General features: G+C 46.0%; 5 protein-coding genes and 3 long non-coding RNA genes across 26 annotated transcripts in view; 3 read left to right on the forward strand and 5 right to left on the reverse strand.

Annotated features, from left to right (window-relative positions):
• The first annotated feature begins 7,918 nt into the window (after positions 1-7,918).
• Positions 7,919-24,365, forward strand: CHRM4 (cholinergic receptor muscarinic 4). The gene is made up of 3 exons (XM_027887126.1): positions 7,919-8,044; positions 20,736-20,777; positions 21,341-24,365. The coding sequence occupies exons 1-3, from the start codon at positions 7,987-7,989 to the stop codon at positions 22,816-22,818; spliced, it is 1,578 nt and encodes a 525-aa protein (XP_027742927.1). The 5' UTR covers positions 7,919-7,986; the 3' UTR covers positions 22,819-24,365.
• Positions 24,366-24,654: 289 nt separating this feature from the next.
• On the reverse strand, positions 24,655-26,417 carry MDK (midkine). Its single transcript, XM_027887139.1, has 4 exons — positions 26,334-26,417; positions 26,073-26,234; positions 25,805-25,966; positions 24,655-25,396 (listed from the first exon to the last, which is right to left on the reverse strand). The coding sequence occupies exons 1-4, from the start codon at positions 26,410-26,412 to the stop codon at positions 25,371-25,373; spliced, it is 429 nt and encodes a 142-aa protein (XP_027742940.1). The 5' UTR covers positions 26,413-26,417; the 3' UTR covers positions 24,655-25,370.
• On the forward strand, positions 24,739-42,336 carry LOC114059105. The gene is made up of 5 exons (XR_003571587.1): positions 24,739-24,749; positions 26,248-26,255; positions 29,632-29,638; positions 36,014-36,018; positions 42,079-42,336. It is a non-coding gene; the product is annotated as an uncharacterized LOC114059105 (long non-coding RNA).
• Positions 33,119-86,797, reverse strand: DGKZ (diacylglycerol kinase zeta). 3 transcript variants are annotated; one of them, XM_027887095.1, is made up of 32 exons: positions 58,681-59,661; positions 57,750-57,858; positions 56,959-57,054; positions 56,090-56,167; positions 55,705-55,761; positions 53,538-53,606; positions 53,032-53,103; positions 52,610-52,726; positions 52,446-52,517; positions 52,059-52,154; positions 51,686-51,768; positions 51,156-51,216; positions 50,695-50,808; positions 49,670-49,810; positions 49,103-49,181; positions 48,759-48,814; positions 47,656-47,718; positions 47,340-47,413; positions 47,117-47,228; positions 46,613-46,812; positions 46,209-46,309; positions 46,012-46,091; positions 44,897-44,941; positions 44,540-44,609; positions 39,751-39,791; positions 39,001-39,191; positions 38,426-38,457; positions 37,609-37,649; positions 37,105-37,225; positions 36,541-36,577; positions 36,152-36,251; positions 33,119-33,782 (listed from the first exon to the last, which is right to left on the reverse strand). In XM_027887095.1, the coding sequence occupies exons 1-32, from the start codon at positions 59,463-59,465 to the stop codon at positions 33,666-33,668; spliced, it is 3,510 nt and encodes a 1,169-aa protein (XP_027742896.1). In that variant the 5' UTR covers positions 59,466-59,661; the 3' UTR covers positions 33,119-33,665. The 3 variants fall into 3 exon arrangements, with proteins under 3 accessions (XP_027742896.1, XP_027742905.1, XP_027742913.1); XM_027887104.1 differs by lacking the exons at positions 44,897-44,941; positions 58,681-59,661 and adding an exon at positions 86,067-86,797; XM_027887112.1 differs by lacking the exons at positions 44,897-44,941; positions 58,681-59,661 and adding an exon at positions 78,833-79,050.
• A 5,018-nt stretch (positions 86,798-91,815) lies between these two features.
• On the reverse strand, positions 91,816-155,547 carry CREB3L1 (cAMP responsive element binding protein 3 like 1). Of its 12 annotated transcripts, none has more exons than XM_027887221.1 (13): positions 154,731-155,547; positions 146,195-146,277; positions 112,918-113,146; positions 108,062-108,222; positions 106,305-106,383; positions 105,270-105,427; positions 104,475-104,624; positions 103,656-103,714; positions 101,733-101,801; positions 99,371-99,470; positions 95,216-95,336; positions 94,519-94,765; positions 91,816-94,128 (listed from the first exon to the last, which is right to left on the reverse strand). In XM_027887221.1, exons 1-13 carry the CDS (start codon positions 154,846-154,848, stop codon positions 94,092-94,094), a joined length of 1,611 nt encoding a protein of 536 aa, XP_027743022.1. In that variant the 5' UTR covers positions 154,849-155,547; the 3' UTR covers positions 91,816-94,091. The 12 variants fall into 12 exon arrangements, with proteins under 12 accessions (XP_027743022.1, XP_027743033.1, XP_027743015.1 ...); XM_027887232.1 differs by having other exon boundaries at positions 95,222-95,336; positions 105,270-105,430; XM_027887214.1 differs by having other exon boundaries at positions 105,270-105,430.
• Positions 155,548-178,583: 23,036 nt separating this feature from the next.
• On the reverse strand, positions 178,584-179,408 carry LOC114059181. Its single transcript, XR_003571604.1, has 3 exons — positions 179,381-179,408; positions 179,138-179,251; positions 178,584-178,966 (listed from the first exon to the last, which is right to left on the reverse strand). It is a non-coding gene; the product is annotated as an uncharacterized LOC114059181 (long non-coding RNA).
• Positions 179,409-181,357, reverse strand: LOC114059176. Its single transcript, XR_003571603.1, has 3 exons — positions 181,231-181,357; positions 179,674-179,815; positions 179,409-179,574 (listed from the first exon to the last, which is right to left on the reverse strand). It is a non-coding gene; the product is annotated as an uncharacterized LOC114059176 (long non-coding RNA).
• A 215-nt stretch (positions 181,358-181,572) lies between these two features.
• PHF21A (PHD finger protein 21A) overlaps positions 181,573-285,175 on the forward strand; it is a 126,860-nt gene continuing 23,257 nt past the window's right edge. The window contains exons 1-7 of one of the 6 annotated variants that reach the window (XM_027887169.1): positions 181,573-182,008; positions 182,616-182,747; positions 212,796-212,836; positions 216,516-216,651; positions 221,203-221,235; positions 223,321-223,407; positions 283,869-284,069. In XM_027887169.1, coding sequence (XP_027742970.1) covers positions 216,598-216,651; positions 221,203-221,235; positions 223,321-223,407; positions 283,869-284,069 — 375 coding nt within the window. In that variant the 5' untranslated portion in view covers positions 181,573-182,008; positions 182,616-182,747; positions 212,796-212,836; positions 216,516-216,597. The remainder of the gene's footprint in view (positions 182,009-182,615; positions 182,748-212,795; positions 212,837-216,515; positions 216,652-221,202; positions 221,236-223,320; positions 223,408-283,868; positions 284,070-285,175) is intronic. The other 5 variants (XM_027887179.1, XM_027887159.1, XM_027887197.1 and 2 more) reach the window with 5 other exon arrangements.

The raw sequence follows: 285,175 nt of genomic DNA on the forward strand, positions 1-285,175 counted from the left end.
GCAGCAGCCTCCTGCTCGCCTCCCAATTCCCTGGCAGACACAGTGAGATTATCGTAATGATGTCCGACAAGGCAGTATCGGGAATTATGCTGATAAATCTAAACAGACAGCTTACAGAAAAAAAAAAAAAAAAAAAAAAAAAAACAAAACCCAAAACAAAACAACCACAACTGAACCCAGGCCTGTAATTTAATACAGGGTTATTAGCCTGGCCATCAGAGAACAGAGCCCTTGTATCCTGCATTCTTGAGTCTCCTCCATCCCTGGCTCTGCCTTGAGAAATGGCCTCTTGCCATAACAAAAGACTTCAGCCAGCTTTTTGGCTTGGCTTTGGGTGGTGGAGTCTCCTTGGTCAGTGCTGGGGCTGGGTGGAGTGTACAGACCCTGGGAGGAGCAGAAGACCCCAGTGGCAGCAGGCTTCATCCCTGCAGTGCGCAAAAGCTCGGTACCCATCTCCAGCCCATGCTGGGCTCTTCTTCTCAGGGTAAACTTCAGGGGACAGAGACGGGGAAGCCAGAGTGAGAGGAGGGGTAGCCTCACATGCAGGAGGTGTGCATGCTGGGGCACTGCCCAATAGCACACTTGATGCCCGTGGGATGAAGGCAAATAACTGTCAGCGTTGTCACTGCCCCGAGGCAGCCCCGAGGCAGGGCCAGGTCCCTGCCAGGTGCAGGGAGGTGCAGGGCAGGGGCAGCATCTGTCTTGGGAAGAGAAGGATCTGCTTCGTTCTGTCTGTGTTAAATGCTTTCTTGATGAAGCAGTTGCTGACTGATTTCTACCTGCTATGGATTTTGCACACTTGCTATGTTCCTCCTGGTTTCCTTCCCTGAGAAGGACACCGTAGGTAGCATTAACATCGGTGGGGGCTTTATGTGAGGTAAATATGTCTGTAGGGAGCATAAATCCAAATGGGGATCTGAGCTGAGCTGCCTGGAGTGAGACACATACACACATAGAGCATTTTGTCCCCCAGCAGTGCCAGCAATTACCTCAAACCCAGGGAAATGCATTTTTTTTAAAGCAGGGAGTGCATTTAAAGCAGATATTTATTAGACTGCATGTGTATTAGAAGACAGGCTCCACCAAGCTGCTCAGTGAATTAAATCTGATGGCAGAGTGATTGCGCTGCAGGGCTGCCCTCTCTCTGCCCCTGCAGTGGAGAAGCCTGGGGGGCTGCAGGGAAACTCCCAGAGAGACTCGGACTTGCTTCATTGCCCCAGTGCGGGGAGGCTGGCAAGTGACGGGGCAGCTGGGCTGCATGGTTCAGTGCCTGTGTGGGGCTGGGGCTTATGTCCTCATTAGGGATGAATTTCTTCTCGAGTGAGTGGCTACATGTACCAAAGGTGGTCCCAGCTCCATGGAGGCTTGCCAAGGCTAGAGGATCCAACACTCACGGTCTAGGGATCAGTGTTTCCTGTGGCCATCCTCTCCCTGATCTGCAACAGTCACTGGCACCTTCGGCAGAAACCACCAGCTTCAAGAAGTGATATGGACCAATCTCCTGAGCTGGAAGGTGTCAACAGGGCAGCTGAGCCCCAAAGTCTTTGGAGGGGAAGCAGCAGCAGCTGGGCTCTTGCACTGGTCACTGGGGACCCTGTGACATGCCAGGGAGGAAGGCTGAGCACTCTCAACTGCCAGCGAGGAAGCTGCTGTGTGAGTAAGCACGTGGGTTAGTGAATTCATGAATTAATGAAGTGGAGAATTAGAAAATTAACCAATTAGACGAATCTTTTAAAGGGGCTTGATCCCCTGGTTGCTTTTTCCCTGATGGCCAGGCAGCAAGCTGTGTGGGACAGTGCCTGGAAGAGGGTCCTGGGGAGCACACAGCTGGCTGCCAGCAGCAGGCAACTGCAGGCAGGCACGGGGTTCCCTGCACGCCACCTGGCTCTGTAGGCCAGACCCAGCCCACAGGCACAGTGGTCACGAGGGAGATGTGCTTTCTTCTGTGTTGCGTGGGAAATGGCAGGGGAACAGTGCAAGCTTACCTTCCCACTCTTTTTTCCATTTTTCCTCCTTTTTTTCCCCTTCCTTTTCTCTCTCTCTCTTTTTTTTTTTTTTTTTTTTTTTTTTTTTTTTTTTTTTTTTTTTTTTTTTTTTTTTTTTTTTTTTTTTTTTTTTTTTTTTTTTTTTTTTTTTTTTTTTTTTTTTTTTTTTTTTTTTTTTTTTTTTTTGATAATAGGTATAAGTGATTCAGAAGCACTTTCCCCCTTCCATTATTGAGAAAGCAAATAAGAGTTGCAAGAGTGGGGACTGCAACAAAACAATTATACTGAAGTATTTGAAGTCATGCTTATACGGCAAATGTGACAAAACTGAGCGCAACCTTAAAATAGCAACAGCAATCTTTTAAAACACAAAAAGCAGATGATTATGGACTGAAGAGATTGCAGTGCACCAGGTTGGGTGCAGGCTGTTGTGTTTAACTCTCTCCAGAGGTGCTGCAGCGGGCATGGGCTGTGCCTGCCCTCCCGCTTTGATGAGCTCAAGCAATTGGCAGCTCCTAACAGCCAGCTTTCCAAGGGCTAGCATCAGGTCTGTTTTGCCTGCCATACCCCCTCGCTTGATTGAAGTCACTGATATTTGGGGTCAAGCTGAGAGCACAAGTGTCTGGTGCTCCCACTGGTATTTCAAGGATACTCATGGGCTCATGAACTGTTGTGAATTTCACATTTGTGGACCAGTCAGGCGTGGGAGGATGGCTTTCTATATTAGCCACAACTATTTTTCATGCTTACCTGGCTTTCCTGCATGGGCCAAAGTGGCTATACCCTGCTTTCCTGGCTGTGCCCTGCCAGGGACCCCAGGGTGAGTGGGAGCTGCTTTTGCCCCTGTTACCCAGCCACTGGGGCCACACCTGCTGCATGGCTAAACATAGTCACCCACTCCCCTGGGGCTGTGGCTCTGGCATCCTTCACTGGTGCTAAAAATGACATTTTTCAAATAATGAAAGAATCTTTCATTATCCTGTCTCTGCAAGCAGCCCGGGAGGCTGGGAAACAGCTGAGCACTAAGTGATGTGCCTAATGTGAGTTCAGCATCGGTATTTTGTTCCTCTCCCTCCAGTTAGGGCATGACATGAAGCATGGGAAGATGTGGCTGTGGATGACTCCTGGGGGCCTGGCTGAGGCAGCAGACCATGTCTGGGTGCCTTCAGTCACCTCCTCTCTCAGGAAGGCTGCAGCAGCCCTGCAAATCCTACTGCCCTGCTCCCCCACAGTACTGATTGCTCCCTTCAGTGAGGTTTTGTCCCAGCGTGGTTTGGGATGTGGCTCACTTCAAACCCATGAGTGACTGCTCTCCTGCAGAGCTCATGTCCTGGACACTCGTGGGGCCGTATGTACCTGATACTGCCCTGGAGACAGTCGGAAAGAGGGGGAAAGGCTGTTTCCCTGAGGATGGTGCTTGATGGGGAAGAGGACTCGTGCACACCACATCCTGTGCCTCCTCAGCGGGAGAATAGCTGTGGGGGGTTCCAGGCAAATGTGGCCTGGGGGTGATATTTATTTCAGACCTTTTGGGCTGTCCCAAGCCCCTTTACAAATGTGCTCTCCCGTGCCCTTAGGCAAACTATTAGGAGAGAGGCACATGACCACCAGGTGCTGTCCTCTCTCTTCTATCTCCCACAGGGATGATGCTGGCCCAGGGCAATGATCCATGTCCCCCATGGGCTGTGTTTCACCCCCCAGTGCACACAGGGCAAGAGCCCATCCCCAGGTGGCATCGCCCAGTCTCCTGCAGCCCTGGGCACAGGCAGGGAGGCTGAGTTACTGCCCTGGCATTTAGACAGCCCTGTCCTGCCAGGCAATGCCAGCTCCGTGCCAGTGAGCAAAGAGACTGCATGTCCAGGGGCTCATCCTCCGTGCTGTGTCTCCTCACTTGGCCAAGAGCAGGCAGAGCCGCTGCACCTGCTCCCTCTGTGACATTTTACTGTCCTCATCGGCTGCTCAGTGAAGCCTTCACACCCATTTCCCTCGGCAGTGATGCTATAAAGGGCTGAGCCTTTCTCACTGTCATTGGCTGCTTTCTCTCTCTGACTCTCCCCTTCTGAGTTGGGTTTGTTTTTGAGCTGGTAGATGGATTAACGTTTATCACTAGGCTGACTACCAGAGGGCTATTAAAAGTGATTTGCAATGTAAATACTTTCATCATCAACCACATTTTCTTTAGACTAGGGTTGACTTTTATGAATATTAAAGCCATGTAGATGGGTTCAGCAAGTTTGTGGGAGTAAGTCTGTCGGAGGGAGGAGGACTGGCTGCCTTCATTGTGCTGGGAGAGGCAATCTGGATCCACCTGAGGGCAAAGGGAGGGAAGTGGAGCATGAAAGGGTGTGTGAGGTAGAAAGCAAACCTCAACGCCTTGAAGAAGGACAGAAAGAAAGGAGAGGGAGCAAGCCAGCATATACAGGAGTGCACCTCTCTATGAGCAGGGTGGCAGGACAGACTTGGGCCGGGTGTTTTTGCTGGAGACTGGCAGGGACTGTAAGGCTAGGGGAGGACTGGTGGAGGAAAGGGGAGGCCTGACCAAAACTGATGGTGAGCAGGCTTGTCACCGGCAGCATGCAGTGCCGTAGGCATGTGTATGAAAAAGGACATGCCCCATGTGCTGCAGGGATGGATGAGAACTTCCTCTTTACCTGCAGAGTCCCTGCCATGAGCATTGGACTGCAGGACCAGGGGCAAATTAACTAAGTCCCCCAGCAGCCACAGGCTGGCATTAGCTGATGTGCCAGGAGCCAGTGCTGGCTGCTGCCGAGGCTGCTGCATGTGTGAGCACAGTTACTGGGAATCTGCCCGGGATAATGGGTGGATGTTCCCGGGCTTGTGAGGGAAGACAGAGTAAAAGATCTGTAACTGCCTTTCCTTCTCTTCAAACATACCCATCTCCTGAGCACCAGCTCAGTGTAGTATCCACTGCCTTGGGATGGCTATGGATGGGAACTGCTGCAAGCCAAGGTGGAGCATTAATATGGTCATTTGCCAGTGGCCTCTGCACCTCTCACTTCAGAGACAGAGGTGAGTGGCTTTGTCTCTTTCTAGGTGTTTGATATGTTTTGGTGCAAGGGCAATTTTTGATACTGGGGAGTGTGATGAAGCATTGCCAACTGATGGAAAAGTAACAATTGCTAATTAAACATCAGGCACAGCACAATATGGTTAAAAAAAACCAAAACAAAACAGAAAAAAAAAAAACAACAAGGAAGCCATCCAAAAAGAGAGACTGGAAATATGGAAATACAGTGATGAAAAGAAAAAAAGAGAGATGTGCAGTTACATTAAAAATGGCCTGCTCCAGGAGTATCCCAGGTCTCTACAAGATGATAGGTGCTGAGTTTTACTCCCCCAGACCAAATTGTGTCAGTCAAGCAGGATGGCAGGAGTCTCAGACTGTCACAGGTCTTAATCCCAAAAGAGAGTAAGGGAGGCCCTTAATTTGCTTGAACCATTGAACATGAAGTCAGGTTTGGCTTCTTTCATGGAGAAACCCACCTTACAGCCTGTCACAATGTGTTTGGAGCTGGGGTCAGATTCTGGAGTGGATTTACTGTTTTTAGTGACCAGTACCATCATGGCCTAAGAAAGAAGATGATGTCACTTCGGTGACAAGAGGGACTGGTGAAACTTGCTGGCAGCCCACAGGCAGGGAATGTGTGAATATGTCAAACCAAGACAAGCGAGTGCTGTCTTTAATTGGAATATGTATGGGGAGTTTGGGCTTTCAGAAACTCTACTTTTGCCTAATTTGTGCAGAAAGCTAGGCTAAGAGTTAGAAGTTTAAAAGTTTTGTGACCAATTTGGTTACACATTTTTATGTCTGTGACTAATCAGCTTTGGAAGAAGATTTCTCGCTGTTCGTTACAGTCTTTTGTCTATCTATGGGGAGTTGTAGTTTGAAACAAGAGTCCAATCACATAATGCAACTCCAGTGCAATCAAATTGTCTTAGAAGCAGATATTTCCTCAGTCTGATGAGTTCACCCAGGCAAAGGTTTATTCACATTAACTTTTTTGAGGGGGAAAGAAGGAGGAGGAGAGGGTGATATTTATTTGAGGTCAGGGCTTTGGGGCAAGGCAAGAGACTCAAATTAACTGGTTGTAGTCTTTGACAGGTTTTGGTCAGTGACTGCAAAAAAAGCATGGGCAGATGTTAAGCTGAAAAAAATCAGCAAAGCCTCATTGCACTCAGTACAATTGCATGGTTCCACACCAGCTAACACTGGGAAAGCTTTGTCTTCCTGCTCCTCAAAGGCAGGAAAGAAAATTAATACCAGCTGACTGAATTCACTAAAGAAATGCCAGAATGTGGCTTTGGGTGACCAAAGTAAAGGTGGTGTATCTGCCTCGCTGCTGTGGCAGGAGCCTCTTGGTGTGCAAAGGCAGTAGCAGATCCAAGGGCCAAAAGGCTTTAATGTTTTCAAGGGTGCAGAGAAGCACCTGGAGTTGATGTGTCATCAGAGAAAATTGTCTGAATTATCTTAACAATATTCTCTCTGCTGGAATTCAGAAATGTGTCTTGCTCTTCAAGAAGATACCAGTTTGCAGGATGTAGGGAAGAGAGAGATCCAATCTGTGAACTGGGCACATTTGGCTAACACTTTAGATGAGAAACTGACATCAGACACTGAGTTTTAGTTAGGACACTCCCCGGGCAGATGGAGCTCGTTAGCCCTGTAAGGCAATCCATCTACGTCCTGAGGACCTCGCTGCCACCGTCCAAGCTCTCTTGGCCCCGGCAGATGAACCTCAGGATTAAAGGGTGGGCTCAGTTCCGCGCACACTGTGTCTCACCTAAAAAATCCAATGCGCAGGCTGGAAGGTGGAAAGACCTTCCCCGGTTCTTCGTTCGCAAAGACTGTCCATTACATTACATATTACTTCCCAGAGCAAGAGAGGGATGAGAAGAGGGTGAGGAGTTGAAGGAGTGGATGGTAGGAAGTCATCTGAGACTGTAATAGTTTCAAAGGAGGGATAAAGTGGGGCGTTTATTTGTTTATGTGTATTTATGCATGTATATGTGAGAGCAGAGCAGATGGGGAAGTGATACCCGTGTGTATCTGTGAGACAGTACAAGTGAGAGGCAGAGGGTGGGTGAGAGAGTTGCTCTAGGTATAGGCAGAGGGAAGGGGAAAGGTGTACAGGGAAAGGAAGACATTTTTTCTTTTTCCTTTGTTTTTTCTCTAACATTTTCTCATTACTACGAGGAAAGTAAGAAGCCGAACCTGTGGGACAGTTTGTGGAACTGCCTGATGAGGTTTTTGTTCTGAGTGAACACCCCAATCCGGAGAATTAGTGACAGCCCAGTAGAGTTCACCGAGCCTCTCGAGTTCGCAGACGCGTGTGCCGGGGCTGTATTTTGAGGACCGGGCAGCTCGTCAGGACTCCTTTTGCCCGGGCTGTGCCGGGAGCCTCTCCTTTCCTCCTGGGCCGTCGCTCTCTCCCTCCGCGGGATGCCGGTTCTCCTGGCGCTGGCGGCCGCAGCGGAGCGGGGTTCATGCCCGTTGGTGTGTGCGGGGGGGCAGCGGGGACCGGGGCCCGGCGCCGGGAGCGGGCGGTCCGAGGAGCGCTGTCCGCGGTGCTGCAGGAGCACTCCAGCACAACATCTGGCCGATGGGGACGGGAGGCCACATCTGGGACGGGGAAAACGACGCCGTGGGGATTGACCGCGGGTCCTGACGTCGAGGTGCATCCCCCTCCCCCCCACGCCCCTCCCCCGCCCAGGTGGGTCTGCGAGTCGGCGAAGGGGGCGCACATCTGGGGGCGGCACATTTGGGGGCGACACATCTGGGAGCGGGGGAGGGCGGGGGCGGGGGGAGGGGGACAGGGCCGAGCCGGCAGCGCCGGGCCCTCCCCTCTCCCCGCCCCTCCGCCGCGCGCGGCGCCGCCGGACCGGGAGCCGGGACCGGGAGCAGGGAGCCGGGAGCCGGGAGCCGGCCGGGCCATGCCAGCCGGAGCCCCCGGCGGCGCGGCAGCGTGCTCGGCGCGGCACCATGGCCGCTGAGAACCGCTCGGCGGCGGGCGGCGGCGCGCCCTGGGCTGGGCTGCCCGGTGAGTCGCTGCTCGGGGGCTCCGTGTGCGCGGGGCGGGCGCAGGGCATCCCCCGGACAGTCCCTGCCGGGGGGTGTCGGCATGGCTTTAGGGTGCATGGGGAGGGGGGTGTGCATCCCGGGGGGATGTGGCGCCCAGTCGCCCTAGGAATGGGGACAAGTGTCTCTCTGCCAACTTTCTCACCCCTCGGCGTCCCTTCGGGAACCCCGGGCTGCCCCGCGGGTCGGGATCCCCGCATTGGTTTACCACCCCGGGATGTGTAGAGCCGCGTGGTCCTGAGAGGGCACCGGGGCGATGTTTGGCACTCCCTTCCCTGTTCCCATCCAAACCAACACCCTTCCTGGGATCTGCCGTTGTTGGAACCTCGGGTCCCTCCTGTCACCCAGGAAACGGCCCTGTCGGCACCCTGAGCCGAGTATAGGAGCAGCCTGCAGCCCCCGAGGCAGTCACCCTGCCAGCAGGAAACCCAGGACGGGGGTTATTCGCTCCCCTGGTGCCTTCTCTGGGAAGGAGATATTTCTGGGTGAGAAACTACCTGCACGCTTTCTTTGCTTCCTTCACTATTCCAATAAGAACAGTAGGGATACAATCCCATATGTTTTGGATACTTTGTCCCCATGCTGGACAAACCGCTCAGACCCTGGTGGCCACCTCCTAGGACATGACTAGGCAGAAGATTTCCCTCTCTCCACAGAGCACTTTGCCAGGTTGGGCATTGCAAAGGAGGCAGATTTTGCCCCCTCTCTCACCTGGTGTGGATCCCATTTTCCCTTTAGCCCTTTCTGGTCCTGCTGCACCCTCCCTGCTGGTAATGACAGAGCTGCATTGTGTTCTCCGTTAGCCCATCATGGACACGGGTCAAGCAGCCACACCCTTCTTTCTTCCCAAAATTATAGCATTTGCTTCAAATCAGAAAATAGTTCTTGCCGTAGATGCTTCCCAACCTGAGGAGCAGAGTTCCCCTGTGCCTTCTGGCAGTTAGGCTCTGCTTGGGCATTTGGAGGCTCCATGCTTTGTCACGAGTGCCTTGAGTCACCTCCAAGAGCGGCCTGGCTTCTCCTGCCACAATTTGCAGAATGAACAGAGGAACTGGAAGGGCTAGTACCAATGCAGTTGGGTGGCTTGTTGATGCTGACAGTGCTTATCAAAATACTCAGATGCCAGGGTCCTAGAGCCAGGCTTTTGGTAAAACATCACCAGTGACAATGCTCACATGGAAATCACAGGTGACAACGAGATGCTTTTCACTGTCACTACTGCTGGGCATCACCTCCTGATTCCTAACACCCTGACTTCTGTGATCTGAGCACCTGCTTGCTCCAGCCTGGACTAGGCCCCCCAGAGGCACCCCACTGAAGAGCAGGGCATCCAGTGGAGATCCTAAAAATCAGTGCCCCATTCCTGGTTCACCCTTCAGCTGGGTTTGTGGCCAGTGGTCGGAGCCCTGGATGGGAAAAGTGGGGATGGGAGCAGGTGTGTGCAGTAGCCCCCAATTCCTGTGGGACCCAAGTCAATGGGCCCTTGCTTAGAACCAGCAGCAAGTTTCCAGGTCTGCTGGACAGAGCGGCGTCAGCCCCGGGATTAACCTGATGAGTGGGCACAGAGGAAAGCTGGCTGGAGAAGGAAGAGGAGGGCTACCGGTAAAAGTGGTTTGTTTATTCACACGAGGTGCATTCCCGTCTCACTGGGTCAGTCTGTTTTCTTTCATAGAAGAGAAATGAACTGAAATGATTAATTAATGCTGTGATCCAATTACTCTGAGTTTGCAGAAGGAGAATGGTTTTTCTCTTTTAACTGTCCCCACGAGCATCCTATTGATGTCAGGTTTTGTCATGGCTGGGATTTTGTTTCTTTGCTTTTTTTAAATTAAAATGACAAACATCTCCCTAGGGGGAAAAAAAAGAAAAAAAAAAGAAAGAAAAAAGACAAAAACAGGAAATAAAAATAGTGAGACCAGGAGGAGCGGCTGATGCGGAGCAGTCCCTAGCACACCTTTATGAGGAGCTCTTCTCTGCCTGCCCTGCTGAGACCTGGCCAGCAGCATCCACAGAGGTGAAGAGGTTTGGTGTGTGCCCAGCTGAGGTGGCAGATGCAGCTCTGCAAGCAGAGCTCTGCAAAGGCAGCGGGGGGAGTAATAGTGAGAGGAGAGGGAAATAGAGGCTGTATTCAAGGGGCTTCTGCCTTCTGCACAAACGCAGCTCCTCTTTCCGCATCATGGACACGCAACAAGAGTTTCATGTGCGCAAGCTGACCCCTTCTCCTTGGCACGCTAAATCGGGGCTTTGACAGGCATCTTCTGGAGAGGCGGGCATTGCTCTTGAGCCAATTGCTGCTCAGTCTGACACGAGTCTATGCCCTTGTTGCTCCCCAGTAAGCCAAAGGAGGAGGTTTGCTTTGCATTTCTGCATCCATTCTGGGCTACTTTAAGACTGCATATTTAAAGGGCATGTTTCAGGGAGATGCTAGAGTGTAGGGCTTGGCGCAGCAAAGAAGTGGAAGTATTGAACCTGATCATTCCCATCTACTTCCTCTCCACTCTTCAACCTTATCCCAGCATCCTCTGCTGACTGCTCCTTAGCCTACCTGAGCACCAACACCTACCACAAATGTGCCAGGTGTCAGTGGTGAGGTGGGGCTCTGCACCCAGGCAGTGTTGAAGCCTCTTCAAGATGGTGATTGGAACCACACCAAATCCATCCTTCATCTGAAGAATTCAGGTGACCAGTCAGAGAACAGACAGCAGTTTCTAGGAATACTCCTGTGTTTTACTGCCCAGGGCCTCAGCAGGCCAGACAGTGAGGATCTTAATGGGTGGCTGTTATCTAACTCATAGCCAAGTGGAAGAGTGTGCCAGCCTTGACTGTCTCTGGGAGCACTGCCAACCATGACACCCCTTTAGACCTCTAGGCAGAGTAAAGTCTTGCTGCATCCAGACCCTTGAACATACCAAAGTGAACCCTTGGCCTATATTCAGACACATTCATTTGCTGAAGTTTCAAGGAGGAGTTATGCCCTTCCTGGAGAAATGAATCTGTGGGGAGTGTTCCCTGGGCAGGCTGCCCCACTACGCCAGTATTTTGCTGGTTCAGGAGCACAGGGCAAGGTGCCTCATCTACAGATCCCCCCCTTGATGCTTAGAAGCAGGATTTTAGGAGCAGACACATGACCAGTCTCTGTCTCCCTTGACAGAGACACCTGGAAGCCCTCTGTGCCAGGACAACATCATTTGACCTGTGTTCAGACCCTGAGTTCCCTGGCACAGTGAGTTTGAGCAAATGAGGCTCTGCTGGAGATGCTCCTCAGCCTGACCCCTTGCGTGCTCGGCACAGCTGCTCACACCTTCGCTCCAGGGCTGCTCCCGGGACCCTCTAGAGATGCCTTTAGCCCTGAGGCTGCACTGCACAGAGGAGGAACTCCAACAAAGGCTCACTTTGTACCTTGCATGATGTAAGTTTGCTGAGAAAATTAATATCACCAGCCTGTCCAAACCTGTAATGCAAGGGCTATAGGCACAGAGCCTTGCCCCCCTGTCAATCCCTGAAACCATTGCTGAAGGTCCTGCAAATCAGAGCTGTGGGAGCAACATCAGCCCTTCTGCCTTACTGTGACCCTATTCCCATCACTCCTTTACGTCCTGTGCAAGGTGAGCTCCAGTCCCACTTGGTGCATGAGGGAGCAGCAAAGATGCCAAAGTCCCTGTTCCCTTCTCACCCCCCTGCACCAGCGTTAGGCAGGCTGAAATGTGCAGCTGCAGAGGAACCTCTCCCACCCCATGCGCTGTTTCCGTGACTCAGAGAGAGCTGGAGAGGGACACGGGGAACCACAGCTCTGTTTACTTGTATTCAAGAGCCTCAAAGAGGAGTTTCATCCCAGGTCAGCTGATGAAAGAAGGGCAGCAGCTGGGAAGTTTGTCCTTTAAAGGCAGGACTCAGTGTAAACCATGAAGCTCCTCACGCCCAGCAGGCTCGGCCAGAGCTATGACCGTGTTACCAAGCTATCAAGGCTGGCTGTGCACCTCTAGCCAAGAAAACCAGGCAGAGAAGCAACCCCTCTGGTACAACATCTGCTATTAAATCTATTTAATTTGCTATTAAATGTATTTTATAGCACCTTGCATCTTGACAGAGGAGGTAGCTGGAGGCTGGCATAGGTAACTCAGCTGGAAGTGTCTGGAGACGAAATGTCATCAGCAGATTTAAGGTTCATGGCAAACTTGGTTTGTGTGGGCCAGTTAATGAGTTAATGTCTTTAGGCTCCTTAAGCAGAATTAAATTGACTTGTCTATGGGAAACTCAGAGCTTCAGTTGTGCAACACTGAGGTCTGAAAACATCACTCTGCAAACATGATGTCCGGGCCCTCACATCCGCTCCAGGTCACAGGGCAGCTCTCTAGAGGCATGCATGGCGCCGTGCTTCACTGGCCTTTTGCTTGCAGACCCTCCCAATGTTGATGTTTGCTCCCAAGTCCCAGGCAGTGCGTCAGACTGGCTCTGCCGAGGAGGGATAAAGATCCTTGAAGGATCTTTGCATGACTGGGATGGGAAGGAGCATCTCTAGTGCCTCTGGGGTAGTTTGGATCCTTGCTCTGCTGGCAGTTACATCATGTGCAGTCCCAGTTAAAGCCAAAAAAGTGCATGCATGTGTGCAGAGAGGAGGAGGCAGCAATGAAACTCTTCTGGCATCAGCCTTTGTCTGACAACAGGTATGAGTTGCCTGGCCTTGGGCCTATCTTTCTGCAGCACTTAGAAGCAGCGTTTATCACAGTGGTCTCTACACTGCTTGCAGAGCACAGATCACCCATCAAGGCCCTAAGTGATGCTCATCTCATGAAACCCTCTGCTACTATGTGCAGTCACAGGCAATGAGATGGTTAAAACATCAGTCCAGTGCTGAGGAGTGCTGCCTGCAGCGTTAGTGTGAGGCCGTGACAGTCTGGGGACCACCATCCTCCCATGAGAGAGGTGACTCCTAGGTAGAGCCAGACTGCCTGAGCCAGAGCTGCAGCCCACAAAGATTTCCAGCCCAGCAGGGCTCTGCTGAGCCATGAGGTGGTAGGAGCCTTGGGGGAAGGCATCAGTGAAAAGTTTGCAGGCAATGTCTCTGTGTGAGGTCTCTCCTTCTCAGGTTTTCTTAGGGCTTTTCTGCAGGGGAGATATGTAATCCTTCCCTGGCAGTCTGAAACTATTCCTTTCTCTCCATCCCTCCCCTCCTCTGTTGTCACTATGGATGGGGTTTCCTACCTGATCTCCTCCCCTGGCCCTCACACTTCCCATTCTGCCTGTCCATGCTCTAGTCTCTCCTGACCACCTTCTGCTGCAAGTTCCTCTCCCTCGGTCTGTCCCTTCGCTCAGGCCTCACCTCTAATTCCAAACCATCTGGCAGGTCTTGTGGCCAAGTAGGGTCTCATGTTTTCATTTCTTTTTCATTAGCACCTCAAAGATTCCCGCATGCTATCTGTCCCCAGGAGTAGGGCTCTCCTCTCTCACATACACATCCATCCAGTGGGGTCCTTGCCCTTTCCCAGTTTTCTTTGCTTGGCTTTAGGCATTAGCTCTGTTTTTCTCTCACCCATTGCTCACTCGTTCATTTGTCCTCTCAAAGCACCACTGAGCCTCACTCTGCTCCATGGAGTAAGGGGCTCTCATCTCCATTGTCAGGTCTTTAAAATTTCAGATGAGCACCTTAGTGTTTGTTCCCTGTGGTGCCTCAGCTCTGGGATGAGTTACAAAGAAACGTTCTCCCTGCCCTCCTGACACGGATGCTCTGCCAGAGCAACACTGCATCTCTGACTGTACGAGTTGCATCTCTACCCTATGGCTTATGGGAACTCTGGGGGGACAAAGAGGGTGAGTGCAGGGTGCTGCAGGTCTCTGCATAGGGGCCAGCCCCTGCCTTATTCAACACCGGCCCTGGCTCCTGGGATGGGGCTAAGGGGGCTTATGTCCCATGTGGGTGGTGGGGACCTGGTGTGGGCAAACAGGGCTGCGTGGGGCAGTGGCAGGGTGAGGGGGCTTCCCCAAAGAGGGGCTGAGTCCTTCCCCCTTGTTTTCCCCAGGCAAGACCTGTCCCTGGGGCAGTGGGAGCTGCTCTTCTAAGCAAACAGACTTCGGGTCTTGCAACTCCTGGACTTCTAACCCCCAGTCTCTCCTCCACCCCTGTCTCTCCCAAAGGCGTCTGATCCCAGTCACTAACCTCTCCCTGGGGAGAGCCCAGCTAATCCAAGTAGTCACTTGTTGCTGTAATGCTCCCTCTCTCCCCCTCTGCCCCCCAAAGCCCTTCCCGGCAGTGGGACCTGTAGCTGCAGCAGGGTTATTTCTGTTGCACTGCCTTGAAACAGCTGGGTTCTGTTAAAGCTTCAGCACAGGCATATAAAAGAACGTGAGCATCTCTCTGAGGCAGAGAGCATTAATGCAGTGGATGCAAGGGGAGAAGCGTGGCTCCAGCCCAGGCTCAGCTGGAAGCCCAGCACCTTCCTGGCTCGGCAGCATGGGCTGAGCTCTGCCACCGGCTGGGAGCTGCAGCCCTGGGGCAGTCAAGAGGGCACTCAGAGGGAGGGCACTGTGTCCCCCTCTGCCCCCCTGTGGGATGTAGCCGTGGTGAGCCTTCTCCCTCCATGATGTTACCCATCGGAGCCAGCGCAGGTGTGGGAGCTGCTGGGGAGCCGTTGGTACCTGGGAGCTGCAGGCTGGGCACTGCTGGGTAAGGCTGGACTTTGGCTTGCATGGCATTTGCTGTGCACACTCGCTAGTAGTGTTCCACTGATAGGTTATTTATTTGGCCTAATAACTGGGTGATAGACGGTTAATTAATTGTCAGAGTGACCAATGTGCTGGTAGACTATTTATAGGAGTGACTTTCAATCACTTTTTTAAAAACACTTTTTCACTGGCTTACTTTGTGTCTGGTAATGCTGTGCATAGAAGGTGTGTGGCCTCTTACAAGCTGTGTATGACACAGGGCACATTAAGGATACAGACAAGAGCTGGGGGGCCAGTTTGGGCAGGGGGTGCAGCTGTGCCAGCTGTAGGATACTGGTGAGCCTGATAGGCTGGGCACTACCTACATGAGCAGCTCATAAGCCGTGGCTCTGACCTGCAAGTGCTTCTCACAGAAAAGCGCATGCCACCTTGGATGCAGCGCCTGTTTTACTCTGAAACACAACAATAGCCACATAGTTACAAGCAGCAGTGAAGGCAGGGGAGCTCCTGGCTTGCTTGGGACAGGTGGTGAGACACACGACTTCAACACTCCCTTCTGGCCCCGGACCCAGCGAATTTTCAAAACCTGATGTACAAACATGTGTCAAGAACAGGGGGGGGTTCTCTGGCCCACTCACTTCCCCCTCAAAGCCGGCCACTTCTGTGACACTGTGCTTACTGCTTTTCCAGTGGCTTCAGGAAAAGCTTCCAGAGACTCTCAACATGTAGGGATGGAGGAATTTGCTTTGCCTCGTGAGAACCAGTTGAATAGCAGAGGAAGAAAGAGGAATAAATTATTCAGTGGAAAAATAAAATGCCCAGAACCACCCCATATGCTACTGACAGGAAGCTATTCCTGTGCCACGACGCTCAGATCTCCCTTGGAGCAGGATAAGGTCTTCAGGAATCCATCAAACCTTGATGTGCCGAGGAGTGAAAGCACAGCCATCAGCTGGAGCCAGGAGGGCAGGGGGAGCCCTGCCATTTTAACACAACTTTTGGCCCCTCATCTCTCATCTCCCTTCTGTTTTTCTGGTTGTTTATTGTTTTCCTCATTCCCGATGCAGAGGCAGGGAACCAGCCCGACACCAGCTCTCCCCCTGCCAGGCATAGGGCCTCCCCATGGTCCTCTTCTGTGTATTGTATTTCTAAAGTGCCCGTTCACAGTATCTAGGAACTCTGTTTTTGCACTCTGAGGGGTGTGAATCTGTCAACCAGAACAATCCTTCACTAGCTCTAAACTAGTGCCATGATTCAGGAGCTAATTAACAGCTATTAGATAATGCAATTAGCACCACAAACTGTCACCCCTCCCTGAGTATCTCTTCCCTTTGTGGGCATGAGCCATAAATGTTCAGCATCTTCTATGCACTCCTTTTTCTCTCTCCTCTCCTTTCCTCCATGTGGTGGTGACTGCACTAACTGCCCATCCCCACATCACATCAGCAGTTTGACATGACAGGACTAATCCCATTAAAATTTTCACCCTCTCGGCACTTTTAGGAAGGCAAAGACGAGCAGGAGGCTGCAGTGGAGCTGGTCAGGCTCTTTTCAACTGTGACACCAAAGGTGATGTGCACTGGTCCAGCCTTCTGCATCCAGCCAGAGCAGGGGGTGATATGTGCCTTCTCTTGGGATGTGCCTGCAGTGGAGAGGGTCAGCTTCCTTTCCTCCTGGAGACAGGCAGCACCAAGAGCCCCACAGGATCCAGCCAGCCAGGATCTGGCAGCCGCAGCCACCCCATCCTGTCCCTGGGCTCGAGGTCTCTTCAGCTCTGCTGTTGTTGCTCCAAACCAATGCAGATCAAAGGCCCGTCTCCTCTGGGAGCAGCTCACACTCATAGGCAACTCTTGAAGTAAGGGTTCCTCTAATTCCTCTCCTTCCTCCAAAGGCCTTCGTCCCCAGGCTGGTATGTGAGCGTGGGGCTTGTTTTACGGTGGGGATGCTTGCAGAGCACACTGGGTGTGTGCACAGCCCTGATCATTCCCAGAGATCTTGCTTCAAGCCACATGTGGATCAGATGTGGCTCTACCCCCACCTACACCCACTTCCCCCAGCACTGAGGTTGAGGCTGGGATGGAGGCAGTGCCAAAGCAGGAAGGGGCATGGCTGGTGGTGACATGAGGGACACGGGCTGTGGAGCACAGGGAGGAGAGACAGGGAACACTAAGATAGTAGGACTGCTTGGTCCAGGAGCTCATCCCACAACCTGAGGTGCCACCATCACATGGGTGTCTGTAAATATCAGCCTCTCCCATTGTCTTCACCTTGCTGGTGGAGAGGCTGACCAGCTCCTTCCACATAGGGAGCAGTGGAGGAGGAGGGAGTTAAACCCTCCATCCCACACAAGTTGAGTGCTCTGCAGGTGCTCAGTCACTAACTGCACCTAGTGGAGCATCAGCTTCTAGCTAATTTAGACTTTTTGGGTGCAGCAAGATCATCAGCAGTCCATGACAGGGCTTTTGCCTTTCCTACCTGGCAACAAGCTCTATGGCAGTTTGCAGGAGCTGACAGCCTGGGAAGGCTGCTGGAGTGGCATATAAGGTGTGCAGCAAGGAAATAGCTGGAGCTTTCTGCAGTGCCATCAGATGTCACCCTGTGACTGAGGAGGGGTGGGCAGCCCTGGCTTTGCTCTTTTGTTCTGAAGCTGTCTCCTCACCCAACAGTGGTGGCACCAGTGATTTCAGGCAGGAATGGGGACCCTGCTGTGCCAAGCATTGCCCAAAATAGTTGGACCCCATCCAAACTACAAGCTTCTCTGCTTGGATCTGTGGCTACCTGTGCCTTATGCCTTCATCCATAACACGAAAGATGCTGCGTGGGAAGGGAAAGGTGTTTCCCTACCTTGATGACGCAATTGCTGAGCACTGCAGCAGCCACAGAAACCCTTAGCCCAAAAGATGTTCTTGGTGAAGAGAAGCCTCCTCTTGGTGGAGGCTCCCAATGGCTTTGGTAGAGAGGGGAAAACCAGCCATAAATCACTGCCAAAATGAGGAATTTTGCTGTAGCTAGCTGGTGCACACAGGTGTGGCAGAGCACCCACTGAGCACTGCAGACAGAGGATGATGTGTGCAGGCTGAAAAGCCAATTAGTGTCACAGGTAGGGGCCTCAGCACCAGAAGCTCTTCTGAAGTGATCTCTGAGCTTTGCAAAGGCTGTCTCCTCCCTGTCTGCTGTGTCATCATGAAGGTGGGGGGCAAAGGAGGATGGAGACAAGGAGGGTGATGTGGGGGACATGAGGGGAAGGAGAGAAGAAATGCACTCCTGAGGATGCAGACAGCAAGAGCTGGGTACTGGGGTACATATGGGAGACATTTAGTGGGGAAACCCCAGAGCCTGGAGAGGTTCCTTGGTGTCTGGGGGCTTCAAAGAATTGGAACAGTGATGTGGCTGGCATGAGGGTGAAGATGCTTTGCTGACAAACTCTCACTGGTGTGTTTGTCACAGCACCACAGCTCTCTTGTGTGCTCCCTCCTCCTCAGATACATCATGTAGATGCAGACAGATCTGTGATTGCCTGAGGGCTGTGCCCTTACCCTACCTGCCCAACCTGGATACTCTCCATGTCAAAGGCAAATGGCAGGATCTATCCCCAGTGCCTATGTAAGTGTGATGCATGGCTTGGTCAACTGCTCCGAGACCTAACAAATTTGTAGCATCCTTGGCCTGCTCCCAGCTCCAGCCTGAGCTGCCTGCCCAGCTCAGGAAGGCAGAGGCAGTGCAGAGCTGTCCCAGTGAGTTCAGAGAGGGAGTAGTAGACAGAAGAGTGAGATAGCTGGATGAAGAGAGCAGAAAATGGGGGAAAAAAGAGTTGTCCTGTGGGCTGGGGCATGGCAGAGAATAGCCAGGGCATCTGAGGCAAGGATGAGTGGTGTGCACATCTTTAACTTGTATGTGTTGCTTTATGTCTGTACTGTATGTATCCTCACACCTTTAAGCACTTTCACTCCCCCTCCTTCCTTCACACGGGTGATTGCTTTAATTTGCTTTTCCGTGAAGGTTCATTTTCAAAATGCCCGTTTAAGCCCTCCACCCTGAGGCTGCGGGTGCCTCTGCCTCATCACACCATTTTGCAGCATGACCTCTGGGTGGCATCCAAACGCACGCGTGTGGGTCTGCGCCAGCCTTTCCTGCTTGTCTGGAGACCTGTACAAACAGTTTTGCGGAGTGGGTCGTGGTGGACTTTTTTCTTACTTTGGGCAACTGAGAACACCACCCCCCGTCAAGGCTGATAATTAATTAGATGCACTTAGAAGAGGATGCTAGTTCATGAACAAAAGTGAGAAAAGTGAAACCCTCATTTTAGCAGAGGCAATGGAAAGGTTTCTTTTCAAGGTTTTCAGATTCTTCTTGGAAGAGCTGGGGTAGATGTCTGCATGATTGCTAGCTTGTCTGATCGGTTTGATTAGCTGTTACAAGAATGACAGTTAAATCTCCCCATCTCACCAAAGTGAAGAAATTAAAACTCATTTCAATTGTACTGAAACCAACCCCCAAACTACCATGATTATATATTTCTAAGCCATTTTATATACTTATCACCTCTTCTGACATCCCTGGCTGGGTGCCCAGGAAGGATGGCAGCAGAAACCTCTCTCCTTCTACTTTGATGCATCCCTTGCACTTGGAGCTGGGTGTAAAGCTGGGCAATGCCATTAGGCTTCCTCCCCTGTTGGCACCTAGAATTTAGCATATACTAGAGGGTACTGCTTTTTTTTCAAAGCATTTTGTTTTCATGGAACATGTGTAACAGGCTCAGAAGATATTTCTTTGTCCCTCTTCGGTAGAAAGGTATTTCTTTGTCCCTCCTCCACTTCTTTTCCCTGCACCTGGAAGAAAAGCTCTGCCACTATCGTGACTGTAGCCTTGCTAATGCAGAAGCTGCCCAGTGGCTGCACTGGTGCCTGGCTTTAGCATCTCAGCAGCCACGTTTCCATTTAATTACACCTACATCTCTTTAGAAAGTGGTTTTATTAAAACCTTGGCTGTTTGCTGATGACAGAAATCTTCTACCCTCACCACAAATGAAAGACAAGGACATCTCTTATAAAATACTTTAAACAGATGAACTGATCCCAAAGCCTGCCAGACCCCGTTTGGAAGAGTTGCATGTTAATGGCGTGTTTATACACTTAGCAAAATCAGCTTCAGGAGTCCCAGGCATTGGGAGCCAGCACCCACACCAGTTTGCAGAGACATGCTACGCCAAGGGCTCCCACGGTGTGGACACCCACGTGCTCACTGGTTCCTGCTGGGTTCCTGGCAGCAGCACCCATGGAGCTGGATGGACTGCCTGGCAGGACTGCTGCCCTGGGCACCAGGCAGAGCTGCTGGTGGGGTTGGGATGACCCCAGCACCCAGGGTGAGGCTGGTGAAGGCCCAGTGTGTTTTGGGGGCCTGTGTGGTGCTGGAGAGGCAGGTCCAGTGGGAAACTCTTCTGTCTAGTCCATCTCCCTCAGCACCTTTGCTAGTCCTTCACCTTCCAGGAAATTCCCCTTTGTCCCAATACAGCAATTTTGGTCTATCGATTTTTTTTTTTAAGGTACGTTCTACTCTTACCTTGGGGAGTTAACCACAGGCACCTTGGTTTGGATGAAGGCAGTCTTTCTGTCCGTAATTCTCATCACCTTTCATAAATAATTCCATATGTTGTGCCGAGTGTCTGACTTCACCCTGTACATCTCCATGGCTGGGGCGGCTGTGGCTGCAGCTGCAGCGTGATGCGGGACCGGGATGAGGGCCCACCACTCACCAATGTCACTGACTGATGGCACTCATGCAGCTCCCTCCCTCTCCTGCGCCTGCTGGCGCTATGCTGTGAATCAGGCCAAGCCAAATTACCCATTTTCAGCCTTACTTGGCTTTTCAGCCATCTATGTCTGAGCAGAGTCAGCCTGTTGGACAAGTTGGTGCCCCCAGTAAGATGTTGTGGGCATCACACAAACTCTTTGGATCTGAAGATGTAGTGTAACTTGCTGTTTTCCTTGTCACAGATTTCATCTTCCAGAAGGAACTGTTTGCTGCCAGAGACACAGGTGAGCTGAGTAAACCATGGCACGGGCTTTGTGGATTAACCCCCCCAATAGGGGAGTGCTTTGGGAGCTCAGCAGGACATGCCTGAGTCATACCATAAACCTGCTCTCATCTCTAGGGGAGGGCTCTGGCTGCACACCATGCTGCTCTAGCACTGTCCCGTATGTGCATCACTGCTGGGCTCTGCAGCCTTGTTCCCCCCTAAGACCTTTGCTCTCTGTGTGCTTCTCCAGGGCACACGACGTCTGTGCTCCTGCTGGGATGCGGTTTCTGGCTCTGCAAAAAAGGACTATCTCACCCTGGCTGAAGGGCTGTCCTTAGCTCTGACCCTGCTTCTCTCTCTGCAGCCTGTGTGCCTCCTCTACTGCTAAAAAGGGCACAAAAAGTGCCTCCAGGGAACTTCTGGGGGAAGGCTGTAGGGGCAGAGAAAGACTAGGAATGCCATGAGATTTCTGAGCACTAGCCAAGAGTAGTGATGGCCTGAGAAACTGAGGAGGTAGCAAATGCTGCCAGCACAGGCTGGAAAGTCTGATATTCTCCCTTTCTGTCCCCATTCCCCTTGCAGACTCCATGCACAACCTTTCTGCTCAGCCCTGGCAGGCAAAGATGGCCAATCTGACCTATGACAACTTCACCCTGGGCAACCGCTCCGAGGTGACCATCCAGCCTCCCACCAACTACAAGACAGTGGAACTGGTTTTCATTGCCACAGTCACCGGCTCGCTCAGCCTTGTCACTGTGGTGGGGAACATCCTGGTGATGCTCTCCATCAAGGTGAACCGCCAGCTCCAGACCGTCAACAACTACTTCCTCTTCAGCCTGGCCTGCGCGGACCTTATCATCGGGGTCTTCTCCATGAACCTCTACACTGTCTACATCATCAAAGGCTACTGGCCTCTGGGGGCTGTGGTGTGTGACCTGTGGCTGGCTCTGGACTATGTGGTGAGCAATGCCTCTGTCATGAACCTGCTCATCATCAGCTTTGACCGGTACTTCTGTGTCACCAAGCCCCTGACGTACCCTGCCAGGAGGACCACCAAGATGGCAGGGCTGATGATTGCAGCTGCATGGATATTGTCCTTCATTCTCTGGGCCCCTGCCATCTTGTTCTGGCAGTTCGTTGTGGGCAAGAGGACAGTCCCTGAGAGGGAATGCTACATCCAGTTCCTCTCCAACCCAGCAGTGACCTTTGGCACGGCCATTGCTGCTTTCTACCTTCCCGTGGTCATCATGACAGTGCTGTACATCCACATCTCCCTGGCCAGCAGAAGCAGAGTGAGGAGACACAAGCCTGAAAGCAGGAAAGAGAGGAAAGCCAAGTCCCTCAGGTTTCTCAAGGGCCCCCTGATCAAACAGAACAATAATAACTCTCCCAAGAGGGCTGTGGAGGTGAAGGAGGAGGTGAGGAATGGGAAAGTGGATGACCAGCCATCAGCACAGACAGAGGCCACTGGCCATCAGGAAGAGAAGGAGACATCTAATGAGTCCAGCACTGTCAGCATGACCCAGACCACAAAAGACAAGCCCACAGCAGAAATCTTGCCAGTGGGTCAAGGACAGAGTCCGTCCCACCCACGGGTGAACCCAACTTCCAAGTGGTCCAAGATTAAGATCGTCACCAAGCAGAGCGGGAGTGAATGTGTCACCGCCATTGAGATCGTCCCAGCTAAGGGCGGAGCCTCCAACCACAACTCCCTGGCCAACAGCCGCCCAGTTAATGTTGCCAGGAAGTTTGCTAGCATTGCCAGAAGCCAAGTACGGAAGAAGCGCCAGATGGCAGCCCGAGAGAAGAAAGTCACCCGCACCATATTTGCTATCCTGCTAGCCTTCATACTCACATGGACTCCATACAACGTGATGGTCCTCATTAACACCTTCTGTGAGACCTGCGTACCTGAAACAGTGTGGTCCATTGGCTACTGGCTCTGCTACGTCAACAGCACCATCAACCCAGCCTGCTATGCCCTCTGCAATGCCACTTTCAAGAAAACCTTCAAGCACCTTCTCATGTGCCAGTACAGGAACATTGGCACAGCCAGATAAACTGGCACTCAGGGACCACTTCAGTAACATTATGGCAGCCCTTCCCTTTGCCTCCTTTGCCAGCAGGGGTTCCTCTGCTCCCCACTCACAACAGTGCAGACTGTGCACTGATTGCAGATGATGCCCTTCATCTAATGCTGACAAAGATCCAAGGCACCTCTGAGTTGCAAGTCCTTCCAGGGCCTGGGGACTTTCTGCTTGGGGAGCCAGCAGAAAAGCCAGAGGCAAGAGGAGGAGATGTGGTCACTGGGAGCTGTCCCCAGCTCCATACTCTTGAGATTGGCCAAATGACATCAGTGTTTCTCCTAAGACCGGATGCAACTTCTCCCCTGGCTGACTGTCTCCAGGGCATCAAAGCTTGTCTGCATGCAGATGGGCTGATGTTGGTTGCTTTCAATGGGCTTTTAAAAGTGTTTATTACCCAAGAAATGAAAAGCAACCAGGGCCAAACATTTGCTAGACATCTTGTACCAGGCTGGCTCAGACATGCTAATGGGGAGTTCTGCTGGCCCAGCCAGGCCCCCTTCCAAGGCAGGCAAGGTTGCACCCTAACGCGTGGCAAGTTCCTTCCTTTCTCCTGAGAGTGCCATCGGACATCCTCATGGAGGGACCTAGGACAGAATTTTTCCCTGGGCTTTGGCTCCGCTGTCCTCTTCATGCCCTTTCTGCCCTCAGCCAGCAAATGGCTGGACAAACAAGCCAAGCATCTCACTCCTGGATGAGGAGTGTGAAGCCCAGTCACCTCCTCCAGTGATGGAAACTAAAACTGCCAAGAAAAGCAGTGGTGTGGTGCAGGAGTTAGCTCCACAGCCTGGGGAACACAGCCCCTGAGAACTGGGCAGCAGTGACTGTGAAATTAACTGTCTTTGAGTGGGACAGGGGGGACCTGGGGGTCTTGGAGGCAGGTGGGAAGAGAGTTTACAATGTGGCCGAGTTGCTCTGTGTCTCATCTGAACCATGAGCAGGTCCCCACTATCCCCACAGTGAGTGTGGGAGGCCTGGTGCATGGTTCTGGAGGCGGGAGAGGGTGGCAGTGGCCCTCTTCTGCCCTGGGTGCAGCGGGATTCTCCAGGGAGGTTGAAAGAGCCAGTTGCTGGAGCTTTGTAAATGGATGTAATGCTGTCGTGGGTGTTGTGGCAGAGCCCTCAGCATGCGGGCTTCAGCCAGCGTCCCCAGCCTCCCAGCCCCGCTGTGTGTGCAACCCAGGCCATCCTGGGACTGCTCCTCAGCTTCCTCCAAAGCCAGGTTTCTGGATGCGCTGGGGGACACAGTCAGGTGTAGACAAGGAATGGGATAGGGCCACTCTAACAATGGCAAATTTCATGTCCATATTTCTTTCCCGTCCTCACACCAGGATGATGCTGTGTAACCTGGAGAAAGGCTGCCCAACCCAGATGGAAACCCCTCCACCACTGCCTTTAGGATAATTCACACAGGTGCGCCCAAAATGCCTGGTGGGCTTCTGGGTGTATTCAAATGGTTACAACTGTGGCCCAACCCATCCCATCCCATCCCAAGACAAATAAAGACCTTGGATCAGAAAACAACAACCACAGCGTGAGGAGTAAATGAGTCATCACCTGGGTGCTCCTTCCCAACTTCCCAGTGTCAACTACCGGTGACATTTCCTGCAGCGTGGGTGGCAGCCCCATCCCTTCTGCCGAGGTTAAGGTGAGGTGGCCTGAAGCCCATGTGTTTTCTCCAGGACCATGCTCATGTGGCACCCAGGCAACCACCGCCAGTTGCATGGTAACTTCACTGCTGGTCCCAGTGTGGCCAGCAAAGATGGGGTTTGCTGGGGCTTCCAGCACAGCAGCACTTCATGGGGTCAACAGGTTGGTTCTGATACTTTTTAAAAAAAGATTTTATTGGAAAAGAAAACAAACCCCATTTCCAAAAGGAGTGAGAGTTCCCACCCAGCACCAGTGTTGGTGTGGCAAAGGCAGAGGGACTGCAGCCCCGATAAGAACACACATGGTTAGAAGTGATAGAGGAGAGGAGACACAGTGGTTCCTGGGGTGGTTGTGTTTACCTCAGCTGCAGGTAATTCATCCAAAGGGATGCTGGAATAAGCTTCCTGAGCTGAGATCAGTCCTCAAGTGAGTAAGGGGCATGAGTAATGGGGTTACTCTGGCATTTAACACCCATCCCTTCCTTCTGTCACCTCTGCTGGTGAAGGAACAAGGAGGGTCCTGGACTTGCCAAAGGATGTGCTAAAGGCAACTCATTTGTGCTGCAGGGTGGAAAAATGTGTGTTCCCATCCCAGCTCTCTGGGTGCATCCCAGCGAAGCCCACCACCAGCCAAGAGGAGATGAGTGAGATGCACTGGCAGCGGGGTCGCAAGGATGGGAGCAGCCTCTCCTGCGGGGTGAGTGGGTGGGTTTGCTCTCTACAACACTAATGATTAAAACAAGGCATCTCAGCAAAACAGGAGGTCATGGAAAGGAGGAAGTAGAGGAGAAGGAAGACTGTAGCATGGGCCAGCTGCAGCTGGGCATCCAGTCCTGTAGGCACCATGTTGAGGGGCCGATGAAGATGATGGCTTCCCGTTCTAGTCCTTCCCCTTGCCCTTCTTTGCTGCATTCGAGAAGAACAGGAGACAAGAGTGAATGCATCTGCTGGAAGCTCACTGGTCCCCCAGACAGAGCTGTGGTACAAATGTAGTCAGCACAGCCAGAGTGGCATGGCACAGCAGCCACATCCCTGCAGGTGGCCGCCTGCCGTGTAAAACCAGGGGATCCCCATCCCACCAAAACTGGCAGTGACTTGCGGGGAGACCAAGGTTTTTCCTAGAAGCACTTGCATCCCACCCAGCCAGCAGCTGCACTTTGGGGTTATAACATGTGCAGCTGCAAAGGAAAGAACGACCTATATAATCCCCCACACCACAGCAAAGCTCAACCCCAATGGGCCAAGATACTGAAAAACTCTTGCCTTGGGTCCCAGCAGGACACCCTTCTAGGGACAGGAGTAGTGAGAACTGACCTTTGGACTTCGACTTGATCTTGGAAGAGCAGGGCTTGGTCACAGAGACGATCTCCTCACACTGGGCATTGTACAGGGCTTTCTTCAGGATGCCTGAGCGAGTCTTCAAGCCTGTCTGAGCATTACACCCTCCCCAGCTCTCAAACTTGTACTTGCAGTCAGCTGGATGAGAGGGGAGAGGCATCAGAGCTGGTAAGGACCAGCTGGGCATCAGCCCCCGTCACCCACCCCAGCATGGTCCCCAGCCACCCTACCTCCATGTACCCACCTCCAAATTTCTTCTTCCAGTTGCAGGGGATCTTGCACTTGAGCTTCTTGCTCTCATCTTTGCAAGTTCCCTCGCGGTAGCCCAGGCCACAATCCTTACTGTTGGGAACACAAGGTCCCCAGCGCCAGTCCTCGCACTTAGAGCCATCCTTCTTTGCCTTCTCTGAGAGGAAAAGAGGAGTGGGTGCTCTCTGCAGGGACAGAAGAGCACGCCCCAGGCTCCCCCACCCAACTGGCTCCCTACCCCGGGCTGCCCCCTCACCTTTCTTATTCTTGCCAGCCTCAGTGGTGGCAGCCAGCAGGATCAGTGCCAGGAGGAGGAGGAGGCCCCGAACCTGCATCCTGCCTGGGAAGGAGGGAGAAGGTGAGGTGGGTGGGAGGTTGGGGTGCAATGTGATGCCGAGGAGGGGGCATGGTGGGCTGTGGGCAGCCTGTGTGGGGGTAAGACAGCAGCTGCCTCCGTTGGGCACACCCCTGTGTGTGTGTACACCCCTGTGCCCTGCTCATCGCCACCCGTTTGGGGACCCCCCACACAGCCCCTGGGGAAGCCCTGAAGTTGGGTGCCCGTAGATTCTTTATCCAGCACCCAGCAGGCTGTCCAGGGCCTGGGGGCACAGCTCCTGTAATGCCTTTCTCCAGTTCCAGAGGATGTCAGGGTGAAAAGAAAAAAGCCTGGGAAAAACAAACCTGCTGCCATGCGGGGTCTGAGAGTTAAACCAGTGGATTAAACACCAAAAAAAAGCAGTGTGGGAGCTTGTTGGAGGGATGGAGTTGGAGTACTGAGCCCACTGCTAGTGCCACCTATGCATGCAGGGGAGGTGCACAGGTGGGCATGCACTTGGGAGCATGTTGGGGACAAGGGTGACTCCTGGGACCCTGCCCTCAACCCCCTGCCCTGGTGGCCTTGGAACAGGTGACAACTCCCCTCTGGCCGCCATCATGAGACTCTGTGGGATGCTGCTGCCAACACTGGGATCCCAGCTTGTGCATATGAGCAGAGCTAGCATCTCAAATCTGGCAACCCTTTCCCTGCTCCACCAAAGGCCTTTAGGATGCCACCCATATCTGTGCAGCAGCAGCCAGCCAGAAAATAAATTGCACCTGCCCTGGCTCTACAATGGGCTTGATGTGCTTGGCAGGACTGGGCTATAGAGGACAGGGCCAAGAGGACATCCGTGCAGAGAAGAACCTGGGGTCAGTGTTTGCTCCCTGCCCCCAGGCTCCCCGGGCAGTGTGCCAGAGAGAGCAGCATCCCACATTATTCAGGCTCCAGTGCACTCACCTTTCATGCATCCGCCGCCAAGCTGCCGGCTTCGCTCTGCATTGAACTGTCACAGGGAATTACAGAGACTGGCTGGCTGAGGACACAGTCACAGGGGTGAGATCTGTCTTCCCCCTCACCCAGGCCGGCTGAGAGCCATCCTGCCGAGCACAGCTTGGCTCAGCTCTGTTCCCACCCATCTGCCTTCAAAGGGGACAAGAGCTCAGCCCAGATTGGCTGGTTATAGATGACAAGGCTGGAGCTGAGCTGAGTTACAGACACGGCTGTCCTGCTTTCTGCAGCAGCTCTTATAGGGTAGCACCTCTGACATCTGCACTATTCACAGCATCTCTCTGGTTTCAGGTGCTCTGTAAACTTCTTCCATACTTGGCTGCAGAGCATTTCCCTGTGTGCCTTGCACCTACCTCCCAGCTCAGTGCCTTCTGTTCTGGCCCTTCAGACAAGGCTTCAAGCCCCCAGGGCAGACAGCCCTAGCTGCCACGCTCACCCCTGCCTCTTTTGCAGGTATGGACAGTCTGCTCCCTCTGGGTGTTGTGGGGCCTGCCCACGTGTACACAGGGATGTGAGAAGGGGGGCTCTGAGGGCAGACCAGCTACAGCCACTGGATCTGCTCCCAGGCTCTGCCTAGCACATCACATCTTCCAGGCAAAAGTCTGCAGAGATCTTCAGTCATGGCTCAGCCTAACGCATTCATAAGGGAAAGGGAGCGTAGTTTTCCGACTGGTTTTCTGAACAGCCTGATCCCTTCTGGACACCATACAGGGCCAGGTAGTGCCACTGGCTTCTCCTAATGCAGGCCACACACCCTCCCCAGCTCCTGTCCCCTTGCTACTGCCCCAGTGCACTCCAGGTAGCGTGGCAGCTGCAGGGCTTGCAGTCCCCTTGCAACCCCTCTTCCAGCAGTGGAACCTCTTGGCTCGGCTCAAATTGCAGATGGGTCTGGAAGAGGTGAGCACAGGACTGTGGTCCTACCTCTGTGGGCTGAGCTGCTCTGGGCAGGGAGCCCAGCACTCGGGAAGCCCAGAGCTCGGGGAGCTCGTGGCCTGTAGTGCCAAGCACACAGAAAGCAGGAAGCTGCCTTCTGCCAGGAAAGGAGAGATTGAGCTTCTCCTCGTGAGCCAAGGCCTTAGCATGATCAGGATGTTCTGCCGGAGGTGCTGAGGGGAGCAGCACCTGGGGGTGGTGCGGTGGGGCTTTCCAGCAGGCGGCCTCATCTTCAGCTCACGGGAGGAGAAGGTGCTCCATGGGGAAAAGGTTCTGCCCGTGTACCAGGGGCAGAGAGGGAAGCACCTCTGCTCTTTGCTCTCACACCAGAGTAGATGCTGTGCGTGGCCCCAGCACAGCCCCTTCCCCTCGGTCCCCGGAGAGGCCGGCGGTGGCCGAGCCCCGCTCCGGGGCAGCTCCCCAGGCTCCGGTCGGTGCATCTCTCGCCACCTGAGCTCTCCCCGAGGGAGAGCGGGGTGCTTTCCAAGAGGAGTGGGGCTAAGACACCAAGCCACTGCCTCGACCCATCTGCTCTCCAGGAGCCCTGAGTCCCTCCTAAACTCCATCCTCCTGCATCTCCGGGCTCTTTCCTAGCTCTCGCAGGCGATCCCGCACTCTGGGGTCCGCCGCCCCCGGCACCCCTGCCCCAATCCCCCTTTTCTGCAGCTCCTCATCAGGAACGGCCATGTCCCACACCCCGACAACGCCCCTTCCCCCTGAGGAGAACCCTCAGCCTGGATTACTACCGCCTCGCTTGGGAGGTGAGGGGGAAGTCCCCTCTGGCCTCTCCGGAGGCGCCAATCTCCGCGGCGTCGGGCGGGCGGTGCCGTCGCCCACGGGGGCTTGGGGTGGGGGCCCGACCCCGAGTACTGGGGGTGGGGGGCCACACTCACCTGCGGAGCGGAGCGGAGCGGAGCAGCGCGGTGCGGAGCTGCTGCCTTTGTGTGCCGGCCGCGTGCGGAGCCCCGCGCAGCGCACAGCGGCCCCTGACGTCGGGCTCGGCTGGCAGCAAAAAGGTGGGTTTTTAGCCCAAAACTTTTCGCAGGCTCCTCCTCTGCCGCTCCCCCACCCCCACCCCCCCCCCAGCCCCGGCAGGCAGAAAGGCAGGGAGGCGGAGGGGGCAGGCTGGCCCCTCGGCCGGCGGGGAGGGGGGAACGTGGGCAGGCGGCAGCTCGCTGGTCTGGGGGTGTACTGGGCCAGGGGGAGTCAGGTCCCGCTGGGCACAGCCCCTGGCCCCTGCCCGGTCTCACCTTATCGCAGTGCTCTCCCACTCGCAGCCGCTGCGCGGTACCAGGGAAGCTGTGGGGGTTCAGCTGACCACGCACCCCAATATCACTGAGTGGCCGAAGGGGTGCAGAGCTGAACAGCCAGTCAGGGTCTCTCCTGGGGGCTGCCGCTCTAAGTCATGCTGGAAGGTGGTCCCGGGGCCTCGATGGAGTGAAAGGAACCATACCGTGTCTCTGCCAGCTCTGTAGATACCTCTTTCCCCCTCAAGGCCACTGGCATCGATGGACCGGCCTTTCATGGTCTCTCCCTGCTTGCTCTGCCCCTCGTGGGAGGGCACTGGAGGGGTACTTGCTCAGCACCCAAAGCAGCACATCATTAATGTGCTGGCCCAAGCATCTCTCCAGACCATCCCTTGTGACCTGCCTGCCAGTCCCCAGCTCAGCCATGCTGCAGCCCTTCTCCTTGGACCAAGCTGCGGTATCAGACTGCTGGCGGGGGATGAAAAGGACCTTGCAGACATGACTGCTCCCTCCCCCACATCTGCCCCCTTTTCTTAGGAGGTGAGCTGAGGCAGGGGCCAAGCCAATTCTCCTCTGGAGTTAGCAGTCAGAAAGGCAAGTGTCATGCCAGAAGAACGGGGCCGTGGTGGGGAATGGAGCTGTTTTCCCACCCCTTATCCTAGAAGAAGTCTGCCGAAAGCAGGGCTGGCACAGGTGGGGTTGCAGGGCAGGAGGGGCTGGTTTTTATGAGCTGCTTTGAAACCAGCTCTCTTCTCCAGAGATCAGTGCATTTAACTCACGCCCCACCAGCAGTTTCCTCAACATCTGCAAAGGTTTTGAGGAGGGCTGGCAAATGTGGGAACGTGGAATCTCCCCTGCCCGCTGCGCACACAGCAACAGGTATTACTCTGGGTGGCGAGGGGTCTGGACATTCTGGGCTGTACGTTTGAGCCCAGGATGCAGAAATGGATCCTGATAGCTTGCCAGGTAGCAAGGCCAACAGCCTCCCCCCAAAGTTGGGCCTTTAAACTAAAGCTGAAGGAAGCTGCCAAAACAAACTTCACTAAAAAAGACGGGGAAGGACCTAGGTGTGCATCAGGTTTGCAAGTCTGAGTTATGGGACTGTGATGAACAAACTAGGGCCTGGTAGAACTCAAAGAACTAGGTGAGTCTGGGTCTGGAAGCAGAAGTGTCCCTAATCCTCTGCTTTTGTAATTGGAGAGCAGTCCTCCCACCAGAGCGGCAGAGATAATCCCTGCCCTCAGTGCTCAGTACAGGAGGCAGGACCAGTGGGAAAACAATAGGAAGAGCCCCTGGCAGGTTCTTCTCCCGCAGAGCAGCATGGCTAGGGACAGCTCACCACAAAAAAAGGCCAATAAATGTTTTGAAATCAGAAGCTGGATGCCACTGTAGTACCCACCACCCACCCATAGCTGTGGCCTGCCCAGGGCAGGGAAGCCACTGGGGCTGCTGCTTTTGCCCCAGGGAGCACTAACAGGCTACTAGCTCTTAATTCACAATTCCAAGTCTTTCTGGATCACTTGGGATGGCAGTGCGCTTTCTCCCTGTTCCATGTTACACTGAGTATTGATGTATGACACAGAATGGGGGGGAAGGTCCCTAAGGACAAAGACCCCATATCCAGCAGAGTTGCCGAGGGATGGTGTGCAGGGAAGTGGACAAGGACCTGGGCCCACAGGGAACTCCAAAGAGTACCCCCAAGTTAGGATGGGGGCAGAGGCCTTGAGGTACGACCTTGTTTGAGCTGTGCAAGGCATCACTGGTACACTGCCCACTGCATTCTTGCAGATGCAGCAGGAGATGGGAACTAAAACATCAATCTCTTTTATTTCAATGGCAAGAAACAACAACATCCAAACAGTCAAAACTGAAAAGTGATGGGAACACAGGCTCTTGCCAGGCCCTGGGCCTGCTGGAGCCAGCATCCTCACAGAGTTACAAAAATACAATCCTACAACAGCGTCTAGGAAACACAGACCCAGGTATTGCACAGAACCCCTGCCCTCAGTGAGCAGGGCAACCAACACCCCCTCCGTCTTCACCAAAACACAAGCAGGCTTGGAATTGCACAGCAACTCAGCTCACGCATGCACGGAGGGGCCAGGCGGGGAGGGGGACAGTGTGTCTCTCAACTACCTGTACAAAAACTATAAGGGAGAAAGGGAGAAGCTGGCGCTGTAGATGCCTCTAGGCCAATCTGGGTGTCCCATCTCGGGGAGCAGTAGTGTGGACCTCTGAGAAGATGACAGTGCCTTGTTTGTTAGTGGCCTGCCAGCAGTGCTGATAGGAACTCCGGGCTCTGCTGGAGCATCCCAGCTCTGAACGCATTAAGATGCTAATGTTATTAACTGCCAGTACTGCCAACTGGCCCCTACCACTCTGCACTGCCTTCTGCCTCTGTTCCCCACTACAGTATCCCCCATCCTCAAAGGGAACTCTGCCCCTGGCCAAAAAAACCTGAAGAGTATTCTGATTCTCTGTGGTATAATCACCTTTTTTTGGTATTGGTATTGGGAGAGATTCAAATGGTGCCATCTGGCACTACCCAGTGGGCACAGCTGGGTGTAAGTGCAGAGGGACTGTACAGACCCCACGCGGCAACAGCATTATCCTCTCCCAGGATCCAAGCTGTGAACGGCAACCCACTTCACTGCCCACCTGAAAGGGCCAAGCAGCTTTGCCAGGCTCAGAGCTACCATCTTTCCTCTGTTGGCACCTCCTGGTCTCAGAGAATGTCAGTTCTGTAAAAGCCTGGCTTAAGGGCTGGCTTGATGCCTCCGCATCAAGTGTCCACAGCACCTGCAGGGGAGATGGGTTGTGGTGCCTCGTGCTCCACAGCAGGCCCCCCTGCAGGCGTGACTCAGGGCTGGGAACCCATATGCTTCCCATGTTCCTCATTTTGCTAAAACTGGAGAGGGTGAGCTGGTGGTGCCTTGGCTGGGTGAGCTCTGAAGTTTTCCCTGCAAAGTCCTGTGCCCAGTTTAGGGAATGGCAGGAGTTGGACTCAGAAGATGCATGTTGCCAGGTTGGGGGGGCATGGGGGGGAATCCCTGAGAGCAGCGCTGACCCCAGCACTGCCCCTCCAGCCCCATGCACAGCATTGAAGGGGAAACTGAACCAGGGAGGGCAGCTGAATCCAAGTCAGCATTTGGGAAATACAACAGGCTTCACCACAGGCACTACTCAGGGTCAAGTGCAGCTCTCCACCGTGGCTATGTGCTGCAGTGGGCTCACAGATACCCAGCAGACACTGGGTGAGCAAGCTGTCCCACCCAGCCCCATGGAGGGAAGGATGGTGGGACAGCTTGGTAGCCTTCCCACTCTGTGCCCTCCTCTGTGCCATCCATACCCTGAGCCAGACTGCTGACTGGCTGAGCACTAAAGGCAATCAGGGCACCAGTCGCCCTGTTTTCAGCTGCACCAGTCCCAGGTGCTCTGAGGAAAGGCTGGATGCACAAGCAACTTCTCTCCTGCTGCATAAGGCTCGGGGTAGGGCAATACAGAGACCTAGGGCAGATCCAGGAGCAAGGAAGAGGCAGGGGCAGTAAGTTGTGCTGCTTCCCTTGCAGCAAAGTCTGAGGCTCATGGCCTCTGTCTGCTTGCAGAACCTGTGCCTCCTGCAGCTGTGCCAGACAGGAGAGGAGGAACAGGACATGAACCTAGCCAAGCACCTAAAAGAGGGGCACTGCCAGCAGAGAAAGGTGCTGAGCAACGATATCCCACAAGGATCATAGGCAGGAGCCTGCAGAGGGGGCACTAGCATTACTCCCGTGCACAAGAGTGACTGGGGGCTTCAGCCTGGCTTGCCTCAATATGGTCAGGGAATAGAGCCCATCTAGGGCAGGGAATGTGGTGAATGAGAGGTGAAGGAGTGGACGCACAAAGAATCAGGCTCCAAGTCCGAAATACCCACTGTCCTCATAAACAGAGTCCCAAGCCCAGCCTGGGGCAGAACTCTGCTGTATCCATCTCCAAGGACCAGGCTGACATCTAGGGAGGGTTGGGCCAGACTCATAGCTCTGCCAGTTGGCATTGTCCTCTTGTCCTGCCCAAGCTGGCTTGGGCTAAGGCACGCCAAGCACTACACAGCTGTCTCCTGGTCCTCCCGCTGGATCATCTGGTAGTGCTGTCGGTTCTCGAGGTAGGCGGCTAAGTCAGGGTCATTGGCTTTCTCAGCACGGTGCTTCGGGGTGTCTCCCTGCAGAGGGGAGGCAAGAAGTCAGTGCCAAACACTGCCTAAATACTGCCTTGGCACCCAAAAATGCCCCCATTCCCCCATGCAACTGGGTCCAGCAGAGCCTGCAGCCAAGCCCCAAGGCAGGTGGTAGCCAAATGCCCATGTGCTTGCCGTGGGATGAGAGTGTGGTCCTGAGGAGCCTGACTGCTGCAGGACTGGAAACTGTCCCCTGAAGGGCCATCAGCTCCAGGCATGGCTACAACAGAGGCTGACCCTGGCCATCATCAGCCACCCGAGAGGAGACAAAGGCTGGTCCCCAGGACCTGCTCCTTCCCTACGCTGGGAGGCAGGAGGGAAAGGGTGAGGAATGAGGGGTATGTCAGGGGAATGCCCAGGAATACCAACCCCCCTTCCCTCTCTCAGCCTGGCTAGCGCTCCTGCTCGCTCCTGCTCCCGGAGGAGGATCACATTTCACCAGCTTATTGCAGCCATCTGGACTGTGTCCACTAATGAACTCCCGCACTCCATAAAAAGCAAATCTGTTAACAGTTCCCAGCTCCATCTCTTCTCCCCTTCCCTCCCCTTGCTCCTCCTCACCAAGTGCCCAGGCTCTGCTGTGCCACTGAGAAAGGCCACAGAAACCTGGCACTCTGCCACTGCCATTGAAAACCAAGGCTGGAAGGGACACCCGGCCTGCCCCGCTCACCCCCTGGTGCACAGCAGGGCACGGGCGGCTGCAGGAGGGTGCCTTGGTCCTCCAGAGCAACCCCCAGCCACACTTCTCCATCAGGAACAATGATCAGACATGTGCAACCTCCACTGGGCCTGGACAGAGCTGCCCACAAAAGCCCACCCAAGGCTGCAGAGGTGTCATGCACCAAGAAATCCCCTCTTTTGCATGTGTGCCCCAAGACTGGGCACACCCCGTGGTCCTGCACACATACCCCAGCAGCCACACCATCAGGGGGACAGAGACCACTCCGTGCTTCGGTGCTGGCTCCCCTCAGGGACCTCCTCCCCACAGCCCCTGAATGCAATCGCTCATTTAACAGAGGAGGAATTGAGCTTCTTTCCTGTCCCCCTGCAGAAGCCCCTCTGCAATGCTGCCTGCAGCCTGAAACCAGAGCTGCCAGGGCCTCCCTGCCCGGCTGGGCTCAGGCACGCCAACTGATAAGGCTCAGCCTCCCTCACCACTGCAGGGAGTGGGATCAGCCCACTCTGAACCTGTGCTACAGGTCTCACACTCTCCCACACTGGTTTCTAAAGAGGTGGGTCCTGCCTGTGCAGGCAGGCTGTGACCCAGAGCCCACGCGAGGTCAGTGCAGCGGCACAGAGGGGTCCCCAGATAGCTACAAACCCTGACGTGCACAGGCACGTGCAAGCCCACTCCCTGGGGCAGGCAGCATGCCTGAGTGAGGCTCCCTTTTGTGCTGGCAGGCTGGGGGCTGTTCCCCTCCTTCAGGCAAAGGAGGGGGCTGGGGACAGAGAGGGGCTGTGCCCTCAGATCTGCTCTCTCCTCGTGCCTCTGCCAGCCAAGTCTCCATCTAGGCCAGCCCCACTATGGGTGCTGTGCAAAGCCTAAGCCTTAGGATCAAGGAAGAGAGATGGGGAGCCAAAGATTGTCTGTACAGCATCTCCCTGGCAACTGGCAAACTGGGATTGTCTAAATTTGCCCCCCACACTCCACTAGCTCCAGCAAGTTTGTACCCCTCATCTGGACTCCAAACCTGTGCCCCAAACCTGTCCAGATTGGACCTTCTTGACTTGTTCTACATCTCCTCTATTACAGCCCATCACTATAAGCCTCCACCAGACAGATCTGACCACATTCTCTCTACTGTATGCCAGTCCTGGGAATCTCCTGTACCAAAATATGGCCTGGAGCCCTCCCCTTCTGGGACATCTCTGCCAGGGCTGGCAAAATTCCCTGATGCCAAGGCACAGCTCAATTAACACAGCATGTAAGGGAAAGTGCTGTCACTGCCTGCCTGCTCCCCACAGGCCAGCTTCACCCGCTGAGAGGAGCTCCCAGTTCCCCCATCGTGACTGCCTGTGGGGGAGAGTGGGGGGAGTCCTGCAGCTGGGAGAGAGCTTGCAGGGAGAATGTCCTTGCTCTGACCCCGGAGGGTGGGAAGGGGGAGACAGGGATGAGACATTCCAGCCCCTCGCTTCTAATTTAATAAAACAACAGGGAGAGAAGTGCAGGGAGGAGAGGGATTTAACCCCTCTGTAGCTGGACTCTGCTGGGCAAGCATTTGTGCTCCATGTCAGGTCGTCTCTGGCTGGAAAACACCCACCCAAAGCACCCTTGCTCTGCTCTCCTGCCAGCCCTGCTCCTGCCAGCCCTCTGGTGACCCCAGAAAGCCCCACTGCCACCCCCCCACTGTCACCTGCAGGTCTGTCTTCATGAGCGAAGCCCCGGCCTCCACGATGTAGTGGCAGATAGTGCGCTGCCGTAAGGCTGCAGCCTGGTGCAAGCTGGTTTCACCGCTGGGGAGGAGAAAGCAGGAGATGTGAGATGTCCCCCCAAATGGGGACAAGCAGCACATGCGGGTGGCAGCGAGGAACAGCAATTCAGTGGCAGCAGAAGCTTATGGTGGGTTATGTGCTTGTCCAGGAAGCCCTGGCAGAAGAGGGGGTGATACACAGGGCCAGTCAGTCCAAAATGGACTGGGAATCATGGCTGGTAATTAGAGCATGGGCAGCTGAAGTGCCCAAATGACCGGTCACCTCACAGAGGGTCTGGCCAACAGGTAACACAAGTCGGTCAGCAACTTACTTCTCCTCCTCCGTGGCATCAAGGATTTCTGAAGGGGCTGTGGAAAGAAAGAGTGCAGGGCAAGTGAGACCCTCTGCAGGGCAAGAGACAGACCCACCTACTCCCTAGTCACATTCTGCATTGTTCCATAGGGGCTGTTATTTTCATGTTGCCTGACAAAAGTCTCAGCTTCAATGCACTCAAGTCAGCAACAGCATCTGAGTCCAGCTGAGCACAGGGAAGAAGTATTGGTTGTGGACTCATTACAGAGAAATATCTAAATAAAGCAGCCTGTATTTCAGTGGGAGCTGAAAAGATTGGGAGCTGCCAAAAACAACAGATCAGCTGACCTGATGGCAGAACCAGGACACTGAGAAATGTTTCTCAGAGACATGCTGGGCCCTGCTAGGATGCAGCAACAGCCGTGGGGACACCCCAGTACTGGCAAACAGATGCCAGAAGGATGATGTAGCAAACCCAGAGGAAAGGGATTTAAGACCAGGAGCACTCCCTCTGAGCAGAGGGTTGGGCTTTTTTGGCTGCCAGGCTCCTTTGCTAAGGGTGGCACTCTTGGCCCCAACTCACCGTTCTCGATGATGTATCTGACGATGTCCTTGCTCCCTGATTTGACGGCATGGTGGAGGACAGTCTGGCCTGAGGAATCTCGCACCATCAGGTCTCTTCCAGCTCGATGCAGCTCTTGGAACTACAAAATTCCCAGATTGCTCAGGATGAGTTGCCTTTCCCAGCTCCAAGACCCAAGCCCTGGCACTGTGTCCCTGAAGTGCCTGATAGGTTGTGTGGATATTCGGGGCTGGTGGGGAGCTGTGACCAGCTCAGCAATGCTGCCAAGTCCCTTCCCTATGTGTCCCCCAAGAAAAGGAACACAGCTTCTTGCCAGAAGCCTGTCTGTTTTCCAGTCACCACTCCTGAAGGAAGGCCCTTGTCAGGAGCTGCTCCAGGGCAACTGAAGAGCATGACTGGCAGGGCTTCCCTTAGCCTGAGGGGCATGCCAGCTGAGAAGGCTGCAGGGAGATTGCCCAGAGCCAGCCCCGGCTGCTCATCAAAGCAGGCTGTAGGAGCACCTACCTTGCTGAAGTTGCCACCCTTGGCAGCTTCTATTAGATCATCTGCAAAGAATGGAGATGTGTCAGGGTCAGAAAAGTCAAGCTGTAACACCATTTATCTAATGCTGGAGACAAGGGTTGGGCATCAGAGGTGTGGAACAATCTGCTGAGGGTACAGCACAAGATCCTCCAGGTGCTAATCCCTTGTTCAGACAGGATTTACATGGCTCCTCCACCTTCAGGAATGTAAGGGACAAGTCACGGGAGAGAAGGAGAGATCACATAACTGGGAGTGCAGCAAGACCTCAGCCCCTGTGAGATGTGTGTGCAGGGGGAGTAGTCTCTGCCCATGGGCAGGATAACTTGTGATGGAAGTGAGGAGCAGATCTCCTGGGCATCAGCCTGCGGCCAAGATACTCCTCACCAATCACTCACTCACACTTCCAGGCTCTGATCAAACTTCAGGAAACTCTTTTCATTTGCTCAGCTTGGTGAGGCCCCTGTCCTGGTGTTCCCACCTCTCCAGCTGCCCAGTGGAGACAGCCTCCCAACCCAGCCTAGAGAGCTCAGCTCTGCAGGTGGGATATTAACCCCTTGCAATATCATTTCCCACACAGTGGAACCGGGAAGGTGCATGGCTGAGCCACTCCACTAATCTCTGTCAGGTGTCTCCTGCCCACCTCTGGGGTCATCTGCCCACAGGGCTCCCTGTTCCCACTAGCACATGGGCAGCAGGGCTCCTACCTGCTCACCAGGGAAAGAATAAGCCAAAAAAATATGGCAGGAAAACAAAAAAGCATGGCCTGAGAGGGTGTGATAGGGACTGGGACACAACTCACCTCTGTGTGGGAGGCAGCGCTCAGGCTCAGCACTGGAAGGGAAGAAGAAAAGGTGTAACTAACTCTGCCAGTCCTGGCAGCAGATCACCCAGAAGTACACAATGTGGGTAGAAGGATGGCTGTGGAGAAACCTGCCTGTGGCACTCCTTCAGCAGGCAGGAGAGGCAGACAGAGACTGCTCTTTGGCCATGCCACCTACTTCTTCCCTGATCTGGGTTCTTCCCCATCCCCACTCCCATTTCTACTGCTGTCCCTATAGCTCCAATGCTGTTCCATATCTGAGGCTGGCCTTAGCTGGACTGAGAGACACCCATGTCTTTTGCCCCATGGGCCAGGTGCTGGAGCTTTACCTCATGCCTGAGCCACCCAGTGATGCTCCACTGCTTATAGCACCACTGGCAGAGGAACAAGGAAGACAGGATGGCATCTGACCCCTTGGTTTAACTCAGCACTGAATTCCTGCTCATTTCCAGGAAGCCCCTCTGTAATCTGGCCCAGGGATCAATGCTGTGAAGCCAAACCCTGCTTCTCTCATCACTGCCCATCCTTCCTGAGGTACACCACTCCAGACTCACCTGGGGGCAGGAGAAGAGGGTGGAGAGGAAGAAGAGGAGGGGAATGCAAAGTGGTGCCCAGGGGGTGTGGCAGATGAGTCCACGAGGTCGGGCATGGCAGGAGAGGTGCTCACAGTCTGGGTGATCACTAGCTCTGGGTCCAGCACATAGAGCTCGTCCTGAGAGATCTCTGTCACGTAGTTGAGGTGCTCCTGAAAGACACAAGTCAGGCCCCCTCAGCTCCATCCCCTCACATCCCGTGCCTTGCAGCCCACCCACTTGCTCAGCAAAGTGGTGGCTTGAAGAGCCCTGGGAACCTTCACATCTCCTTCGTCCTTTTCAGGCTTCCTATTGCCTTGCCAGCTTACCAACACTGTAAACCTCATCTCCATGTCCTCTTCTCCAGATCACTGGGGAAAGCATCTATTGTTGGTGAAGATGACCCAAGTCACTGAGTTCCCTGGCCAGTCTTGCTATGTTTGCTATTCCTTACCTGCTCCACTGTAGTGCTCTGTGGGCAGCTTTCAAGCCAAGGCTGTGCTACCAGCCACACTTTCTCCCTTTTCCCCAGGAACCTGGAGGTGCTGGGGCTGGTCCTGAACCAGGCTTGTCATGCCATCCCTTGGGGGATGCCACAGGGCAGGGCAGCAGTGTGAGACCCGTGTGACCCCAAGGCTCTGCCTGCCTGTTGGTCTGCACGAAGGTGGGACACCCAAACACCTTTTCAGCAGATGCCAGGGGGATAATGGTGGAGGATGAGGCTGCACTCACCTGAGCACGGTCTATCCTGTAGAACCGATTGGCTGTGGTTGCTGTAAGACAGGGACAGAATGAGACAGGGTGATTCTTGGTGTGAGACAAAGGAGACAGCCACTTTCCACCACCGAGTGACAGTGAGCTATCCAGCCACTTCATGGCTTGCAGAGAGGGTACAGCAAAGCAAACAGCACCCCCTGACCAGGAGTGAACAACTTTCCTTTGTGACTCTGCTGCTTTCTTCCCCCGGGAGACAGCTCTTTGGGCCTCTGTGACCATCATGCCCCTATGAAACATGCCTTTGCTTGCTATCTCCCCCTTAATGACTCCTGGCAGGGAGCCACAGGGAAGGCAATAACACATCTGGCTGATGCCATGGCCTTTCTGGTGGCTTTTAAGTGCCCCACCATCATCCTAAGCAGATGAAGCTCAGGGCTGTGCAGTGCACATCTCAGCATTCACTTACAACAGGTGAGGAACTGCTCTGATTAACATGATGCACCTTGTCACACAGTGCTCAGAAGTGAGGGCACTCCATGGGACTGGGAGAAGGGGGAGCTCAGCCTTCTGCTGACTTGACTAAGGTCCCACAGACCTCCACGAGGCCACATCAGAGCATGCGACTGCAGGCACAACAGAGCATGCCACCACCAGCTGTAGATCCGAGACCCTGTCTCCTAGGATGGCAGGAGAGCTTCCAACCAGCCTCCAGCCTGTCTGAGCGCAGCCCTCTTCCTTAGAGAAGAGATCACCACAGGGGAGAGGAGGTCCTACAGAGCAAGTGGCTATGCTAGAGCCAGACATACACAGCTGAGGGAGCAGGGAGGTGCTGGGGACTTTGGACATCACCAAGGGAGAGCAGGACAGGTAAGAGCACAGTGCCAAGACAATTGGGTTCCCATGCAGAGCAGAAGGCATTGTCCTGCCAGGCTGCTAGTGCCAATCCAGGAGAGGTTGCTGCCATGGGACCCTTGGGGACCCAGGGAAGTTTCTCTGCAAACAGTCGGGATGTGCCAGAGCAGATAAGAGAAGTGAAAGAGCCCATTTATCCAGTCCTGGTTGGAGATTTACAGCCAGGGAGCTACTGTTCAAGGCCTATAATTCAGCCACTTGAATTAGCCTGTGCTGTGTTGAATGGGGCTCTGACCTCTGACACATTTTCCCAAGCTCAAGACCTACTGCTGGGAGACTGGTAGGAGAAGGGAAAGTGGCCCTGGTACAGCAGTCCTGGTAGTGACACTGGGAAGCAGCAGCACCAGCAACCCCACACGCAGGGCTGGAACCTCAAAGCGAGAAATTGCATCCTCTCTGCCTAGTACTGCCAGGCCCACCTTGCAACCCATGGCTGTGCTCTGCTGTGCTCTACACCTTGCTGCTGGGAAGTCAGGGAGATGAAGTGCCACCAGTGGACATTTCTCTCAGCCAGCTTCCAGGTACAGAGGGAGCCTCTTGGTCAGTGAAGGCAAAGGGAGAGGAGAAAGCTACTTTCTGGCAGGGGGGAAGAAGCAGCCAGAGCTCAGCCGGGAGCCTGCTCCCCTACAGCACTGGGATGCTGATGGTGAGCCTGGCTCTCAGCATGCGGAGCAGGGGGGCCCCCTGCCTGCATGACACAGGAGAGCAGCTTCAGCAGTCCCGGTGTGACAAACACAGGCTGCCAAGCTGCCTTCAGGTCCAGGGGAAGGAGACCAGCAGACACCCTTTGCTTCACTCCTGGTCAGCAGCCAGAGACATGGCCTGGGGCACAGCTCTGCTGTGCTCGACCCCAACATCCATAAGTTCCAAGTGTCACATAGCTACCTGTGGCTTGTCACTGAGTATCTGTCCTCTCATCCCCCAGATTCACAGAATCATCAAATCCTTTAGGTTGGAAGAGACCCTAAAGATCATTGAGTCCCACTGTTAAACCAACACTGGCAAGTCCACCACTAAACCATGTCCATAAGTGCCATATTTACACATCTGTTCCAATGTTTGACCACCCTTTCAGTGAAAAAATTCCTCCTAATATCCAATCTAAACCTCCCCTGGCACAACTTGAGGCCCTTTCCTTTTACCCTGTCACTTGTTACTTGGGAGAAGAGGCCGAACCTCAACTGGCTACAACCTCCTTTTGGGTAGCTGAAGAGAGAGATAAGCCTTAGCCTCCTTTTCTCCAGGCTAAACAACCCCAGCTCCCTCAGCCATTCCTCCTGTGGCTTGTGCTCCAGGACCTCCACAAGCTCCATTGCCCATCTCTGGACATGCTCCAGCATCTGAATGTTCTTCTTGCAGCAAGGGACCTAAAACTGAACACAGGATTCGATGCGTGTCCTCACAGTGCCAAGTACAGGGGGACAATCCCAGCCCAAGTCCTGCTGGCCACACTATTTCTGACACAAGACAGGATGCCATTGGCCTTCTTGGCACCTGGGCACAATGCTGGCCCATGTTCAGCTAACTGTTGAACAGCACCCCTAGATCCTTTTGGCCAGGCACTTTTCCAGCCACTCTTCTCCCAGTCCGTAGTGCTGCCTGGGGTTGTTGTGACCCAAAGGCAGAACCCGGCACTTTGCCTTGTAGAACCTCATACCGCTGGCCTCAATCCATCAATCCAGCCTGTCCAGATCTCTCTGCAGAGACTTCCTATTCTCCAGAAAATCAACATTCCTGCCCACCTTGGGGTTGTCTGCAAACTGACTGAGGGGGCACTCGATTCCCTTGCTCAAATCACTGATAAAGATAATAAACAGGACTGGCCCCACTACTGAGCCCCAGGGAATGCCACTAGTGACTGGCCACCAGCTAGGTTTAACTCCATTCACCATCACTCTCTGAGCCTGGCCATCTGGCCAGTTTTCTACCCAGCGAACAGTGCAGCTGTCCAAGCCATGAGCAGCCAGTTTGCCCAGGAGAATACTGTGGGAAACGGTGTCAAAGGCTTTACTGAAGTCTAGGTAGACAACATCCACAGCCTTTCCCTCTTCCACTAAGCAGGTCAACTTGACAAAGGAAGAGATCAGGTTAGCCAAGCAGGGCTTGCCTTTCACAAACCCATGTTGGCTGGGTCTGATCCCCTGGTTGTTCTGCCTGTGTCTCATGATGACCTGGATGACTCAGGATGACCTGTTCCATGACTTTTCGTGGCATGAAAAAGGTCTGTTGGGCTGACAGGCCCGTATTTCCCCAGATTCTCCTTCTGGCCCTTCTTATAGATGGGTATCATATTTGCTAACCTTCAGTCAACTGAGACCTTGTTAGCCAGGACTGCTGGTAATTGATTGAAAGTGGCTCAGTGAGCACTTCTGCAGCTCTCTCAGTACCCCTGCGTGGACCCATCCAGTCCCACAGACTCATGTTTGTCTAAATGGTGTAGCAGATCACTAACCATTTCCCCTTGGATTATAGGGGTTTCGTTCTGGTCCCTGTTTCTGTCTTCCAGCTCAGGGGGCTGGGTATCCTGAGAACAACTGGCCTTACTAATAAAGACTGAGGCAAAGCAGGCATTTAGTACCTGAGCCTTTTCCTCATCCTTTATCACTACGTATCTCCCTTCATCCAAAAAAGGATGGAGATTATCCTTAGCCCTCCTTTTGTTGCTGATGTATTTGTAAAAACATTTTTTCGTTGTCTTTCATGGCAGTAGCCGAATTAATTAAGTTCTGACTGGGCTTTGGTCTTTCTAATTTTCTCCCTGCATAAACTCATGACATCCTTGTAATCCTCCAGAGTTGTCTGCCCCCCTTCCCTTCTTTTGAGTTCCAACCAAAGCTCTGCCTTCAGTCAGCTTGGTCTTTGCCCCTGCCAGCTCATACCTTGGTATATGGGGATGTACTGCTACTGAGCCTCTAGAATTTCTTTCTTAAAGCATGTTCAGCCTTCCTTGACTCCTTTGCCCCTTTAGGACTGACTCCCAAGAGACTCCATCAACAGTCTCCTAAACAGGCCAAAATCTGCCCTACAGAAGTCCAAGATGGCAGTTCTGCTGGCACTCCTCCTTACTTCGCCAGAAATCAAAAACTACCATTTCGGGATCATGATGCCCAAGGTGGCTTCCAACTGTCACAGAACCCGCTAGTCCTTTCCTGTTCACAAACAGCAAGTCCAGCAGGCCATCTTCTCTAGTTGGGAAGGTACGTCAAGAAGCTGCCTTGCACACACGCAGAAAACTTCCTAGACTGCTTTATCTCTGCTGTGTTATACTTCCAGCAATCACACGGTAAGTTGAAGTCTCCCACAAGAACGAGGGCTCGTGATGGTGAGACTTCTCCCAGATGCTTACAAAATACTTCATCTGTCTCTTTATCCTGGCTGGAGTCTATAACAGATTCCCACCAGGATATCTGCCCTGTTGGTCTTTCCTTTGGTTTTTATCCATAAATACTTAACCCTACTGTCACCATCATTAAGCTCTAGACAACTGAAACACGCCCTAACATGCAGGGCTACCCCACTGCCTCTCCTTCCTTGCCTGTGTCTTCTGAAGAGTCTATAGCCATCCATTGCAGCCTGGTTGTGTGACTTGTCCCACCATGTCTCTGTGATGGCAACTACGGCAGTTTCCTGCTGCACCATGTCTTTTCAGTTCCTCCTGTTTGTTGCCCGTGCTGCATGCACTGGTGGAGATGCACTTCAGTTGGGCTACCGATTCCACTACCTTTTCCACCACCCTAATTCCTACACCCTAATTCTCAGGTGCCTCTGTGGTTTCTAACCCACCAATAACCTTTGCATCTTTGCTGCCACATGGATCTCTCTCCTCTACCTCCACTGAGATGGCAGACCAAAGGACCTTGCTAGCACATCATCAGGGAAGGATGATACTCACAGTCCAGGAAGCACCACTTGGGTGAAAGCTTCTGGAATGACAGTGTCTTCGGCTTGGCTCCATCTCCCTCCTGCATAAAAAAAGAGAGGACAAAGTTGTATCTTTTCGCCTCCCCATTTCTCTTCAGAGCATCCCCCCTGCTTTGGGAGGTTCCTGCAGACACAGAAGACCACAGGCGCTTGGATGTAAAGGAGAACTTGAACACAGGCACAGCACAGAGCGATGGGGAGCAGCACGGGACAGACTGGAGCCAATGCACACCAGCCCACTGTAGAGAGGTGTCACAAGACGAGCCCATGAGACTGGCACAGTGGACATAACAGATGGGCCCAGTGGATAGAGCGAGGCCATACACACCTGAAGGAGCAGGCGCTCTAAAGTGCAGGGCTGTGGAGGGAAATCCTGCAGAAAGGCAAGGTGTGCTGTTACAGCCTGTGTCTGGGCGGCCCCCCAGCCCCTCTCTCATCCCATTGGAATTGCTTAATGTGCTGACATATCTGGCTTTACACACTACCTGGCCAATGTCCCTGGTCTCTGCCTGGCTTTAAGGTCAGAGCACAGTGGATGTCCAAGGAGAGAGAAGAGGCAAACTGTGAGGTGACCAAAGAACACCACCCTCAGTGCACAGTTTTAGAGATGGAGGAGTTTGCAGAGGCATCAGTCTACCATGTTGACACTATAGGAAAGTGTTACCCTCCGAGCCCAGGAGCCAAGTGACTGCCTGTGTGCCCTCATTAGTGCCTGAGCACAAGGTGGGCAGGGGACGGACATGCAGAGCAGGCAGAGCAAGAGGCAGATGACAGTGTGCCAGCCCAGGCAAGCAGCTCCGCAACTCAGTTCTTCAGGACACTATGCCCACGCTGGATAGGATTCCTTCAGGCACAAGATTCAGCTAACTGGGGACTGAGCAATGTCACTTCAGTCTTCTGGGTGAGAATCAGACTGAGCAGTGCAGCATCAGAAGCCACACTATGGCCTCAGAAGGCACTGCCCACCAGGAGCAAGAGTTACACAGTCTGTGTACAGGTCATGGACACGTGCTAGTACATTGGTAAGAGCACAAGCTAGTACTTGCAAATGAAAAGAGTTGGAGGAGTTATAAACCTAATCCAGGCACCTGGAGAGGGCAGAGCTGTGCCAGGAAACACAGAACTTGCAGAGGGTTGAAGGGTGAAAGGCCCCGAAGGATGGGTGTCTTTTTCCACTGCTCTATAAATTTTCTGTGTCACTGGCACTCTGGGCTTGGAGAACACAGTCAGAAGAGCAGTGTTGAGAAAGAAGTTGCCAAACAGCAGGGAGCTACAAGTCATCCAGTTTGGGATCCTGCCTCCACCACATGGTAAAGGCAAACTACGACCTGAAGCAAGAGCGTGTGTGTTGGTGCATGAAAGTCAAGGAAGCTTAAAAATCCTTTCCCTGAACCTCTCCATTCTCGGCATCCAGCCACAACCACTTCCCACACAGAGACTAACCTCCTGCAGCTTCTCGATTTGGGTCCGGCACAACTCCAGGTCACTGTCTCCTGGAACCACGATGATTCCCAGTGGCACAGCTGCATGACAGGGCACAGACACAACTCAGGGAGCAGCCCATGCTCCATCACCAACACAATTTAACAATAGGCTTTGCCAGACTCGGGTACTGAAGCTCCCACCCCTTGGTCACTCACAGGCTTCCTTGAGCTTTTCCTTGTCATAGTTCAGTGCCTCATAGTCACGCATGCTGATTCGGCTCACCCGGATCCGCAGTCGCTCGGGCACTGGCTGCTGGCTGTGTGCAGGGAGGAAGGAAGACGGAAGAGGATCGAAAGGTGTCAAACCACTCTCTTCCTTATCTTCCCCATCCCTCCAAAACAAGCAAGAGCACAGTGTTCTACAGACTGGGTGGGGAGTTTGGCCCCAGCAGCTTCTCCACCACCAGGGTCTGGCCATATTTCTGTGACTTGATCCCTTCCCAGACCCTCTATGAAAAAGAGGATTGAAATGCCTCCATGAGTCATGGATAAGCCCATCCCTTCCCCCTCCAACCCTTCTTCCTTGGAGAGAAGGCAGCAGATAGATCTGAGGAACCTACTCATTGAGCAGAGGCATGGAGTTGCGCCGCTTGGTCTTCTGCACCATGTTTGCTTGGTTGCGCAGGGAGATGTGGATACAGGAAGCTGCCAGCTTGCAGGGTTCTCCATCCACCTGCATGGGGATGGCCTTGGACGTGGTGAGAACCACCTGCCGGCATTGACAGAGCCGCTCCCCGTGGCCACCGACCTGCAAGGCAGCCTGTGAAAGGGTCCAGTGTGAGAGTAGAGCACGGACTGAGGGGTGGATGAGGGGAGCACCCACAGGCAGCTAGATGTTGCAAGTGAACCAAGTTCTGAGGGTCTCAGGTCTGATTTCAGTGAGAAGAGACCCAAAGAGGCCAGGGCATGACAGCACCTCACCTAAATCTCAGAGAGCAGACACTATCATACAGGTCAGCACCACAGCTTCTCTAGAGAGGATCTGTGGAGCTGGCTGACACCTGGTCAATGGGACCAGTCACTCCCTTAGTTGCTAGCTACAACTGGCAAAAGCACTGACTTACCAGGGATGTCATGGTGAAGCCAATAACTTCAATGCAACCATCATCATGGCGCTGAGGCTCGAAGTCGTGGTGCTCCCCAGGGTTGCCCCAGGGCATGGTGCCTGCACAGTACCTGTGAAAAGATGGTAAGAGATGCATGGACATGCATCCCAAACCCAGGCAGGGATCTGCGGCACATGGGTGAGAAGCCCAGCGTATGAAGACAGGTCCTGGGACTGCTCACCTTGGGATATTCAGGAAGACCAGGCACTGGGGCTTCAAATCCTGAATCTTGGAGGTCAGGTCTGTCCCATCACACTGGAGACAATACAGGGGTGTTCAGGCTGCTTTAAGGGGGAGCCTGGTCCACCCTACCCACTTTGGAAGAAATGGCCTCCCTCCTCTGCTTCCTACAGTGACTGTCCTCCTAGTCAGGGGAAGCTGATGTCCCAGGAACATATCCACTCCCCAACACCGAGATACTCAGTGTGCCAAGGGACCACTCCTCACACCTCCTCAGCTCACCCCTTCACTGCACCAGAGCACCCCAGCATACTCACAACAAGCCTGACGTGCTTTGCCAAGTCTTTGGAGCTCCCAGTGAGGAAGTCAGAGAAGGCCGTCTGCCAAGGTAAGAGACAGTGTTAGTGTCCAGATGTTCACCGAAACGGGCAGCCAGGAAGCCTGTCACTGACCTGCAGACCTCAGCTGCTGAAAACCACAAATCCCCTCTTCGTGCACTGGCAAAAGCCTCTCCTCCTCCCATCCCAAAATGATCTGATCCATTCCACTTGCTATGTTGCCTACCATAAACCCTGGGGCACCTTCAGTAACATGCCTCGGTGTTCCCTTGCCAGCCCAGTCCTCACTTCAGGGAAGAGCTGGCAAGGTGGGTCTCTGCCAGTGAAAGGCTCAAGTTCCAAGAGAAAAATTCATTCTCAGGCTGTAATGAAGCACCACAAAGCAGAGCTGATGTGACACCATCTAGGGATACCAGGAGTGACAGTATGGGTCCCCTTTGGGTTTAACTGTACAGACAGGAAGAGACACAAGCAGGACAGATGTGAGATGGCACAGAGCAGCATTTGGTCTTTAGTATGCTCAAGTACCAGCCACTCAGACACCTGGGTAGAAGGTATATTGAGGATGGGGAGACAGAGGAATAAAGGCAATGCTGAGATGCAGTCTAGAGGTGAGATACAGGAAGGCGGTGTAATTAGACAGGGAGTTGTAACTGACCCAAGATATAAAATAAAAGAACAAAGTAGTGTGGGGACTCTATGGAAAGGCTTCCTGTTCCTCTGCAGGGGAGACAGCCTGCCTCCCCACAGCTCCGGGGAGGTGCTGCCTGGGTGACCATCCATGAGCCAGAGAACAAGAACAATAGTGGCAGGAGATCAAGACAGCAACTGTACTGCAGGCCATGGAGCAAGCTGTACTGCCAGCAGCACTCGCAGCCAAAGAGGAGCTGTGACTCCCAGCACTGCAGCCTTCCTCCAGCAATTCTCCAGCTTCAGGGTGGGGGGCTCAGCTTGGCTGAAGGTCCATATAACTTGGTCCATGTAAAGTGAGTTTAGGGGGCAGACAGGAGGCAGGTCCACGCCTGTGCTCCAGACATTAAGGCTGCTATGAAGGCATGCTCAGATAACCTCCACACACTCACCCCAGCATAGAACATTTTATTCCGAAACCGGCTGTTGAACTTCTCTGGGTTGGCCTCTAGGGAAAGGAGAAAAAAGTTCAGGTCGTTGGCCTGCATATGGAAATATTTCACTTGCTAGCTCTCCTCAGACATAGCTCTCCAGCCAGCCTCAGCCAGGAGTCAGACCCCAGCTCTCTTCCTGAGCAGGCAACCCCTCTTTCCGCTCTGCAGCCTCAACTTGCACCTCACGTTTAATGTTCAGGCCTGTCTCTGGGGAAATCCTCTTGTTCACTTTCCTGAGGAACCCAAAAACAAGAACTGGTCCATCCCACAAACACTGCCCAAGCCCTGCCACTGCCCTGTACCTCGGGATTCGTGAAACTCCAGCGTCACCCGTGCGTCAAAGCCAAGGCTGAAGTAGTTGTTAAAGACATCCAAAGGGAGCTGAAATGGAAAGGAGGAATAAGGATGAGACTGCCAGTGTGGGGCCATGGCAAAGATGAGGTCAGGTTACAGCAGAGCCACCTACAGGGCTCATGAGGCTGAGGGAGCCTGCTTGCCCTCTCCCCAGGAAAATACAGAGGATGATGGATTGATCCCTGGCTCCTAGGCCCAAAGGAACACACACTGCTGTCTGAGATATCTGCAAATACCCATGTTTCTGCTGAAGAAACAGTCTCAGAGGGAACGGGGTTTATACCTGTTACAAGCTGTGATCAAAAACCTCTGGTGGACACTTATTTCTGAACTCTATGTGCCTTGCCATGAGCTCTGTGACTCACAGCCATGACGAGAGCAATGAAATTGCAGGAGGGAGAGAGAAACACCAACCCAACACTGTAGCCCCAGGTGCTAGGGCTGCCTGAGCCAGTGGGAGAAAGGAGAGTGCAGACCCCCAGCACAGGAACAAACATGGAGAGGAGGTATCCCACCTTGTCAGTGGCTGCTTCATCCTTTTCCTCAGGGTTCATGTCAGGGTTTGGCTCCACATGGAGGTTCCAGCGATCGAGCTGCACTATGTTCCCATCTTCTACGTGAGACAGGATCTTAGACAGAGGCTCATCCGTGTAACCCTGGTGAAGAGAAGGACTTGGTGAGTCTCATGCCTGCCTGCCACAGAGACGCCCCAGAGACAGCAGGCTTTGGTAAGACATCCCAGAGCATAAGAGGTAGAAGAGATCAACTCTGCTTGAATGCACAACAAAGTGGAACTTTAAATTTAAAACAATGTATCTTCCTTCTAAAAATCTCCTGAAGTTTGAAATAGTGATTGTTTTTTTTAACATCCTACTAGATTATTATCTAATGCGGAACAGTTTAAATGTTAGAAGAATGGTAAAATCCAAATGGCACTTATTGTTGATTTGTTTTTATGGGAAGTCAGGAAGGATATTGAGGTGCTGGAGCAGGTCCAGAGAAGAGCAACCAGGCTGGTGAAAGGACTTGAACACAAGTCCTATGAGGAGAGGCTGAGGGATCTGGGTTTTTTTAGCCTGGAGAAGGGGAGGCTCAGGGGAGACTTCATCACTCTCTACAACTACCTGGAAGGAAGTTGTAGCCAGGTGGGGGTTGGTCTCTTCTCCCAGGCAACTATCAGTAAAACAAGAGGGCATGGTCTTAAGCTCTACCAAGGAAGGTTTAGGTTGGATATTAGGAAGAAATTCTTTACAGAGAGGGCAATCAGGCATTGGAATGGGCTGTCCAGGGAAGTGGTGGATTCTCCATCCCTGGAGGTTTTTAAGATGAGACTGGACGTGGCACTTAGTGCCACAGTTTAGTAACTGTGGTGGTAGTGGATCAAGGGTTGGACTTGATGATCTCAGAGGTCCTTTTCAACTTGGCTGATTCTATGATTCAAAACACTAGCCCATGCAAACTCCCACCCATGTGTCTGGAAGAGGAGTTGAAGTGCTCAGCCCTTCTCTGTCAGCAGTGGGCTCTTGTGCCTGTCACTTACCCCACCCCAGTTCAGTGTTCTGGCCAAGTCATTCCCTGTTCCCAAAGGTAGGATGGCCACAGGAGGAGGTGGGTTGATGCGTAACTGGTCCAGAATGGAGAGTATCCAGCCCACCTGCTCAAGCAAGAAAGTGCAAAGAAGCAGTTATTTCAGGGACCAGCAGGCAGGCAGAGATGGCTCGGAGCACCAGCAATGGCAGAGATGGGGTCCCCTTAGTCACCACCAAGGCTATTTGCAGTGCTTATTGCTCCAAACAGGTGCTGTAGGAGATAGTAATAACCCTAGTGAAGACACTGGCCCCCAAAGCAGACTCCCTGAAGCAGTGCACGAGGGCACCCACAGTGTCCAGTGTCACAGTGCAGTTTGCCCCTTTCTGGATTACAACAAGGAAGGGCTGCTTCCTGCACTGGAAAGGCATGGGGCCAAGGGCACCACAGGCACCAAGGGGCTGGGGGACTCACCGTGCCATCTCCCCCACACGCCAGGATCCGGAGGTTGTGGACTTTGCGGTACAGCTCCAGCCTGCAGGGAACACGGACATTAAGGCGGGGAGGGAAGAAGTACTGAAGGTGTTATGTAGCAGCTGCCTCACAGAGCCCTTGGCATTCACCAAGTGTCTCCCTTCCCATTGCCACACCTGTTCTCAACAGTGGGCAAAGCCACAGTAACTTTGGCTTCACCAGCTCTCGCGTAGGAAGAGTGGGGTGTCCACAGGCTGCGCACACAGAGAGAACCCAAGCAAGCAGACAAGACTCACACAGTGTTAAATATAAGGAACTATGTCTGGGAACCTCACCCCACAGATGGTCTCTTTGCCACTAGCCTTAAGATTGGACCAGCCCTCCAGCACGAATCACTGACTGACGAAAGCTATTCTAAAGAGGCCTCTCAAAATATTGGAGGTCTCTTTGCAGATGGGAGCTATGGAGCATCAAGCAATCTCTGGGGCAGGGATGGGGGAGAAAAAGGTGCTGCCCCCATCAGTACTCACGCCTCCTTGGGTCCACCCTGGCTCAGGTCAAAAACTTGCCGTGGATTGAGATACCACATGAAGGACTGGATGATCTTGGCTCCCTGTGGGGAGAAAAAAGACACCAGGTAACAGGGAGTTCGCAGTGGACAGTGGAAGAAGGCATCTGGTCCTGGGGACAGGCCAAGATAACATCATTCTGGGGGGCACACAGGCAAAGCCTGGCCTAGGTGGGAGTTGCTGGGCAGAAAAACTGGCACTTGTGATGCCAGTGGTGATTGCTATGCCTCTTCTGCAGCTGAGACATCACCAAAATTATGATGAGACCTTAGCAGCCAAATGGAAATGCCCTCACAGAGATGCCTTCTCAGGGAGATACTGGGCAAGGCCATACCTGATTCCCACCACTTTTGGGGTTCACAAACACCAGTAAGGGCTTCATAAGAGGAGCTGGCATGGGTTTGATGACAAAGGGTTTCCACCTCCCTTCCTGCAAGAGACACCACAAGTCCTTCAACAAACCTGGGGAAATGCAAACTTCCATCTCCAACTGAGCCCTAACATCACACAGGTCAGAAGGCTGAGGAAGAGAACATCTCAGTCACCCCGTAAACCTCATAGCTGGAATATACCCTGACAAGAGGCATCCTCCCTCCAGCTCAACTTTCTTAACCTCAGCACAGACCCAGTAAAGCCCCCTTTGTTTCCCAGCCCTGTGCCTCACTGTTCAGTCCCTCTGCCCTTCCAAGACAAGGTTATTACCTGTCCCCTGATCTCTTACCTCGGCCCCCTTTTTGCTGGATTTCCGCTTGAATGATGTCCTCTTCTTCTTCTTGCTAGATTTTAGTGGATTCTAGAGACAAAAGAAATAAACACAGAAACTCCGTGAGGAGCCACTGGGCAAGTGGGAGTTGTGAAAGAGCCACAAGAGCTGAGATGACTTACCTGGGGCCGCCGGACCCGCAGAATCCAAGTGGGAGGAACGACGACAGCAGCATGAGCCCCCAGCGAGCAGGGCTCTTCAATGTGTTGCAGCATGAAACAGGACACTTTGCTGTGATACTGTGGAATGAGAAGACAGAGAAAACTCAGCTGCTCATTCTTCTGGGGACAGCCAACCTCTCCTCCCAGCTCCTACATGCCAATGCAGGGAGTGCTGAAGGAAACCACAAAGAAATTTTGTAATGGGAAGTCAATGAAGAGAAAGTTTCTTGAAGGAGCTCACAAATACCACAGTAGAGCCTCGGTCAGTAGGAGGAGCTGTTAAGGACAGGCTGCAGAGAAGCAGCCTGGGGAGTGTAAGCAGAAAGCAGAGATCATTAGGTACATAACAGGCTGGTCAGGCATTCTATGGAGGATTTGCTCACCGCTTGCTTGCACCAGGAACAGCTGATGGCTACAATCTCTTTACTGTGGAAGGCAAACTTCTGCTGAAAACCCTGTGGAAGAAAGGACAAGAGGCTTAGGGAATTCCCTCAGGGGTTTCTACCTTCCAACAGGACTTTCCCACCACTAAGAGAGACATTAACAAAGAGAGCATGTCTGCAGCTGGAGCCCTCTAGATTCCCGTCAGATAGCCCCAACTACCACTGTGGCACCAGGGAGGTCACTGCGCTCTGCAGGGGCGTCCTTATTGCTCAAAGAAAGCATGACAGGAAGACAGTCTCCTCCAGGATTGATTGGACCCAGGGGGAAAACTACTCTATGTGGGAAGCACTTATGTAGTGCTTCACTGAGCAAAACAGAGCACGTGTCTTGGTTTTACTGCCAAACAAGAATGGTGGGATGTCCCTGGTTCCCAGCCCTATTCTTGTCTCTCATTTGACCTTAGATTTCCTGAGGCTGAGAAAAACACCCCAAGATACCCTCTCACCTTGCCACACTGCCGGCATTTCCCTTCCTGCCGCCTCCGGTGCACCCAGTGATGCCGGACAACAATGGGCTAAAGGGAAAAGAAAAAAAAGAATAGAAAAAAAAAAGGGAAATGAAAGGCCCAGCATGTGAAGGAATGCAGGAACAGGCAGAAAGAATGAACCCAAGCCACCCAGGACCACTGCTCTTGCTGCAAACCCACTGCTCACAGGCACCAGCCCCAACTCTCTGAGAGAAGGCAAAGCCAAAGAACTAGGGGGCATGAGGCCAAATTAAGATGCTCAGAGAAAAGGGAATCAAAACCAGAAGAAAGGAGGAGAGGGAAACTGAAGACTGAGAATCACAGAAAGCAGACCCAAGAGACAGGGGGCAAGCAGTAGGACATATCAGTCCCTTAACATCTCTGTCCCGATGCCCCTAGTGCCAATTGAAAAACCTGCTGGTGGAATGTGTGACAATCCCCAGGGAGACATAGTTTGTGCCCATGGAAAGACAGAAGTGCTTGCAGCTAAGCAGAAAACCTACTCTTCTACATTCCTCTAGGAGAGTGGTGGTCCCAAAGCCCCCCACACCCACTTCTCCCTGCTCTTTACTGCAGGGCAATCCTGCAGCCTGCCTCAGTCCCAGGGTGGGCAGCAAGCAGGCATCTCCACCCTGCCTTGCAGGCTCATGGTGGGAGAGGGCTGGGACTTGCAGGAGTGATTGTGAGGGACTCAGAAGTTTTGTAAGGAAGCACCACACGTCCTAAATCCCACCCTATGCTTCCAGCCCTGGCTTGGGAATGGCACTGCAGAGGGAGTAGCAAAAACAGAAGAGGGAGTGAGAATTCATAGGCTGTGGCAGGGCCCAACATCCTGCTCCTGACAGCTTTTGGGATCATGATGATAGAAGCAGAAACTAGCAGGAGGTTTGGGTCAGCTCCAGTGTTGCCTGCTCTGAGTGCAGCACACTGGAGAGGACAAAAAGACCTGTTGGCTTTAGCAGACATGAATCCAGTAGGAGCAGAAGGGGGGCTATGCCTTGAGCTCAACTCTTGAGTCCCAGCAGGCACATCTAGGGAAAGGGTTGACCCCGAACGGGATCCCTGGCACCACAAAGGCCAGAAGGGTACATTTCTAGGGAAAGGGGAAGGAAGAGGCCTTGAAGGAACTGAGAAGCATTTGAAAGACAGGACGGAAAAGTAGAGTTTGAGAGAAAAAAGGAGAAAACAAGAAAGGGGAGAGAAAATTTGTGGAGTTTGGACAGAAGAAAAATAGAGACAGAAGATCGAGCAGAGGCAGAGAGCTGTCAGCAGAGCCCCAACTGAGGCACAAATAGGTGAGCTAGGCTAAGGGTGTTATGGGAAAGAGATACAGCAGGAAGAGCAAAGCAAGAAAGGAAGGTTTAAAGTGATGCTGAAAGCTTCACTTTCTGATGTCACACTGGCATTTCAAAGCAGGCAGCCCTGTGTTTGAATACCTTTCCCCTACTGATCTGCTGTGCCAGCACAAACACAGTGTGGAGGCAGCTGTGTTACCATTATGGCCCATGACTGAGCCATCCACACCCACTCCAGAGCACTGCATGGGCTACACTGGCTCCATAGGCTGGAGGGTGAAACATGAAGGCTGAGAGTTGCTTCCATCAGTGCAGCTCAGCAGACAGGTCCCAGGCCACCTCTTATACCCAGTACCTTAAAACATGTGCTAAAGTGGTCTGATAGCACCACTGCAGGCACCTTCCACTGCTACCTGCAGTACCTGTGACACCCTGGTCAGCGCTGAGTGATTAAGCAAGAAGTGAGCCCATACTGCTTGCTTCCACATTGCAGACTTGGGAACCTGCTGTTTGCCATAGCCCTGTCTATTGTGCCTGGGGACCAATACAAGGGGGAAAGTTTATTCCAGAAAACAGTCTGCAGGTTCTCCCCATGCAGATTCAGGAACCTCAGAACATGCAAGCCTTCATATGCTTTACATTTGCTGTCTGCAAGCTCCCCCCTCCTCACACTCAGTCTGCACTGCTGCCTTGCAAAGAAACATTCCTTTTACTGCACCACCTCCTTGGAGCAGGAAGCAGCATGATGCCTGCACTCTGATGGGAAAGATGCTGGCACCATCTGGTGTCTTTGTCACCACACTGGAAAGGGCAGAGGCAGATGTGGGCAGTGTCCGAGGCACATCTCTCACCTCCCGTATGTTCCGGGATCCTGACTCCCTGAAGGAAGGTTTGCAGCGGAAATTTATCTGTAGAGGGAACACACATGAGAGGAATCAGTAAAATCATCATATCTGAAGGCAACCTACTGGAGTTTACTGTACTACAGCAAGGCTCAGAACCTCTGGAGCTGTTTGGTACTTGCTGCAAAACCCTCACATATCTCTGTTACTGAACAAAATGGGGCTGAGGGTCCCAACCGTGTCACTAGATGCTCCTTTTGGCACTGTCTCCTTAGAAGACCCCTCTTTGCAATTACACATTGCAGTTCCTCAATCTTCTTGTGTTTCATTGCCAAAAAGGAAGGGTTGTTACAGTTTTGTGAGCTGCAGAGAGGGCTCAACAGGCTCTACTCACTTTCTCCAGCTGTTCGATGCAGGGTGTATGCACTACAATCTTGCAGGCTGCACACTTACGCCTGGAGAGTGGTTTTTGCTGCAGGATGAGAAAAGGGGAAGAAAAACACACATGTGAGTGAAAACATGCACTGTTCTGAGGCTGGTGAACTCAGCTTTCCATTCATACCACCTTCACATATACTATGGGGTTTGTTCTGTATCCCGGTAAAGTTAGACACAGCCTATACTCCTTGCAAGTGAAGGGATCTAAGCATGTGCCTACAGCAGATGCTTTTAAGCCTGGAACAGAACAGAGAGGTATTTTCCCCACTGTCCTGTCCTGCAGTTCTTGACCTCTTCTGACACTGCCTGAGAGCACCATGGGAGCTGGTCCAGGAGGCACCTGCAAGGCTCCCACAGTAAACCCCATGGGCAGGCACAGAGTGGCATCACTGCTCCATCCTACACCATAAGTAGGACTGAACCTGCAAGCTCGGAGGGAGGACTGCAACAACCTGTAAGAACAGTGCTGCTTGCGGGGGCCTGGGTCACCAGCACTCACTTTTCTCCTCTATTGAAAGGTCTTGGACTCAGATTATCCTTGTAAGGGTGTGGGACCCTAACACCCTCTACCTGGAATACTCTGGGCAAGTGGCAGCCCTGCATCAGGTTCCCACTGTAAACTGAGCATCAGCACTGGCAGAAACTACAGACTCAGCCCTCTAGTACACAGAGGTAGGAGGGACACACTCCCTGCCCTGGCAGCTCCCCAGACCTCTGCATGTCCCCCAGCAGCAGCAGCACAGACTCTGTGGTCACTCATCACATGACAGCCCAGCCCATATGTGCAGCCCTTACCGGGGAGGTGTGTGACCCCAGGTGACTCACCAACAGCTTTGCCATGCAGTTCTGCTCCCCGACGTAGCAGAAGTCCCCAGAGACACTGGTCTCAAACCAGATGTGCTCCCCATATATCGCAGTCTCCTGAAAGGCACAAGACAACACATTTCTCTGAGAGCACCCCCAGACAGACAACCGAGCCCCTAAAATGCTTTATGCAAGGGACAAGATATTAGGCAATGCTAGCAGGTGGGAGGGGTAGGCCAGGAGACACGATGCACACAACAAAGAGGGACAATATCTGAACAGAGGAAACCTCACAAAGCTGCTGCCATGGCCCATCTGTTGGAAATGAGAGGGCCCCAGGAAACTAACTCCTACACCCCCATTGCAGTATCCTGCACAAGGGAGATGATGCTTCACCCCCTGAGAGAGGCATCAGGACAAATTCAGTGCAGGGGACTCTCCTGAACCAGCTTCTGCTTTCTGCATCCTCAGGATGCATCTTAAAGCCTGCTGGGCTTCGCCTGCAAAGGAGCAGGGACTTGCTCCTTGTTGCTTGGCCCCAGCCACCAGATCTCAGCTGTCAGAAGCAGAAGAACTGGCAGTGGAGTAACTATGTCATCCTCCCAGGAACCACCTGTGTGTGCACAGCTTCTCCTTGCAGCATCAAGCAGTGCTGCCAGCAGCACAGACATTGGCACCAGCTGGTGGCAATGGCAGAGGCCATAAATGTGTCAAAGTCAGTCACCTGGGAAGCCTCAACCTGGGAAGAGCCTACTGCTTCTTGGCTGGGACCCTATTCCATGCAGTGCCCAGCAAGATGAGCTACAACTTACGCTCCAGTCCACAGTGTTGCGTATCTGCCTCTCCGAGTCGCTCCTCAGGGCGAGTGCAGGGTTTGGCTGGGCTACCATGTGTTGGAGACTGGATTTGGCAATAGCTTTCCTGGAAGACACAGGGAGGCTGCCTATTAAATCAAGGTAGGAGGAATAACAATCTGCTTCTAAGATGCAATGTCAGGCTGGAGCAGACAAGCCTCCTCAAGACCAAGTGGCTGGAAATGAGGCGCATCTCCAGCACAGCTGGCTGAGGAGAGCCTGTTCCTGTGAGACAGCCCTGTGGGACGAAGAGGTGCTGGCCACATTGCTGACAGCTCAGCTAAAGACACCTCGTACCCAGCAAAAGGCACAGCCTGGGCCTGCTGGGTCAATGCCCTTGGGGATGATAGTTCCATTGCAAAACACCCTGGCAGTTTCCAACAAGCTGTGGTGGTGGGGTTGCCTTTGCAGGGACAATCCAGAGCCCCTGGCCCACAGAGGCTCCCTGCAGCTCTCCCATACCAAGGCACCTCAGAGCCCGAGGTTCTTGCAGGGACCAGCACAACCAGCCAGAATAAAAGTTGCTGGTTTTTTGGGGCTAGCGAGCTTCTCCCAGATGTGCTAGGGTGGAGGAAAGCAGCAGGTGGATCCAGCCAGCAGGATAAAGTGTGTATCTCCAGCCTACAACCAGGCCTGCCATCTCCCTATGGCCCCAATCTGGCAGGAGAGGACAACTGCAAGCCCCAGGGGCTGCACTGAGAGCATCAGCGGCAGCAGTGGCCTGAGTGGAAGGTGCTCAAGGTATACCAGCAGCACTGCAAAACACCAGTGGCAACCAAGGCCAAAGCACCAAGCCCCTTCCCGCCTTCCCCACCAAGCCTGGGTCTGCACCCAACCTCTCCCCTCCCCAAGGCACTGATTGCCACTTGCACGCTGTCACCATACATACAGCAACCGGGGGCTCCAGCCATCCGGGGCAGCATGGCAGGCGGACTTCGGTCCCACGCCCTCGGGGAGGGTGGCAGAGGGGCACCCGGCTCTGGCCACCCCTGCACAGTGCTGGGCCAGCAGCCGTGGGTGGCTGGAGGGCAGCAGCCCCGGTCGGAGGGCATCGCTGGAGCGCCGGCGCTGGCTGAGGCGGCGGTAGCGGCCCGGCAGGCCGTAGGCAGCCCGGCTGTACACGACCTCGGTGGGCAGGTGGTGGGAGGAAGAGCGCCGAAGGCAACGGGGCCGCCGTGACAGCAGCCCCCCCTGGAGCGGTCGCAGCTGAGGCAGCATGGCCAGCCACGTCTCCTCAGCCCAACGCTCATGCTGGCCCTGGTCAGCTTCTGCTGCTGCGCCACCATCCTCCAGAGACTCGGATGTGGAGCTGTCAGCGTGGGGAGCCCTGTCCCCCTCCTCTCCCATGGGAACAAGGTTGGCCAGGAGGACAGAGGGACCCAGCAGTTGGGCATCAATGGCTTGTGCCTGACCCCCGCGCTTCGCCTGCACAGCGAACCTGGGGCTGAGGCAGGGCGGTGTGGTGCTGGAGCGCCGGCGGGTGCCAGGACGCCGGACCAGGCCCAGGCAGGAGAGAGAAGCCTCTGGGGTGCCGGAGCCGCGGCGGCGCTGGGCCAGCATGGTGGAGGGCAGCCCCACCTGGGAGCGACGCCTGGCCTTGCCCGTGGGCACGGCCACCACGCTGGTGCGCCGCAGCCCCTTCCGTCCAAAGTGCCGCCTAAAAAAGGTTTCCATTGCAACTGGATGGTGGCTGTTCAAACAGAGACCAGGAATTCAGTAGGTTCCCCCACAGGTCCCCAGGCTAGGCTGCGGGGGTCAGGGCAAGGAGTCAGGAGAAAGCAGGGAACAGAGGGCTGAAGCACGCAGTGGGGGACATGGCAATGCCTCCTGGGGCATGTGGCAGGTTCCTGCTCCCCACAGCTTTACTGCTCCCTGAGTTTCACTGCTCAGCCCAGGGGGCTGTGATGGCAGGGCAGGTGTTCCCACCCAACTGGGACCCTCTGCATTCTCTGCTCTCTACTGTGGGATCAGCAGAGACCCTGCACTCCAAGATGCCAATCAGCCCTGGCAACTCAACTACCCCCACCGCTCTCCTGATGCTGGTCTATCTGGTTTCCCCACAGGAACCACTCTGGCTAAGCACCAGTTCCACCAAATTTGCAGCAAATTGAAATTAAGCCCTTGCGAATGCTACAGAAGAAAATGAACCAGGCAAGTAAAAGCAGTGCAGGTGGATTTGGTAGATCTGGCTATCTCCAGTGCTCCCCTCTTCCAGAACTAGTGCTTTGCTTCCCACCTTCCAGCTGCCACCTCTCTTCAACTGCTAGAGAGGATTTATTCAGGGCCAACTCAAAAAAACCCACCAAAACCCACAGTTTGGTAGAAGCAAACTTCTGGCTTTTCAATTGCTCCCAAGGCAGGGGACTCTGGATCATGGCAGCCTGCAAGCACACACAAGCCAACACCACCACCACCACTCTCAAGGATTTCAGTTCTGTACAAGGCATCTCCTCTACCCACCACAAGAGTATGGGCATGCTGCTCCCCACTACGCTAAGACTGACATCTGCTCCGCTTGCTTCCATCTTCCTCCCTTCCTATGCTCTTTCACACACTCGCAGGTCAGCAATAACAGAGAATCTTCAGCAGAATACCCTAGCCCAAACTTTTAATGTCCCAAGGCCCACACAAACAGGCAAACTTGTCAGAAGCTTCTTCCCTTTTTATTTGGCAAATGCTGTAAGATGGGACATATTTTATTTTCTGGACAAACTGGAGTTTTTTATAGTGCTTGTAGCACAAGGAGCTGTAGTTTTGTGGTGTTTTTTTTTTTTTTTTTTCTAATATTGGAGTATAAAGCTGACTTTATATTTTTGGAAAAGACCAGGCTTGGTTTGGATTCCTCCAGCCTGGTGGGCAAGGAAATCAGTTCTTTAGTTTGTACAGTCTGATCACCATTGCCTGTACTCAGTTATGTAGCACAAAGAGAGAAGGAAGGACAGCGATGGCCTCCAGAGAGCAGCATCAGGGCAGCTAAAGCCTGGCTGAACTGAAAGCAAAACCAAAGCGTCACCTCTCCAGAAGTATTTCTCATGTCCCACCACTGCAAGCGATGCAGGCAGGCACTTGGTCACCAGAAGGTTCAATCTACCGAGGTCCATGCAGCTTTGCAGAGGGCAAAAGCACATTTTGTTGATGACCCTGATTCCAGCCTGTCCCTAACACTGCAGTGCTCCATTCCTGTCCTCTCCCTCCGTTGTCTGCAGGACGATGCACAGTAAATTGCATAGAATCTGAGAATCCAGACTTCCCCCATACAACTTGAGGCCATTTCATTTGTTCTATTGCTTGTTACTTGGGAGAAGACACAGATCCCACAGCCTGCTACAGCCTCCTTTCAGGCAGCTGTAGAGAGCAATAAGGTCTCCCCCAAGCCTCCTTTTCCCCAGGCTAAACAACTCCAGCTCCCTCAGCTGCTCTTCCTATGATGTGCTCTCTAGATCCTTCATCAGCTTCATTACCTTTCTCTGGACATGCTCCAGCACCCCAATGTCCTTCTTGCAGTGAGGGGCTGAAAATGGGACACAGGATTTGAGGTGCTGCCTCACCAGTGCTGCAGCACACAAAGAACAATCACCTCCCTAGCCCTGCTGGCCACCCTATTTCTGATACAGCCCAGGATGCAGTTGGCCCTCTTAGCCAGCTGGACACACTGCTGGCTCATGTTCAGCCAGCTGTTTACCAACATCATTACCAACAGGTGTTAAAAATTGTCTGAACAAATAAAACATTAAAAAACGCAAGTGAGAACGCTGTTTGGATGTGACACACCGCAACAGATCCTTTTTGGCCGGCTTTAGCTGCTGGGGTAGACATACTGACCAACTGCACCTCAAATAAGCTGAACGGCTGCTCCCTCCTGTCCCATATACTCCACCAGCATGAAGCTGCTGTGGGCAGGAAGGTCTCTCAACACAGCTTCCTTCCTTTTTGCACCAGTCTCGTGAGGAAATCTGCTAGAACAACCTTGGCTTGACATTTATGTTTGAGTACTAGCTGATTACCGGCCTTTTTACCTTCAGGGCTGTCTGTTAGCGGCACACGGTCTCAAGCTCCAACCACCAGTGGTGAAGGTTATTATGAGACAACCCTCTGACAGTCCATGACAGCAGGACACGGCAGCTCAGATATGCTGGATGAACACATCCCCACCTCTTGCATCTTACTTCCAACCTGAGCTCCAAATGGTATATTGCAGGCATTGAGAGCTGCTGCTGGCAGAGCAGATGGACAGACTGCCAGGGGTGCTCAGGGTAGATATGCATCAGCAGAGTTGCATGCAGAGCAGCCAGGGAACCACGCACTGGGCAGAGAGGAGCCTGAGAGGAGCTAAGCCCTGGAAGCCCCTGGCCTAACAGCAACACACTCCTGGGATCTGCACTTTTTGCCACTGAGAGAAAGAGAGAAGAGCTAGCACCTGTGGCTGCTCTGCAGACTGCATGGCTCAGCTCAGTTAGGTAAGGAGGCTGGATGGGGGCAGCCTGGCATTCGCAGGGTGCAAAGGAAAGGAAGTACTGCTGCATGCACTAGGATATCAAATCTACTTTTGAGCAGATACGCCCTATCATTTCAATCTCCTGTGAATAAGGAAGAAGACAGCAGCTCTGGTCTGCTCATGATTTTCAATCAGAGCTCTTGGGAGACGTCTTTTTTTTTTTTTTTTTTTTGTGATAACCAGATCCTTCAAAGCCTCCTACACTCCCAGCCTGGCCTCAGTGGGCAGAGACACTGCTGAAGCAGGAACATGTCCTTGCAGGATCTAAATGCCCTTGAAAAGCACAGCAGGGATCGAAGACAAAAACTTGCATCTTGTAACTTCAGTGGACATGGAGCTCATGGATCAGCTGATTCAGAGACATCTCTCCAGACATCCAGCAGCCATCCCTCATGTGGTGGTGGTAGTTCTAAAATCAGACAGGCCGACTCCCAGGGCTAAACACGCAGTGTCCATCATGGTATAACCTCTTGCCCCCATCAGGAGGAGAATCTGGATATCCGGCTCCATTATTCTGCTTTGCTCCACTAGCCTCAAGCAAACATCCATATACCAAACTGAACAGGCCCTCTGTGCCCTCAGATACATAGAGCGATCTTGTGCCATATGCCTGCTTAGCCCTTCTCCATGTTATTATTCCCTTTGTCCCTCTAGCAACCTGGTCTATTCCTGCCAGTGCCCAGAAACAGAGATCCCACATTACCTTCATACAGTGGCATATTTGGCACCTGTCTCCTGGCACCAAAGGTAGCAAGAGGACCCTATGCAGGACACTGCTGGCAGCAAACACACAAGTCTTGAGTCACAGAGAAGCCTGGACATGAAAAACACCATTAGCTCCTCCTGACCTTTCAGCAAATCTCCAGTTAGTCGACTGGAAAGCATTTTTTCCAACCACGGGACTACAAGGAAAACGAGTCAGAGCGCTTCACCCTGTTCCATGACGAGCACCTGTCCTGATGGCAGCTGGCTGGGTTCCTGCATCCTGGCTTGCTGTGGGTGCTGGGGAGCTGCAGCGGCACTGGAGCTGGCAGCATGCACACAGGAGCCTGTTTCAGTTTATAAGCTGTCTTCGCCTGTCAAGGACTCTTGACTTGTACAGACCAACCACAAGGAAAGTATAACTGTTATTAATAGCCATCCCTGCGTGACAGCCAGACCTCCTGGGCTTCTGCCTCTCTGTCTCCTCCCTGCTAGGACACCAGAGGGACTGAGGGACAAAAGCCTGGGAGCCCATCCAGAGAGCTGCTGCTCATCCCCACCCATCCCCACCCACCACTTGCCTTCAGCCTCAGTTTCTATCACAAGCTTGCACAGCCCACATCCCCCTTTCAGTGCTCTGATGTTTAATCTTCCCATGTACGTTGCCATCCTCACACCACCCTTGCTGAGATCCTGTCCGTGCTCTCCCATCCTGCTTCCCACATATCAGTCACCAGCCTCTCCCATTAGGGCTCCCTGGCCAGCCCTCTCCAACGGGCCACAAAGAGCAACCTGCACAGATGAGGTCTGCTGAGGAAGGTGCCCCTGTGCCAGATAGGGAAGAGAAAATTCTGGACAAGATGTAGTGCAACCCTCAGGCTTTCGCTGCAGCAGTCAGCAAGTTCCCAAACTGTGCAGTTTGTTTCTACTCAGAATTTCCGTTCCAGCTGTCATCTCTCCTACCATCATGCAAATAAAAAAGTCAGGAGTTGCCCTATGTTGGGTCTGGTATGAGCAAGGAGATGGGGCTCCCCCCATCACAGTGGCAGGGAAGCTCCATCCAAACCATGAGCCTTTCAAAGAGCTCATGAGGGGTGAGCTTTGGGCTACGCTCAGTTGTTTGGGATTCATACATTTGACCTCCTGCAACAAGTGTCATCACCTATAGGGGCCACAGCACCTCACTCCCAGGCTTCTGAATGCAGGAGCACAGCATTCCCAGGGCAAAGGACATCCTTGGTTGCACTGTCACCCTTCAGAGGAAGACATTACTGCTACAACCTTAAGGTTGCCCCTTCAGGCTGCAGAAGGCCGTTTCTGGTCCTAGCAGGGCACTCAGAGGGGAACGGGTCTCCACCTATCTCTGAGTGAGCCCTGGGCTTGATCAAGACAAATTCAGACCTCTCTTCTAGTGAAAAAGCAACGAAAGTGCTTAGAAACCAGCTGGTGATCAGATGCATGCAGCTGCAGAGAACCTCCTCCCAGCCCTGAGGTCCTTGGGGTCTCTGCACATGATACACAGAGGGCCCTGCAAGGGTTACTGGGCATGGACAGCAAGAGCAAGACACCCCTGGCAATATCAAAGCAAGATTGCTAACTTGTTCAGAAGCCTGCCAGTGTCACTCTGGTTGATCAACCTGGAAGCCCTGGGACACCACAGCTTCACAAGGGATGGGCAGCTACATCAATTTGGCCTCTGCACCCATCTTGCACATGGCTCAGCAAGAGCACAACTCACAGCCTCCTGCTCTCACACATAGACACCTCTGCTTCACAGAATCACAGCACTGCCAGCACTGTGGACCTGACACAAATACCCTATCACCCCAGACATGAAAGGCTAACGAGATACCTGCACAAGATGGCTAGAAGCAAAACCTCTCCACAGGCTTTATTTCAGGCAACAGAAACTTCACAGTACACCTCAGCATCCCCATTTCAGCATCACTTCTGAGTGCTGGTGCCCTGGGCGGATCACCATACAGTTCACACTAGGGATGAGACACAGGCACTAAGCCCACACCATTTTTGGTTATTCACAGTCAGTCAGAAGCTGGGGACACCACACGGAGGAGATGCAGCCACTAAGCTGCCTTCTTTGCACGAGCAAGGCAGGGGGACGGATGCAGCACCAGGGACCAGCAGTTGCCTTCCAGAGGGATTGTAGCATGGTAAAGAAATGAAACACCACAACTTTGCAGTTTGTCATGGAAGGCTTCTCCAAGTGGCAAAACCAGGTGGAAGGCCACTGCCTGGCCCTGTCTCAGTCAATGCAAGACAAAAGCCATCCCACCTTCATGCTTGGCCCTTCAAAAGACAATGTTTTCAAGTTTGGTTTTCTGGAAAGAGTAGGGGCTGGGAGCAAAAGAGTCTGAGACTTTTTTTACAGTTCCTAGCATTATCCCAACATCCTTCTTGTGGCAGCTCCATCCTGCCTCACCCCAAACTCTATATGACGTGCTGGTGCCACCTCCACTTCACCACCTTCTCAGGGTAAACGTGAGATGTCTTTTATGGTACATCTGCCAGACTAGTTCAGATCCTCCACTTACGCTTCATAAAGTCAAGAGTTTGCCAGTTCTAGGGTTCAGAGTAATGCGATTTCTTTCCCAAAATCCATGGAAGACAGTGTTTTGTCTTAATTTAAATCAAAGCCATTCCCTTTGAGTCTCCTGGGCTGATTCTGGGCATTCACATATCTTGACAACTTTCCACTATCATAATGTTGTGAAGTTTATATGCCACTACAGTAAATAATCTGCCTCCTGGCAATCAAAAAACCTGACAGCACTGATATAAACAATCTGTTGCTGCATTTGGCTAAGGAGCCAAACAGCAAGACTGATAGCCTCGAGCTGTGAATTAACCAGGGATGAAAGCAGAGGATGAGCCACCACTATCAGTGATGCAGGAGTCGGGGGAGAGGTCAGTCATGCAGTTTCTATTTTGGTCCCATCAGCAGGACCAGCGATGCAGGCTGGGAAGTACTTGGAGTCAGTTTCTTCTCTCTCTCTGAGCTCCCTTTCCAGAGTGACGTGCACAAAGTAAATCGGCTGGTGACTTAGCAGGGTGTCCTGGTGGTCTGGGTGCCCAGCCCGTGGTTTCTTTTGCAGATTCCCATTATCGTTTCCGGTGCTGGTCCCCTCCTTCAGTATGCACAGCTTTGTGCCTCACAAGATAGGACACGTTACTTAAAGGGTGGCCAGTCCCACAGCCCAGCTCTCTAACCCAAACTCCCACAGAAGCCGCAGAGTTTTTCTCCAGCACAAAAGGACCTGGTGCAGGGATAACTACTGGGCACAGTGCTGCCTTAGGCAGGGCAATACACAGCATCTCCCCAGGACAGCAGCCCCAGGGAGGAGGCAATGAACCTGGTGTGGCAGATACAGAGCACAGACAGGGATTCCCAGGGCTAGTAAGTGTCTGCACCTCCCAAAGCAAAGTCAAGAAAGCCTCAGGCTTTCAGCAACAGGCAGTGATCACAGAAGGATGGGAGTCACACGCCTCCCTCCAGCCCACGGCAGGGATCAGGAAGGGTATCCCCCTGCTTCTGGCAGAAGTGGTGAACCTCAGTGCTGGAAGACCACAAGTTTGTCCTGCTCTCCTAAACTATCCCAGGGCAAAGTGACTGAGAACTGGGGGTCCTGGCAAGGTGCAGGCTGACTCCCCACACCACTGTCCTCTGCAACCTGAGAATTCCTGCTGCCACCCCCATGCCACACGGACTGGCAGAATGCAGAATTGGTGACTGGAAATATATCCCTGGCGGGGAAATCCCAGAGAAGCAACAGCCAGGCACCACCGAGCGCCACAGTGGCTCTGTTTTGCAGAGCCCCTGCCTCAGCCCCAGGAACCGCTTGTAGCCTCATGGGCTTGCTCTAGGCACCAGCAGCAAACAACACTCAGAAGAAGCAAGGTTGAGGGTCTTGGGGATGACTCTGGGGTCTGCTCCCCCCTGCCTTTCCCTGTGGTACGCAGTGCCATATCTACAAACTAAGGGATGGCTCCCCCCGCCCCAGGCCCCTTCCCATCCCCCACCCAGCACAAACAAAAGCAGCAAACGAGGGGACAAGAAAGAAGAAGCAGAGAAGAGAAGGGGAGCGCGTGGGGAGAAGCCCCCATGACCTGATCCGGAGCGGCGCGGGGGTCCTGCAGGTGCCGAGCGGGTGTCGGTGGCCGCGCAGCAGCAGTGGGCCAGCCCTCCCCTACTGGGCCAGCCCTCCCCTACCAAGTCCTAGTTTGGAGAGCGAGTGCTTGGCTTCTCCCTCCGCTCCTCCCCGCGCTGAAACCCTGACAGCGCTCGTTAAAATAACCAACTGCACTTCCTCTCAGAGCAGCCCCACAGCCGGCTCGCCCCCAGCCGCAGGCACGGGGACCAGAAAGGGACCAAAAAGAGAGGGGTCCCCCGGTGCCCTGCTGCCCTCCAAACATTCCGCTGCAGCTCGAGGATGGCACTGCCTCCCTGGGAGCGGCAGGAGGAGAACAAGAGGAAGAACCCGCCTAAGAGGCAATTCTCTCCCACCTCCCTGGGACCTGGATAAAGGCTTTTCCACAGCTGATGAGACCCAAGACCCCTGCCATGGAGAGCCTGCCTTCGTGCACAGGAGGTAACTTGCTCCTGAGTTATAGACAGTCTTTGCTCCAGGCAGGCTCCACAGACATCTCAGGAGCTTTTTGTCTCCCCTTGTTGCTAAAACTCTCCATGGGACCCTCTCGTAACCAGGCTGGGGACTTCCCCATCATGCTTCACCACTCTCCGGGTCCCCCAGCTGTCCCTAGGGACCTGCTCCCAGCCAAACACAACCCAGCTCCCTTTTGGGGCCACAAAACCCATGTCCGCTTTGGTCTTTGTACAGAGGGGAGGGAGGGTCATGCCACAGGCCAGCTCACTCCAGTATGCGTCATCAATTATTGTTATTTTGGTCATTTACCCAGCGATGGGAACTGATAGACACACACACACACACACACACACACACACACACACACACACACACGGCTGTAGCGAGTGAGTCAGCCCGAGTGGCTGCAGCTCGGACCTCGTCCTTTCACACCCTGCCCCCTCCCGCCCGCTCCTTCCCCTTGCCTACATGTCACGGCTAAAATTAGGCAGGGAGTTCTCTGTGTGTAGGAACGTGCATGTATTTGGACCATGCCCAGTGCTCCTTCAGGCCTGGAGAGAGACTACAGTAACAGGATCACAACAAAACGTCATGGAGGCTGCAGCCAGTGTGGCAAAGGCGGCCAGCTGCCTTCCCCAGTGGGTGTCTTGAAAGCAGTTCACAGGAAACCATTAACCAGAGGGGAGCCAGGCCTGAAGCTGAGCTACCACCACTGCTGCCACCTCCGTCACAGCAGAAGGACTGAGTGGTCTTTGCGAAGCACGGGGGGACAGGGGTAGGCGAGGACACATAAGCACCACCAGAGCTGCTGTGGGGATTGCATTCAGCCCTTTTCTCACAATGCCAGAGGTGAAAGGGAGCTGGAGATACCCAGGGCAGGCAGGAGATTTTTGTGCCTGCTCAGTCCTCTCTCCCCTCAAACCTGGCAGCTGATGAAGGACAGAGGGCCCTTTCCCTGCACTGGGTATCTACACATCCTTTGGACTTGCTGTTTCACTGCCAGGAAAGAGCCAGCTGCCATTAGCAGTCAATCAGGTCCCAGCATCCTCGAAGCCTCAGGGTGGCCACACTGCCAGCTGCAGAAGGGCCCCTAGGAACAGGCCCCTGTCCATCATTAAGATCCACTTACTGGGACCGCCAGGATGTTTTATCAAAGGGGAAATTAAAAATGTGCTATAACTAATCAATCATTCAGAACAAAGTAGCCTGGTAAGAGATACATCCAGTTCCTCCCCAGCCCCATCTCCAGCCAAGGAAGCTTACAGAATCACAGAATGGTGTGGGTTGGAAGACAGTTTAAAGGGCATCTCATTCCAACACCCTGCCACAGGCAAGGACACCTTCCGCTAGATCAGGTTGCTCAAAGCCTCATCTAACCTGGCCTTGAACACTTCCAGGAAGGGTTCAAGCTTCCAGCTTGTCTCCAACTGCCCTGTGCCCACCCTGCTCTCCCTGTTCCCCATGGTCTGTGCACAGCAGATACCCCTGCTGACATTACCTGCTTCTCCTCACCCCCACCATAGTCCTACCACCTCCCTCCTGGGCTGGCAGGATCTGGACTTGCAAATGGAAACAGCCTGGAGAGGTGACCATAGAGGATTCTAGCTGGCCCCAAAATCCCTTCCCAGTCAACCAGACCAGCAAGAGACCAGGTCAGTAATTCTCCAAGTCCCTTTCCCTGGAGGCAGTGGGAGTAGGAAGCCTATGAGCCCATTCCTCAAGCCAGCCATGCAAACCTTTTTGTTGCTATTCTCCTCCTTCCCCCATGACTTACATAAGCCTTCAACCTACAAACACGCACATGGGAGAATGGGTCATGACAGAGACCTTTGTCTCCCTGTGATGTTGTCACAGGTTTCAGTCTGCTGTGTTCAAGCAGAAACCACTGCTCCTAGCTGAGAGGCTCCCCAGGCCCACGCAGCCCTGAGCAAGACTTTCCAAGTGAGGAGACCCTGGTCCCACGCACCTGAAACCACACCACAAGAGGCAGCCCCTGCAGGTGTCTGGAAGGGGCAGAACTGCTCAGCATCCCTGAGAAACCTGGTCCCCAGTGATCTCTCCATACCACAAAGCCTGAGACAGGAAAGACACCTCCCAAGCCTTCATTGTGACCCTGTGACTAAGCAAAGTACATGCAGACTTGCCACACAAATGGCATTTGTTGGTTTAACTGTGAACTTTTTACTGATATCAAGTCTAACCTTTAGTTTCACTTTTTCACCTTGCGACAGTGACTGTCTTTTTATTCTGCACCTCACATCAAAATTAAAGTAATTCCTTTTAACAATGTTAAATCTATAATTTTTTTGTTTTTCTGAATGTCAGCTTGTCTGTCTGCTACAAATGGGAGGGCAGGAGGAAAAGTTGATTTTTTTTTCTCCTCCACCCTTTCTTTTCTAAATGCCCTCAGCATGTCTGCTTTTATGTGCTTCCCTTTCTTCTCTCAACTTAATATCCCCATCCCTGCTAGCTTCTGCAGCAACCATTGTCCTTCAGAGAGGAGATCCCAGGTGAGGAGGCGATGCTGATGCAGAAAGTAGACCACTGACCCCTCCTGGAATGGACTAATCCTAACCTTTAACACACGGCTGCCTTGCTTCGCTCCCTGAGTTTCTCTGCTCCTCCTCCCATGCCCACAGAGCAGCACCAGGTGCTCTGGAGACCTCCAGTGAGGGGGGAGCAACCCAGGCTCCAGTTGCAGAGGTTGTGTGGTTGCCACTGTGTGACTCTGTGTGCTACCAGGACACGCAGCCTGTTCAGCGGGGAGCTGGCTAACAGCTGCCTTGGCTGGAGGCTTGCCTCTGAGCATCAGCCAGCCCGCGGCAGCAGCTGACCACTTAAAGCCATCAAGCTCACCAGCCACTTCAGCCGTGGCAGCACAAAAAAACCCTCCAGGCAGATGCCTTGCCAAGCCCTTCCTTGCAGAAGAGAGGAAAGCAAAAACAGGAGCAAGGAGTCAAGTGACCCTGCAGAGAGGACATGTCACAATACCCAGCTGAAGCCAGCTGCAGGGAAAGGGATAGAGCTGCACAACAGAGCAACAAAGAGCTCTGAGGAGCGACCGTGCCCTCTGGTGTTCAACCCAAGGCTCTCTGGACCTCTCCAAAACCCCTCCGCCTCCCCTCTGCAGAGCACTAACTGGCCACACTGCCTCTTGCTCCCAACACCTCCAACCACTCCCAAGCAGCCCTGGGACACAAGTCTTTTGTGTCTACAAGGTCAGGCAGACTGAGTAGCAAAGTCAGAAAGGCCCGGGATGCCATGCAGACAGGGTGATACCCAGAGAAACTGTATAGCAGAAGCCATTAAGCAGCAGTCCTCACCAACAATCTTCTACTGCAGCACTTGCATATGTGCAGCCAAACCTTGACCGGGCTGATGTGCTGCTCTGCAAAGACCATGGCATAGGGAGCCTGGGAATGGACCTGGGACTTGTCTCTACCTGCCCATCTCCTCGGGAGCACGTATGAGTGAGGTGTTGGCTAGCTCAGGAATTGGTTCCCACATAGCAACTACGTCCCAGCAATGGTGATGGTCTCCCAGGCCCTGGTTTTCCACCATTCCTGGCAGTCACAGCCCTATCAAACTTCAGGCTGCTTCAGCCATTTTACTAAACCACCTTCAGTGCTGTCACCTTAGGTCTTCCAAGCACTCAGCATGCACTGGGTATAGGTGCTCATGCCCACAATGGCTAGGACATAGAGGAGAAAGTCCTCAACTGACCTTCAATCCAAACACCAGCAAAACAGGAGCTGAAATGTTAATCGATGAAAGTCCAGCCGTGAGCTGCCCTTTAGAACATGTTTAGTGACACAGGCAGCAGGCAGGCAGCCTGGCTTGCAGTGGCCTTTGTTAGTACAGACACAAGAGGGTGAGGCAGGGTGAGATGGGGGTGGCAGGGAGGAGAGCTCTTGTGAAGAAACACTGCAGCAGCTGCTGGAACTGCACAGCCTGTGCAAGCCAATAAAAATACCACATACTTATATACTGCTGGCCAGTGCTTTATCCTCCCGATGGATCCCCATCAGGCAGGCTGGCTGCCCTGAAGACAAGGGAAGACACCTTTGTGGAGCAGGTGGAGTCTAAGGACACAAAGAGACTGGTCAGCAAGCGCTCCCCAGGAACGTGCCTGGCTACCTGTCCCACAGCACTATCAGTTTTGCTGCCCCAAAGCCATCCCTCCACCACACATGCTCTCCCCTTGCCTCAGCATTTGCAGATCCCAGAAGCTCCAATGGCACTTGTGCCCCCGTCCCTGCTGTCAGCCATAGAGGTCAGTGCAGGCAACATGCTCATGGAGCTGGAGTAAGCGAGACCATTTTTCCTTACGAGCCAGTCAGCAAACATCAAGCACTACACTCCTGCTTCTGGGATACTAATCCAGTTCAGAGTTCCTCTGGGAGTAACCTCTAGCCCAACCCAGCTGGCTGCAAGAGGGTACATGACTCGGGGACCAGGGCTAGGTTGGCACAAAGAGGAAGCCCTCCTTCCCTTCCTCATCCCCTTTGCTGGCCTGGCTCCTAGGAGCCTTCATTCATCTCAACCGCTGGGTCCAGGCATGGATTTGAATTTCAAATAAATCACAAAGGCACTCTCCAAGCCTTGCACGGAGAAGCATTGTTTGGCCAGGGCAGAGCAGCTCACCCGCCCTCAACCCTCTGGCTAGGCACAGGCACCAAGCCCTAGGAGCCCTGACCCACCACAAGCCAGGGGGCTGGGGAGCAAAGCTCTTTGTGACCCAGAGCAGATGGAAAGCACTTTTTTGAGACCCCTCTGATACCTGCTCCCACCACATCTGCTTCCTCACTTGTTCAAGCAACAAGAAAACCTGTGGGTGGGTAACATTGCTCTAGCCCAGGTGGGGGATTCTCAGCAGCAGGCTGTGCTGGAGCATCTCCCGGCCCTACGCCAAGCTGTTACCCTGCCAGGAGCTGCACTGCGGAGCAGGATACCTCCTTCCACGCACCCTGGCAGCTCTCACAGGACAGGAGCCCCGTAGCTTCTTAATCCTGCCATCTGCCAGCCTCCAACGGGTGCAAAATCCCTGGAGAAAACACTCCTCCCCCTCACCCCCCGCCACATTTCAGCAGCAGTAGCTGCCATGCACCTGCTGCCAGAGTGCCCCACGCCATGTTCCCTTGCGTGGTGACCTCAGGCTTGGGCGGTAAGAGGCTTAGTGCTGGATCAGAGAGGCTCCTGGCCAGGGCCAGGGTGTCAAGGCAGGATGAGATACAAATAATCTGACCGAGTGATAAATTTCCCATGGAGGGGCCAGCATGTGGCCAGCTGCACAGCCCCTGCTCCCTCTCTGGGATGGCTACAGGCCATGTCTGGAGGCTGGAAGCTCAGGAGACTTAGCTGTCTTCCGTACTTCTGCCCCGTGACTCTCTATCCTCGTCCTGTTGTTAAGTCCTGTCCCAGAGTGAAGGTGGGACCCTCCATGGCAAGGGGGGAGCAGGCAGCAAGGAGTTTCCCCACTCTCTGGCTGCAGATCCACACCTGGGCTGCCAACGGCAAGCGAGGGACGGGCTGTTCCGGCACCCACACTTCCTGTGGAAGCCAAGCTGCATCAAAATGAGAGGAAAACCCTCTGCGAGAAGGTTCTGTGTTAGTTGCCCTAACTTCCTGGACCAGCCAGCCAGTGGGGACATGTGACTCTCCGCAAAGCCATAGCATGTGTTGGAGCCATGGCTGTTCCAGCCCCGCAAAGAGCCGAGATGCAGCTGGCACACAGGGAAAGGGAGATGGTGTGAGCAGAGTGATGGAAAGTGTGAACACCAAGCTCTTGCCTGTTGGTGCTGGGTGGGATTTTCATGCCTCTCTGGCTGGGTGCCCCTCTGTGGGGCTGAGACTGCAGCCTGCCACGAGCTGGCATCCTGCAGTACTGCCGGGGCAGCCCTCTCAGAGCAGGGCTTCCCACACCAGTGTCACGTACCTACCACCCTGCACCCACATCTTGGGCAGCAACCCCCATCTCCCCAGAGACAGGTCCCCAGCTCTCAGAGCTGGGCAGGGCTTCTCCCAGATGGGGCATGCTTAGCTCATTTCCCTAGGCCCTGAACCACTGGGAAAGGCTGACAGCCATGAGATGGGCAAAGCTCAGGCAGGTTGTTTCCAGGTGTGGGAGCAGTGGTCACAGGTAGAAACTGGAACTGGCAGTCTAACCCAGACAGCACAACCTGCCCGGCAGGCAGGGCTGAGACAGGAGGCCCATTAACTCTTACTGTCTGGGACAGCAAGGACTGGGAAGAGATCCTCTCAATTCCTCATCCTGGCACAATAAGGAAGAGTTTCTTCTGGGGGAAGACCTCACAGTTAACTACAAAACTAACACCCCCAGGTATCAATCCCTAAAACGAAGGCAGTAGGAGAACAGTACTGGGTCTAACACTCACATCCAGTGTGGACAGGAGGACTCCATCCCCTCTGGGCACTGGCCTGGCCAGCGCAGCCTCCTTGCTTGCCTTGGCAGAGCTTCACTCTCCACTTGGTGTCCTGATGGGGAAGAGAAGAAAGCCTCCCAGCTCTCAGAGAGACTGCAGCTGCTGCCAGGTCTGCAAGTTGCACCAGAAACACAGGCTATTACTTTTGTAATACTGGAGAGCTGGTCCAGGGAAAGCTCTCAAATTCAGGATCACAAAGACAGAGCCACTTATTCCTCCAGAGCCTGGTGCCAGCTCAAGAACCAGCAGGACAGGTTTCTCCTATTTCCCCATCTTCTCCATGACCCCAAGTCAGACCTGCACCAGAGTCCCTACTTCTAAAGTCTCCAGCAGAAGCCATTCACCTCCTGCAAGCCCCCATCTCTTCCAAAAAAGACTGTTTATGGTCCCAAGGGTCAAGGATCCTCAGCCTGCAGCCCTAGCTCTGCTCTTGAGCTCAGCATCTCAAAGTCAGCACTGGTTTAAAGAACCAGCAAGCAAGCAAATGAGTGGCTGAGAGCTTCAGCAGCTTCAGCTCACAGACTCACCTGAGATCCACCAACAGCAGAGCTGCAAGTTCAGTTTAAAGGCTTTGCCAAGTCTCTGGGGAGACTATCTGCTCCCCAGGCATGGCACGATGACGAGTGAAAGAAATCCTACCCTGTATCTCCCACCACCTGCCAGAGCTCAGGTTGCCTTTCGTGACAGCATCACCCCCACAGCAGTGGGCTGGCCTCCCCTTTCGAGCATCTCCTCAGTCTCCAAGAGGACCCAAACAAACAAACAGCTCCAGACTCTCCCTGCTTGCACTACTCATGGCTTTGCTTCTCCTCTCTCAACACTGTCTTCTTGCAAAGACCTATGCCTGCTTCCCAGTGCCCGACTCTCTTCCCATTGTTTTCGCTCAAAGTAGGAAAGAGGTCTGTCATCCTTCCTCCTCTCAGCCCCTTGAGGAGATTACAGGGTTTCCTGGAAAGGATGGTCCAACTCCTAAGAAGATTAGTGGAAGGTGTCCCTGCCTGTGGCAGGGGGGCTTGGAACTGGATGATCTTAAAAGTCCCTTGCAACGTAAACCGTTCTATGATTAAAGGTCCTGACACCTTCTCCAGTGCAGGCATATGTTACTGTGGCAGCCCCTCCTCTGCTCTGCTTTTGGGAGGGCAGCAGAGCTGCCAGGCGGTGCCAGAACCTGGCAAGACAAGGCAGGTGGTAGGTAGGGACCACAGCAGGGAGGATCCGAGCCTCTGGAAGCAGCCAGACCCACCACACTCTGATCCTTCCCTGCCCTATTCCACAGCCTCACCATGAGCTGGCAGCTGCCCCAGCCTGACTCTGCTGGGAAGCTGCGTTGGCTGCCAACAGGCACAGCTGCTCAGGGTGCCTAGTGCTTTACTTTTTTCCCCCCAGTGAGCAAAGAGTCCCTGAGTTGCCCCACAGGAGGTCAGGCCCTGAGCAGAGATCACAGAGCAAACACGGCAGCGGAAACAGCTCTCCCAGCACATCCCATCTGCCCTGCAAACAAGCCCAAGTGTCACTGCATGAGACAACTGGGGATTCCCGCAGGTGACACTGGCCTGAGCCAAACTAAATGCTACCCATCACCTGTGAACAGGACAGGGAGCAGAGGCTGGAGGGTTTCAGAGCTAAAGACAAAATCTGCATGCATGGAGGAGGAGTAGGAAGATGATTGCTCAACAGCTAGCTGGCAGCAAGGTAAGTTGTGAAAAAGCCTATCCCGAGGCAAGCACTGCTCTCAGCCTGCTAGCATGCAGAGCACAAACTTCAAGCTCCTCACCATGTTTGGTCTTCCCCCAGGGTGCCTGGTGCTTACCCCACTACACAGTCCCTCTACCGCACCTGCACAGGGGAAAGCAGACCCACAGGCCAGCAAGTTTGAGGGTACCCCCACATGGCAGGGATGGGGAAGGCTGCACTGCTGTCCCAGTGGCACATCATCCCCAGCTTTCATACAGGCGCAAGCATCAAGCTGCAAGAAAGACAGTGACAAGCAACGCCCCAGAAACATGTAGGCGGGTGCTCGGCTCAGTTTCTTGAGTGCCGTTTAGCCACAGGCTGTGCCACCCACAGACCTTCCCTGGGGAAATGGCAGGCACCCCCAGGCTCACGTGCAGGCTCCAGCACCAAGACTGCCAAAGGGCCACAGCCAAAATGTCAGTCCCATGCTCTCTGCTGGACAACCATCTGCCAATCTGCCCCGCTGGTAGCTACACTCCCTGCTTATGCTGTCACAGTAGATTCAGCCATTACACATACCTCCTTTGAAGCGGGAAAGTGTTACAGACCCTGAAGCCACAGGAAAGACCCATTTCAGCATCCCACCTCTCCGGTATGGGGGAGAGCAATAAACAGGCTTTGTTCCCAGCACCCACACTCCTTCCCCAGTTCCCCCCTGGAAAGGGTAAACTGTGCTGTTCACTCACAGCGCAAGAAATGGGGCACCTAGAAAGGCAATTTAATCCTAACCACCTATTATCTGATCAGCCCCAATCTCTTTATCAGCCCAATTAAAAGAATTACCCATCCATGGCCCGGATGCATGTATTGTGCTCTTGTCTCTGTCAGCTCTAGAGCCAATTACTCCACCCTCCTGTAAGGCAATTACAAGGTACAGAAATAAGCCTGCTTGCAAAACATGGGACTAATGTACCACCAGAGGCCAGAGCCTGGGGGCTCACTCCTCTGTTGCTTCAAATCCCCTCAGGGCTCATCTGCCCTGGGAATGAGACAGGCTCTTTTGCCATTTTGTGGACCTCTGCCTCTCATGGCCATGCCTCCCAGTGTTGATGCAGACAGAGCCAAGCAGTGTATGCCCACCTCAGGAGACTTCTCTCCTTGAAGCCAGGGCTCTCCAGAGACCCACCGCTGCGAGGGAGCAAGCTCCTGCCCATTGCCAAAGCTTCCTCTAGACCCAGCTACATATGCTCTAGGTAAAGCTTAGAATAGAAAGGGGTACAAAATTCCTCACTGATGGCTGTTGGAAGACATTTGGGGGTTAGTGGCTGGTTGTACTTCTTGACAAAAGAAAGTGCAGCACAGCCTTCCCCAGTAATTCCCTCAGAGGAGGTGAAGAAACTTCAAGCCATCCTCTGCTCCAGTGCTCAGGTGGGCATGAATTCAGTGCGATGCAGCCAATTATCCTGCATGACTTCTCATCAAGTCTGCCTCCCACAGGCACGCGTGGGACCCCCTTTAATCTCAGAGGTCCATGAGAATCTCTCCTCACTACCCTGCTGCTTTGGGTGCTGCATTCATCACCCTGAGCTAGAAGGAACTGGGTCCCTCCATCAGCAGCAGCAGAAGAGCAAGACAAGTATCCATGCATCAAACAACCCAGTGGGCATTTCCAGCCATCCTGGAGGGCCTGCTGCCTCCTCCAGCTCAGCACCTCCTGCCTGTCCCACTTTGCTTCTCCCCCATGTGTCCACGCTGCCAAAGGTTGTCCACATGTGGAGAACTCCCCCTCAGCTCTGATATACATTGTGGTAACGGCAGCATGAACCCCTGGGAGGCAGAAAGAGATGCCAGGCAGTACTGGGGACAGGCCAGAGACTGCCAACAGCTCTGAAACCAGTTCAGAGGAGAACACTGCTCTGCCGTGGAGTGACCCTGCAAGCCACTCCCAGTTCCAGCTTGGTTGTGGAGGTTGAAATTGGGGCCTTTCCCCTCCATTCAGTGCCTGTGACAACACCCAGATGCACTGCATCCTGCTTCAGCTGTTCCCGCAAGCTTGTCACAGGGCCACCAAAATGGCTCAGAGCAGGAGTTACCAGATACAAGGAGATGATGAAATAACGGGGGTGATTTGGCCTGCAGAAGAGAAATTCAAGGGAGAATATTAATACCATCTTCAGCAACCTGATGGGAAGGTACAGAGAAGACTGATGCTGCCCAGAGGTGCACAGTGACAACCTGAGAGAGAAGAGACAGACGCTGTAACAAGGGAAACTGAGTAGCTACTAGACGAAAAAAATTCCCAAGGGACTGAACCATGGGAGCAGGTGTCCACAGAAGCTGTGGTCTCTCCACGCTGGTGACATTCAAAACTCAAGATCAGCAGTCTGATCAAATTTGACCCTGCTTTAAGGCGGTAGAGCAGACCAGGTGATCTCCAGAGGTCCCTTCAGGTTATTCAGTGTTTTCACAGATTGGCAGGGGCACCCCTTTGCTTACACGGTCCAAGAATCCCCCAAATCCCACGAGGCCAACAGTGAGGCTGAGGGAGGCGCAAGGAGCCCAGCTGGCTCTGGGAAGGAAGCACGCGAAGCCGGCAGAACGGGACCAGCACAGCCGTCGCCCGGCGCGGCAGGACTACCAACCAGGCGAAACACAGGACGGGCGTGCGGGGATGGAGACAGACGGGTCTGGGCGAGGGGAAGAGAATCACCCGGAGATGAGGCTCCGACTCCACGGGGAGGACAGCGGGCGCAGCGAGAGCGACATTCCTCAACTTCTCATTGCTCGTGTTAAGAGCTCCAAAGGAGGAAAACGCAACCTCGTCCCGCTCCATCCCCTCACCGTGCGCCGCATCCCCCGTGTGCGCTCGGCCGGGCCTGGTGCGGCGGCTGCTCACGGCAGTCCGGCGGCGGGAGGCTCGCCAGGAGCCGGTGCTCCACCGCCTCCGTTCCGGATGCTTCAGCCGCCCGCAGCCAGTCCTTGTCCGAGAGCTTGGCCCCCTCCGGCCCCGCTCCGCCAGGTGCCGGGGCGCGGGACAGGCGCCACCCGGAGCCCGCCCGCCCGGCGGCACCCGCGGCCCCGCCGCTCGCCCCGCCCGGTGCTCACCTGCGTCCGAAGAGTTTGAGGCCGGTGAAGCGCTTGTTGCTGTGCCGGCGGCCCAGCGGAGCCGGCGGCGGCAGCCCCCACTCGGGCTCGGCGCCGCCCGACGCCCCGGAGGAGGCGGCCGTAGCGGCGGCGGTCTCAGAGGAGGCGGCGGAGAGCGAACCGCCGGGCGGCGGGGGCCGAGCCGCCTCCATGGCCGGGCTCGGGGCTCGGCGCCGCCGCCACCGCGGTGCCGCGCCAAGGGAGGGCGGCGGGGGCGGGCGGGGGCGCGGCCGGCCCGGCTCCCGCCCCGCCGGGGCCGCGGGAGGGCGCCCGGGCAGGAAGTGCAGCCGCGCACCGGCGGTCACGCCGCCAGCGCCGCCTGCCGGGAGCAGGGCTGGCGGCCGGGCCCGTCCCCGTGCCCGTGGCTCCGCGCCCGGCGCCGCCAGCTCAGGAAACCGCGTGTCGGCCCCGCCGCCGCCCCGCGCTCGGGAAAAGGCTTGGCGGCAGAAGCGGAGCCTCCCTCCGTCTCCGCCTCCCATTGTTCACCACCGGACGGGGGGGACGGAGCCAACAGCTCCGCCACTGCCCTCTCCGGAGACCAGGAGCCATCCCCGGCCTTGCTCTTACTCAGCCTGGCGAGCCCCTGCCCCTCTTCTCTCTGAGCCCATTGGCCGTCCGGCCGCCGGCTCGGTGGGCAAGGGCAAGGGCAAGGGCAAGGGCTGGTCTGCTTGGCATGGCCGCCAAGTCTAGGCAAGCAGCAGCTCTCCCAGCCCTCCTTTGCATGGAAAATGTGCCGGCCGCAATGGCAGCTTCACCGCTTCCCAGGGGTGTGGACCCAGGCTGAAAGCCAGGGCTGCAGTAGCTGCCTGGGCAGGGCCCTGTCTGCCTGTCCCACGGTGCTTCTGCTAACCCTTAATACCCTGGGGCAGGTCCCGCTGGCAACTTCTAGCACCAGGCCTTCCTAAGGGTGCTGGTGAGGATGGGAGCACACTTTCCAGCTCCCCAGGAGTCTGACGGCCCAGGCAAAGTCCCACTAGCCCCGTGTGCTCATAGACTGGGCGTCAAAAGCACCCACACGTCTCTCTGACATCCCGGCTGGGAGGTTGTGCTGCGCAAGCCCAGCGCTGGCACCAGCAGAGGAGGAGGGGATTGCTGGCGAGGCACGGGGCAAGCACAGGAAGCCTTTCCCCCAACCCCCGAAGCACGGGCTGTCAGCACCAGCCACAGCACCTCAGTCCCCCAAGAATTAGAGGAAGGCGGTAGAGCCTAGCTTGGTGGGTACCTCGTATCTACGTCCCCCGGAGGGCTCTGGGGAACGTCCCAGGAGCGATGCCGCCACATCTGCCGCACCACGAGCTGATGCACTCAGGCAGCCCGGGGTTCACTCTCGCTCTTCCTCCCCCGGCAGCTGCTTTCCGGAGTCATCCCGAGGGCAGGTCCCTGGCAGTGCTCCGCCGCCCGGCCGCCTGCCTGGGGCCTCGGCTTTGTTTGCACCCTCCACCTGGTTCCTCTCTCTGCACTTCCTGGAAGTGTGAGGGCGGCTGTCATCGCAGCCGACTGCGCTCCACTCTTCCCACAGCGCCGGCCACCTCCTCTGCTGGGTCCTCTCCACTGAAGCCTTACGCGCACCCTCAGCAAGCAGGAGCACGCCCTGGCACGCTGGGCTGTGCGCCGAGGAGCCGCACCTCCCTTGCTGGGTTGCTCTTTGAATGCCCCCAGACTTGAGACAGCCCACTCTGCCAAAGCTGCCCCAGCACCACCATGCAAACTGGGCCGTGGCAATGGCAAGTCCTCCGGCCACCCACCCTGTGCCGTGCACAACCCTGCATGGCACCACAGTACTCACAACGCCTGGGTCTGTGCATCCTCTCTGTGCGGTGGGTCTGAAAACACCCTCCAGCCATGAGGATCTGCTCGCTTTGCACTGGAGCTTATGGAAAAAACACCTGAGTAAACCAGGGATGGGCACTGTGGAAAGTAGAACCATCCAGGAGGCTCCCAACCAACCTTCAGAGAGGGAAGAGATGGCCTGACATTCATCATCCGTCCCCCAGTCTGAGGGGACACAGCATGAGCCTGCACGCCCGGCCTGTCCCCACCTGCAAAAACTCTGGCTCTTCACAACCAGATGCTACTTGGTCTACTCTGGCTCCAGGACAGCTTCGGATCATCAAGGGGGTTTGTGGACAGCTTCGGTGGCCAGAGAAAAGCACACAAGCAAAGCTGGTCTTGGCAGCCTGCACAGATGGTATTTCTAAAGGGGCACATGGTCTTGCTTTAACCACCATCATCAAAGGAAAAAAAAGAAACATCAGCAGCCCTTGATCTCACTGGGAAAGCTCTGAAACTGAACACCATCTGTACTAATTAGTGTGCAGAGAGAGGAAAAGGCAGGTCCTGGATGCCTAACTCCAGCTCAGAGATCGGGGAGGGGAGAGGTGTCGTTATCATGGAAAGGGTTCGTCATCCCCACTGCTTTGCATGCTGTGATGGGTTAGGTTGCTCCCCGCCTGCAGACTTTTCCCCTTTATGTTCTGTTCTCTGTCTCATGGCATTGACGTCTAGTTCTCTTACCCAGGAGCACCTGGGCTTGGTGAGGCTGTCAGAGAAGTAACACGCCCTGCCCTGGGACTTGCACCATCCTCTCTGTGCTGTGTCTGTGTGTCCTTCCACAGTTCTGTCGCTTGGGCTTGGTGCAAAACTGTGGAGGATCCCCTAAAAAGCCCAGTTCTGGCTGTTCTTGGGACAAGGGTCACTGTGCTGGATGATTTTGTGAACCAGCACCCTCGTCTCTGCGCTAGTTGTGCAGCCCCTGGTACAGAAAAGATTAAACTGTCTGCTTCACCCAAACTCACCAGGATACCTGCCTGTGGGATTTATTGTGAACTGGGGTCAAGGGGTGGCCAAGGGAAGGAATGTCCCTCGGTTCAGAGATCCCAGCTCTCCCCATGCTGGAGTGTTTGGATGCAGTCTGGCATTGCCCCTAATGTAACCTCCTGGCTGGCCTGCTCTCGGAGAGTCCCACCCCACAGCCTCTCTGCATGCCCCCACTGCGTGGAGAGCTGCAGCTGTGGCTATGGGAACAATCAGGGGAGACTAACTTGGTGTTGTCTTCTGCCTCTGAGCTAACCTGGCTTGCCTGATGTGGAAAAACCACAGCAGGAGAGAGGACAGAAGCAGCCCCTCTGGCAGCAGCAGGGTCTTGGGTCAGCTTAAATCAGTGTCTGGTCTTAATAGCACTTCCCTCCGACCGTGCCAGCCATCTCCTTTCCCCAGCTGCTCAGAAGGATGCAGAGAGAGATGTCTCTGTCAGAGCGGAGCAGGCTAGGCTTGCTGGAAATGAATGGGAATTTGATTATGCTGCTCTGCAGAGCCAGACTAACATGATTAAAAGGCCAGCAGGCAGGACTTAAAGGAAGGAGATCCCCTCTCTGTCCCTTTCTCCCTGCAGAAGGAGAAGGCTCTCCTTTCTGTCCTCCCCAGCCCCTGCCCTGCCCAGACTGTTCTGGGACTTCACAAGTACCCGGAATCCAGGCAGATCTGAAGGCAGACAGAAGAGAAGACAGCAGAGAGCTGCAACCAGCTTCCCCCGGGCCCCTCAGCACTCCTATCTCCCCCTCTCCAGTAGCCCCTGCCAGCTCTCCCCTCTGTCCTGCCTGCCCTCTGACCAAGCTCCCTTGCTACTTACATTACAAAGTAGCCCCCTCTGCTCCACTCTCCGGGTTATATTTAGCTCTCTGGCACAGAACAGCCTGTGAGATGCGTTAGCTGTGTCCTATCTGCCAGCCTGGGGACTGTGCTGAGCAGCCGAGGTGCCCCACATCTCCCTAGTAGGGATGGGAGCTGGCAATTGACACCCCTCTTTGCTCTGCAGGGGCTAACACTAAGCTGGAGGGCACAGAGGGACACAGGACCCCCTCTTCCTGCTGCCAGAGATGCCCAGCCCATGCCATGAGGAGCCCTGTGTGGCATGGGTTGGTCCAGATTCTACCTCTGGAGGTGGCTGAGAGCAGAAGGGCTCTTGTCTGACACCTTGCACATCTATGGGGTAGGGGATGTGCAGCATAGCCTGTGGGGAGCCCATGCAGGAACTTTTGCGTGCTTGTGGTTTCCTTTCTAGGTAAACACCCCTCTGGCCTGGGTTGCTGGGAGCAGTGGTAGACAAAGGATACCGCTGTAAGCATCACCCTGAAAGGAGCTGAGAAAGTGAGGAAATTGAAAGCGAGCTCAGAACTGCTCAGGAGAGGTTGGAGGGTGCTTCAGCGGCCCACCAGCACCTGTCCTGAGCCTCCCTGGACCCAGGTCACAGGGTTTTCCCTACAGCAAAGTTCTTCCAGCCTCTAACTCGCCTTAGTGCCACCAGAGCTGCCTCATTCTCAAGCTAGAGATGATCCTGCCCCACCACGAAACCTTGGTGGAGACACTCAAGGGAAGGAGGACCTGACTTTGGACTCCCCTTGGCAGAAGTGACTCTCCAGGGAGTGAAGCACAAAGCCCTGGTGCTTGCTCTGGGTTTGCTGCAGTGACAGAGGGCATTGGGTCCTTCTGGCGTTGCAGAGGCACCTCCCTACTGGGAAAATTGTCCCAGAATGTGCAAATCTGGTGCACAAGCCAGCATCATTAATAAGTTTGGCACGAAACTGCTACTCAAAGTCCTAAATATAACCTGAGTACTGAGCTCTCTTCCACCCGCCCAAGGCGCCTCCGTACACCGTGGTAGCTATTTATGGAAGGAACTTTATTTCCATGGGATTAATATCATTTCTGCTCATTTCAAAACCTTTATATAGCAGCTTATGCCGCCTGCCCCTTGTGATGACTAATGGGTCCCAGCAGGAGCAGGCAGGTTGGCAGCAAGAGGGCTGGGGCCTCCAACCTTCTCTTGACATTGAGGACACCTGTAATGCCCGTGGGCCACAGAGGAGCTCCTCCAAACTCTATACCAGGGTTCAGTAAGTGTTTCCAGATCCAGACAGCACAGTGAAGGGATTTCTGTCAGCCCCCCAGGGCTTCTCATGCTGCAGGAGGGGCACCTGATCGAAAGTTGCCCAGATGCAAACCTCCATGGGTTTCACAGGACAGCACAAGCAGATCTTCCCCCCAGACTCTTCATCTCCCAGTTCTCCTTCCCTTCACTTGGCTGCCCAAAGCACAGGGTGGAGGAAGCAGCTCATACCAAGCACCATCTCCTCCTTCGCTGCTGGCCTGAAGATAGCTGCAGCATTCCCTCCAACCCCCCAGAATCCTCTCTTCTGCAAAGCCTGCACTGAGTGGAGCAAAGTCTCTTGCAAAGACACCCCTGGTGAGGGTTGAGTAGAACAGAGGTGCTTTATGTAAGGGCAGCACAGGATGGAGCGTGTCAACAGAGCCAGCTGCTTTGGGCGGCTGGGGTGGGATGGGTAGCATGTAAATAATCACCAACAACCTTAGACAATTCTGGAGCAAATTCAGGCTGATCAAATTAGGTTGCAATATGGTTCTTTCCTCCCCTGGGGAGGCTGGAAAATTGCAGCTGGCCAATCCATTCGCAAAACTGTGCACATCTGGAGGAAGACAGCTAAGAGAAGAAAAGCGTTCTCTGCCCCCTCTGCTTGGCATGGTAATTCCTCATCCTCAGTAGCATGAGGGCAGAGCCTCAGTGAGCAGCTCTGGGTACAGAATGAGAACCAGGAGAGCTGTGTCTTGCCCCAGCTCATGGCAAGGCTCAGGGAAGCAGGGCACCTCAGGGAGGTCTCTGCCACCCCAGCTCCTGCTCATCACCCACAGCAGGAATAACAAGTGCTGGAGATGAGTCAGCTCAGGGGCCCCTCCTGCTCTGCAGGCATTAATACAGTTTCCTATTAGTTCCCATTACTGCAGTATTAGAGAGCAATTTCCTCACAGCTTGCACCGCAGCCCTTGCAAGGGGGAAAAAGGGCTGCTGTACACATGGGAGTGCAGATGGGGGTGACCGATAGCTCTTGCCCAAAATCTGCCTCCCCGGAGGAACTCTGCACCCCAGAGTCCCGGACTAGAGGCAGGAGAGCCCATCCAGCCTTTGTCCCCCATGGGAGTGAGCATGGCACCAAGATCCTCCATGTCAGTTTTCCACCTGCTTGTAAACTACGTGGTGCTTGCTAAGCATGGCATGACATGGTGACAGGGAGCTCAGAACAACACAGAGACATCCCTAGGCCAAGCCAGCTCAGGAGAATGGTAAGGAGGCAGCTTCTGCCTTCTCCCCACTACTCAGTCCCAGACCCTCACAGCAACCCAGGGTCAGTCCTGCAAGCGCTCACATTTACTCTGGGCAGGTACAGGATTGAAGGAGTTCTCCTCAATTACACTTGAAAGCCATTCTGCTAAGATTGGGGGTAGTAAATAGTAGAAGGGCTCAAATGCCCTTCTAGTGAAAAAAAGGGGAGGGTGGGATTCTGGACCTTTCTCACTGTGACGGAGTAGAGCTGAGGTCCTGGAGATGCTGACCAAGCAGGATTTATGACATTATGGTTGGAATTTATGACATTATGGAATTGGGAATAGGAGCTCACCTGAGTATCACCAGGCAGTGGCTCCCACAAGCTGTAAGCTCTCTGAGGGCTATGAAACCTACTCTTTGCCTCCACCAGCTTTGCTTGGCTATAGCAGAGGTGGGTAAGCAGAGCAGTCCCGGCAGAAGACTCACACTGGAAGGCAGGACAGATCTCCTCTTGCTGCAAGGTGTCCCCAAACAGCACATTTATAGCCTAAGTCCTAATCTCAGGCCCTTCATCTTTGTATCACTGCTCAGTTTCCCCAGGTGGGATCAAGGTTTCTGGACCTGGGAATCAAGTAAGGGGACATTTGCCTTGGGGAAGAGGAGGAAGAGGAGAACAGGTGCTATGAGAAGTCCCTTGTATTCAATGCACTGAACAACAAAAAGCTGGTGCTGCAGAGAAAGAGGAAAACTTCCAGCCCATGGCCCCATGACAGAGCTCATGGGAGGCTCTTGGGCACAGACTGCTCCTGGAAGGCATCACAGCACCAGGATGGGAAGGGGGAGTTGGGTAGAAGGAAAAAAAGGGGACCTGCAGAAGTGACAATGGGACTGCCACTGCAGAGGGGGTTGTTGCATAGGTGGGTGCCTTGTCTTTGTGCTGAGATTGTTTCTGGTGGGAAGATGCTGGTGGTCAGTGGGAAGAGCCAAACCTGATCCCGTAGGAGGGAATTGCCCCAGGAACAGGGCACTCCTTTGCCCCAGCCCAGCCTTGACACTTGGGGACCCAGGTGTTCTTACCTGTAAGAGACTTGCTTTCTGATGGCCAAGTGCAGGAACTGCTCCTCCACCTCTGCCACAGCCACTGCCCCTCTCATCTCCTCCCAAGCCGGATCCATACTGCGGAGGCCCAAGCGCTGTGCTCGCCCAGAGCTCTCTGCATCTGCTGCTCCTTGGAGATTTGCTGTGGCCCCCCTGGCCACCTCAGCATCATTCCTGGCAGGGGAGAAGTCTCTCCAGCTCCCGGGACCTTCAGCCATGCTGAAGCGAGATGTCTCTCTAGGCAAGGAGTCCTCCAGAACTTCCTGGGCAGCCTGGTCTTGCCCCACAGAGTCCCACAGTGCTGTTCCGCTTTGCCTCCCCAGGGCCGTGGGACAATCCCAGCAGAGGCTTAACTCCCCGAGGAAGCACAAGCAAGAGAAAAAGCAGCGTCCAACTTTTTGCAGTGGTATTTATCAGTCTCTTGATAGTAGCTTGGGCAGCTCAGACACAGCAGTTCAGCCTCTCTGCTGCCCTGCCACTCCGAAGCGGAGGAATATCTGAGAGAAACACCGAGACGCTGGTGCCACTCCTCGGAGGTGCCGGCACTGAGGGCAGCAGGGAGGGAGTGGGAAACACAGCGCTCGCCGGCGAAGGGATCTTAGGAGAGAGCACGGTCCAGGGATGGCGATGCTGGCAGGAAGCGAAAGAGAGCTTGGGTTGCCTTCTGCGAGGGTCCCTTGCCAGGCACGTCCCTCAGCGTCCCCAGCAGCAGCAGCCGAGCAGGAGCAGCAGGCTGAGATAGGCAGCGAGGAAGGTGCCTGTGCACTGCAGCAGCTCGCAAAAGACAAAGCAGAAAGTGAGCATGAGTGTGTGGTGTGTGCTGTGTGCGTGGGGAGGGGGCTGCGGGGAGCTGCACAGAGCAGGCAGCCTCGTGTCACCTTAGAGACACTCGAAACTGGCACTTAACCCTTTGGAGTCTGGGGAGGCAGAGGAGGGTGACCACTCAGCCACCCCTCTCTGCTTGCAGTCCAGCTGGCATCTGCCTACCTACGAGGGCTGCTCAGGGTGCTGGGTCTCAGCCACTCGTCTTAACCGGACCTGCTGTCAGGTGAAGCCAGGCAGCCTGGAAAACTGCATGACAGCTGCCCCAGCAGAGCAAAGTACCTGTGGTTGTGTCCAGTTATCCAACATGGATGAGATCTGCCCCGGGACAGGGTCCCTGGCAATGGGCAGTGGTACTCAACCAAGCAGAGGTATGGCTGTAGCATGGCCTCCCTCCTCCCAGCTGGCTCAGCTCCTTGCCACTTAGGAGGCCACATTATCCCTGATTTTTTGTAATTCAAGACAATTTTTTCTCCAGTCTTGGCATCCAGAGGTAGAAAGGCCCTTCTGTTCTCTGCCCATATCCATCAGGAGAATTGCATCGTCTGTTTGTCCTGGACTGGGACTGGACTTTGTGACCCCTGCCTCAGCCTTGCCCACCCTGGTGCTGTGGATGCCAGCTGGGGTGAGAAATCCCTGCAGAGTTCCCGTATGTGCCTGATGTGTTCTGCCCCTGAGTCACATGCTGAGGCTTTACCTGCTAGGCACTGGAAAATTTGAACTTCAGGTCTGTAAGAGCTAGCCCCTTGCATCATGACAAGGCCTGACAGTCATGAATTACACCAAGAACACATTGCTATCATCCCTAATTCCAGTGTCATCCCATGAACGTCTGGCATGACTGGAGCTGGAACCTGTCCTCAACATGCTCTGACTGTTGTATTACCTTGGGAGTTGACAGGAGCAGCTCATTCGTCTTGCCAGCACTATCCATCAACTCCATGTGGCCCTGTGGCATCTCTGCTGCAGGGTGCGGTGGCACAGCACATTCCCATGCCATTCCTGACCTCAACCTTGGGAGCAGCAGGGGCTGGAGAAGGGCTATGACTTTCCCTGGGAACCACAGCCCACTGGCACCTTCAGTTCAAGTTACCTAACCTTTGTCTGGTCCTAAATGTAACTATGCCATCTCCCCTTGTCTATTCCTGCTGGGGAATTTGTGCCTCCCAGGGGCACGGCAGCCCCCGAGCCCACTCCTCCACAGAACGTGACTGGCAGGGAGCCCTGCACCCTCCTTGCTGTGTGACTCAGCCCCTGCAGCCCCCACAGAGCTTTTGTTCCCCATTAAAGCTGGAGTGCTGTTGGCTGAACCCTCCCTAATGAGCACAGCTGGCCCTGGGGAAGCGGCTTCACCCTCGCTTGCTGGGACAGACCTGCCCGGGGAGCTTGCCAGTCCTCCCTGCATGGATGCATGGCCCTGCTCCATGTCCTCTTGCTACCCGCAGGCACTGCAGAGGCTGGTAGCAGACTGGAAAGGGAGAAGCAGAGGGTGCCCGGCTGGTGCAGAGGGACCTGTGGCACCTCAGTTCTTCTCACTACCCATGGGGCAATGCCTCCCTCCCTGCCCTGGAGCTGTCTCTGGCCTGGGGGTGCCCCTGTTGTCATGGACTTATGAGAGCCACTTTCACCTGTGCTGGCCAGGCTGCCAGGGCAGGACAGAGCTGGGCTGCCCAGAGGACCTACTGGGGATGCAGGTCCAGTCCTGTGCTCAAGAGATTTTGGCTAACATCTGTCTCGTCCCTTATGGTTAAAGGCCACCAAGCCGAGGAAGGTGATGGATGCAATTTGAAAGCTGGGGGAGAGCAGGGTCCAGACTTCCAGGCTGGAAGGAATGGAGAGCATTTCTCACTGCATCAGAGCATCTCTGGTGGATGTGTTGGTGCCATAGGAAAGGAACTTCAGGGTGAAAAGCAGAGGCCCTTATTGCAGGAAATTTCCCAAGAGCCAGACACAGCAGAGCTCTGGGGTCACAGCACCTTTGGTCAAGGCAGAGAAAGGGGCTGGACAGTGGGTACCTCCTGCCTTCCCAGGGGACCTAATCCTGTGCTATAGAAACCTTCTCTGCAGGGAGGAGCTACCCCTTTCTACCCACATGCCAAACTGTACAGCTGTCACACAGGCAGGGCAGGCCAGATTTTGTGTGTCTGAAGGAGACATCGCAGGATATGCCTGCATGAGGGGATATAAAGGATTGCTCAGGCTTCTGCATCTTTCTCTGCCCACCTGTCTCAGCAGGACAGGACGTTTCACATGTCTATCACAAATAGGGTCACTCTTCACTTGAAGCTCCCTGAGGATCTGGGAAGAGCAGGCAGATGCTGCCTGGGGACGATGTGGCTGGGCACTTGTGTTGGGTCAGTCCTGTCCTCCTGGCACCCAAGGTACCCTTCAGCTGAGCCAGGTCACCTGTTTACATGGCACTCACCTGCTTACCTGGGGCACAGGCAAGAGGGCGCCTCTCCTGTGCCCTGGATAGGGGTTTCCTTCTGGGTTGGCACACGGAACAGTGCAAGGGTATATCAATATTACCGTACAGACCCCATCCTTGTTTTTGCAGGCACAGGCAGGGCATGAGATTTCTAGGAAGCAGCTTTTCTAGTGAGTATAGTTCTGGAAAGGTACAGTCTCTTCCCTTGGGCAGAAGAAGAGGAACTTCCACCCTGCTCACCTCTAAGCCCCTTTTCAGCCACCAGGTTAGAAAATCAACACAGATTTGTTGAGGCAGGCTGGGTCAGTGTCCATCCAGGTGCCATTGCTGTTAACAAGCCCTCAGTACCTGTGGGATATCAGGAGGTGTGACCACCACATTCTCCCCAGAAAGTGTCCAAAGCCCAGGCTCCTTGCCAGGCAGTGGGACCAAAACCTGCTGATCATATGATGGATCCATGTGAGTGCTAGCACACTCCCAAATGGGAACAGCAAGAGGGACCGTGCCAGGCTTGGAGAGTGGGGATGCTCTCCTGAGATCCCTAACAAGATGTGTCCTTCAGTAACGAACAAAACATCCCCACCAGGCTGCTGCTACGCACTGCCAGTGACCCGCTTGGCAGCACTGATCCTCAAAAACCAATTATTTTCTCTTTCTTTTTTTTTTTTTTTTTCTCCTTTTTTCAATTGGCCTGGTAACAGAGAACAGTCAGGAATAATTTGTCTCTGAAAAATGAAGTCCGTGTTCCATTAGTGTTCCTTTGCTCAGGGCTTGTAAGTGTCGAGAGTGCAGAGGCTTCCTAGAAGTGTGACCCTACATGGGCAAAAGCCCATCTTGGCATGGCAAAGCTTGACTGGGGGCACTTGGAGCAGACCAAGCGCAACTGAATGAGGCTGAAGGTGACTTGTAAAGAAGGTGACTCTTGCTTTGCTTTCTCTCGTTCTGCTCTAATTAGCTGCTGTAGCCAAATTGGTAGGTGTGCTTGGCTGGCTGCATTTCAAGAGGCATAGCGGGGATCAAAAGATCCTAATGTGCCTGCTTTGAGTAGCTCAGAGTTATCTAGTAGACTACAGAATGAGGAGGATTTGTCAAGATGAAGGGAAATTTTCTCCTGACGGAATGGGGTTCTGATTGCTCTGGCTGCATCAGTGATGAGGTGCCAAGGCCTGAGAACTCATCATTTTAAGAATTTCCCTCTTGCACCTGTTTTCCAGTGTGCATGAAGGGTGCATGCCAGAATCTCCCTGGAAGGCAATTCCTACAGAGCTGTGTGAAGTTTCACAAGGGTGAGCAAAGCAGGAGCCCCTCCCTCGGATGAAATCTGGTGAGTGCAGAGAGCAGCCCCACCCCACAGTGGGGGAAGGTGCATCATACTGACGCAGGGATAGGAGACTGCTTTTGGACGAGGTGTCACAGGAAAAACATCAAAACTACTTCTGGCCTGGGACACAAACTACAGGGCAAGGCCGAGCATCTCCTTGCCTAGTGGGTGTGCAGGGGAAGGGAGTTCTGCAGGAGTCTGCAAACCCCACATCAGTCTAACTTGCCATGGATCCCACATCAAAGCCCCTCTCGGCAGTACAGACCCCGGCCAAGGAAAGAGAGCTGCTCTCTCTCTCAGCCACTCTTCAATGGCCAGCCCTGTCACAACAGCATGACATCAACTTTACTCTTCTCCACAAAGAAATTATAATCCACAGAAAGAGACCTTTGCAAGCCCCGAGCTTCACATTCTTTTGCTATGGCAAAGAGAGTCCTGCGGTACCACCCTAGCCAGAGCTGAGAGACAGAGCCACCTTGTAGCATTCCTGAAAGGGGCTGCTGCTTGGGCTGTCTTTCAGATATGGAGGCCCTGACTGCGAGAAAGTTGTTTCAATAGCCAAATTCTGATGTACTCATTTGGAGCTTTCTAGAAAAGGAAGATTTGTTTTCTAGACCCCGTTGCCTGGTGTTTCACTCAAAATCAGGACAAAACCTACCAGTTTTCACAGATGCCAATGGACTGTCAGAGGTACAGCCAGCCAGGACCCAGGTCATTGCCAATCTGAGCACAGCTACTCTGCTTTTACAGTTAATGGAAGGATTTAAGTATTTCTTCAGACAAGATGGGACCAGAGCCACAGTGCTATCTCTTTGTTGTACAGACCCCTTCACAGTCCTGCACCCGACAAGCTCACTGCACCTCACAGACTTTCTTCCGTGATCTTCGCCTTCCAAGAGGATGATAGTGGTATTTTGGAGGGGGAAAAGGAACTGAGACAGAACAGTTCTGACTTGTTCAGAACTGCAGAAGAAATTACAGTGCTGCTGCAAATAAAACATGCAAGTTTGCTTCTAGCCCCCAACACTGAGCATGGGGTCCTAGTACTGAAGCAATTCTGCATGTGGCATGGGAATGGAACAGGGAGCAGGAGGTGAGGAGCTGTGCATGTGGGCTGGCGTGACCATGCCTCAATGAAAGGACCTGTGAACCCAGGATTGATGCTGCAATTTTTTATTTTATTTTTATTTTGCTTCACAAAGCAAATGCAGAGCAAGTGTTAGGAGGAGGAGAAAAGGTGGCTTGGAAAAAAACAAACAACCAAAAAAAAACCAACCAAAAAAAAAAAACCAACCAAAGAGGAGGGAAGAGGCAGCTGCTGGAGTATAAGTGGAAAGTGAGCTGCTACAAGAAAGAAGTTCATAGATGCCAAGCCCGCACTAATTCTTAATAAAATACAATACTGAAAATAGGATCTGAGAGTCTCCAAAATACAATATCTTAAGGGATCGGCAATAATACAAAATAAGGTTCATTATGTACAAACGAGTTCTGCTCTTGGTCTCTGTACAACAGTGGGAGTGAGAGGCACGGGGACACGCTCAGTGGAGGTGCTGGGGTGGAGGAGGGTGTGCTTGGACCCAACAGTGGTTCTTTGTGCTGGGGTGGAGGTGGAGGATGGGAAATGCAGTGGTATCTGGTGACCTTGAGGAGAGCTATGCTGAAAGCCTTCCTCTTCCTCACCCCACTGGCCATGCAGGTATGGCTGCAGCTAGCTGTGTCCAAATTTTTCCTAAATGGTGTTGGAAGATAAAACCAAGTTTCAAAAGGGAGAAAGGAAGGATATGAGGGCCCTTCCCTCACTTCTATTCACTGAGCAAGAGCCATCCCATCTTTCCTCTCCAGGGGGCCTTCTCCATTCCCAGACTGGAGAAAGAGGAGAGGCTGGGGCAGTGCAGAGTGAGTCCAGGGTGCTTGATGAGAAACAAGTGGAAGAGGAGCCTGCAGAATGCCCTGGCAGAGTGAAGGACACATGTTAAAACATGGGGCAATCTGCCACATCCCACATCTCCAACACTCATGTCCCACATTGTCCTTCCATCAAATGGCAGCTGAGGGAATGGAGCAAGGAGACACTTGAGCCTTTCTACAGGGCTTTTGCTGGGGAGGAAGAAGGATCAGAAATGGGTGTCTGGGTGCTAAAAAGGATGGCATAGGCTTGAGATGAGGTCACTTCAACACCAAAATTGGCAAGTCTGGCCTGAGGGATGGTATGGCAAGAGTTTGCTACCTTTGGTGAAAGTACTTAGAAGGAAAAGGTCTAAAACTGCCTTTCATTACCCTGGCCAATTCCAACATGCCACCTCTTTCCTGACAGATATATCTGTCTCCAGAAATGCCAGTATGTCCTCAGTGGTTTTCACAACACTTTGTGTTGTGCACACAGAGGATGCGAGGGGAACGATGGCTAATCTGACAGACCTCCAATGGGTTGCAGAGCCTTCCTTGCTGGTTCCTAGAAAGACCCTATTTGGCATAAAACTGAATTGGAGGTGGAGAGCTGGGATGGGGGTCAGGTTATGAAAATGTGTTTCACTCACTCTCAAATGAAATGCCTGCAGAATGGAAAGTGAGAAGACCACTGACCTGGTTAGCACTGCACTGTAGGGTCCAAGCTGGGAACAGATGGAGAAATGCCACTCCTGCCAAAGCAGGGGTGCTGAGGGTGGGGAGAAGTGGGTTGTGGGGGAAAATTGTTCTCTGTTTCAGAGCTCTGGTTATCTAGAAGCTGCTGGCTAATTTTTATGGTGATTTATCGGTCTGGGATCTGTCTCCCCCACTCCATTTGTGTGCAGATTTTTGCAGATAGTTGGCGTTATGTAGGCATGTCCATCAAAAGAAAACTAGAGCAAGGAAGAACTAGGTTTTCTCTCAATGGAAGCAGAAATATACTAACTGATGAGGGCAAGGAATGAGCTCAAACTCTCCAGAACCATCTCTCTAGCACCAGTATCACCCACTCCTAGTTCCCCAGGCAGGACAGTAAATCCAACACACACTCTCTCTCTCTCTCTCTCTCTCTCTCTCTCCTTCAGGTGCATCTGATGTAGCCAAGGGGTACACAGCTGGGGACAGCCCCCTTGGTTTGGAGGCTTTGGGGAGTGAGCTGAGTAGTTTGGGTGCTTCCTCTGATCTCCCTCCACTTCAAAGTGAGCCCACATCCATAGGATAGTGCTCACTTAAGCAGGAGGTAAGGCCAGGAGAAGAGGGCGTCCAGGGCTTCTCCAGACATCTATTGCTGGTTCTGGCAGTCCTGTGACTCCCCTTAGGGAGATCATTACTTATGGGGAGAATGGGGAAGGGGAGGAGCTGAACCCAAGGCCAGTTTATGAGTGTCTGAATGCAAGTGTCCTCTCCTGCCAAGTCCCCTCAGTTGCTTGGTGAGGAGGGAATCCTGCAATCTGACAAATGAGGCCTTGAGGTCCAGCAGCTGCTACAAGAATTCAGTTGTCTCACTGGAGCTTGTCTCCCTGAGGAAAAGAAAAGACAAAGCATCAGTCAAGGTTCATTGCAGCCTCCTACGCAAATTCACCTCTCTGTGTGCCCAACTAGTTTGCTCTGACCAGGATGAGCTCCCTCCCCAGGGCACTGAATGGAATGCAAACCTGGGACCACCTGAGTCATCCAGCCCTCTGCAGCTCTATGCCAGTGGGACACTGCTTTATAGAGTCTCAAACTTTTGCTCTAGAAAATAAACTTGTTCTTATGCTCCCTACCAGCACTGGCCTCCTCCAGCCACTGATTTAGCTGATTGCCTGCCCCAGGTGGCTCAGCTGTCCTTAGCTTGCAGCAGAGGGGATAGACTTACTCCCAGACACCATACTGTATTTTGGGCTCAGAAGGTGGCCCCACCTGCTTACCTCTTATGGAATTGCTCTTTGAGGTGGGTGAGAGTTGTGTCAGTTTGGTTCTGGTCAGGACCCTCCAGCTGTGTTTTGCTCAGATATTTGGCTGTCTCATGTGTCCTGGCCAGATGAGGCCTTCCCTCCTCAGACTGCCTTTTTTCAGCCTCCCACCCCTCAGGATGGTCCAGGGTTAGGAAGGAGCTATAGCTCTCTTCTAAGGAGCCAGCACCCTCATCATAGAAAAGAAGGCTCCGTGACTGAACTGGAAAAAAGGAGAGCATTGGTTAACAATGAAGATAAGGTCTCCTGCAATGGGTATGGGTCATGACAGTGGTTTCAGCACATGCTCACCCAGCTTTGTCCATGTGTAACTGTGCAGGATACCCTCCTCCCCCCAGCTTCAGGAGGCAAATGCCTCCCTGGACACATTGTGTCTTCAGAAGACAACCAGTCTGCCCTGGGACTCTTCTTTCATGTTCCTTCCTTTGACACTTGCCATGTTTTAGGACAGCAGTTAGCATGAAATGACAACAGGCCCCAACAAGGAGCTGTTACCAGAGTTTTTACCACTGACAGATTAGGAATATTCCCTCACCACAGCCTCAGCATATGGGATAGGCACAGAGGGGAGGATGCTACGCCTGAGCAGGGACTGTCAGGGGAAGAGCCACAAGTTTGGCAAGTTGAAATGGAGGAACCACATTAGACTCACTCTTACTAGTTGTGTAAATGTCTGGTGCTGGTGTTGCTTTCACTGTCTGTGACGCTGAGGAGAACTCAGGGAGACAGGGCATCAGGGATCCCAGGATCAGAACGAAGCAGAGTGCCAGCACCTAGAGAGAAGATCAGCACAGAGTCAGCGCCACTGAAGAACTGCTATGAAGAACCATTCCCCCTCACAGCACACAAACATAAGGCTGTGTAAGAAGATCACGTCAGGCTGACAACTGGGTACCTATGGTCCCCCAGGATGGGAAGGGACTTGCTGTTCTAATCTCTGCTGCAAATCTAAGAAGGGAAGTCAGAAACTTCCTCTTGTTGCTTTATTTGGAGTATTTCTTGTTCAATAGTGAGAACTTGTCCATCCAGTTGAGAAGAAACAGTGGAAAGCGTAGCTGAGAAACAAGCTGAGAAAGAAGGAGACTCAACAGAAGGGATGAACTCTGTCTTGACCAAAGGGAACCTGACCATTGGCTCAGCAGGAGCTATTGTGGGCTGTAAATAAAACAAGCTCACTGGGAGAAATCTGTGAGGTACCACAGGACATAGCAAGGTGAAGCTACTATCCACACAAGGACAGAAATGACAGCAGAATTACAGTTGCCTAATACTTGACAGTAAAGGTGCAGAGTCCAATGAAAGGGTTAAATTTATGCTTGACATGTAGGTATGCAGGACCATGTGTGCAGACCTTCTGGTGTCAGGGGATCAGTCAGAGCTACCAGCAGTGATAACAGGAGAAAGGCACATGAAATCTCCCTGGAAATACCCCTCAGGTAGGTCTGGACCTGTCTGGAAATTCTGTTGTAACTATAAGGCTTCAGAGTGAGATGCCAGTGCTGATTTTAAGAGACTCTATAGAGCTTAGGGAACTGTCGGTAGAGAGCAAGAAGGGACACATGGGAAATGGCACAGAGCCAAATGCTTATTACCTGAACAGCCATGCCACCAGCTCAGTGCTCAGACTTAGCAGCCAAAGAGGCTGTTGGTGATTTCTGCTACCTGTGTATAAACTAGCTAAGTTTGACCTGGCGGGACACCTGAGGGCACAGCCAGCAATTGCTTGACTGCTTTTCAGAAGTTCACCTATTTCAGAATAGCTGTGCCTAAGTAATGCATTGAAGCTGGTACATCAAGGTAATTTTGACCATCAGTGGATTCCAGGAGATGTGGAAGATAGAATAATAACATGGGGATACTATGCTATATAAAGAGGGATTTTAATTATCCAGACTCTTCATGGTTGGTTTTAAAGTAAGGACATTAAACATGGACAGCACAGATGCTGTCTAAGTACGTCATTATAAGGCACACAAGGTATTTAGAATCCTTATTCCACAAAAACAGATGAAAAAATAAATTATGAATAAATGTTGCTTGGAATTATCACAGCCAAACACACAACTTGCAGAAAAGGGAGCCAGCCCTGTGAAGTCTGTTCTTCCCTTCTAAAATAAAACAGGTTTTGGGGCTGGGAAAGAGCAGTATATTTAACATCTTGCTTTAACATGGCTTTCAACCGGGGATTTGCAAAACAGGATTGTTTTTGCTCTGTTTTGTTTCAGGTTAACTCTGATGCTCTGATTCAGTTCTGGTTCAAACTTTACAACACTTCATAACAATAACTCGTGTTTTGACTCTGAGTACAATTCATCTTACAGCTTTTGACCATCTCATTATTTGACCTCTTAAAAGTGAGGGAAATTAAGCTAGAGGAAACTGCTTCAAAACCAGTTGGAAAGGTGGAGGAAAAATTCATCAAAAAAAGACATACTGAGTGTATTTATCAAATGGTTCACTGTCAAACTGTGAGGAAGTAGCAGATGGAGTAGCAGAGAGATCTGTTATGGATCTGGCAAGATTCAGCATTTTTAAGCTTGACTTGAATGATGGACTGAATGAAATCTGCAGATGGGGGAGACCACAAGCAGACTGGCTTTTGGTCAATATTCAAATTCAGAACGATCTTGATCATGAGAAGAAGTGGTCCAAGAGAACGGTGGGAAGATCTATACAGAAAAATGTGGAGATCTGCTGAGACCTCCAAGGTGGCAGGACTGATTAACAGAGGAAACACATCAGTAACTACGTGTTTCAGCTGTTCTACAGAAGAGGATCTGGGAGTTAAAATGGAGCACAAGACAGGCCCAAATCAGTGTCACTTTGCAAAAGGCAAATCTCAGCCCAAGCAGAATGAACAGGCTTTCTGGCTGGATCTGTAGTGGCCTTCAGGTGGAACACTTTTGTCCAGCTTTGGGCCCCATACTTCCAGAAAGATTTAGGGCCTTTGGAGAAAGTCTGGAAAAGAGCTCTGGGAACAAGCAGTGATTCAGTAATTCAGCCTACAAGGGAAGATTGAAGAAATCATGGTGATTTAGCAGAGCAGACTGAAGGGAGTTGCTTGAAAACAAGAGTTTTCCAATATGTAGAATGCAGCTGCACAAAGGAGGAGTAAACAGATCTTGCTTAGGTAGAAGAACTTCTAATAGGCTTAAGCTGTTGCAAGGGAGACTGAGATGAGATAGCAAGAAAGCTTTATCTGGGAAAGATAACATAGTACTGAAATGGTTTGCCTTAGGAGGCTGAGCACTGCTCAACACTGGAGGCCTTCAAGAACTGGCTGTACAAATATCCAGCAGGAATGACACAGAGCTAAAGAAGAAGGGTAGTCTGCTCCACTCCCATGCTGCAAGGCATGATGATTCTACATATCTTTTGTGATAAGAAGTGCTGTATTTGAAAATGGAAAATGGGAACTAGGAGGCTTAAGAGAGGAACTGGCAAAAGATAGAAAAGCAAATTACAAATTCTTGAAATGCTTGGAAGCTAGGAAGCCTGAGAGAGTTGGTGTGTGGGCTGGGATGCCTGGAATGAAGGGAGCAGCAAGGAGAGATAAGACATTGTTGGGATGCTAAATTAGGTATTTTATCAGTCTGTAGCGCGGGGGATATCTGGCACCTTTTCTGGACTTGCTTATTCCAGGTAGTAGCCTTGAAATTTGCTGGAGCCAGGGGTATTCTGATGAGACGCTGCATTAAGGAGCAATAAGCCACTGGGCTCAGGTAAGTCACACCTGAAAATGTGGAAAGAACTCGAGAATGAAGACATAGAGCAGAGAAGAGAAAAGAAAAGACAGTCATTAAAATCTGGTCTGACATGGGGGCAGCAAAGAGTACGAAAAGCCTGAGCAGATTTTGAAAGTGCTGGAAATTATAGAGCAGGGGCTCTGGAACTATGGAAACTGAACCACGAGCAAAAAAACAATCCCTCAGGACACTGGGGATGCTGAGAAAATGGGGCAAGCTTCTCACCATCTGTCTGCATTTCGTGACTGTTAACAGTACAGGAGCAATAACCAGATATAGATAACTAACTGACAAATTTGTCATGACCAGCTACTACAACATCACATCATCCTGCAAAGATATCACAGGGGTGAAGGTTATATTTTTATCATGGATCAGAAACTTTCCCCCAGCTAAAAATTAGATGAAGAATAAGCAATTGACTATTTATGGCTACACACTGGCACGTCCTAAAACTCTTCAGTGAAGCCAATATTACTTAACCATGATCCTCCTCTAGGAGAAATGAGAGGTAAACAGGGATTACCAAAATAACAGACAACCCTGATTAATTTTGGTTAGTCAAAAGGGCAAAAAAAGAGAATTCCAGCTGGATTTAACAAAGCCTGATGTGCAGGCATAGCAAGAACAGATGCCATTTCTTGATAATAAACACAAGGTAATGCCCAGTGGGAGGAATACTTGAACTGTTTGTCCGCCCTGCTGAGTTAAACATTAAGCATTACCAACTCAGCAAAAGAAGACTCTACCCATTACTATGGAAGCTCATTGAAGATTTTTTCTGAATGGCTAATAGCTAATGAAAGGCAAACAAAGTGCCATTTTGCCCAAAGAACAAGATAGTGAAAATGCAGGAATTATTCTAATGTTGCTGCATAAACAACTGACAATACCAATGTATGTATGAGCCAGGACCCAGCTCTGGTGACTATAACACAAAAGGAGAGAGCAGATGTAACTGGCAACACAGGAGGGCAGCAGGGAAGAGGGCAGAGACAGGCAATCTACAAAGCTGTCTGGAGAAGCATGGCCAATAAGGAATATGGAAATGAAGCTTATACCATTAGACAGGTCCCAGTCTGCGTGGAAGCCATTTTATAAGGTCTGGAGACTTTCCCAGCTACCAGAGCCTGCAGCTTCTGTAACTGTTGGAGCAGAGTCCTGTGATAGGAAACAACACATATCAAAACTTGATAAGGAGGTAGCAGCCAGTAAGCGAGGAAAGAATATCACTGCTCTCTTCATATTTTATCTTGATTTTTCCTCCTTCTGAAAACAAGTATCTCCCTTTTGCTGTATCTTGCCCAAGTTCTCTGACCGCACAGACTTGGGAAGTGAGAGACAGAAAAAGATCTCACCAGCAGATCCCCTACCACCTTCACTGCACCTACCCACTGTTATGAATGTCTCATTCATTTAGGACTCCTGGGTGCCTCAAAGCCCAGCCTGTGAACTTCCAGAGCAGTGGAGAGCCAGGGTACCATGAAAACCAAGCTCTGTGATGGTAGTTGAATTTTGTAGACTGGTCAGACCTTCAGCACAGACTTGCCTGCTCCCACTTCACTCACTGACACACTCTGAAGCTCCAAACCATGAGGTGGAGAGAGAAATAAGAAACAGTTGTGATCCTCTCCAATTTATTCAGTCTTGGAAAACTCTGCAGAGGAATACGGCAAAGCCAAATCTTGAGTTCAGCAATTAATCATTCTCTGGCTGCCCTGATTGGAACATGTGCTAAGGTCTCTCTGCCCCATTTAACTGTTCATGGGTATCCACACACATAAACACAAAACAGTGGTAAGCGTTACCAAGAGCTACTGAACCCTTCACTGAGCTGGTGAAGGAATCTGGAATAAGGGAGACTACAGAGCACATAGTTCCCAATGGCTGCAAATTACTGAAATTCAACTACTGCTGAGTTTGCCCGGGGGAGCGCTGATTGTTTTATACAAGTGTGTTTGATTTTTTATGAAATGCCAGGTCCTAAGGCCAGGTGATTGCAGGAGAATCACGACTTTATCTCTTTCCAAATCCTCTTCTGCTCCTTGTACACGTGGAGAGAAGCACACAGTGTCCCACTGGCAGTGCTCAAAAACCAAATCCAATTAGAAAGAACACAATGTGTATTTTGGGAAAAAAAAAATCTTCTGTTTTTTCAGCCAATTTCTTGATTTTTCAGGGTGGGCTAATGCTTTTTCAGCAGCAGGACTGCCCACACTCCCAGAGAGGCCTGGGGCAAGCTGTGCCTCATGCATGAGAACAGCTGGGCAGCTGTATCTCTGGCAGATGGGAGACCTCTGGCTCTCGCACACCTCTGCCGGACCACACCTGACAGCCCCCAGTCCTGGCACCAGTGGCTGGCCTGGAAGCCAATGCCACAGCACTCATGTCATGGATGGGAGGAAGGAATGCAGTAGAGCCTCTAGGAGTTCTCCATGAGCTGTAGTGGCAGCAGAGGAGTCAGTGAGGAACTTGCTCTCTGGCTGTGGTTCTCCCCTTCAATTCGAGCTGATATAAATGGGGCTACAAAAACGAGCATCCCCTTCACCAGCCCTGCAGTTGACCCTGCCCTTGCTCACACCTGCTGCTCCCAATAAGGGGGAGCAGATTTGGGCCCTTCTCCAGCTCCTGCTGCCCATCCCCACTGCAGGGGTGGGAGTCTTCACATTTGCTTCCAAGGAAGCAAATTCCCCTGGTGATCAGTTGGCCAGCTCTGCATATTAGAAGCGCAGGTGCTCATCAGAGCCTTAGGTGAGGGACCTTTGGGGCTGTGGGAGCAGCTTTCTCCTTTCAGGTGAGCAGCAGCAGCAGCAATGGAGATTCTCTGGGCTTGTTTTGCCCAGAAGAGGCTGAGAAAGGGCTGGAACACCACATGCACAAGGATTTACCCTAGATTTGGTGGGAACTATCTGTATTAGAGGAAGGGGCTTTCCCTGTGTTCACCAAGTCTGTTCAGCTTTCGGAAGAGAAACCTGAAACAGCCACAATATGCCCAGGGGCCTTGTATTCCTCCAAAGAGCTCAAAAGCAGAAACAATGGGTCTGAGAGGCTGGTGCGAGAGGCCTCCCTTGATACATTTGTCCTGGAGACAGCCAGAGACCTGGAGGGCAATGGGGAAGACAGCATGAGCCCAAAGGGCTGCAGGGAGAAGGAGGAAAATATAAGGGATATGGGAAATGCCTTCCTTCCCTCCCCTCACTTCGGAGTTGCCTGGTCATCCCAATACAAACATTCCAGGCTTGCTAACCCAACCCAGCTGCCTCGTTAATGTCACAGGCTGAAAAGCAGTGCCTTGCCAAGCAGCATCTATCCACTAGGAGCTGGGGAAGCCTGCCTTTCTCTTCTCACCCTCCTGTCCCAGCACTCCCTGACTTCCTGCTCACCCTGCCCTACCCACAGAGGGTCAGGTCTAGCCCATCTTACCTGTTTGCATTTTCTAAGGTCTCCACTTTTTTCCAGAGTTCATTGTTTTCTGCTGTGTATGTCTCAACCCTATGGGAATAAACCCCATAACCCAGTTAGTTACAAAGGTCAGAAACATAAAGAATGTAGTGCTTGCCTCTGTTGGGGTGTGGAGGCTCAGTAGCCTCATCCATCACCTGCAGGTAGGGTCCTGGAGTCAAATGTTACTGGCCCACCTGGTTACTGCTAGCCCCAATAGAGCAGGGATGAGACTGCAGGTGAACAGTTAAATGTGACAGTTCAGGGTTTCCTGAGGTTTGGGAGAGACAGTAACACTTGGTTACAGACAGGTCAAGTCAGGATAGACCCAAAGTTACGCAGACATTTCCATCGCTTCCAAACTCCCCCTAAGGAGCATGAAAAAGGAAGAGGGGGACAAAATAAAACCTCTCCCACTCAGACTGACAACCTGCCCTGGCTGTGCGCCCTGGCTCTGAAATCCAGGCCGCTCCGTTCAAACGCTGAGCCAGTTCCGACTGCAGGCACTTGAGGGCAGCAGAGAACCTGCAGGCTCCCTCCTACGGCTTCTCAGCAGCAGTGGTTAGGCTGCAGATGGGACAAGGGAAGGGGAATGCCTCCACCCCCGGCGGAAGGCAGGCCAGGGACACAGCCTGATTCTGATGGAGGCTTCCAGGACAGCCTCTGAACTAGGCGTTCCGTGCAAAAACTGGGCTTGCAGCACAAGTGTCAGACTGAATGGTGAAGAGCCCAATTACAGGTTTTGACTAACCAGCTTTTACAGAAAGCCAAGCTGACCAAAGACATGTTCCATTAAAAAAAAAAAATCACTGAATGCCTCTTGTGGTTCACATTTAAACCTGGCATTGTTTGAAAGCCATCTGTCATAGCAATGCTCCAGCGTAACAAACTGCTGAGTACATACAGGCACCACGCATAGCCACAGCTGGGAAAGAGGCCCCAGCACCAAGCACCCTGGACCTGCTCCTTGAGCAAGGCCAGCCAAATCCCCATCCCCAGCTTGAAGGATCTGAGTGTCAATGTGGGACACTAGCTGGAGATTATGTGCTCTGATGCCTGGACACACACAAGCACACTGAGGTGCTCTGTGAGAACCTGAAGCTGCCTCAAGTCATGTGTTTTAATTCAGCATTTCTGTGCAACTAGAGAAGATAAACAAACAGCATCAGGAAGAAGAGTTAATTAAGGTTGGGTTTGGGAGTTGTTTTTTCCATTTGCTGATCTCAGATAGTGTTAGGAACTGAGAAGAAGATGGTATTTATACAGAAACATGAATTTGCTTCTGGATCCAGCATTCTTCTTTGCCCATTATGGGAATGCCCATTAGGGGCTGCTATTACAGAAGTTACTTTCTACTCTGTCCGTGTTATGTGATGTCACCATAGGCTTATGCCTGCTATACATGCAGGACGTCAGGGTTGTGAGGAGGAAAACTAAGCTAATGCAGAGAGTGAAAGGGAAGGAAGTGTGGGGAACAACTGTAGTGCAAGGTTTTTCTTGCTGTCAAGTGCTTGTGTGTCCACCTTCATGGGAAGAGAGGGGGAAAAGCCATGGGCAGCACCCTCAGAGAGCCCACTGCTTGTGGGACAAACAAAATAGAAGCAATTTCTAGTGGGGAAACAGGACTCTTCCCCACAATCCCACCTTATTGGCAGCCAAAAAGCCCTGTGTTTTGCAGGGGCCAGCCAAACTAAGCAGTTTAAAACACAAAATCTCTCGAGCAATCTTTATCCCACAAGAGGATTTTTAGGAAGGAGGGGAGCAGGTGCAGGATCCCAACCCAAACTCCTGTGCAGCCAGCCTTGCAAGGAATCATACTTTTTTAGCAATTCACAGAACACTAGAAAGAAAGGCTGCGCATGAACAGAATTCCTTTTTTAAAGATAAGACTGAGAAGAAACTTACTTTTTCTCTAGACATTCCACATACTCTTTCTTCTTCCTGCGACTCTCCTGAGCAGAGATCTGGGAGGGAGGCAAGCCGTCAGAGAGGAGTCAGCATCCTAAACGTCTGGACATTTTGTGGCTTACGCATCTTGTCTGCTCCCTGCGCACACAGCACTCTAAATGGGGAAGTTGCCTTCCAGTCTGTCATTCCTGCTGGTCTCCAGGCCAAAACTGAGAGGGATGGATACTGTAGGTATGCAGCCTTCCTTGGCCTGTAGGCCGCAACCATATGTTGCAGTATGTCCCTCACTGCTGAGAGCATCTGTAGGGTTTCTTTGAACTCCTCTGACTCACATGGGTATGTGCTGTGGCCATCTGGGCTGATTCTGCCCCAGATCCCTTATGAGTCACCTGGTGATTAATTCAGGTTCTCACCATTTCTCCCATAGGATGCTTTCCTATACCAGTATAAAGTCTCACAGCCTCTGCCTGGCTAATCACCCGTTCTGCATCACGCAAGGGCTCTGGTTTCCCTGCCCCAGAAGTAAGGCCAGACCAGGCCAGTTTGTCTGATCTGTGATACCTTGGCTTCTGGGCCCTATCAAGGCCACACACTCACAGGACCTGGGCTGGAAGCCATACTTCCCAGATACAACTCTATGCAGAGCAAGCATGGCACCATTTTTATGGGTTGGGAGGCTCATGCTAGTGTACCAAGGCAGGATCCCACCTTTTCTGAGCTGCACTGCAGCTGAGGAGGTGAGGGTAACTATAGCACTGGTCAGCTGAAGGTGCTCTGGAATCATGGGGACTGGATGATAACATTTTTTGCAGTCACCTTGTTCTTGATTTTCCTCCTGACTCTCTTCAGTGCTTTCTCCTCTGCTTTGGTGAGGGGCAGCTTGGTAGGAATGGGGTAACCCTCGGCAATCAAGGTGCGCTTCTCCTCTTCAGTCAAGAGCAGCGGGCCAGAGGTTCCTTGCAATTTCTGAAACACACACAGAGCATCTATCAGTGCCAGAAAGGAGTTCTATCCCTTAAGTGATCCTCCTTAAAGCCTTGCAGAGCATCCAGAGGCTGTATACATCAGAATAGAATACATTGCTTCCCACTGATACCAAATAGGTGCAGGGCAATTCTTTTTTTCTGCTCTCCACCTGATCGTGGCGGCAAAGCTCAGCAGCTCCTTTCCTCTTTTACTTGGGAGGGCATCTGTTCTTTTGTGGTGAGGCTGGCTACACAATTCTATTACAGGACTCTTCAAAAGAACTTTTGGACAATGATTAAAATGGTCTGGTTATGGGAATTCTCAATAATTCCTTTCTCTCAGATTAACTTCCTCAGAAAGTCCTCTAGTGTGTAGGCCACTTCCCAAAGTCTGGGGTGAAAGACAGTAACTGCTAAAACAAGGTAGCTGATGGGAGGTATTATGCAAGACTCATTGTGCCTCTCTTCACTCCTCACCGTCCTGTCCCCACATCCCTGTGCTAAGACATCACATTGCTTTGCCAGAGCATTGCAGCTTGGAGACCATAACAAGGGCAGGATCCCCTACGTGAGCCTTGGAAAGCCTCCAAACCCCTGTGAGCACCAAGGAGCCCCGTGTCCCAGTGATGTCCTGCTACCTCCTTACATGTGGTGCTGTGAGGAGAGGTGAGGAGGAGATGGCAGTAGAAGAGCGAGCAGCAGGCCGGGCTGGGCTGGAGGGAGGCAGGGACCGAGGGCTCTGAGATCCATCGCTGTCACTGCCATGGCTGCTGGGTGGAGTTGGAGGCATCTGCACCAGGTCATCTACTGAGAAATAAGGAGATCAAGTCAATGGCTCTCACATCAGCCTGTTGATAGAGGCATAGGGCCCTGCTGTAACAGAGGACTGAAAGGAGAGGGTGATGAGTTTCACGAGATGGGGTGGGTCAGAGAACCAGGCTGGACTGAGCACTGCCCAAGACAGAAGTGAGACTGACCTCAAATGTGCTAAACTAGGAACTGCAGGAGAGCTGTCAGGGGCTTTGCCAAGACACTGAAGGTATTTACCAAACAATAAGGTACTACAGTTCAACCAAAATTAAGTACAAAGCCCATGATGTTCACAAGTACAGGAAGCTCTGTGAGAGAAAAGCTCTTCCAAAAGCACTGCTGGGCTCACACACTTGCCAGCACACTTGATTCAAAGGGCCTCCGGTCACTCAGTTCATTTCCAAGCACTTGAAAACTGTCCCCACTTTGTACTGGAGAGCCCTGGGGGCCTTAATGGAAGTGGGAATATGCCTAAGGAATGTCTCTCTGCGGTAGTGGGAGTTCCTATAGTGCTTTCATTTGTGCATCGGCAGATTTTCAGATGCTTGGGTTTCTTTCAAATTAAACTGGATCCTGAATTTCCTGACTTTCAGATGGTTATTTTTGGATAACTCTACAGTCTCTCTGAGGATTTTAAAGGCACTCTTGCATATTTCCAACTCTGAAGTAGCCTGTTTTGCCTGGGAGTCCCTGTCTGAACAATTCTGTGTGTGGCTGCTGGTCCAGACACTGATCTGTGTTGGAACTGTTATTCTGTGCCCCAATGCTACCTTGTATGCATGGCTCTGACCTCAGGTGTTGTCTTTTCTCCCTGTATAATAACCACCTATATCTGAGTAATATAGTTGACCAGGAAATTCTATCTTCTTACCTGTAGGTACATTTAGAAACTGGTTCACCTCTTTGGGTTCAGCTTTGATCACAGGTGCTGGAGTCATTTCTATGGGAATCTGTGGAAAAGAAGAAGAAGGAACTTTTGGGCACTGCCACCTCCCCTGCCCAAAAGGCTCCCACCAGTTCTGTTCACAGTCACTGCTCCCCTGCTGCCTGTCCTGCCCCACCTCACAGCTCTGCTCCAAAGCAGCCTCTCACCACACATAAAGGAAACCAAGAGTTCAAACGTAAGCCCCTGAAGTCTCAGTTGCTGGGCACACAGAGTGCAAATACGTTTTGCAGAGGAAGAGGCAGGGGCAGATGGATTTGCTGCCAAGCAATGCACTGAGCTGAGTACCTCCAAAAGGGAGATGACTTTTATCCTTGGCAATTATTTTGATAGACTCAGACAGCGTAATTTAAACCAACCCATGCGTTACCATGCAAAGTCCCTCTTTGATCTGCCTTCATTATAAATGGGAGTATAGAGGTTATACAGAACAGAAACAGAACAATCACCCTGTCTTGCTCACATGATTTTCCCCAGGGGCCACTGGTCAACTGTTTCCAATTGGAGGGGACTGAGAGTTGAATAAAGAATACATTTATTTCCATCTGGGTTATGCTGCCCCTCAGCTCCCTGGCTTGCCAGCCCCCTGCCCACCATAGGCTGGAGTTTTTACACTAAACAGGCACATTTCAAACTCCTTCAGACTGTAAACACAGCTGAGAGAGCACCATGGAATGGCTGCTAAGCACACAGCAGAGCTTTGAGGGCACAGCAAGTTCAAGCTGTGTAAATAATAGAGGAAGTTTGTGCACAGTTTTGGCTGGAAGAACCCATTTGTTTTGGATGGCTGTTTAATGGGAAGATGATCAGTATGAGTGAAAAAAGGAAGTGAACCCCAGAGATGCTCTACTGTTATCTACTGAGCTGCTACAAGATAGGCAAGGTCTGTGTGAGACTAGTCAGACCTTCTCATCCAACACGGCTGGACTCAAGGCCAGCTGAACCGAGCCCTTGACTTACACCCAGATGCCAGTGGCATAACTGTACCTCCTTCAGACAAACAGACTTCTTTAGAACCTAGATATGCCAAGAAGAGTTGACCCCTTGTTTCAAAGAAATAATAACTCCTGCTGCTTCATAGGAAAAAGCAAGCAGGACCTGGATGGGACCTCCATTTCCAGTTAGCAGTTACAAAAAGCGAGAGGCCAAGTGACAAGTCCAAAGCCATGAAAAAGACAGTAGTGGAGGAGGGGTCTATACTCAGGAATAGTGGGGTCACTGGCACCACATTAAATTACACTGTTTTCTGGAAAATGAAAATAAGCCAAGAGTGGTTATAGAAATACTGGGAGATTGGAGGGGACAGATCTCCATCAGGTGCAAGCTTAAAGCCTTCGGCTTTTTTGCCAAAGACCCAGGCTTATATTTATCCAAGATTGCAAAGCCTCCTGTGCTGGAGAAAATCCTCATTTCACCATTTTCTCTGGAAGGATAAGCTGTCTTGAAGCTTCACTGCAGAAACCAAGAACACAGTTCTAGCCAACATCAGGAATGCTGCTCCTCTGACTGCCATATCAAGAGGAGAATGACAAATTATGCAGTATCTGGGCTTTGTATCACCTTCTCCTCTTTGTCCAGCAGCTAAATCACCTTGCAGGACCCTGCAGTCACATGGCTGGGTCTGTATCACCAAGGTTGCCACTGCGTGAGAGCCCAGTTTCCCGATGGATCTTAGATGGGCTCACCTCCTCGGGGACTGGCAGTCTCTGCAGAGGGTTGAGGTTCAGCACTGGTATGGAGCTGGCAGCTAGCTGGGACTCAGGCAGGTCTAGAGCCAGGTTCTGTTCCTGTTTCACCATGATGGAGCAGAGCTTGGGCCCCAGCGACCACACTCCATTCTCCAGCTCTGAAACATGCACAACGTGAGAGTCAAATTCTAGCAAGAATAGGCCAAGGAAAAAAGAAAAGCCATGCAGACAGCTTCCCCCTGACTGAGGAGGCTGTCTTTCCAATTTTAGCACTGTCAGAACAGAAGCATATGCAGGCCCACAACACAGAGTACAAAAGGGAGTGAACATCCAGCATGTAGGGAGCAGATAGGACAGAGCTAGAGGAACTGTAACTCTGCTGTGCTCTGATTGTGCTTCCCGAGCTCTGGAGGACAGCTGCAAGGTTTCTTCCCCCAATAATGTCTATGTCTCATCCTTTTGGAGCTTATTTATATTTAGGGCTCAGTGAGAGGATGATGCTGGGCTGTTGCTCCTGAGGCAGCACGGGCAGCATCACAGAGCTGCCAGGTGTGTTACCAAGAGTAGCACCATCTCTGTGCTAGAAAGCTGGTGAGAGGGCAAGCATGATGACAGTAAAAGGCTGACAGTGCTGCTTTGGCCTCCAGATGATGTTGTGCCAAGTACAAGGGCTTTGTTGCCTGACAGAAGGGAGGAAGGCCCATCTCTGTGGAAGGAAGCCCAATGTGGCACCTGCTTTTGAGGCTGCTTCCACAGCTGCTCCCCTCAGTCTCACCTCTGAGACTCCTTCCTTCACCCTCTGCTGCTCAGCGGAACTGCTGCCTGCAGCCGTGCCCTGCTGCCATTGCTGGCAGGGACAAGAAGCAGCAGTGAGGGAAATGGAGTGTCTGAAGAGAACTTGCCCCCTGCCTGCTCTGTCCTGTGCACATCTGGGACATGAGCCTGGCTTGTCACTGGAAGTAGAGATCACAGGAACAGGGATTCAGGCAGCATTGGATAAACTGCAGCTCAGATGAGAAAAAAGACGGCTAGGCAGGAAAGCTACCTGGACTCTGCTCTGAAGTTTTGGTCTTTGCTCTTCAAACACTTTATCCTGCCAAAAAGCTACTCCTGGCAGTCCTACAGCCTGCACCCTCCTTCCTCATCTCCATCCCTTCCCTTTCCCTTTTTATCTGACAACCAGAAACACATTTGGCTTGACACAGGACAGACTATTGCTAAGCGTGTCATTAGATAATGCCTCAGTTGCCTCCATGTGAGGCCATAGTCCAACTCACTCTCTGACCCCTCTGCACTGCTCTCTGCATGCAGCACTCTCAGTCAGACCCAGGGATGTTGCCTAGCTATCTGCTGCCCAGAGCAGCTCTGCAGTGCAGGCCACAGTGCAAAAGATGTCCTGGCAAGAGGAGAGGGGGAGAAAGGTCCTTCTTAGGTCCAGAAAAGCCTGCACAAATAAGAGTACAAGCAAACAGCTGTTCATATGGAGCTGCCATGTGATCTAAACTTACAGGTACCTTAACAACTCAGCCTCTGTTGCCTTTTGGAGAGGTCAGGGCAGAATCCTGCCTCTGAGTTTTGCTTGGACAGAGTGGTGTCAAAGCCTGGGTAAGAATTATATCAGTTAACACAGTGCTGCCCTTGCCAATGGAATATGTTATCTTCCTGTCTTTGGTTTAGCACCTCTTATTTTCTGCCTGGACAAGTATCTCTAGCATATGCTCATTCCTTCCCGCTGCCTCTGTGACTGGACATCTTCAAGCACAGACACAGCTCCTGTGGCTGCTCTGTGTGTGTATCAGCTGTAAGTGCTGCTTTCAGTGCTGCTGGATCACTTCCTAGAGCTTCCCACAATGCAGCAGGGCCAATGTCATCACGCAGCGTCTCAGGCAGGGCTGCACTGCACAGGCAGAACAATGGAGAGGCTTCTGAGCAGACACAGAGTGGATTGAGTTTTCTCTGTCCCGCAAAGGACACCAAACCTGCAGCTGGTAGTGAAGTCCCCTGGTATGCAGACAAACCCCCCTGCATACCCCTAGTATGCAGACAAGCCCTTTCTGATGGAAGGAGGCAAGGTGGTACACAGCCACAAGTGTTTGCATCCAGAAAACGGGGACAGACTTGTGCCTGTCACAGAGATAAGGGACCTTGAGAGATCTTCCAGTCTATCCCACTGGTCTAGGCAAGTTCAACTACACCTGTGTCAGTCCTGACAGATGGTTGTCTGACTTGATCTTACTGCTCTGAAAGGCAATGAAGCACCCACAGTTTCCCCCATTTAAACTTTTCTATGGTTTCACTATGCCCGGTATGGGAACATTTTGCCTTACTATGATTTGAAGCCTTGTCTTCCTCATCCTCCCTTTCTGTTGCAAAGCTCTGCATTTCTCTTTTTCTCAGAGGTGTGGGGCATCTTCTGTGAGAGCTGCTGCTGAAGCAAGGGAGAGCAGACCACCAAGAGCTCTCCCTGATAAGACTGACTCAGTGAGAGAGCATCCCCCAGTGCTGTCAGTCCAGACAGGCCAAAGAACAGACACCCAAATAAGTACGCACTGTCCTCCCATTTCCTGTCTACATTCTGACCCTGCTCTCTTTCCCACCCTCCAAGATTTATCTAGGGAGTGATTGGGTTACAGAATCAGAAACACATAGGCCATTAGAGGGTCAATAAGGGACTGAGGAGGAGGCATTCTTGTGTGAATACATCTGTGTTCTGCTGCCTGAGGGGATGTTTCAAAGGTCTGGCCAGTCTGTAACCACTGCAGATTTCACTATATGCTGATGGATGAGGCATGCCAGGAAGCTCCCCCTCTACTCTAGATACTCTGTACATATTGGGAAGAAGAACAACTGAGAGATATCTGTAGCTGCTCTGGGTTGAGGACGTGAGTCAAAGAGCAATGAGGAGCAGGCCTTGAACAGGAGGGCTGGCACTAGCCCGAGGCTGGTCCAGCTCCTGCTGTTCTGCACAACCCTAGTTCCCCCTGCTCCTGGCATCAAATCACACCCTGCAAAACTGAGGGCTGGTACTGACAACTGAAGCAGCCAGTCCGTATGTACAAACCATCTGGAAAGCAGACTCTGCTGATAAATGGGGTCACAATACACCCAGTGGCTTGCTCTAGCTGACCCATGTTAGTGGGAACCATGTGGGAAGGGGCAGGATTTGGAAGAGTTTGGAGATCTGCAGAAAAGCTGGGAGAAAGCTGATTAATAGCAAGCCTCAGCCAGCTCCAAGCCTAGACAGAGCAGGGGCATTCCTGAGGAGCTCTGCAGACCAAGCAGAGCTTGCTTAAAGAAAAGCCATTCCTGGACAATTAATTTTAAATGAATGTCTAAAAGGACTGAGACTGGATGGAACTGTGCCAAAAGGACTGCACAGTGTTGCAAATACTGGATCTGACTCAGGGCTTCAGTAGAATATGATTCACATCCAATTACAAGCCAAGAAAGCCCTGGAAGATAAGCTGAATTACTGAGCTGAAGGACTGGGTGCACAGACACTCCCATACCTGCCATATTAATATTAGGCCTTACTTCCTGTATAAAGCTGGTCTGCACTCTCAAGAGAGCAAGTGCCAGGTACATCCAAGCTCTCCTGAGTTGAGTGCTGTACACTCTGTGCTGGCCTCTGCTCAAGGGTATCAGTGTCACACTCCATTCACAAGAGTCATAATCTTGCCTTTGAGACACAGCAGCTGAAGAAGGGGCATGTCCAAACACAGAGGAGAGGAGCAGAAGTGGTAATAAGTGTCTCAGAGAGGAGTCCCTGAGGTAGCTTCATGTAGGCAGTCTCAATTTCACAGCTTTCTACAAAATCATCCTTTTTCCTTCTGTCATTCCCAAGTCTCTTCTCCTCCTATTCATTTTCAGGGTCAAAATAAAGATATGTTTATTTGTTCATGCTGGGTTGTTTTTTTTTTTTTTAAGTTGCCCCCTCAAAGACTGTACCGGAGTTAAAGCTAAGGAAGAAGAAATGTAAGTGGAAAGCTTTTTTGATACTAAGGCAGAGCTGCTTGGCCTGCCATAAACCTCTCTCCCAGCACCTTTCTGAGTTGCCCCTAAGGAACGTGGCAGATAGTTGTGCCCTTTGAAGAGACCAAAGAAAAGAGGCAGCAGAGGCGAGCCTCCTCTTCTCCTGCTTTGGCATTTGGACCAGAGAACTGGGATCATTCCTGGCCATCAGAGGGAAGCCTCTGTCCCAGGTCTCACTCTTGCTCAAAGGAATGACTTTCTTCTGTGTATACTGAGCCTGTGCCACTGCTTTTTCAGGCAGCGTGGTGTCCATCAGCTGTTGGGACACCCACACAGTCCCACAAATTACAGGACTCTCTGTAAGGATGGCTCTAAAAATATCCAGCCATCATAAATTATGTTGAAATGAATTGTTTTAAAAATAAGTCTTGAAATTACTGTCCCTCTCTGTCTCCTGCTAAAAGATCTGCTGGTAAAGAAGCCTTCCACATGTAGCAGCACTCATGCTTCCTATGTTCAAGCCAAAACCCTACTGCCTCATGCCAAAATGGAGCTGGATCTAGGGCATCCACACCCAAGTTTGCAGGATCCTAAAAAGACACTGTCTATTGCTTGTCATAAGCTGGCAGCACACCGAACCACAGCCAATTATCATCCTCATAAATAACAGTAAGCCCGGCAAAGGAGCAATATGATTGTCAGAGCACAAAATGGAAGGAAAAAATGTAGGCTGTATTTGACAACTGCAGATCACATTCTTCCCCAGATTAGCCACGCGCAAGCCCAAGGAATAGCCAGTTTGTCCTTATACAGGGAAGCCAGCCAGAGCCTCTGCTAACAGATGTGCCCAAAGTTGTGCAGTGTGCACATCTCATGCTCACCATTAGTATTATCTTCAGTCTTGACAGGCACAAGGGGGCTCTGGGGAGCAGAGTCTCCGCTGAGGGAATAGCTGTGCTCTGCCTGGATGCCTGGAGTGGGTGGATCCAGGTCCATGTCCAGCAATGGGTTCTTCTCAGCCAATACTGGGTCATCAAAGAAACTGCTGAAGAGGTCATTGGAGAAATCCTCCATGTTGTCAGAGAAGTGATCCAGGTTGTCTGAAAAATGCTGAGAACAGACAAAGGGAGAGAGAGCGTTAGTGCCAACTCCAAGGGGGGTCTGAGAGCCTTCCTCTGCACTGAGAGCTGAACCTTAGTGACAACCCTTTTTGGATGGGAAAAAGCACTTCCTATTCCTTGCCTGCATCAGGTAGACAAAAACACCTTTAATTAAGATAGAAAGGGATATGGTGCTGTACATCACTGCTTGTTTATCTATGCCACAAACACTCGTGAAACTTCTATATTCTCTCATCTCTCCCTTTCCCTGTGAGTACCTATCTGCATCTTCCTAGCACCATCTCGCTGTGACAACAAACTGAGTAGAGCACAAGGCAAGAAATTCCTGTGATGACAAAATGCAAGTGTGTCAGAAAATCATGGTCTTCAGTGCCTGTCCTTAGTGACAGACACTTTCTCATGTTCTCTGCCAGCAGCAATAGGCACACTGATGCCCTAGAGAACATCGACCCAGCTGCTGATTTCTATCAGAGAAAAAAAGATCAGTTGGATCAACATAACAGGAAGGCCCCCTGTTGTATTTAATTTCCTCTGGGATTTAACAGCCCCTCTGTGGACCATATGAGGTTGTACTCCAGCCAGATAATGCCTGTGAAATTCGGCTCCCCGATGAAGTTTAAACACTACAGATGGGCTGTTAACAACAAACAATCATTCCACTAATCATTCCAGTAACAGTTAGTAAATCTGGCCGGTTCTGCTGCGGAGCTGGGCTCCTGATGCTACAGCGAACCTGCTTCCTTTGAGGCATATCCTCCTTTTCAGAAGTCAAATCACTAACTTTTCCATTTGCAACAACAAAGCATTGGTTAGGCAGGGAGAAAAATGATGGCTGCCAAACACCAGCTGAAAAATTATCCCATTTGTTGGCAGATTGAGGCTTCTGGCTCGGGGAGAGGAAAGAAAAGACAGATAGATTCAAGTGACTGTATTACACAGACGGAACTGTGTAACTTAAATGAACTGGAGAGAGCTCAGCAGAGTCAGACTGGGTCTGTACCCCAACCCCCTGCCTGGAAAAGCATCTGGGTGGGCAGAAAGGCATTGAAAGCAGTATATTGAAATACCAAGAGCAACAGGGTATGGATAAGAGTGGGACAGAGCACACAGATCCTAGAGGGGAGACACGAATGCCAATGAATTCCAGCGTGAGAGCTGAGCTCAGGAAAGAGCCTGGCTTCCAGAGAAGTTGGCAGTGCATGCAGTCCTTTCTTCCCCCAGTGCTAGGACTGAGGGAGGAGGTGGCCACAGGACCCCGGATGCTGGAGCCTTTAGGTTCCTGCTCCTACAGGAAGGTATATTTGTTTTACCAGAGCACAATAGTTCTGTCAACATTCCACTGGCTGTCAGAGGGTTGGGGTGAGGCTGGGGAGTGAAGTAGGCTCTGGCTGAACAGACCCATGCTTCCAACAAGTAGGGGAGGGAGATGGTGAGCTGCAGCAATCTTGAACATGACAGTGCCTTTCACCCTCCAACATCATCCCTCATCTGCTCAATATAAAACCTCAGATGCTCACAGAGCATGCTGGAAGTGAGGGTGAAATCCCTGCCACTTGCATTCTGCCTGACATGAGGTTTCTCTCCTTTTGCTTCCTCGCCAGTTGTCCTCTGACTGCCTGGAGTGACAGCCCAACACCACTGTCCAAGGCTTCCCTGGAGAGCAGACATGGCACGTGAAAGTAAGGCAGAAAAGGCATGCTCATGCTAAATCCCAGTGTTGAGGCCCTCCCTGGATGTCTGGGCTGAAGTTTTCTCCACTTGTTCCCATAGCAGACGCAGAGTTGGTGGGGTAGCTTGGTAAAATCTACCCATCCATTTCCAAGTTGCCTAGAAGCATTTCTGCACTTGAATCAAGTGACAGAAAACACTTTCCATCTGGGCAGAGCGTAACTTCTTCAGAGGGAGCTGAGGCAGCAGATGGAACTAGGTTAGACAGTTATCTAAAACCACTGGAAAACCAGGTTTTGTCCTATCCTACAGCATAGAGGGATAAAGACTTTGGAGTCCTGAGAATTAACCCCAGAGAGCGCCTGCTCATGTAACAGCTGTTCTTTGTCTTGTGTTCCCTAAACAACACAAGCAAACACAGGATATGAACATGATAGCCTTACGGAAAGGGCGAGAACATAACCACAGAGAAGTGAAGGGATTCGGAGTTCTGGCACACCATGGCATAGCAGAGCCGGGATACAAAAGGCATTCAAATCATATACTGTTGTGACCATCAAAAGTAGAACCACTGTGTAGCCCTGGAGGAGAAGCAGAGCTGGATGGACAGCTGTGAGGAGAGCTGTCTGCAACTCTGCCATGTGCTTCAAATTTCTTTCACAACTGTGCATTAACAAAGGCAGAGGTGGGAGTGAAGAGAGTCAAGAGAATGCATTTATGCAGTAGTTCCACGGATTATCTTTTAGTGGCATCCCACCCACACTTAGAACAACGAACTCTCTCGGTCAGTCAACAATCTTTCCATTGTAGGACAAACCTACCTGGAGGGAAGAGGCGGAGATGGGCCTCTGGCTATACTCCTAAACAAAAAAAATCACCCCAGCAGCTGCTGAGGAGTGAGAGATGAGTAAGGAGTGCAAGGGATCAAGCATCAGAGCCTTAACACAGGCACCAACATCGGCGGGAGTAATTACAGGGTTTTTGATTCTTTTTGATATCATAGCAGATTTGTTGGAGGGCCTCACTGCTTGGAAGCGAGGAGGAAGGCAACACTGTTCTCCAAAAGACACAGGAGTTAGATCTCCAAGAGACCACTCTCTCCCAAGAGACAGAGACCTACTATACAGGACAGGGAAAACATAGGTGATAAAAAAAGGTGATAACGAAACCTGCACCTTCCCTGGGACTCCAGAAATGTTGGGGCACCTACCCCCCTCTGGGCCCCTGGGTCTTATCCTCCATCACAATTAAATACTGGCAAAGCTTTCTCACCAAAGCAGCCCCATTTCATTTCTCATCACTCACACATATACCAGTCCAGCATCTCCAAACGCAGATGATGGAGAGAAGGATGACAGCCTATGAGACTGGGAATAACTATGTTTAGTATCAAAGGGGGCACCAAGAATCCAACACCTTCAAGGAGCGATAGCACCTAGAGCTGACGCAGAGCTGGAGATTGCTATTTTACTCAAAGAAGGTGGCAAGAACCAGAGGAAAGTAGAAGCAGTAAGAGTAAAGCAAACAAATATAATGACACGGCTTTGTAGCTGGCTATATCCACAATGGAAACTACAGGACCAGCAGGAAGCTGTCACCACATCCCAGGAAGACTGCTGGGTCTCTGGGTTGGCTCCGTTCTCTCCTGAATCCAACAGGTATTGTTAATTTTAGATTTCTTATTAGTATAAGGCAGCTGTGCATGCAACCACATGGTAAGAGGAAAAAGAGTCCTCTTGTCTAGATTCAACTGTGATGGGTACAGTGAGGAGCAGCCCAGAGTTTATTTTGGATAGATGCCATCAAAACCACTGCTAATTAGCTCAGTTTGAGCCTGCTAACCCAGAAGAGGCAAACTCTGTCCCACCCTGCCTCATTTTCGGACCTGCACTTATCTGGCAAAACTCAGGCTTCAGCCATACTCTTCCTTTGCACGTGTGAGAGAGAAGGCTTCAAGAAACTGCATGTCCCAGGGTATGGTGTCTCACGGCTGTGCAGATCATGGCAGAGCACGAGCTTCTGAGCAATACACAGAAGCACACTGACCAAATGGATTAGTAGCTTTATCCTGGCTGGAAGGTCACATGCCAAAAGAAGGTGCTGGGTGCCCTTCCCACCCAGAGTGGGGCCAGCACAGCTAAAGGCCTTCATGTGCTGCCGCAAAATGACATGACCATGCTAGGCTTTGGGGAGACCTTTGCTAACACAATGGCAACAATGATCTCAGCGGACCAGGGAAGGTCCAAGAAAGAGTCCCCAAAACTCAGACGTGAAGGAAGGTGGGATAGACAGACATACAGGAGCAGAGCAGGCTCATCCTCTCACAGCCTCTTCAAGACCTAAACTCTTTGAGAGCGCCTTCCAGCCAGCTCCCACTCCTCAGAGGACTGGCCAAGACAGTTGTGACAATGAAGGACTCTGCCACTCTATTGAGATTCTCTCGAGTAGATTTTGCACAGATGGGCCTGGCTTTAGTAAAGAGGACCAGTCAACTGGGAAACTTGACCCCTACCATCCTAGCCCAGAGGGAGTGGGTGTGCAGTGTACTGGGGGAAAACAGCTTCCAGATGGGATACGAAGCTCACAGCATAGTCTCATTTTGCATTATTCGCTCCTGTTATCTCCCCCCTCCCTTTCACACCCTCCTTCCTGCTCCTTCTAACTATGCTCCAAAGCCAAGAAATAGCACGAGATGTGTTTCCAAAGCTGTATTACCAGTGAGCGGTCAGGGAGGGGGCAGCCAAGGGACAGAAATGCAATGGTGAGGATGTGCTGGATTTCTGATCCAAGCCTGATTTCTGGCTGCCCATCCCCCCCCCCCCCCCCCCCCCCCAGTTCTAGGAGGACAGGGAGGCAGCGCCCAAAGAGGATTAGCCAGTGTGCACAAGTATGGAGAGGCAATGGCCATCACATCTCTAGGCCCAACAGAGAGCCTTAAGCTGTTATGGTGCACAGGAGAATCTGCTCAAGCTGAGGCCACCTCAGCTATGGGGAGAAAGTAAGAATCTGTCAGCTGCTGGCTCCTGCTCCCTCCCACTCTGGGTGATTGACACAGGCACTGACTCTTCCAAACATATTTCCACCACATGTTTTCATCCTGACCTCATGCTTAGGGTTGTCTAAATAGCACACTGTATGTGCGTGCGTGCACTTCTCATTCGAACACCCTTTCCTGTTGTACAACAGTTATCTTGGGAGCTAATATAAAGCATCCAGACATCCAAATGCAAGCTCTACATTTCTCCCCACCCAGACCTGGTGTTAGACCTCTGGAGGCCCCAAGCAGAGACTGAGGCACTAAGCCTTCTCCCCTGCCTGGTTGTGCATGGGATGCCTTAAGGTGTCACTCTTGTAGCCCAGGGGCACCGTGCATGGCTGAGGAGGGGATGATTTCCTCTCCCTGCATCCAGTTCTCCATAGTCATCCTGGCTGCATCTGTCCCTCCTTTTCCTTTTCATGCTTCCATCTTTTGACTGTGACTTTTCCTTTCCCACCTCCAGCTGAGTTGTTTGGAGACAGTCTCTCTTCAGGATCAGCCTGGTTCTCACAGCCTCTCTGGTCCCACCACAACAGTCTCACTCCAAAGAGAAAGCAGCGAGGAGCTAATCCAGCTGGGCAGCAGCCCAGGCCCAGGAGACCAAAGGCCTTTGCAGGTTGGAGGTTCTGTTCATGCTGGCAGGCAGTGAAGATGGGGAGTGGATTCTTCTGAGTTTTCTCTTTTCTTTTTGAAAGTATTTTTCCTCTTCGCTTGCCAAGATAAATCTCCTGTCCCAGCTGTGACATCTGCATTTCCCTTCTCTGCTTTCACTAAGGAATGAAGCCCCCTGCACTCCAGCTGCAGAGCCGAGGTTTTCTTTACATTCCAGGAAAGAAGAGCCCATACACTCCAGACAGTCCTTCTGCTCTCTTTAAAATGCAGAGAATTTTAGACCTTATGAAAGTGAAGTTCTCAACAATGTTAACAAGATTCAGGCAGGATGGACAGATGCTGTGCACACTTCTCCACACAGTCCAGTTGGTGCATGTGCACCCCGAGGCGCTCAAGTGATCACTCAGTCACCTCTTGGCTCTCTCAGACCCCTCTGGTACCCCTCTATTCTGACCTGTATTGCTCCTGGTCTCTCCCCCATGTACCACTGCTCCCTGCTGCTCCATGCCTGGTCTGCCCAGGTCCCCGATCTGCCTGGACAACTTGCCATTGACCTGCTACCCCCTCGCTGTTCTTGCTTCTCTGTATGCCATGGCTGAAGCACCAAAGGCCAAACTGTCTGTGGACTCCATTGCCATTTTTCTCCAGCAGCAGGACAGCACTCGGACCAGCAGCACCCCTCAGTTTTCCCAGAGGCTATGGCAATGCCCAAGTCACCTGATTACCTTCAGCATAACAACTTTGGACTGCATAGTGGACCAAACCGAACCTGATTTAGAACCAGGCCCAGAATTTGCTGCTGTTCTGTAGAATCAGAGAGTCACAGAATTGGTTAGGTTGGAAAAGACCTCTGAGATCATCAAGTCCAACCTATGACCAAACACCATCATGTGTGCACATGTAATCACCACTAAGTGCCACGTCCAGTCTTTCTTTAAACATCTATAGGGACAGTGATTCCACCATCTCCCTGGGCAGTCCATTCCAATGTCTAATCACCCTTTCCCTGAAGAAATTCTTTCTAATGTCCAACCTATACCTGCAGCTTAAGACTATGTCCTCTCGTCTCGCTAGTTGCCTGGGAAAAGGGGCCGACCCTCACTCAGCTACAACTCCCTTTCAGGTAGTCGTAGAGAGCGATAAGCTCTCCCCGGAGCCTCCTCTCGTCCCTGTAAGGCTCAAGCACAGCTCGCTGAAGAAACCTCCTTCCACCGCGCATCCGTGCCAAGGGCCTGGATTTACAATTTCCAGCGCTAGGCGCCACAGGACCTAGGAGGGACCGACGGCGGCTCAAGGCACACTCAGGGCAGTGCGACTGCGGGCGCGGCGCGCAGGGCTCGAGTGCCGCGGCCCCTCACGGGCCGGGCGGGCCGGCCCGAACCCCACCCCCGCCGAGTAACGGTCGCCGCGGCGCGCTTCCAACGGCCCGCAGCGGCGGCCGCCCATTGGCCGGCGCCGCCGAGCGGCGGCCAATGGGAGGCGGCTGCCAGGGACGCGCGGCGGGCGCGAGGAGTGCAGGGTTAGGACGGAGCGGCGCGGGCCGCTCCTTCTCCTGCCGGGATCCTCGGGGAGCGCCCCAGGGAGCACCGTCCCGGCCCCTCTGCAGGCACCCTCCGCCACATACGACTCACACGGTTTGCTGTGACCTTCCTGGCAAGCAGGAAGGTTTCCTGGGTTTTCCCCCTCCTCCCTTAGAACCCTGGCAGGGGGGACAAAGCCATCAGCTGGTGGAGTGGGTGATGTTGTTAAGAGCATGGGCACAACACAGACCCTCTCGAAATTCCGTGGCTGAGATTGCAGCTGTGTAATACTCAGCTCAGCGTTTACAAGCCTGCAGTTCATTGGGAACGAATCGAGAGGCACCAGCTCAGGGAGAGAGGGCGAGTTAAGTATTTCACTTCAATTTTTTTTTTTTTTTTTTTGCTCCTGTAAGAATAAAAAGAAGGGAGGAAAGGTATGTGGGAAGTTGAAATCTGCTCGCCTGTGACTGGCTTTCCCAGCAGAACCAATGGATGCACTCTGAGTGCTGCTGCAGTCACGGACACTGGTGTCCCCACATCTGGCTCTAGTGTGCTCAGCGTAAATAGGATTAGCAGCCGGCATGGGCAGTAGCGATGTGGGAGAGATTGGAAACGCCCTGCAAGAGGAATGACTGGAGCAAGGCAGAACTCAGGTCGAGGTGAATCAAAAGGCGAGTGGCACTGCAGTGTGGCCACAGTGATGTGGCCATCTGTGTGCCCTCCAACCACCTGCGGGTGCTAGGGAGCAGGGGGAGATGGCACCGCCCCTTGGCAAAACGGGCTCCACTGGCCTGGGATGGAAAGCAGTTACATAGTTTGCCTGTTGCATGAGACTTGCTGAATCTGTAGAGACAGGAGCACCCCTCCTCCCAGAGCAGCAGCACCCTGGAGGATAATGAGGAATGCCTCTGCTTTTCAGAGTGATTTTACTGTCTGTATGCTACATATGAAATGAACATCTCAAATTTCCTTTGGCTTACAACTGCCTTGCAGCTGACTGATAAAAAAAAATTTAGAGCAGGACTTAAACTATGCGCAGAAATGGACACAACCCTCTCGGTATGAAACATTTAGATCAGCTGCTCCTATCCCTCGTGGCAGAAGATTTGTGGTGTATTTCTAGGAGTCTGTGAAAGGTAAATAAAAAGTTTGTCCTTCAAGGCTTTTCTTGAACTTGGAGAACTGAAGACACCTGCTTGCTACAAAACAAAGTCGCCTTTATTTCTGAGCCATCACGGTGGCAGATGGGCCGTGTTCAAATAGAGTTGCGTAGGAGTTGTTCTCCATGGGAATGCAGGTACCTCTGGGCAAGCTGGCAGGGGTCTCTTCCTCTTCTTTGCTCCTTCCCAAGCCAAGGTCAGTACAGTCTCCAGGCAGAGACTTCACACGAGCAGTAGCTCTTGGAGAGAGAAGCTGTATTGTCATCTCTGCTCTCTTGGCTGAATTGGTGCTTTGTGTTAACATGGCGGCCTCAGCTGCATTTGCAGCAGGCTCCCGGGGACACCCTAACTCCACACCATGATGTGGGGCTTTCACCTGCTGTAGCATCTTGGGGAGGGAGTTCATGTGAACTTTATGTCCTTATGAGTGAAAATACAATCCATCATTTTTGGGAGGGCCCTATCTGCTACATTATCCTGATCCACCTTCATCCAGGTGTGCCCTTTGTAGAGCCCAAACACATCCACCCCTTCTCAGTCCCCCAGAGGCACAGCAGCGAGAACACAACTGGGTGTCCATAGCCATGCCTGTAGGTGTGCAGCACCCCTGTACAACCCCGCATCTCTGGCCCAGCCCTGCAAATCTAGAGGCAAATCTACCCTGGAAAAGACTACATGGATTTAACTGTGTGTGGCATGTCTGCTGGGCAGTTTAAGGAACGATTCTGCTTAATGGTGAGGGATATGTGGTGCAATGAAAGGCAGCAGGCAGGGCAAATAAAAGAAAATATTGGTTTACTCTGCATGACTTTCTGTGAACAATCCTGCCATGCTGACATGAAGCTGGGTCACAGTATCACCAAAAGACATGAAATGCAGCATGAATGTTCAATACAATTAAAAACAGAGAGGTGCAACTGCTCAAGCTGGGCATCAGTCAGTGGGATGGGAGTGTTTATTCAATAATTCAATGTTTATTCAATAATTCAATGTTTATTCAATAACAAAAATAAATTAGAATAAATGCCACTCAACCATTGCCTCCATCTTTCTTGGAAGCTTCTGGCCCTGCCCAGTATGAAGCTGAAGTTGCCAGAGTTGGCAAATCTCTGCTCTTACACAGCCTGTCAGCCCCATACCATTGCAGCCTTTTTTCTGCATTTTGCAAGAAATCAACAAAAAAGGCACACTGGGTGATAGAGAAAATGTGCTTTGGGAGATAACCAGAAAAGGAAGAAAGGTTTGTATTATCTTTACAATCATCTTCATTTGTCTACTTGAAACTGTTTAGTGCTCAGAGAGCAAAATCAGAGATAATTCACATTTTGTCCCCTGGCAGGTCCCTGAAGACTCATAAAGAAAAGAAGGCCTTGGAAGAGGAAGATAGTTGTACTCTGTTCAAATCCAAAAGCTGAGGCATGCAGCTAATACCAAACATTACTGGTGGCTTTCATTCCTTGGGCCTTTGTAAAGGGCAATTACAGAGCAACTAAATATGGACTAGCTGATTTGTGACTCAAGGATGTGAGGGATTTTCACACAAAATCTTGAGAGAGCAAGAGCTGGGATTGTCTTCAGTGGCCAGGCTGGGTTTTGCAAGCAGCAGACTGAATGGGGTCCCGCCCCAGGACAGTTTTCAAAGCAATTCAACTTGGAATGCAGATTTCTGACCTGCTGCCAATATCCCAGTGGAAAATCTGTGCCCTGAGCAGTAGATAGGAAATTAAACTTCAGCTTCAGTGCTGAGGGTATCATTTTCACCGTAGCAGTGGAGCTGTAGAAACCAGAGTCTGGAGAATGGGGAAATCCTTCCTAGCCCACAAAGGGCAGTAGCACCTCTAAGTCCATTCGTCAATACTGGGGCATCCTGGATTAACACCATCCTGGGGTAGAACGAAGGTGTGATGTTGGTGAACCAGGGGGTCAAAGCCCTTTATTTCCAAAGATGAGGATGGATATCTGACTGGTCAGAGGTTAGGCAGTCACTTCAACCACAGGATGAAAACCATGGCTGAATGAGGAAGGAAGTCTGTGAAAACCCTTTCACAACACCTGGCTCTCGAGCTACACCCTCTTCAAGCTGGACTTTTTCAAGGCCCAGCATCCAAGTACCCTGTAGCTGTTCAAAAGAAGCAGAAACGTGGAGATGCATAGTATCATGTACTCAAGCTTCTGAGAAGAAAAGATCCCATGTTCCTTTGAAGACAGGAAACCTATTATGCCCTAAATTCCTGCCGTGAAAGCTCCTATGTCTGAGATCAAGACATCTGCACCCCAGCATTGGAGTGGTGTCTGCAGAAGCTGGTGGATTTGTGAACTCATTTTCTGGACGTCCTTGGAGCAGCACAAGGAGATGATGTATGGTTTCATAGGTTTTAGGGCCTATAGGAACCAGTCTGGTAATCAAATATGGTTCTTTACAGAGCTGAGTGCAGGAGCTACATTTATTTCTCCTGCTTCAAACTCATCATCTGCAACTGATCACAGTTTAATGCCTCCAGATAAATCAACTCCTTAAAAAAAAAACAAAACTAACCAACTGTTGTAGAAGCTAAATGCAGTCACCAAACATATGAGTCATTGCAAAGAGGGACTCTCTAGCTTAAGTGTCCAAAGTGTTTTCTCAGGCTTTTTGCTCTTAGATAAAAAAGTCCTTACTACCAGAGATCTTCCTGAGAACAAATCCAAGTCACCTTTTAATCTGTGGAGTGTGTGGTATGGCATGAACACCCTGCCAGGTTATTCTGCAGACAGCAGAAACAGCATTGGTCACACTGCAGGCAGGAAAACTTGACTTGATGACAAGTGGTAGTCACGTAACCCCACGTTAGCAGCAGATTCAAAGATTAAATTATCTTTCTGTGTAATTAATTGCTAGATTTTAACAGAATCAATTCACAGGGGGAAGGGAGTGATTTCTGTGGCAGAAGAAGTTACAGCCCTGCCACGGTGGCCAGTGCAAAGTGTGAGACTTAGAAAATCAAGATAAAATCTATAGTGGTTTGGCTTCTGGACATCCTTTCAGACATGGCCTTATTTTGTAGGTATATAATCCAGGACCAAAAGCAACAATAACTGTCGTGTGGATAACATAACAGCATCCCTCATGGTTTGATGTACAACAAAAGAGAAGAAGCATCAGTGAGAACATCCCTTTCTGTCCCTTAACCCCAATGCTAAGTGAATTTTCCCAAGTATGGTGTTTTCCATATGGAGGAAACCCTTCACAAGTGCCCAGTGTGTGTCCCAGCACAGATGCAGCCAGCCCTCTGTTCCTCCCTGGATGCTTACAGCACCAGGCGTTCTCATGCCAACCTCTTCCCTCATGCCTCTCCTGCCTGATTCTCCCCTGCTGCACTCTTCTTTTGCTGCCTTCTTGTCTCCTCTCTCCGAAATGGTGCACACATTTGGCTTGCCTTCATTGTGTGATAAATCTCACCCTGCATCTTGGGTTCATTTTCTGAAAGTTTTGAATGGTGTCTTGGAAATGCTGTTGGACAATAGGAGCTCTTTGAACCCTGGCCAGCTGGACGGGACTCCTTGCGTTGCAGCTGACATGCAGGCTTTGGCTGTCTTTCTCGACTCTTTCCTCTCTTCTCTTTTCTTTACAGCATTTGAATTGTCCTCAAACTTCATTTTTGGATTGGGCAGTGCATTTCTGAATCTTTTCATCATTATATTATTATTAATTGTGGTCATGACTATTTCTCCTTCTGCTGGCACTCCTGGGTGTATCTCTCCTCTCTCACTTAATATCTTGGGTAAGACTACCTTGGCCACAACCCACTCAAGCAGTGACTCAGAATCCCTGGCCCTCTCCCAGGAGAGATGCAAAAGTTTTGCCAATTGGTTTAAAATGAGGCCATCGTTTTCCAGAGCTACTCTTGCACTCAGCAGAGCTGAGTCGGGTGGAAAAGCTCAGCTCTGTGGTTCCAGGGAGTCCATTGCTGGTGGACAGGCAGTCCCTGGGGTATTATGAAAGCAGAGCCCTGCTCCCTTTGGGTGCAACCAGGACAACTTCTGAGCCAGGCAGTAGGATTCTCCACTGAAAATAATTTTGCTCCCTAGGGGTCACTGCACTAAAATTCCCCATTCCCAAGTCTATGGAGGAAACAAAGCTAAGGGAGGCATGTGGGCAGGATGTGAGGGAGGGAGGACTGTGTGCTCATGTCAAACTGTTTCCTAATGCACCATGATACATTACACACAGCTACCCACATCTCTTGAGGCAGAGTGAAGAATAGCATAGTCTGAAGTAGTCCGCTCGTATCTCTGGGTTTGAGATTTGCTTGCAGCAGTGGTATGCCATAGAGAAACCCCATCTTCATCCTCCAAGCCTCTCAGTTTTTCCCAGCCATGCAGGAGCTTGGGAATTGCTCTGATTCTAAAGGCAGGAGGGGACCTACGGCTCAACTGTTTGCCCCTCCACATACTGAGTTTATGTAGTGAAGAAGGCTGCTTTACTACTGTGTAGCTCCTGTAACTTAGACACCTTCAAACAGTGTACTCTTATGGAGGTGTACATGCAAACCTTTATTTTGTGTGCTGGGAAGGACTCAAGAAAAAAAGAGATGGCTGGTCTTGGTCAGGCATGGCTGTCTCCCACAGACTGTAGAGAGAACCCAAGTCTGAATCCTTCCCACTAGACTGTACCTAGCTCCTGGAAATGGCACATAGTGATGGAGGGAAGGAGACCACAGGCCTTCACTACCAAGGGTGGGCGTATGACAGTGTCAGATCACATCCTTCCCACGTGCTGGGAAGCCCACCTGCTTCACAGGGCAGCTGAGAGCCCTGGTGCTCTCTTGTGCTGGCAATTGCAAGGGAGAGAAACTGAGATTATCCGTTGCTTTTTACTCACCTCTACCAGTGGGAGGAATAGGTCTTGGGTCAAATAAAATTCTCTTTCCTCCTGTTCAACTGCAAGACCCAGCAGGGCAGGGAAGCCCACAAGCATCCAGGAATGGCGGTCCTGCCAGCCCTCTCTGTGCTGGTGTTGAAGGCTGAGCAGACTCCTGAGCTCAGCTGCAGCAGCCCAAGCAGTAGCAGAGGCGTCACACTCTCTCCAGCTGCAGCATGGTGCAAAGCACAGCTGGTTGCCCGTGCGGAGCTGCCTCTCCCTGGCTGGCAGGCTGGCTGCAGCTGGCCTCTGCTCCCGCCGGCGGGGTGGCACTGCTGCTTCTGCTTTAGGAATGCAAACCGCCCGAGTGCTCTTGAGGAGTGGCCAGGAAAAGTCCACAAATAGCAACAGGAAATCAAAATGCCCGCTCCAGACATGCACTAGATACGAGGCCATCCAGCACAAGGAGAAAAATCAAATGCTGGACAATGTTGATTACATCATGCTGTGGATAAACCTGCAAGCCTGTCCAGCTGGGGCCATGCCAACAGGTCCAGATGGCTCAGAAATGCTAACTGCATAGCTACCTCTCTCATGTCTTTGCTTTTTCTTTCCTCTTTCTTTCCCTGTTCTCCATCCCTTCTGGCCTCCTTCCCTCTTCCCTTTCCCAAAATAAAAAAATAAATCCTCTGACAACTCTATGTAATTCAGTTTCATCAAATGTTAGAAAGGCATCTGAGACTGGTGGACGGGCAGCTGGTCTGGACACGGGGCTCTGGCACTTACTTGTAGGTATCGAGGCTGCTGGGTGACCTCACCACACTATGTAGCTGCTGGTGTGCCTTCATCTCACCTGGGACTTCAGCTCCTGGCCATAAAGGAGAAGGCTGCCATGGCTGCTCCCCTGGAGCCTGAAGCATGCAGGCAAATGAAGAAATCAGCATTGCTCCTGCTCTGCTGCAGCTCAGCTCAGCTGCTTACAGCTGCCACTGACTGCTTGCTGTGGCTGCAGTTACAAGGGCAGTTCTGCTGTCCTCACTAGCAGCCTCTACCTACCACCCTGGTACTAATTAGTGACACAGGAGAGCAGCACCCTCTGTTCTGTCCCCAGTATTGACCAGAGCAACATGTGCTGCTCCTCAGCTCTCTCCCAGAATGATAAAAACAGGGCTCAAAGACATGTAAGAAAAAAGTGAAAAGTGTGTGCTTTGCCGGCTCTGAAAAAGGGCTGCAGGCCATTTGCTCATTACTTACTGCTAATCCAGCTGCTGGACTGCTTCCAATTATATTTGACAAAACTTGAAGAGGAGGAGAAGCATCAGAGAATGGAAAAGCAATCTCTATATCACTCTTCCCAATGGATGATGGTGATTCTCATTTTACAACAAGTCTGGCAGACTTACTGCGAGGAAAAGGCATCTCCAAAGGAAAGGAGAGTGCAAAACAATGCGCTGAGAAGCAGGAGAGATGACATGGGTTTTGAATGACCTTCTAGGGGACTGATAAAGCCATGACGCTCTGGTATTTTTAGCTTGTTACCTCCTTCTCATTTACAAACCAGGGGAGACATATTCTGGGAGCCTGGGAACTCAGCCCTGGCCTGACCATGCAGCAGGTTTGGGCAGAAATGTAACAGGGTGCCCTCAGCAAGTTGCATCAAACCCAGGGAGAAGTTAGGTTTTGTGACTGAGCCAGGATCTGGTTGTGCAGTGGAGGATGAGGTATGAGTACAGCCCATTCACTGGATTTATAAAGCACAAATTGTTTGGTTTTCAGTAAGGCCCAAAGAGGTCAGGCCAAGAGCATGGGCCAAGTACTTTAGTTTAAATCCTGATGCTGAGCAACACAGTCACAGACCAACACAGAAAGATTACCCTGGATTAGCTTAAAGTATCTGAGGTCAGAATCAGACACATGCAGTCCACAGGGATAAGGAACAGGAGAGGGGTGAAGGATAGCTGGGAGATCACTGGAGAATAGATCAGCCGAACTGAAAATGTTGCTAATGTCATGTATAGCTGCAAAGACATTCAAAGAGACTCCAACAAGGGAAGTAAGGTTACAGCTCCTATGGACCTTTCCTGGCAGATATTTACTAGCAAAACCCCACCCCAGTCTAACTTTTCATTCATCTGCTTCACCCATTGATGACACTGTCCCATGTCAGTAAGAACACGTGTAGTTCTTTATAACAAGCAAAAGCTGTACCTCTGCAAGCAACACCCTGAGGATCACACACTAAGTAAGTAGCAGAGCCAGGACTAAGATACAGTTCTCCCATTCCCGACAACCTCACTGCACTACTCATCATACAGAGAAAAAAAACACAACAAAAACAAACCTAACATCATTCAACTGGCAATTCAGTATTTGTGGCTCAACAGCACCTCATCAACTCTCAGAGTTTGCCACATTTGCTTGCAAAGAAGAGCCAGATTTCCAGCACTCCCTGGGCAAAGAGCTTCCAGCTCAAGAGACTGAAAAGTCTTTGAAAGAAACCTTCCATCAACAGCCTTTACAAATGTCAGAGCTGGTTTCCTCCTCCCTGAGCTGCCTGGCTTGCAGTTCCTCCCCCAGGGCAGCAGTGAGCTCAGCCAAAAGCACCTGCCCAGCTCCTTCCTTCAACTGTCATGGGTTTACTGGAGTAATTTAACATTAAGCTGTTATGACATGCAAAAATTAACTACTGAGGCTATGGACCTGGGTCCTCTTCTTCATCCTGGTCTCCCCCTGCCTCAGCTACCTCTTCTGGAGGGGAAAGTTCTCCTCACAGGAGCGAGAGGACTGCAAATATTGCAGACACAGGAGCAGATTCTCATGGTAGACTCCCTGCACTTCGAATAGCAGAGATGTGTTATTCTTGATCTGCAGTGCTTCCCTCTGGACATGCCCTGCCATCAAGAGGAGAAGCCAGTGGCCCCATGACACTGGTGGGGAGCTCAGCACGAGGGAAGCTGTTTGGACATCAAAGAAAGCTCACCTCTAGCAGGGATGCTGACAATCCAGTATGACTGTCCAAAAACAATGTAGTATCCAGCTCTCTCTGTAAAATGCTTGATGTCAGGCCCAAGTTGTAGTTCTCCTCCAGCCTCCCAAGGGAGCCCTGATATTCCTGTTGCAGGGGAACTCCTGACACAGATTGCTGAGCTGAAGGTGTTATGTTTTGCATCTATTCTAGGAAAAATGCTAACTGCATTTTGAGCAGGCTTTGCTAATCAGGTCAGCCAGACTGACCTAAGCAAACACTTTTCCTAATCAAGACAAAGTCACAGTGTAAAGAAGCCAAAAGCAACTTTCCTGAGGTAGTCAGGGACGAGTTTCCTCTGGAACAGGATGGACCATGATCATAACGAATGACCTCACATAAGCCATCACCTTTGTGTGCTAGAGATGGTACTAATTACCCCAGTACTGGTTTAAATTACACAATAGTTTCAGGGAGAATAGCCTTGCACAGTACTGTACAGGGAATTTTTGCAGTCTTAGAAAGTGATAAGATAAAATAGGACAAGAAATATAGGAGTGAAACAGTGTGTGGATATGTGCAGTTCCAACCTTCATGAGACCTTGTTCTGGCTAAACGACATGTCAAGATCAGTGTCAAGCATCTATCACTTGGACACTGAACAAACTAGCACAACTCCGCATGATTTCAAAGGCAGATTGCACTGGAAGAATTTAATAAAATAAGAGTAAAAGGAGAAACACAAAGAAAGAGAAAAGAAGATGGGTAAAGAAGTCAGAAAGGGGGTGGAAGAGAGGATAAGGCTGAAGTGTTCAGGTCAATTCAAGGAACTACAGGAAACAAAAACTTTAAATAGTATGATCCTACAGGAAAGCAGAAAAAATTGTTTTCTCGAGCAGCTCTAAGGGATGTTGCAAAACATTCAGGCACCAACCCAAGAAAACACCTAACAACTTACAACACAAGTTGAACTCCAAAGACAGGAAAAAGTAAGAGAAGGGCTCCATGCAAGCACCCACCCTGTCCTAATGCCAGCTTGAAAACAGGATTCATAATTTCAGTCAGAGGATACCAAACACTGCAAGCACAGAAGTCACCTGCTGCAGTGGGACAGAGCCCTGCAGCACAGGGCTCAGCCGAGAAACATGGCTTTGGTTCCACCTTTGTTCTTAGTCCTCATCTCCCACGTGGAGACATGAAGTCCCAGCACTTCAGATGCATTAAGGAGAATACAGTCCCCAGCAGAAAACTGGGATCGGTGGGCTTAGTAATCCCAGGACTGAGATTGGCTTGGAAGTGAGGACTAACACACTTGGCTCCTCCAGCAGACACTTCTCCTAAAGAACAGTGCTGGCCACAAGGTTGCCTGTGAAGTGTAGGTGACTGCACTTGACCTCGCAGCACAGACCTGGATTTTCCCTGGGAAATCTCCCAGTCAAAGAGACAGCTTTTGGCTATTTCTTAGGCACAGCTTCATTGCTGGTGCTCTACCTGCTTCCCTGTAACTCTGAAGCAAGGAGAGTCACCAACTGGCTTTTACGAACCATCTGGTTTCTTGCAGTGGACTGCACAATAGTACAAGGACAGGCTTTAGTGGGTTGACTCATCCTTTCCTTGGAAAGCACTGGTACAAGTCAGTTTTGAGAATCAAATCTTTGCATCAAGCACAACCCTGTCTGTGGTTTGGAGAAGAGGGCCTGCCATGTGGCCATCACAAAGACAACTCCAGAGAGTTAACCCTCTTTGTTTCCTTTAACACTGAAAATCCTTTAAATAGTAAACAAGTAATTACCAAATGCTAATTAAATACTACAGCCTTAAAACCTACAGGGAAGTACTGTCAAAAATGAAGCAAGCACAGAAGTAGATCTTTCTCAGAGGAAACAGGTGTCAGCCTGGCTTTATTTTGAACAGTGCAGCTACACCTGTGGCTATGAAATCCCTACTTCTAAATTCTCCTTTAACGGGCTGCTTCAGGAAAATGCTCTTCTTTCCGAATTTCCTTCTCTACCAGAGACAGCTCTATTCCAGGCTTCAGCAAGACCAGTGCAGCACCAGATGAGACCAGCATAGCATTGGATGAGAGCAGCGCAGCATGGGATGGGACCACTACAGTACCAGATGAGATCCTGGGCAGCAGAAGACACTTTGCATTGATGAACCCAACACATCTCATGGGATTCAGAAGCCAGCACACCCACCATGCTTAGGCATTTGTACTGGTACAGAAGGAGGTCTGATGGGTTTTCTCAGAGGTTTTCTACAGTCTCATCTGTACAAATGAGACCTCAGGTTTCCTCCTCTCTGAAAGGGGTGGTGGCGTTGAATGGCTGCCAGGGGATGGGGATCACCTGGCAGACATGGTCTGCGCAATACAGCATCTCCCAGCTGGTGCTGCTGACACCCTTCCTCAGTGGGAGTGGACTGTATGCACAGATGTACTTCCACCTCCTGCCAAACGCTCCCTTTGTTTACTCTCCAAGCACTTCACCAAAGTCCTTCCTGTTTGTCCCCACCAAGATGATGGCTCTGTCTCCATTGTTTAACCCTGTTTTGGACACATGCCTTCCTGCAGTCCTGCTCTGAGTTGCAACCTCCTGGCTCTGGCCTACCAGCACAGTCAAAGGGTTCACCCGCTTTGGCTGAGCATGTAGGACAATGGATTCCAGCACATGCAGGCAGTTGTCCAACAGATGAATGTGTTTATTTAGGAAGACTATCCCAAATATTTATCATTTTCTTGGCAGGTAGGACACATGAATGATTTGTCCACAGTCTCTGGAGAAAGCATTGACCTAGTCTTCCAAATGAAGTTCAAGTCTCTCCCCCTCTTCATTACCAAAACATTACATGTTTACTGGTGGTGACCCTGCGGTGATGATGCTCAGAGACCCATGGACTTCTGTGTTCAGCTCTGGTTTCATCCTGCTGCTAGCAGTTCTGCAGGGGTAAGTCCTGCCATAAGACAGTAAGGAGCAGCAGGGACATGAAGTGGAGGAACCATGAGATGGATTCAAAGAGACTAATGAAATAGGAAGATCTGGGAACTATTATTTTAGGTTTCATCTCCATCAGGCCAGGTCTGATGGCCCCACCAAGTCTCTCTGTATCTATGCTCCAGATCCTCCAGGAATCTGACAAGTTCCAAGCATAATTTAAAGAAAAACAGCCTTTCCATTCCCAGTACTTGGCTAAGTAACCATAGGTGTGTTACTGAGTAAATTTACGAAGCATAGGAATGGAGGGCCAAAATGCTTGCCCATGAGAGGCTTCCATCAGTTCCAGAGACCCATCCTCCCCTTACAGCAGAGCTACCCTGTCTAGCAACTGGAAGGGCTAAGAAGTGGATGATCAAATCTGCCTGAGTTCTTCGTCCTCAGTGTGCACTGAGATGGTGAGAGGGAGTATACAGAGCATGAAACTCACTCAGACCAAAGGTCAGTCCAAGACCTAAGCACCACTTAAGTGCTATTTATGTCCCTGTAGTAGGCATAAGAGGCATAGAAGTGTGTACAGGCTTCTCATAAGAGTAACAGTCATTCATGGTGAACAGCCTCTCTTCATCTTCATGGGAAGCTCTGCTTACGAGTTGCACCAGCACTGTTCTCAGCCTGCTCACTACGTACAGTCCTGCCACTTTCCTTTCTGCAGGGTGGGACAATATTAAAGGAAAGAGCATACAGTAAGCACAACACCCAGTTTGCACTCAAGGAGCAAACCTACAGAAACAAGCAGTTCTTCTCCCATTTCGCTGTCCCCCCATAGGCTCCAGAAAATGTCACTTGCCACATTGCCTGGTCGTATAGCATAACACAGTGAAAGAGCGTGTTACTGTGCATTCCCCAGAGGCGGTGGGTTAGCACTCCTGAGACAGCCTGAACTGTCATTCTGCAGCTTTTAACAGTGGAGGCCTCAGCTAGCATGCAGGTTATTTTCTTGCCTTGATGTCTTTCTTTTAGGAGGTAAAGTATATGCTTTGAAAAGCTTAGAGTCAAAATAAAGCTGTGTTTACATAAATATCTAAAGTCATCTTTGAAGGTGTTTTTTGTACTATAAAACACAGAAACAGGGGAGAAACAATCCCACTGGGGTACTGGGTTAAAAAGAAACATGTGACTCCTGTTTGGCTGCTTTATTCTGGCTTCATTCTCACACCAGTGTCACAAACCTAGTGAAGCACAGTGGTGAATCTGACTCAAAAGATTAAGTCTTTTGAAGAGTTTCACAGCACTGATAAGAGCTGAAAGAGAAAGTAAGAGGTCTCTGAGTGCAGCTGTAGTAGACTGTAAGCGAATAGGTGGGTGCTCTCAGAAATTACCAGAAATGCTGGACTGGGCAGGACACAAACAGGTGAAATTGATAAACAGGCACTGCATGAAGGATTAGCTTCATATATGGTAAGTCCTTCTAGCAGAAAAAGATGAGTGAAGCTGCCTAAGTTCAAGAGCAGTATGTGGCCTCCTGAACAAAAGGAGACTGACAGTGCTATTAGCCATCCTATGGAAGTGTGACTAGCAGAAGCTAAGCGAACTAAAGAAAGACATTTTGTGTCCCTTGGAGATTTCCCTTCCAATTACCAAGCAGACACCACTCTCCTTAAGACTTAAAAAAAACCTCCAAACCCCATCATATAATCATAACCTCATGCAGGTTGGGTGGGAGCTCAGGAGGTCTCTAATCCTGCTCAAAGACAACAGCAAAAAAAGGTTGCTGAGGGCTTTGTCCAGATAGGCCTCAGAAACCTCCAAGGAAGGAGCTTCCACAGTGTCTCTGGGCAGCCTTATCTTCTCCTAATTCTCTTCACAGTAAGAAATTGTTTCCTTATACCCAGTCTAAACCTTCTTCCTTCCAATTTATGATCACTCATCCTCCTGTCATGCACTTGGGCAAAGAGCCCAGGTCCATCTTCTCAGTAACTTCCTCATCAGTGCAGGTAGGCTTCTGCTAGGTCCTTCTGGAGTTGACTCTCCTCCAGCTGAACGAGTTCAACTCCCTCAGCCCCTCCTCACAGGAGAAGTTCTCCATCCCCCAGTTATCTTTGTGACAATCCCCTTGATGCACTCAGCTTTATCAATCTCTTTCTGGTACCAGGCAGTCTGAAACTGGACACTGTGTTTCAGATATAGTTCTATGATTGTCAAGAAAAGAGGGACAATTACTCCGCTCTGTCTATCTACCACTGCCCTCCTGCTCCCAGCTGCCTTTGCTACCAGGGCACAGCAGTACCCCATGACCCCTGGTGGGTCAGTACACCCATCCATCCCAAGGGCAGAAGTTGGGATTTGTCCTTGCTGAATTTCATGAGGTTTCTGCCAATGTATTCCTACAATTTGGATAGGTCTCTCTGAAGCAGCCCCCACACTTATTCATTTTTTTTTTCTGTTGCAAGCACACAGACCTTTTTCAAGATACATCTACAGATGTGCCTTAATTAATTCTTTGTCACAACTTTAGATGAACAATACAGAGAACCATTTTTTAAAGACCGAGATGACTCATTAGGAGCACCAAGACTGACGAAAGAAGAGTAGTTTAGAGACATGTAATTCGTTCTGCAAAGGAGCACAGCCTCTGCAGTAATATTCATCCATCTTTTCTTTCTGCATCCTTTATGAATAGAGGAAATCATCCTCAGGAAAAGTTTCACATTGGCATTTTATGGCCAAAATTCCTGACCTGCTCTAAGAGAAATGCCTGCTGAAAAATACATAGAAAAGTTCACCCATCGCTGAAGCAAAGGCACTGGCAACTTTGTGGGCTATTGTGCACAGTGATGCTTTGCACATTTCTATGTAAAAAGAACTTCTCCGCACATCTCAAGATCCCAGGAGATTTGCTAGATTTAGTAAAAAAGTCTAAGTGTATTCCTTCCCCCACCCCGTTGTCATGCAGAGTGAGAACAAAGAGGGTGATGTATTATGTTCTGGCTCTTGTATCACCAACAGATTTGGTAGGCGAGAAGTGGCTACAGAATCTCTTATATTTATAATCTGCAGGAAGAGGAGGTTTCAGCTTGACTCTCACACTCCAGCAGAAGTTTGTGGTGCTGGTAGTTGGGAAAAAAAATCCATACACACACAAAACTAATTTTTAAAAAATCCTTTCTACTGTCAGCACAACGATGCCTGAATCACTGCAATCTAGTTAAGGAGAAGACAAGGGCAAGCTACTACCAAGGGAAGCAGCTTTCCAAGCAGAAAGGCTATTTAAATGAGGCAGGACAGACCCAGACTACCCATGGCCACCACACGTTAAACACACTGTCCTGGCAGGTGGCACCAGATGGCACTCTTACACAAAAGCTTCTTTTTCACAGGGTCTACGTGCAGGCAGAAGTTGTGTTTAACTATAAAGAGGTACCACCTATATTGGTTAGGGGTTCCCTAACTGATTTCTGACTGCAGCCCATGTTGCACCTGGGTAAAAGGGCTGGTGCCAATACATACTATTTTCATTTCAGTAAGGGCATAAATGGTCTTGGCATAAAGCACTTCTTATCAGCATAGCTTCATCCACACCAGATGTATATGGAATTAGGGAAAGCACAAGACTCCTAATAACAGGTCTCTCAGATACAAGAAGGCAAGGCCTTGCAGTGCGAGCAAGCACTCAGACTTGGGGTGACGTGCCATTGGACGGTCTGCCTGAACACACCAGGACTCTGCTGCCTGCCGTAGAGCCCAATGGAGTCAGTCCTTGAGGCACAGTGGTATCTTGGAAATTAGGAGCTGGCAAGATTTCTGAGAGATGGAGCTGCCTCCATAATCTCTTTCCCAGACTCAGTGTGCCTCTGAGCGCCAAGTCCAGTGCATTTAACATTTATGCAAATTCTGCATCCCTACTGCCTCCTTAACAAAGGAGGTATCATAAAAGGTTTTAGATACTTCTTGCATAGCAAAGCAGGAGCAGATTCATCAGTGGATTCATGCTCTCCCTGTCTTCTGTTCCTATTGCAAGGGTAGTCCCCACAGTGCTACACCGGGAACGCGAGAGTTCCGCATCTTGTGGAACGTCAGTATTGTGACAGGGGAGTTACAAGCCATAGCTCAGATCTCTCTGTCTAGGGCAGGCACAGTCCCACGGCTGCAGCCGCTCAGAGGCCAGTGGAATCCCTGCATGCCCAGGATGATGCCTTACCTCCAAACTACCTCTAGGGTGGGACCCTTGCCCCTTCTGCCTCAGGGCTGGGTGCTGCCTGGCAGAGGGGCTGCAGGATCCGCAGCACAAACTCCCACAGAAAGCTCGAGCTGTGCAGCAAAGAGCCTGTGCATGCTGCTCAGGGAGAGCTGCTGGACTGAGAACTTGCCTGACTCTTGGGAGAGGCTGGACAGTTTCCCTAGAGGTGAACAATGCCCCTTTGGTTTCTTGAGACTGGCAACACATTCCCCTCCCAAGTCACTCTTCCCCCTCACCCTTCTCTCCAAAATAAATCAGCCCAGCCTTAAGGCCAAGCGCGAGATGCTTCATCTCCCAAATGTCACTCTGAGGAAAAGTTACAGGCAAAGAAGAGCAGAGGCGCTGAGCCCAAAGCTCTCCCGATGGCACCCGGCCGTGCCTCCGGTGCTGCCCGAGCCGACCCACGGCAGGTTGTACACACTCCGCCTGGCATCACACGCTTCTCCCCAGCCCTTACGCTCAAAAACCGGCAGTGTAGAAAAAAAATGGACTTCCCCGGCGGGGTCTCCCCAGAGGAGAGGGGGTCTAGGAGGGCACCTCGAACCCAGAGCCGGGACGCCGGGGCGAGCCCGGCGGCATGTCCCGTCCCCGCTGCCGGGGCCGGCCCGCCGGGGCGGGGGTGCTGCCCGCTGTCCCTTACCACATTGCTGAGGAAGTCCGCCTCGCTGAAGTCGCTGAAGTCGAGGAAGCCGGTGCCGGCGGCAGGGAAGAGCCGCTCGGCAGGGAAGGGCTCCAGGATACTGTCCATGGTGCCCGCGGCGCGGGGGCTCAGCCGCCCCCCGCGCTCGGCCGGCCGCGCTCACTGCGGCCGCACGGTCCCGCCCGCCCCCCGGCGGCGGCGGCCCATGGGCGGCGGGCGCGGGGCAGCGACCCGCCGGCCGGGACGGGAGCGGAGCGCCGAGCGGTGCCGCTCGGGGTGCTGTCAGTGCCCCGCTGCAGAGGGGCCGGCCGCGACCCGCCCCTGCCGCGCTCCGGGAGCCGCCGGGGCGGGACTTCCCTCGCAGACCACCCCCCGAGGCAGCGCCCCCGCCTCCCAGGCAGCCCCCGCACCGCCGGGGGAGGCGAGGCCGGCCGCTTCCTGGAGCTCCCCGGGGCGCCCGCGTCCCTCCCGGGACGGCGGAGGGACCCGAGGGCGCTGCTGGTAGAGCCGTGCCAGTTTGACGAACTGAACAAACCCTCCTTTCAGCAGCCGACCGGCCGCTCGTCTGCATCCCTCGGGGAGCAGCGGCGGGAAAGATGGGCATTCCGCAGGGTCGGGGCCCGAAAGGCAGCCGGCAGGGAGGTCTCCTTGCCTCCGCTCCCCTCAGCGGGCTTGCAGGTAGTCCTGGCTGTAGCAGCACATGTGGCTGCTCTGTAATTAAAGAGTTGGGCACCATTAAAGAGCTTCAGGAAGATTATATGGTTTCAGATAAATAGGATTATGGATCCCTGTCCTCTCTGGTCATTACTCCAACCAACACTCAGGAAAACCACTTATAATAATCCTTTTGAAGAAGCCCTGATGTTTTATTAATCTGTGTTCATGGCCCCAAAGAGAACAGACTGGAGTTCCAGCTCCCAGCAGGGGCTTTTCTTGGTCACAGTCATACGGAGAAAAAAAACAAAACAAAGGCGCTGGTGCATCTCTCCAGGAGGAAACCTGTCTGAAAGTTGCCAGCAGTGAGGGTCCTGGTAGAGAAGTGCTGATCTGAGGTTGGCTGGAGCCTATACTTGAACCAGACACTGGGTTTTCATCCATCCAGGCTCTTCCTACACATTCCCTGTGGGTGTCAAGACTAACAGCACAACCCAAGGTGCTCCTTGGCTACTCATTGCACAAGCAGCCGCATCCTGCACACAAAAGCCTTTATACTTGCACACACAATAGGCTCTTTCAGTTACATTTACTTTTACCTTATGTTTCAGTCAAGTGTAAAGAGTCTTTGGGTAAAAGGTCAGAGACATAAATTCACCCAGGATGGAGTTATGCTGAGAAAATAATGCTGTTCCTCCTTCCTTAATGGTAAAGAAACCTCTTTGTCAGTGTGGATGCCAGTGCGTTTAAAGGGGGGAACACAAAAACTTTGCCACTGTAAGATAAGGAGAAGAAATATGTCCAGATCCTTCAGCAAGAACCAAACTCACCTCCAAGAAAGAGAAACAAGGTCTTTCCTTGAACATCCCAGTCAGCAGGGTTCTCAGCTGTGAGGGGTTGAGAGACAAAGCCCTGCCATAGCAATGGAGTGACAGCCCAGGGTCATGGAGCACGGGCAGAGCCACAGCAGGTGCAGCTTCACCTCCTGCCGCTAACCAAACACGGATATTGCTTCCTGAGCTGCAAGGACTCACTGGTGAAACCAAGAGTTTCTGGTTCAGTGCCTTGCCCAAGCTAACACAAGGAAGCCTCTTCTCAGGACACATGCCAGTATTTATCCTCAGGCCGAGGAAGCTCAGATCATGTCAACGAGAGTTTGCACAGCATGGGTGGCAGTGTCATCAGAAAAGGTCAAGCAAAGTAAACCTCACTTGTTTGTCTGTGCTCTGAAGGGAAAATGCTTTGGCACATTCAGACAGGGATTGTAAAATCCATTCTGAAGATTAAAATGAAACCCTGCTTCTATTCAGTACTTTTAGTACTGAGCATAAGTGCCCAGATGCAGCTCCTCTGCCTATCACTGCTGCACTTCTCCAGGCAAGGAAAAATCATAACGAATCTCCCATTTTCGTATTGCTATGGAAAGCTGCTCTGTCCCATCTTGGAGAGTTCTGATAGGGACCCCCATCCCTAGCACTTGTGTAGGGCTTGCCCATGTCAGACACAAGTGCAGTTCATTAAAGGCAATTCAAATGTTACCTTGGTAGTCAGAGAGTGTTGCTGCTGACCCCCTGGAGCCAAAAAGGAGAGGTATTTCTGCAGGCAAGCAGTTTTGTACTCCAGAAGAGACTTGGGGACAGGTAAACTGTTGATGGGTGAGGGGAGGTGATCACAATTCGGAAAAACTCAGATGTGCTGCTGCAGCTGGCTGTGAGTGTCCACAGTGAGGGGGGGAAAAGGACAGGCTGAGCAGCACTGCTGCAGCAGAGGCCTGGCAACTGCTTCGACACTTGAACAGGGTTAACAGCATCTCATGGCTGTGAAGAAGGCAAATGCCATGTGTGGATACAGATGTAGAAATACTCCGACAAAACCTTTAGGATGTGAATTTCCCCTTCCGCTCTGCAAAAGACCAGTGCAAAACGTGGTGTTAGCCAAGATACCATGTCTCTCGGAGGTGCCACTCCTCGGGCAAGATGGGGCCTAACTGGGCTAGGTCCAGAGAAGAGCAGTGGCATAGATGGGAGAAAAAGTGAACCCTAAAAAACGACTGAGGGAATTGGGCTGCTTTGGTCTAAACAGATAATCTTCATGCCAATGGTCTTTAGGCATTCAAAATGCTGCAGGAAATGGGAAGGAAAGAAATGCTCTCCATTGCCACGCTGGAGGGGACAAATGGTAAGAGGTGAGTGCCTGGGAAGTGGCAGTGTTACCCGCACTGGAGCACCTTTAAAAGCAGGTTCTGCAGCCGTCTCTTGGGACACAGATATGGTGGATCAGGAAGCAACCTTGGGGCAGGGCCTGAATGACATAATTGTTCAAATTCCTTTTCAGCTCCATTTTCTCTGATTTTACACTTAGATTTATTTGCAATCTGCTTATAGCAGAAGACTGAAATAGCAACCAAGTATGTTCAAACTGAATAAGTCACACTGACAACAGGTAAGCCTTCCCAGCCTCATAGGCTTCTAGCCTACTGCAAATGCACATGTACGACCAAGATCATTTTATCACTGCTGAGAAGTGAATCATCATCCCAATTATCATAAGAAAGGGATCCCACTCTCCTGTGCTCTGTCCTGCGTGGTCCTGCTCCCACAGCTTGCCTTTACATCCATGGAGAGAGAATCGCAAGTCTCTCATCATACCACTTTCCATTTGCTTTGCCTTCACCCTGTACCATTGTGAGCAACACATTCAAGACAAGGTAAGCAGTCTCTGGGCTTGAACACATGGACAGCAATCCAGGCCATTCTGCAGCCTGCCAAGTTGAAGCTTTTGGCTTCTCCACAACCAGACTGTGCCAGGAGGTTTCACAGACTCTTGAGGATGAGTGTTTCTTGAGGAATGTAGGGTGAGATGTCCGTGATTTTCGGTCTGCTGTGTGGACGCTCTGTTGTTACAGGAGGGGTCATCTGCCTGGTGATTGCAGCCTGGACAGCCGGTATGGGAATGATTCACACTGTTAGAACTGCTTGCGTTAGGGGTCAGGCTGGCTCCTTTGGACTCCTACTACAGCCAAGCTTCTACTTCAATTCTGATGAAAGATACCATTTGTCCTGTTTATTTTTCTGGTGTTGGTGTTCATATGGATGGAATAGCTGGTTTCTGCCACAAGCTACCTTCCTAGCCACAAAGGCTTTCTGAAGCCATGCAGGTTTCATACTTTGGCCCTTCAGAAGCTCTTTGTAACAGTCATGCCTTTATTTCACTTTGTCTTTTCTCTGGACTTGATTATTTCTTCATATATTGCTTTGGTGTGGTTTTGCTCACTGTTTTGTCCAGCACAGACAGAGGGAGCAACTGCTGCGTTGTAGGTCCCCTCTGCTTCTGAAAGTCCACTGAGAGCAAGGTAAGGATGGAAATGGGACTTTCAGCCTAGTTTGAAGATGTGGCACTGCAGTCCCCAGACAGCCTCTTAGGAGTCAGGTCATGTGGGATGACACAAGCAGTTACATATCCAGCCCTTGGGCTGTGATTTCTTGTAGGTTTTTATGGGGACAATTAAAGACCCAGAGAAAAGTCAAGATGGGGGAAGGGATACAGCAAAACATGCTCTAGCAAAAGGTAACTTTTGAGGAAGGACTTGTAGTCCCTGAAGCCTTTCTCTGCCCTCTGTTCCACAACTCCACCTCATCCAGGATATCTGTCTCCCTTTTGATTTCCTTCCAGTGGCTGGTTTAAACTCTCTCACACACACTTTTCCCTCCAGCCAGCTTCAGCTGCTTTCCATTTCCTTCTTCCTCGTGTGTGCTCTCACAGCCAGGTACCCAGCACACCTGCTCCCACCACCAGTGGGACAGAGAGAGAACCCAGCACGGAGATCACACCTCTGGCAGCTCCCTGCTAAAACCAGAGAACACCTGTGAAACCAGAGTGTTCATAAGTCTGCTGGCACAGCTGAAAGAGGGAATGAATTGTATTCTGCTTGTTGCTTTGTGGGCAGCTACACAGAACATCTGCCTGCAAGCAGACACATTTCTCCAGTGACCACCAAGTGCAGGTAGGTGTGAGCCATGCTGGAGCACTGCAGAGAAGTGCAGACACACACGTGTCCATGTGATAAGGAAATGTGTACCACAGCTTGGGGTTTTTCCCCCCTATCTTGCTTGGGAAGTAGAGGGGAAAGTGAAGAATGTATTAATTGCATGTTTGCATATGGCAAGGATCCATGAATGCTGTGGTTTCAGTGAGCACCCTAATGTTATGAGGGGAATGAAAGGGAAGCCACAGAACTCTGCACTGCAATTATTATTCTTTCTGGGGTGAACTTGGGGCCCTTGAATAGATCTAAATCAGCCTTGCAAACAAGGAGTGAGTGACAGGCAGGTAAGGGGGGAATGCAAGACCTAGGGAAAGGAAAGCCTTGAATACAAGACACCAGATCCTAGCAATATCCCTTCATTGAACCCCTTTAGTCTTCCGGGAATGTGGCTGAGCTGCATGTGGCAGGATTAGCTATGTCAGAAAGCAAAGCCCCAAAATAGTAAATGGATACGATACTATAACAAAAGATGAGATGTGAAAACTCACCACTTTGAAAGTAACTGATACAAGGGGAAAAAATCTCTTTGTAACTCCTTCACTTCTTTGTGGCAGACTGTTTCTTTGCCTTGTCACACACAGTCTCCCCTCCCTGCTCTACACCTCAGAAAGAGCATAGACTGGCAGTCTCCTTGGAGAATTACTCTTCCCTCAGTCACCCTGAAGGGTGTTCAACTTCAGAGTGAGGGTACCTCCTTCAGCAGTTTGTTAGCATTTGAAGACACTGTAAATTACTCCCCTTCAGGAAACTCAGGTGAATGGGAAGCTGCAGGACCGCAGAGGAGGGTGGATTCCTCTTCTTTCTGTGCACCACTTTTTATTTACTCTACTAGGCTTCTAGCCTGCATAGTTGCAAGGCCTACTTGCAAAAGGGACCTAGGCAGCCTTACCAGGGCTGGAGACAACCCGAACAGTCATTCTGAGGGGGCTGTATTGTCTCATTTCTCTTAACCGTTTTCTGCCACTCAAACCTTTCCCTAGGAAGGATGAAGAGTAGAACTGCACACTGTTTGACTGAATTTTACCACAAGAAGGTACCTTGCATCAAGGAGTGGGAAGCAGATGGCTTTGGTACAGGAGGAAGCTGAAGAGCTGCCAGAACAGAATTGGATGAGCTGGGGCAAGGAGATGGCAACAGCTTTGCTTTGACACACTGTATGTGCCATATGGAGTCAACTCCAAACCCCCAGTTACCCACATGATGACTAGAGGGCACTCTGTGCAGATTTGTGCCACTTGACCCCTCAAGCATGGTGGAGAAGTTGGACACTTACATCTTGGCTACATCCAACAGAATCTGCCCTGGTCAGAACCAAGCAGATCTGAGGCACGCAGGCCAGTCAGAGGAGTGAGAGGACAACGCTCTCTGAACTGTCAAGGGTTAAGAGCAAGGTCTGGATTCTCGAGCAGTCCTGCAAAGAGAAAAGCACAACCCAGCAATTCAGGCATGTCTCACCCCCGTTCAAATGACATTGTTTCAGTGCCGTCTGCCTCACCCCTCAGTGGTAATTACAGACTTTCACTACAGGGGAAAGAGAAACATGGTGAAGGAAACCTTCATTATAGATATCTCCTAGAGAAAAGCAACCCCAGTGTAACGTCTCAGGCACCTTGCCAGGATCAGCCACCAAAGCAAAACACACTTAGGACAAAAATAAAAGGAGGAGAAGTGTTAAGTGATTTGGGAAGATCAGAAGCCCACCAGGTTGGCTGCTGTACAGTGCTGGGTGTGGGGAGCACTTTGGAGGAACTGGAATGCCGCCCTGCTTTTAAGCAGTGTGGTTTGCATTTTTATTCTTCCTTCCTTCCTCCTTCTCTGTGTGCTTGTTTTCCCTGATGTCTGCATGTGTCCTTTTGTTAGCCCTGGCAGACACCCGTGGGCTGGGAATGGATGGTTTCCCTAGGCTTCCTAGCTTGATGTTCCTCCAAGGGGCAGAATAAAACTGTATGTGTCCTTGGCTGACTCCTCTCCCCTTTGCACACCTAACTGAAGATATACACTCAAGAACAGGATTTTTGTATTCAAAGCTGGGGGCGCCTTCTCACCTTGTCTGTATCACAGGGGTGCAAAATTTGAGTTCTGTTAGAAAAGATGCAGGACAGTTTTGCACGACCCAGTAGGTCACGCATCTGCCACAAGCATCTGCCATGACCACTTCCTGTTGCTGTGGTGCATCTATCAGGGTTGGTGACGACCTGTGCACAGGTGGCTGACACCTTTGGCAAAAAAAAAAAATGGTCTAATTTCTGCTTCTTTTTTCCTCATCCCAACATTCGCTTGGCAAGTGACATTGGTCCAAACTAAGTTGCTCTTTTTGCCCCTGGGCATTCACATGTGTAAAACTGGGAACCACTATCATGGCAAGGTTAGCTGAGTGTTTGTGGGAGTGTTCATTTCTGTGACAAAGCTTTCCTGCAGAGCTCTTTTTTGATGCTGGTGGTAACAACTTGTTCTTCCAGGATCTGGGGTTTGATGCTACATTAGAAAGATCCTTCAAACCAATAGGTCTGGACCCCAGGGAGCTACCAGCGTGGATGGGAAAGGACCAGAAGGAGAAAAACATTCAATCAGATTGCTATTAGGCTGTGTCTAGGGAACTGGCTGAATTGTAATTGTTCTTTCCTACTCAGAGAGTGAGCACAGGAAAAGATTTACCTTCTGGCCTTTCCATTTGGGCATGTTGACATTTCCAGGCGGCACTTTCCTCTGATGGAGAGGTTTGACGTCAGGTGGGCTGATTAAAGCCTGCAGTGCCTCTGACTCATTTGGCTACGGCCTGCGCAAGGGGATTTGTAATGTGTCTCTTCTCTTTCTATCACTCGTTATGGTTGGTTTTAAATAAATAAAGCTAAGCTCAATTCACAACTTCAGGAAAGATGCAGCTTGGCTCAGGCTCAAATACGCATTGCCATGGCAACAAATGCTGACAGGCACATGCAGAGGTGTCACTCTTGGCAGCAAACTCCCCTGCACGGGGCTGGGGCTGGCTGCAGGGAGGCGGGGTGAGGCTGGCACTGTCTACACCACTTGGGCATAGAGCTGCTCTTGGGAGCTGGCCTTGCTGCTCTCCCAGCCTCAGGGGAGCTCACCTGAGCGAGCCAGCTGCCCTCTTGCTGATCAACAACCACTCTGGGGGAAACCCTCACAAGTGGAGTTTGCAGAGCTCCTTACTTGACCAGCATTTCTAGGCTGAAAAGCCCCTAGTGTGGCTTTTTCAACTTGCGAAAAGGAGCAGAAGGACTTCCTGAATCAACAAGTCTCATACAGCTGCTGCCAAGTGTGGCATGCTCTTTGTGCACAGATCAAGATGTGAAATAAAGAGATAAAAATTATCAGCTGCCTTCTGGAAGCCCCACTGAGCAAATCCCTCATGCTTGCTAGCGAGATGCCCAGCAAGGAAACAGCGATGAAGATATGGTTTCTGCAGCTGACTGTGGGGTAGACAGGTTAGCCAAGGCAAGGCAAGGCAGTAGAGTCCCTGGCTCCTCTGTCCCAGAGTACCTGTGTCTCCTTGGCATGCTGAGCAGGTGCTGTCATGTCCTGTACAGCTTTTGAGCTTGATTATAGCAGCAGCCCGAAACGTGAAATGTGGCCAAAGACAGCAGCACTAAACAAGAGTCTCTTTGAAGTGCTCAAGAACTCCCTGCCTTCTGGAAAGGAACTGCACCTGTGCATCTCTAATGTCCACTGATCACAGAATCATAGAAGCATCAAGGTTGGAAGAGACCTTTAAGATCGTCAACTCCAACTGCCAACCCAGCACTTATCACTGTACCCTGAAACTGCTTAACCACATCACCAAACACCAGATCCAGACACTTCTTCAGTATCTCCAGGGATGGTGATTCCAGCATCTACTTCCCTGGGCAACCAATTCCAATGCCTGACCACCCTAAAAGTGAATTTTTTTTTTCTAATATCTAATCTGAATCTCCCCTGTCTCAGTTTAAGTCCATTTCTCTGGTTGTCTCATGGTGGACACAGTAGATGAGACAGGCCCCCACCTCACTACAACTTCCTTTCATGTAGTTGTAGAGAGTGATGGGGTCCCCCCAAAGCCTCCTCTTCTTGAGACTAAACAAACCCACCTCCCTCATTTGTTCCTTGTAAGACAGGTTTCTAGACCTTTCATGAGCCTGGTTGCCCTTTGCCGGACATACTCTAGCACCTCAATATCCTTTCCAAAGTGAGAGGCCCAGAACTGAACACAGTACTCAAAGTGCAACCTCACCAGTGCTAAGTACAGGGGGATGATCACTTCCCTAGTCCTGCTGGCCACGCTATTTCTGATACAGGCCAAGACACCATTGGTCTTCCTGGCCACCTGGGCATACTGCTGGCTCATATTTAGCCAGCTGTCAAACAGTACCCCCAAGTCCTTTACTGCTGGGCAGCTCTCCAGCCACTCCTCCCCAAGTCTGTAGTGCTGCCTGGGGTTGTTGTGACCCAAGTGCGGAACCTGGCACTTTGCCTTATTGAACCTCATGCAATTGCCATTCACCCACTGATTGACACTGTCCAGGTCTCTCTGTAGAGCCTTCTTACCCTCGAGCAGATCAACACTCCCACCCAACTTAGTGTCATCTGCAAATTTACTGAGGGTGCACTTGATCCCTGCACCCAGGTCATCATTAAATATATTAAACAGGACCGGTCCCAAAACTGAGTCCTGAGGAACACCACTAGTGACCGGCTGCCAACTGGGTTTAACTCCACTCACCACAGCTCTCTGGGCCCAGCCATTCATCCAGTTTTTTACCCGTCGAAGAGTCCACTCATCCAAGCCGCAAGCAGCCAGTTTTTCTAGGAAAAGATGTATAAGAGAAATTAGAGGTTCTGGTTTGAGTGGCAAACAGGGCTATCTGTGTTGCCAGATCTTTCTTACTCCAGGTATCTCAGGACATTTAGGAGTTTTCTCAAAGCCTGAGCACCTGAAGTCCCGGGAAAGTGAGTGAACTCTCACGCCCCCTGCTCTTTTCTTAGGTGACTTCTCACAGTTGCAAGGAACTGGCTGAAAACACAGCCCCCTGGCTCCAACACAGGCAGGCAAACCTAAGAAACCATCATTTACTGGTTTCAATCCTGTTATTTTTAGATCACCCCTACTGACTGACCTCTGAATTACAGTTTTTGGTTTGGATTGTAGGTGAACATAACGCACATGGAAAAGTATTTGGGTGCTGTTCCACTGACCTGAGCTGCACCAAGAGGCAGCATATACACTGTGCTGGGGCATGAAGGGGCAGAGAACAATTTGAGCCTGGAGTACAGTCTTCTCACATAGATCTCTAAGATCAGGGAACAGTTTCTAGGTTAATACTCATTTTGTAGGTCTAATGTTTCCCTGTGTGGGGTCCCATGTCATACCACAGATGATTTAAAATTAACCTTACCTCCTACAATCACCATACCCTGCCACATCGAGGAAGTTAATAGCATCAGAAGACTTTGAACTTGTGAAATGTTTCTATGACTGCATTTATTGAGCCATATTTCCATGACAAATCAGTGAAATCTGAGAAATCTAATTTACAACACAAATTCCTTTGTTTTGTGTGTCTTTCCCAACTCAAATTCAAGTCAGAAAGTCTCTGGGTTGTGTAGTAACTAATCTAGGAGAACTGTGGGTGTAAGAGGGATGAAAAACAATTGCATGAGGTCTCCAGGGCTGGTTTACCATGACTCCAAACCCTAAATTGCTCATCCCTTCAGTGTGGTTTACGACTGCAACAGATCCTGGCAGAGCCATGTAACCAGCACTTAAATAAAGGGGAGACAGCAAGCCCTCCTGAATCAGTGGCATCTGTTCTGGGAAGGGCTGACCCAGAGACAGCCACAGCAAAAAGGTACTGAAACCCACTATCTCCTCCTAGAAACAGAATTGAAGGTCACAAAGTAAAGACCCCTGCAACCAGCACTGGTCTCTGATTAAAAATAAATCCTTTCATGCACAGTGGTTTGAGAAGGGAAAATACTGGACTGTGGTGAAATGTTGAAGAGTTGATGGCTGGAGGAACCCTGGAGTGGAAACACAAGTGGCATCAGTTCAGGTACAGCTCTATATTCCCAGCCATTGGCATCAATGTACAGGAGTCCTCCCTCCTCTTACACTTAACTTCTTTCACAGTAAAACTGATTTTTATGATGCTTTTATCTGGGATATTGTGAAAGTAACTCAGTCTTAGGAATGACAGAGATGAAAGTCTGCTTGGTGTCACCAAGCTACCTCTGGAGCCAGGAAAATCATGGTCCTCTGTAAGCAGTTGATGCTTTGCCCCAGTATGAGAATTAGCATCATTATTTCCAAGTAATGGGGGCTGCCACTGTCTCTGCCAGAATGATAAACAAAACAAAGCACTGTGGTGTGGTCCTCCTAGCCCCTGTACTGTACTCTCAAGGCTAGCAGACAGCAGAGATATTCGGGCACTTACCAAGCTCACTTCTTCCTTTAAAATGCACTAGAGGAAATACTGGTAAAATACATTCTGTGAATGGCCTTCATAACTTACTGCTGTCACTTTTAACTGGGAAGGAACTGCAAACAAAGGAACTGATGTTTATAGGGGTGAAAACACCCTCTGTTATTCCACGCAAAGGAAGGGCATGACTTACAGTCCCATGAACCCTTTGAAGAAGACAGGTTTTCATAAAGTAATTGAAGCAGGGGTTTGAAAATGGAGAACTGTTAAAAAACATCAGCACCCTGAACTCCAGATCAAACCAGAAATGTTCCTCATGAGCAGGTTAACATATAAATATATGTCAAATCTTATCTATATTTCTGCGGAAGACCATTACATTTCCAGGAAGTACCCAGTGCCTGCCTGGCACAGACCAAGGGAGATGAATGCTACCCAAACAGCAGCTCTAATGATCCCATCACAGAGTATCCTGCAGTATCCTACACAAATATTAGTCCTGGTGCCAGAAAGTAGTTTTTGCCTGGTCTTTTGCTGCCTGGTCAATCCCATGTAAGCCACTCTTCCCTCACTGCAGGCTGCCATCCTCTCCTTCTTCACCAGATACCCAGTGGATTATTTTTGTCTCAGATCACACAGTCCCAATGGTACAATTACATGCTGACCTCAGAGACTTGCTTTTAAAATTACCCTTCTTTAGTAAACCCTCTGTCTAGTGGGTTGGGTGGTTTTCTTATTTTTTATTTTTATATCTAAATGGTTAAATAGTGGGTGTGGTTGGGGAAAGAGGAGAAGAAGAAAGAGAAAGCAGCAGACAGAGCACACAGTAGGGGAGACAGTTGTGAAGGTCACAAGTGTGCGCAGGAGAGGGAAGGCCATGTGCTCTGCAGAGGAGACACTTGGCTTCCTCTCTTTCCTCAGCAGCATCTTCTTGTGGAAGATCAGTTCTCATTATCAACAAATGTCATTTCACCACAGAGACAGTGGCAGTACCTCTTCCTCGTAGCTACACCTAGGGACTCATTCTTGCAGCCACTATCTAAACCCAGAGACCCAACAAACCAGCATCCTTCAAACCTGGTGTGAAACTTGGGATTTTCCTGTAAAACGCTCACTGATGCTGAATGTTTTCTACACGGAAGAGAACGGCAGAGCAACTCAGAAGGGCTCTGAAGGGCCTAAATGTGAACAGACCTAGAACATAGATAGGCAATCACAACTGTAGAGACGTGTTCACAGTGAAATGCATGTGGAATAGGTGTCATCTGTCCATATTGCTGCTCAGCTGACAGTTCCATCTGAAAACCTTCATACAAAGCACAGAAAAGTCTTCAGGAGAGATAAGCATCTTCTTTGACGATGAAGAGTCAGAGGAAATAGGACACCAGTCTGTCCTTGCAAGGGAAAAAAGGGAAGCAACTCACAGGCTGATAGGAGGAACTTCAAATCTACTGAAATATCTCACACCTGGGGTGTGCACACTACTTTTTCAGTTTGCTTCACGGTAGGGCTTCCCTTCCACATTCTAAATAGCTTTAAAGCCCAGCTAAATGGTTTTAAAGCTGACTGGAGCCACAGCGAATTGGCTCCTAGGGACGCAAGGAGCATTTGCTGAGATGGTTGTGAAAGCTGACCTTCTAATAGCCTGCTGACACCTGGGCAGTGGCTGCTCCTCCAGCCCCCTTGTGCTCATAATAGTCTCCTTCTCCAGGCAGGCATATCACTTCCACACTGTTCCGCATACCTTTTCTTCTGTAGCCTGTTCCTCACACTGGCTGTGTCTCAGTCCTGACAGGGGGAGCTTCTATCACGTCAAACCTCACCCACAAAACACCAGGAGCAGTACTTGCAGAGGAGGCTTGCAAATGGTGCCCCGAGCTGTAGCTTTGAGAGGAAGGCCTCTGTCACTCAAGAGAGCAAGCCTGAGACCCTGCTCTGAGGGAGTTTGATTGACAGGTCGAAACACCATGAGATGAGACACGATCTCAGCATTTTTGGTAAAGGCAGTTTTCCAGATGTTTGGGAGGGGATGGTCCTCTTCCCTTTGTTCTTCCTGCAGATCTCCTTGGACAAAGCATCTTTCCCCCTCCTCCACTTACTACACCTTTATGTTGGGGCTGTTGCACAGCTGGCCTCACACGTGCCTGTAATGGTTGCATTTTACAGTGGGTGAACTGATTCTTGGTTTGATAAGGGGGTGTTTTTGTCAATTTTGTGAAATGTTTTGAGGCCTGTGAAACTGAAATGGACCTGATACCTGCTGGAAGAGATGACAGGCCAGTTAGCACAGCTATGGCTGGGGCAGCAAGCAGTATCAGAGCTCCAGTTAAGTGATACCTATAAATGCTGTCAAGGGACACAGTGATGATGAACAGACATCTGAGTACTCACCACTTGTCTCATTTGGGTTAAAAAAGCTAAATCCACCTACCAACATTTGAATAGGGTTTGTTTCCCTGGTATCAGTCAGTAAGACATCAGTTAAAGTTATTCACCTGTATAATAAAAAAATTCAAATTCTAAACTCTGCTATTTCAATGAGCTCTGCTAAATTTGCTCCCTTTTATAGTCCTGGGGTCAATCAATTAAAAACTGCCTAGGGAGAGGCTTAATTACGCTCAGATAACACAAAAGAGGTTTCCCCCCCTTGCCCTGCCTCTATACACATCCTCTGTTACACATCTGGATAAAAGCTTCACTGCAAAGCCTGGAGAGAGCAATTGCTGCAAGCAGAGTCTCTGAGAGCACATCTGAGCTCCCAAAAAGCATTGCAAACTCTTGCATCATGCAGAGGCAGGAGAAACCAGAACAGCTAGGAAGTGAGAAGATCCACTCTGGCAAGCTGCTGCCACAGGGATAGGGTGTCACTGGGAACAACAAAAGGTGTTTTTACTGAGGAAACGTGGTGCCACGAGTTATTAGTCTTCTAGCAGAGGCAGGAATTCTAGAGCTGCTCTGATGGTGCTGCTCTTGCAGCAGAAGCGAGCCAGCCATTCAGGACTAGTCTGACAAATCTGGCTCCAGCTGCTTGGCTTTATTAACGACAGAAGCCCTGGAGGGGTGGGATCCAGAGGCATCACAGCAATTTTTTTTCCCCTTTCCTAAGTACAAAAGACAGAAGTGGAATGTAGCTGAGGAATGCTTCACCCTTGAAAGGGATGTAATAAATCTCCTTGGATGTGATATTTGGTTTATTTTGTGGGAGTCATTCAAAAGGAAAATGCAGATTGTGGAGCTTAGTGCTCAGCCTATGCTGGCAAAGGATCCCCGACAAAGAATGTCCATTGGCAGGGAATTTCCTGACTTTGCAAGTGAGCAAACGCCTCTTCCTCGGTTACTCTAAAAGCTGTTTTGTTATTATATAAAAGATTCTATAAAGCAGATGGCGATCGTTTCTTCTCCAGGTCCACCAGGAAAAGGACAAGTAATAATCAGCCCGATTAGCAGGAGGAAGGATTTGGGCTGTGCTCAAGAAAGTGCTTTTTTCCCAGGAAGGTCTCCTGGGCCGCAGGGGGCTGCTGGGGAGGCTGTGGTATTCCAATAGTTAGAAGCATTTCACGCCCACGCCAGGCACTGCTCCGAGGAGACTCCACCTTGGAGAGGGGGGATGGCTTCAGAGACTTCCTGAAGTCGCTGCCAACCCTCTGGTGATTATTACTATATGATTATTATTTTATATCAGGAGTTGCCACTTTTGGGATGCGGGCTTCAGGAGGTTTCTGCCTGTGCTGAATGTTACTGGACCTAAGGACATGATAGCAGGCAGAGGTCAGGGAAGAAGAAAACAGAAGGGAACTGATGTGCAGACAGATTGGATCTACTACAGCAGCATGGCAAAGAAAAAGCCCAAAAGTGCCTGTGGATCTGCCACAGAGCAAGATGAAGCCAGGCTCACTGATAGAGGAGGGCAAGGAAGAGGGAAGCGATTACTCCTGAGGTCTCAGGTCTACCAGAGAACTCCCTAGGGAGGTCATGACAGAGGCCAGTCAGATGGCAGTAAGCCATCTGGGAACCCTAAACCAGGTTTAAAGGGGACCTGGTGGAAGAGGAGCAGACTGCACGGAGCCAACCAGAGCTGTCTGCAGCAGTTCCACCCTTAAGGGACTCACCACAGTGGAGAGTAGAGAGGACAATCAGCCATTTGGGGTATACAACCTGTTTTTAAGTGGCAGAGACTTAGTTATTGCCAGTGGCGGTAAACCTTCAGCTGTAAAAAGCCCAAAGCCCTTCCAACTGCCTGCTTGGACAGGAATGGGGTAGTCAGAGCAGGCAGATCTGCCATTAGAGCTCCAGGACACCTGGGGACAGATGGAAGCATGGTCCATTTGCACACTCAGTGACCCTTGCTGTGAACCCCAGAAACTGCCCAGGCTACGAGTGGTGGCATCGCTGATGGAGACCACAGTTCAGAGGGGTCAGCAACACCAAGCTATTGTTTTGTTGCTGTGTTCATTCTCCAGAAACTTCACTCCATCAGGTTACTGCAGATTCCCCTTTCTCGTCTGCTTGTGAAAAAAGATTAAAAAGGATACCTTTAACAAGGAGGTGACTGCTAAGATTTTGATTTCCTAGAAGAGAACATGTGTTTGCAGTGCTCAGTGGAGGGCCTAAAGCCTCCACAATAGATTTTAAGAGCCCTTCAGATCGTTGCCCACCATTGTCACCTGCTGGAAATTACATGTTTTCAGTGTTTCCTTTCTTGTCAGGAAACACAAATATCTTCTGTGCTGCACCCTGTGTTTTCACGTGGAGAGGAGGTGCCCGTGTGAAGCAAATGACCTTATCAAGAAATTAGCACTCTTGGGTTATTACCAGGGCTGGACTGAGCACTTTGCTAGTGTTATCATTGCTATTGATTTTACATTTATAGAGAGCTGCAAATTTACACAGTGCTTAATAAACGCAAAGTTTCCTGGACTGCAACTAGTATAAGAGAACTGGGAGGCCTTTAAAAAAAAACAACCCACAATTTCTTTATAAACAATTACATGGTATTTCTATGTTATTTTTTCCACAACAGTGATAGGATGAAGATTAGGGGAGCTGCTGCCACACTCCTGTATGGCCACACACATCAGGACATTGCAAGAGCAAACAGATCTAACATCCTCCAAGACAGAATGGCAATTTTATACCACTTATCCCACTTACATCATCCTAAGTTCTGGGCAGAGAGTTCCAATATGTGCCAGGTAAAAGTGAACCAGCAGAAGACTTTGGGTTCTAATCCTGCTGTGCCACTTAAAATTTCACCCACATTTTCCAAACATGCAGCATTTTCCTCCTGTAAAAATGGGGTCCAAAAGTCTTGGACTGGGATACAACATGTGACATTGCTGGACTGAGGTATCTGTGAGCAGGAAAGTGATAGTTGACTTAATTCCCTCAGGCACAGCACCACTATCACCTCAAGTATTTTGACTGTGGACAAATTATCTGTTCATCAGCTTAAAAATTAAACCCTTTGTCTTGTAGGGGTTTAAAGAATATGTTTTTTCTAGAGAGGCCTCTGAGAGCAGAATTAACATCCCCTGCACCATACATCCAAAAGCATCACTTTGTGGGACACTTCATGGCAGAGAGACTCAAAAGAAGGAAAAGGATCAGCAAACAACGATGGGGACAGGGAGGTTGGAAGTTGCAAGGGAAAAGTGGAAGTCATGAGGCCTTAACAAACGGGAAAGGAGCACATGCTGATACCAAATAATCCCTGATGAATTAAATAGGCACTTGAACAATTCTTGGTGAAAGCACTGGGTTAGGCTCCAGGAGATGAGTCATTGCATATTGGTGATCAAAGGGGACTAGAGACAGCAGTGAGGTTAAGCCCAGTGTTTGGGAAGTGATCAGGTAAGTATAAACAAATGCCTGAAGGTGATTTTTAAGGCAAAAAAAAAAAAAAACAAAAAAAAAACAACAAAAGAACAAAAAAGGCTTTAAATGCAGAGGTGACGTGGTACAGCAGAAACTCTGGCAGAAAACCCTGTGAGATACATGCCGCTTGGAGGTGGACATACCCACCGGGAGTTAGGGTCCTCTGCTGCAAATTCTGTCTTCAGTTCCTCATAAGGAGTTAAAGTTCTGCCACTCTTCACTCGCTGCTTTTGCAGCAGAGCCCTGGCTGTGAATCAGCCTTACCGCTCACGCAGTTTACCTTGGCAGGCTGTGAATGTCCTACTGCGGGCTACAGGGTGTGGACAAGTGTGCCCAGGCCCTCTCTGCACAGCTTCTCCATATCCTCTGGAGGCTGGCATGGATGAATGGTTCAGCCTCGGAAAATATTATCATCTCCCGGAGAATGCTGTTTCTGAGCTGCACCCCAAGGAAATCAGGCTGCACTTGGGGAAAACTTAAAAAGAGGCGAGAAGCAGAGAACTCAGCTTTTGAGAAGTTCACCTGAGAACATTCCCTTACATCTTAGCCTTGATGCTGTGCTTTCAGCCCAATACCCGCCTATGTACTATACACAATGTGGCCTGACATATTTTTGGGCTGCTGGGCACGCGTGGATGTAGCATATTTATTTGTCTGCCTCTTCAACCAGACTATCCAAAAATATCTGATCAGGCATTAACGGATTGAGACTCCAAGGCCCCACAGAAGAATGCCTCCACCATGTACTGCTTCTAGTGAGAAGGACCCTGAAGCAGGTTTGAAGGCCCTGGACCTTAGTCCAGGCACATCCAAGAGCAGCCCAACCACCCCTCCAGGTATCTTCCTGAACCACTCAGGTAGAAACCCAAAGGTAGTCTGTCCAGTTCTATGCCATGATCCCACAGGGAATTGCATATTGTTCTAAATATCAATTTTTCCTCAGTATGCTACTCCATATCTTACCAAAACAATCATGAGGCCTATGCCACGGGGGTTCTGCTGTGCACAGTGTAACTGCAGAATTCTTGCCAGTGCTCTCCATGGAACATTTCAACTTCACTTTAACCCATCCTTGCTCCATCTGTACATCTCAATGCATCTGCCAGGCACAGATAACATGATTCAATTTGGAGTTTTTCCACATGGGCCAATAGATACCAGAGTCTGTATACGAGCACATACAAGTTATTTTCAGCTCATCTCTGACATCCAATTCCACGCACCAGGCTTCCAGAGATATATAAATCATGGAGGTGTCTAAAATAACAGGCCCCGAGGAAACATCTGTCACCTCCACAAGCTTCTGAGGGAGGAGGATGAAGCATTCAACTCCACAATTCACTGAATTTTTTTTTTTGCTCTAAGAAAGTAGGGAGCAGCCAGTCTTTCTGGCACAGCCAGTTGGATATTCTCATTTTCTTCATGCTGCATTTGACCTGTGAGCGTTAACGCAGGCAATACAGAGATGCTCAGAAAACGGGGTGACATTTGAGCCACCTCACCTTTATCTTCAAAAGAAACAGACTGCTTCAATTCCTCTCTGTTTGTGTTTTCTTTCTCAAAAACTGACTGGTGGTTGGCCCTTTGCACCCGATCTCTGAAAACAGAACTTGCTGTGGCAGAATCTACTGATGGCTGCTCTAGTCCTGAAACCTGCCACCTCCTGAAGCGTGCGGGCCAGAGCCTTGCCTGTCCTGCGGATATTCACCTTTACATAAAAAATCAGGGAGATGTGAAGTTGTGGTTTTGCTCTCTCTCTCTCTCTCTGTCAATCCCCGTTCCGATCCATCTCCACTCAGCCCTTGCTGCTCTTTCTAGTGGAGAAGACACCAGCGGAGCGATCGAAGCAGAAGGAAGCGCTTTCCCCCCTCCCCGCCGTCCCCTCAGCGGGGCCGCCCCGCGCGCCCGCCCCGCTCTGGCTGCCGAGGCGCGGAGCGCGTTGCGGGCGGGCCGCGGCGGCGCTGCCCCCTGGCGGCGGGCGGGCGGCGCTGCCGCCACCGTGGCCGCAGCCGTGCCCGTGCCTGCCCCGCGTGCGCCGCGGGCCCCGAGCCGAGCCCTCGTGCCAGGGCCGAGGTGCTTTTGGTAGGTAAACAGGGCGGACCCCGCTGCACGGGACGTAAAAGGAGAGCCGAATGTTCGCTCTCCCTCGGTATCTCACCACCCCAAAATTATCGGTGATGTTTCGGAAAGTTTGCGCATTGTTTTTCCTGAGAAACCCGCTGTATTTTAACGTGATTTTAGTCAGGAAAAAACCCCAAACAAACAAACAACCCAAAATCCGCAACACTTGTCCCCGGCGCGGGTGCTGATGCCCAGCCGGAGCGGGGGGCGCCGGGCGGGCCCGGGCAGCGCCGGTGGCACGGACACGCCGCTCCCGACACGGCCGCCAGGGGGCGCCGCCGCCGCGGGCACGGCGGGGAGGGCGGGCCCGCGTGCGCCGCCGTGCGCGCTCCGGCGGGCAGCGAGGGGCGGGAACCGCGGGGATGCGGGGGGGAAAGGGCCGGGAAGAGCTTCCCGTGGGTTTAGAGCTCAGCTGGAGCTCCGCCCGGTGGAGCTGCAGGGCCGGTGTCAGGCCTGCCCATCCCTCATCCCGAGCTGGCCATTCCAGCAGACAAGATTTGCCTCCCCTCCGTTCCAAAGCACAGGCATGGGAAGGAGGTCCTCAAATAACTGGTCAGGCTTAAAGGCCACCTCTTCAGCTCAAAACGTTTCACTAAACCATCCAAGAGACATGTTTTCTTTAGGGTATGTAGGACAGAGGCGATGCTAAAGATGCCTCTCCTAGCAAGAGGTCATTGCATAGGGGTTCTTGTGCATCTTTGCATCACTGCACTGATGGACGAGCACCAGCCTCATCTGAATGCCAAAACAGGTCCACAATGTAAACACGGAGGAAGATTTTGAAGGAAGAAATGCCTGAGATGTCCAAACTGGGTGTTTCCTACTGAATAAAGCTGATTCTATAACTCCGATGTAACAGCGGTTCAAATGGTTTTCATTGGCAGCTTGGCTATTAACTGGTATGTTGTGATCAGCATGATGTTTCACACCAACTGCAAACTTGCTGAAAAGCTGGGGAAAAACCTGACACTGAACCCCCAGTAGCCAAACCTATACTGGTAGGAGTTGCTAGCTGGCAGCTGCCTCCAGTCTGTCTCCACTGTCCTGGCAGCAAGGTGACCATGCAGTGAGAAGTGCTCCTGCTCACTGTGCGTCAGTATGTTGATGGTGTCATGTCATCTGTTCCCTGCAGGAGCCTGGGGTTGCAGTTCAGAAGGGTGGGATAAGCCAGGAATTAATTCTTTCCACTTTTGCAGCCTTCTGACTTATGTTCTGAATTGCATCAAATGTCTATCTTTTGCTAAACCACCCCATATTTAAAGCAAAATTCAAATAAAGCTAGAAAACAAAAGTGCAGTTAACCAGTTTAGCTCCTTGCCCTTGGAAAAACTAGAGTTTATGAAGGATTCATAGTGCTTGGCTGAAAGGGAAACCCCATATTCAAGAAGTGATCCAAGTTGCGACGTGTAGTAGATAATTAGAAGAACACGGGGAGTTTCACAGACATTAGTGTTCTCAGTGACAGCAGACTGAACTGGCAAATATACATTTGACAAAATGGTGTAAACGGTAGCAGATCACCTTAGTCAGACGGATAGAAGAAGGAGCTGCATAAGGGCATCCTTACAGATTCTTTACACGTGCGAGAGCTGATCGCCAGTGCCATTGCTGTGTCAGTGTCTTTAATGTTTTATCTTTGATGTTGGCTCAGCACACTCTAGGACCTACGGTTTCTGCATAGAAGCAACTCTTTAAGCTGCCTTGGGTTGCCAGGCTGTCTCCAGGTCATGCAGAGGAAGAAACATCCACAGAAACAGGAGGAGAAATCAGTGGAGGATCTATAAAGGTATGCTAACTTCTGAAAGATCTCCTAGAAATGTGCCGGTGAAGCTGAGCACACAGAGTTTGTGTATTGCATTTGGTAAGAAGCTACACAGAAAATTGTCTGTATATATGCTCAGACATATAAAAGATTATAAAAGGCATATCAGGGCTGAGCTGTCTGCTCCACAGAGAGCACGGGCAGAGCTTTCCTAGCCACAAGGCACTGCAGGGACTGCAGCGAAGTGTAGCAAGTGGAGCATCAGACACGGGACACTTCAGTCTGAAGTCCAAATCATGGACACATGAGCTGACAATATGGAAAGAAAGAACCAGGAAGCTACTCAGGAGCAGTTTGTCCTGGAACAGCTCACCAAACATCCTATCCCTTTTAACAGATATTCCACAGGCAGTTTCTCAGCTGTAGTGCACCCTTTTTTAAAGAGGGAAATACCTGGACGATCGACCGGTTCTTCAAGAGTTGGAAACTGAGTTCATTATACTGAACAAAGACATAGATTCCACTGAGCTTCTAGGGACTGCAGATTTTGATTTGGCTAAAAATTAGTCAGAACCAGAGTTTGGAGGAATTTAACCCTAGAAGATTATTTAGTTTAGTTTTTTTTCTGCCTACAACAGTATCTGATCACTGTTTGTGATACTGTCATCTACGTTAATAAGCAAATTCCCTCAAACAGCAGTCAGCCCTAGTATATCCCTCTTCCTTTTCCATCTCCTTGGCCACATATTGCTTGCTGTGCTAAGTGCTAAATGGCTCTTGGAAAGTGCTAAGAGGGTGTCGAAAAAGGGCTTAGCCTAGTTTCACCAACAACTGCCTGTACAGAGAAATAGTCCCATCAATAGGTGGTGCCAGAAGGCCCAGAAGAAGTCTGATTGAAGACCCTTGTTTTGTCAAGGCTTGAGAACTGAACTTCACAATTGCCTTCTTAAGATAATTTAAATGAGACCATTTCATCTTGTGAAGTGAAGGTTTTTTTGACCCTTACTGAAAAGAAACCACTGGATGCTTTGTCAGAAATATTTGACAAGATCAATGTGTTCCTGCTAACCAGGTCAAGTTCATCTGCTTTGCCTGCTCCACCAGAAACCTCCTCTGCTATCAGACCTGGCACTTGATAATTCTCAGAAGTGAAGAGCAGTTCCTGGAAGTCGATGGGAACAGAGCCCCAGGCCCACTGGGCCTGTTGTGAACTTGGCTTCTGAAGCCCCAGGCAAAGTCAGGAAGAATCCCAAAGTGTTCATACTACACAGAGGCACTGACTTGCCAATGCTAATTCAAACATCATTGTCTGACCATGGGCAGGGACAAAAATGGACTGATGTTTTTTATCTTCTCCAACAAATGGCGGCATACTGGGGCCACCAACAAGCATTGACCAGTGCCTGCAAGTAGAGGAGAAGACCCACCATACAAGAAGCCACTTGAATGAACTTTTCAAGAAAGGGAAGTGTGTGTGGTCTTTCGAGTGAAGCAGTTTCCTGGGTGAAACCAGCGCAGTCTGTGGTTGCAGCATGTTTATCTTCCTAAGTGTTGGAAGGCGTGGGTCTTGCCCTGTGTGCACATGAACTGGTATCACAAGACACCTCTTCGCGCCATTAGTCACTGTCACTTGGGGGATCTCTGTGACACTGGGCTGTGGCACATGGGTTTACTCCAGTGAGTGCTAGTATAGACTGGCTTCCAGCCCAAGCAAGCAAACACTCTGTGACTAATGGGTAAAGTTACTTATTTTAAATCTAACCCAAAAGGTTTTTAAAAAAACCCAAACCTTCCTTAGTTAGTGATTATTTTGTTTATTTTATGTGATGCTTCAGATACTATGAATTTCTGTATAAAATAGATGCAGCATCATGAACATTGAGGGTTGCCTTGATAATGGTTTTAATTTTGTAATTAAATTTTGCAATTACTGCAGGTTAGATGCTTGCTAATACATTTAAATCAGTCCAATGAATTGTTTTTTTATACTGACAACACATTTTGAAAGCACATGCTTCCCTTAAGAAGCATAGCATCTGTAACTGTTTCACTGAGCTATTTGGGTTTGGAAATGTGTTTATTATGAAAAATGCCACAGAGCCCGTTATATCCCATGTAGTGTTTGCCATGTAAGCTATTTATAAGGCAAGCTATTTATAAGGAAAGTCATTCATAAGGAAAGTTAGTTAAAGTTATTTATAAGGAAAAACTAGGCTCCTCTCATTTTATAGTTGGAGATGTTGTGGCATAGGGACAGGTGAAAAGTTTCCCTAGTGTCATGCAGCAAGTCCAATTAGTCCCAGCTCCTGCTACCTGCCTACTCAGCCATGGTGCTTTTTGTTCCTTTTCCTCCACTCCACAGCAAACAGGATAGTTCAGTTTTCTTGCATTCTTCAAGCTATGGTCTGCTGCAGGGGACACAGCTTCACAAGTAATGATGGATCTCCATAGAGCTTCCCAACTTTTATGAGAATCCTATGTTTCTTGATTGATTTTCAAGACCAACGTACATCTGCTATTCCCATTTCTTCCAAAATAAAGGGGATATTACTCACTAGATTTGGCCAGTGGAGGTTAGCAAATTTCGCCACTCATATTTGCCACTCACCATTGGCTAGTTTTTCCTTCTCCCATTTGAGAAACAGCGTGAAAAACTCAGTGGGTTCTAGAATTTTTCTGCATTTTTGGTTGTTTTGTTTCCTCAATGGAATTCAAAGCTCTGGCATTCAAAGAAAGTACAACCAGGTCTAGGGAGAATTGAAAACGTGGACTAAAATGTTGTCATTTTTTCTCCACTAAAATCACAACAGAGACTAGTAGCTACCGAAACAAAAAATGTCCACGTGAATCTAGGCAGACAAGCAGAGACTACCTGCAATGACAAGGCACTTTATATTGCCTTCTGGAAGCCTCCCAGGATCTTCTCACCAGGATGTTCAGAAAGAGCTCAACAGAAAAAGCTGGGGGGGGGACATAATTCATGGCCTTTTACCATCAGCTGCCACAAGGTTTCTCTATAACTTGGTGGGTAGGAGGAAGCTGCTCTGCTTTTACTGTCAAATTAAATATTGACATCTGAGGGGTTTACAGCAAAATAAGTAATTTTGTCTTCATTTCTGGAGTGGCACAGTTCAGCTGTGGCCACCCTGACCAGGTTCCTTGAGCTTATTTCTGCGCCCTTGTTTCTGCTTGTTGCTGCCCACTGTCAGGCCTGATCATGCCTGCGGCATCCCTGGATGAAGTTGGTCACAGTATGGTGAAGGACACAGTGAAGGCCCCTGCGCATGGCCACCTCGTAGCTCTACAAATTCATGCCCTTGTGCCTAAATGGCAGGGGTTTCATATCTTCCCAGGCTTCGGTTTTGAAGCAGAAACCTCTTCTTGTTCCAATCCAGCAGTCAGTGAGAACATTTTTCTTTACGAGCCAACGGTTACTGTATTGTTCCCTAGTCTTTCCCTTCTTAAATAAACTTAATCTTTCAAAGTCTCTTCTCAGGTTTGCTGCTCAGCTGTGAAACCTTCCAGTTGTGCCATTCTCCAGGCCAGGAAAAGCAAACCAGTCACCTGCTGCATTGTGCACCTAGCATCCTGCATTAGCTCAGCCTTTTTTTTGGAACAGCATCATACTGTTGACTCCTGTTCAGTTCCTGGCTGACACCTTGAGATGCTTTTCTGCAGTACTGCCGCCTAGCCACTTATTCACCATTTTCTCTTTGTGCTTTTGATTTCTTCCTCTTAAAAGTAGCACTTTGCACTTTTCTTTACTGAGTCGTTGATTTTCTCCAATTTAGCAAGATCATTTTGAATTCTCAGTCCATCCGCCGAACTGTTTGCATCCTCTCCCAGCTAGATGATGTCTGCAGATTTTATGAGTACTCTTTATTCCCTCGTCACAGGTTGTTAATGAAAATACTGCATGAAATGGATTCCACACAGATGTTGGAAGGGCCCTGTTTGAAAATTCCTCTAAGTCTGGCAGAGAACAGTTGATAACTGGGTTTTAAAGCTATTTTTTTAACCAGCCATGCGCCTACTGTATGAGAATTTCATGTAAACTCTATTTTCTTTGTTTGCTTAGGAAAATGTCTGGTGCAATGATGTCAAATCATTCCAGAATCAAGATGAATGACAACTGTTACTCCCTCCTTACCTGCAAAGAAGGGTGTATAGAGCCCACACTGAGAAAGGTATTTTTTGTACAGGCTTGAACTGCTTTATCAGTTGCCAGTCCTCAGTTCAATCAGTGCAATTTTGTGTGTAGCCACAGCCCAAGTAATTGTCTCCAGAATCCCCATGATTAAAGCTCATTCAGAATTCCAGCAAGCTTCAATAAAACATTTTCCTCCCTTGGTACAACAATATGTAGTCAAAGATCAGGGATTTTTTTATAATTCCAAATTCAGTGAGGGAGAAGTTGGCACTAATACACATGTAGCAGTGAAAAACACCTTTGCAAACCCAGAAAGATGTAGGTAGATTCTTGAAGACATTTTCTTGAATGTGTAAATTCCACATTCAAGAAAGCAAGCTGATGTGTGTTAATAGTTGTGTATTCCATCAGTCTAAAGATTTTAATTTATGTACTGTTCCGTGCTGCTATGAAGTTCCTGATGCAATCAGTATCATTGCAAGAAAGTAAAGCTGTTCTTACAGACGAGTCACAAATACTCATTAGCCATCAGATGTTACACTAGACAGGCATTTGCTATATCTTCATTATATTATGCACTTCTGTGCTGTTTATTGGTCACCTCTGTGCTTAATGGTCTCCATCACCCCAGTATGTAAGCAACTTAATCCCATGTGCATTTGTGGTAAATTGTGGCCTACCTCTCAGAGACCAGAGGTCCCTTTTTTTAAGGGAAACTAGTACTTTATCTGAAGGAATGAATTATTATAATTCTGTAATATTGGAAGTGACTAAACCACTGTTGTAAATGGGATAAAAGGAAACGGCGCGTATTTTGAGAACAAACAGTAATCATTGACACAGTAATTTGCATCCCTGGATGTTCTAATAATGACTAAATATCACTTCCTCTTGTTTGCATAAGGAATAGGAGGCAGTGAAATACAGTGATTTGGCTAGTGCACCACCAGCAAGCCACTGGAAAAGAGAAGATCTGGATATAGATAATTTTTCTTGTTTTCTGCTACATGTTTGAAATACTGCATTACAACAAGTGTGAGCCCTCCCAGTGCTAAAGACTCTGTAAGGGCTTCTCTAGTTCATGCCAGCAATAGCCAGCAAGAGTTGGTGGAGACTGTGGTGGATTTTAGAGAGATGGGGCACAGCGTGTTGGCTTCAGAAGAGATGATTTTGATGGGTGACTTGGAATTCCTGAGGATTTACATGTATTAAGTGCCAGCAGCTTCAATCTGTGCTGTCTTGCTGATGGAGCTAACAGATTTTTGCTGCCAAAGGAAACTTTCTGCTCTTCAGAAACTGATTGCAAAGGACCAAAGTATATTCAGTGGCCCCTCTGCTCCACAACCAAGTTATGTGGATTTAAACGGGGGGGGGGGGGGGTATTCACTATAAGTAGGTCTTAAAGGTGTATTTATACAGTGAGCAGCTCTGCACAAACATTTCTAGACAGGCAGTCCCCAAGAAGTCAGAACCACTGTATCAGAGACATGGAGTGTTTGCAAGCTGAAAAGCAAATATGTTTAATGTCTTAATTTTTAGAAGACAATTAAGCACCTGAGGTACGATTTGCTTTGTACTAAATAAAGGGAGTGCAGAATACCATCAGTAGGACTGGCGATAGCATTCTAAATTGTCTTTGAATTTCACACTGGCTGCCTACCACAGGACAAGGGTAAATAGCAGTTAATACAACCTTTACTTAGCTTCTCCTGACAAATATAAAGGGTGAGGCAGTCTCACACTGACATATAGCCAGATACAGGCAAGACAAACCTAGAAAAGGTAATGACTCTTTATCATAACTATTTATTTTCAGGTGGTTATGAGTCCAAATAAGAGAGCAAATTGGGTAGTTCTTACAGACTTCACAGACCAAGAATACGATAATCTTTATCAAGGATCTGTCTAGCACTTCTCTCCAGCTCATATAGCTAAACATGGGGATTAGACTTTACTGAATACATGAGGTAAGAGTTATTGGGAATGTGTAGGGTTCAGTTACAAGACGCAAAGGGCAGAAGAGCAGAATATCTAGCTGCTCAGAAGTTCTCAGACCAAAGAGAAGGACCAGAGCTGGAGAGGGCCAGAGTGGCCATTCTGTCTCATCTGTGGGCAAGCATCTTCACAGAAAGGGGAAGGTTGGAAGGGACCACTGGAGCTGACCTTGTCCAACCTCCCTGCTCAAGCACTATATCTACCCAAGAGCACTTTACTCAGGATTGTGTCCAGATAGCTTTTGCATATCTCCAGGAAAGGAGACTCCACAGCCTCTCTGGGGAAACTGTTCCAGTGCTCAGTCCAGTGCACAGCAAAGAAGTTGTTCCTCATGTTCAGGCTGTGTTTCAGTCTGCCCATTGCCTCTTTTCTTGTTTCTCAGCACCATCGAGGGGGGCCTGGCTCCATCCCCTGACACCTTCCCTTCAGATACTTATAGATATTGATGAGGTACCCTCTCAGTTGTCTCTTCTTGAAGCTGAACAGGCCCAACTCTCTCAGCCTGTCCTTGTAAGAGAAATGCTCCAGTCCCTTAATCATCTTTGTAACTCTCCACTGGACCCACTCCAGGAGTCTCATGTCTCCCTTGTTCTGAGGAGCCCAGAACTGGACACAGTACTCACCAGGGCTGAGCAGAGGGGTAGGATCATTCCCTTGAGCTGCTGATAATGCTCTCCCTAATGCCCCTGCAAGGATACCATTTGCCTTCTTGGCCACAAGGGCACACTGCTGGCTCATGGACAGCTTGTTGTCCACCAGGACCCCCATGTCCTTCTCTGCAGAGCTGTTTTCCAGCAGGTCAGATCATGCCATCTTTCCAGCAGATCATGTTTTGGGTTTGGTGGAAGCAAAACCCCCAATCAGTTATTTACACCCAGCCTGACACCCACTTGACAGCTTTGCAGGTGTACTGTGCCCTCCTCCTGCTCTTTGCCTTTGCCTTACAGCAAAAGCGCTGGTGGGATTGTGAATAACCCTGCTGTGCTGTGTGATTGGCACCCTTTGGGCACCACTGCAATAAAGATGAAGGAATATTTGTTTACATTTGAATAGGAGATCGGAAACTCACTGATTCTGACTCATTGCCACAGAACCAGATAACTAGGAACACCCTTATCTTTTCTACTGCATTTTCCAGCTGTTCTTTTGGTTGTTGTTCTAGTTTCTTTCTCCCCCTACCATGTCTGAGTGTTTTTGTGACTCTTAGTTCTTTTCTCTGGTTTTGCCTCCCTCGTCTCATTTCCCTTCTTTTACATTCTTCCTACACACTTCACTTCCTCATCAGCTTTCCCTGTGGTTTATTCTCAGTTTCTTATTGTATGTCTTTTGGAGGTTTTCTTCTTTCACAGGCTATCCCAGGCTGGTCTTTCTACAAGTAGAGGGAGAGGCAGAGACATTTGCCTGGAGAGGGGTATCGGCAGGAAGAGAAATCTAAGGGCTAGGAAATTTGCAATTGAGCAAAGAAGAGGACAGAGGGAGAGGAAGGCAGGAAGGGACACTTACTGGGATACAGGCAGCAACAAAGAGAGGAAAGAAAAATGTCAAGAAAAGATGGGGGGGGATATGGCAAGCTAGGGAAGAGCATACAGAAGAGCAAGGGGAATTAGAAGGACGTGAGAGAGAATATGCATTAGGAGGCAGGAGAGAAGGGAGATTTCATGGAGAGGAGTAATTAAATGTAGAAGTATTCTTGCACTTAGGGCTGAAGAGAAAGGGAGGGGGAAAAGAAGAAATGAAAGAAAAAAGAAATTCAAATCCTAGAATAGGTGTGTCCATGAGAAAGAAAACGAAAGTAGCTAGAAAACAAAAGACAACAGTAATCTTAAATCATAACATGGAAAAAGGTGAAGATTACACAGTCTCTCTTGGGAAAAGACAGAAATATGGGAGGAAAGGAGAAGTTCCTCAGATTATTTCAGAATTCCTTACAAAAACAGCTCTAAACTGGATATTAATAAAAATATTACAACAACAATACAAGCACACACTTTCTGAAGCATTGAAATGTTTTCAAGCACACTGTCACCTTTTCTAGTCCCAGCCCTTACTGCTGTTACTTCCTTGACTTACTGTAGAACCGGTCCCTACACGAAGGACATGATGTAAAGCCACACACTTGTTACTAAAACAGCAGTAGGGAGGCAAGAAGATCTCTCCATGTGTAAACCCCATTACCCTCCCCATTACTTAACATAATCTGCCTCAGGCAGCGAGTCAAATCTTCCAAATACTCACTGCAATGAGGGATAGGGAGTAAGGAACTCATCTTTTCAGATAGATTTCACAGTCTGGTTTTCTCTCTTTGTTCTCACTTTCTCCCTGGTTGTTTGTTTTTCTTCTATCCTTCCCTTTCGTGTTTTTCAGCCCTATTTCACTGCCTGCCTACTATGCTCAAACAACTTACTCGGTTTGGGATTGTATTTTCCTCACTCGCTCTATACCCTTTTGGAGTCCTTTAGTTGCCCATGCCTCCTCTTCACCTTTCTCCCTCTTTCTCTCTCCAGGTGCTCACCTCTAGAAGCTATCTCCCACCTGTACCTGCCAACACACATGCCTTGCACATGTCACAGAGACTGGCACTCTCCCTGATGATCTAATGCAACTTCCCCAGGTACCTTCATTATTTTACCCCTTCTCATCTAAGAAAAGTATCTAAAACATTGCAGTTCCCTCTTGAACACTGGTAGAAAGGACTACCCCCTCCACCATGTATATGGCCATCACATGTCCATTCCCTATTCACCTTCAACCATCGATCTCATGTCTCCAGACCCCTCTGTTTCATATTCAAATGTCCCTAGTATATTTTGATCTTCTGTTCTGATCCAAATATTCGATCTGAATTAGGAAAAGTGAAGGTGTCCTTTTTTCTTTTTACCCTGTTATGGCTGTCAAGCGTTCCCCCATCCTGGGGTGCTCTGCCATGCTTTTGAACTGCAACAAATGGTAAGGCTGGAAGATCACAGAACTATCACAGAATCATAGAATTGTTAAGGATGGAAAAGACCTTTAAGATCAGGAAGTCCAGCCATCAATCTAGCACCACAACTATGTTCACCATTAAACCATGCCCTGAAATGTCATATCCACAAGTTTTTTGAACACTTCCAGGGATAGCGACTTCATCACTTCCCTGGGCAGTCTGTTCCAATGATTTTCAACCCTTTCCATGAAAATTTTTTTCCTAATGTCTAATTTAAACCTCCCCTGGTGCAACTTAAGGCCATTTTCTCTCATCCTGTCACTTGTTACATGGGAGTAGGGACCAACCCCCACCTCACTATGCCCTCCTTTCAGGTAGTTGCAGAGAGCAGTGAGATCTCTTCTGAGCCTCCTTTTCCCCAGGCTAAAGAACCCTAGCTCCCTCAGCTGCTCCTCACAGGACATAGGTCGTCCAGACTCTTCCCCAAATTTGTTGTCCTTCTCTGCACTCATTCCAGTGCCTCAGTGTCTTTCTTCTAGTGAGAGACCCAAATCAGAACAGTATCAAGATTTCAGAAGAAGCAGCCTAGCAGGAATGCCAGTGCCTCACTGGGACATTTTCTGAGCCTCACTGTCGTTTGCAAGCCCTGACCCTGCTCTGCAGCACAGGAACTAATGCACACCAACCACCCTCTTGGCTTTGACCATGGAGGTGCTTGTCATACCCAAGAGTGCTGTGTTTCCCCCTATCAGCCAAGACCACCACTAGGCCTGGATGGAGACAGGCGAAGCCCATGTAACTTCAGACTTAGATGTTTTCCTACGCTCCTCCGATCAACTGTGTAGAGGTTGCCAGAAGTAGTTTGGACCAGGGGTTTCACAGAGGATGAAAGCATAATGGATCTTCCCAAATCAAGAAGACAGAGACATAGTGGAGATGGTGCTCAGTACCATGTGTGTCTTCCAGCTGAGTTGTGGGAGTACCCTCCCAGATCCAGGTACCCAGAGACCTCCAAGATCTGCCCTTCTGACACTCACCATACCCAAGTATCCTGGCAGCACCATGGAGATGCCCCTGGGCAACCTCTCCCCCACAAACTGAGGTTCTCTGGTCCCTTCTATATCACACAGTTCCGTACTCCAAAAACTGGTCTTCCTTAAATTAACTCCCCATCCAGATGGTTATATCCTTAACCTCAATACTGGCATATTGAGGCCAATGGACTCAGATCTGGAGGTCTCCCCAAGTGTTGAGTGATGTGCCCCTCACAGAATCAATGCTCTGTAGTGAGTCTGAAACAACCCATAAATGCCAAACTGAGATGTCCCACATCTCAGGGGCACACAACGCCCACATAAGGGGCACCTCTGAATTGTGGCAGTCTGAGGTGTATTTCTTGAGGCATTGTCCATATCCCTGCAACTGAGTAACCTCAGCTGGCCCCAAACCAAGCATGTCAGTCCCCTTGTAACTGAGGTGACCAGTCCCCATCTTAAAATGCTAAGGAATCTTAGTCCTCTAAATTACTGTGGACCACTCCAGATGCAGGTACCACTCTGCCTCAGTCCACACACTGTTGAGTTATTCCAGATTCCCACAGATGAAAGTGTCACAGGGACCTTCCTCACCCCACACAACTTGGAGTGTCCTTTGATGTGATTCAACCAAAGATGCTCCCAGCTGAAGTCAACAGAAAGGAGCTTCCTGCATGCACTAAGCTGTGGCAATGTGGAAAGAAGGAGTCAGTAGTTGCAGGGGACTCCTCACTACTATATTCAGTTTCTTCTTCCAGGTGAAGATAAGGCCCATGTCTGAATAATCCTAAAGCTGCATGCTCTGTGCTGGGCACAGGCATATCCACCCTTGAGATGTTAATCCCAGGGTTGGGGGGTGGCAGCAGCAGAAAGATAGGTACACATTTTCTCACTGCATGCAGTTTCAGACTGAGCTAAGGGCTTGAGTTAATACTGATGCTGTATATTGTGTTTCCAGGGGCAGAGGTAGTCAATCTTTTCCTTGACTGTGCCAAACAATGTGTACAGTGCCAAAAAATCTATGATTCTTATCTGAATCAGATGTTGATACTGCGGTAGGCATTGTTCATCTAGGACAATCCCATCTTGCAGTGGAGAATCCCCCTGCTTCCCATCACAACCTTCTGTGTCTGTATCATTTCAGAGCACATCTATGGGGCAGCTGTATTTTGAGACAGAGGATGCAAAATTACACTATTGTTTATCTATCTAATCACAACATTTTAGCCTCACCATTGAAACAAAGAAAGAGCCTCTAAACATTTTAGAGGCACAGCAGAGGAGCAGGACAGACTGGTCTCAGAGGCAGATTCCCCATCAAGCACTTCACTCCATCACCTAAAAGGGAGAGACACAATGAACTAACAAGCCAAATATCAGGACAAAAAAAAAAAAAATCTCTACTACTTCTGCAGCTGCCTGATGGTGAAAAGGAGCCATCTCGATGACAGAAGGAGATAATCCACCGACAGCCAGTATGCTAGTCAAGATAAATAAACACAAGCTATTTGATCCCCTCTAAGGATTCCACAGTAGAAGGGGTCTGACTTCCTATCCTTTAGCACTTTACAAACAGCAGAAAAACATTTCTTTCTGGGGAATAATTAATTTTTTTCAGTTCTGATTGAAAGTAGAATTGCTGAAGGGGGGCTGGAAATGGTCTTATGTATTTTGACATTTTTCTTGAATATCTCTCTAAATCTATAGAGGAGGCATTTCTTCTCCATGGGGGCATGTAGAGTTTAAGGTCTCTCATTTTATCCATTAAGGTTAATATCCAGTCTTCTCACCTCTGCCAGGAGTCATTCCCCAAAGAATTTTAAACTTTTGAGTGAATTCCACAGAAGTATCCATTGATGTAATTACTTTCTGGCCCTGTAAGTTCAGTTTTGCTCATAACTGAAGCCCCAGAAAGCAGTGAGCACTCCATGCACTTGGGGGAAGACATGGTTCATTTGAAACTAGGGAGTTAAAAATATATTTTGCCAAGTCTCAGTATTATATTTAGTAGTGCAGTTGTTGCCATGCTCTAGGGATAAATAAGGGCAGGTTTTGAAGGTAAAAAGATACTATGAAATCAACTAGTATTGCTGGAAAACACAAATGAGCTTTTAGGCACATAAGCCTTTCTTTAGGTCCTAATTGGAAGCTTCAATTTTCCTATAGATATTTGTGATAGAACCTCGTTGTTATAACATGCATTGCTTCCTCTCTGAAGTGCTGTCACATAGGCCATTTCACCTCTCCAACTTCAGATGTCCCTGCAGGAATGAGAAATCTGCTGCTCATCTAAGTTTACATGGTTCAGGGAGAAGGGTTTGGAAAGAGGGGTGACTTCTCAGTGCCTGCCAGTAATATCCAAGGTGGAAACAAACCAGCCCAGCTCCCAGTGGCCATCCCTTTTCTCTTGTGTGTCTCGACAGAATCAGTGGTACTTCATATACATTCACCAACCTATTTACAAACAGATGTCCTCATGCCTGGAAATAAAACCTCAAGGCTGTGATGCTTGCTGAACTCTTCCCTCTCCTCTTCCTCTTCCTCCTCCTCTTCCTCTATGTAGCAGTAGCCCCTAGTGGAAGCTGCAGTGTGGGTTGGCACTGGTCTCCACATCTCCAGGGGAGAGGCTAGCTGGGACAGCTGCAAACCCACCACAGGGGCCCAGCAGAGCCATACCAGGCCCCGGCACCACCAGACACTCTCCAGGCCGGCTCCTGCCTAGTACCGGCTGCACACAAATAGTACTTCAAGCGCTGCTGATGCAAGGATCCCGTTTTGCTTTAGTAGGGACATGCAGTCCATTTCCTCCACAGCTTTCAAACAGTCCCCTTACATGATTCCTGTTCGAACAGTATGTTTTCGTTAAAAGATAAACTGCCTCTCATTCCAAAAAATGTGATATGAATGACAATATAAGGCCTGTTTTCATTCTCAGAAGAAAAAAATCCCAACCCATAGTACAAGAAGTTTTACTTTATTCAAGTGAAGAGCAAAGTCTGTATAACATTGGCACACGTGAATAGAGATGCCTCTTCCACTGATTTTTTTCTCCTCCACCAAAATATTATTGCTTCCTTTATTCCTGAACTCAAAAAAGTGACAATACTGAAGGAGACCAAAGGTGCATCCTCTAGAGAAGGCTTTCTCTGATAATGTCCCAACTTGAGTATTCAAGGAGGACTGTAAGAAATGTGATGTATCCAGAAGATCTTCCCCCTGCAAGCCTCTGGCAATCAGTGGTAAAAGTGCTTGCTGAGTCAGATGTTGCATCCTTCAGTAGATTTGTTTCATGCCTTTCTGAACACATTTATACTTTCAGGATCCATGAAATCTTGCACCAGTGAGTTCCAAATATGATTATGCATTGAGCAAAGAAGTATTGCTTTTTGTTTGTTTTAAAAATTGTCTAATCATTTCTCTCAGTGCCACTTACTCTTGCAACTTGAGGAACGGTGAATGATCGCATTTTCCTTCTTCATGCTGCTCTCCCTCTAGCAGGCCTCTTATGTTCCCTCTCAGTTTTATCTTATTTTGATCTGAAAAGTCCTAGTTCCCATGTTGGGATTTTTTTCTCAAAGTGAAAGTTATTCCCTATTCCTTCTGTTGCCTTACTAATTCTAATGTATCTTTTTTGAAACAACATCCTTTGGCTTGCTCTGAGGGAGTGGCCTTCATAAACAGGCAAAATACAAACTTTCATTGACCTTTATAGACTCAAATAACTTCCAACTCCTTATTTAACTACTGGGCTGATGGCAAGCCCTGAGTGGATGCTTTCAAGAGCCCTACAGAGAGTAAGATGACCTGGAACTTTGCGATGTTTTCAAACTATCCTAGACTTATATTCAAATTCACTATGGTGTTTCCAAGTCTGCTGTGCAAGAAACTAGTGAAATTATGTCATGCCATGACATGACAATCATGGTATAATCATATGTCATGATTATTCTGGGAATTACTGACGAATATCTGAAGGACAACACAGTCATTGGTCACAGCCAGCATGGGTTCATGACGGGAAAGCCCTACTTGTCAAACTTAGCTTCCTTTTATAATATATTAACCCACCTAGTTGATCAAGGGAAGACATTTGATGTAATCTTTTCGAATTCCAGTAAAGCTTTCGATACTGTTTCTCATGGGATCCTTCTGCACAAAATGTCCAGCCCACAGCTGGATAAACACCAGGTGAGCAATTGGCTCGCAGGCCGAGCACAGAGGGTAATAGTGAATGGGGTGACATCAGACTGGTGATCTGTCACTAATGGGGTTCCACAGGGCTCCATCTTAGGCCCTCTGCTCTTCAACATCTTCATAAATGACTTGGATGCAGGACTGGAAGGAGTACTGAGATAGTTTGCCAATGACACTAAATTGCGAGGAGGAGCTGACTCCCCCAAAGGCAGGAAGACCCTGCAGAGAGACCTCAAAAAATCAGAGGACTGAGCAATCACCAACCATATGAAGTTTAACAAGGGTAAGTGCTGGATTTTGCACCTGGCATGGGGCAACCCTGGATGTACAAACAGACTGGGGAATGAGACTCTGAGGAGCAGTGCCACGGAAAGGGACCTTGGGGCCCTGGTTGATGGCAAGGTGAATATTAGTCAGCAGTGCCCTGGCAGCCAGGAGGGCAAACCATGTCGTGGGGGGCATCAGGCAAAACATTGACAGCTGGTTGAGGGAGGGGATTGTCCCACTCTGCTCGGCACTGGGGCAGCCTCACCATGGATAGTGTAATTTTGGGCACTACAATATAAGAAAGATATTAAGCTGTTAGAGAGCATCCAAATGAGAGCAACAAAGATGGTGAAGGGCCTTGAGGGGAAGCCATATGAGGAGCAGCTCAGATTCCTTGCTCTGTTCAGCCTGCAGGAGACTGAGGGGAGATCTCATTGCAGTCTGCAGCTTCCTCACAGGGTAGGGGTAATGGAGGGGCAGACACTGCTTTCCCTCTGGTGACCAGTGACAGAACTTGAGGAAATGGCCTGAAGTTGTGTCAGGGGAGGTCTAGGTTGAATATTAGGAAAAGATTTTTCACCCAGAGGGTGCTTGGGCACCGTAACAGGCTCCCCAGGGTCACAGCACCAAGCCTGACAGGGTTCAAGAAGTGTTTGGACAACACACTCAGGCACATGGTGTGACTCTTGGGGCTGTTCTGTGCCAGGTCAGGAGTTGGACTCAGTGATCCTTGTGGGCCAGTTCCAACTCAGGATATTCTATGATTCTGTGATTTCCACCTGATTGTCTAACTGGAGTTTTGAAAGAAACAGTGTTTTCATTCTGTCTCTCCTTGTGAGAGAAAAATACATTTATACTTATGTATACTGTTCATATAGGGAAGCAATGCCAATGAGATTTGTGAATATATTGACATTATCTAATTGTCTTTTAGCTGAAAAGCATGATGTTGGTGTATCTTACCGTTATTAATCAATTTTGAACACAAAGAACACACAAACAGGTTTAATTGCCTAATTCCCTAACTCCTGAGTGATATATTTTGCAACTTACCTATCACTCAAACAACAGAAGAATTGAGTGGAAGATATTAAAATCAATTATAAATAAAATATCCATGAGGACCTCTCTCTACAAACATGTGTCTCTGAATTTATGATGTGGTAGCTGTATTGTAAGACATGACTAAATAAAAAGGGCATTGTCTCGCTGTGCAGATGTCTTCCCTGTCCATCAGGTTTATTGACTCTTTTTTTGATCTTTATTTTGCCCCTTCTCACGCTTTTGAAAATTCTGCCACAGTAAACCCTGGATTATCCCAGAAAGCAGCAAGACAAGGTAACACAGCCAAAGCAGAAACCCAGAAATAGCCAGACCTGCCAAGGAAGCTTGGAGAAGAAAGTGTCATGCCATCAGGAAGGACTGGTGACTCCAGGGGCTGTGAAGGGCAGGGGGCCACAGCTCCTCAGAAGATGCCTGGCATGGTGCTGTGCAAGCGAGCCCATCCTAGTTCAGCATCAGTCATCTCAGGGGGATCTTTACCCACGATACACTTAATCCCAGACAATCTAGAGGTGACTAACACTACTTATTGTTGGGCCATGAAAACTTACTCTGCACACTTGCACTAGCATTGACCTTTCTGTGCACTGAGTCATTGTTAACTCTTATTTTTGCATGCAAAGCCAGGCAGAGCTCTGCTCCTAGAGTTACCCTTCCTCATCCCTCCATAACACTCGTTTCACAGCTCTTCTTCCCTCCCTTGTCCCTGTGCCTATGCTGGGCTACTTTTCAGCACAGTAAAGTCAATACTGTGTAATAAATACACAGGATTCTTGTAGTTTAATACTTCCCAAAGCTTACTACTTCTTTACTGCTTTCAATGACTGATATTCTTCTTGCTACATTATTCTATAGGACAGGATGATGCTCAGGTGGTAGTCCTAAACTGGCAGCTCAAATATATTTCTGGTTAAACACTTAGAGAACTGAATTGCTTCTTAGATGCTCCATCCACTCAAACTCCAGGCTTTTTATGTGTTTAGGGATATAGATGGATTTAGGGGACAAATTTACAGAAATATTTTTGAAAACCACAATCAGTATTTAAATTTGAAGTACTTAACATCTTGCAATTATCATCATCTTGTAGTTTTCCTTAGGCCCTTGGCTCCCTGCCTCTCCCCTGTAGTGACCTTTTACATTGCATGTTCCTCGGAGCAGGCTCCGCTTTATCACGTCTCTCCTCAAGGTGCCAAAATGACCACTAACACCTGAAAGGATGAAAAAGACATTATAGTCCTTCTACTGATGTTTAATTGTTTACAGAAATGTGCCTTTTAAAATTTTTTTTTACACTGTTTGTCACAATGCCTGATTTCTATGCATGTGGGAGGCCTACCTGTTGAGATATCTATATGTCTGCATTACAACCTGGTAGTTGCTGTCATGGTCTGTGGCTCATGCCTTTGGTTTACCACTCTGCATTTCTATTTGCGTATCAGGTTAGTGACACACTGATATGCTTCATTACAAAAGTTGCAAATTCCTTGCAGCCGGTCCTTGAAAACATACTCAGAAGTTTCATTTCCATTCATAGCTTTCCAATTCTATTACATTTTTTCCCTCCAAGTTCCTCAAAGATAGGAGAATTCTTTTGAAAGCATCTGGAAAAGGGTATTTTGATGGAGAATGGGCATCCCAAATCACTAATGGTCCAATAATCTCCAGCTGAAAAATTTAGCAGGGTGACCAACATTACAACAAATCAGTCTGAATTAGGGGGCATTCTGTTGTTTAACAAAAAGGACAATGAGTCAAAAAGAGTTTCTTTTACCTGATAATGGAACTGCAATTGCTTCTAGGATACTTCATATCGCTGGCTTAAAAATGAGAAACTGTTGCCTGGACCATTTGCATCTTGACAAACAATCTCTAGTTCATTGTGATTCTAAACAATGTACAGGATCCATAAGCATGCTTAGTCAGCCTGGCCAGACACCTGAGAGCCATGAGCAATGTCCCTTTTATGACTGCACACTTCTACTTAGAGAGAAAAGATAAAAAAAGGCAAAGAAAACCATTCCTCTTGACTCCTAGAGATTGCTGCTCAGATCTTCCTTCAGTCTGGAAGCAGCCAGACCACCAGCGTCTCTGAAAGCAGATGCACCTCCAGAAGCAGAAAGCAACAGCTTATGAAGGGTAAAATACCCTCTGGCCTCCTGTAATTTCAGATCTGATATGGAAGTAGTGGTTGAAATAGCCAGCATTTTGCTGGAGGTCAGATTAGATAATGAGATGACAACCTTTCTGACTTTACATACCAAAACCTTAACAAGACTGAAAGCCTAAGAGGGAAAGCAAAGAAGAAGAGCTCTGGGAGCTGCTGGCAAGTATGAGACAGTGGTGGGTCCTCACAGGTGTCCTCTGCTCTCTGGGTGCAGTAGGCTAGGCTCTGAGCTACAGTCCTCTGCTTTCTGTATGAAATAACCAGTATCTCTGGTAAGCAAAACAGTAAGTGATCAGGGGAAGAGATGGCAGGATGGAGTTATCCTTTCAAGGTCAACCTCAGAAGAGCTTGCATCCCCAGTGAAACCCCAGTACAGACTCAACACTGTGCTGTGCTGACAGGCCTTCCCTGGCTCAGCTGCTGGGGGTAGCCTGGAGAATATGAATTTTGCAAAAGGAACAGGGCAGCCTGAATGTTGAATTACTTTTCCTGAAATACAGGTCCCAGCCAATGCACTCCTTATGACCGTTTTTAGCTCACCCTATCTGCTTCCCAGGCAGAACATCAGAACAGCAAGATTTGCGGCTGCACTGCTCCTACCTGGACCGACTGACAGCTGATGAGTAAGCAAGTCGTTTTGGGATGAGACGGGGTAAGCAGAGGTCTGCTTCATTGGCTGCTGTAAGCAATAGCTCCTGCGTAAGGCAGTAATCCATGGTTGAAGTCAGAGGTTGTTGTGTTAAGCAATGCAGTTTGAACTTAGGCTGATATCCTTAATGGTGAAGGCTCATGTGAGCCATGTTTTCATGCTCTGGCCCCCACTGGTGGTCTAAACAGTCTGCTTAATTTTCCTTATCATCTGGAAGTGAGTGATGCCCTATCCTTCCCTGACCCTGGGAAGGGGAAGATATTTGCTTGTAGAAGAAGCTTCGTGCCTGGATCCTGCTGGAGAGATAACCCTGTGTTCAAACACTGATGAGCAAAACAGAGATTGCCGACTGTTTTCTTAGGCTGGGGTATGTCTTGCCTGAAATGGTCTTACGGCTTTCTCTTTTAAGCATGGATGCACAGGCTATCTCGTCTCCTACTTCCAGCCATCTAGCATTGCTGCCAAAAGCACAGTGAAAAATAGCAACAGGCAAGTAACTAACTCTTAGTTTAGTTTTTAAGGTAGTTTTGTTGTTGAAAATCAGGGGAAGAGAAAGTGTTATGTGGCTACTCCACTGTCAACCTAATCTGTGACCTGTATCTTAGGAGCTGGAGCATTTGCTGCTAATTCCTTTTAACACGAGCTGCTACAAGACTGTTTCTGCAGGTTAACTAATGTCTTCTCAGATTTTGTCCCAAGTATTCTCAATAAACAGCTCTGCAAGATGGGATGGCTACAGCAAAGCTAGCATGTTATGATGTAACTTGTTATTTTGAACACTTGATACAATAACTGTTAGCAATGACTATTACTCTTGAGGTGCCCCTTCATCAATACTTTACATGGACTGTGCTGCTTTCTCTGAAATTCTCCAAAACTGGTGAAATAACATTCAATGAGAAAAACCACCTAGCAGCTGCTTAAAGGTTCTCATCAAATCCTGCTGATTTTTCTGAATTTTACTCTAACTTTGAAATGACTTTGGATTAGCCTTGTACTTTTAAGTGCTCTTAGGAAACAAACTTGGCAAAGAGGACTGGATCAGCATCCATGGAGATGTGATCAAGCAGAAAGTGCAAAAACTGGATAACCTAAACTATGACTTTCGATGAGCAGCATCACATTTGGAGGCAGAAGTGCACGGGTCAACTTTGTGCACAAAGACTCAATAAGCAAAGGAGGGAATTTTTTTACTAGGCTTCTATCAAGATTTCTTTTTACTGCAAGGAAATAATGCCAGATATCTCTGTATGAAGCCAACAAACAAAAATGGCCAGTTTATTCAAGCATTTGGCTGTGCATTTGATGGTATCATTGCTTTCCATTTTGTAAATGAAACCACTTCTAATGACATGAAAAGGTAAATGCTTCACATACACTTGTGGTGGCCCTTTTTCCTGACGTGGAAGTGAAGCTGAGTAGCACAAAGCCAGGAACCACTTCTCTTCAGCATTGCAAGTCTAAACAAAGAAGTAGTGAATGTGCACTGGTTTTAAAGGAAAAACTTTCAGCATGTCTGTGATAATCAGGTGGTTTAAACTGCTGAGTTCAGTTCGGTTGATAAGTCCAACACGACCCAGCAATGTGCAAGGTGACATCCTGGGCTGCATCAAAAGCAGTGTGTCCAGCAGTTCGAGGGAGGTAATTCTCCCTCTCTACTCTGCCCTCTGGAGACCTTATGAGAAGCTGGTGTGCTTTGTCCAGCTCTGCAGTCCCCAGTATAAGAGTTACATGGATCTGCTGGAGCAAGGCCAGAGGAGCAAGATGATCAGAGGGCTGGAGCATTTCCCATGTAAAGATGGGCTGAGAGAGCTGGGGCTGTTCAGCCTCTGAGGAGACCTTATAGCCGTTCTCCAGTACCTAAAGGGGGTCTACAAGAAAGCTGGAGAGGGACTTCTGACAAGGCATCTGGTGATAGGACAAGGGGGAATGGCTTTAATCTGAAAGACAGTAGATTTCAATTAAATGTTAGCAAGAGATTCTTTGCTGTGAGAGTGGTGAGGCACTGAAACAGGTTGCCCAAAGAGGTTGTGGATGCTCCATCCCTGGAAGTGTTCAAGGCCAAGTTGAATGGGGCTCTGAGCAACCTGGTCTTGCAGAATGTGTACCTGCCCTTGGCAGGGGTGTTGGAACTAGACAACCTTTAAGGTCCCTTTCAACCCAAAGCCTTCTATGATTCTGTGCAAATGGTCTGAGCCACTCTACCTGACTGTGACCCAAAGATCACAGTGGGCAGTGTGTGAGTATCCATTAGGGTTTGAGTTCTAAGACAAACCATGAAAAATTTGTGCATGCATCTACAGTAACAGCTAATGATTATTCTTTCTTTGAACTTTGTCCAAAGTTCATCTCTAAAACAAACTTTAGGCTGTGTGTATTGACTTCTCAGCAGAATAAACATGCCAAATCTTGAATAACACTTAAATCACTCATTCTAGCTTCTTTTAACTTGTTTATTAACCAGAAAGAGAAAAAAAACAGGGAAATACACAGGTTTTGCTCAGTTGTTTATTTCTCTGGTGTGTCTATCAAAAAAATCTGAAGGAAAAAAGCAACTCTGGTCTCATAGTTTTCAGAGTAAGCCGACTCCTCTTCTTGCTTCAAACTCTGAAGGTAAAATCAAAACCCAGTGGCTGTAACACTCAGCCTCCACAGCTTGAAGTGCTGGTAGTAAAAGTTTACACGGAGGGGGGAAAATCAGAGGTTTGGGGCTGGGACTTTCAGAGGGTTTAAAAATTGGTTACGGACTCAAGACTGGAGGGGTGAGACAGGAGGTGGCTGGACAGTGCCCCAGCCCCAGGAGAAATCACAGTAAACTACAAGCAGATCTGACAGTAATAGACCTTGTCCCAGGATTACTTGATCTGTTCAAAAGCTGTAGAAGTAAAGTAGAAAGAAGTATAAAATGCAAATATATATTCATTAGAAACTGTGTAATATCTTAATTATACTAACCATAACACTTCTCGTTAGTGTTGGACACATGAAAAATCTACTGCAATGGTTGCTAGATTTTTGGTACTCCTGTGCACATGCCCTTCCTTACCTGTTATTCCGTGAACTCTGTACCTATCAGTAACTATTTAACAAGCACCCTGATATATTTTCTGTGCTTTCCTTTTCTTTAGTACTCCATCAGCCCTGCTCTTCAGTATCATACCTGGGTTGGAAAAAAAAAAAAAGGAGAAAGAAGAAGAAAAAAAAGACGGTGTAGGAGAGATTGACTCAAAAAGAAAAAGCCTAACAAAGTGACATTGAAAAAAAAAATGTATTTTTGGATGCTTTGTACCTTTTTCTTTTTGTTCCCTTAAGGTTTGTGTCTTTAAGGGCACAACCACAAATCCACAGGCTAGAAACTTCATTAAAAAGAAAACAAAAACCCTGAGTTTCTTGCATAGTTGTATGAGTCCACAAGCTACAGCTTTAAGAAGGGCACTAAATGTTGTAAAGTTCACAATTAAATCACTCAGAATTGGCAACCACCTGATGGAAAAGAACGGGGAAATTAACAGTAATTAAATAAACAATGGCCCAATATTTTTTTACAGTTGAGAGGAAACCTTGCTGTAAATGCTCACTTACATTGAGCCCACTAGAATCCTCCAGATGATAAAACTGTGCGTTACTGCCCAATTATGACAAGTTCCCGAGTTACTCATCACGGCTTCTTTATGGATTTAGTTTCACAATAAAATAATGAGTTCATCGTGGCTTCCTGAAGCATCTGCAGAGATAATGCAAACACTTTCTTTTACTCACAACTTGTGAGCATTCTGAAGAAATAAAGTGATGAGAGAGGCTATTTTAAAAAAATGGGGTTTGCATTGCATCAAACCCGGTCTTTTTGTGAGAGCTCATGCAAATTCCGCAGCGTCCAGAACACGTCCCACTGCCTTAGCAATGGTGGCTCCGAGATAAAGGCGAGGTTTTAAATATTTCTGAGACTCCGGAGACTTTCAGAAGGCGGAGACGCACAGAGGCATGCCTGTAACTTAAGCCAGTGTATTGCAGATAAGGACTGACCCCGCACAGGTTGGCCGCTCGCGTTCGGGCAGCCCCCCGCAGCTCATTGTGTCCAAGCTGGGAGCTGGGGGGGCGGTGGTCCCCGAGCCGCTGGCACAGGCGGGCCCGGCACCGCCCCTGGGGGCGAGGGACGGAGAAAGGGAGCGAGAAGCCCCCAAGCCCAAGTAACGTTTATTTGTTTTTCACGCCAACGGGCACCGCAGAATCCTTTTAATTCATGGCGTGCAACTTCCTTGTTTTGAACCTGCTTATGAAAGTTTCGGACTGGCCATGGTCTTTGGTTTTCTTGATTTCGGTTTTTTTTTTTTTTTTTTTTTTGGGGGGGGGATTAGAAAAGGAAGAAAAAAAAAAAAGGCAGGGAAACTGATGCGCCGCCGCTCGCACGAAAGCAAATGGCAGCATCGCCCGGCACTGGAGTAGTAAGTTAATAAATAAATAAGCCAACCCCGCTGCGCGAACGGCGAGGCGGGGGAGGGAACACCCTCCCTCTTTGCCCGGCCGCGCGGCGAGCGGGTGCGCTATTCCTGCGAATAACATGGCAGGGCCGGCGGTGCGGGGAGGGGAAGGAGGAGGGCGGCTCTTGGCCCGGGCGGCCGGGCCGTGGCGCATCCGCGGCTCATCCAGGGGGCTGATGATCCAGGGGGATGAGGCCGCCGCTCTCGCGCTCCTCCCGCCGCCGCTTCCTGCGCGCGCCCCCCGCTCCCCCCCCGGCCCTGTTGCATCAACTTCCTGTGCGGAGCCCCTCGCGGCGGGGCCCCGCGCGCCGCCGCTCCCCCCGCCCGCTGCCTGCGCGCGCCACCGCGCGCGCGCCCGCGCGCCGCCCCCGCCGAACCCCGCGCGCCGGGCCGGGCGGGCGGGGGGGGGGGGGGGGGGGGGGGGGGGGGGGGGGGGAGGGGGGGGTGATGGGGGTGTGTGTGGGGGGGGAACAAGTCGGCCGGCGAGCAGCCCCCCCCGCCCTTCGCGCTGCTCCCTCACGGTCCCTGCGTCCTCACGGCCGCCCGGTACCGGCGGTGCGGGGCCACGCGGCCACCCGGTGCCCCCCGCGGCTGCGGCCGGCGGCGCCGCTGCTCCGGCAGAGTTTGGTGCCCTACTTCACTCTACTTTAGTTTCACTCACTTTACATCCGGGCTTTTTCCCTAGGCAATGGGGGCCGCAGCACAGCCCGTTCCTTAGGCAAAGGGAAATAAATTCGCCGCACCGACACGTCAAGTAGTCCCCCCTTAGGAGAAGACGCCGAGCCCGCCCTCCCGGCTCCCTCCCGGCCTGGGCCCGGCCGGCGGTGCCCCGCCGTCACAGCGGGAAGAGGGGGAGTGTGGGCGTGAGCTCAGCGGTCCCCGCTCCCTCTATGGGTCTCCGGCGACGGGCCGGGCCAGGCCGGGGCGGGCGGGGGCGCGCGCGGCGGCGTGTCGGGAGCGCGCCGCAGGCAGGCAGGCAGGCAGGGAGGCAGGCGGCGGAGGGATCCCAGCGAGCGGTGCTGCGGCCGGGCCGGGTGAATGGGATTGAAGAAGAGTTCAGCTTCTCGGCTTGTTTTTGTGTCACAGTTTCTCTCCTCCTGCGCCTCTCCGGCTTCGTGCCGCCCTCCCCGCCCGCCCTCTCCTCCCCGCCGCAGGAGGAGCCCCCCGCGGAGAGGGGGAAGGAAAAGGACCCCACAGAGGCGAGAGCGAGCGAAGAGGAGGAGGAGAAGGGAGCAACCTACCATCTTCCACTCCCCGCTTAGCTTAAAGAAAGTGAGAGGAGGAGAGAGAGAGAGGCGCCCAGAAGAGGGGGACAGGGAGGCCCAGAGGAGCGGCGGCGCCGGCACCCTCCCCCTATGAAGAAGAGTCCTCCCCCTCACAGAGAGGTCCTGCCAGGGGGACCCCGGCCGGCCCGCAGCACCACCGCCGCCGCCAGCAGGGTGTAGTATCCCACCTTTCGGATTCGCCTCCTCCTCCTCCTCCTCCCTGCCCCCCCCGCCCCCCGGGCGCCGTCCCCCCCTCTCCCCCCGCGCCCCCCGGGATGGCGCCGGCGCGCCCCGCACTCTCCGGCCAACTTGGCGATGAGGAGCAGCAACTTCGCTGCGGCCCCCGGCCCCTCCCTCGGGGGGGTGGCGGGGAAGAGCGGAGCGTCCCGGGGCGGCCCCCCGGCCTCCCCGGCAGAAGTTTGCGAGCGGGAGCGGGAGAGGTGGAGGAGGGTGACACTTGGGGTAAAAGGAGGAGGTGACACATTGGGGTTGGGGGGAGGAGCAGGGGAAGGAGATGACACATTGCACTGGGGATGGGGTGGGGGAGGGAGGCTTATCCCCTCCCCTCCGGTTTCCTTCAGGATGATTATTTCCAGGCCCTTTTTTCTTCGTCGGGTCCTTCGGCGCGATGCTGTGGGGGAAGTTTTATTATTATCTGGAAAATGATGCCGCTCTCGATGATGGATAATTCGTAGTAAAGCCGCTGCTGCGTTTTTTTTTTTTTTTTTTTTTTTTTTTTTCCTTCCCTCCTTCCTTTCATTCGTCTTTGTGGCCCGAGCAGCGCCGGGAAAATTCCGTTTCTTCAGCAACTTGTTATTCCGGAGCCGGGCCTGCCCCCCTCGCCCTGGGGCTGCCCTTCCCGCACAGGTACGGGGCCGGGGCCCGGGGGTGCCCACTCCTGCTCCGGCATTGGGTACGGCCACTTCCTTATTTTTATTTTTTCCCTCCCTCCTGCGCCCGTGTAGGTGGAGTGGGGCTCTATGTGGGACTCTGCCATTTGGTGTAGTCCTCTTGTGCATGCTCCTTTCTTCACTTGCCTTCCTGCGGGATTTTTTTTTTTTTTTTTTTGGTGGTAGCGTGTGTTTTGATTTTTTCCGTTCTTTATTATTCCGAGCTTCGCTGTCGGTAGAGCTTTCCCCCCAACCACCTTCTGCAGTTTGGTGGGTGCTGATGGGATTGTACGACGAGGTTTTTTTGGGTGAATTCGTATTGGATTAATGCATGGAGCTCTTCATTCAACTTCTTTTCAAGTGTCAGAAAATGAGGCTATGAACAGATGTGTTTCAATATGGAGAGATTTCCAAGTTCCTAATTCTTGGGGGTGGAGGAAAGAGTGCCATTGGAGAGTGGCTTTTGTTTTCGATTGGTGAACAAATGTCATCACATTTCAGTCACGTGCTGTAATATTCTTTGTTCAGCTATCAAAGTATGGTATCTCCTACACCTGTTCCCACTTTTTAATTGTAAGTAACAGTGATTGCCTGCAAATCTTATAATTGTGGATAGGAGTGGTTCCCCTCTTTCTCCCCCTCCTACCCCCTTTGGATATTTGTTTGGGCCCAAGCGCTGAGCTTGACAATGAACTTTTGTTTGCCGTGGAGACTGCATGTAAAAAGGTCCCACTGGGGGTAATAACTTGGCGTGTCACGGGAAAGTTGTGTACTGTGATGTACTGTAGGTCTGCGCGTGGAGAAATCAGGTGGGGATGTGCGCTCCGTAATGGCAGAGCTCCAGTAAGGGGTAGGCTCCTTTGGGCCAGGGAAATTTTCTTGTGCTGTTGCTTGTTATCAGGTTAAAGGACGGATTCTCCTGTACACCCAGATAGATACATAGATTTATAGATGGATGCATCTTTTCTGCTTAGCTGTAGATTTTCAAATATTAGAAATAAGAAGGATTTTGGATGTCTGTTAACTTTTTTTTCCTCATTGTGCTCACTTCTAACAATGAAGACACCTGCTTAGTTTCAGTTTTGTAAGTCAGCTTCCTCTTGCTTTCCTCCTCTTGCCCGGGTTAGTTGGTGGGGCTGTATCTGCTACATAGCAGGGAAATTTTTAACTTTCATAAAGACGGACTTTTTCTGGAGCTTAATTTGTGAAAAAAATAACATTCTTTTCAAAGCCTTGGGAAAAAAAGAGCAACCCTTAAAAATCCAAAATCCATTCTTTTTATCAGGTTAATGTGTAATGCTAAAACCTTTATATTAAGCTTGTTTTTGATTGTGTATCATATAACTTTATAGGTTATATTAAATAGTGATATTAAATTACTACTAAGAACAGGATCTTAAAAAAAAGAAACAAAAAATAAGCATAGCTACTCACATTAGTTAAAGAAGTTAATTACCATACTTTAGTAGAAAGATCACAGGCTTTGGGAATTTTATTTATATCTGTTCATACTTCAAGAGAGCTAAATGAAACTGCTTCTTTGGGGGCACTTTTTATTATTGTTTTCTAGAAGGGAATTCTGTAGCTCAATTAATGAAACTTCAAAACTGTATTTAAAAAAAAATGATGCAGTTCCTGCATGTTTTTAAATCTCTCAGCTTTACTCTGGTAGAGAAATTAGATTGTTTTATGATAGTTACATCAGCTAGGAGTTTGAGCTCATACAGAGGGATTATGAAGCAACCTCTTCATCCATTGATTTCATGTTGCATAGTAGCATGTGTAGAGTATCTCTTCAAGGTCTTAAGAGACCCGTTGTCTAGCAGAAAGTAGGTGCTTGCTCACTGAGAGTACTTGCCACCAGCTGGATGTCACCCATGTCATATCCTTGCTTTTTAACTGTGCTGACCTGAGCGACAGGAAACTTGGAGTGGATCCCGTTGTGGATTTTGGTGATTTTTCATTTAACTGGCAAAGCTAACGTGTATAATTCAAAATGTTGTGTTGAGGAGTATTTTGTTATTAATAATTATTTTGCCATTAGTTGTTGTAAGATTTCTGTGGGAAAGCTTTTAATCTTTGCTCCTCTCTATGTGCTCCTTGAACTGGGTTTGTTGTGAATTGGAAGAAGGCATTTGAAAGTTGTTTTCTTTCTTTAGGGAATGAAAATAAAAAACTTTTCTTTCAAAGAACTTAAAGCAAAACTAGGAAATTAAAACTTATGTTGCTCAGGAAAGAAAAACTGCTGTGTGTTTTCCAGCTTCAACAGTGAAATATCTGCTTTGAGTTTAGGTTTTGTAAAGATCTTTCTTCACCCTAGGCCATTCAGCTTCAGCGGTGTTTCAAGTATTGGGCCTAAATAGTTCTTACGTCAACTTCCTTTTTTTTTTTTTAGAGATGAGGTTTTCTGTGTGCCTGTTCAACTTAGAAATTATGGTTTAAAAAAATAATTAAAAATGTCTTGGTGTGGATCAGTACAAGGGACACAATTTTCAAACAACTTTTTGTTTGTTTGTTTGTTTTTGAAAATAAAATGTGTTTTATTGACTCCTTAGAAAGTTGTAAAATTCCGTGTACAGTTGGAAAGCTTTGATAGTGAGCCTAGCTATCACTTGGGTTGCTCATGCAGCTTGTTCATAATGAACACATTGTAGCTGTTCAGTCCCTTTATACTTATTCTCAGAGCCCTGAAGAACTTTATTTGGTTAAATAAATTGATATTACTGGAAATTGTTTACAATGGAGATTTCTCTTTCATTTTAGTCCAGTTTGAAGGAATCTTGATGGACCATCTTATTTCATACATTATTGGCATTTTTTGTGGATACCAGAAACTCAAGATGACTATCATGTGAGAAACACATGTTGGTGACTTAGCCTTTTTTACTATTGTTTCAAGTTTGTTGATTTTACTTGTTTAAAATCCTCCAGAAAGAACTTCATAGTTTTGATAGGGCTTTGATTTTCTGGAGGGCCATCGTACAGGGATGTGAGCTGTAAAGCCTTTCCTTCGAGAGAGGCTCCTTGTGTAGAAGGAGCAGTGCTAAAAACCTGTTATTAAGCTTCTAATAGTATTTCTTCACTGTCCCCTTCACCCTTTATGCTCACAACTGTGCAGTCACATGCGTAACTGTATACTAGAAGTGTAAGACTCTACAAAAGGCCTGGCTCCTGTACGTTCGTGAATTGCCCTTGTTCAATTACTCTGTGCCAGAAAGCAACTCACATCCTGTTTCTGATGTATTTTAACAGCACAAAGGTTATTTAGGAACAAACCATATAGTGGAAAGGTGGGGCAGAGCACAGAAGGGTTTTGAGATGTCTACTGAATGCGAGGGGCTAGGATAGTTTTTATAGGTATCTTACATTAATGTTTCATGTTCATTATAGCACAAAGCCAGTGTCTGGCTTGTGCTGGTGGTAGAGAGATGCATTATGCAGGCAAAAAAGAATTTTATTTACATTTGATAGGGGTTAACTTTGCATTTTCTTATTTCCCTTTTTTTTTTTTTTTTCTTATTGCAAGTACAGTCTCATTTAAAAAAGACAAGAAAAGCCCTTGTGTTTCTTTTGAAAGTTTTAAATAATTTATGGCTCCTGCACCATACCAAGTTCTCACTGAACCAAAATTGTTAAAGTATGATTTTGAGTTTGATTTTACTTTTGTTATGTCAAAACCTTATGAAAGCAAAGTGGCAAGTATAAATCATAGAATGACTGTAAAATGTATAGAAATCAAGAGTTTTTAAAATGTATTTGGTGATGAGGAAAGGTGCACTCATGTGGTAATCAGACTTTGCAGTTAGAATCGTCTATCTCTAAAATAATTTTTGTAGCTGTAGAAAGTTCTGACAGGACCCTTCCTTTGGTCTGAGAGGATTGCCCTGTCTACTGTCCTAACAAAGCCACAAGTTTACCACATAGTCTTTTGTTTTAACACTTTGATCATCCCAGGCTTTTGAGGAAAAGTGCTGCTTGATACAGGCTTCTCTGCAGCATTTATTTTCTGATTACTGTTTATATCACTTTAATATCTCTGATGGAATTATCAAGTACCCCGTACCTTAAAAGCTCTTTGCCTAGAAGGTTTGCCTATTATTCGTTCCCTCATGCCTGAGATTTCTTCTTCACTGTCAATACAAGCACTCGCTCCTGGATGAGAAGAGATTGGATGCTCAAAGCATGCTTTAAAAAACCTCACACCAGAAAACAAATGCTCTGCTCCCACCCCTGCTAGACCTCCAGCCCCAGCCTAATGTTTGATATCACTGGTGGGAATGCATTTATAAGTGGTATGTAGAGGAGAAAGACTCTGCTTCATGTGATCGCTGTTCTAGGCCGTACTCACACAGCTTCTGTGCTTCTGAGAGTCTGGTTTCTTAAAATGTTTGTTTTCTTATTCTTCCCCTCCACCTGACAGTACTGCACTCGTAGTCAAAAAAGAAAGTTCATTTGGTACAGAAGTTGTGGTACCTGCCTCTGGATTGAAGGAACTACCTTTGCAGATGTAATTAGAAATAGGTTTTGAAAATGTACTCTGTGTGTTTCTTGAATTGCAGTACGGATATGTGAATGGTTAAAACAAACAAGGGCAAATATAAAGCTGTGACTCTTAAGATGGCCTGTGCCTGGACTCAGTCTCCAGGCCTGCGAGAGAACTCTAGCAGAGCAGCCAAGCTTTCAGTGGTTTGGTTTCCTTGTTTCTGCCTGTGAAATACAAGCTGTCAGTAGGAAAGGGAGAAGGAACATTGATTCCTGCCCTTGTTCCTCTTCAAACACTGCAGATCCAAGCATTGTTAACCATGTGGATCCCAAAGGCAGTGTAGTTGCAAACAGTTAATTGAAGAGATCAAGTGGTATCCTATTGAAGCTTTTAATTGTTTTAACAAAACTTCTGAGTAATCGCAATAATTATTTTCTGATAAGCTGGCTGATAGTAACTATGGCAACAGCTGTCTTCGGCCTATGGACGGCATTGCTGTGTTGACAAAACCTTTAGATGCTCCTGAGGCCTCTTGCCTCAGCAGGGAAGTGCATCAGGATGACTTTCGGGTGATTGAAGCATCACCGTTTCTTTCTGTGGGATGCTGTCTTTCTGTTGGCCCAGCCTTTTCTTTTGCATGGTCCTTTTTCTTTTGAGTGTTTTTGCAGGTGCTGCCTGCTAGCCTGGAAATGCTGCAAAGGCTATAGTGTACCATGAGGACGAAGGAAGCATATAAGTGCTTAGATGGTATTATATGTGCATATTACTGTTTTTTAATAATAATAATAATCCAGAGCTCAGGGAAATGGGAAGGCAAAAAAATGAGGACTTATTCATTTTGTTCCCTGGTTGTTTCCTTCTTGGGTGAAAACCTTCTTAAAACAGACTGGTAGGGGGAGCTGCCTTTCCCTTTATTGAAGTACAGCGTATTCCTCTCTGAGGCCTACGCTGAGACACAGCTATTTAATTTTCAGCTAAGCGCTGCTTTTTCTTAGAAGAGAGGCAAGCCACTGCTTCAACATGTTGTAGAAATGGAGGAAGAGAGCGATTTGTTTCCATATTACTAAACTCTGGACAGGGAGAATATGCCCCTCGCCGAACATACTTTTCCTACTGGTATTTAGAAGAGTACGCTGTAATGTTATGAAATGTAACAGTCTTTGGAGAAAAAAAAATTATTATTGTTTTTTAGTAAAAGATATTAAAAAGCTGCAGCCCGTTGTGCATGTTTAAAGGTAGCCAGACTGCTGATTATTCTTTAAGGACTGTTAGTTAGTTGATGTTTATTTATGCCGAAATCTTTGACCTCTTAACTTCAACATAGGAGAACTGGATATCGATGCAGCTTACCTGATGATTAGTAGCAGTGGTGTCTCCCTGTGCTGTGTGTGTTGTTTGTGGGCCTCTGGAAGTGTGCAATATGGCCTACATCTGGTCTCATCTTCAGCAAGAATGTGGCTTGTGGAAACTACAGCCCCCAGTGTGCTATGCTGTGTTTTTATCAGAATGGCCTGCCTGGATTGTGATATCCTGAGGCATCCTGGGACCTGTAGTTTTCTTGAGCAGAAATTGGAGATTTGGAGTGAAGAGTTAAAGATGCTACAGTGTTCTAGAAACTCAGTCCTTAATACCTTACACAGTTCTTGTTGGTCACCTTAATCCTGTGTAACAGCCAGGTATTTTTATTTGCAAGTCAAAGACAGTTTGTAGTTGGGTAGTATTTTTAGAGAAAAGCAGTGGATGAAGGAAACGTTCCAACTGATTATGTTTTTTTTTTACAAAGAATATATTAATAATTGCACTAACACCTTGCTTTGTCAGTGATTGCAAGTATCTTGTTTGATGTTCTGGGAATTTTTAATCTTTCGAACAATGCTATGGATGAAAACATTCGGCAGAAGGAGATTTTGGTTACTGGCAGTATGGCAGCCATGTTGCTCTTTCCAGCTGCTGCCCAACTGTCTCAGTGGGTTTCTGTCAGAGTAAAGGGGAATTTGAATGGTGTTTATACCTGCCAAGATCTCACTTCTCTGCTGGTTCTTGAGAGTGAGTGATGACACAGGTGCCTTATGCAACAAAGTAAGGGACCCGCTTTGAGTTCCGACTCTAGGGGCTGGTGACTCCATCGCTGGTTCCCAAGGGGACGCAGAGACTCACACACAGGTACTGGCAGGTGCAACCAACAGCAGTTTTTGGAAGGTGTGTTTGAGTCTTGACTGCTGTGCTTGAATTCGCATCAAAGAAAGTGATGTGAGTCCAAAGTAGGGGTAGAAGAATAGTAACTTTTCAGAATGCTTGTTTTTGTATCAGTAAGAAATGTGTATTTCCACACAAGATGCTCAGTGGGATTTGCCACAGTCAACATGGACATTAATTTGATTTCAGTTGCTCAGCCAGTAACGAGTTTAGTGTTTGCTGTAGTCTCATGTGCCACGATTTGGATACTGCAGTCAATTTCAAGTGAGCGAACACTTAACTTTAACTGATCCCTGTCAGTTTCTGTAATATAGAAAGTTTATATTTAAGTGCCAAACAATATGAAATAAACATTTTTTTTTACAGCTTTGGAGAAAATAATTAGAGCTCTAGTCTTGCAAAAAGTCACATGTATTTTACATTAAATCCTGCAGAAGTCAGAGAGAATAGCTGAATGCCTGAAATCAGAACATATGTAAGTAGCACCAAGATTAAGGCTTCCAAACTTCTAATGTTGGAAAGTAATTTCTTTGCAATCACTGTAATCTAGGTCTGTGTGACAAAATCCTTCCTTCAGTACGTGTCCAGAAATTCCACTCATTGTAAGTTCAGAGTTCATATTTGCTTCATAGGTGTGCAAAAAGCCCCCAAAACCTAAGGAAAAGCTGCTTCCTTCTTCAACTGTACAGATTATATATATGACAGATATTTAAGTGATAGCAGCTTCCTTGAGACAGTGATTGTATTTTGTCAGCACTGATGCATTATACACACCATACCTTGCTGGAGTTTCTGTTTAAAACTGATGCAAAAAAGTAAATCTACAGAGATACATCTAAAACCTTACAAACTCTGTAACTGTAACAGACTGTGTAAACAGTTAGTAATATAGTTCTCTTTAAGTGCTCCGAGCCCCTTCACAGCCCATGTGGAGCAAATTGCTGACAGGACACACTGTTAGCTGAAATAGTTACTATTAGTATCTTGACATGATTAGAAAGGCTGTCGTTGTTGCTGTGCAAGGATGAAATTCCCTTTCATTGGCTGATTGGGCCTACACAATGGGCAGCAGAAGAAACCAAGATAAATCTATATGTAGTGGAAAGATGATGTATCTTGTCCTTCAAGGACGTTCTACCCTCTGTAGAGAGCCTGCAACAGTGCCCTTTGTAAACACTGCTGTATCAGGGTATTCTAGATAAGGAACGTGGGTAATAGGGATGTAGAAAAGGATTTGATGCATAGTTGTAAAGAAAAACTTTTCTATGAGTTCTTCTTATCTCATGAGAGCAAATCTGTCCTGATCTGGGAAGAAACTCTGGCCCTGCTCAAGCTGATGGGAAACTTCACAGTTGAATTGAAAGTACTAGGATTTCATTCTTTTCCCCAAAAAAAGATAGTTTTAAGTGGATTTTGCAGGGCTGTAGCATTAGACAGAATTTGAAGAGTCTGGTGCCTGTCTAAGATGCTGCTGCTGACCCTTGGGGAATCTCACACTGGGTACTTTAGCTCCTGGTGTCTTCGCTATTCCTTTAAAAAGTGGCTAATATTGAGGTCTTGTAATGCTTTGTAAGAACTTGGAATCTGTTAATTCAGGGCTTTTGCTTAATTTGCTAACACAACAAAATTTTACATGAAAGCCAGAAATTACTCCTTGATGTGTCCAAGAAATACTTTTTGTCTCTATCCCTTTTTACAAGTGTGACAAAACTGCCCCAATTGAAATGTTTGGTCTGAAATTTGAATAACCTGACTTGTGATGGATTAACAAAAAAGAAAAGAAAAAACCCAAACAAATAAAAATCCCACTCCCCACCTCCCACTAACAAACGTTTTTTATAACTCTAAAATAAAGGACTACGATGGCCTATATTACTAATAATGAAGCTTTTTGCTAATTTGCATCTAGCTAGAGCTCCAGATACCGTTTCACTGCTGCTTAGCTTGCAGTAATTGTCTCTGATAAGCATCTTTATCATGTAAATCTATTGTTGTGTGTAGCATGAATTTGCTGTATTAAGGATGCTCTTGTCAGTGACCCCAAACGGAAAGGATGTGGCTACCTGAGCTTCCCTTTTTACCTTTCAAAGAGTACATTCTGGTCAGAAATAAAGTGGGAGGCACTAGGAAGGTTTGTGCTGTTTCTGAATCCCAAGTACCTGTCCTTGAGTCAACTGCAGTTCTTTTCCCATGGAGGAATCCCACCGCATCACACCCCTTATTTTGAGTTCTTAAAGAATTCTGCTGAAGTCAGTGGATTTGTCACAGTGAAACTTGTTTCAGAATCAGACTTAGTTTCCCCTTTCCACCTGCATTTTGGCATATTTCACCTGCTCTACTTTTCTTTTGAATGTCATGCTCTGAAGTAAGCATGGAAATCTCCTCCCTCCCCATAATTCTCATCCCTGTGTGACTGCTTCTTCTTAAAACTTACATGGTCTTCTCCCACCTTATTTCTCACAGGAATTATATTTGGATGCATGGCTGTTGATGCAGAACTCTAATAGATTGCTCAGTGTTTAGTCAAATGTTTTTTCCCATGGTGAATGAGCTGCAGTTTTTGCTGTCAAAACCTGGTATTACTGGCCTGTTAGATGCGTGTGCAGGGTTAGTGCCCTACTGTGGTAACAGTATCTTCTCAACTGCAGAGTTGATCAGTTCAGCGTAGGTCAGTGAGGGTGTGAATAGTGGACCTCAAGTTGCTTTGCACTGACATTGTCATTGCTGCAAAATTGCATGAGCAAAAATACTGATCTTAGGTTTGCTTCTTCCTGAAGTAAGATAAAAGTGAATGATTCCTTACCATTTGTTGCCTTAATCTACACTTCTGTGCCTACGGTTGCTTTTGTTAAAAAATGCCGAGTTTCCTTTATGCTAAATTTATTGTTAGTATATCGGGTGATTTCATCATAATGTGTATACACTGTCTTACTCTTAAGACTTTTGAAAACTTAAACAAAGGAATGGGACAAGCATCTGTTAAATCCCTGTTTGTGTGTGGAAAGTACCACGTATTAGACATGCCTCTACTTTTCTCTCAGCCATACCAGCAATTCCTGTAGTTTCTTCAGAAACTTTTGCATCAGTTGGGAAATGGAGTTAAATACTCTCTGCATGTTTTTTTAACACAATTTTTTCCATATTCCCACATATACAAGATACATTTTAATCCTTGTTATTCCAGTAGGCAGTAAGACTCATATGGGTTTCTTGGGGATCAGAAGTTGTATTAGAAGGGACTTAAAATTACACGGTGTATGTTTCTGGTCCTCATTGCTTCCCCCCACCCTCTGTTGGTTAATAACCAGAGTTTAAATTGATAGGAGCTAGGATTTTTCTCAGAAGCATTTTAAAAGCGAAAAAAACACCATCCTTGAAATGGCAAAGAGAGGAATATGTAAGGACAATGTAATGAGAGCAGTGCATGAGAATTTGTGTGTGTGTAGAAAGATGTGTTTAAACATCTTTTCTAGTACAACAGTAAGATCATTAAAAATCTAGGCATTAATTTTTAAACAACAGAATTTGTGTAAAGGGTAACTACAAAGCAGTTTCCATAATGATGGGCATTATACTGATACCACAGTAGTGTGAGTGTTGGTCTTGATACTGCTGTGGCATGTGTGATACTAGTTACTTGTCTACACTGCTTTGACCTATCTTAGTCTCTGCTGTTGTGGTAAGCCTTCTTGGCATGTGGTGGTTGTCTCCATCTCCTAGGACAGTGTTGGAGTGGGTCTGTTATGTACGTGGAATCAGTGGGTCCCAGGAGAGCAGGTGAAGGCTGTGGTAATGTTGAATGTGAGGGGATGTGAAGGAGGGGTGTCCCTCAGCAGAATGTTACCGCTTTCTCCTCTGGGTGAAGCACCCTGGGGATAGGTCTTGGCTCCTTGGGAATAAAAGTAATTGACTACCACAAAGAACCTTCTTCTAACTGCCAGTCCTTTTGTTTAGAAAGCGCAATCATACCATGCTCCGTGATACCCTTTCACCCTCTGTCACCATCGTGAAGGTTGAAAATGATGCGCCTTTCAGCTGTTTGTAGTAGCCACTAAAATTAGATAAACCTACAGTTTATTATTCCAGCTTCAAGTAAACCATCAGGTAAAAATCTGTGGCAATCAGTGTGAGTAAAACTGCTTTGGACACTTTGTTTTTCTTGTAGCTGAAATCTACTTTCATTGTACAGCAATCTTGCACTTTTCTTCCATTAAACACTGATTGTATGCTTATGTGATTCCATGTTAAATTGACCCAGTGATTCAGTGCTATGTTTGTAACACAGTGTGTAAATCTTCTTACTTGTATTGAATAATCATGATTTTGAGAAGAAAGGAACTTCTATTAAGTGTATGGTTACTTGAATTCTTCCTTTCAGATTAGTGACTACCATCAGTACTCCCACACTGAGTGTGACTACCCCAGCTACAAATACCATTCTCCAGATGCTACAGTTCCCGTTTATGTACTTTTGAGGAGAAAGAAGAAAAAAGGCTTAAGGGGTAAGGAGGGAGAATATAATAAAAAGGGAAGACATAATTTGAGGTTGATACCTGTGCCTGTATGTTTACAGGGAGTAGCAAGAGTGCCAGCTGACAGGTATGTAGGGAAAGGAAGATCAGAGCACATCAGTGTAATAATTTTGGAGTGCTTCCTGTTGACTTGTTAATACAGCATGGAATTTGGCCCAGGCAGTCTGCTGTTGTGAATCAGCATAGTTTATTCACTTGAGTATAGGTGTGCCTGTTATTATTCGAGAATCTGCTTTACATGAAAGATAACAGGTCAGTCTGGTAAGTAGCATTATTCCTATGTTTCAGAGGAGAAACTGAGGCAGAGGGAGAAATTGATTTATTCTGCATTGCAGTAAATTTATTGAAGACTTTAAACTAGGAATAGAGGCCTTCATTTGTGTGTTTAATCCAGCAGAATGCCTGCTTCCTTCACATCCTGAATGTTGCTATGTTATGAACAAAAGTGAGCCTAAAAATGATTTACTGATTAAGTATGGGCGGTGTAAAAATAAGTAGTGCTTGTCCCAAAGGAGGCGAGATTCTTGTAAAACTGGTTGTACAGAATAAATAGGATACTTCTTTAAGTTTTGTGTTTTGTTTTGTTTTGTTTTTTTTTCCTCAGGTTATCTTGGGTTTAGGGAAAAGTGAAGGGTTGAATGGGGATAGGAGACCCAATGCACAGGGGAGAGAATGATTAGTAAGTGTGAAGTTGAAGTCCAGTGAAATCTGAGTTGCATAAGTGAGCACTGGTGCTGGGATTAATTCTAAATTCTGCAGAACCTGAAAAAATACAGAGGAAATATAGTGGTGGTTGTTGCTGTTGAAATTGGTTTTGTCCACCTTTTTAACGCCATCACATTATACTACAATTAATACAGGAAACTGCATGTTACCGTGTAAGCAGGATTGTTTTTACAGATACTGCTAGCCCATGATACATGGGCACATCCTAAATGTGTCCAGAGAGTCAAAGTTAAGGTTTGTGCTTACATTTACCAAACTGAAGCATCTCCAGAATGTATTTTGTCTAAGACCCAGGTGTGAATGAGGTTCCAGTAACTTTACTGCATACCATCGCTGTTTCTGTGTCATACTTTCTGAGTCTGGTACAAAGAAGTTTACATACCTATTTGTGAGGAATGGTTCAATATACAGCAAAAGTAACATTGAGGAACTACTGTCATCAGTGCTGAAGTCTTAACCACTTGTTAAAACTATTTTGTGTACAGCTTCTGTGAGCAGAATTATTCAGTCCCCCCAAGTTAGTACTGTTCAGATATTTTGTTCTATTGGTTTGGAGAAATGCTTTTTCCAAGTGACAAGTCAGCAGAGTCGGCAATACTCAAATTTCTGCATCTGTCCCAGCTGGCTGGGTCCAGCGTTGCTTCCACTAACTCTTAGTGCTACATAATAAGGACACTATATTTCAATGCAAACATGAAAAGTATGGCTCTCTTTTTGTTATATGGCTCATGGTCTACTGTAAATGGTTCACTAAAACTGTGAGTCTGGTGTTTAGGACTTGAGGTGATTTATTCTGTGACTGCCCATGATGTTAGGCTCTTGGGCTCTGGTGGGATGTTGAATCATCATCTTTTAAATGCATGTCTCTTGTTCTGGAATATCTCCAGTTACATCCCTTAGTGGCATTGCTTGTGGTCTCTGCTGGTGTCTTAGAGTATTTGTGGAGCTTAGGAGCTTTGGCATATGCCTCTCTAATGTTTCGTTAGAGTTTTCTGTGGGTTTTGCATAAGCCTGGAGTTGACTTTCTGCACTAAGCCAGTTTAGTACAGTGCCTTTACTGAAGTGTTCTTATGTTTGACATCTCAACTCTGTAACTGTGGAGACAGCTTCAAGGCCAAACACAAGGCAACTTTAGTAACCATTGTGTCTCGTACTCTGCAATGTGACTTCTGTGAAGTAGAATTATGGTTTTGGTCATCTCTTGATTTATAGATGAGTATAATGAAACTTCACAGAGTATCTTCTTGTGTTAACAGTTCAGTGATTGGCGTGCATCTCCTGTTCATGTGCAGTTAATCCCACATATGTCACCACTGCTTAATGAAATTATGTTTGTAAAATAAATCTCAGATATATTGCCTTGGCATTGAAGACCTGAAATCCACAGAGACGGTGTTGGCTGGCGCTGCGTTCTTCAGAGAGAAGACGTTAAATTCTTGTTCTCTGTATTGCCAAAGAAAGCAGTTCCGCTTTGTATGCAAGTGTCATGGAAATGTGAAGCACACAACTTCATGAGAACTGTATTGCGCTGGAAAGGTCAGCCTGCATCATCACTAAGACCAATGGCTTGGAATTGCAGAAAAATGGGCATATATCTGGAGACATCCATACAGTTGTTCAGTTTCTCCTCCATCTCCATGCAACCTAGTGTGTGAAACAGAAGGAAAATGAACCAAAATAATTGCTTGTGTTTTAGAATATATAGGAATAAAATGAGTTTTCATGTATAATAGTTGAAGAAGTATGAGCAGATATGGAGGAAGAGCAGAAACTCACCTTGAGCTTGTGAGGAAAGTAAGAGGATAAGCATTTGTTTCTTTTGAGCAAAAAATGTGAGATTTGAGAGGAACTTTTTGGTGCTCTTCTATATCTAGCACTAAAATTTGTTTTCAATGAGACATGGGGCATTTGAGGAAAAAAACTGTCCAAGTTGTTTATCCGGAAGACAAACTATGTATGTGTGATGGGCTTTATTGGTGGGATGGAGAAGGGAGAAATGTTGCCCCATGGATGATCAGCAGAAGCACTGAAGTATGAATAAACTCATTACACATGCATAATTATATCTTCTTGTGGTTCTTTGAAGGATACTAACAAATTCAACCTGGAGCATTGAGCCTATGGCAGCACAGAGTGAGAAAACATCTAGTAAATCTGAAGTTCCCAACTACAAATAAGAGTGCTGGTTTCTTTGAATTGTTAGTTTGTAGTGCTATTTGTTGCTGGTGTAGTTTGCTCAAATGATCTTTAGGAGAGCAAGGGCATTTTGTTGCAGTTTTCCTTCAGCAGGACCAATTTCAATGCAATTACTGGTCTAGATGATAACTTCCCCTCCCAAAACAAAATGAAAGAACCCCAAACCAACCTCTGTGATTCTGTAAGGTTATTTAAATAACAAAATGATGCTAACCCCTATGTGAAATGACAACAAAATGTAGCGAAGCCTGAAATTCTTCTTTTCTTGTGCATTTGTGTGACTTAAGAGATTTCTCATGTAAACTGGATCGTGGTCAGCTTTCTCACCAGTGTAGCTAAGCAATAATCTCAATGAGGCAATGTCTGTGTTTATGAAACTGATCACAAAGCTTCTGCTCTTTTTTTCCTGTATGTTTTTATCCTTGCTACTTGCTTGTTCTTGATAAGGATGATAAGCTTATTGGGGTACATCTATCTTCATCTTACCACCTACAGCAGTACTGGAAGGTGGTGTATACTGGACACTTGCTTTGTTTTCCAGACCAATTGTAATTTGGGCTTTAGAAACTGAAACTTCTGTGTTTTTCACAGACTGAGACCTGCTTGTTTATCCTATGTGGCTTTCAGTTTGGCTGTCTTCGAAAGCTCATCTGTCAGAAGAGAAGGAAGCTGACAGTGATGAGAAGGCAGACATTCACCAAATTGTTCAGGCAGTGCTTTCTAGAAGGATTAGTAGTACTTCTTAGCAGAATTCTATTCGATGTTTGTCCTGGGCCTCAACTTGAGTTTATGCATTTTCTGTGACAGTAGTAGTTTTTCAGCTACACTTCCTTATTAAAAGGGAAAGCATCCAGTACTGCTTCTGGGTTAGATAGGACCTGATGAGTTTGGCAGGTTCAGTGTTATTGGAGAGGAGTCAGACATTCATCTACATGTTCCTTTTGAATCCATTGGTTCAGGAGATCTTTCTTCTGGTCAGCTGGGAGGACACAAAATTGTTGCCCATCTGAAATGGGTCTTGGCAGTTTTTGCAACAAACATCCGTGGCTTATGTTTAGTGCTGCTTTCCAACTTTTTGTGTCTTTCTCAGGAGACACTGCTTCAATCTCCTTGGGTTGACACCCTGATTAGTGAGGGGTTTACAGGAAAATTTTTCAGCAGTTTGATGGATTATATAAAAACAAAACCCACACACACCCTTGGAATGCTTGATCATGGCTTTATTTCAGTGTTGCGTTATATTACACAATAAGCACAAACAAGCTTGATTTCTGCTTCAGAAGTTGCAATTTCTGCTTTTAACATTACAGGCTTGAATTACAGCCTGGTTTATTTACTAGAAAACCAACTGCCAAAACAACCCAAGACATATACCAGCATGGCTGCTCAATGTGATTAAACTTAAGAACTAACATACTGTGTTGGACCAAATGTCCATCTAATCCAGCATCTCGCCTTTATCAGTGTCTAGCAGTAGCAGCTGACTGAACTGTGTAGGAAATGGTGAATTCTGTCAGCTGCTGAGGTATTAACATTAGATTTCTGACAGTTCTTTAGCCGCTGCCTGAGATGGAAGCTACATTTGGGCTATTGCACTGTGAATAGCAACATCCAAACTATGTATAGGTGAATTTGTTGCCTTTTTGAACTCATCTATATCTGTGGCTTACATAGTGTTTCATGGCGTCCAGTTCCATGAGTTTAACTGTGTTTTGTGTGTGTGATGGGTTGATGCAAAAAAAAATTTTTTTTCATTTGTTTCAAACATGCTCCCTAGTTGTCGTTCCTCTCAGTGCCATTTCTATTTCTCCCCTTTTTGAGATGGAGCAGCCAGAGTTACATGCAGTGTGCATCACAGCAGAATGTTCCCCGTTTGTTCTCTGTTCTTTTTGTAATATGTTCTGGGAGTTGAACTGTTTGCTTGCAGTAATCTTGAAATCTTTTTTGTAAGTAGTCATACCTAGTTTCAACTCATTGTTTTATATTTATAGTTAGGGCTATTTTTTCCTCTGAGAATGTTACTTTGCACTTGTTGACCCAGGACAATAAAATACCAAATGAAAATCAGTCATATGGTATTATCAGATCCCCTAAACCTCTTTGAAGTTTGCTTTAATTTCAACTATCTGAAACAGTGGAAAGCATCATGATGTCTGCAACTTTACTTTTGCCAGATCAGTTAAAAGTATGTTCACAGACTTTAACATGATCCTCGTTATGGTTACTTCCCTGCTATTTGACTGTTTAATGTTTTCTTTATTTTCGATCTTTTAATGTAGTCTTGGGTAGGTCCTCTCACGGATTTTACTCTAAGGTGGTGTGAGGTATACAGATATGTTCACTTTCTTTTGATTTTGTTGCCACATGGTGTATGATGCTTTGGCTGTTTAAGATGAATGTCTCCCAGCATCCCTTTTTGTTTGCTTTGAAGTTGGATGTCCAAAAGCTTCACTTCATTAAGATTGCAATCTTTTAAATGAATACTTATAAGAGAGTGTTCCTTAGAGATGTGGTGTTTTAGGGTGGTTTTGGTTTTATTTTTTAATTCTGATTTAAATGGCCAAAGCTTTGTAATCTTAATATCATTAATTATATCACCTTCATGATGTAGGTAGTAGGTAGTGGCATTCCATGCCTCTTTTTTCAATTCTTTGCTCTTCCAGTTTGTGGAAGTTCCCATCCTGCCTTTTTAACCAAGTCTGTGAGTCTGTGATGTTTTTGTTATGACCAGCTGTGAGTTTATTTTTTAATAGATACCAAGAATCTATTGCTTATCTCATTTTATCTTGGTAGGATTTTAATTTGTTTTATTTGATACTCTGTTTTTAAACCCAAAACTTCTCACTCCCCCCGCACAGATCTCAGTGAGGGTTTTTTAAGGCAGTTTGACTGTCAGGCAAATGGCAGGTGTTAACTCTTGCAGGTTTACTCTTTGTATAACTAGAATATCTTGGTTTGATTTTGGGGGGTTCATATTAACAGGTGACTTTTTAGGAAAGTGGAAAAAGACACTTTCTAGAGGAAAAACATGGCTAGAAAGTAATACTTGTTTTGATTATTATACCTCTGCATGTGAATTTACCTTTCCTTTTCTGTTTTAAGTATTGATTGGGAGTTAAATAATTAGACTGACAGAGTAGAGTGTGTGTTCTCTCTTGTCATATCTTAGGGGTAGGAAGCAGGACTGTGACAGACGCTTCTGTCCAGAAGACTTCTAGCCTGGAGGACAAGAAGACCAATGCGTCATGTATGAACATCCAGACTAACTTGACAGAGGATATTCAGATAGTTCAGAAATTTGCAACACATGGTACTGCTGATCTACCTGGTGTAAGAATTGCATCCTTTACTTTACCTTGGTTCGGTGTGTACAGATTGTACAAATTTTCAGATATCTACGCGGTTTAGATTATTGTTGGGGAAATCAATCCTCTTTCAACCTCTTGTAATTGCCTTTAGTAACTTGAATTACAATTTTACATTGTTATATTCAGAAGCTCTTAGCACCTTGTACTCTTGTGTGGGTGCATACTTGTGATGCTTCACAAGTTGTGGAAAAAATATTTTTTTAGTAGGTTAGAATTAAGCTGTTGTGGAATTTGAACAGTCTCTAGTGTACTGTGTGACTGCAGCAGGAGCTTAACAACTGCAAAAAGTTTAATTCATAAAAGTTACTGTTACTTTGGCTGCTCATATAAGAACTTTCATGCAGATTTTGGAAAAGTAAGACTGACAGTTTTTGATGTTCATGAACAAGAATACTGAATAATGTGTTTTGATTTTGTAGCTTATGAACCTGAATTGAAGTTTGCTTTGTTTCTTGGTCTCTAATTGAACAAACCATTGTTTTGTGTATTAGTGAACTTTATTCAGACATTTCTAAAAACATACAAAGCCAAGAAATTAATACTTGCCTTGTTATAAACCAGTTATCATCATTGTGTGTTAGAATTTGGAAGATGAAATTCTTAAAGTGACTGGATAGAGGCATTTCAAATTAACTAGTTCAGAAACTGGCAACACATGCTTCTGCTGATCCCAGACTCCTTTTGGTCTGTTCACTAAATAAGAATCCTTTCCTCTCCAGAAAAGAAGTGTTTCTTAGCATCCTTCCCTCTTCCAGGTTTGGAGCCTGTAGTGTGTATGAGAGGAGGGTGTACAAGCCATTTCCCTCGCAGAACTTGTGCCAGATATTATGTGCTTGGTAATGCAACTTGAGAAAATAGAAAGGGCTGAAATAATTGAAATTCCTAATGTTTCTCCAATAGATGATTTGAAAATACACCATTTAGCACAGGTTAAAATGACAACAGGGACTATTATTCACTAGGAGTGACTTCCAAGACATTAAATGCCTCATGTTTTAGAATTACTTAAAAATGCTTCTGGTTTGGTTTTGGGATCGGATCTCAAGTATCTTCTTGCAGCAGAGGGGACTGAAAAGGGTGTGGAGAGTGGTGTCATCCTTCTTTTCCTTCCTTCTAGGGCTGGTGTTTCTTGAAAAACAAGGGACTGAAACAAAACATGTAATTTACTTGAGGTATATTGTGCAGAATAGAGAAGGGGAAACAGCTGCTTAGGTTTTGAGATCAGAAAACAGATTTGTAATGGGAAATAGAAAACAGGTCTTTCCAAGGTGCGTATATAAACTTGTTTTCACTTGTCCATCTTTTTTGTGTAGGCTGTTGTCTAATAATTCTTTAGGACTGTCATAAATGTTTTATGTATCAAGTGTTGTCAGGGTTTCCATTGCAGTGAGCTAGTTAACTCACTGTTTAATTACATATTTAAACAAAAAAAAAGTTGCACGTGCTCTGGATCATCTAGAAAACCTTTTCTTTTTGAAATGCTGTGAACTGTTTTGTGGAAGACAATAACTTGATTTTTTGGGGTGTTCGGTTTTGGGGTTTTTTATGTAGAATTTTTTTTTTTTTAAGGAAAAGTACACTGAAACCATTTTTACCTCCAGTATTCAGATAAAGTTTGTATTTCTATACTTAGCTCCAAGTCTTTGTGGGTTTTTAAAATTTTTGTGTGTGTGTGTTTGTTTGTTTATTCATTTATTTAATGCAGTATTCTGATATTTTTGACCTCCAGAATGTTACCCCTTATTGTTTGCCTTGGTGAAGATGAATTTTGAGACTTCATCTGTCCCTTAGTTCATGCTGTTGTGTTTTCCCAATAGTTTTGTGTCAGTCTCATGAGACTGTGTTGCATCAAGTAGTTTAACCCAAATCTCATTCAGGGTAAAGCTTTTATAAAATGTGGTTTTTACCTCAGTGTTATTCCGTCTTGCCTGAATGAGAAAGTTCATGAGGTATAGAGACAAAACTTTTTTTTTTTGTCCTGAACTTGAGTGTTACAAAGCTACAGGGTAGATTAGAAATCTTTAGAGCAGGAAAGGGCTGAATTAGATTAAGTGAAAGGCTCAGAGTAGTTGTCAAAATGGGATTGAACTTTTTCCTGGCAAAAAAATCAGATTATTGCTAGAGGTACTTGGGCCACTGCTTAATTGCACTTTTATTTAATAGCTTTGTATGAAAATAAACAGAGAAGTAAGGAATTCGGCTTGAAAGAGAGAAATGTGTGAATATTCAACAGTGGTGGACTTATCTGTTGAGAGAATAGAGTAATCTGAATATTCAGTGCACAGCAGGAAACAGGCAAGAAGAGGGTATTTTTTTCCCCTTAGAGGTATGCTGTGAAACAGTGATGCAGCCTGGCAGGCTAAGTCCTGTTGCATTCAAGGAACACAAAACAACAGCCGACAATGGCTCAGAAGCTGCAGGGTAGCTTGTGTAGTACAGGAGGAAAAAAATCAGGGCCAAGTCTTGCACAGTAAATTGTGATGCCGTTGTCTTTTTAAATACAGACAATACAGCTGAAGGAAGCAGAAAGAAAAAGCTGATACTGGAATGATCTGGTAGTTAAATCTGAGGGAAAGGGGGAGAAGAGGTGGACTCCTGCTCATCTGCAGCAGCACTGCACAGAGCCTACCTGATTTAGGCCTAGCGACAGCGCGTTGGAGGCCTTGGGAAGGCAGATAGCTCAGCAAGCGTGTTTTCTCAGTGTGACGTGTTTGGGAGTGTGTACAGCCTGCATGCTAAGTGCGAGTGGCTGGGTTTGACTTTGTTCATAACAGTTCTAAGAATGTAATGAAATCCCTTCTCACTCACGCTTTTATTTTGGGATGGAGGGGGAGAGAAAGGAGCTTTCAATATTCTGTTTAGTTCAGAGTTTGAAATGTGCATGTTTTACCTAATTCTGTTTACTGCCTTTTTATTTAAGCTGTGAGTAAAACATGTTGATACCTTTAAGTGCTCTATTATACTTTATCAGTACACAAAACTGGAAACTCATGAAAACCCTACTAGTCTTTACCTAATTAATCTACAGACAGGGAATATTAATTGTTAGATGGTCTTAACCTGGTTTGCTTGGTTGTTTTTTTTCCTGTGCTCAGGAGATCAGGAATGCCAAAATGATAACATGGTTTAATGAAATAATAGCTGGTGAAATTGAAATAAATTTGGCTAAAAGCAAATTAAATCCAAATTTTGAATGTGAATGTTTTTTAGTAAATGTTAGCAGGCTGTACTTAGAACAGGTGTTGTAGTCAAGAGGAGAGGAAAATGTGATACCTGTCTGGTAGCAGCAGAGGGTCCAGCCGCCTTTTATGGAGTTCAGAACACCCAACAGAATCAACAGGAGTCTGACACTGTTTTACATAGGACTTTGTGAAAATGAATTGCCAGTATTCTTTCTAGAAAAAAATCACTTATAGCAGGTGAGAAGCATTATCTTTTTCATCTTGTTCATAAAATCTGAAAGATTAAGAAACAAACAATTGTTCTTTTGATACTTTTGTCATGTGAACATCTGTTTACTAGTAAATCATTTTCATATTGTCTTTGGCAATTATTTAGAAGCCTAACATTAAAGCAAGTGATCTGTAGTGTTGTAAAGGCAAGAATTTACGTATAGTTTCTCATTTTGAGCCATCTCACCTCCTGTTAAAACAGAAGCTCTACATAAGATAACTCCTGTATTCTTATACGGATTTTTCAGTATAAAATACAGAACATAAGAATGTACATAACCAGATAATTTTCAAGTTTATGCTCCTGTACCTTATAAACATTAAATGGTTTGTTTGTAATGCATATGCTAAAGTAACTGAATTGAAGAGTTCAGTTTATTGTAAGAATTGTGTCAGACAGTGTGGACAAAAGTCTGCTCCAGTATACTTACTTGGAAGTTGACCCATGGCAAGACCAGCATAGGTTGGTTTAATTTTAGTGTTTAAAGAACACCTGTGCTGTACTGAGGACACAGAAAATAACTATTTCTCTTCTGCCTGAGTAACAAGCAGAACATACAGACTTCAGATGACTGCCATATTCAGGTGCACCTATTTCCCCAGTTGTTCTGTAGGTCTTTCAGTTTCAAAATGAAAAGGATGTGTCTATGTGACTATCACTGAAAATGTAACTTACAAACCAAACTTCTGGCCAGGCAGGGAAAATGAAAGATCACTTCTTGATTGCTTTAGTTAAAAAGAATCAGCAAAGTGCTCAGTCTTGTACCTAGTATAGCCCACTGGAACTCAATGACTGCTGAAGGTCTCCCTTCTGCTGCTAGCACAGTGTTTTCACTGCTTGAAGCTTGTGCTTGATGTTTCCCTGACCAATCTTTGAATTACTTCAACTTTTTGTGGAGCATGATACTCCCTCATCCCCCAGAAAAAGTGGGGACTGCTTGTGGTAGGAGCTCAAGCTGGAAGAGAATATGAAGGAGAGTGCCTTGGTCAGATAGATTAGCTACCTGTGTGAGTGTTCCAGCTGCAGGGTAAATTTAAATGCAAGTGAAGAAGCTGGAGGTAGAAATATAAACTGTTAGCAGAACTGGACTTCACTTAAATCTCTTGATGTGCTGTTAGTCTGATCTTTCCTTGTGCGTTCTTAAAAGATGTTTATTTAGGAGGTTTCATGGACACATTGAGACAAGAACTTTACTGAAAGTACAGCATCTGATTTTGAAGGAGGTTTTTAAGGGACTATAAAAGATTACCTGTTGTTGTAAGATGCCCCACTATATAATCACTTATCACAATTCCTCTGCATTTTTAAATGTTTGTTATTACAGGTCTGCCTGGCCTCTGAGTAGTATTTGTGGGAAGGTAACATCAGTAGAAGCTTGCGTAGCTAATCTCCCTGAATCTGTCAATGAAAATCTTGCTGCTGCTCCTTGTGATTCTTAGCCATTGATATTTTAAACAGAAAGTCCTTGTGGCTGCAGGGCTTGTCTTCTTTTCTTCATTGTAAATGAGTGTTACATTTCTTTGTTCAGTGAATCATCACATTTTGCTTTTTTATTTCTTAAATTTAAAATGCACTGTGTAGTTGTTTCTGTTTCTTGTTTGTTGTATGCAAGTTACCCTTCATCAAAATGTTTAACATGAATTCATTCACTTAACTAAGTGGATGAACTTAACTCCTTTAAGTAGTTTTCACTTACTTTGTAAGCTTGGAAATAGTGTACAGGTAATATTTATAAGCTAGGACAAAAAACAGTATCTCTAATCGGAACCCTACTGCTCTGAAATATCTTCAGACAAAAAAGTCCAGACTCTTGGGATTCTGTATAAGTGTAACATGAAGACTTCTGTAATGCAGAATGATTTTCTAGAATATATGTGTTCATTTTAAATTAATTAGTTCACACAGTCATGTTGGAAAGTCCTTTAAAAATTCATATTCTTTCAGCTTAGTTCTCTCAGTTTATAGTCACATTACTTTGCTTTACATTGAAACGCTGGATTTAAGAAAACTTTAATTGATTTGCAGTCACTGTGTGCTAACATGAAACCGAAAGCTTGCTTTTGCTAGCTTGTGTTTTTGACTAGCACTTTTTACTGTTTCCTCTCTAATGCCTGGGAGAATGATTTGAGTTGTATACACTTCATTTATCCTGCTTCCCCTCTTCAGGAGAAGAATATTTTCCTTTTATATCTTCTGAGGATACGTGTATGTTTGGTTAATTCTATTCCTCATCTTTTAGTGTCTTGATCTTTTAACTTTTTTTTTTTTCCCCCCATTTGTTTGGCATTTTCCCCCTGCTGGCCGACTGCGGGAACAGCGCTTCTTTCCCTTTGGAAATGGAAGGCCGAGGCTGTCCTTGAATGGCACTGCTCTGTGACTGAAGCACAGGCTGCTCTTCTGAAACCTTTTTTTGTCCTCTGAACGTCTCTCACGGATAGACAAAATCAAAAGAATAGTCGGTACCAGCAGGGGACGTGCACATACCTGAGGTTCTCCTCATCGGAAGTGCTACTGCACTTCCAGTGGTAGCCAGAGGTACCTCTTGTTTTGCATTTCATGCCTGCAGTCTTACAGCACTACCCAGATCATCTCCTTTTGTGCTCTGGACCTCTTCCCAAAACTCATAAAGCACTTCTGCCTCACTAATGCATCGTTCCTACAAGATAGTTCTTTCTAAGATAGTGGGTTGCTACAAGGGGAGAAAGGGTTTAGCAGTCACTAAGAAATTTCTCCTCATATTTAAAAGAATTAAACAAAAAGTCAGAGATCCCTCTATTTTTAATGGAATTTGAAGGAGGGAAAATTACTTTAATTGGTACTGGGGTAGAATTTTCTTAGTTTTTTTCTTGTTCCTTGTATCTTCAGTTGTTAAATCAGCTACTAGGATTTACTGTGTGTGGTGTTCTTCCTTGCAACTCCTTCTCCCCTCCATTTCCCCAAACAGTCCTCTGTCTCTGAAGTATGAAAGGAAGGCAGGAATTTCTCAGTGACTGGAATGAGAAATTTACATACCTCAAGAACAGTAGAGGTTAATGAACTGATTTAGCTAGGAATACTATTAAAGAAATCCCATAAACCACCAATCTTCGAATATCTTCCCTTTGCTTTCCTTATAAATGTTGAGACCAGTGGGCTAGTGTAGCTAGGAGGGGACCACTCTTTCTGTTTTCTATTGACCTTCTGTCTTTTTTTCCCTCACAACTTTGTACTTTGTAAATAAGTTGAAAATAAATTAAAAAAGAAAAATTACAGTTTTAAGACTTAACAGATTAACTGACGTGATTTTGAAGTTAAATTGATAAACAATGTTTTTTAAAAACAAAACAAAAAAACCCCAAACCACCAAAGCCCTAAACAATCCACATTGGCAGCAACTTTATGAAATGTGGAGTATGCAGCAAAAAATTTTTAGAAACAAGTACTAAACTCTGACTTTCACTGATTTATATCTTTACATCATTTGCATTTTGATTTTGCAGAGAATTCCCTAGCTTCCTGCTTCAAATATGAAATTTTGCTGTTGCACTGTTAGTAAAGCATAAACTTACAGACATAATTAGGACTGGGGGTTCTCTTAGTGTGTGTATAGATTAACAGTCTTTCTAAATAACAAAGTAATTCACTGAAATAAAAGTTTAGGTCATACAGCTTTTTTATATGAGCAAGGATTTAGCCACTCTGCGTAGGAGGTGGTTTTGTGTTTTTTTCTAAAAACTGATGAATAATAACTCACTGAGCAAAGTGAGGCTTAGTAGTGTCCTTCATATTTCTCTGTCTGCAGTACTAGAACTTCTGAATGCAACGGTGCTGTAAAACATCCCCATGCACTGGTTTCTGGGTACAAAAAGGAGAATTTTACTGCTGGTGATTTTGTGAACGTCAGATTAGGTGGGGAATACATTGAGCCCTTGGTATCAAGTCAGGAAGAACTTCTGCCAGGCTTACTAATGGTCATAGTTTAGAGACTTCTCTGATTCAAGAAATACACTAAGGTTCTGCAAAGAAGAGGGGTTTGTGCTTCGATAAAAAGTGTTAAGCCTTTGAACCTGCTTGAATCTTGAACCTGCTCAGGTGAGAGAGATGATCCCAAGATTTTAAAACATATTTATGCTAACTTTCCACTAGGCCAAATGTGGTTTATCATTTTGCTGGAGAGTGCGATCTCATGCCCGAGATGCTAGGAAAGAGTGCATTCAGGAAGAGTTACTGATGCCCAACATAACTGTAGTCATAGGACAAGCAGAGCTAAGAAGGTAATCTTCCACTGTTTATGTGTTTGGTGCTATGGCAAGTGTTGACCGATATTTTAAAAAGCAGATTGTTCAATGGTTTTATCTTTACACTAGGGATGGTCTTTTAGACTGTAATGAGTCTTTTAGCTCATTTTCTATATGTTAAATATAGTACTGGTTCAGTAAATGATGGTGTCACACACTTTTATTTAAACCTAGTTTGAGGGTCTAGAAAGTATTTCAGAGAAGGTGAAGCAGTGTATCCCCAGGTGAAGTCAGCTTTGGTGTCTTGAACTCCAAATTGCATTTGTTTCATGGCTAATTGTAGCTGCTAAAGGAACTTGGAAGACAGAACTGAAGCCTGTAGTTTTAATCCTATAAGTTTTATGCATGCATAAGTAGAAAATCCAGGCTCCTTGATAACTCTTTAGTGGGCATTATCTACCAGTATTGTGTGGGGATAGGGAAAGAGGAAGAGAGCACATTTATAACGAGTTATACAGACGACAAGCTGGAAGGCATGGCTGGTACACTTGAGTGTACTTGAGTTGGTTATCTTCAGCAGCCCTGTTGGTCCCTTTACCACTAGCCTGGCATGTGTTACTGGGGCTGATTGGGAGTTCTCCCAACTGTAGCACAACAGGAAGATCAGATTCTGTGCACTGGCACACGAGAGGCTTTTTTTTCTTAATCACAGAAGCAACAGCACGGGCACTGCTAACGATGGTCATTTGAAATATGAGCCTTTTAGTGATGTAATTTGAAATAGCTTGTATATCCCCTCTCTGAACTGTGTTTGGTCTTTTTCTTAAGACTGCAGAAATTTGTCCTGTTATGGAATACGAGTTGTTTAATTTCTGACTTGAAAATCGCAGTGAAGTAATTGCTATGACTTGTTTTCATAGAAGATACTGATAGAGTGCTCTCTATATACAGAATGCCTTTCAAATGTGTAAAAGAAAGCTGTTGCTTTGAGGAGTTAACATCTTAAAACAAAAGTCCCGGGAAAAAACTTGGAATCCCTTCTGTGAGTAATGTATTTTGCACAACCCCACCCAACCTAGTTTCACTTTTTGTTAATTAATGCTTTACCCTTAATATTGTCAAGCAATGCTCTGAAATATGAAAGAGTATCAGGCTTACAATTGCCTGTGCACACCAGTTAGTCCTTTTTTGTGTGAGTTCATCCTGTGCACTGGACACAACCAAGGTCCTATTGGCTAAAAGTAAAAAATACATAATTAAGTATTGTAACCTGATATGAATGTATAAAGTTCCCTAGGCTGACAGTAAACATGTGCTAGCTTCTAGAGTTAGGAAAAAAACTAAGAAAAAATGGCTAAACATGACATTTAACTTTTCCCATTTTTTTCCAAACAGGTCACTGGTTACAGTAGCTTAAGCTTTATTGTGTAACTTAAAGGTAATAATAAGTTATAACCAGACATCTTAATATACAGATAATTAGCATTTAAATAGTCTTAAACCTTCAGGTGCTGTATGCTAAAATGTTTTCACCACCATGGGTTCTGGTGTCCTCAGGGGCTGCCAAGCTTTAAACATAAGAGTTTTGAGATCTCAGTTTTTGTAACAAGTCCATGAAATGAGTAACTTTTCTACTTATTTGCAAACTTCAGCAAAAAGCCCAAAGTTGGTCTGCAGGATACGATTATTTTGGTAATGGTGGTTTATTTTTTGTTACATAAGTTATATAGCATTCTTTAAAAGTTTAAGAGCTTTTTTGGGGGTCTAGAGTGGGTATTACTACTGTAAGTGTATATATATATATATATATATCAATCTACCTTTCATGTTAGCAGTGTTGATATTAGTAGCAGTAACATCAGATTGTCAACAATCAATCTTCCTAACAAAAATATATTTCTAAAACTTCAGTACTTTATTTGGTTAATGCTTATTTTAATTGAGTTTTGGTTTTAGCTTGTGCTAAAATTAGGTAAGCATTGCTCAAGCTTTTCTTCAGATCACAGATCATATGTATATTTTGGGAAGAGGGCAGTGCTTTTAATATGACTCCCAGAGCTGGGGTTTAAAAACACCCAAAACCTGCAGAAAATCCTGTAATAATCTGATCCTTTCAGATTCCTACCTTGAACAATTTATAGCACATATTTCTAGACCCTTCAAAAGGCTACCTCAGTAAATTTGATAGCTGAGATTTTGTGATACATTTCTGCCTGTTGAAGTTTTTGTTAAGAAACCCTGCATAATGCTGAACTCTTCAGACTTCTCTGTGGATATGAGTGATTATGAGCTGTCTAATCTTACCTTTGTAACGTGTTTTATTGAGGGAAGAAAGAGGCAGTATGAGTTACTGTATGTACTCTTGCTGTGAACAGGAAATAATTTCATCTATGGAGCAGACTTTATGTGCTACCTTTTTCATTAATACTATTTCCATGTTGGTTCCCAGTATTCACCAAAGCTACAGATGTAGTTGGTCATATGCTGTTCTCTACTATAAAAATGTTAAGAGCAGTTGAAAACTTAAGTCTGTTTCAGATGCTTGGAGTTAGCAGTCGTGGGTGTTTGTTCATCATTTCTGTCTCAATTCCCTGTCTAAGAAAACTTGCCTATATCAGGCACAAGTTTTCCTGTGGCTCTTGTTAGTGTGCTGCTTATGAAGAAACCAATTATTTATTGTAGAGCTTAGATGTAGAGTTTAAAAAAACATGCAAACTGAAAGCTCAGAATGAAAAGAAGTATTCAATTGACGCTTTATTCTTTAAGCTTGTCCTCTACTAAATGAGGCAGAGATGTCAGTAAAAATACTGTACCTGCAGGAGGGCAGAATTAAGGTATTTTGTGTTGCCCAAAGGTTTGACTTTCAAACATTAACCCGTTCTAAACTCTTAAGAAAAAGCCTGTAGTAAATTACATATGGAAAAGGATGCAAATGTATTTCCATTCCATGTCTAGGTCCTCTTCTAAGTGACTTCTCCAAGGCAACACAGTAATTCACTCAGATAGTCACATTTAAACTCCTGGTGTTCCTAACTTTGTCTTTGGGAGCCCCTGGGTTCTCAGCCTGGGGTTGCAGCCCTTCAGAGTGGTTAAATGCAGTCTGAAGGTTTGTAACCGTGCAGCTTTTTTCCCAGCTTGATGAAGCTGGGGTCCTGCTATGGAGGCGAGTCTCTACGTAGGGGGGTAAAAAGGAAGGAAGGAACAGTTGCTGTTATTTTTAAGTGACAGCTTTCTCATCAGTTTACATGTACTTGTGCTACAAGTAAATTGATATTTTTCTTTTTTTTATGTAAATATCATGTTTGTTTATTCTAAGACTGCATTTGGAGATGTGTAGTGCCGCCTGTTTTCTTTAGCTTTCCGAAGTCTACAGCAGTAAGATTTATTTTAAATTATTTTTTTATTAATAGCATGAGCATGTAGTTGTAATTGCTTGTTGAAGAGGGACAGTTAGTGATTGCATAATGAAAGAGCTTAGTCTGTGGATTTTTTGACCAATTAAATAGCTGATTGATAGTGGGAGGTGGAGGTGACAAATACCAGAAAGGAAACAACTAGAATTTGAGAATCATGCCTGTTTCTTCAGCACCCTCAGCAATGAGGGTATTTCAAATTCTGTAGCATCCAGATTGAATATAACCTCAAAATAGTTCATACTCTGAAGTTCACAACCTGCTACGTTAGCAGTTGGATATTATTTAAACTAACCTGGAATTGCTCTAAAATCAAACATCTTTTCTAATATTGTGTTGTTCAAAATGCACAATAAAATTTGAGACTAGGAGACTGACAATACAGTCTCTTGTCATTAGTAGGCTTCCTGTTTTCTGTTCTCAGTGTTCATCAGCACACAGTTCTGCTGGTTAGTAAATGTAAACTCCTCCACTTGTGCCGGTCTCCGATGAGCGAGAGATGGTTATGTGGCTTTTCTACTGCTGTATCTTTTTATAAGGCTGGGCCTTAAACTTCAGCCTTGTGATGACTTGTGTGCGAATAAAAACATAACTGCAAAGGTCTTGTTAGCTGTGCAGTTGAAGCTTAAAATATGCTTATATTCTAGTATTTTACTAGAAAATTGAGAGTATTTTAGAGGCTTTTTTTTTTTTTTAGCATCAGGCAAAGTAATTAAGCAATGAGTTATCATTTATATTGTAACTATCTTTTTAGAACTCTGGCTCGTGAGTATTTTATGATTCATATGAGGATGATTGAAGAGGTATTACCTTGCTATGCTACTAAATATTCTTCCTGTGACGCAGGCAGTGTAATTGGACGGTGTATCTTCTCGGCTTCCACACTTCATGACCTACTATGTTGGCTTATACTGCTGTTGATTTCAGTTTACATTAGTACTCTGGGGTTTGAGCTCTAGTAACTGTGCTGTCATACCACCTGCTCTACCATATCTGTTCTGTTGGTATATCCTCTGTCAGAGGTGGTGGGCAGATGTCTAGGGTGGGTAATCTTGTCATGTTTAGCTGGGGCAACTGACAGGGCTTGTGATTCAGATCTTAATAAATGTGATGAAGTGAAGGTCTTTCCTCCACGGGAGGGGGACTGGCCTTGCACAGAACTAGAAAAACTTGTACCTATAATCTGTTCTCCCCCCGTAATGACAGGAAGTTTGCATTTTAATCCAGATTAGAATTGTAAGTCTCTTTGGCTTTCCCTACCATGTCAAACAGATTTTCTTTCCAAGTAATGTTTTATAGTTAGCTTCAGCATTTTAAAAATAATACCAGCCTCCCTCCCCAAGAAAAACCAAACAAAGAAACCCCTCTTAAAACATCAACAACCCTTCCCCTCCAACTTTCCAAATATTTGAATTTCTTTTTCTGTTTCAAACTGTAGTTCAAATTTATGTAATAATCTTTTTTCTCTTGCTGTTTTTCTTTTGTAGGAGGGAGTGGAGAGCTGAAAGGGATAACTTACTCAAAACTGGTAAGTACTTCTTCCTAGGGCTAAAATGGCTTACCTAAGAATAGATGATATGAAGAGCTGGCATCCATTTCTGGAAAAGTTTGATGCTTACTGAAACTGAAATCCTATCTATTCTTGTATTCATAAATTAAATCTTAAAAAGTAAATGTTACTGATGGAAGCCCCAGTCTTATAAATAAAATCTGTGTAGGACTGATATTTGGGCCCGGAGGTCTCTAAGTACAATGGACATTTAAATTCATCTACTCAGAAATAATAGTGTTAGGGTTTGGGGTTTTTTTTCCGTGTAATGTGAAAAGCAAATTTCTTTGAAGGGGTTTTTGGTGCAGAAAGGCTTCTCTCTAAAATTCTAAGTTACTTGGAGACCTTGCGTTTCTAGTGTAGCTTCCAAAAGAGCCATAGTTTAAATAGCATTGTGATAATTTAGAGGTCTGATGTGGGTTGTATTTAATTGAGATAACAGAGAAGTGTGAATGCACTCTACATGATTATTGTAGAGCTAAAGGTTTCATTCCATCTCTGAATATTTAAATAGTCTGTAAACACGTGCTACCCAAGGCAGTGCATTGGGGTACTTTTCTGAGTGTGTTCAAGTCTTGAAGCAACCACTTAAGAAATAAGTGATTGTTTGGAACAAAGGAATGCCAGCAAGAAGTTGATGGGAGAACTGCTGCCTCCAATTGTTGAAATCCATCCAAAAAATGGCAAATTTACCTCTTGCGCTCAGTGTTCTTTCTTACTGAAACTTGGAAGTATGTCTGGATGTACAAGAGATGCACGTACTTGTCAGTCTTCTGCTTTCCTTTTGGAAGTCACTGGTTCTGCCATTAAATGAAGCACTTGCATATTTTCCTTTAAGAACTAAAGTAGTGAAGGATTTTTGCCGACCAACCCATCCATACAATTTCAGTCATCTACAAGCTCTTTAATTAAAATAATTCCATTGTTGTAAGAGTAAAGTGGAAAATGCACTATACTTTATGATTAATCCAGAGATGGTTTTATACCTCTTTGAATGCGGTATTGTAGATAGTTTATAATGCCACTGGACTTTAGTTTTCAAATCTTCCCTTGAAGTTCAGTCTAAAAGAATAAAAATTTCAAAAATACTGAGGATGTGTGCACTTGCAAAATGTGTAACCACTTGCTTGTTTAGTTTTGTACCTCCTGTCAAAAGAAGTATGAGCAATGTTTAACCAGATGCCCTGATAGATGTTTCTAGATGTTGTTCTATGTGAACCAGAAAAAATACACTAAGTTTTGCTGGATGTAAGGAATGATCATTTGTTTTCTTTTTTTTAAATAGTTCTTTAACAATGGGTGTGTAAGGTACTTAAGGGGAATTCTGGACAGGGATAACTTTGGATAGTTATTCTTGCCTGGGGAGGGAAGCTATAACTGCATATTCTAGATGGAAATAACTGTATGTATTTCTTACTCAGAATTCGGCAACTTGACCAAACTTTTAAATGAAATACTATGTTCATGTCTCTACCCCTGTAAACTTGTCTAGGCTAAGCAACCACTTGTTTCTGCAAAGCAGTGTCACCCCTTAAAAATTAATTTTGAAAAATCTTTCTAGCTGTTCAAGGCATAGATGCAATTAGCTTGGATTAACTTTTATGTACCATCAATACTACAATTTCTATCTGTCAAATTAAGTTGTACATTAATAGTAATTAATCTTTATATTGAGTAATTACTTAATTTTTTTTTTTAACAGAAGTACTATGTCTTTTTGCCATGAACTAATATTAGACTTTACAGTTAAATGTATTAAAATGATGGATATTATTTATATTGTCAGTTGAGAGAACTCTCTTCCATTGTCCTGCACTTAACTTTAAAGTTGGCATGTAGTTACAGGGTGATACAAACTGTTCATCATGTGCCCTCTCACTTGTTGAAGACACAGCAAGAAAGAAACTATGGCCGTACCTGCCTGTGTCTTTACCCCAAAATCGAATTTCCAAGGTTCATGAAAGACTTCTTGTCTCTGCAGTGGGTTCCAGTTTTCATTAACCAATCTCCCACGTGGTCTTCTGAAGCATAGTTTCTTTTGAAACTGCAGTGGTAGGGACTTAAAGCATGCTATCATTATTCTTGTCAGTGAGTGGAAGTAATAATCTAGGATTCTGTTTTCTCATTACTGTTTGTGGTAATAGGTCAGGGAGCTATATGTAATTTCCATGTATCCCTTGATACAAATTACAATTTTATAGAGAGTAGTGCTGCAAAGGCAGCTGTTTTCGCTCATCTGTGTCACATGTGGGAGAGGCCCTTGCAGCAGGTCATTTCATGTGTTAGCTAGAAAGTCTGATCAGGGCTTTGTTATTTAAATAAGTAACTTTAAGCTAACAGCAGACAGCACTGACAAATAATGAGTTATATAAATATAAAGCTTGTAAACCCCCTTTCTAGTCTTCTCTTTTTGTAACATGTTTCTTTTTGAAAAGAGAAATTATTAATTTAAATAAAAACAAAACACGCACCCTCAACCTTTTTATTTTCAGGAATGCACAAACTTGTATAGCACTTCGGTTTACTGTATTGAGACAACATTAAAATAAAAGTCTTTAACTTTGGGGAATTACTCTCCTTTTTACAGCCTACATGTCTAATATAAACTGTCAGTATCCTTTTGAAAACACTGTAGTCCCGTTATAGAGACCTCTGAGTTGGCAACAATACCTGTGCAATAATTGCGAGCAATTTGCAAAAAAATAAAAAAAAATAGGAACGATTTTAACATTACAGAAATTCTTTAGTTGGGGTGTCTTGATGGAAAAGTGACTGAAAGGATTGCCATATAATGTTTTCCAGTGTCTTTTATCTGTATGTATTTATAGATGGTTTTTACATAGGTTCCACCATGATTTGAGCATATGGGAATCTTTATCGTGTTTCAGGAGCTGATACTTTTAGTGTATTTCTGAAAAAAAATCTCTTGTCCAACTTTCAAAGCTTTTAGAAATATGTGTGATAATGCTTTTCTATGTCAGAGGTTGGGGGGGCGTTAATTTGTTTGTAGTACAAGTGAAGATGGTAAACTCATAGTCATGATCTAAAAGTAGAATTCCAAGATTAAAAGGATTTTAAAATTAATAATTTTGAGAAAGTCTTGTGTTGCTTTATATGAATCTTATGCTCCTTCAGAACAGATTTCAACTGAAATGACTAACTCAACACAAACTTTAGGCAGTAGGTTATTAGTATATTAATGTTGTTCTGTCAAATTGCAATGCACACTGTCCCATCCAAGAACAGCTTTATAGTATCATGGAAGTATGTTAATGCAGTGCATTGAATTTAACAATATGTCTTGAAGAATTTTAGTCTCCAGAATATGTTTTCATCTACACAGATTTTTAAAACATTCTCAGTAAAATTTTCTAATTTAATGTGCAACTGCAATAGGGTATTGGTAGGAAATAGCTGCCTGCAAACTAAGATAAGGGACAAGTATGTCAGCTCTGGAGTATGTCGGAAGTAACAAATTTGGCTAAATGACTCCAAGGTAGGCATTTTGTAGAGCCTGTAGATTTCTTATGTTCAAAAGACTGGCTGTGTTTAGGCTAGAAAGCTGCATTGGAATATAGTTCACTATTGAATTCCTGCTCTGTTATAATCTCCTTTTTTCAAATTGTCAAACCAAAACGAAACCTTTTTTTTCCTATAGGACTGGTGTTAAAGAGGGAACCAGAAACTAAAGGCACTGGAATCAGCAAAGACACTTTTAGAAAAAGTGGAGAAGGTAGAGAATGGAGCTGCAGACTCTACAGGAGGCTCTGAAAGTGGAAATTCAGGTTCACCAGGTAATTTGTATTCTTTCTTGCTTTAGACTCTCAAGTAATAGCAGTATTAGTATTGCTGACAGTATTACTGCTAATGGGAGCATTAAGCAGTAGCACTACAACTATAGTAATAATTGTTTTATAAGCTCAAAATACTTAAGAATTTTATAGTCTGCATTTTGACCCCACCACCTGTTGTTTTTCAGCAAATGTGAAAAATCTACATATCAGTCTGTGGGTGGGGATTTTTTTTTGATATTTTGTAGCATTAATAACTGTTTTGAGAACTCTACATTCAGCAGCCTCTATCTGAAAGGTTTTTCTGATGTTCTGAAGCCAACTGCAGTATTCAGTTGTCGTTGGAGGAATATCGTGGAGGAACTTTAGAATGAAATGTATGTAGTGCTGCACGGTTTCGTCTGGTGCTTCTCTTCTAGAATGTCTTCTACGTCAGTGCCTTCTAAAGTTGTATATTTCTGATAACCAAAATGTTATGGTGCTTGGGCTTGGAAATTTTTACATTGGGTATTTTTACTGGTAAGCTGTCTAATTCTATATGGCAGTAGAGTTGCATTTTGCAGTTCTGTTACAATGTAGTTGAGGAAATATTAGCAATAATAAAACCTAATTTAGCAAATGTAAGAGGACATATGCATATTAATTCTTGGAACAAAACTCTTACAGCCGTAGACACAGATTAGCTGCCAATTTGAAATGTTAAATTTATCAATGAATCCTTTACTAAACACAGTTCTCCAAGTATTCATGGAGCTCTCCAGATATCTGAAACTCACAACTGTTACACAGTGGATAAAAAAAATATAAGTTGCACTGATCAGTTTAAACCATCATATAAAATTTGGAAAATGTTTCCATATTACTTGGTGACTTGTCTAAAAAGTGTTCTTGATGGCTTGCTCAGTACTTGCTGCAATGATGAGCAGATTGCAAGAAGTCAAATGGGGGAATTATTAAAATGAAACTATGTCAGCTTTAACAAAATGAAACTTACAGCTAGGGAAGAAAACTTCAAAAAGCTAAAGATGGATTTCCAGAAGTAGAGATGGGTATTTTGCTCTCCTCAGAAACTCCCAAGGCCCTTGCATTCAAACAATGAAGTCTTGTTATGGGGGTAAGGAAGTTCAGAAATTACCCATGGCATTTTGCTGCAGACATAGAAATATCTGAGGCCAGTAATAATTTTTTCAAGTATTATCTTCTGTAAAGTGATCAGAACACTAGTCTTACTTGTGTTTGTGTAACAGTGTTTACCTCTTGTGGGTATCTTCATTCCCCTTTATGCCTCAGCTAACTAAAAATTTTAAGACTTTGAATTTTGAATAATGTTTAGCATCTGTTCATAATGACGATGCTGAACAGGGATGAAGACTGGAATACGTCCAAAAAGACTTTTTTTACCAGCTTAAAATTTTTTTTGACCCTGTTTGCTTTAGCTTTGCCCAGTCCTCATTAAAAGTGAGACCTGAACTGAAATAAACTTCAATTAAATTCAGTTTTAGTTGGTGAAACTCGAAAAGCCATTATATCAAAAAGTTGTCTTTTTTAATTCAAGATGCCATATATTTCTATAATTAAGGCTAAGAACAAGTATATGTTTATGGTAGAAAATAACACTTGCAACAGCATGTTGAGTACTTGAGTAAACTTTTTGTGAACTGTTGTTGTCAAATGGACACTGATAGAAATTAGTTTTGGCACCAAAAAAAAAGAAATCTTCAAATGAAATGCTTGAACTTTCTTGTATAGCTTTGAATTTTGAATCCTGAAGAGATACATTATATCTCTTCTTTTTGTTCAGGATTTATGGAGCAGTGTCTCATGTCATCTTTTATTTATCTAGTATTTCTTTTTCTGAGGACTCTCCAGAAAAGTTTGACAACACTCATACAGTCATGTTTTTTTGTCCCATTGCAAGTGGTCGTGGATGTCTGTGATCCTGTATGGAGTTCAGCTCAGCACTGTCAAAGCCCCCCAGTTCCTGATGCAGTGTATTGCTTGTGACTGCTTACATGGCTGTACAAAGCGATGTTCAGTTGTTTATGCAATAGCTCCTTGTTTCCTGCCTATTCTATTTCACCTCCAGAACTCTGTCTGAAGCTTTCAAAATGCTGCTTTGGCAGAGTGAGTCTTAAATTACCAGTAAGGATCCAAAGGAGGTGTTCTGTTATTTAGAAAAAGCTACTTTTTTGGTTTTGTTTCTATGATCAGAGAATCTTCCATGAATGGCATCTGACCAGATCACTTGCTATATCAGTGTAATACAACTTGAATATTCAAATATCTTCGATGTCAAAACTATATTGATTGTCCTGAGAAGAAATGCATCAAAGTACTTCGTTCTGCTATTGTATTGACTTAATTAAGGTCATTTTGAAGCAGTCTGCTCTTCATAGTTTTGATCACAAGAGGTGTTAAAGAAGTTATATTTGGTTACTCTTATAGAAGAATTGGGTTTTGTGGATGATTCCTTGAACTGATGTAGGAAAGAAACTAAGCCATAGTTTTCTCTCTTATTTCATACTGAAAAGATCAGTATGTTTTAAAATATCTAAAATTTAACTTGCGTTTGTGGTCAGCGAAAAAGATGATTTTTTTTCTCCCTAGGATTGTGTGATGCGATGCTTTGTGATCCATACATTTAGCAGTGCCTTATGAAGAGTTTACTGACTGTATTGTCTTATGACTGTCTGCAGGAGCAGTTTGTATAAAAACAGTTTTGTTGCTTGTCAAATTCCAACGTGGTGGGAAGCAGCAAGGAAAAATAAGCTGAGTGTGCCTGTGACGCTGAATGGCAGCATGACGAAACAGTAATGCTCAGCTTAGATAAATGCCAAGTGATGCACTTTGGAAAAACAGGCTCAGTTTTACAGCTGCAGTAGCAGGCTGTGAATTGGCAGTTAGGACAGTGGAGGGAGTTCTTGCAGTACAGAGTACCTGAGTGTTGCGTGCAGTTTTAAACTTTGTCTCCAGATGATAGAGGCAAACTAGAGAAGTACAGGGAAGAGTGCCAAGAGTGAACAAAGCAATGGAATGATTTGTGCATAAGGAGACACTCAATCTGAAGAAGTGATGACTGATAGGGGAATATGTGGTGTGGAAAAAATGTGGGAAGAAGCGGAATAGAGAAGCAGCCATAGAATCATATAACATTGAGTTGGAAGGGACCTGTAAGTATCGTTGAGTCCAACTTCCAACTCCTTTGGCTCAAGTCAACTCTAGTTTTCTCTAATCGTATTAGTCCCTCATGCTTGCATTGTAAGGAGACAGATTCAAAAGAAAAAGGTTATCCTTTTACATAAGAGTCCTTTAGTTTAACTTGGAAACTTCATGTCACAGAATTGAGAGTGTTTTCCTGAGTTTAAAAAGTAATTAAGGCAGATAAATGAAAGAAATGTGTGCTACAAGCTATTGAACCTAAGATGTAATCTTTGAAGACATCAGAGATGTAAATTTTTGAAAGATGAGAAATAACACTCTATTCTTGTCCAGCATAGACGCTGTTCTAACGTGTTTGTTTTTTGCTGTTGGCTACTACTAGGAAATGCAGCAGGTAAACCTGCGGTCTGATGCAAAATTATCTTTGTGTTGGCTTTGTTTGGGTTTTTTTTAGTACAGTTTTTAGGATATGAAAGGAAATAAACTTTTAAAGAGAATTAGCTGACAGTCTGAATTCTCTGAGTGGTATCAATGCAGATGGAGTAGAACACGTGTTTTTCTTGCTTGCTTTGTCCTTCTGTTTTTCACTCCTTTTCCTGATTCTGATGAGTAAATGAAGAAGAAAGTAGAGACTTTACATGGTTCTTTGCGTTTGTGGAAGGGACATGGCGATGTGATGAATAAATGTGGCTGTAACCAAAAAAGAAATGGGGAATTTTTGGTTTACCTTATCTTCATTCTGGGCTCTGTTTTTCTTCAGTGACTTTTTCTTGCTTAGCAATAGACAGCATTCTCCTGCAGCTGCCTAAAGGAAGCCAAGGAGGAAGAATGGTGAATGGTAACAATCTGTCTGCTTTCCCTTGGATGTGGAGGGCATCTCTTCTACAATGATCTCAATCTCTCTTTGAGGGAGAAAAGTGGCAAAGATACTTCTGAACATGGGTCTTCCATCTGGTACCAGCCGAGCCAACACACAGGCGGAGCCATAGTACTTGAAACATTGTGCTCTTGAATATACAAACAGCTTTTGTGCCTGCAGCAGTTATCTGTGATTTGTGTTTCTTGTGACTGCAAGCAAAGAAGGCAGCAGTTATAGAGGAGACACAGCTATTAGATTATCTTACCCAGCTGGCTTTAATTGTCTTTAAAAAGCATTCACTTATTCAAGAGCTGTTGAGGAGGAGCAGAAGTGATGGCTTAGTACAGTTGTTTTACTAAATTAATAAGAACGGGCTTGGAAATTATATAATACTGGACTCCAGACCTTGCTATTGAAATGCTGTAAACTAAGTATTTTGCTTTTACAAAAGTTCTTAAAAAAGACTGAATTTTAAACTCTTCAACAAGATATGTAATGAAGCCTTCATTGTATTGTTGCATCTGTTTTCTTTCTAGAAATTGGTTGCCCAAATGAAGCAAGATCCACAGGTAAATATTTATTTTTATATTGGATTATTTACCCTTAAAAATGCAGGAAATAACAGTGCATGAAGTTTGAGAATTTTAGATATTTATTGATCGCATTCTTCTTTGCTAACAGAGTGTTTAGAAGAAAACTTATGAACAAGTTTTGAAACAATGAATGGTGGATAGTTTAAAACAAAACCAAAACTCTTGCTATTATGGAGCTTTTAGCTCATATATATCCTTATTGGTTTAAATCAAGTGACCCTTGTGGGCTTAGGTGCCATTCAAATGTGCAGTAAGTTTATGATTCTATTAGAAGCTGTTCTTTATAAAAGGTGCCATTGTTAGAAATACCTTTTTTATTTTTTTGAGTATCAGAAGGTTCACAGTCCAAGAAATTATGTTCAAATAATATAGCTTAAGGCCTGTCTTGGGTATCTTACCAGCACTATAGTGTCCAGAGAGCAGGCACTTGGCCTTGGGAAGTTTCAGAGCTCATGAGGTTGGATAATTAGACTCCTTGCATAGACAGCAGAAGTTATCCCTTTTCCAATACCTGTGTAAGGTGCCTGGGTTTTCTTGTACCGCAGTTAAGCACTCTAGTGTGCTGAATGCGGAATTCTGTGGAGTTCTCAAACCAATCTGAAATGTTAAGGAGAGGGATAAGGGCAGCTTCCTTGAGGCTTGCTATTAAGTGCTCCCATCCCCATACAATAGTAAATGCCCTGTAACTTTTCTGAATATATATTTTTTTTGAGCTCAGTGAAGAAGACAATTTTTAATAACTGTCAAGTAGCTGGACTTCTGGTGGGGAGGGCTAAACTGGGAGTAGGTTGTATTGGAAAATCTGTTTCCTAGAACTTCCTTATTCTAATGGGATTGGGGTAAGGTCTGCTAGCCTTACTTGCTGGGCAGGTCTGCTAACAATTAGACTGCAGAGCAGTTTGTTTTCGGTTCGTATCTACTGAAAGTGAGATCACGCTGCAGGCAACCATGCAGAGTTCCTAGAGTCAGGAAGAGTAAACCTGTTCTCTGCTTCCAATGCTCTTAATGCATTTTTATCCCAGATTATTAAGTGGAATCTAAAAGAAAGGAGAATGACTGGCCATATCTGATTTTGCTGGAGTTGGAGAAGAGTATCTGCAAGTTGAGGTTGTAATGCATTTCAGAGTTGAAATACAAAAATAGGGAATATGCCCTGAGCATGTAGTACCTGGTAATGATATTAGTCCTATGTTTCAATTTTTCTATGTAGCAATGAACCTGCATAATCTAGTGTAAAAAGTTTAGATGTAAATGAGAATAAAAAAAGTGGAAAAAGGGAAAAATTAAGAAATACTTGCTTCCCTGTCATGTTTCTGCAGAACTTCACTGCTTTTAAACAATGGACAGATGTTTTTTTAAGTTTTGTTTTATTTTGTTTTTAGTAGGAAAGAAAAAGTTCTGGTAAAAATTGTTTTCTGTGTGCATCTTTGTAGTGATGCTTAGGGCTTTCAAACCTTAAGTTTAAGAAAAGGCTGTTGTAGACAAAGTACTGATATGAATGATGTGGTAAGGCAAATGTAATTCCCTTTAGTACAGTCTAAGGCATAAACACACATGGAAATTAGGACTAAGATATGTTTACCTTCATTTGATATATGTGTCAGTTAAGATTTAATAGGCATGTTTGATGCTCTATACAGTTAAGCTTATAATGTCTTTGCGTAAGTAGCATAGGTGAGAGTGTTTTTAGATAAAATACCATAGCATGCTGATATATACAGTATGATACTGTTGTTCTACATATTAACAAACATTTCTCGTTTAATTTGTAAACTTGATGAAATGTACAAATGTGCTTTTTATAATGTGATAAGCACTAATGGATGTTTTAAGGAAACTTCATTCCAAACTGGGTTGTCTCTCTCTCCCTGAGTGCTGGAAAGGTCCTCTCATTATTGTTGCACTCAGTGACTTAAGTAAGGCTTTTTTGAGCCTCTTGAATTTTATTGGCTGTACATCCAGAGGTGCTGTATTTGTAGTACACTATGCAAAAACAAAACAAAAAACAAACCACCTTCCTGCTACTACTCTATGTTAACAAATGGAATATCTTTCTCACAGATATTTTTTCTTTCTAATCAGAACGCTGATTTGAAGAAACAACTTCATGAACTTCAAGCCAAAATCACAGCATTGAGTGAGAAACAGGTAGGGAAACAGATGTATTTTTAACACCCTGTTTTAAAGATGTCTCTTTTCCTAGCTTCCAAGAGACCTGCTAAATTTTTAAGTGCAGAAATAAGTGTGGGCAACCAGACACTTTTGATTTTTATTGGATTTCTCAACAAAAGATAGGGTGAATTATTGTGAGTCTATCAGACAAGCTGCTCATTTAATCAGTGGAAGCTATAGCAATTTTTCTTGTGTTGAAACAAATGTTTTATATTAGGGGAGATGGGAAAATGGCTGAATTTTGTCACTTCCTTTATTATTATCTTAGAACTTATTCTAAACCAGACCATTCTGGTTTAGGCATGTCTCTAGATTTTGTCTTAGTTGGGCCATACTGTGTATATGGGTGAGTATGCTGGAAGTTTTCTTCGTGTCTAGCCCAACTAATCCATGTCAGTTGCGGATACCTTGGAAATTATTTGAGTGTTTTTACCATAATAAATTACACCACAATTGTCTTATGTTTGCCATTTGGTAGGAATTCTCTCTGACAGGTCTAGAGTATGAGTGATAATTACAACTGAATGTTTAATAGAAAGATTGTTGAAATTGAAAATGTGCCTTGTGGGTAACTAGAAGAAAAATAAGTAACATTGAGAGACCTATGTTTAAAAAAAAACCAAAACAGCAACACATGTGCAAACCCCTCATATACCACTCCATCCCACCCCCAGCTAAACTGACTTAAGCAGTTCCTTAATTGTATTGCTTATTGTGTTAATAATGGAACCAAATTAGATCAATAGACAACACCTTTAAAGAGGTGAAACATTTTAGAGCAAGTGCATAGGTAGAAATATGATAGAAATATAGAAATATAGGTAGAAATGCATCAGTGCCACATCTAGATACCTGTGTTCATCTGTTCCTAGCTGCATGTGTTCTGTTTTGAGAATTACCTTTCATAAGAAAATGGGCAGGTAGTGATTAACATTTATCTGAAAATTCTGTTTACTAAAAAAATTATAGTATGTTTTAGTAGGGAAACAGTGAATCTAGGAAGGAACATGTAAGTGTAATAAAGAAAATGATTTTTTAATGAGAATACTAGTTCAACAAAAACGGAGATTTTGCTGATGTGATAGTATGACTCTCTTGAAGATGATTTATTCTCTAGAACCAGCATGAGCCTCTGCATGTGGCTATGTCTCACAGCAAGCCATTTCAGGATTCTCTGGTAAGCTCTGGATGCCCCTGGTAATTTCAAAATTAGCTAGTCTTGATGCCACAAAGCAAGTCGTATTGACTCCCTGTTCACATGATGAGCACGGGACAGGCAGTGAGATGGTGAGTGGAGTGTAAAGAAGCAAGTACATCTTACCAAGACTTTTAAACCTGGATTTGCAACTGTTTAAAGTTTGTCAGTGTTACAGTGTGGTCTATGCTAATTTAAGTTACCCACCACTGGAAATGCAGCTAGAAATGTATCTTTTCTGCTGATAGTTACAGCTCAAGGTACTAAAACGCCCTTGCGATGGGATGAACATGGGTTGTGTTTCCAAAAGACTTTGAAATACAAGTTTCTGACTTCACTTCTACCACACAGTGAATACAGTCAATATGAAGTCACAGTACAGTTTCCTTTCTTGTATTTTTGTGGGTTTGATTCTCAGAACAACAATAGTGAACTTCTCTGTGATAGTTCAAGTTTAAATATTTTGTTATATCTACTGCTGGACTGCAGAACTGCCAGTGTCCCAGATGGTAGTATTATTAAAGTAGTATGACTGCTAAAATGCAGCAGTCATGGCAAATGTGAGTTCTGGGAAAATAACTACAGCTTCGCAACGTGAAGAAGTGCGCACTCCCTCTTATTTGAAGGAATCTGTTGTATAGACAGACATCTGTGGCTTAGCAGTGTAGAGCTGAGCGGCATCTTAGGGACTACACAAAGCCCTTTTTTCTGTTCTCACTTTTATTTCTCTTCAGGGAAAAAAAAATTGTTATGAATTGTTTTATTGGGAGAATATCATTCAACAATTTAATTTTCACACAGCATGGAGAAATGGGCAGTTTTGCATAGTAAATAAATGCCTTACATTGTGCAGTGCCTGTCTTAAGAAGAAATGCAACATGTTATCTGTCCTCTTGTTTAGAGCCAAGTAGTTTTGATGCCTGATGTCCAGTGAATAAACTCTGAGGACCTGACTCCACTGTGGACAGTTATGGGAGGCATAATTGTTCAATAGTCTTCTAATGAAATGTGAAAAACTAAAGTTCCAGCCTATGTGGTGTTCCTACTCGGAGACAGTGGCATGGAGCTGAGACCCTGGTGTTAGAGAGACAGAATAATGAAATATTTCTGTCTTCTGAAATGTTATGTCACCCTAATGCACGCTTTTTCTCTGCTCTCTTATTTAATGAAGTTGCCTGAAGGCTTGTGCAAGAACCAAGTCAGCGGTAGGTTAGCTAAAAGCTTTTAGTTGCTTTAGGACTTCTCTCCATTTCTGAAGCATTGTGAGAGTAGTGCCGACACTTGCTGCCAGTCGCTGCAGTGATTCATAGTGGCTTAGGTGTCTTGCTGAGAATTAATAATGACAGTTCTGTTCAGAAGTTTGTGAAATTGAGGAGATCTGGTGAAGTACAAAAAGAAAGCAGGTAGGCTGTACATGTATAGGCTTAAACATAAAGAGGTTTGTTAGCTGATGCAGGGTTGAACTGTTGCAGCATAAAGTATGTCATATATTCGTGGTTTTTTTGAAAATGTCAAAGAGGTGAAAATAAATGCTTTGATTTGTTTTGCCTAAGAGGCGATGAAGCAATGTGTCCTGAGTGTATTTATCTCATGAAAGGAAAACTGCAAAAGGAGAAAAAACTTACTTTAAGATAACTTGCATTTAAAGGGCAGTAAGAATTTTCCTTTGCTAGTCTCTTTGTTATTACCACAGAGTTCTCATCTATGCTTGCCTTTTTTCTAATCTGAGGGCAATGAGGTGTACTCAGTTTAACGGTCTTGCCCCTCAACTGTAAATATGAGAGCTGCAGTTCGGAAACCCTGAACTCACTGGTTTTAAAACTGATTGATTTCTTCTTTCTTCCCCTGCCCCTCTCCTCAATAAAGAGAAGTCATGAGTAACTTCTAGCAGAACAGTTGTAATTGCCAAATGTAAGCTTGGCAATTTAATTGCAAATTAATTGTTTTACTGTAGAGCACTGGGTTTTTTATGTTTTCACATCTTTGGAAGAAAGTCATAGTCTTAGCAGTCTTTCCTTCACTTTTTGTTCAGTGATAGTGTCTTCCTTTGATGTTCTGATTTTTAGACTTTTACCTGCAATTACTTATCACTATTCAGCTTTTGACTGGGTTAAATGTAGTCTTTATAATAAAAACCATGAAGAATGTATTTTTTAATTTTTCTGTGAGGAAGTTTACCAGTGTATACCTTTTTATACTTTGGCAAGGTGGGGTAGAGATTGCTACCAGGGACACTAGTGAAAGACTGAAGTTGAGCAGGCCTAGCATAGCAGAGTAGGAGGTATGTAATCTTGAAGTAGCACTTATTCTTCTGCCTGTTTTCTCCCATCGTTAGTTTAAAAAAATTATTATGAACTTAGATATTGTTGAGTATGTGTCAAAACAGTACTTATTTCCAATGACAAAGAAGAGGTCATGTTTATTTGATTAAAGAACTGTAAAGAAAGAAGTGGGCAGGAAAAAAAAACTTTTTTTTTTTTTTTTTTTTTTTTTTTTAGCAATATCTGGTCAAATACAGACGAATTTGTACATGTGTCCTTATCACAATCTCTTGGAAAAGTTGAAGCAATATTCTGTCTTAAATGTGGAAGAAAGCTTATAGGAGTAGTCTTTTGACTCTGGTAAAAAGGTGATGATGGTAAGCATGTACTAAAGAAATCACAGGGCTCTTTCCCTTATATTTGGAAAGAAAATAGAAATGTCTCTTACTGTAGTTGCAGTGAAATTCATTGAATCTTTAGGAAAACAGTGTTGAACTTACTTGTTTTCAAATACATTTGCTTGTGACACTGAAAGAATAAAGTAGTTCCCTTTGTTATTTTGTTTTCTGAAGAGCTGTATATATGTAGGAAAAAGTACTCAAAAATAGTTGTTGTCATAGGGATACTTACGGTTTTTATTTTATCATAGGGGAAAAACCTTACATACTTTACTGTGAAGAACAGTTGAAACTGTGGAATATAATTAGAAAGAATGCATACTATAAAAGCAAGCTTATCCTATTACTATGAAGAGGCAAATCTAGTGAATTTTGCTTGTATTTAAAGTTTAGAGCAAATTTGGGTAGATGTGGTTATTCTAAATCCTGTATTTTCAGAATGAGACTCCTTTTAACCTTGCCACTAAATAGCAAGTAATGAGAAGAGGGATTTGGGGAAGATTTAGAAAATGGTAGTGTAATTTAACTATGGTTTTGTATAGTTGAATAAATGTAAACATGTGGTTTAGATTGACAAAGGAAACTTGTTATTTAAGTCTTGAAAAGCTGTCAGGAATAGCTTTAAGCATTAATGTTGCTATATTTATTACAGGTACCATAACTGAGTAATGAAAAGATTGGTAATGTGCATAAATTCATCCTGTGAGACTGTTCTTCTTGAACAGTTGTCAATCATAGTAAAAGTGAATTTTTATGGAGGCTTTCTGAACACATTACCAGAAAATTGTACCTGAAACATGTTCCATCATCTTCTGTAAAGAGAAGAAGCAGCGATTTGGTGAGAGGAAGGTAAATGCAAGAAAGGCTGGAGAGCAGAAGGGAAACTGGGTACAGTTAACAGGTAGAAAAGAACACTTTGAAATGCCTGTGCCTAAGAAGGTAGGCAAGGTATGCCTGTATGTTATAGACAGGCCTGATGAACACCATGAGAATGTCTGGGCTCAAAACCTCAAACTCACTTCTCACTCCTCTCAGTTTTGTCTGGAGTTTCTGATACCTTCTGTTTCCAAAATTCATCAAGGGCATGTTAAAATTCCAGTTACTCTGTCAGCAGTGGACCGAGTGTTCAAATATGCCATATGAACACTTAGTTACTAATAATTTGAGGCAAGTGATGCCTAATTTTAGTTCCAGTTGTTTATGTGGAGCTGTGTGTATTATTAAACACTGATCTTTTTAAAGTAAATAGCATGAATGATAAAGATATACTAATTTCCATGTAAATGCAAGCATCCATTTATGCCAACTGTTTATAAAGCAGTCTTAAAATATATGAAAAACAACTGTTTGTAAATTCCTTTCTTAGATGGGATGGAGTAGTCACTTATTTTTCCTGTCAAAAAGATACTAGTCTGTCTGGACATAAGGAGGAGTGAGTTAACTGCCTCAGTGAATTGTCAGGCCCTTTTGAACCATCTGATCAGTGTGAGCAGCACCTGCTTAGAAGGTGAATGTTTGTTTGCGAAATCTGCATAAGCTTACTATTTTAATCTTTGGTATTTATTTAATTTGCATCCAAATTTTGTGTGAAAATGTGAATATAATGACTTCTCATTAAGTTATCTTCTATATTCTCAAGATATACTGACTGAAGCAAATTCTGAATGTTGCACGATGATCATAGGTAGGCAAAGTTCATGCATCTCTCCCTGCTGCCTCTTTTGCCATGAACTCTCTTACAAAACTTATGATCATTTGTATATGACTGAAATATTACTAAGCTATCTCAGACCTTTTGTAATGTTTAAGTCATGATTAAACCCATACTGGCATCTAAACTTGTATTTCCCATTCTTCTCATAATGTAACTCCACCTAGACCTTCTCACTGTTGGTTTGTGAACTTAATTTTTGCGTATCTATTAGATACGTACATTAGCACTGAGGTAACTCAATTTAGGAAGTGCAAGTGACCATTTTGTGATATCACAAAAGAACAAAAACTCTCCATACCTCCCCCTGTTACTCTTCATTCAGCACTGATTTTCTGGCCCAACTTTTAATTCTTGAGTTCATGCTATATTTAAGCCAGATTTAGAGGCAGCTGGAGAACTTTTCTAATTGAACCTGGTTGGATACATCTTTCATCTCCATATAATCCAGGGCATAACTCCAAAATAGCCTGCTCTGCTTGAAAATCACCATTGTAGATGGAAAATGGGCAATTAAACTACAGTATTTCCTTGAAAATCCCCTACTGATGGTTGAGAGTTGGTTATTAGGTGTTCCTGCATGTTTTGACTTGCTGGATAACCTCACACATCAGTAGTTATTTCAAGGCCTCCTATTCCCTTTTCCCTTTTATACTTGAAGGAAACACAAGCGAAGCATTAGATGGTGATGACTGGGATTTAGGTTGTTTTGTATAGCACTCTTAAAGGCCTCTTAGTTGGATGCTGGGAAAAGGGATTAAATCTACTAATGAATTTTTATAAGTGAAGACAGATTAAAGTAGTCCATTCTGCTCTGTTCTGCATGCTTCAGTGGAACAACTTCATAGCCACAGAAACAGTATTTTGATTTATTCTGAGTGTGTCAGGGTTAGAAAAGGAATCAAATCAGGGGATCTGCTTTTCAGAGCCTTATGGATCTTTAGTTGCTATTGGAGTTATTTGGTCCCCAACTCTTGTGAAGTGTGTTGAATTTTGGAAGGGAGAAGAGAGAAAAACAGTGTGTCCAATGCTCAGAATACAAACAAAAGCTTGTCTCTGCTGTTTGTGCTCTGCTACCAGGTACTTGATTTGAAAATAAGCCACTTCCTGAGACTGTGGGATTTTTGAGTTACTGAGTGTAGTACAACTATGAGCTAAAATACTTTTATTAATAAATATTATCTTTCATGGTAGTACTATGCCAAGAACAAGACTGACTAGGGAAGACAGTGTTAGGGGGTGTTTTCCAACATACAGGTCATGCGTTACACCCTCACAGTGCATTGTGGAACCCCTCAGTTCAACTCCTTGTGCGTAGTTTTGAAAAGGACTGAGATGAACGTGGCAATGTGTTGATGTGGTTTAGAGAGAAGGTGACACACTAAGGAAGCATGAGAGGGCCAAGTGCAATTACACTTTATGAAACGTTTATTATCAGGTTTGACTTTTCTAATTGAATGTTATCTTCCCTTATTACTTAGTCACTATGAATTTTTTTCCTCATTTTAATGTGGAGACTGTGATAGGCTCAGGCCTTGAAGGGTGTAAAGAGAGAACAATCCTACAGATTGAAAGGATAAGAATGTCTTTCATGGAGTATCATGAAATCTCTGTGTGTTCTTTTCTGTATTCACACAGTTGTAGGGAGAGAATGCATTCTTCATCCTTAGGAAATGTTGTTCACTGAAATGATAATCTGGTATACATTCTTTATCCATAAAAATAATTAAGAGTGTTTTATTTTCTTCAAACAGAATGTCAGTGTGAATCCACCTGTTTCCAGTCATTATATGCAGTTGCTTCCTTTCTCTATTGTATTTTTTTTCTGGGTTAACTTTTCAAATACTTGTTCTGACTTTCAGAAACTCCAAAAAGTGTACAGTCTCTTTGGAGCAACTCTTTCCCTGCTTTTAGGTGGTAAGTTAGCAGAGATGTCTGATGGGATGGGAAGGTAGGTGGTGGCCAGATAAAATATAGGTTTTCTTGGTGTGGTTTTGTTTTAATTAGGTCTGTTATTCCCTGAGTTTTTTCTCTTTTATGCTAAGTTTGTCAGAACTGGTGGTGATGTTTTCAACTTTCCCCACTAACTGTAATGTAACAGATGGAGGCAGTGGTGACTCCACAATTATGATGGGAATTTTGCTGGAATGAAGTTTGAATTACTGTGGGGATCAGTAGAGTGATGAAGAGAGAGTACTTCCCAGGAGGCAATTCATACAAGGGAACCTCATATTTACTATTCTGTGTTGCCTTTATGAAGGCCCACCTCTCACTCTACTGACTATAAAAAAACTTTTAGGAAGATTAGTCTTCAGTTCATTACCTGTTTTCACTACAACATTTATCTGATGCATTCTATGGAAAAGAATTCTTGTTCCATTCTTTTTTTAATAGTGAGAAATTATAAGTGTTTTGTTACAGTAGACTTTTGAAAAGTAGCAGGGAGAAAGGCCTTGAGTTATGATGAGCGTATCTTCTTTCTCCTGTAAACTTCCTCCAAAGCTAGATGAGGTAAGTTAAAAATAGTTAAGTAGTTGTTACTCTTATTTTTCCCCCCCCGCCTTTTCTTTCTCAAAGTTTCCTCAGTAAAATATTGGCAAGGTGTCAATAGTAAATGGACACTACTGGGTAAAAGAGTTGGATCCAGGCTGCCCTGTGTAGCAAGGAGTAATGAACCAGCTTTTTGCTTACCCAAAAAGAAAAACCTTAGTGATGGTTTGTACTGCTTATAAAAGGCAGAACTTGTTTACCTTATTTTCCCTTTAAAAACAAACAGAGAAAAATCACATCAGAACTATAATATGCAATTTTTGAGACATATGCTTTAGAGCTCCCTGATTTCTTGCAGAATAGCAAGGGACTATCCTTTTATTTTGGACTTCTGAAAATTCAAATACTTGGCAGTATTTAAGCCTGTGGAGTCTTGCTCCATATCCATGCATTCTCTTTATAAATTGCTTCATTTTCATTCCAGTATGGCAGCTTTTCAGAGCACCGGTGTGTCCTTTAGAGTTGTGGCCAGCTCAGAGTGGTGTGGAAGCGCATGATTGTCAGCAGCTTTCTAGCATCAAAGTTCCACACGCACCTTTGGGCTGGTAGTAAATGCTTCAACAATCAACTTGGACAAAATGATGCTCTTGGATTCTCCAGCTCATTCTCAATTTTGTCACATATCTCAAGAAATAGAAATATATCCCATTCTCCAAGTAAATAACTTAGGGGAAGTGTTTTGTAGCATCCCAGAACACTAAGCTCGTATCATTTGTCTGCTGTGCAATTAAAATTGTGTGGCCTAAAGGTACTGCTCACTATTTGAAACTCGGAAACAGAAGCAGCCTTTCGATTTTTAAGTTTTTTTCCCAAATGAGAACGACTTACTGGCTGCCCAAGTTTCAATGTTACCTGCCATGTAAGAACTACTTTCTCAACATTTTGTCTTCTGTAATATGCAGGAATTCTGCACTTAAAGGCAGGTTTGGTGGGTGTTTCTTCCATACAGTGAGACTCTTCAGAAATGAATTATTAGGATGTTTTACTGTGTCAGTATCATCCACTTAAAATAAATGAAAATCAGCAAAATCTCATTCTATCCTAAATGTTAGAATTTCTTCTGCTTACCAGACCAGGACTGCTTTTTATATCTTATGGAGAAAATGGCTCTCTGCCAGCAACTAAAGATCTTAGCAACTGAAGATACATAAGGCTAAACACCAGTAGAATTACTTGACACTTACATGCTAACCAGTGGAACTGGTTAGCATGTAACTGTCAAGTAATTCTACTGATGTTTAGAGAACTGAATATTATTCCCTTATTTTGAACGTCTACTGTGTTCTTTGGTGACCTATCAAGGTATTTTCATTAGGTCTGCTTTTAACAGGATCGTAAGAATATCTTGAGTTGGAAGGGATCCATCAGGATCATTGAGTCCAAATCCTGGCCCTTCACAGGACACCCCAAGAATCGCACCATGTGCCTGAGGGTGTTGTCCAAGCAGTGTCAGGCTTGGTGCTGTGACCGCTTCCCTGGGGAGCCTGTTGCAGTGTCCAACCATCCTCTGGGTGAAAATTTTTTCCCAATATCCAACGTAAATGTCCCCTAATTCAGCTTTGTGGTGTTTCCTCAAGATCTGTCACTGACTACAAGAGAGAAGAGATCAGTACCTGCCACTCCTCTTCCCCTGACGGGGAAGTTGTAACTGCATTGAGGTCTCCCCTCGCTCTCCTCTTCTCCAGGCTGAACAGACTAAGTGACCTCAGCTGCTCCTCATACGGCTTCCACTACAGACCCTTCACCATTCTTGTGGCCCTCCTTCAGAGGCTCTCTAATAGCTTAATGTCATTTTTATGTTGTGGTCCTTCAAAAGTTGCCATGTTAAAGGGGTTGTGTGCAATATAGTGCTGAAGTGGAGGAGATACATTTTAATCAGATACTTTTGAAACAGCAAATGAGACTAATTTATATTTATAGCTACAGAAAGAAGTGATTTGAAAGATTTTGTCTTTAAATGTAATTTAGTGTATGTTAATTTCCTTTATATATTCACTTAGACATGACTATCACAAAATAGATTTGGATTTTGTAACAGTTTTCTTTATGGAGAACTGGTGAGAGACTCAATAATTTCTTTTAAATTACTTTTAAATGCACTCCATTAGTTGTGTAGCTTTTGTCTGACAGTTTCAAGAGTTGAGAATGAAATTTTTGCAAAGGTCTTAATTTTTGAGCAAAATACAGTTAAGTTAAATGAGAAGTGTGGATACTACAAGTTCAGTTTTGATCTGTTAATGGAAAGATCTTCTGGAGATGATTTTTAGAGTTATGTTAGGTTGTGTTTGAGGAGCTGTTATGAATTTGTAGATCACTTTGGCTCTTCTACACCCTTTTGTTTAGAGCTATGTGCATCTCCTGTTAACAGGAGCACTGGGTCAGGCCCTCAGTGAGTGTCAATTCAGATTTTAAAATCCAAGAAATCCTATGACTAGAGTTCAGTAAACATTAATATGAAGCCATTTTAATTTTTGGCCTTCTGTCTATTATTCTTCTCAGTTTAGTTATCTGAAGGCCTTTAAATCCCACTTACATGGAGACCTTTAAAGAGAAAACGTCAAGAACTCACGGAAACCGACACTTAGAATGCAAACATTTCTGGGTGCTGCAAGAAGTCAAGCAGTCTCACCAACTGCAGAGAAGCAAAATGGTCCACTGGGTAAACTAGCCTGCCAGCTGGATGGATCTGCAAACAGCTTTTTTTTTTTTTTTTTGTGGTCATCAAAACTTGCTAGATGTAATATTAATCATAAAACTAAAGTACTTAAAAGAAAGGAAATAAATAGCCAAACATTTTTAGAAGTGGGCATACTAACTGGGTTTAGCTTACTGGTGCTCTACAAGGCATTGTCTTGCATAAACCCGGCAAAAACACAGCTGATAGTTTTGTTGCATCTTTGTTTTTGTAGTAAACACCAAACACATTGCTTTTATCCTTTGCAGTAGGAAGGTGCATTATGGTAATATAAAAATATGTCAGGTTCTGTAACCCAAAACCTTCATTTTTGTTTTCAAGACCATGGGCAATAATCAAAGTGTTGAGTTGGACAGCCCTGCAGCAGCAGGGGTGTGTAATTACATGGGACAATAATACACTGTACCTGTTTATTTTTATGGTAACATCCCCTTGGACTGCAGTATGGCAGTGATGGGTTTAATGCCATGTGTAACATGCTGGAGTTTCTATTTAAATAGTAAGAGACAGTTATTGTCTTTATGCTCAAGAACGAAGTTTTGCACTTGAAATTTTACATTGCTTTTACTCTGTTTTTTAGTTTTGATTATAAATGCTAGTTTTAAAGGAATTCCTTCAGAACAAGATTTAGTGTTTAATAGGCTTTTACATTCCCCACAATAATCAGGAGTGCTCTCAAAGCACCGGTACTGGTGCATGATGTATGTGAAGTAATCTGTGTAGCACTTTTTGGAAAGTAAAGGGTAAATAGACAGGTTTTGCCCTTCCTTCATTCTTTATCCTGCTTATCTCTTTTTGCTGTATTAAGCGAGGTAAACACTTTATTCCATCATTTCATAATGGATTTTACATCATTTGGCTTTAGCTACATGTAATTAAACACAATGTGCTTCTCAGAATAATCTTTGTGGGTTGCAAGTTATTCAGAAGTTGCTTGAATGAAAATTGCTGATCATATGAAGCCTTGCAGGTGATAGAATCTCCTTCACCTTCATAGTTTACTTAATTATGTCTTTGAATGGTGACTGTTCTGCTAGCTTTCTATTCAGGAATGTGTGTTTTAAACAGCATGTGTATTATAGCACTTAGTAGATAGCTTCCCTTCTGACCTCTCCTGAGTTAGCTGGAGACCTACTTAACTGACACATATACAGCCATTTTGAGCCTCAGCTTTCAAAAATATTTTAGTAGGTCAGGTGTCTCCAAAATTTTGTTCCATCCTTTATTTGCCTTTAAAATATTAATGACCAGCTCATGCAATGTGCTGATTAAGACTAGAAAATGCTGAGACAAAAAGTTCGATTTACCATTTATGGTACTAGATTTCAACCTCTGTGTTTAGGTACATGTATCAAATCACATTAAATATTCTAAGATCTCCTTAATTTAAGTCTATTCCTTGAAAGGACAAGGTTTGAATAACTGGTTACATAATCTCTGATAAACTTCTGTATGAGAGGAGAAATGGGTTGTTTATTAAAAATTTACCCCAGTCTGAGGCATGTGGCAGTGGTATTTTGTTGCTTCTTTAGGTTTTTTAATTACAGTTATACCTAAAACCCATAGAATAGAGTGTCTATGCTCTCTTGGACTGGCTGGGATAGAGCCCTTGCCCCTTTCCTCCCCACCTAATACTTTGAAAATTAGTTATCTGAATTTCTATAAAAATTAAATTTTCCATTAACAGTGTCTAATAACAGCACCACATTCTAAGGCCATGCAGAAATACTGGGTGCTGTTATAATCTTGGGCTCACTTAGTAGAACTCTGCACTAAGACTTGGTAGCATTACTGCCATGTCAGGCTGAAAGATGAATGCAATTAACTTGGACCAGAATGGGGACAGGAGTGTGTCTGAACCAAAAGCGAGGAAGGCAGGATTGCAGAAGCCCTGGGGGGAAACCCTGTTAGCAGCCAGCTCTGAGGACAAAGTTTGCACTGAGGTTGATTTTGCTATTGGATCTTTTTTCTTATAAGTGGGTTTGAGTGTGAAGTATGTGTGCTTCTGTTTGAAGATTTGGTAGGAGCTTGGCCTGTTTGCAGATGGTCTTTCCTTACTGGGGTTTGGTGGGTAAGAGGCAGCATTTGTACCTCTGACTGTAGATTACTGTCCCCTTATTGAAGAAGTTATGAGATAAGGTGTTTATTGATACCAAAAGAGAAAAATTTTGCCTCTGGTGCATGGGTTTGAATTGTAAGAGCAGTTGTACTCAAATGCACTTTCAGCTCTTCAGAACAGTTGCAGTCCTGTTTGTCCATCTAATCTGTTTGCTCAGTGTTTCCCAGGGTCCATTACTGCTTTTATACCTACTTTTAAGGGAAGCTGTCCAACTATGCTGTGTGTTTACCTCATTTCTACTTGGACTACTTCTATTCACTGGAGATGAAGTTCTTTTTGCAACCCGCTTACTATTTCTGGAAGTCAGCAAATTGGAGAAACTTTGGAGAGAGAGAGGGATGCATCACCTGAAAGGATGATGCAGCTTGTGCATATCCTGTTTGCGCTGACAATATGCTGTGGTGGTTTGCAGCTGACAAATGTCCCCGAAGTAGGCGTGTACTTTCAGTGTACTGGGAAAGATGCAAAGAGAGTAGGTAGCAAATGTAGTATCATAAGAAATAAAAATCGCCTATTGTAAGGCTTTAGGTAATTTAATGTATGTATTTAAACAGCTTTGGTAAGGAGTCCAATGAAGTTCTGTAGAAAACAAAGTAATAAAATATCCTTAAATGTAATTTTTTTCCCACAGTGCATTCTGTTACCTTGACTGCCTTAAAATGCAGAATGTTTTGAAATATTTTCTTTTGTAGGGCTGAGTGCATTTCCATAAATTATTTATGTGTGGCATGTAATGTACAGAAAGAGTTAATCTCTGTGCTGCCCATTATGGAATATAAATACTTCTTCAAGAAGCTTTTTTACATTTTATTTGGGCAACAGGCTTGGGTGCCTCAGACTCAAGAAATCTCTCTCTCTCTCTCTTTTTTTTTTTTTTTTTTTTTAATAAATGCTTGACTTTTACTGAAAATACACCCCAAACCCACTTCTTAAAAAACTGCTATTTTCTTTCTCTTTTCTTAATGGTCCTTGAAAGACAGTAAACAGGTTACTGAGAAAATATCTATTTAAGAACATCCTGTGGTTGGGCTGATGATAACACTTCGTAGTGTCACTATATGGAGTTACCAAAGCACTTTGCAGAATTGAGGAAAGTCACATTGCGTTTCTTTACTTTGAACCACTCTGAAGTCAGTGCTTCCAAGGCACCAAATTCACTGTACTGGGAGACAAAACTGAGTTAGTATCCTATAGGTTGTGGTTTTGTAGGTTGTGATTATATGACCACTTCAATTATGTATCAAATTAGAAAGTAGTGACCTCCTGCTCAGTCTACCTGATGGCTTCTGCCACTCTCTTGTGCCAGAGCTCATGCTCATGTTGCTGTGCAGTAGCCGGAGTCAAAAAGTTGTCTGCCTGAACACTTAACTCTGAGATGTGCTGTTTTTCGAGCATGATCCAGTTTGCTCACTTGGCTTGAGTGCAGTTGAATGAGCACAGCTTTCGGCATAAGGGAAGTGGCAGAAAGGAAGGCATGAAACAAAGCAAGGGTGAAAAAGCTTTCATTGGACATCTGCCTGAATTTATTCTGGACCAAGCAGCTGTGTAATCACAGCTTTGAATCCAATCTATGGCTTGCTAGTTTCCCCTTCCAGGGATGCAGTTAGGATAAATGTACCTGCATGCAGCTCCTAAATGGCAGAAAGGAAGGTGGACTGTATCTGTCTTGCTTCTCCCAGTGATCCCCACAGTAGCACTAGGCATGAAGCAGGCACAACACATGAGGGTACATCCAAATGACTGGGAAAGAAGTACAGAGGATGGAGATTGTTACAGTTGCACATGCAAAATTTCTGTTAAACCTTTGCATTTTCTTTGTCACCCTTGATACTCTTTTCAGTATAACATAACACAAGAAGTATGAAGATGAAGCACAAAAAGAAATCTAAAACAGTTCTTGAGTGTTCTTTGAAGAGCTAAATTCCTGCAGCTTGAGTTGTACATAGGAAGAACAACTGAGAAATTTTTTGGAAGCTGGCAGCAGAGAGCAACCTGAATTCTTAAGATATTATGATTTTTGTTTAGCAGATTTCAAACAGAATTAGTTGGAGACAGAACTTTTAAATTCTACTTGAGAACTTATGTTGCAAGTCCTGACGGTTACAATATAGATCATGTACACTGGGGCCAAGCAGGAAGCAAAGAAGTGTCTTTGAAATCTCATACAGTCAAAGTGTTTGTTTATGATTTAGTCTCTGGCTTTGAATAAAACAACTAATGAACAACAGAAAAACAGACCTAAATGATAGTCCACTGTGGGCATCAGCATTCCTGCTCCCCACTTATGAAAAAGGAGAAAGTCCCTAAGTTCTCCTGAGAAGGATGTGAGTTTTCAACATCTGCTTTTGTTTTCAGTGGTCTTACACAGCCATAGCTACAGTGAGAATTTGTTCTGTACTCAGGGCTTGGTTAAAAAGAGTTGGGTAGTTTTTTACACATGAATGGAATAGAAACAATGCTTTTTTCCTTCTAAGTTCTGCATAGTTGATTCAACATAAATTAATAGTAAAGCTATTTGCTTGTGCTTTTGAATTGTATTGGTTTTGTGTGGCAAGGTTTTGCTGGCATGAGGGCTACAGGATTGGTTTCTCTGAGAATCTGCCAGAAGCTTCCCCTATGCCCAACAAAACAAAGATGGACCAGCCACTGGCTGAGGCTGAGCCAATCAGCAGTTGTAGTAATACTTCTAAGAGAACATATTTAAGAAAGAAAAAAAAAAAAGTTGCAGAAGAAAATTGCAGTCAGAGAAGGGAGGAGTGAGAACATGTGATAGAAATAACTCTTCAGACACCAAAGTTGGTGAAGGAGGGATGGAAGGTGGTCCAGGCACTGAAGCTGAGATTCCCTGACAGCCTGTGTGGATGACCATGGTTAGTGTGTGACCCTGCAGCTCATAGAGGTCCCTGGTGGAGCAGAGATCTGCCTGCAGCCTGTGGAGGACCCCACATTTGAGCAGGTGGAAGCCCAGGGGAGACTTCCCTGTGGGAAGCCCTTGCTCTAGCAGGCTTTTGGCAGGACTTGTAGAGAAAGGAGCCCACACTGGAGCAGATATTCTGTCAGGGCTTATGACCCTATGGGGAAACATGCTGGAGCAGTGCATTCCTGAAGAACTGCACCCCATGGAAAGGAACCACACTGGAGCAGTTAGTGATGAACTAGCGATGAGCCTGTGGGAAGGACTCATGTTGGAGAAGTTTGTGGAGGACTGTCTCCCTGGAAGGGACGTCACATTGGAGCACAGGAAGGAGTCCTTCCCCTGAGGAGGAAACTGGGGCAGAAATTGGATGTGAGGAACTGACCATAACCCTTATTCCTGTCTCCTTGTATCTCTGGTGTGGAGGAGGTAGAGAATTGGGAATAAAGTTAAGCCTGGGAAGGAAGGAGGGGTAGGGGGAAGGCGTTTTTGAGATTTGGGTTTACTTTTCATTATTCTACTCTGATTTCATTGGTAATACATTAAACTTAGTTTCCCTGAGTTAAGTCTGTTTTGCCTGGGACAGTAATTGCTCAGTGATCTCTCCCCATCCTTACCTTGACCCATGAGGCTTTTCTTATCTTTTCCTCTCCTCTGTCAAGTTGAGGAGAGGAGTGATAGAGTTGCTTTGGTGGGCACCTAGTGTCCAGCCAAGGTCAAACAACCACAGGAGTGGATTTGTGTTTGGTTGTTTTAGACTTTAAATGTATGTACAGGTTGAGCTACTAAACTAGACAACTTTTCTACACTAATGTTTCAAAGTGTAGCTGAGTCTAACAGAAAGCTAGCAGTAGGACTTACCCTCTAGAATTCTGGATTCTGAATATGTTTTTGGGTAACTTCAGTCTAATGTTGTAAGGCATCATTTAGGATTAATACATTGCAGTTACTCTTGATACGTTTATCACTTGATAAAAAGAAACTCAAGAAACTCAAAGAATGCTAAAGCATGAGAATGCAGACCTTCCAATTTAATTTAAAAGTTACCTTTTTGGGCAGACACTTGTAAGAGGTTTCCTGTTTTTTTTCCAAGCAGGGCAGTTTCTGATTTTTCTGCTTCTCTGCTTCCTGCTTTATATGGTAGCAGGGTGATGGGTAAGGACATCAGAGGAAAGACATCTGTGAAACTTTAACATGCTACTCACTGATGTGCTGATGCAGTCAGGTTGTTTCTGGACAAACCAACTGCCAGGTCAGTCAGAAAGGAACTGTAAATGACAAAGACTAACATAATGGAGCTTAAAAACGGTCAAAAAACTCCCTCCTACCCCACCAAGCTACCACAACCACTACAATGAAAAAAGAAACTCCAAGAAAATTGTCTGTTACTATTGTCAGCCTAGATCCTCACAGTCTAAAGTGTGAGCTACTCTCAGAGATGCTCGCTGACAGTAGGTGTGCTTTGTTACATCCTTTGACCCTCACTTGCATTTGTTATGTTCAAAGTGCACTGTTAATAGAGCACATAGTTTGACTCTGGGGACAAAGACAAACTCCTACAGGATGCTTCTTGGAAGTCTGTTATGGCTCAGTGATAAGAAATAAGATTGTTATGAAACAGGAAAGGGAAAAAGATGGAGAAGTTCAGGCATGGGGTACACTCAGGAGCGTATAATGGAAGTTTTATTTTTGTAATGTACATTCAGGGCTGATACCAAAAGTGGTGATTTGATGGGGTATGATAAATGGAAAACTGTAGGTACAAAGGGAGCTACAGAGGTCATCTAGTCCAGCCTCCTGCTCAAAGCACATACGTGCTTCATGAATACAGAGTGATACCGCTCTCCCAAAAGGGATTGATGGCCTGGGCTTGCATTATTTGAATAGAAGTATAACAGTTGTTTTCCCATTTGTATTACTTAGTATCCCTGTCTGAACTCAATACGTGTGCCATCAGTCTTAATATGTTCACTTATGTACTTGACAATTTATATTCCTGGGATGGAAAACTCCCTCCATTGCAGCATTTTAGAAGATGTTTTGAAAACAGTTTGTTTTTTTTCTAAAACTCTTCCAGGGCATTAACATTGCTGCAGCTCTGCTGGCACTAACACCTAAGGGAAGGGTGCTGTATGCAATTTTTTTGTTGTTGTTACTGTATCGGCTGCTAACTCTTAATGTGAAAGTAAGCGACCAGTGCCTCTCTCCTGTGCATCCAACCATTATTAACTGCAGTAGATCTGAACAGGCACTATGACAAGGAGATAAATGTTTTCATTTGTCCCTCTGCAAAGTCTTATTCTAGTCTGAAAAGACTGTTAAACTGAATGTTCCAGTGTCAGTGTTTAAGAATAGATCTTTCTTACCCAAGTCTAGTCTAGAGCTGCTGCTAAACCTGTATTTATTTTTTTAACTTAGTGTCTTTCTATGAGAAAGTGAGGAGTGCAAAGCTTACTGCATTTTCCCTTGAGTGTCAACTCAGTTTATTCTCTGTTCATGTAAAAGATAACTCTAGAGCGAGCTCTGTCCCTCATACAGTTAATTAACCCCCCTGCTGTGGGCCTAGATATGTGCCCTTGCTGTTCAGTGATGTGTGTGAATTGACTGAAGAACACACACTCTTGTGCAGGCTATACAGAGGGAGAGAAAGCCTCCAAGAAACACAGAGAAAGATGATGGGGTAGCATGTGGCTTTGTAATGTCATGCTGAATGCTAGTAAAGCTTGCAGAAATCAGGGATTTCAGTTAAAACAGGTAACTGCAGAAAGGCACAGCTTACTATTGTATGTAACTAGTCGGTTTTTAAGACATTACTTTAGGCACAAACAATAATAGATGAAAACATCAATAACCTAGCAATGTTCTTCAGTATTTCAAGCATTTGAAAACTCTCTGGTAGCTACATAATCTCATAGAGGTAACTGTTAAAGGACTTACTTGTGCTCTTATAACTCAGATGCATGCAATCCTAAAAGAAGACAAGATGCAAACTCTAGGAAATCAGTAAAAACAGTAGCAAAGCTGCTTGTGTTTAATGACGTTTAATGAAAGGGAAATAAAATAATTCCTTTGGTGTGTACTTTTATTGCAGAATTAACTTGGTTAGTTCTCAGGAGTTTTTGCAGTCCAGTTTCTGTACAAACTTCTATACAAATGCACACACCAAACTTCCACTGAATTTGGCGTGGTTTGAAACTCAACTTAGCTGCAGCAGTTGGGAGTCTCCATTAAGAATGGACAGTATTTTTTTAGACTCATCTTTTTAATTGACCACTTTTGAATAGCATTACAGTCACTGTACTGGGATAATTTTTTGTATTTTCTTTCCATTGTGTATCTGGGAGGGTAGGCAAGTTCTAGAACTGGGAAAGACTTACCACTTGCTACATACAGGACAAAAACAACCTGTGCTAGGGCCTGAAATCCCATCAGCAAATAGTAGGTATTTTGTTACCTATGAGAACACAGTAACTGGGATATAGCAATCGTGTCCCTACTCAGATCAGCTTGAATCTGCATGCCAGTCACTCTAGTGAACTGCAGAATTAATATGGTAAGTGCTTATCTCACCTTTAGGGATGTGGTGGCATAGAAATTAAAGCCCTTCTTATGTCCATCTTGAAATGTGAGTTTTAGCCTTGTTTCAAATTCCCACCAAAAGCTTTCCTTCTGGCTTCTGCTGTGTTGATAGTGGCACTATCTGAACATTTATGCTCGGCCAGGCCTGGCTCCTGGTTGTTTGGGTTCCTGTATGCAACACTGGCTGTAGGAAGTGTCCTGCTTTATCAGGGGTTGTGACTGAGATGTGGGTTGGCTGTTGAACTTCAACATTTATTCTGAGTCTTATTACCATCCTTGCATATACATGTTATGTGACATAATTTAATTCTTCACTAGATTGCTCACTGGATACGTGAATTTCACTGTGAATTTTGCTTAACTGTGAGCTGGCGGATGTCAGTCTGTATTAAGAATGCGCAATAAATAAGATCTTTAGTGTTTTCCTGTAACTTACGTGCACCTTCATCCCATCTGCAAATGCTTTCACATTTTGCACAGTTGATGGAGGAGTCAAAATAGTTTCAGTAAAAAGATGCAGGAGCTATTCCTCCCCATACTGTGAAAAAAGGCATGTTGACACACTATGGCTGTGTAGAGGGCACACGAATGCTCTCTAATGTGGACAACCTTCAGACCAGGGATAATCACAGTTTGATTTCTAGTGCTATCAAGTGTTAAAAATACAAAGAGCTTTCTGTTTAACTAGTGTCCCCTAAAAGGCTGGTTTAAAATTTAATTACACTTACGATATGCTGATCTGTGTTGTTCACCCTAAAGCATCCCAGCTGCTCTGAAGATGATTTTCTGTTGCTTGGGAGGAGGAAGGAACTGGGAGGGTACTAGTGAAAGGAAGGGGGGAAGGGTGAACTATAGTTTTGGTCATCCTCATTGTAAAGTTTTTTTAAAAACAGACAAAAAATAAAGATGTTTGCCATTTGTATTTTCCCCTTACTATTTCACCATATTCACTCTTCACAGAACACATTTGCAGCACTCTCTATTCAGTGAGTGGGTAAAAAAAAAAATCGTAGTCAGGAAGTTAGGAACTGCTGTGAATTCCAATTCCTACTTTCCTGTCATTCCCTGGATGTAGTTAAAAAATCCTTTTGCTTCTTTCTGCGAGATCCCTGATCAATTATCCATGGCTCTGAGTATTTCATCAAGCGACTTAGTAGCTGAAGATACAATAATTTCTGTTTACAAACTCTCTAGACTATGCAAAGAGCTGTGTTACTGTTAAATATAGGCAATCTGATGCTACACCATCGGCACAGAAGCACACTGCTGTCTGTAGAGCTGTATGTATAGCCAAGTATAAACTGTAGGTGTTCTAATTTTTAAAAATATAACTTTTCTAAGATTGTGGGTTTTTAAATCCTTCATATATGTGGAAAAGCTTTCAGATATATTCTGGTCTTCCAAGAGAAAACATGTGCAGGGCAATAAAAGCTTTTTCACTGGGCAGTAATGTTTGTTCAAGTGCATTACTTCAGTACTGAATTTAAGGGAGGGAAGAAAGAGAGCTTCTGCAGGACGCCCTCTTCTCTCCCAGCAAAAGCAGTTAAACAATTCTAAGCTAATTGTAAATTTAAACATTCTAAGAGGCAACATTTTAACAGCACATACTCTGCAAACAAACACACATTAGTATTAAACTGGGGGAGTTTAGGATTGGTTGAAGCTCCTTGCAATAGGATGATAGTTCAAAGAAGGCTGATCAAAGACTAGCAGTTTTACCTTCTGTTGAATTAAAAGAAGGCATAATCTAGATAGAAAGAATGTCTTGATATCAAGGGTTTTTTTGTGCACATTTGGGTAGGATGTGATGTTTCTCAGTTTCCTTTCTTCAAGTATGCTGTATTAAGAGTTGTCAGAAACAATCTATCTGAGCAACTGACCTCAAGTTTGAACTGGATTTTAGTGAGTGTCAAAGGGGTAAGTTTATGCTGACCTGAACCTTAGTGCCCAATGAGAAAGTTTTGTTAATATATGGCAAAGAGAGAAACATATTTAAAGCTGTTAGCAACAAACCCAAACTTGCCCAGTTCCACTGATTTACTGCAAATTCAATTATTAAATGGCCTGATATAAATCATTAAATGCACATTTTAGAGTTCTAAGAGAGATTAATTTTTCATTGTTTTCCTCACATGTAGCTACCTGATCTACAATTTATAGTTCTGAGGGCTAGGAAAATTGTTAGAGGATTGTCCTTCAGGATGCTGAAGTGAAATGCTCACATCAGTAATCCTGTTTGGAATGTTTGCTTCTGGCATCATCACTTTTAGATATAAATATTCATATTCCACATGGAACAAAAAACTGCTGATTTTCCAGAGTGGGTAGTTTTCTTTAGAAATGAATCTTTTGGCAGTTTTCATTGTGTGTATGTAATGCTACATCAAAACTGGGGAATTGCGTGGCAGGGGAATTACATTTGTCTGTAGATGTATTCAGCTGAAACTTAGATACCTTGACAGATCCACACATGGAGAGGAGAGAGCTTGTTCACGGCCATGTAAAGGAGGCTGCAAATGGGAAAAAGCAATATATTGTGGTGTGGATATAATCTGCCTTGTTCTGCTGTTTTCTTACTCACTTTAACTAATTAATTCAGAAGTAATTATGCTGCAAGTCACATGAAATGAACATTTTATTCCCTTGAGTGTGAAATGAAAGCACAAAAATGGTTTCAATATGTAGAGTTGTAGAATGTAAAATTTATACTTTGTAGAATTTACTTCTGTAGACGAACTTATAAAAGACTTTCCAGATCAATTTGTAAATGTTTGTGTGGTTCTTTGAAGTATTAAATTGTGTCATAAGCAATAGAGAAAATAATGTTATAAACTACTTTGGTTGCTCATACATAAGGAAGGGCAAATTCTGTTATAATACCATAGGTTTGGTGTAATGCCACAGTGTCTGGACACCATCTAGATGCGTGTAGGTGGAGAACCATCTGTGTGGATGAGCCTACAAATATAAACACCTATTTAGGACAAGGTCTTAATGTTCACTAGCTTAACATGCTTATCTGGAACATACTTCCATGCTTCATTTTGCTATGAAATGAAGCGTGGAAGAGAAGAAAATAGAGTGAGATCTACTCCTGGTGATCTTTACTTTGACATACTTAAGTAGAAAGTTTTGAGCTTCTTCAGAAAAAAAGAAATTTTCTGGTCCTCTAATGGTTCTTTGGTTTTGGTTTGTCTGTTTCTCTTTAATGATGGCTTTCCTTTGCTTTGAGAGAAGCTCCTAGAAGGCAATGGAAATTTAATAATAGATTTTAGTTATTTGCTTTGTGTTGGAAGTATAGAAAAAGAATGAGCAAGTGACGTCTCTGCAGGTAGGGCTCTGCCTTAAAGTAGCCAGTGTATTTCTTTTGCAAGTTGCTGCCTTGTCCGTGGAGGGACGGAACATATTGAATGTTTAGACTACACCAGTTCAGTCCTGTATCATATCTCAGACTCACTCTTGTAAGTTATTATTTCCATCAAGACATATGACTGTGAACAGGCATGGTTCAGGAACAGAATTATCCTCTGTTCTGTTTACTAATTTATTTTTTGTGAACGGGATTTGGAAAAGTAGTAGGTTAATAGGTGCAGTGCCTGGAATGGCTAATTTGCACATAAATTTACACTTTTATTTCAGGAAATTTCAGTGTCCTCACGGGCATTCATGAACATCAGAATAAAAATGGCACAAAAAATGATAGCCAAAGTTTTTTTGATTGCCCTTGTGCCACTGGTAACTGTTGAACATTCCCTTCTGATCATTCTAAGGATACTTTTCTGAACTGATTAGCTAATTTTACAAAGGGACAAGCTATTTTTTTGTTGTTGTTGTTAAAAACACTATTAATTTCAATTTATAACGAGAAATTCTGGATTAAAAAAAAGTCTCAACAAATATTTTCCTTCCTTTTAAAACAAAATGAGTAAAATAACAAGATTAAAAAGTAGATCAAACTTATTGAACAGTATCTTTCAAAGTTTATTTGAATTTGACTTGATATGAAATAGAAAGTCAGAATTTTTATTGAATAAATTCTGTGTGGATGGATTCAGCAGTATTTAACAATAAAAATTTGCTAAAATTTTATTTAACATTTATAACTTACAAAATGTCTGATCTGCTAAATGGAGCAGAATATTTACATGATACAAGTAAATTATCAAAGAATTTACCTGTGGGTATTGCTAATTGTCTAGTACAATGTGTAGTGTTTTCCTGACCCTCCCCACGTCCTACTCTCATCAGTTAATACATGTTCTGTGCACTTGAATTGGGACAGAATCAGCCGTCTCATGGAAAACTTGTATTTTCTGAATATCACTAAGAAATAAAATAATTGAACTCTAAGTCTCCTTTCATGTTTTAAACAAGAAATTTACCTCTGTTATCGAAGAAAATGAAACTATAGATCTTGAAATGTTTCAGTCAAAATGGAAGCAGGCCAGAGGAGAAGCCGGAAATGTGCTCCAGCCATGGAGAGCCAGTGCAAAGCAGCCTTCAGAGCAGCATTCCCAGCAGTCACTGAACAATACTGATAGCTTACTCTTATAGATACCAATAGAAGGTGACCGTTCATAATGCTTTTAATCACTACACCAACCACAGAATTTTATAAATATTTTTAAATTATTATTATTGGTGATCATGTAAGGTATAAATTAACAATATAATGTATTTCTTTCATTAATGTAAAAATGAAGACTCTAAGTGGAAGTAGGTGTGTTCTTAAGCAGTTTTACTGCTCCAGCTCTCAATTTTCACCTATCCAAAAAGGAGACTCTGTCAGATTTGGAAATATGTCAGTTAGAAAATAAAGCCAGTTCTTGAAGTTCTCTTTGAGGTTAATACCCACTGAATTGGTGAAAAATAGTCTTAGAATATTGGGGAATGAAAAACAAGCATGTAGCTCAGGGATTTAGTCCATATGTAAAGGAGAAAGTAAAAATTCTGGAAATGCACCATTAACAGTAACCCTAAGAGTACTTAAACCAGGCAATTTATGAAATAATATTATTTGTGAAGTTTTTGACAACTTTTCTGTTACATCCTAGTTGTGCAAAGATAATTTAGTGTCTGATCAGCTTTATTGATTCTGGTCTGTGTGTTGCAAACACAGGAACTGCTGTCCAAACAAAACTGCATTTAATAGCCGTTTGGTTTTTTAAAAATTATAGTACGAGTTAGTCTTGATTTTTGTAGGCCTTAGTTCTTTCTAAAATACATTTTATTTGTAGTCAACCTGGGTTTGTCCATTTCATATTTGAGAAGAGCTGTGAACCTCCGAAGTTAGGACTTGCTGACTTCCATGAAGGTGCAGACTTTGAAGTACCTACTCACCCTCTGCGAATGCAAGATAGACTTTGTAGTAATTTGGATTCTTGTGGAAAATTTGTCTTCATTTAACTTTGACACTATTTTTTAAAGATCATAGCAGATGTAATGGAGTATAAAACTATAGCCAGACCCTAGAGTTCTTTGGAATAGAATGTGGACCTTTTGAAAAATTTTTTAGTGTTGATATTTTAGTCTTTTATTGGACTGGTTTGTTTTGAAACATTGGTAAAATGTGTTAATTGCAACTGAGTAATTCTTTTTAAAATTAGAATGTAAATAGTGAAAATTGTCTGAGGTTTGGTATTCAGCTGGTGCAAAGTGAAAAAAAAAGTAGCTCCTTTTATAACCTCTTGAATCTCCCCCAGTTATTTAATGAATATGAACATATTCATATTTACTAATATGTATAAGTTGAGAAATATGTTTTATTCTGCTTCTCTGTGATATCTCCAGGTCTATTTTCAAGTATTAGGCAGTCATTCACACAGTGTTTGTCAGATACACCATGTCATCAGCTGAAAAATGGCCAGAATTATCTCATTTTGTAAAATCTATATACAAATGAAAATTATGTCCATTTTCCTGTTTATTTCAGTGGGGCCAAAGTTTAATTTCTTAGCTTTCTGTCCATTCTTAGTTTTCTTTTTGTTCTGGAGACAATACAATCTTTAGATTCTATGATATTCAGATGGGCAATTTTTAGAATATTTGTGGTTTTTTTAGAATGTTCAGTCCATTGGTTGTAGTCATCTAGGTCAGGTATAAATCTGGTGCTTGCTTTCTTAGCATCTTAAGACATGACTTTTTTTTTTTTTTTTTTTTTTTAAATCCCTATGAGCAAGCCTTGTTTCATGCCTTGTCTTAACCAGTGCACTATCTTCAGCTCTGTTCTAGACATGTCTATTATGACAGAAGGAATAGAGCCTTCTTTCACTTCCTAACATGTAGCTGTTAAAATAATGCTTCCTGCTTGCTGATTTAATTGTCACTCTTATTTTTGTATTCCCCCTACTGTTCACCACCCATATTTGCATCAGATTTGAGCTCTTTTCAGTACTTTCAAAGTTCTATATAGTTCTGCCCTTCCCTTACTTATGTTCCTCGATGAGTTTCCTGTCTCTCCCCCACTCGCTCCACTTCTTTAATGTTCCCACACATCCATCTGTCACTTCTTAGGCAGTTGCTTCCATGTCATCTTCCATGTTACCATCTATGCCTCCTATGACCTCCCAGGACTCATCTGTTGAAGTGCCTAGATTGGCCACCTTGAAGCCCCGTTTAAGAGCAGCCTTCCCTGCAACTTTTGTGGAGCTGAGTTCTATTTTATTTAGAAGAAAAATAAACCCCTTCCTGTTTATTATTCCTCCTTCTGTAACTTCTGTTGCTGTATCTATAAACTGTACGCTGCTCATATTACTGACTCCCTTTAAGTGCCGAGACAGATACCCTTCTGCAAAAATGTCTAGGATAATTTAAGGCATTACCAGCAGCAGTCATGTCTTGCAGCACCTCAGCTAATCAAATACTTCATATTTTTCAAAACCTGATAGTGGCAAAACTTGGGGCAAAGTGGCCTCAAGTTTTTATCTGCGGACGAGTAGAACAAAGAACTAGGAGTAGGGGAAGGTAACTTCTAAAAGGCTTATAGACAGATTTCCAAGATGGTTTCTGTTGGAGCCCAGCTTGTCTGGGCTATGTTGTGTGTGTATCAGTGCTATACAGTGGGTTTAAGCAGGTATAACCTCAGAACTTGCATTATGCTTGCAAAGGTTAGTAATGAGTTTCTGTGTCATGTGTGCTATCAGTAAGGGTCCTTGCAGGAATGGGAATCAGTGCTAATAGTGACAAAACTTGAAGGACAAGTGGAAAGTTCTGCATATGATTTCTTTGCTTATCTGTGTCACCTATATTGATACTGCAGTCATGGTCAAATTTAGGCATCTACTGAAAATTTTAGTTCGGCATGATCTTGTTAACATTGTCTTAAGAGTGCAGGTAGTCGGGTCTTGGGGTTTTTTTTCGTTGTTTCTTTTTATTGCTACAACACTGTGTTGTCTTTAGTTGTAGGATCCTGCCTGAAAATATCTGAAGCAAACAGCTCTGTCTTGTGTTGCTCTAAAAGAAGGAAGACAAGATTAACCCTGATCAATGTCTTGGTTCTGTAGCTTGATGTCTTAGCTGAGAACATCTGCTTCCAGCTTTCTTGAACTTTATTTTAAGCACCAATAGGTGTATTGTATGTGTGTATTTTCAGTATTTTAGAGGAAGTATGCAGTAGGAAAGGTAGTATTTAATTGATCCCACTGAAAATTCTCAAGTACAAACCGTGTAATAACTTATGTGTATATTGAAATGAAATGATGCACCTTTACTAGAAATAGCCATTAAACCAACTAGACTTGAACTGTTTGATCAAGGAGCTTGTAGAATTGTGAACGCACCCCCAATTACTTGGAGCATTATAATCATTAACAGCCCTTGAAGAACCTTTTCAGCTGTCTACTTTGTCTTAAAAATACCATTTGTAAGGATATAGTCTGATATAGTGGTATCTGAAAATACGGTTTTGACAACGGGATGAAATAAAACTAGTACTTGTCCGAACAAAGTAATTTTTCTGTAGTCAAGGGAAAATACTTTAAGAATGGAATGTAACTGTTCAAGTGGGAATGGTATAAAGATTTAATGCACTGAAAGTGCGAAAGTGCAAAACCAGAGTTCACTTCTTATAATTTTTGTATTAAGAATTGTAAGACAGCCACCCTTTATATAATCACTCCAGAATGTTAATTACCGTAAGGTATTTTAATGGCATTTCTGTGCATAACACAGAAATAAGTTAGTTTTAATTATAATTTTGATTTTTAGTTTGTATGTAGTTTAAAAACAAGCTGGCAGACTTTTGAGCATGTTTTTTATTATGCTGGTGTTTGAGGAAGTACCTCAGTGGGTTGGATAGTTTGTGTTGCTTACCTGATAGAGGCACAGACCGGACCATCTTGTGATTGTTGCTGCAGGCTTCAGTGTTCAGGTGTGTGTGTTATTTTCATGTGTCTAGTAGGACAGGCAGTTTAGTTGTTTGTCTAAAGACCTCTGAATTATAATACTAAATATTTAATTTGTAGCAGAAAGTGCGAATGTGTAGGCCAGTTAGTGTGCATGCATATATAAATTGAGTAAATAGTAACAGGTTAGTGTAGGATTGTGTTCATTGTGAATAATCTTAAAAAGAAATGTATTTGTACTTGTCACACTTATTGCAGAGCGTGGAGAAAATATACAGAAATCACTATATCGTGTTAGAAATCTAATAGAAATGGAGGGGCAAAGCAGAATGATGGGAGAGCCGTTGCTGCCACTGCTGCCTGGATTGGCAGCCTATTTGTAATCGGACAGGCTGGTAGCTTGATTGCTGTTGGCTGTAACACATATACCAGTGGTGATTGGTTTTATGTATACATTAAGCAATTTATTTTTTAAAGCTGTGTGTATTTTTCACATTCTGAAGATACTGAAGAAATGGACCAACCCAAGTTTTCAGGTTTTTAAATTGTTTTGAATGGTAGTACATTCATATAATGAAACTGTTTAACATTTTGTTGCTGAAATTTTGTGTGGATAGAACATGTTGGGGTAGTAGGGCTTGTTTACATGTCCTGAATGCCATCTGAAAAGATAATGTTATGTGAGATCACACAAATCTTGGCTGCCGATGAAAATGGGTCTGTAACAGTTACCAGCCTTCATGTTTTGATTTTCCCCTGATTTTTAATTGACGTTTTAAACACATGCAGTGGTATTGCCTTAAAATTATGTTTTTAAGTATTAGGGCAATTCCATTCATAAGTCACATGGGGGAATTATAATGGGAGTCATTCATTCCACTCAGAGTTGATTTCTGCCTAAGTGTCTGCATAATACACAAGAGTCCAGGTAACTTGTTTCACAACTCAGATGCAGGAGTTTTACCGACTGATTTGATTTCATGTAAAGGTCATTTCCCTCCAACCACTTACTTTGCCAGTAGCCCCAACTCCTTTATTCTGGAACTCTGTCAAGCTTCAGAAATCTTTAAAAAAACTTTTTTTTTTTTTACATTTGGAATTGTTTCATAGTAAGATTATTCTAACCAGGCTGATGTACAACTAAGCAGTGTAGAGTATTGCATTATATCTTGACCTGATCTGCTGTTTGGAGTAGTCCTGACAAGGAGATGGATAAAATAGTTTTAAATATTGAGATAATGTAGTTAACTTTCCTTCTTTATCAAAATATGCTGAGAGATTGTAATTGGTTTATTATCTTAACCCTTGAGAAAAATTAGCTTTTCTGGGACAAATGGGAAATATAAGGATAGAAGCAGTATTTTCTTTACATAATGATGCCCTTACCTAAATAAATACGAATGCAAGATCTTCACCATGTTACCTCATGGCTATGAGTTCTAAGGATTACTAAATAAAATTGTATTATTTCCAATAAAAAGTGTTTACCTAAAGTTTTAACATTCCTTGGCTGTTCTGTTTTGAAAAGGACTAAGAGGACTTTGCTCTTTCTGTAGCGTGCTTTATCTGAGTCAATTATCTGAGTCTAATTCATATGAAAATCTTTCTAAGTTTTTTGTATTGTCTGTTACTGAATTAATTGTATTTTGGTTGTTTCTGAAATCAGAATTAGAAGAATACATGTTCAGGATCCTAGGCCTGCTGCTAATTTAAATAGTGCCATATCATTTGTGTATTACATCTTTACTTCATTTTTTTAAATATGCCTTTTCACATTGTATAAAAACCGAGATTCCAAAAAAAACATTACAGGTTTTTTTAATGTCAAATACGTTTATTGATGGATTTTGCTATGTCATTGCTGACCAGCTTGTCAGTGGTAAGCATTCAAAGTGCCTTACATTGAAGGAAAGCGGGTTAAAATGTAATTTCTAGCATTTCTTTTTGCATCTGTTAAGATAGTTATAGTGTATACATTTAATATGCTGGTGTGTGTCTGTTTCTATAACTTGCATAAGTCCTTCATCCTAAATTCCTTCATACTTTCATGGTATTTTATATATATTCTCAGTGCCTTTTTCTCCTGTAATTTTTTCACCTTGATTCCAGCATCATCTCTTTGGCATCTCCCCTATAATATCAAGATCTATTAGAAGTAAAGTTACATATATTCATCTTCTGTGAAGACCTGTTACAAAGACAGAATTTTGTTTTCTCTGCAAATTTTTGACCTTTGCTGTCTGTTGATTCCTCAGCAGCCCAGCAGACTGGTGGCTTCCTGCTTTGATGCATTTCAAGAATGCCTAGGTATTGCTCCTGCAGCTCTGCTATTTGCTGTTCACATTTCCTCTCGTGTCTCCTTATTTCCATCTTTCATTTCAGCTGTCATGTTTGATCCTTCCTGCTATTGGTTTGTGAGGGGTGAGTTTTCCCCTTTTGAAGGTCACGTTTGCCTCTAATAACCTTTTCAATCGCACTGTTAATGAAATTGGTTATTTTTTACGTTTTTGCTTCCTATTCTATATGGGTTCTTTGCTTATTTTCTGGTTTCTGTGAGCCCTTTTCACTTGGTAAAAGGCTTTCTGGTGAATACTGGGGTTTTAGTGTCCCTGCTTTTATTTTAAAACATTTTGAGCCACATAATTTTTCTGAAGTTTTAAATTGTAACTTAGTGTTTGGAATTCCAGGTGTACAACACCTGCCCTTTCCCAAACTGATCCTCTCAGGGCAGTATTCACACACATTTGTGTGTATGTGTCCACTTACCTTGTGTGTTTATAGGAGTTTCCAGGCACAACCAGAGAAACTGGTGGAGCTTGTGATGTGAGCCAGGGGGTAGTTCTGGATTTTTTTCCTCTCCTTTTGAAGCCTAAAGTAACACAGTGCAGGCAGCTGTGCCGATGCTTTTAAGTTTTTGGCTTATGTTCAAAGGGAGTGCTTTCCATTAGAGCATCCCCTGCCTGACAGACAGATACCACGGATGGAGCCAACATCCCCATTTCATGGCGTTCCCCAGTCAGGCTTTCTGCTTCCTTTCCTCTCCTCTCCTCCGTTCTTCAGTGACCACCACCTTGTGTCGTCTTTCTGCTACTGCACCGTCTCCTCTCGGATTTTGTGTCCCTGGCAGGAATCTGTTCCAGCCCAGGAACAAAGACCAGACCAGTTCTGGGCAAATACATGTACTTTTCGTTTCTGTGTGCTCACATGTCATCTGCATGTTGGAATATATTTCCTTTCACTTCTTCTCACTCAGCATCCACAATGAAGCGTTTCTTTTGTAATTATTTTCACAAACTTTTTGTTTGTGACGGATGGAATAAATCGCAGTCACAGTGAAAGTGCTGACCTAAAGCAAGATCATTTTTTTTTCCAAAAAATCAAAATGTATGTGTAAAATGTCAGCTGAAAGAAAGTTAGTTCACTGGTTATTGGAAAAAAATGCCGTGCCTTAAAGGGAAGTGAAGACAAATTAAGAGCATTAATGTCCTGCTAGGAAGTTATTTACCTTGAACTGATATGGCATAGCATATACCATTCTCCTGTGGTGAATAATAAGACAAGGCTGGGAAGGCAATTGTTGTCTTTTTGCTTCTGTACCACAGAAATCCATGCAGAAAGGTGTACTCCCTGTATAAGTCTGGAGCCAACTTTGCCCTGTTTCATATTAAAATCAAAGCAAAAAGTGGTTCCAGGCTGGCACTTGGTTGTCCTAATTCTGACCAAGGTGGCATTGACACAGTGTATGATTCTTCATTCTTAACAGGATTAAATAAAGGCCTCTCTGTGTTTGTGTATTTAAAGAAATAACATCCTTTCTTAATTGTAATTAATTATTAAAAAAATGTAGGTAAGATAACAGGCTAGAGGCTACAACAGGAAATGGCCAAGCATGGTACAGAAATGGACACCCATTTTATAATTATGGAAAACAATGTAACAAAATTTAAAAATATAATAATACAATATTATAATGTAATAAAAATGTTAGCTCACACTGCCAAATGTCTAAAGTTATACTCCTGGAGAAAACTTGTTTTCACAGGCTCAGAGCCCCATCTGCTTTTATTGATATTAGTGCCTTTAAAATTAGTCTTTTTTGCTTTAGGCCTTGACTTTGCATTTGGGGGACCTATACTTGCAGTTTTGTTTCTAAATTAATCTCTCTGTTTCAGTTTTCCCATATGTGAAGTTAAAGAATAATGAATACTTTACTCCCTATCAACATTACAAGGTTATTGTGAAGATTAATTATGCTTGTAAACATTATATAAAGGCCTGAATATTGCCAGCAGTATTACTGTGCTTTATTAGGTATTTGCATGGTTCATCCTATAAATAAATGTGTAATGTTCAATGATGAGTAGTTAGCAGTTGACAACTTATAAAAAAAAAAAAGAGGAAAAAAAAAGATTGTTCATTTAAATATCTCATTTTATTTTAAAATGCACCTACTTAAAATTATTGCAAATCAATGTCATGCCCTGTTTCAATTTGAATAAATCTAATTTTAATAAAGATAATATTAAACAATACAAGATTGTTTCTGACATCCTAAAGAACTCAAATGAACCACTGCATGGAAATCACTTGGTACACTGCTGGAATTCGTAGTTCCTTGTGCAGGTAATGAGCATATTTCCTCATTTATGTGTGTTTAGTTAATTTTGGTTTATAATTGCTTCTCAAAGAGCTGAAAAACAATAATGAAGAAACTGTTTTCTATCTTAATCTATAAGTAAAAAGCAGCTGAAGAAAATCTTGAAGGACGTGTTTACTAAAAACAGTTCAATTTTGTCTTATCACATGGCCCTTCTCTGTTTAATACATCTGTTTTAAGTGCAAATCATGCCTTGATAAACTTCTGTTCCCCTCAGATACAAAGCACATTAAGTATATTTGTACAGATCTTCTTTAAAATGTATAGTGCTCTGGTACAGTATTGGTGTTCTTCTTGCCACAAATGACAGTCCGAGATTAGGAGAATAAGATCTAGTAACATAAAGTAGTAAATTTTGAACATAATAATCTACATATGAATAGTTTGAATGAATTTATGTTTAGCTTTGTTTTTACTTTAAAATTGTATCAATCTGAGTTAGCAAAACATAGGTAAATGTTTTAGGGACTGTTTTTATTGCATCGTTTTATAGATGTACTGCAAGTGAGACGCAGGGTTTTCTTCTTCAAACTTAAAAAGAAACAAAAATTCAGAAAATATTAGAACTCAGTTTTTTAAATGAAGATTTTTCTGTTCAAAGGAAAAAATGAAAATAAAAAGTTCACAAACTTTCCTGTGAATTAGTTAATGTGAATTAATGAATAATTTAGGTTTTAATTTATTTAATTCACCTGGTAGTGTAGGGGTACCTACAGATCTTTGTATCTGGGAGTCACAGAGGGCAATGGCATTGTTTGAGTCTTTCTCTTAGAGTCCATATGATCTGTTTTGTTTATAATGTCACTACTGGATATTCGTTTCCTTATGTGAGTACCTGGAGAGAGAGGTATGTTACAAGCAAGATCAGCAGCATTGTGCTTTTGCTGCAACATTGTAGGTAGCTGTAACTTGTTCCTATTTTGTCGGTTGTTAGATTACCTCCTTGCCTTCCCTGTGAGACAGGTGTGTTTTATTCCAGCCATAGGTGAATCAGCAGGGGTGAAGAAACAAGCAACAAGCGGCAAGCAGGCTGAATTTTTCAGTACTGTAGCAGTGTATTGTAGTAACATGTAACCACAGCCTTGCCATTAGCACCCAGAAGGAATGTGTAACTCTCCATATTGGAAGTATGCTAACCTGATAGTTTACATTTTGCTATTTGATTTTTCAAGAGGATGATTCTATAATACATTACTTTTGTAGTGAAAAATTTTGTAATTTCAATATGTTTGATAGATTTTTGTGTCTTTTTTTAATGGATAGACCTAAATGAGTAGTCTTTGGAAGGCTTGATACAAATTAGAATTCCATATTCTAGTCACAGCATGGTTTTGTCACACCTGTTTGTGCATCTACCATGATTAATATTCAACTGATATCATTCTGATGTAACTTGATTTGAAGCCGAAGTCCTGAGCTCATCAGAAAGAGCTTCTAGTGGCAAATGAGAATGCTGACGCCCCAGAAATGCTTTAGAAGGCTTTAAAAAACATGAGAAGTAGCTTTTCTCTGTATATTCAAGAAATTAAAGCAAAAGCTAACTATTTAAAATGAAAAATGGTTGGCCCTCAGACTATATAATATGTATGTCATAATGTGTACACAAAATGACTATATTAATTTTTAATCATCAATGACATAGCTGATACCATATGGGGAACTTCAAAGCCAGGTATGTGAGAAAAAAAAAAGTTGTGTAGATGTATCCCAGGTCCAACTTCTGAAAATGTCTCAATATTCACTGATAGGCCTAGGTTTCAAAATGTCATTATTTCCCTCTAGGAGCTGACCTTCAGATAGGTAATACTGGCCTCTGTATATTTCTGGAAGTCGAGTTTTGAATTAATGCTTAGTCTCCCTGTTCTTTGTAGCCTTAACTGGGATCCTGTCACAGTGAAGATATGCTTTTGCTACAGATACATGTGGTACATGTGATACGTGTTAGTTTTGCAATTGTTGTGACAGGTCTTGTAACTTTTACCAGTGCCTTGCACTAATCTATATTATTGTAATTTGTCATCTCTGTGAGAAGGAGGCTTGGACGCCTGCAGGTTATTAGAGATGAAGAAGAGGAAAGTGTTACATTACCCTTCTGTCATGCATTCAATTACTGTTCTTACTGCCTTCATATTGTCTACCTGAAGTTACACAGAGTATCTACATAAGTACTCACAAACATTCATTATCATTGTTTGGGGAACTGTAGTAATTTCTGCTCCAACTATGTGTTACTTCAGTGTGTTTCAGAATCCAAAATGTGCACTAAATGTACTGTGAATTATCCAAAGGCATCATTCAGGTTTTTCCTAGTCCACATACGTGTTTGGGAGTTTCGCAGCTGACTTAAGTGAATTCTGTACATTGTGCTGCATGGACTTGAGTGGAGTTCTCCTCAATGTGAAAATGAACTTGATAAGGTACTTTTAGAAGAGGTTTAGAAAATATTAGTAGGCATGATAGACATTTCAGAAGAAGTTTTGTACAGATTGAGAAGGGACAGCAGCTGCTGCTCCTCAGCTTGAATGGCAGAGGGAATAATTGTGACCTGCTGGTCAGCCACCCTGTAAGGCCTCATCATTTTATCAGTAGCTTCTCATTGAAGCCACTGCTTATACTCTGGGTTTCTACATTTGGAAAAAGGTTTTTGGAGGGGGGAAACAGCAGTTAGTGGCATGTGTTATGTGAGAGTGCTCACTGACTCTGTTAAAGGCAAAATGCAAATGAGAAAACCCATTGGACTTATCTGACAGTGCTTATTTGCTGGAAGCTGTCATCTTTTGTAAGTTTTTTTTTTCTCCATAAGAAACGAGGAAACATATTTGTAGTCTTAAGATACAGTTACCCACAAATAACAACTTCATTTTTATTTTTTCTGAGGCAACTGAGGGTAGAAAATGTTTTTAAGGAAAAAAGGCTCTGAGAGTTATTTAAATGGCTTTAAACAATTTAGTACTGTGCATGTTGCAACACAGTCATCTTCTGCTTATGGTTTGTAGAGAGTGGGTTTTGCAGACCAGAATTTCTGAGTTGTGATGTTAGAGAAATTCTAAGAGTTCTCCTCGGTACATTCTGTATGTGATTTTTCATTGCTTTTTATACAGTGTTTCAAGAAACTGCCAGAAATATTTGATACAGAAGCTAATACCAGTTGCTTAGGAAGCTTTTGCGGAAAGAGATATACTTCTGTATTATCTCGAACTGAAAGGGGAAATGAATGTCATCTGACACTTTTTGGGCAAATTGTCCACCCACAAGGACATGTGCAGCCAAGCACTGATGGAGTAATGTGGGGAGATGCCTAAGTGTGCAGAGAAGATGGGATTTCAGGCATTCTTTCTCTTCAGGATTTGCTTCAGGTAGATTTGGACTGATGGGACTGCAAGTGTGGTAAATATTTCTTTTGTGCTGACTGTCCCTAAGCTCTGTGCAGGGTGCAGAGGTGGCGCAGCACGGTCATCTGAGTCTGTGTGTGTGCGTAGTCGGGACAATGCATTCGGTTCCACGATGTGGAGCTGTGCTGCACTAGCCAGTAGGAAATAAGGTTAGAAAAGTAAGAATGAAGTAACTTGGAACTCAGTAACTCCAGAAGGTAGAGTGGCTTTTCTTGTTTGACAGCTCATTTGGATCCAATTCAGTACTAATGGTTATTTCTCACATTTCACATGTAGGTGGGGACAAATGGCTTTGCTAGCCTATTAGGTTTGAGGCTTACATACAATGGTTTCACCTACATTTTTTACTTTCTTATCTTCCTATTAGTCTAGAGGAAGCAAAAGCAAGGAAGAAGATTGGGTTGGTAAATTGCCATTGCTTTCCCATTTCTCATAGGTGTAAAAAGTGAAGGCTGAAAACGTCTTTTGTACAGCATTATTACTGTGTTGCTGAGTGTGAATTGTGGAAAGTGAATTTACAAAAAGTAGCTTCTTCTCAAATTCAATACATTCTTTTATTTAACTGCTGTGATTAGTGTTTTTTTACTGTTTTATTTTCTTTAAAAGTATTATGTTCCAGGAAGATTTTAGGCAAAGTTAATATTAATGAGTAATTTGAAAATAGAAGTTTAATTATTAATAACACCTCAGAGAGTCAGTAATGTACTGGAACAAAAATGGTAGCTTCCTGAAAGAAGATTGTTGGAGTAAGACTCTTCAATCAGTGATTTCCAGCAGTATCCCGGAAAACAATTTAGCAGAGTGTTCTGTTCAACATCTGGCATTCTGATTTTTAAAACCTCTGCTCTTCCTGTTTCCACACTTTCTTAAAAAGGTGGTTCTGTTTTAAGCAAAGAGGTGTTCTTCTCTGGAGATGAAACAGAAAAAATGTTACATTTCTCTTTGTTTCCTTGTGTTCTGATACATTTTTTTAATTACTATGTTGTTATTTTTAGCTAAGTTCATCCTTGCACCTTCCTTATTTAAACTTCCTTTTTACGTGATTCTAATTTTATCTAGAATTTTTTGTAGCCTACTTCTCCTTACGTGTTTAGACCCATATTGGAGGATAAAAAGTTTAGTGTTTTCAGTCGTTCTGCATTCACCAATATCAGTTTACCTCAACTCTTCCAACTTTTAAAGGCTTATTTTTGCTTAATAATGTAAACAACCAAAAGACCTAGTTAAGATTAAAGTCTTAGTATATGAAACAATTGTACTGACAGTTGGGTTTTTTCCCCTGGAAATGGTGAAAAAACGTCCGGAAAAAGGAAAGAAGGAGTTTTTTCTAAGTGCCTGGATACATTTAACTGTTTTATTTATAAAGTCTGGAAGCAGCAGAACTATGAAATTAAGAAAAATCAATTCTTGTTCTTTACAATGCTGGAGTTTCTGCTGACCCATCAGCCCCTTAGGCTTCTGCTCCCACAGAGCTGCTGGGACAGTGGAGGGCGACGTGTCTCATCCTCCACACACGGCGACATATGGTGTGTGGGACATCATCAAAATACATGAGAAGCAACTGAAATTTCCAACACCTGTCTTCTGTTGTATGTCCTTGTACTTTCAGTTATGGTATTTTTGTCAATGATGATTTCTTTTTTAGAATATATTCATGTGGATTAAATCTGACAGTTATTTATGAAAGAAAACTAAGAAAAAACCCCACTGAACGACCAACAACAGATTTTGCTACTGGCTACTACCATAAATATGCTACTTTCTGTCCTCATGCAAGTGGATTACAGGAAGGTTTGAAACAAGGGCCTTTCCTTAGCTCTCTGCATGGCTCTGTCTTGACTGAGGTAATGGAATAGTGGAAGAAGTAACAAAAACAATTTGTTGGTGTGTTTGCCAGAAGCACAGCTATTTTTAAAGCAGCATTTGAACGTACATTGGATTTCCTAGAATCTCCTATTTTGAGTAGAAGCACCAGATTAGAGCTGTGGTTTTATGCAGAACAGTCAAATATATGGATTTGACCTGTCATCTTAAATGCTGGACTGGGTGAGTCTTTTTTCTTTTGTATTGGGACTGTGTTTCATGCCTGGTATTGCAGAAATACCCTTGTGCAATCTATGTTAACTCATTTATAAGGCAAAAGAAATAATTTGGCAGCCTTACAGGTTGAATGGTTTGTGTCCAGGTTCAATAATAAAATGTTAGAACTGAACAAAAATGTGAATAGCAGTGAGTATTCTTGCCTTAGAGTTCACTGCACCTTCCTTAAGGCCATGAATTTTGTAGAACAGTTTTTCTTGACTTCTGCTCAGCAGAGATACCTGTCAAGGGGACTTAGTGACTCAAGGTCTGAAACATTAAAATGTGCAATGCTGGAGAGGTCTGGAGTACCTGTTGAACGACTGGTACTGGCACTTCTTTGAGTGGTGCTTGTTAGAGGCCTGGGTGTTAGGCCAGCATTGGGCGTGTCTGCTGCTCTTGAGTGTGAGGCCTTTTGTGTGTATGGATGTGGCTAAACAGATTGCTGTTAGGAGCACGTGGAAATAAGTATTTGTTTTCAGATGTCTCGACATACATCAAGCATCAACCTGAATCTTTAGATGGAATACGGAACACATTTAGCACATGCTACTCACAGAAATGCAGAGCCAGATTTCTTGTAATATTAGCTTATTCACATTCCTTATATATATATATGTGTGTGTGTATGTTTTGGTGATGTTCTTCTCATTTGAAGACAGATGAAACTGGACCAGCCTTTGCTTCAAGTTGGGGGAGCCTGAAAGCCTTTTGCCAGGCAGCTGCTTGGCTGTAGCTCCATTGGCCACAAGGGTGGATAAGTCTGAGAGTGGATGTAAAGTTCAGGTTTGGTTGTGCCTGGTGGTGAGCGGTGCCCAAACTCATGCAACAGCTGTGCCACAACTGTGGAGGGACCCGTGCCTTGGTGGGGTGCCTGGGCTACTGTTCCCGCTGGCTTTCCAGCTGCCTGGAGCCGCTGGAGCAGCGCCCAGCAGCTGGAGTGGGATTGGCGATGGAAGTCTCCTAAGTCTTGTTTGGTCTTCTGTTAGAGCCTTTGCAAGCGCCGTAATGTGCATTAGGAGTAAATAATGTCACACAAGAGAGGTTTAGTGCTGACTATGGAGTTAAATCTAGAACAGCTTTGTTAGTTGAGCGTGAATGAAAACTTTACAGCGTAACATTAGTGCTCCAGCTTCACTGCAGACAGCTTTAGGTAGGGTTTGAGATCGGGACAACCTCGTAGGAAGTTAAGCTCAGCAGCAGATTTCGATCTCCGCCGGTGCCTGCCGAGAGCGGCCGGAGGGCTGGCGGAGCGGCCCGGCCGTCCCCGCCGTCCCCGCTAGATGGCGGCCGTTCCCTCCCGGCTCCAGCGGCGCGCGGAGCCTCCCGCCCTGCGCAGGAATGGGATTGCTGCTCACCCGGCTCTCCGGGACACCCGAACGACAGCGTGCTTGCGCTGGGGGTGCCCACCTGTAGCAGGGCTGCTTTTTAGTGATGCATGTAACTCCTGAGCTTCTGATCTCGCTGGTTTGTTAGGATTTTAGAGAGGGAAGGTAGAATGTTGAAACAGGAATTTTCTCAGTATGTTCCAAGGAGAAAAGAGTTTCATAATAACTGAATTAACAACTAAATGATTTGTTAGCCATTTTGGTCGTTTGGCCACTAGAGAAGTGAAGTTGAAGAAGTACATTTTAATTATTTCTGGTTTGGTTGGTGTTGTTTTTTTGTTTGTGTGTGTCCCCCCCCCGCAATTATTTTTAATTCTGTGTAAATATAAATTTGTGAGGTTTTGGAATTTTTTGTTTTGTAGCAGTTTCAGCTCATTTTTAAAAAAAGTAAAACTTTGCACATTTTGGGGTTCTGTTTTTTTTAGGAGGGGAGAGGAAGACAGGTTTAATGTGAAATATCTATTCATGTGCATTAAGAAGGTCTTGGAAGACCAGTTCTTGAGGATGTCAGGATTCCTGCTACTACCTTCCATGCTCTATTAAAGTAAGTTTTTAATCTGATGGTGCAAACACCATTGAGTCCAAACTCTTCCAGATTCATGGAGCAGGAACAGCCAGTAGTTTAAGCAGCATGTGTTTGTCTTCAGTGCTTGTTTTTTGCTGACAGATTGTTAACCTTCAGCTTTCCTTAAAGACCATTCTGATGATAATTGATGAAAATAAATACAGAAACATTTGTTGCGGAAAGTTTTTGAGAACATATGCTTTTCCAATAGGCACATGCATAGTGTAATGGGGTAGATTTGGAAAAAAAATATAAGAGCACAAAACAATAGAAGTGTGTGTTACTCTAATTCTGTTTTGAACAAAGTACAGCACCAAAAGTATTTACCTGTCTTGCAACAATACCTACTCATTCAGTATAGTTAAAGACTTTGCATAACTGAAAATAAAAACATCAATTTGGTATCAATATTATTAGGACTTACGTAAGTGAAAACCTGAGCTTAGATCTGAAATCTCTGAAAAATGTCACGTCCAGAGAAGCATGCGTTTTACAGATGCAACCACTTAAATGTTTTGGCATGGAAAAGCTTACTTTTAGCTATTTGAGGATTTATAAATGTTAATGTATTTTGGGTTTTAGTCTGTAAAAAGCCTGTTAGAAGCAGGTAAGTTATCTGCTTTTCATCTGCTTCATCCTACTCTGTTCAGCAAACTTTGATGTATTTCTTCTGTTTGAGATGTGAACTAGAATGAATTGAACAGAGGTCGTCTTATTTACTTATTTATTTATTTGTACATCTTCAAGATTGATATTACTGGTTCAGTTCTAAAATTATCATTTACCAAGTGCTAAGAAACATTCCACTTTAATTTCTTGTGCAGATGACTGTATTTCAATATAGTCATAAAGTGAAGACAGTGGACATCTAGAGATTCTTGGTAGTTTTCTAGTCTCATGTACATTAATAATCCAGGAGAGATTATTTACTTTTTAGATTTTTCCCTCTGAATGTGTCATTTCTGGCAGAAAATATGTTACAATACAAATAGAAATTTTAATGCAGGTTTACCAGTAGTATCTTGGCCCCTTGCAGAAAGTTAAGTTCAGCAAAACTCAGTGTTAGGGCTGCCTTGGTGCTGGAGCTAGTCCGTAGGCATTATTTGCAAATAGTTCAGTATTAAACTGATGTCAGTCAAAACAGTATTCAAATTTGAAAATATTTAGCTGGGTTGTACAGTAGAGCTGGATTTCCTAGATGCTTTATGAGATAACACCTTTGTTTTTCCATTATATTCATAACCAACATATATACCCAGGGAGATCTGCTGTGAATCTTGTCACTATGACAAAGGAAATGATAATATCTTTGATTCTAAGAAATTACAATCAGGAATGCAAGCATTTTATAGTTGCAAAGTGGAAAAAGCACATCTCCAGCTATGAACACACTGAGAACAGTCATTCAGTTTTAATTGAAAACTGTCACTCGGGGAGGAAGACGTGGGTGGTATTTGTCAAACAGAGTGAATGTCAGCAAGGGCAGAGGTGCAGTGTGATATTGCCTGTGCTAGCAACAGGATGCGCATCTGTAAGTGATTGCTGCTGTCAGCAAAGTGGAGGATGAGTGTGGTGGACAGATTTAGTTATAATATCAAACAGCAGTGTATGCATACAAGTAGTGGGCAGTAAAAGAGGGATCTTTGGAGTTGAGGGAGAGATGTTCTATCTAGGGGAATCAGCTCAGGGTTTCTAATTAAAGCTGTGCAAAAAGTAGTCTAAACTGTCTGGAATTTGTGAGGGCAGGGCACACACCAAGCATTACTTAGTCTGTTTCTGTTGTTGATGGGGCAAGAGATTCTTTATTTTTTAATTAGAGTATTAAAGGAGTTGAATATCATCCTAGGTACAAATTCTTTATGAGTCAGTAATCAGTTATGCTGTTGTGGTTGCATGGAAATTGATAGTTGAATGACCCACTAGAAAAGCAGATGCTTTTTGGTGCAATTTGCAAGTACAACTTTCATCTGTGTCACAGCACTGCAGAGTAGAAGTTCATGCTTTGAAATATCTGGGGTATGTGACTGGCAATAGAGTTTGTGAGAGGAATCCATTGGCCTGGTTATTTGTCCCAATCTCTTGGCACTAACATTGAATTACAATTAGAGTAACTTTTAACTCTGTGACATCAAGCAGCTTCTTCACTGCAGCACTACCATCCCTTGCAGTATACAGCTCCTTCCTACTTATTTGCTGTTCCTGTTAAACTGTTACAATTCTAGTGAGCATTAGCACTTTGCAAATTCTCTTTTTCATGATGCTGTTTCTTATTTTCCACTTTAAATGTGAAACACAGGTAGCAGCTCTATGATGTGGCTGTACACCCCCAGCTGTATGGGTGAAGTTTAAACAGTGTTGTCCACATTTAAGGCTAATCATGCCCATCTGTGTCATTTGTCACATTTCTGCATCCTAATTTGTCACTTCCAGTTAATTCCCACTAGCTGTGCAGAGTTGTCAGGTATTTTAGTTTTTATTACAGATGTGTAATTTCAGCCCTCAGCTCTTCACCCTGCAGTACTGAGGCACTCTGGTCATTCTGCATTTGCATTCTGCATCCTCGCAAATCACTCTTGTCTGAAATGCTGTTGCCATCACCGCATCGCGTCTCCCTGGCTCCACTCGCCATTGCACAGGCTGAGGGAAACATGGCAGAGCAGGCAGCTTTTCTTCAGCCTCGGCATGCCGTGCCTCATGCCAGCCGTGCTCTTGTCAGCTACCTTGCAGCATCAGGCTATCATGTTTTCAGGGGAGACGGCTTTGAACAGTGGGAGGGTTTGGGGTGAAAGTGGAAGGAAGAGGATTGCTGAGGAGCAGGTGACAGGCAGGTGCTAACCTGGGTGTCTCAGAGCCCACCTTAGGCACATTCTGTAAATCCACAGTGTCCGGGTCCTGGCTGGTGCATAGAACAGGGAGAGAGGCTCAGGCACCAGCAGGAGGCCCAGCAGACCGGTGAGAGAGGTGGTTGTTTCCAGCCAGCAGCGCCGGGTGCTCCTGAGTGATGAGGTGGCACTTGCAAGCCAGACTGATGAGTCCTTGTGTAAATAGTAGTGTTAGCAGTGCTGCAAAGGGAATGATTTATGACGAGAGGGTGTCTGCATTTTTAAATAAAGTGTTACAACAGCTGCACAGACACAGATTTTAGGGTTCTGTGTTCCAATTTTAGATGTTACAGTCCCTCTAATTTTGGATTATTTCGACTAGCACAGCTGTTAAGCCTTTCTCTCCTCTTTTCCCATTCTTTTCCCCAAAGAATATAAGCCTCTAAAAGTCCAGGGTTATCTGTCATAATGTGAGCCTTGCTGGCTATCATATAGTTAATGAATGCTATTAACTACCTGGTGATTAAGTTGGAAGAAAGAGAGTAACTTGAAGCGGGACCACGGCTAAAAAGAAAGACAATACCTTAGCTTGTAGCAGAAGATTTTTCAAAATAATGTGCCTAAAAATACACATTTATTTAGAAATTCTTTAAATTCATTTAACTTCTTCAACTTCATTTGTTTTGGATACCACTTCTGAAAAGCTTACAAAAAGCTTCTTCTAGTGCTTCTTCAGGAGGTATTTTACTCATGTTGCCTAAACTGGCTGGCCTATTACAGTTACTTGCCTTCCCAGCACACTGAGTTAATCAATGCCTTTGAGAAGTAAGATCACCTCACCCATTTAACAACTGACCAGTTAAGTTGCTAAGAGCACACATTAAATGTATCTGCAGTTTTGTTAGTGTTAACTAAAATATCTTACTATTATTTGCTTCATTTTTTCAGATAAAATATGAAGTATTTTCTTCATCTGAATGTCTTTTGCAAAATGTCACAAAAGACCAGATCAGGGATAAACGATAGAAAACCAAACCATGTCTTAAAATATAAATTATGGCATTAAACCATACTAAGCCATACTAAACAATGGAAAACAAATTTGCCAGTTCATAAGGAGTTACGTAAATTAATAAAGTCATGTTATTTTTGGATTTGTTTTTTACCTTTAATGTTTTATGGTAGTTTTCTGGGAGTGGAGTTTTAATGAAAACATTTACTCATGTAAATGAGGGTTTCAGTTTGCTTGTGTTAACAGTATTATTTATTTTTGAAAAGAAAAATCCTTCCTTTCTTTACCATCTCCTTTCAGAAATCTTTTGGAACGTACAGAGGAAATGTCATCCTTCCTTTGACATTCATGTTTTGTTTGGGTTTTTTCTTTTATTTTAGTTTCTATGAAGTAGTGTAAACTCTAGCTTAATTTGATCTGGCATCCCCGCAGTTGAACAGTTGTAAGTATCTTGTATTGTGGCCCATCTGGGTTGTCATAGAAACCGGAGACCTCCATCCTCCTCATTGTTGTTGGAAATGGAATGCAAACAGGGCATCAAAGTGACGTTTTTCTAGTACAAGTGAGAGCCCTGGGAAGAGCGAAACAGAAAGGGTTCTTACTGATTTTGTGCTCCTGTGGCCTGTTGTACCAGTTGTTACAGTACACCCTGTTTTCTCTTGAATGTGTAGCAGCTGGGTAATAGAAAAAATGTGAGCATCATGAAAAAGCCAAGCTTGTGTGGTTTATCTTGTCCACAGATTTTTCCTTTCTATCTTTTCTTGATGTATTTGTCTTGGATTGGGGCTGCTAACTAGTAAGGAGGTCGGAGCATGTTACTGCAAATCATTTGCGCTGCAAGGGGCTGAAAGAACCAATTATGTAGCACGTACATGTGGTTTAACGTTTGTCTGCACTGATCCTCTATCCTCTTACAAGAAAAAACAGCCAAATAATTCTGGCAAATGTGTTGAAAGTTTCCACTTGCAAAGCAGTAGAAATACCGAGTGACTTTTCTTCAAATCTGTATGTGTTTAACAGATATAATTGCAAAATCCTATACCGCTTCCCTTCCCCCACGTATGCTCCAGCTGTGTACTCAGCAGTTCTGCTGGCATGCTGGTGAATGGTCCTGTCTCCTCCCCAGGACAAAGAACCTTTGAAATCGCCGCTGAATGCTAACCAACACTGCCAATTGTACGTGATCATGGATTTCCAAAATAGGTTGAGAAATAATTTTCCAAATAGTGACTTACTCATCAACTGAGAGACAGGCTCCGTCAGCACAAAGGGGGCACAGGAACAGTTTGGTTTTTTGTGTGGGAGAAAAATCTTAGTACAGTCTGTTCATGCTGAGCATGCTGTTGCTGGCCTAAAAGCAGCTGCCTGTATGCTCTATGCTGCTGGTGCTGTTTCTCAGGCAATGTGGGTCACTGGGCAGGCTTCTGGTCTTCTCTAAATTGATTAAGGAAATCAGTTTCTGCCCCTGTGCAAAAGATAGATCCTCCAGTTTGGAGAGCTGTGTGGTATGAAAATCTGTGCTGTGTTGAAGGCTCGGAGCAAAATCTCCTCTTTCATCATTGCTCCGGTAAATTGGAAGAGGAAGACGAGAAATGTGGAGGCAGAATGCTACAATCCTCCGTTATTTGTCTAGCTCATAATAAATACATTTGAAATGCAGAGCAGAAAAAAGCCACTGAATTATTATTACCATTTACAGAGTACTAGTATGTGTTAAATATTTTAAAAGATTTTTGCAGACTAGGTTTTTGACCTGCAGAGCATACAAGCTAAGCATGCAACCTGCACGTGGGGAAACAAAAGCAGAAAAATAGTTAAGAGTGTGGGTATGTAGAGTTAAATCAAGCAAGGTTTACCAGTCAGTTCTTGCATATGTCCATATGAAATACGAACCCTTTTTCTTCAATGAAACAGTTATTTCTGATACACTAAAAAAAAATTTGGAAGTATTCCCTGCATTACTTACTTGTGTCACCTCAGACATCCCTCTGGGCGTAAGCCTGAAATGTCAGTGAGAAGGGGCTTTAAAAGGGGCCTGTGTGACCAAAGTGTGCTCCTTTTTCGAAGTCAGTCTGATAAAATGCAATGCTGTCTTCTGCAAGCCTTCCCTGCCAGTGAGAAAGAACTAATATTTGCTTTTCTGAGTTCACTGCTTTCAATTCAGCTTTACATTATCTCTGAGTGCTCAGAATCACAGAATATGCTGAGTTGGAAGGGACCCATAAGGGTCATTGAGTCCAACTCAGCCCTGCACAGACCATGTAACCAAAAGTATCATCTAAATGCTTCTTGAACTCTGTCAGGCTCTTTGCTTGTGCAAACCTGCTTCATCTTACTCTTTTCTGTATTTCATGATTTTTTTTGTTTTGTTTTCTTCTGAACTTCCTTGCAATCTATGACAACTTGACTGTCTTCCTATGCAAACTGACAAACGTGTTTGGGGTTTAGTGTGGTTTTGATACGAACATATTTATATGATTCTCCAAACAAATGCCATGAAAATCCTGCAAGGCTCGTAATGAATAGTGGCAATACTGTGTGAAGTCAAGTATTTCTGTTTGCACATTAAGTTCTTTACACTGGGTTGGGGCCTTGTTTATTCTTTACATTTCTGCAACACCTATCACACACTGACATTTTTGTTAAAATTGATTGACATTTTCTCAGCTTTTGGCCATGGTGTTTCTCTTTTTAGAGTAAAGTTAGATCACTAGTTACTTATATGCCCTTGCATGTATTTAGTGTGTGTGCGATAGATCTTTTAAAAGCCTCTTTCCTCTGAGTACATCTTTTTTCAACTCCAGATGGATTACAGTAGAGGATAGTTTTACCAAAACAAACAAATAAAAATGCCCTATTTTCTTCAGTATGTGCTCTGTTGTATTTTTTAAAAACCAGAAACAAACTCTGAAGCTTGCTTCCCCAAAGCACCCCTGCATTTCAGCATCAATTTGATTTATTCAGAGGTAATATGAGGGAAAATGTTATCTCAGCTGCATCTTTTGTCTAATGGACCCCCTACCTCAGAGGCCACAGAACCTGATCCTTAATGTTGAAACTCCCTTCAGCTTCTTATTTTGTAGAGGTTATCTGAGAAAGAGAGTTATGTGAGGGCTTATTTTTATGGTCAAGAATTTAAAAGGGTATGTGGTGTGTGTGTAAAACTTTATTAGATTCTTGTTGCAAAGACAGTGCAGCTTTAAGGTAGTTCTCGGGGTTAATAATAGAGCTTGAGATTCCAGTATGAGTAAAGTTACCAGACCTGAGGAGACAAAGCAAGATGTCTTGCTGTAACAACCTGTGTTTCAGTTGCTAGGTTTCTGTAATCTTTCAGCCTTTCTCAACAGTGCAACGTTTGTTTCCTTGAAAAAAAAAAAATAATCCATTGGTGCGAAACCATGGGGAGGAAAACCGGTGTTTTGTGATTTACAAGTCTCAGATGTGATAGGTGTCTTTAGCAAAACATGAGAGCAACCCAGTGACGTTAGATTTAGAAGTCCAAGCATTCTGAGCTAATGCTTCCAAACATATTCACAACTCAGTTGTCATGCAAGAAGTGCTGAGTGAACGCCAATGAAATAATACTTCTGAGTTTCACTAGGACTGTCTGATACCTCCTAGTGCAGGTTTAGCTGGTCAGACCAGTTTGTAGCATGAAATGTGTTCATCCAGTAATATATTGCATGTTCTCTGCAGTAAGTAGCAAGTCAAACATATGGTGTGAAAAAGAACTTGCACTTCATTATGTGATGAAAATATGTTTAATGTTTTTGTTTAATTTTTTTTTTTTTTAATAAAGCTAATTTGCCTTTTAAATCTAATATAGGCCTGCAGAGGCAAAGAAGAAATCTTGGTCTTCCCTAAAACCATGCTTATGATGTATATTTAGTGTTACGTAAAGAGGAATTACAGGGGAACTTATTTTCTCTTTCTTACCTTGCTTTGACAGACAACTCCTTGGAGAATTATAGAAATTCATCAATGGTTTCTTCAGAGTTCATTTTACATCTCTAGCATTTACAATCTGTCTTTAAAAGTTTTAACAAAATCCTAGTAACAAAATTTCTCCTCCCAGAAAAACAAAATTCTGAAAGTTTTAGCTAGTTGCACTAGGACTCTTTTCCTCCCATTTAAAATGGGATTCTTACATTTATATTTTTGATATCAACAGTCTCTCAGTCTTCAAGGATTTCTGTTCTGGGAGTCCGTCACCACACTGCATATTTCTGTATGTTAGGTTAGGGGATCTGTTCACCCACCTCATGGGCCCCAGAAATCCTCAAGAGATCTTCTTGATCAACATAATATAAAAGGAAGATACTTGCATTATTTTTGAGAGGTCTTCTGTAAAAAGAGAATGATAAGCTAGCATAGAGTAAAAATATTTCCTTCTGAAATATTTTCTAAGAGGTGTTGGGAAAATAACTAACATTACTAAAAAGTTCTGAAGAGGCACACTTCTCAGGCATTTGTTAGTCCAAAAAGTCTCCATCAGCTGCAATGTTGTTCACAGGTGAGTATAGCCCACTTGTCAGTAAACAGTATTCCAAATGGTATAATCCAGTGATCGCTCAAGAAAGTGGAAGCACCTCTGCAGTGCTTTATTCTGAAAGCATTTTCAACCCTAGATACTTACAGCCAGGAATTTTGAAGCTTTAAGTCATGATTCTAGTATGCACTCCAAAAAGATGAGAGAGCAAATTATAGACGCATTAGATACAATTCATGTGTACATAAATTCAAAATTCTTTTTTACAGAAGTAGAAGCCAAGTGTGGCACAGAAATGTGGTTCTGCATTCCTTCCCACTGCTATCCTGACCTGAAAAATTTTAATCCTAGCTCAAACAAGATTTCATTGCATTACAGTATTGAAGCACTGTAGATAAATTTTTACAGAACAAGAGATATGGACGCTTTAGATAATTTTATTCAATGTCCTAATCATGTTTGTCTCAAATTTATTAGATTTAAGAGTGGGCATCATCTTTAGTAGAGAAATTATATCTGACAAAATTAATCTTGAACTTTGTTGATATCAAATGTATCCCAACAAAAGCATTCATTATTCTTCAAAAAAATTGTTGTTATAAAGGTACTTGTGTTTGCACTTTGAGTAAATGTATCTTAGAGGGAAGAATTAACTGTCCTCTAACTATTCAGCTTTTTTGAGGCAATCTCAGCAGCGTTCAGCCATGTCCATGAATTCTAAATTTATGTGATATATTATAGGCTTATATGGTACAAGGTAAATTGGATTCCAGACTGAATTGGCATCTTTAGATTAAATTTAAGAAAATTTGAGAAAGGAGGTCCAAAATCTATTAGAAAATTACTTAGAAGTGGAAATTGGGTCTGAAGGTCTTTAACGATCCCTCTTGTAAACTAAGTCTCCTCAGGGAACTTTAGGTGGGTCCAGTAGCAGTGTTTACCTTTCTGTTATAAGAGAAGAGCCACCTTTGTTTCGTTTGTACTGGAGGGGATCTTTGACAGTATTCACCAGAACTCTGAAATAAAATTCCTGAATCATTCTGAACAAGGATGAGGCTTGGCTTGTAGCCAATCTCTGTAGAAACAGTTTGTTTCAGACACTTCAAACTTACCAAGACTTAGAAAACAGCAGGTCATTTTGAAATATTAGCTGAAGGTTGGGAAACTTACCATAGAAATAAGTTATATTTATTTATGGAGTTACATGCAGATGCGAGTATCACAATATGTTAAAAAAACAGGAGAAGGATGGGAAAGGATAATGGAGCTAATAGCAAAAGGAGTATCACCATCACTCACTTTTATATAAATTCCAACTCACTTATAAAAGTTCCAACGGATAGTAGGAAATGTCGTCTGAAAGTGCAGATTTTGTAGTGTTTCATTTATTTTTAAAATAATTTGGATTCTGTTCAGATTGTTTATAATCCCTCCTTCCAAATTTGTTTCCCTTTTATCTGTGTGAGCATGTGCTGACGCTGTTACTCAGTATACACAAATGCTAATCTACCTTCATGCACATGGAAAATAGCTTTCCTGGCACTGAGTTTAAAACTCCCGTAGAATACATTATTAATCGAAGAAGTCTCTCTTTTTAGAAAAGCCTATCATTTATATGGTCACCATTGAGGAGGTTATAGACAAATATTATGCTGTTTGTTACCAGTGTGGTCTTCAGAACGTACAACAAACAACCCCAGATACTGAAAGTGCATTTAAAGGAGATTTGAATTTCAAAAGTAATTTTTCTTCTCTATACTCTGGTTGCATACACTAACATGGTCTAATTATAATGCAATGACAACTTCTTTTCTATTGCCCTGCATGTTTTAATGCTCTAAACGCGTTTCTCTTGGCAGGTCTCTGCAGTGAGGTGAAAGCATGGTAATTGTTCAGTTCCCCATTGTGAATAATGCCCTGGTTCTGCATTTGGCCTTTTGTGGTAGATCACGCATCTCTGAAGTTCAAGGGGTAGAGTTGTGAGGGAAGTGGGTAGGGGGAGACTGGTGTCCATCTGTGTGTAACTGAGCTGAATGTGACTGCGGCTCAGTGACAGAGCCTCGGCCCGGCCTCTGCTAAGTCTGCCGAGCTGAGCTGTTTCTTCAGTTACACGTGCTGGCCTTGCAAACGCTGCCGAGCCTTATCAAACACAGCCAGTTGGTGCTGCTGGTATGAAAGCACAGGGGAGCTCTCATGTGGAAGGTTAATGGAGTGTAATTAGAAAGAAGAATGAACTGCTCGACTACTCTATCTCACCGTACCTGCACTGAGAGTGACAAGTGCTCTGATCTTTTATAAACCCTAGAGCAGAGGTTTAACAGACTGAAATTATGACAGTATAACTGTCAAACAAGCAAGTATACTGTAAAGAAGTATTATGAACCTATAGGAATATGAATGTTTATGTTCCATTGTGTAGTCTCTATTAGTACTTTTTTCATGCCGGATATTGTCCATACTTATATAACAGGTCTCAAGTACATTTTCCTGTGAGGTGTCCATTGAAGCCAGAACAATCTTTCTGTTCCGGTTGTGACTGCTTCGTATCTGCATCTCACATAACCATTACCTTGCAGGATGAAGTGATGGCACCATCCTGAGGCATTTTGATACCAAGGAATTAAACTTTCATAGAGAGGAGTTCTGGCAGAAGTAAGAACAGTTACTGGAATTTATATTGCAGGAAATAAAAAAAATTTGAGAATATGTACATAAACTGAGATTGGACACTAATACCTGATCCTGTGAATTTTTTTAGGTACTATGTATGTCTGTTGAAAATTATCATGTTCTTAAAATGGGTTTTTTTTCTTGTTTCATTGAATATGCAAGGTTTATTTTCTTTTAGTAGAATGCTGATAAACTTTAATTATGAAACTGTTACTAGGAAGCAGAGGGAAGACACCAAATATCAGTTCCAAAAAGGACAAGGAGGTTAACCAGTTTAACTTCCTGCATGTTAGAAGCCATCATATTTTACCTCAGTAACCCTGTGTGATGTCTTCTGACTTCAGGGAGAATTGGAAAGTTCAGTTTTCAGGGTACTAAATTTTTTGTCTTCCACATCTTTGTTTTCCAGAAAACAGGTGTTGTATTAGCCTGCTAATCCTAGCAGGCAGTCCACATCCTGCATTGCGGTGGAAGGGAAAAAATATCCCAGCAAGCCTGACCCGGTGAAATTTTTTTCTCGTTCCAAGTCTAAAATCAATAATATCTAAATATATAAAGAAGCATACAATAAAAGACATCAAAGAAAGAAGATAAGCTTGCTTTGTTTAACTTCTAGCTGTGGTCAGTGTCTTTTATGTCAGGGGAAGGTGAGAAGACAACTGTGAATATATCTAGTTGTTTGTGCCTCTGGACATGTTCATGTTCTAAAGAATAAGACTGTCTTTATGTGGAGTTTCAGTGCTGGGAACAAGCACTTGCACTGTCCCTGGTAAGGGACAAGCATGAGCAGAGTCTTCCTAAGTCCCAGATCCCTCTCCTCACATGTACTATACAGTCTGCTCTGAAACTTGGGTTACACATTTCCTGTACAGAGCTGTATAACCTTGTCATAGAGACTTCAAACCATGGCAAGCCGTTACCTCTCGCATTAGGCTGTTCCCACATTTAACCATATTTGCATCTTATTTCAAGGTTGAATTTGTCCACCCTCAAATTACAACCACAGTCATCATTTTACATTTTTCAGAGAAACTAAGAACCCTACCATCATTGCATTTGTTTTCTTTATATAAATATCTATACTCTGTGAGAAGTCACCTCTCAGTAAACTGTGTATGCTGAGCCTCAGTAAGCTTCACATTACGCAGTGCTGTTTGTTGGGTCCTTGATTATGTTGTGGTTTTCATTTGAACTGTCTCCAGTAGCACTGCATCCCTTGACAAAAATGGTAGTTTTCCATTCTTTTGGCAAAATACCTGTTCTTGGGTGTTTTTAAGAGAGGTGGAAGTTCCGCAAATATTTAATTGTTGAGTAGTTTTGACCTTACTTAGTGATGTACCTTTTGTGCCAAGATAAACAAACACAGGGACAAAGTCCCCCTCCCCATAGCATTTTTAAACTGGGAGGGTAAGGAGGAACCATTGCTTTGTTTTTCAGAGAGTCACTGTTGCCTGATCTACAAACTTTGATACAATTGAAGGACAGCACTTTGTGTCTTCTGCAGTGATTTAATTTGATGTCTTCTCTGTGAAACATGCATTTTTCTTTGTTTTGATCATCCTTGGTTAACTAAAGAAAATAGTACAATAGGTATATTTAGCTAAACAGAGTGTCTGTATTTGATGTGCTTTTTAACTGACTAGGAAGAAGGGAAAAATCTCATTTGAGTGGGGTGAAACTACAACTTTTTGCTCTAATAACTTATTCTGCCTATGAAGTGGAGATCAACAATGAATTGTGATGTGATGTTGTTAGTGAGAGATTTTAATTGAACTGACACTAAACAGTATTTAGTTGATGACATAGGGACAATGCTGGTGTTCATTTGTGATATTTGTAAAGCAGCTGTGGAAACGAAATATGAGATGCTGCTAACAACATCAGAGTTATCAATTAGGGTTTGTACAACATAGTTTGAGCATCCAGATCTTTCTGTTGACAAAAGAACACATTTGCGTTCTGTGGTTTAATAAAACTAGTCATCTTCTTTGATACTTCTGATCATGCATGAAGCACATGAGCATGAACTGTGTATGTTTTCCTTTCATGAGGAGGAGAGGAGGTGTGATTCAGTCATGAGAATAGCTGTAGGATGAACAAGAACCCTGCTGAAGCTGATTAATATTTAGTCGAGGACTGATACTGTGCAGTAGAACGTTGTAAAATTACTTTATGACTATCCTTTCCACTGGGGTTATTCAAAATAGGAGGAGTTACCAGATTAGAAAGTGCACTTCTATTTAGGTTGTTTGTTTCCAAAACATGAAATAAGTTTACTAATTTAAATTTCTCTACTTTATTTGCTTAATGCACACAAATTCAGTTTAAAGCATGTCAGGTTACGAGGTAAATCAAAGGTAGGAGAAGAGAAGCAGCAGGCCCAGCCTGGCACTGCATTTAGCTTTGGTAACTAGCTACTGCCCGTAGATGTGAATGGCTTTTCCATGGGGGTGATTGTTCCTGTGTGTTCTCCTACATAGAAATAATAATCCACAATATTTTTTGTTCTGAGATTTTATATCCCAAGCTTCAGTCCATGACAGATTCTATGAGGCCATATTACACACTTCTAGTAAAGTAGGTTTAATCAGAGATCATATAAACTTTTTTTTTGTTGAAGTACAAAGAACCCTTGTTTCATTTCTGCACAACCTGGATGACTCTTTTATTTTTCCCTAAGGAGATTCTGGCCCCCCCCCCTCCCCAGCAGACAAATGGGGGTAGAACAATGAGATGGGCAAGATATAATTAAACTGAGCACCTTTTCCAGTGTAATCAGCAGTTCAGTTTTTAAATTTCTTTAGCATTTTCATGTTGAGCTGAACCCCATATCCTTTTGCCAGTTTATATTTGTACTTGGAAGCACTTCTGTGAAGCAGAAAAACCTAAAGTAAGACAAAATTTGTCAAACCTTGTCAAATTTAAAAAAAAAAATTAATTCCTTCCTTTCCATTCCTCCTTACTTGTATTCAAAGTACTACACGCAACTCTTTTTCCTGTTCTGTTCTGACTGTTGTCACACACTTAATTCCCCATTCATTAATTGCTTTATTGTTTAATTATTGTAACTGTTTTTTCAAGTTTCTTTGCATTAACAGAAGTGCTGGGGTTAGAAGCTAGACATTAGTTATTTAATATATAAGCTGCAGGAAAATATTGTATGTGTGCTGCTCCTACTAGTTCAGCCTCTGCACCCTTCTTTGTGCAAGAGTAAATATTCTAAAACAAGAAGAGGGTGATACATAAGGCATTTTACAGTACAACATTCCCTTCCAAAAATTAATTGGTCTTACGGTGTTGCACATGATAAAAGACATGGTACTGAAAATTAAGCGATTGAGAAGTCATATAAAGCAGAATAGCACAGTAGCTATTTTTGGCCATTTTCGTTTATAATCCTAGCTATGTTTCTAAATAAAATTAAAAAACCCCAGAAGCATTCTTCTCTGTTAAGAACGAAGGAATTAACATTATTTTCAGAACTGGCATAATCCACTTCTGAATAATTTTTAGCAACTTCAAGTGCTGTTTCTCTATTATAAAGTAAATATCCCACATCTTTTTAAAAATACATATGTGTTTCAAAATACGTGTGTGTGAACTGTGTGTTTCTCTCAGGATCACATCTGTAGTAATTATTTTAAATAGTTTTAAATATAATTAAGTGTAATAAGTCTACCAGCATTTTTAATGACAGAAATACTTTCACATTATGCCAGTGCTATCTAACAATATTTCTCTGACATAACATCAAAGTAGATTTTTATGGAATTAAGATTTATTTAAATTTTGTTTTACGCAAGGTACCATATGTCATAGTCAGTAATTGTTTTAAAGTTATTAAGACTGCAAAGCAAGCTCCTGAATTTAGAGCATACCAAAATTAGCTGTACTGTCTTGGTCCCTGTCTAGTGCTCATTCATATCCTAAGTGTATTGTTCAGTTCATCCCACAGGACCATCATGGCAGAGGGAGGAGAAGCATTTCGTTGCCCTGATGTGCTCTGCAACCCCTTTTAGACACAGAGAAGAAATCTGTATATCTTTGTGCAGCTTTTAGCTGTGTTTCCTGTGAACTGAATGCAGCACGTGCTCTTTAGGACAGTTACTGGAGTGTTGGCAATCCAGCCATTGACTGGGTATGGTTAGATACCTGTGTATTTAACAAAAGCTTAAAAAAAGTTAGATTTTTAAACTATACCAATAAACAGTGTGCATTTCAGTAATCATGTCCAGTAAGGCATTCAAGTATGAGGTGGAGGTGGTCTCCCAGTCCCACTACTACATTTCCATTTGGCACACAAGCACCTCTGCCTCGGAAGAGCCTTTTCTGACTGAAAAATATAGGTGCCACTTGGATCACTTTTAAGAAGTAGGAAATTGTGTCACTCATTTTTCTTGTAATAAAAATTATTTCTAGTTTAGTTGGTTTGGATGTTTTTGTTGATAAAAAGATTTTCTGTAAGTAAAGCACAGCCAGAGGTGCAGAATTCCATAAAAATACAGGATAACCACAGAAATAGCTGAAAATATTTCTATAGTTCTTTGATCAGTGTTTCAATGGAATTCAAGCTGGTTTACATGACAGGGTTTTTATTCTTACTGGTGTAGATTCTACATCATCAATTTCTATAACTGGATTTCACTATTTTAAAATTTAGACAGTATCTTAAAACATTAGATGAGCATACAGTTATTCTCCTTGTTTGTACTCTTTCCACTCTGAAATTGCATTCCCAAAATGCACCCTCTTTGCAGGTTAAAGACTAGAGTTGTGCTGGATCTCCAAAATCTTTTAGCTTCTTTCTGCCATATAAGTTTTGGTATCTTTTGGTTTGGGTAGCAATAGGGAATGGGACTGACAAAGAGAGAGGGAGGCTGGAAAGGAAGATTGCAGAACAGTGAAATTCATCCATCCTCCTCACTCCCAAATTGGAGGTTATTTGAAATCAGTACTGCCTCTTACCATTTCATTCACAGCAGTTGGCAGTTTTTATATCCCAGAGAACATTTCTTGGTCATTGGAGGGCACAGGTAACAGAGGATCTGCAATAGCTGACTTCCTGAAATTGGGAGAGCAGGAAAGCGGGTTACTAGCAGGCAGTTGAGCAGTTCAAACCGCATGAGCCTCAGTTTTGTCATCTAAAATGTATGTATTGCAAGACTGTTTAGTACTCTACTTTTCTTTTCTTTTTTTTGAATATATTTTAATTTGTATAGATTTTTGAAGTCTAAAAACAGACTGTCCTTTAGATATGGATGCTTTTTCTGAACATGTTTCCTGGATAAAGAGGAAAGTGTGTCACCAAATAAAACAAGGGATCTAGTTTTTTAAAAATAGCTGTACTCAGAGAACTATTTATTTCTTGGTTGACTGATTAAAATGGAAATAATTCTTAGCTAATAAGGATAAAAACTTTAAACCTTACTAACTTTTAAGTTTGCTCCAGGGACTTTGCTTATCCTGTAACAACATATTCATGATAGTTTTTATATGAGCATAGGGATATCTTTTGACACAGTTACATGGCCAAGAAGACCTATTTTCTGCTTAATCAAACCAAAATAATCGTCTAATTCTGTGTTATGATCTGGCCAATGGCATGAATGAGAAAGTGGTATTGGTAAATGTCACAATATTGATTGCAATTATTACCTTTAGGAAAGAATCATATAAGATGTCTCAGGCTCTGTGAACTCAGTGGTGTGAATGGTTCTTGATGAGATTAGTGATAAAGATGTCAAGACAGCAAGAGCTATGAGATGATGTGTTGCACTCTCAAGGCACTGTTAGACAAATGAATTTTGAAGTAGTCTGATAGTAACTGTTGCAGAGGACTAGCAGTTCCTTTTTTGGGTGGAATACAGTATGGAAGAAAGGATGTGATTATTCATTCTTTCACATTCTGGATTTAAAGAGAGGATTGGCATTTGGTTTTGGGGAAGATTCAGTAATCTTGAAAGACAAATGCTTTTCATACCTTTGTAGTATTGCAGAAAAAGAAACTATTCTAGGAATATAAGGAGAACTAGAGCTTTCTGGCATGCAGAAAACTGTTATGTATGTGTGATGATGTGTTTATGACTGAGTTAATCTCAACTTAAAATTTCGAAATTGTCAGTAAGAATTTAATTAAATATTCCTAAATAAAAGCAAGAAGGAAAACTGGCAATGATTAAATTTAAAGAATTAGGCCAGTATTTCTTAAGAATTCTGTAGTTCTTTTAGATAACTTCAATCCCACTGACACTCAGGTCTCTAAGGCATGCAGCTAGGACTTTATATCAGCCGTGGCAAACCTCAGTCATACAGACTGTACTTCCTGCAGCACAAACTGTCTTTAAAATTGATTAAGAACAGTCAATAATTGAAGAACAGTTTTAAAATACAGCCTTAATGAAGCCTGACAGTAGACAAGAGTTTCTTTCATAGTGCCCTGCTGTTTAATTCCCTGCAAAACTAGGCTCTGCTGACATTGCTGCAGACAGACACGTGCCGGGCGCTTGTGTGGCTGCAGATCAGCGGTTCCAGCAGGATGCTGCGGGGGAGCCGTGTGGTGTCAGACCAACGGCGTGGGCTGAGGCTGTGCAGAGGGTAGTGCTGAAAGTGGGAGTAAGATCTGCTCTGAGTTCCTGTGTACGTGCAACCCTGAGAGCCTCGTCTGGTTTTGCTAATTCAGCTACATAACTTCAGAATATGTTGTCAGAGTCTCTCTCTTGATAACTGCAAACAGAGAATCCCAACAGTCTTGCAGATAGTAAAATGATTTCTGTAGTCTCAGTGTAGCACTTTTACTGGCAGTTGGTAGAAGCAGCTTAATAAACTGCGTAAGCAATTGGCATGCAGTGCAAACTTCAGTTTTACTCTCTGAATCTTAAAAGCATTAGATGTTTCTTCCAGTTTAATATCTGCATAATGGATATGGATGGCAGGATATGCTCCTGCCAGGCAGCTCTCAGCAGCCTTTAACAGGCCAGCCTAGACTTCCAGAGCAATGGCGTTCTTCTCCTCACGTTATCCATCTTGTGCCAAATATGCTGAGCCTCAGGTTTTGCAAAAGGCATTATTAAAAGTGGTGCTTTGGGCCTGTTTTTCTCCAGCTCTGCAGGTCATGATTTGGGCCTGGGGGTGGAAGAGGCGGCATGTGTATTCAATGTGACTCACCTTGCTCCTGCTCCTGAACTCAATGGCTCTTGCCCTAATGTAGCAGTATGGCAGAGGAGTCCTCCAGCCTTCCTGTCCCTCTCTCCTTTTTTTTTTTTTTTTCTTCCCATACTTTTATCAATGTTCCTCCCATTGTAAAGAACAAGATGGAAATTCCTTCTTGGACCATTGCTGCTGATTTTTTCCAGTCAGGGAATCAGTAGAAGAGCACCATTATCCCTGAGTTTCATACAGGCAGCTGTGGAAGACAAAAACTCCCTTCTTGTTCATGCCAGGTATGGTAATTCTTCAGCCTCCTGTGCAGTGTATGTGCAGTTGTTTTTTTGGCAGGTATTCTGCAGGCATGTTACATTATTTCCTCTCCTACTTTCTTACCTTCTCCTCTCCTTCCCCTAGGGTTATTCTCTGGAAATGTTTTCTCAGCTCTTGTATCTGCTGACATGGCACTTTGATTTGCAGGTTAACATGGTTGATCTTTTCAGAAAGCAATTTTAAATGGTTGTTCAGTTATTACGTATATGAATGAGCTGATAGACACAGGCCATTTAAAACTTGTAAAGCATCTGAATTAGGAAAATGCCTCTTACACTTCTATTATTTTTCCTTGTTCTAGCAGAGAACAAACAATTTACAGCTTTTAGGCTTTGACAGCTTTTAGCACTTCACTGGATGCAGTGTAAAATAGTTCTGTCATGCTCCTGTCCGTTACCAGCTTCCTCAATTTTCAATGAGGTTGGACCTGTGTTTCTCTTGTCAGAGCTGAGCGTGCATCCTCAGGGCTGTAGGTTTTGTAGAAGCCAGGCAGTCCTTCTTCTGTACCTGTGAGTTGCTGAATTCAGTCTTTTGCTTAAAGGTCAATCATGTGAGCTCACACATGTCAACCTTATGAAACAATGGTAGGGGTTTTGTTGCTTGTGCTTTTTATTTGGCTTTTTAAAGTTCCAGTTCTCAAATCTGTTGATTTGGGAACCTGCCCCTTTTCTTACCTTCTTCTGGTCTAGAGATACACACTCGGTGATTGAGGCATCATGCAGTGTTAACTCATCACAACTAAGACACCATAAGTCTAGAGTATGTCAAGAACCATGCACAGAACAGATACTTTGTTAGCTCATAATGTCGTAATTCTGTGGGAATAAAACTTGAGGAAAAATATTGTTCCAGTTAGTTGTATTTACAATATACCCAACAAGCTGGATTTTTTAAAAAATGTTTTTATCTCCATCTCTGTTTTGTACCATATCTTAATAATAATGCTTCAAAACAAGCCAAACCAAAATCAAAACATTTGGTATTATCAAAATGGTTGGTTGTTTCTATTTTCTTAATTTTCCATTCCATATAAGTGCAACTGCTTGGGGCAACCCACTGTCAGCACCTGGCTCTGGTAGAGGTTTCCTAACCATTTCTGTTTTCACTAGGGCTTTCTCAGTTGAGCCTGTATCACATCTCTTGACTTCATTGTTCTATTTTGAAGCCAACCTTGTTGTGTATTTGCTTTGCAGTGTGCATATGCTCTTGATTGAGAGGGCTTAGGTATATAAAGCGGTCCTAACTTGGGGGTGGTTAGAGTGTAGGAAAGAAATGTCCATTTTTGGTTATGCCTGCAAAAGGTAAAAAAAAGCTTTATGGTGTTTTCCCTCTTGTCCACACTAAAGTAAAATGTGAACATAAATTGTGATCCCTTATTATCTGTGTGGCAATGTGTATCTGAGGCTGCAAGTCACCTCACCTGGTCTGCTCTTAAATCTTATTACTGTCTAAAGATACACAATGGCTACCAGGAGAAGAAACCTCTTTTTAAAATAATTTCAAACTGTAATGGAAGCTATATTGTAACAGGAAGCCTTTAAGCTGGGAGAAATAGATCTGGGCCATTTCCTTCCCATGTATGTAGCCCTCCCTGATGCTTTTTCAGGTGACAGTATTATTGAACAGAATGACTACACGTCCTGTTCCCCACTTTGCACTCAAACTGGCTGTCTGTCCACTCAGTTTGGTACAAAATGGTATGCCCATTGCTTTGAAGTCAGCTATGAGGCTTCAACCCAAAGTTCTTTTTTGTCACTGTTTAGGAGTGGTACATGTTTGAAGGAATCAGAAAATTTGGAATCTGAATGCTGACATGTCTCATGTAAATACAGGTTAAACAGCTTTTGCAGTGGTTTGTGAATAGGCTGAATTTTGGTGGGTGGATTTCTGCAAGGATGGCGAGGTCACCCTGCTGGGCTGCTGTACTCCTCTGGGACCTATTTTACGGTGTGCCTATTAGATAACACCAATATTCAAAATTCCAAGAAGAGAAATCCCACTAAGCTTTTGAGCAGTTCTTTATTTACATTATATAAATGTATATTTAGGTGCTATTATTTTCTCTAATATGTGCAGCTAAATAACTGTCATTGTTTCTATTTATGTTTTTGTTTATCTGGTAGAAAAGAGTGGTGGAACAGCTTCGAAAGAATTTGATAGTGAAGCAGGAACAGCCAGACAGTAAGTTTCAAATACAGCCATTGGCACAGTCAGAAAACAAACTACAGACACCACAGCCGCAACCACTACAACAGCTACAGCAACATCACCATCAACAGCAGCAGCAGTCCACTGCACCCTCTCCAAACGTGATAGGATCACAGGTAAAAAGCCATGATAATTCTTTTCCCTGCTAACGGTGAAGTTCGCTAAAAATGAAAAGAAAAAAAAAAAAAAAGGAAAAGTGCAGAGAGAAAACTGCAAAGTTTTACTTACTCTTGTTAATGTACCAGTATGAATTTCTTCTTCTATGCATATGCAGTTATGGGTCTTGTGGGGTTTTTCTGCAGTAACCTCCTGAGTCAAAAAAATTGTGTCATTTTTAAAAGTTGAATCATAACCTCACAGAAAAGAAGGGTGGCAGTATCACCTTCCTAAAGTAAGTGAAAGTTTAGTAAATGAACCTGTCTTTTCCACAGTTGGATGAATGATTGTCAAACCCTACCCAGTAGGTGCACACTGTATGAGGTGTATGACTAAAGTCCTTTATTTTTAAAAGATGAACAGAATGCCCACTGGATCTGTGAATAAAATGTAAGAAAACAGTTCCCTCTTCTTTCTGTTTTGTTCTTATTTTTAAGGATTTGTCTGAGAGTGTAAATGGTTAATTGAATAGTTAAAGTTTTAGAAAGTAGTATCTTTATTGTAAGGTAAAATAAATTTCAGTACAATATAGGATTAGAGACATAATCCCGTAATTCAAAAGAGAAAGTGGTCCCCTTTCACTGAGAGGGGATTTTCAAGTTTCTCCTGTTCAAATATTTAAAATCCCAAAAGTGTGCTAATAAAACAGCTAGAAATTGCAGGGAGGTGTTCTGTAACAGGAAGTGTATGTGAGATCTTTTTTTCCTGTTGATGCAGTCTTAGGAGTTCATGTTTACCCAGGATAGGCAGATGGTAGAATTCACCCGTGAAGTTTACTTTATGCACATTGCAGTGAATCACACCCACAGCTTTGACCAGTTGGGATTCTCATTTTCCCTTTTCCTGAAAGCAGAGGAGGGAGAAATGGTTGGACTGTTAGTTCTCTCTTTAACTCAGCAAGTTGGTTTGAATGCACTCTAAAATGTATTTGTGAGTCTTAGCTAGTTGTATTTTTGAGAAAAGAATACTGAAGTAATGAAGCAAATTTAACTTAAGGAAAAGGCATTTCTAATCAGCAACAGCAATATCTAAAGCTAAAACAGAACAAAGAAGTAAATATTACTGT

Source organism: Empidonax traillii, unplaced genomic scaffold (genome assembly GCF_003031625.1).
Source record: "Empidonax traillii isolate 1590-97213 ecotype Southwest subspecies unplaced genomic scaffold, ASM303162v1 scaffold11:size2795301, whole genome shotgun sequence".
In the NCBI taxonomy this organism is placed as follows: Eukaryota; Metazoa; Chordata; class Aves; order Passeriformes; family Tyrannidae; genus Empidonax; species Empidonax traillii.

What these genes read in the sequence shown, in the direction of transcription:
- CHRM4 (XM_027887126.1), top strand. Translation starts at nt 7,987, where the DNA reads ATGGCCGCTGAGAACCGCTCGGCGGCGGGCGGCGGCGCGCCCTGGGCT. An exon ending in GCCCTGGGCTGGGCTGCCCG is followed by an intron (nt 8,045 to 20,735) that starts GTGAGTCGCTGC and finishes TCCTTGTCACAG; the next exon opens with ATTTCATCTTCCAGAAGGAA. An exon ending in GTTTGCTGCCAGAGACACAG is followed by an intron (nt 20,778 to 21,340) that starts GTGAGCTGAGTA and finishes TTCCCCTTGCAG; the next exon opens with ACTCCATGCACAACCTTTCT.
- MDK (XM_027887139.1), bottom strand. Translation starts at nt 26,412, where the DNA reads ATGCAGGTTCGGGGCCTCCTCCTCCTCCTGGCACTGATCCTGCTGGCT. An exon ending in GGCTGGCAAGAATAAGAAAG is followed by an intron (nt 26,235 to 26,333) that starts GTGAGGGGGCAG and finishes TTTTCCTCTCAG; the next exon opens with AGAAGGCAAAGAAGGATGGC. An exon ending in CTGGAAGAAGAAATTTGGAG is followed by an intron (nt 25,967 to 26,072) that starts GTGGGTACATGG and finishes CCTCTCATCCAG; the next exon opens with CTGACTGCAAGTACAAGTTT.
- DGKZ (XM_027887095.1), bottom strand. Translation starts at nt 59,465, where the DNA reads ATGGAAACCTTTTTTAGGCGGCACTTTGGACGGAAGGGGCTGCGGCGC. An exon ending in AATGCCGGCAGTGTGGCAAG is followed by an intron (nt 53,104 to 53,537) that starts GTGAGAGGGTAT and finishes TTTCTTCCACAG; the next exon opens with GGTTTTCAGCAGAAGTTTGC. An exon ending in TCCATGCCTCTGCTCAATGA is followed by an intron (nt 46,310 to 46,612) that starts GTAGGTTCCTCA and finishes CCCTGCACACAG; the next exon opens with CCAGCAGCCAGTGCCCGAGC.
- CREB3L1 (XM_027887214.1), bottom strand. Translation starts at nt 154,848, where the DNA reads ATGGAGCAAGGATGGGTTAAAGTGAAGTTGAAATGTTCCATGGAGAGC. An exon ending in GACTGAAGATAATACTAATG is followed by an intron (nt 108,223 to 112,917) that starts GTGAGCATGAGA and finishes TGCATGTTTCAG; the next exon opens with AGCTGGAGAATGGAGTGTGG. An exon ending in CATTTACACAACTAGTAAGA is followed by an intron (nt 94,766 to 95,215) that starts GTGAGTCTAATG and finishes CCTTTTTTCCAG; the next exon opens with TTCAGTCACGGAGCCTTCTT.